This window comes from Carassius carassius, chromosome 40 (assembly GCF_963082965.1).
Source record: "Carassius carassius chromosome 40, fCarCar2.1, whole genome shotgun sequence".
Taxonomy (NCBI): Eukaryota; Metazoa; Chordata; class Actinopteri; order Cypriniformes; family Cyprinidae; genus Carassius; species Carassius carassius.
Window position 1 is genome coordinate 15,255,337 of NC_081794.1, and position 281,161 is coordinate 15,536,497.

The 281,161-nt window shown below is 38.3% G+C and overlaps 1 protein-coding gene, 1 long non-coding RNA gene and 1 pseudogene across 6 annotated transcripts; 2 read left to right on the forward strand and 1 right to left on the reverse strand.

Moving 5' to 3' along the window:
- The first annotated feature begins 9,303 nt into the window (after positions 1 to 9,303).
- Positions 9,304 to 21,331, forward strand: LOC132121844 (polycystin-1-like; annotated as a pseudogene).
- A 1,299-nt stretch (positions 21,332 to 22,630) lies between these two features.
- Positions 22,631 to 23,438, forward strand: LOC132122196 (uncharacterized). Its single transcript, XR_009426347.1, has 3 exons — positions 22,631 to 22,927; positions 23,019 to 23,250; positions 23,341 to 23,438. It is a non-coding gene; the product is annotated as an uncharacterized LOC132122196 (long non-coding RNA).
- A 34,580-nt stretch (positions 23,439 to 58,018) lies between these two features.
- On the reverse strand, positions 58,019 to 237,312 carry LOC132122197 (thyroid hormone receptor alpha). 5 transcript variants are annotated; one of them, XM_059532171.1, is made up of 10 exons: positions 236,974 to 237,312; positions 144,239 to 144,298; positions 85,189 to 85,438; positions 72,822 to 72,883; positions 70,978 to 71,078; positions 69,441 to 69,588; positions 68,572 to 68,777; positions 63,860 to 64,006; positions 61,753 to 62,011; positions 58,019 to 60,756 (listed from the first exon to the last, which is right to left on the reverse strand). In XM_059532171.1, exons 3-10 carry the CDS (start codon positions 85,242 to 85,244, stop codon positions 60,506 to 60,508), a joined length of 1,230 nt encoding a protein of 409 aa, XP_059388154.1. In that variant the 5' UTR covers positions 85,245 to 85,438; positions 144,239 to 144,298; positions 236,974 to 237,312; the 3' UTR covers positions 58,019 to 60,505. The 5 variants fall into 5 exon arrangements, with proteins under 5 accessions (XP_059388154.1, XP_059388152.1, XP_059388153.1 ...); XM_059532169.1 differs by having other exon boundaries at positions 144,239 to 144,313; XM_059532170.1 differs by lacking the exon at positions 236,974 to 237,312 and adding an exon at positions 236,868 to 236,927 and having other exon boundaries at positions 144,239 to 144,313.
- Between the last annotated feature and the right edge of the window lie 43,849 nt (positions 237,313 to 281,161).

Here is a 281,161-nt window from a genome sequence, read left to right on the forward strand (position 1 = left end):
ATTAGTTACAGTTACTAAGAAAAAATGAGTAATTAAATTACAGTTACTTATGAAATTTTTAACGATTACAAAGGGGATTACATTTGAATATTTACACACATCCACATACAGATTTAACTGATTTCTTTCCCAAATTGCACTGACTATTCTGAGACATATCGCCTTAATAATTTCCGGGATGCGGAAACACAGTCTGGTTCGTAGAATCCAGTCATAGAAACAGAATGCCTAACGCGGACGGAATAGTATGCCACATTTTGGATGACTAAATCAACAGTAGGTCAGTACACTTGAATCAAAACATGACATCGACTAGTGTCTGTGAATATAAAGCCCCAAAAATGCAATATATAACTTGCACATTCTGCGTTTCTGTGGAAATCAGGCGCGGACTGGACACCGGGAGAAACGGGACAATTCCCGGTGGCCTGGCAGCCGATTTGGTCCTCTATTTAATATCATTATTGTATAATTGCCTGCCGAATGTACTAAAGCGATCATTTGCGAATCCGCCATTTGATAATTAAATCTCTAATAAGTCATGAATTGTTAGTCATGACTCGCGCGCTCTCCGCGCCTCCGCCAAACGGTTTGGATCAGACAAAGTAATCAATGCGAGAGAGAGAGAGAGAGAGAGATAGAGAGAGAGAGAGAGAGAGAGAGAGAGAAATAGAGAGAGAGAGAGAGAGAGAGAGAGAGAGAGAGTGGACTGCTGGAGCAGAGAAGCAGAATTACTGTTCAGTGTTTCAGGTCAGTTTCATCTGTAAAGATGCTTTTTTGTCTTTGTTTTTTTATTTATTTAATCAAGCAGCAGCACGTTGCTCATCAGTCATCACTCAAAATACTATATAAAGGACATCATTATTATCTGTTGTAATGTTACAGTAGTAATTTAGCTGAAAAAAAATCAGATTTTTTTTATAGGTTTAGGGGGAGCTACGACAGACAACAACACAACCCTTACGAAAATTAACATTTTAATATTTATCTATAAATCCAGAGAAAATGGTTAGCCTACTATTGTTTAACTGTGATAACCAAAAATGTAAAATTATTTTACAAATGTATTTATTTAAAAATAAATACAAATCCATTTGCAAAAAAAACAAAACAAAAAAAACAAGGTTATTTTACTTTCACATAGGCTAATAAAAGCATGGTAATTTTTTGTAAGGGAAAAACATGACTCGTGTACAATATTAGGATTTTTCTATAAAGATATTGTAGTATTGTAGAGTATTGTATTGTAAAGTATAGTTTTGTTCAATCTTGAGTATTAAAGTCATGAGAGAGATGGATAACAGGGCAAAATAAAGAGACTGAAGAGAAAAATGGAAGTGAAGGTGCCGTTCAGGAGAGAACTTTTAATTATTTTGCATGTCCCCAAATTGAAGATTTAAACCTTTTTTATGTCAGGTCCATACAAAAAAATAGTTTTGTCCATGAATTTGTTTGTGTGAGTTTGGATTTTCCAGTCTGAATTTTTTTCCCAGTCCGCCCCTCCTGTAAATTAATGGCAAAGACCTGGTTTAATTTACTACACATAGGCCTACTGAAGCTCGCAGTGTTTTCAACCTCTGCCGCCTCAATATAGGTGTACACGAGCACATAAACATAATTTCTAGAACTGCTTTGTGTCACTTAATGAGCATTTTACTTATTTTGAGAAAACTATCATCATATACAAAGAGACAGCAGTTTAAAAAAAAACACCAATGTTTCAGGAGTTTATTACACAGAATACATCACATGCTTATTAGATAACTGTATTTAAGTTGATGTATATGCTTTTATTTATTATTCTTTAATTTTCACAAATTTAGAAAGTAATCAAAAAGTACTCAAAAGTAATTAGTTACATTACTTTAATAAAGTAATTGAAAAAGTTACACTACTATTACATTTTAAACAGGGTAACTTGTAATCTGTAACCTATTACATTTCCAAAGTAACCTTCCCAACACTGTTTATATGTTACCCTTTGGAGATATCATCAGGTGTTAGCTTTCACTGTTATGCTGATGATACTCAGCTCTATATTTCTTCGCAGCCCGGTGAAACACACCAATTTGAAAAACTAATGGAATACATAGTCGATATAAAAAACTGGATGACGAGTAATTTCTTACTGCTAAATTCTGAAAAAACAGAGGTGTTAATTATAGGACCTAAAAACTCCGCTTGTAATAACCTAGAACACTGTCTAAGACTTGATGGTTGCTCTGTCAATTCTTCGTCATCAGTTAGGAACCTAGGTTTGCTATTTGATCGCAATCTTTCCTTAGAAAGCCACGTTTCTAGCATTTGTAAAACTGCATTCTTCTGCACAATCTGACTTTGCTGCAGCCTGGAATTGAACTACTGGTTTCGTCTGGTCAGAGGAGAACTGGCCCCCCAACTGAGCCTGGTTTCTCCCAAGGTTTTTTTCTCCATTCTGTCACTGATGGAGTTTTGGTTGCTTGCCGCTGTCGCCTCTGGCTTGCTTAGTTGGGGACACTTCATCTACAGCGATATCGTTGACTTGATTGCAAATAAATGCACAGACACTATTTAACTGAACAGAGATGACATCACTGAATTCAATGATGAACTGCCTTTAACTATCATTTTGCATTATTGACACACTGTTTTCCTAATGAATGTTGTTCAGTTGCTTTGACACAATGTATTTTGTTTAAAGCGCTATATAAATAAAGGTGACTTGACTTGACTTGACAAAGACAAAAGGATAGACGCCGGAGAGAGAGAGTGTGAAGGGTGAAGAGAACTAAAAGGCAGAAGGAATAGTTAACGTGACGCATACAGCCTGAGCATGAAATGGACCCTTTTGTAGTCTCTCTCATGTATGATTCTTTATTAGTAACATTTATTATGCTCTACCTGGGGATCAGATAAAAAGGCAAATATTGTGCACCTGCCTCTCATTTGGATTATCTGTGTTTTTACAAGCTGCTTCAGCGGTGAGATGTTTTATCTGCCTTGCTCAGTAATGGATATTTTTCTTGCAAATTATTTTCAATCATTGAGCGTTGCATTACGTGACTTGTGTTTGCTATTTGTGGATGCAGGCTGATATGAACACAATGATTTTGGAATATTTCATGCTTTCCACTAAAATATGATTTCCCAAAGGGAGCAAAAATTGACCGTGATGGTGCTCTGTGCTCTGTAACTGGATGCCCACATTTAAGTCGACATGGCTAGAAGCAAAATGCATCAGTCAGTCAGAAGAGAGAGGAGACCTTGCTATGGTGGACAGTGTGAATGTACAGACCTTCATACAAAATTTATTTCAACTTTAAGAGATCACAAGATTTTATATGGTTTTATCAGACAAAACTGCCTCTTTTCCCCAAAAGAAATGTATAAACATCGCAACTTCTAGATGCTATGTTTGTTCTTACTGTGTTTGTTTTATTCCAGAGAAGCTCCAGTTGGGGTCTGTTTGAGAAATAGAATGGCACAGGGTCCGTTCGTTGATTTAGATACAGTGAGGTGAAGGAGTGTACTTCAATAGCTTTGGCCTCTGGACAGTGGATGAATTAACAATGTAATAAAAGAAATGACATTGTCTGTGAGAAAAAGATATCAGGTAAGCCAATGAAACTGTTTTAACCCCACTGAAAATAAAATAAAATGACATTATACAAATGATCATCACCATAAATGGTGGGAAAATAATAATGAAATAATCACCTACACCTTCAAACAAAGCCTTTTTCTCAATCAAGCATCAGTAACAATTTTTTTTTATATATATATAAAAATAAATAAAAACAATTTGTAGTTTAATTATTTATAATCACTGATTTCAGCATTATGTTACACATAATATATATATAATCATACAATATTATTATTTGTAGAAGTAGCATTAAGAGTGCTCTAGTTCGCTTTTCGTTTAATTTTAGCAGCTAGGGGGTGACAAAGCATATCATACATTTGTTTACGATTTTTATTTTACTGCTCACATTCAGTAAATACAAGCTATTTTTCAAATCCTTTATCAGAGCTGACAGCAGCATCATTCACTTTTTCTTTAAAGTGTCTTTAAAGAGCTAGGTGACAGGTGTCCCACTAATGTCAGGCATAAATACAGTGTCCCAGATACAACTGCTACCCTCTCCACCAGACCAAAGACCACAAATGGTTGAGGTATTGTTTATCAAGGGATCTGCAGTTTTAAGGCAATAAATTATATATTTAAGAAGTTTAGTTTTATTGCATCTAGTTTTATTAAACTGTTAGACTGTTAAATATACTACTTTTAAAAAGTTTAAGGTTGGTTTAAGGTTTTAACCGATTAGCTCTATGATAACCAAGGATGCATTTATTTCATCAAAAATATTGTAAAAGAAGAATTTTGTGAAATGTGTGTGGCGGAGGGCATGTGCATGGACAAACATTAGAACTGAAACTTAAGAAACATTCTTCTGTGGCTCTCAGCGAAGGTGGACACATTTCTCTCCCTCTCCTCCCCTTGCCTTCCCTGATTGCTCTCTCGTCTCGTCTATTGTCTAATACTTCTGAGAGAATCTCTCTGCACTGCTCTCCAAACTGGAAATCATGAATTTGATCAACTGGTCTCTCAACGCAATTGACACCATCTTATCGACAAGAAGCTTGGGTTCGGAGGAACCTGACTGCCCTGCCGGAACTTTCACAGCTGGCTACACGATGACCGCATTGGAGAGGTGGTGGATCGTGTGTCTGGCGGCTCTTTTCGTGGAGGATATTGAAGATATCTATTTGGAACCATGATAACAGGTCTTCTGCTGATTGGATTAGGCTTTGCCCTGATTTTGAGGCACATAGATTTGAAAGCCAGCTCTCCAGGCCTACAAATACACAAACTTTTACATACATACACACATGCGCACATATATGCAGATATGCATTCACCCCCCCACCAGCCCCCATCCCTCACCTTCGCCGCTTTGTACCACCAGTCTGACAAGCGGGTCTGTGACCAGCGCCGAGAATGGCTGCAGGACCGGACGACTGATTGCCTGCGCTGGATTGCCTCAAACCCCCCCCCCCCCCCTTACCCACCCCTGTTGCAAAGTTGTTTGGTCATGCTGTATTGTATTTAGTGCTTTTGTTGTGGAGGTGTTATTCCTGTTCTCACACTGTACTCCCAAAGGAGCATAGTCTGGGTGCGTTTTATTTTCTCCCCGCTTCCCTAATGTTATGCTGTATTTCTTCCTAAATTTCCTTTCTTCCTGGCCTGTCTACCCCCCTTGTCATATTGTATGTATGTTGTGTATATGTATGTATGGACAGGTTGATGGCTAATTTCGCTGGTACTCGTGACTAGTGACAATAAAGGGCTACTACTACTACTACTACTACAACCCGAATTCCGGAAAAGTTGGGACGTTTTTTAAATTTTAATAAAATGTAAACTAAAAGACTTTCAAATCACATGAGCCAATATTTTATTCACAATAGAACATAGATAACATAGCAAATGTTTAAACTGAGAAAGTTTACAATTTTATGCACAAAATGAGCTCATTTCAATTTTGATTTCTGCTACAGGTCTCAAAATAGTTGGGACGGGGCATGTTTACCATGGTGTAGCATCTCCTTTTCTTTTCAAAACAGTTTGAAGACGTCTGGGCATTGAGGCTATGAGTTGCTGGAGTTTTGCTGTTGGAATTTGGTCCCATTCTTGCCTTATATAGATTTCCAGCTGCTGAAGAGTTCGTGGTCGTCTTTGACGTATTTTTCATTTAATGATGCGCCAAATGTTCTCTATAGGTGAAAGATCTGGACTGCAGGCAGGCCAGGTTAGCACCCGGATTCTTCTACGACGAAGCCATGCTGTTTTTATAGCTGCAGTATGTGGTTTTGCATTGTCCTGCTGAAATAAACAAGGCCTTCCCTGAAATAGACGTTGTTTGGAGGGAAGCATATGTTGCTCTAAAACCTTTATATAACTTTCAGCATTCACAGAGCCTTCCAAAACATGCAAGCTGCCCATACCGTATGCACTTATGCACCCCCATACCATCAGAGATGCTGGCTTTTGAACTGAACGCTGATAACATGCTGGAAGGTCTCCCTCCTCTTTAGCCCGGAGCACACGGCGTCCGTGATTTCCAACAAGAATGTCAAATTTGGACTCGTCTGACCATAAAACACTATTCCACTTTGAAATAGTCCATTTTAAATGAGCCTTGGCCCACAGGACACGACGGCGCTTCTGGACCATGTTCACATATGGCTTCCTTTTTGCATGATAGAGCTTTAGTTGGCATCTGCTGATGGCACGGCGGATTGTGTTTACCGACAGTGGTTTCTGAAAGTATTCCTGGGCCCATTTAGTAATGTCATTGACACAATCATGCCGATGAGTGATGCAGTGTCGTCTGAGAGCCCGAAGACCACGGGCATCCAATAAAGGTCTCCGGCCTTGTCCCTTACGCACAGAGATTTCTCCAGTTGCTCTGAATCTTTTGATGATGTTATGCACTGTAGATGATGAGATTTGCAAAGCCTTTGCAATTTGACGTTGAGGAACATTGTTTTTAAAGTTTTCCACATTTTTTTACGCAGTCTTTCACAGATTGGAGAGCCTCTGCCCATCTTTACTTCTGAGAGACTCTGCTTCTCTAAGACAAAGCTTTTATAGCTAATCATGTTACAGACCTGATATAAATTAACTTAATTAATCACTAGATGTTCTCCCAGCTGAATCTTTTCAAAACTGCGTGCCAACTTTTTTGAGACCTGTAGCAGGCATTAAATTTTAAATGAGCTAATTAAGTGGATAAAAGTGTAAAATTTCTCAGTTTAAACATTTGTTACGTTATCTATGTTCTATTGTGAATAAAATATTGGCTCATGTGATTTGAAATTCCTTTAGTTTTCATTTTATTAAAATTTAAAAAACGTCCCAACTTTTCCGGAATTCGGGTTGTACTAGTACTACTAACATATTTACATTAAATACACAAAACCCATGTCATCACTTTGTTAAGTCACAAAATTTAATACAAATTTTTGTTGACAGTCATTAAAACACACACACACACACTCACACTGGTTTCCGATTTTCTTTGGGGACATTCCATTGACGTAATAGTTTTTTATTGTACAAACTGCATTTTCTATCCCCTTACCCTAAACCTACCCCTCGCACAAAAAAAGCAATGGAGCAGGCAAATGCCTGGAGCCCTGCATTTTAAGGGGGCCCCGACTGGTGACCATTTAAACCAACAGGAATGTTAATATTAACAGCTATAACACACAGCGACATCTCTCCATCCTAGAGCACTGCATGGGCCTCAAATTTAGGCCCTAGCTGAAGATGCTCAGGCCCTACCCGGCCCGTGTTAATTTAGAAAAAACGTTTGGAGCATTTTTTGTTCGTTAAATAGAAGTTTTTGTTTTTTTAAAGTAAAGACCAGTTCAAAGTCTATGTGATCAATTTAGCCTTCTCAAATCATCACGACTTGCCTAAAATTAAATCTATAGATATAAAACAGTTCAATCATATCACAATTTTTTAACATTAAATCTAGAAAATGAACGGAAACTAAATAATAATACTACTACTAATAATAATAAAATAATAAACTCGCTCTAACATACCCCCACATGTCTAAGTCATGATGTGGGAAAATTTTCATAACAGCCCAAATATTCATGCAAAGAAAGTGCAACATTAATTTTATAGATTTGAGTGCACAGGTTTGAGGGTGCACCCAGGTCTTTGGTTCAGTAATGAGGGTCGAGTCCTGTCTTTGGATTTGGTGACAGTCCAGGGATAAACTGACCTTTCCTAGAGTGCAAATCTTACGGCCATACTGCAGTCCAAGTCATCACCTAGTACCACCTGGTGAGTAAATTAAGCACTAATGAGAAACATATTGTTAACAGTATGTCAAATAATAAGTTCAAATAATAAGTTCAAGAAGTACAACTTAAAAAACATTTGTAGTTCTCTATTGAACTCTTTCAGCTCTGTTCTCTAGTACTGGTGTCACCTGCTGGAGACCTGTCTACTCTTCAGCAGTCCGTGCAGCCCTTACCACTCCTTTAATGGGGGAAATGTATTCCCCCTGCCTCCCCGCTACCCTGCGACGCCACCGATCTTCCACTTGATGGCAGACATGTCACTGACCCCGAGCGCTGAACACACATACATCAGTGTAGGGGGCAACACTTGACTTGTTGCCACTGTTGCAAAACCTAAAAGCAAAAGGTAAAAAAAAAATAAAACATATATATATATATATATTATTTCTCTTCATTAATTAATAACTAATTAATAATTATTATTTTATAATTTTAACCTATATGTTATCTTAACATGTCCACAAAGTAAAATAATCCATTCAGCTGTACTAAACAATAGGCCTAGCAACAAGACCAGCACTGCAACAATATTACAATAAAATCGCAGAGCGCTTGATTGACAGGCGATCAGACCAATCATAACGCCAAATCCACCATTTTGCCTGACAAACAAATCAGACAGGGGAGTAGATTAACTTTGGTGGACTTAAACAAACTTGAAAAATTTTGCATATTGACATCTTTCCGTAAATTAATTAAAATACATTGTGATGTTAGAAGACGATCAGTTCACGTGCCGTTCGAACTGAGGTGCTACAGTGATCTGTCACGACACATTAAAGAGCCACAAAATGTTTCATTTACTTTGTTCCGCACCAGAAATTACCTGTCTTCTGTGTTCTGTCTTGTCTGTCGGTACATTGTCAATTTCCTCATTGCTTCGCAATGTACTGTATTTTTCACTGTGTTAGAACATGATGTGTGGTGTGAGAGCACCATGGCTTGTCGGACATAGCAACAGTAATGAATGGAGTAGATCATTGCGAAGGGTCGGTTGCAGAGTAAAGAGCTACACTGTGTCCATTTATACATGAGCAGCTCATGATCTGGTGTTTTCAACATCTCAGAGCAACTCGGTTCAAGCAGTATCTCTATCTTTACATTTAAATTAGTTTAAAGGCAATTTGAGAACCCAGTAGATTTTTAAATAATTACAAAAATTGTGTGGACACAAGTTTATGATGTTTTCACCAGAATTCCTCCAAAATAAAAGCTTGAGACTTTGAAACGTTTAAAGCTTAAGGGTGTAAACATTTAGAAATTTAAGGCATACTTGTTAGGTCTGTTATTCTATTCAGTTTGATTGGATTCCTAAAACACCAGGGTGACAATTAACCAATTAATTAATCAATCAGAGAACCCTGAATATACAAAGTTACATTTCAGGAAATCATGGTCTTTTGTAACTTTAAAACTTATTTAATTATGTTCAAATGATTATGCAAATTCCTTTTTTTTGGAACAGAGCGTATTTCTCAGCTATTATTTTAAATGATAGAAGAAAGTTTAAATCAAAGACACTTATTTTAGTGTTTGTGTAGGTTATAGTACAAGACAAACATATCACTGTCTATCCTGATGACATTCTGGCATTGCAACACCCTAGAAGAGCAGGCAAATTTTTACATTGTGTTCCCGGCACCAACTCTTCCTAGAGCCAGAGTTTCCATAGGTATGAATTTCTTATGCGTGTCATCGGGAAAGAAAATATTACCTCAAAAGTTCACCAGTAACCTTTTAGAATTTAATGTCAAGTCAAGTCAAGTCACCTTTATTTATATAGTGCTTTACAGCTATACAATTGTTTACAGCTTCAGTAGTCACAGAGACTCTACAGAGGGACAATAAATTTGACATTTATTAAACAAATGTATGACTACAAATTGAAGTTAAATGAAAAACATATTTTCTTAAAGTGCCAAACTATTAACATTACTTTGACTGATTAGTTCCTAAATGTTGAATTACATTGGGTTTATAGCTCTCTGCAGCCAAAAACTCAATCCCCAAAATTATTTCTGATTTATATTTTGGATGCACACCCTTTGGTGTCAACAACAAAATATATGTAAAGCATTTCTCCTCTCCTTTTAAAAAGCTATTTATTTTGTTAAACGACTTGTGCAGGATTATTTATTTTATATATTAACTGCATTTTATTATTTGCATTTAACATTGTTGTTTTCCTGCCACCCTGTGGACCATTTTGAAGTCATGCCCCAGCAATTGAGAATCATAACTGCAGGTTTTGTTATGACTGATTTCATGTTTATAATTTCTTCAAATCTTTACTGCTTTCTCTGCTCTAGGTAATGGCAAATGACACTGTGAGCTCTCACTTAATTGAGGTGAAGCTTACAGCTGATGTAACGACCCCATTAGCTGACCTAGCAGTGATTTCCAAGCCAGAGGCCATTGCTGTAAACACCTCAACTCGCTACACAATTTGAGTAAAAGCTGACATCTCTATAGGCGTTACAATCAGGTTAATGTCTCTGAATTATAATTGAGTTAAATTGATGAAATTAAGGTTGACCTCTTCTGGATGTATAATACTCCATTATGCTATATTATGAAATTATTTATCTCTCCAGATGGGATTTTGGTGATAATACAGCATCTGTCAATCACTCACTTTCTGCTCCTTTAGAGATGAAAGACCGCTATCTTCACCAAAGCCCCAAATATGTCTATCCGCATGAGTCCATCCATCATACATTTTCTTTTCCAGGTACTATGAATAATTATTACACATTTATTTATATTTATTTCATTATTATTTATACTAATATTTATATTATACTTTTTTTAAGGATTATTTATATTATTAGATGATAATTAGGCCTATCTAATATTTTTTAAATGTGTATTCTAGTCCTCATTACAAGTTTTATTACATTAATAGAACTTAAAAAAACAAATCCATGTTTATGTTTCCTCCACATTTTGAATTATTAATTTTTTTAGGTGACTACACGCTGAAAATCAAGGCTTTACAAGCAGTATAACCAAATTTGCAACTGTTAAATTAAGGACTCCAATATAAAGACTGTTGGTGTTATTGTCTCCTATTGTATGACAAGTCAATCACACCATCCTCTTTGAGTTTTCACTATGGCCTTGTTCATATGGAGTGCTTTATTCATGGAATTTTGGTGGTGACTCTGACCAAGTGAAGGAATATTACAGTCAAGTCACAGGGGCGCAGATGGGATTTTTTAACTGGGGGGTGGGCAAGCTGTTCAGCAGTCAAATTTTTTTCAGTCCAGAAAAATCACCAGCTTAGTCATAGACGACAGTACAATTGCATCTCAAAAAAATTTAATATCATAGAAAAGGTCTTTATTTTAATTCAAGAAAGCAAACTTTCTTATATTCTAGATTCATTGCACACGAACTGAAATATTTCAATATTTTTTTGTTTTAATTCTGATGGTTACGACTTGCAGCTTAAGAAAAAAAAGAAATTCAGTATCTCAAAAATTTGAATATTCTATTTTGAGCTTGAATAGTTTGATACATTTTGAGTATAAATACAGGGTACCTCCTGGGCTAGTTTAGAACATGCAACCACAATTATGGGAAAGACTACTGACTTGACAGTTGTCCAGAAGACGATCATCAACACCCTCCACAAGGAGGATAAGCCACAGAAGGTCATTGTTGAAAGGGATGGTTGTTCACAGAGGACTGTATCAAAATATATTCATATACCGTTGATAAAAGGAAAAGGTGTGGTAGGAAAAGGTGCACAAGCAACAGGGATTACCACAGCCTTGGGGAGATTGTCAGGAAAAGCTGATTCAAGAACTTGTGAGAGCTTCACAATGAGTGGACTGAAGCTGGAGTCAGCGCATCAAGAGTCACCACACTCAGACGTCTTCAGGAAAAGAGCTACAGCTGTCATGTTCCTAGAACCAAGCCACTCCTGAACCAGAGAATAACTTCTGAAGCATTTCACCTGGGGTAAGGAGAACAAGAACTGGACTGTTGCTCAGTGGTCCAAAGTCCTCTTTTCAGATGAAAGTAAATTTAGCATTTTATTTGGAAATCAACGTCTGGAGTCTGGAGGAAGACTGGAGAGGCACAGAATCCAAAGTCCAGTGTGAGGTTTCTAAAGTTAGAGATGATTCCGGTGCTGTGATGTCTGCTGGTGTTGCGCCATTGTGTTTGATCTTTTATCTTATCTTTCATAGCACTTTCATCTTCAGGCACGTGCAGGGTGCAGGGGGGGGGGGGGTCTTGGAGATGTTGGGTGCTTGAGCACCTGCTCCTTTGCCCCTTGGTGCCCAAAGTGCCCTTTTGTCAAAGTAAATTTTCCTCAAATTTTTTGTAATAACATACCCTTTTGTGGATGCCTGCCCATGCCCAATCTAAATATTAGTAAAATTTATTCATAATAATTTCGCCGTAAATAAAATGACCCACATTATGACCTTTCACCTGATGACGACGTTAGCGTGCTGTTTGAGGGAGAAAAGTTTCACAGGCATCGAGGGGTATGGTCTTTTTTATTGTTATTTGACTAAACTAGTATTATATTACAGTATTTTTTTTTTTTTTACATAGAGTGCCTTAAAAATAATTATCACAACACTGGTAAGGTTTATTCAGATTTTCTCATTCTTTGAATTATCATTATAAAAATAAAAACAATTAAGAAATGAATTAAAATATAATTATATTTAAATGTGACACAAATATATATATATATATATATATATATATATATATATATATATATATATATATATATATATATATATATATATATATATATATATATATATATATATATATATTGACATCTGACACCTGACATCAAAGTGCAGTGTGAAGGAGATGGATGAATAACATTTGTAGCCTGTCATTTGTTTGCATTGCATTACAACTGCAACAGTAATAATAATATTAATCACTATATTCCAGTGTATCAGTTGTTTAATGTTTTGTATCAATATTTAAAGTGGACTTCCTGATTAGGTGCAAGAGTAGACAGTAGTGATGGTTAAAATAATAGATTAATGCTGAAATAGTAAATTATGCCTTGTTTCTAAATGGACAGAGAGTTGAAAGTGATAGAGCTGGGGCCCATTTCACTAAGGAGGTTCAACCAACTCTGAGTTTAAACTTGAACTCTGAGTTGACTTACCCTGAGATGGGAAACTCTGAGTTTTCGGTTACAGAACAGCTGAAATGAGTTGGTTTAATCAACTCTAAATTGACTGACTCTGAGTTAAGCGCATGCACCACTACTATAAAAAGCCATTATCAATGGAGCACCGATATTACGATTCATCATGGAAACAGCTCCCGCCAAAAATCCATCTGCATACTTCAGACTCGATACAAATGTAATTCTTATCAGTGTTATAATATCACAGGTGAAAACTGGCAGAACATTAGATTAATTAATTAATAGCTAATCATTTTATGGTATCTCATGGGCAAAAAAAATATATATAAGATAATCATATTAATAATAATATTTTAAGTGTATTTTTCTTATTTTACAAATGATCTGCCAATAGAGTAAGAAAAATACGGCAGTGGCTATTTCAGACCGTTCTCATCCCAAGACGTCATATACTGACCCTTTTGACATTTCGTCAACATCCTACGCACATGGCACCCTCTAGCGTCAATATTACACGCAGATAAAAATGGGCCAGAAGGCGCCCACTAGCGGTCTAACCCTAACCCTAACCTTGACCCATAATCTGTGTCTCATATTGACGCTAGAGGGTGCCATATGCGTAGGATGTTGACGAAATGTCAAAAGGGTCAGTATATGATGCCTTGGGATGAGAATGCGTTAGCTATTTACACTAAGTGGAATTAACATAGTTTCTTAGCGATAGATCCTATTTACGGTAGGCTAAGTGCAAGTAGCTCTAGATGCTATTTACAGAAAAAATGTACAGTGAAAATCGTGATATATTCTATTTACCATGTAAAAGTAGCAGTTCTTTGCAACAGGCTAAGTGTAAATAATAATTAGATGCTAGTTATACTTTATACTGGCAGATACATTTGCACCTCAGTATTGTTATACATTAACAGGATGCAATAATAACATTGAAAATTATTATATTTCTTACAATTATAAATAGTTGTATCATTATTAAACACTCGTTAGGCACTTTACTTCCACTTTTAGAACATTTTGTTCATTTTTATTGAAAATAAATTCTAATGTGACGTGATGGGAAAATTGAGAAGAATGAGCTCGGCAAATGCCGGATTCTAACCCAATCAATCGCGTTACAAGCTAGTTTCCGTGCCAAAAACAGTACTGCCTAGTGCCTACACCACTGAAGCCGTTATTCACATGTGTCATATTTAACTTTATGTGTTGATGGAGGGCGGAGCTACAGTAGATCTGCACTTAGTAATAGACACTCAGAATAAGGTTTACCATTTGCATTAAGATTATTTTTATTACCACACTGGCATATAATTTTGCTTAAGTAAAATGCACTTAATTTAGACCCCCCTAAAATCCTGTCAAACGTGCACAAACTACTAGCTACTACTAAATATTGTAGAAACATAATTTTCTGTAAAGTTGCTTTGTAACGATTTGTATTGTAAAAAGCGCTATACAAATAAACTTGAATTGAATTGAATTGAATTGAATTGAATTGAATTGAATTGAATTGAATTTACCTAACATTGTTCGGGGGCAGACACACTCTTGCAGTTTAAATCTAGATTAAAGACCCATCTCTTTAACCTGGCTTACACATAACATACTTATATGCTTTTAATATCCAAATCCGTTAAACCGGAACCAGGAACACTTCACATAACACCCTATGTACTTGCTACATCATTAGAAGAATGGCATCTACACTAATATTTGTCTGTTTCTCTCTTATTCTGAGGTCATCTGGAATTGAACTACTGGTTTCGTCTGGTCAGAGGAGAACTGCCCCCCCAACTGAGCCTGGTTCTCCCAAGGTTTTTTTCTCCATTCTGTCACCGATGGAGTTTCGGTTCCTTGCCCCTGTCGCCTCTGGCTTGCTTAGTTGGGGTCACTTCATCTACAGCGATATCGTTGACTTGATTGCAAATAAATGCACAGACACCATTTAACTGAACAGAGATGACATCACTGATTTCAATGATGAACTGCCTTTAACTATCATTTTGCATTATTGACACTGTTTTCCTAATGAATGTTGTTCAGTTGCTTTGACGCAATGTATCTTGTTTAAAGTGCTATATGATTAAAGGTGACTTGACTTGACTTGACTTGACTCAACTCAAATTTTAATTTTTCTAAGCTGTAAGTCACCATCAGAATTAAAACAAAAAACTCTTGAAATATTTCAGTCTGTGTGCAATGAATCGAGAATATAAGAAAGTATGCTTTTTTTGTATTAAATTACAAAAAATAAAGACCTTTTCCATGACATTCAAATTTTTTGAGATGCACCTGTATATGATCACTATGGTTACCGCTAAAGGCACAATTGAGGCAGCTATCAGCTCCTTGTAGGACCCCGGGGTCAGGAGTCATAGCAATACACACACAGAGAACGTAAATGTCAGTGGCAGCACCATCGTCATGTGTTTGACAACAGAACAGCGTGTAGTAAGAAGATGGGTACAAAATAATGGTTGGATTATTATTGTGCTTCAGCCTGCATCTGCCCTGACCTGATTCTTTAGCACAAAAACAAACACACCCATACCCCAACAGGACCTGCTCCAGTGGCCGAGAGAGCTAAATGCACTGCAAATGACAAAAATTTAAGGTAGTGCCACCATGCCTCGCCCCTATTTTGAAAACTGCATCCAAAAACTTAGGCAGGTGACTTGCTGCCTTGCTGTCTAGTCAGGCAATGACTTTGCAGGCAGCGTTTTTGCCCAAAGGCACCTCATGAAATGGATTTCGGACAGGCTTCTGAGGCAGAGTAATGGTTTAATGATCTACAGCAAAATATAGAGAGCTTTGGTGATAACTAAGTGGATATTTCATTACTGCAGCATTAATTTCTCGCTAGAAATGACATAAAAAGTGGAAAACTTTGTTCAGAAACATACATTTACACACAAACTGACCACCGACCGCAACTTTCAGACGCCATCTTTATTTTTTGGCTTAACTGTCACAGAATGGAACGCACAGGATTGTGGGATATCAAAGGCAGCGAAGGATACATCTATGCTTCCTTCAAAAACCGGCCAGATGAAGGCATCTCAGGAGACAGGAAATGAAGCTGACATTGATTTCGGACATGCCTTGATGCCTTCCTACCTTGAAATGTGTCCTCTGGAGGCAGCATTTTTCAGTTTTCAGATGCAGCCGAAATATTCACCCCACACGTACATTTACAACCATGGCAACGACAATCGTGGAAACAAGCGAAGATGACACACAAGCATATTCAAACAAAAGCCAACATGGATAAGTTGTGTGAAACAACGCAAAATCAATGTTACTCACCTATCAAAAAGAAACAAAGTAACCTCTGCGTCCAATTCGAGCCCTTCCCAATCCTTGAGTTTTTCTCCACCACTGGAAAGCTACTCCGATATTTACTCGGGTCCTACCTCTTGCCCGATTATGAACCGTCTTTTTTATCCGCCATCTCTATCAATCTGTAGTCGATCTGTTAATATGCTAATTTTGAATAAAAGCGTCTGCTAAATGTAAATGTAATGTAATATGCGTCCTGTGCACTCAAATTGAGTGCTTTCTTCTCGCTATCAGGATAAGACACGCCCCCTTACCGCTGATTGGCTACAAGTGTGTTTTGGGACTCGGTCAGACACTGCGGTCAAAAGCGTGTTTCAAAAATCGTTTAGTAACGTTACACGTTTAAGGAGTGGCGGGCCGGGTCACTTGTACTTAGACTAATGTACATAGCGGAAACTCAGATTAATCCTCGGTTTACCAATAGAGACTTTCATTGAGACAGTGGGGATGGATCTGGTTACTATGAATCTGGTTTGGGGTCATGTCCCCCCCGTCCCTAGTGCCATCTGCGCGCCTGTCAAGTCAGGCATGTTTTTAAAAGACCCGGCACATAAGATATCACTGTATGAGCCAACAGCTCCCTGTCAGTCTTGACTAACTCTACAGCAGTGGAAGTAGTTGATGCTGTCTCAGGTCTCCATCTATAATACAACAGCTTCATTGAACTGAACTGCACCTTTGAAATCTTTAAGCACTGGACCTTTGACTTTGGAGATGGTTCAGTATTTAAAGATCCCAGCGAGAGCTCAGCCTCTCACATTTATAAGTCTCTCAGAAATTACACTGTTCAGGTTACTGCTTATAATTCTGTAAGTAAAGAACACTGGTTTGTTAGGGTAGAAGATTGCTGTTTGCTAATGAGTCAAATTATCATTAACAGACTGCATTGTAAGTAAATCAGAGAGCAATTTTGAGGTGTTGGTCAAAAGATATGTTCCATTTTTGACTTTCTCCCTGGGATATTGGAGATGGCACACAATTTTTTTTAAGGAGCTACAACTATCACTCATGCTTTTCTAAATTCAGAAACTTACGCAGTTGGTGTAAATGTTCATAGCCTGGTGGCTTCGGCCCATTATGAAACCAGCATGTGTGTTGAGACTCAAATAACAGATGTTACTCTGCATTCAGCCAAGAGTGCTGTAGCTGTGAATGAGTAAATATGCTTTAAAGTTTAGTGCTTTCCAAAGTAACAGATTTTCTGTTTTGGTAATATAACAATATTTCTAATGATTTAATCCCAGTCAAAGGCCTGTCACTCCATTGCTTTGTTTTTCAAGAGGAGGGTTTCTGTGCAGGTCCATGACAAAGTCAGCAGTGGAACAGCTAAATCAACCATTACAGTTTAAAGGTCTGTATCTAACCTACCCATAAAATATGAGGGTAAGCATGATGCAATGACTGTGAATCAGACATATTACTTTTGGGCTGAGCTTCCTGGTAAAGTAGCTTTTTTTTGTGGGATTTTGGTCAAGTCAAGTCACCTTTATTTATATAGCGCTTTAAACAAAATACATTGTGTCAAAGCAACTGAACAACATTAATTAGGAAAACAGTGTGTCAATAATGCAAAATGACAGTTAAAGGCAGTTCATCATTGAATTCAGTGATGTCATCTCTGTTCAGTTTAAATAGTGTCTGTGCAATAATTTGCAATCAAGTCAACGATATCGCTGTAAATGAAGTGACCCCAACTAAGCAAGCCAGAGGCGAAAGCGGCAAGGAACCAAAACTCCATCAGTGACAGAATGGAGAAAAAAATCTTAGGAGAAACCAGGCTCAGTTGGGGGGCCAGTTCTCCTCTGACCAGACGAAACCAACAGTTAAATTCCAGGCTGCATCAAAGTCAGATTGGCAGAAGAATCATCTATTTTCTGTGGTCTTGTCCTGGTGGTCGTCTTAGACAAGGTCTTTACAGGGGATCTGTATCTGGGGCTCTAGTTGTCCTGGCCTCCACTGTCTTTCAGGTCTGTAGAGGTCCTTTCTAGGTGCTGATCCACCCTCTGATCTGGATACATACTGGATCCGGGTGACTGCAGTGACCCTCTGATCTGGATACAGACTGGATCTGGTGGCTACGGTGACCTCGGAATAAGAGAGAAGCAGACTAATATTAGCATAGATGCCATTCTTCTAATGATGTAGCAAGTATATCGGGTGTTATGGGAAGTGTTCCCGGTTCCGGTTTACCTAATGCAGCCTAAACATTATTTAACGGATTTGGATTAGAAGCACATTAGTGTGTTATGTGTAAGCCAGGTTAAAGAGATGGGATTTGATCTAGATGTAAACTGCAAGAGTGTGTCTGCCTCCCGAACAATGTTAGGTAGGTTATTCCAGAGTTTAGGTTTTAAAATCTATACAATGTTTGATAGGGAGCCAATGCAGTGTTGCCAGTACCGGGCTTACATGGTCATACTTCCTGGTTCTAGTAAGAACTCTTGCTGCTGCATTTTGGACTAGCTGTAGTATGTTTACTAAACATGCAGAACAATAAAGCATTACAATAATCTAACCTTTAGGTCATGAATGCATGGATTAACATTTCTGCATTTGACATTGAGAGCATATGCCGTAATTTAGATATATTATTGAGATGGAAAATCTCAAATCTTTTGGTGATGGTTTAAAATAGGAGGGTCAGAATTAATCACAAGTTTTCTATTTTCCTGGTCTGTTTCATGTAACAGCCACTGCATCCAATGTGATAAATTCAGATTCTGGGTCTACAGAGATTGAGGTGCAGGCACCACTGTCATACTTAATGGTTAATACCAGTCAGCCATTTGTGGAGGCTGAAAAAGATCCTGATAATGGTTCAGACAGATGTAAATGAAAATGTTGTTTTATTGGACTGTGAATCCTTCATCACCTCCAAAGCCTGGGATGTCCATGTTCATGCATGTGTTTCCTAAAGCAGGGGTGTTTCAGATGAAAGTCACAGCAGAAAATCTAATCAAGTCGAGTAGAATCCATAATGCACTGGAGTTTTAGAGAGAATACAGTACAAACTCAATCACAAATGCTTAGAAATTTTCTGACAAATCAGACCATGGTCTTGACCATGCTCTTGACATGTGGTTCTAACTTGACATGTGGACTGCAAACCAAAGAATGGCAAGTGATAGCAAACTATTTCAACTTTTTACAGACAGCCCTGGTGACATACACATCAAGCTGGTTGTATCCTATTTTCTTGGATCAGTAGATACTGACTTTTCACTGAGAAAAGTAGGGCTTGTATCTGGCCTGAGTATTTCATCACCAGTGAATACTGTAGCCAAAGGAAAGCCAGTGAGGATATCTGTGAGTGTATCATCTGGAACAGACCTTCTGTACTCATGATTCTTGGATTTTGAGAGCAGCCCTGCAATATCAGATGTGCCTTTTGTTCTGCATGTTTTTAAAGTTATCTGCGGTCAGGATCAGGGTATCAGTCTTAAATGTATTTGGGGCTGATGATGCAACCAAGCTACTAACAATTCAGGAGAACATCTCTAAAGTGGAATTTCAAATAAATGGACAATTCAGACCACCTTTTGTAAAATCAAATAGCCTCCTGTTGCTCCATGGCTCTACAGGAATAGAAAATGTCCTCATTTGGGAATGGGTTTTGATGTTTCACAATAACACTGATATGGTTCTTGCATACAATCAAACTGTTAGATATTCTTTTGCGGATGTTGCAGATCACTGTATCACACTTAATGCCTCAAATGGCATTAGCTGGCAAACTGTTTCATATACCGTTACAGTTCAGGACGCCATCCAGGGACTTTTACTTACGGCTAGCAGTGATGTTGTATGTGAAGACAATCCAGTTACTTTCACACCATCTGTCTCCCAAGGAAGTGAAGTTTCCTTTTCTTTGGAGTTTATTAATGCAAGTTATTCAGTGGAAATTTGGCAGAATATTACCACCTTTACTCTTTCAGTTGGAAACCATCTTGTAAGAGCAACAGCAACAAATCATGCCAGTTATCAAAGTGCAACAGTAATTGTCAGAGTTGTGGAAAGAATTAAATGTCTGTATTTGATCGGATGTTGCTCTGCTGTCCTAAAGCCATCCCCAAAAAAAAAAAAAATCAGTTTTCAAGCATCCAGTGGCTCACAAGCCAATTACCACTGGACTTTCCTATTAAATGGAGCCCAGTCCTCTTGGGAAATTGTGCAAAATGTTCACTTTCACTAATGGATCTCTGTCTGTTACAGTGGAAGTTGATAATGGCTTCTTTTCACAGACCCTGACCAGTACAGCAACAATACAGAAGCATGTGAAGAAAGTGAACCTATTTACTGCCCACGATGGAGCTTTTATTGATTATCCTATCACATTTGTAGCTATCATAGATGGAGGGATTTTGATGATGGCAGTGAAGGAGTCCTGGTTACAGAATCCAATAGACAAGTCCACAAATATATTGTAACTGGCAAGTTTGTTGTAAAATTAACAGCTTTCAACAACATAAGTGAGGTTTCTACTCAAATGAAAGTTGAACCACAAAAGCTGCAGTGTACCCTGCAGTGTACCCAGCCACATATCTACATTGTAAAAGAACAATATAAAATATTCAAATCCAGACCAAGTTACTTTGAAGCAAGAATGGACTTTAATGGCTGCTTTATGCACAAATAATATTATTTCTGGGAGATCTTCAGGGGCCAAGATTGCTCAGGAATGGACAAGGTGTCCTTAACTGAATCAGTGGATGTCACAACACCACTTCTTTCTCTGCCGAAGAAAGTAGGAAACTACTGTCTGACATTTACTGCCAGACTTTCAGGAACTCCTCTTGAGTAGAACAGGACAATTCAACTTACCGTGGTCCACAGTGAGTTTGTGCCTGTGATTAAAGGTGGTTCTCACAGGTTCTGGTCAAGTCAGTATGATCTGATTTTGGATGCAATGGAGTCTTTGATCCAGATTCAGAGGGGAATGATAACAAGCTGTTTCAGTTCCAGTGGGGTACACCATAGAGGTATGGTACATCACAAATACAGTGTACCACTTTACTCTCACACTTTACAAAAGTGGACGACAACCTGCGTCTATATCACAGTCAGTAAGTGTTAACTTATTTTACTTCACCTTGCTCTCCACAACATGAACATACAGTATTTGTCATTTACATTGTCATAATTTCCTCACACTCATTTTGGATTACACCTGTATGACTTTCTTTCTTCTGTGCACATAAGAATGATATTTTTAAAATGGTCTTTTTTAATTAAAAAATTTAAATTTCAAAAACTGGGGTCTAAAGTTGTTTTGGACCCCACTGACCTTTATTGTATGGACCAAAGCAATAAAAACATTCTTGAAAATATATATTTTTATCTTGATTTGCATTCTTAAAAAATTCTATCCATAGAATAAAGAATAATTACAGAGAAAACAAAATGCTTTGTAATGTTACAGTTAATTCCAGCCCATATAGAAATACTGTCCAATATTTACTACTGTATGAGAACATTTTACTTAAAATTATGTTCACGGAAATCTTCATTCTAAAGGGACATTCTGTTAAAGGGATAGTTCATCCGAAAATGAAAATCATTTAGTCTCGTCATTCAAAATGCATAAGATTTTAGTTCATCTTTGGAATACACACACACACACACACACACACACACAATATTTTTGATATTCCCTCATCAGTTTTGTCCATCAATTGAAAGTCTACTCAATCAAAAACTTGACACATCAAAAAGACATTGTAAAATTAATCATGATTTTAGTGGTTTAATCCATAACTTCTGAAACTTCTGAAGTTGAAGTCCAATATTTTTTTGGAATGACATGAGGGTATGATAATGATTGAATGATTTTCTATTTTTTGTTAACTATCAGTTTAAGCTTGTCAGAGATGGAACTTTTTAGTGATTTTTTAATATATATATATAAAGGAGAAGCTCTTCAATACATTCCTCTCCTTTTTCAAAAGAAAATACATCAGCAGAGAGGAGAAAGCTATGTTCCTCTAATGTCTTTAATTCTTTTTATTATTATTATTATTATTATTGCAGGTTACAGTGTATAAAACCACATTGCTACCTGTGACTGTAAAGTCTGTCTCATGTTATTCCCTGCTGTCGTTCCATGTGAGTCATGGCCATTACGTTACATTGGCTGGTCATTGTTCTTCATGTCAAGACACTGTACAGGTATTCAATTGATAATATCTCTTAAAATAACTTCATATGCCTGTTATAAGTTTCTCTCTCTCTCTCTCTATCATACACACACACACCATAATTATATTGTTTTAAAACTTCAACACTTCAACTACAGTACAGGTGGACTGCAGAGAATCAGAAAGGTGAAGCTCTAACACTGAGCAAGGTCACTACCTTGACAGGAAGTCTCTGGAGAGAAATAGTTATTAAACCAGGGGTGCTAATGGACAGCCAAAAATACACCTCTACACTCAATGTGTCTGAACCAGCCTCTGGGCTTTGGGGGTCAGCAAGCATCACCTTAGTCCCCGACCATCTTCCCTATGGGGGTTCTTGCACTCTGTCACCGACGACTCGCTTCATTCCTGGAAACCATGGTCTCTTGCAGTTGCTCAGGTAGTGTCATTTCTCTTCACCTCTTATTTCTCACCCAAAATAATGGCTTTGCGGATTGATGCATTCTTTGCTATTTTTTCCTCAATGGCAGGGTGGATGGATGATGACGGTGACTCAGCCCAGCTGATATTTTCACTGCAGGTGGCACAGTGTGAAGATTTTGGACCATTATGTCCTTTGATTACCCTTTACAGAGGCACTCAGAGCACGTTAAGCTACCTGGTGCTACTCGGTATTGTGAGCACAGTGGAAAACGTAACTGTTATTCATGTGCTGGCACTGGTAGAAGACAGTATGGGGGCAGCAGACATTGCAGCGAGAAAGTTAGTCATTCAGCTGCTTGTCAATTGTATAATCAAATAAAATTTGACTACACACCACAGCTCTAAAATTACAATTTATATATTCTGCAGGAACCTCACAGTGCTGCTGAGTGACCAATACACAACGGAGTGGTTGAGGAATAAGAACCAATCAGAGTTATGGGTCATGCACCAACAAGGCAACCCTCAGGACATCGTTCAATATTCTATTTCCCTGAGCAGCCAACTTAACCAGGTAAACGAGATAGCCCTGACAAACCAGTTGTCTGTTTAAAGAGCTGTACGCCGTACCTTTCTAATTAAAAAGACTATTATACTGGATGGATAAAATGGACACTTACTCACATGAAATGTTCATAATTCATTCTTAACTTCATTGAGAATGCTTTTTAAATTCCAAGTCAGTTGTGATTTTTATTTGTGCAAGGAAACCAGATGTCAAATTTGTAGGGCTGCAAAATTATTAATCGTGATTAATCTTATTGAAAATGAAAGTTTATGTTTACATAATATATGTGTGTACTGTGTACAGTATATGTATTATGTATATATAAATGCATACACGTGTATATATTAAGGACAAATATTATATAATATAAAATATTTATTTTAAAATATTTATGCTATATATATATATATCAGATTCCAAAACTCAAGTACTTGTAATTAGAGTAAACTACTTTTTAAAATACTCATAATCAGACTACAGTTACTTTCTATGGATTACATGATTACATATTATTTACACAATGGTAATAAATCGTTTATTTTTTACAGTTATATTTTTTACAGTTATATTTTTTCCTAATAAACCATTGTCATTCAGAGTAACACAATAATTATGCAAAAATTCAAACAACAAGCTTATTCTGACGTGTACATATTAAAATATCTAAAAGAATAATGGGGCATACTAAATTTTATTGTGTTTTAAAATTCTTACTGACAAATGGGCAAAACCTAGGATAGTGTCAAATGTTAAAAATGTAAAATTACAACTCATTAGTATTTGGGGTGAAAGTAATTAGTCTTTTAATATGTCATAAATATATTTTTGTTGTAAATATGCCTGACAAGATTGTTACACTGAATGACATTTTACTGTGTCTTCTGTAAATCAGTGGAAAATGTATGATATTATTTTTTTGGCTCAGAAAAACAAAAACAAAATTGCAATTAAATAAAACAGAAAACTTTTAGAATTTTTTTTTTTTTTGGGGGGGGGGGGACTACAACAGTTTAAAGCAGTATTGCACTTTTTTATGCTTAAACACTTTTTCGTCTTTGACCCATACATTTGTGATTCTTCGAGTTTTTCCAGCGGAGAGGGGGAGGGGTGTCAGAATCACACTCAGAAGAAATCAGCAACAGGAAAATGTTAAATGGAGGGGAACCTGTTTTTATACAGTATATAAGGGGAACGCAGCCTTTAATCACTGGATGTTCAAACATCATTTCATTATCAAACATCATTTCACTAACAGATACATCTGTATGATATGCCACTTCTGGTGACGGTATTATTCATGTATATAGATAAGATATGTACTGTATATGGACCAAGCTGCAGGAACACTTTATTTTTCCAGAATGCCATTATCTGTTGAAATTCTCTGAAATCTAATTTAGTACATTGCACCTCCTACAGTTCCAGTTCAACTTCCTGTGGAGTGTAGCTGATTTAATTCAAATTCCAACTCATGAACTAAAATGGGGCCAAGTTCTTAAAAAGATTTACCCAAAATTAAAAATCTGTCATCATTTACTCACACTCTTTTTTTTCTCCAATCAAAATCCACCACTTCCACAGCTAGAGTCCATAAATGCTCAAAAGAAGGAGGACAAGATTCAGACACATGGAAATGTCATTCAAGCTCTGGTCTCTCTGCTGGTCTCCTTCCAGAAAGCGGCTCTGATCAGCTCAGCTTTGGCCCAGTCCACAGTAAGGCTTTCTACTATTAAATTAATCATAGCTTGACACAAAGCATGTCAGCATTTTAGAGATCTAGCACAATGTGATATGAGAAGCAGAGACCTGTCACTGAATACAGATTGCATGCTGTGCATAATGAGGAGTGCTACCCAGGAACAAATTATTGTGAAATGTGATATAACAAATGCAAATGATGTATTTTCTTGCCTGCAGGTGGTTCCCTCTGAAGTGCAGTGCAGCGGCTGCCTTGCAAAGGTGCTGAAAGTCACAGAGAAGATGATCAAAGTGATAAGAGAACAAACTGGACAGGGTGACATCAACCCCACAGACACCGGCTGGAACATTCTGGCTGTTTTAAGTAACTTCATTCAGCAGAATTCATATTCAGCAGGACAATAGAGGTTCGCTCTGAAGTTGTAAATCAACCATGGCTTAGCCATCCTTCCGTTGTCACTGCAGGCAGCACACTGACTGCTGATCAGAGGCAGAGGAACAATTCAGGCCTCAAGCATGTGGATACATCAGAGACAGCTGTATGAGCACTAGGGCAGATTTTCAAGCTCATGTGTTCATTAATGCTGTTGCGGATGAGCGGAGGAGAAGCTCATTCCCTCGCTGTTCCAAAGATCACTGCGGTGGGTGTACGGGGCGACCCTACTAAAGATCTCCTGTGCACAGAGCCCCTTAGTCACTGCCAGTTTCACGTCCCATCAGCACTGAGCTCTCAACTAAAGGAGGAAAGAAAAAATGGTCCTCCAGATCCTTCTGCAAATGGAGGGTGAAGAAAACCCATTCATTCCAGCTGCAGAGCCTCCCATATCAACCACGCTCGCAGCTATGGAGTTTGCTACACCACAGGGGCAACAAATTTCTATTGCCAACCTGACGTTAGACACTGCGATACAATTTACTTTGCACAAAAAAGTTAAAGAGATGGAACATTACTATGGAGAAATTTTACACTGCCACCCAAGGGAAGTTAACATTTCAAAATCAAAGCAATGGACACAGATCCTCAGACTGGCCTCAATAGTTGCCTTAAACTTCAGTCTCATTTCAGGTAATATACACCAGCCATTTCATCTTATTAGATTTCAATAATATAATATAATATAATATAATATAATATAATATAATATAATATAATATAATATAATATAATATAATATAATATAATATAATATAATATAATATAATATAATATAATATAATATAATATAATATAATATAATATAATATAATATAAAGTAAACTGTTAATGTAGTATTCATTATTATATTATATTATTAAGAGTATAATAAAAAAACAATACTTCTGTTTAACAAGGATGCATTAAAAATCATCAAAAATAGCAGTAAATACATTTATCATATTACAAAAGATAAAGATATTTTGATCTTTCTATTTATATTAATCAAAAGACTCCTGCAAAAAATGTATAATGATTTCCACAATGAATTAAAACAGTATATTATGTTTTCTACACTGTAAAATAATAAGATCACCAAATCAGCATATTAGAATGATTTCTGAAGTATCATGTGACACTGAAGACTGGAGTGATGGCTAGAAATTCAGCTCTGCCATCACTTGAATAAATTACATTTTGGAAGATATTAAAGTTAGAAAATTGGTAATGTAAATGTAATAATATTGTACACTATTGCTGTTATACTGTTATTTGGATCAAATAAATTCAGGCTTTCTGAACATAAGAGACTTTACTTTTTTAGAACATTAGTGTAGAACATTCGTTACATAAGGTCACAAAACACTGGACTTTTGGTAGTTCCTTGGATAGCAAAGTCCACTAAAGGAGGTAGAGCTTTCTCACAGTTGGCTCCCAAACTCTGGAATAGCCTTCCTGATAATGTCTGGGGTTCAGACACACTCTCTCTGTTTAAATCTAGATTAAAAACGCATCTCTTTCGCCAAGCATTCAAATAATGTATCTCTTAAATTGTGAGTGTAGTTGCATCTGATCAAATGTGCATTCTTATTCTTTAGCTTGGGTTAAACTAAATAATTTTACTTTGTTGGAACAGCAGCTATGCTAATGAAGTCTCTATTTGTTTCTATGTTTTGCCATATACACAAGCTCCAGTCTGGATCCAGAACACCTGAGAAGAGATGATGCTGACCCCTCAGAGGAACCCAGATGATGCTAAACCTGAATCAACAAACAGAACTAACAAATATTGCTACAAGTGTGACTGCATCATATAATAATTATTAATTATTAATAATATTAATAATTTTCATCGTCTGGCTGACTACATCTTGTATTAATTTTTCTAAAAATCCTGTCATACGTGCACAAAATGACAGTCACCACTTATAAGCTACTACTAAATATTGTAGAAACATAATTTTCTGTCAAGTTGCTTTGTAACGATTTGTATTGTAAAAAGCGCTATACAAATAAACATGAATTGAATTGAATTGAAAAGTGTGTATTTAATTCTTTTTTATTTGAAATTATTGTAATGGTAAGTTGGTCTCAGTGTTATTAATAGATGAATTTAGAGAAAAAACAATGTGTTAGCAATAAATATTATAGAAAGTCTGTGTTTTGTACTGTCGAGAAGGAGCTGGTGAGGAAGTCTATGGACTAGTATGGATCTCTGTCACTGACCAACCAGTTTATCCATTGTCAGAAGAACACACTCATTCTGAAAAGCTCACCCTCTCTTAGCTCAAAATCCAGCACTGGAGCACACAATCTTCCTCTGTAATTTCATCCTGTTCCATTCATAATTAATTTAATTGATAATAGTGATGATCAATATTGTGTTGCCAGAGACCTGTTTAAGCTGAACAGTAGCGTCAGTGGTATGGACGTGTCCATCTCAGTGTGTGTGTTGTGTGTGTTCAGTGTGCTGTGCCGGTTCTTTAGTGTTGATGAGAGCCGAGCCCCTGGAGCAGTGACGGCTTGAGTCCTCCGAGTGTATGCCATTTTGTTCAAAGACATAACATAATTTCACCCCTATAGGGATAGTTCATCCAAAAATAAAAGTTCTGTCATTAATTACTCATAACCTTCCAAACCCCATTAGACATTCATTCATCTTTGAAACACAAATATAGATATTTTTGATGAAATCTGAGAGCTTTCTGACCTTGCACAATCAAGTCCCAGAAAGATAGTAAGGACATTATTAAAATAGTCCATGTGATGCCAGTGGTTCAACCTTAATTTTATAAAGATACTAGAATACATTTTGAGTGCAAATAATGAATTAAGTCATTATTTTTGTTTTATTTGCATGCAGAAAGTATTCTTGTAGCTTCATAACATTATGGTTGAACCACTGATGTCATATGGACTATTTTAACGATGTCCTTCCTACTTTTCTGGGCCTTGAACATGTCAGTTACTCACAGAAAGCTCTCGGATTTAATCAAAAATATCTTAATTTGTGTTCTGAAGATGAACAAAGGTCTTACAGGTTTGGAACAATATGAGAGTGTGTACAGAATTTTAATTTTTGGGTGAACTATTCCTTTGAAGGGAATATACACTACTGTTCCTTAAAAAAAAATCTTTTAAAGGTATTGTATACTACATTATATAATAAATATTTAATTTAATTTATATAATGAAAATATTGTAATGGTCAGTGGATGTCAGTGCTGAAAAAGTACTTTTCACAATATATTACAAAATAAAAATGTTACTTTAAATTATAATAATATTTCACAATATTACTATCTTTAATGTAATTTTGATCATACAAATGCAGCCGAGAGAGTATAAGAGACTTCTTTCAATATAAATAAATCAGTCAATCAATTAATCAATCAATCAATCAATCTTACAGACCCCAAACTTTTGAAGGATAGTGTCACTGAAGGGCACTCTGACTAGAGACTATGGTACTGGACTGAGAACACAACACACTGGTGTTGATCCTGTTCTCACCATTTTTTTTTTTTAGTTTTGTGAGTCATTAATTTTATTATGTTGATTTGTGTATTGCTGAGAATACAAACAAGACCGGTTACCATGTTAAATGTTTATTGTTTTCAATCATCCACTTACATAAAATAGACAGTCATACTTACGTATTGGAACATTTACTCATAACAAACAGAAGAAACCCGGGCACCACATTGCCACCATTTTTAAATAACTGTTTCCCGCCAATAGAAGGCACACTTAATTGGTCTCATGCCGGAGGGCAAGATTGGTGTTTGTTTGATTCTTTGGTAAACAGTAATAATTAATTTAGTTTGTGTTGTTTGAAATGGTTGTATATTTTTGTATATTTTTGGGTTCTAATAGTTATGCCTTTGTTACAGTTAAATCGCTATTTATTTGTTTTGTCTTTCTAGAACTGATTTGTTACCATCAATTACTTAATGGTTTAGTCCAAGTGGGAGGAGCTTATACTTTTTAAGAGTTTCTCTAAGTCTGGTAAAGGAGGGCTCGTAGAGTGAGTTGGTGAAGTTGCTTGCTTGATTTTTGGGTCAAATTATTGACATAGCCAAAAGTTTTGTTTGTACAGTTTTTGTTGTTTTTGTTGTTGTTGTTTCTTTTGATACTTTTGGAGTTACACTGTAAATATCATTTGCATTCTTTTGGAAAATCTTTGTTTTCACATTTTGGAATAAACACCAACTTTTTGACTTCATCAGCACGGCACTTCAACTTTTCACGCCTCCATGGCCTGGTACATCCAGAGCAGGGGTGCCGCCACTGCTTGAACACCTTGTAGCAGTTGGCACAACACTGTCTCTGTTACAGATAGTGTATGTAAAAACTTAATATCTTAATGAAATATAACATGATATACAGTACAGACCAAAAGTTTGGACACACCTTCTCATTCAAAGATTTTTCTTTATTTTCATGACTATGAAAATTGTTGAATTCACACTGAAGGCATCAAAACTATGAATTAACACATGTGGAATTATATATGGAATTATATACATAACAAAAAAGTGTGAAACAACTGAAAATATGTCATATTCTAGGTTCTTCAAAGTAGCCACCTTTTGCTTTGATTACTGCTTTGCACACTCTTGTCATTCTCTTGATGAGCTTCAAGAGGTAGTCGCCTGAAATGGTCTTCCAACAGTCTTGAAGTAATTCCCTGAGAGATGCTTAGCACTTGTTGGCCCTTTTGCCTTCTGTCTGCGGTCCAGCTCACCCTTAAACCCCTAAACCATCTCGATTGGGTTCAGGTCCGGTGACTGTGGAGGCCAGGTCATCTGGCGCAGCACCCCATCACTCTCCTTCTTGGTCAAATAGCCCTTGATGCCTTCAGTGTGACTCTACAATTTTCATAGTTATGAAAATAAAGAAAACTCTTTGAATGAGAAGGTGTGTCCAAATTTTTGGTCTGTACTGTATATATATATTTGTGTCACCAGTCAGAGTAGCCAGTGAGAAATGTGGTGGTGGGAATAGTTTGTGGAGTGTGCTGTTAATTCATCTGCTGGTTTTGGTCATGATCTTATTGCTAACAAACTGGATCACCTAGAAAATCTACATCTGAGTTGGATTCCTCTGTGTGGTCAGCAAGGTCACTACCAGTACCGAGTTTTTGTCAAAACGGACTGGAAAATAGGATCTGGTAAATATAGCCTTTAATTTACATGCATTCATCAACCTCGTAAAACTCAACAAACAAGATGTTTTCAAATTATTAAACATCCAAATTCACCATGTACCACTGCAGATGTTGGCATTACCCTGTATGGCCTGAATAAAAGTGGCTCACGTCACCTTCAAAGAAAAAGAGCTTTCCAGAGGAATAGCCTGAATGACTTCCAAGTTGAAACAGATGCCAATCTCGGAGAGATGTAAAAAATACACATCTGGCATGACAACACAGATCAGTGGCTGTGAATAGCTTCCTTTCTTCTTTCTAAAATAACAAATCCTCACAAACAACTGCTCCTATCTCACTGATAGGTCTTTCAGGGTGGCTTGGGGAGGGGAGGTATCCAAAGCACAGCAACTTGTCACTGGGGTTCCTCAGGGATCAGTTCTTTGACACCTCCTCTTCTCCATATACATGACATCACTGGTTCCTATCATACATGGCTTCTCCTACCATTGCTATGCTGATGACACACAACTCTATCTTTCATTTCAACCAGATGATCCAATGGTAGCTGCATGGATCTCAGGCTGTCTGGTGGACATCTTGGCATGGATGAAAAAATATCACCTACATCTCAACCTGGCAAAGACTGAGCTTCTGGTCTTCTCTACTAGTCCAACTCTAATTTGGTCAGAAATCTTGGTGTAACCTTTAATGACCAGCTGTCCTTCAAAGACCACATTGCAAAGACTGCTCAATCTTGCAGGATTGCATTGCACAACATCAGAAAGATCAGGCCCTTTCTTACGGAGCATGCTGCACAACTTCTTGTCCAGGCCCTTGTCATTTCTAGGCTGGACTACTGCAATGCACTTCTGGCTGGACTTCCATCAAGCACAATCAAACCTCTACAAATGATTCAGAATGCAGCGGCATGACTGGTCTTCAATGAGCCCCAAAGAGCCCATGTTACACCTCTCTTAATCTCCTTGCACTGGCTACCAGTTGCGGCTCACATCAAGTTCAAGACATTGATGCTTGCATCTAGAACAGCCACAGGCTCAGCACCCGCCTACTTTCACTCACTATTACGAATCTACATCCCCACCAGAAATCTGAGATCCAGTAGTGAGCGATGCCTCGTGGTACCATCCATGGCCATAGCCAGACTTTGAAAATTAGTGAAGTCCAGGGGGTTTCTATAATAACCCCTTTATTATAGAATTGTGCTATAATTACCCCTATAAATACAATTAATTATATACTCTAACACTTGAAATTAGACAGAAATGTAGATGTTTTTGGAGGGATGCTCATTTTTAAATCATACCCTATTTAATGCATCAACGTTTGTTAATATTATATTTATGGGGTGGACAAATATATATAATTATATATAATAATAAATAGCATATCACTAAAAAATGCTGCTATTTGCGATGCAATGTTGGCAGATGTTGCTATTAAAATAAACAAAAATGTATTAATAAAACAAAAACAGAAATTATTTCAAGTTATCGCTGAACCTAAACCGCAACTTCCTACTTTTTTAACTTTCTAAACTGTTAAATTTAGTGGAAAAACAAGTAAAAAAATATATAATAATATATTTATAATGTGTTATATATGCATATAAAAAGCTGGATCTGGCAATGCATCTGAGGCTGCGTATCGCGGTCTCGCTCACAACTCTTTGAAGACTCGTTCACTTCGGCAGCGTCTCGCAGTGATCATTTTCATACCACGGATGCTAAACATTATGAATTATACATGCAGACATTAATATATGAGGAGTCTAGCAGCAAATTAGACAATATTTTCGAACATGAAAAATTTACTGAGGTCCGGACCTCGGTGACCTCATAGCTGGCCATGGTCATGGCACCATCAAAATCACTCAAAATCACTTTCCAGAACATTCTCGTTCACCATTCCTGGCTGGTCGAATGATCTTCCCACCCCTATCTGGAATGCTGAATCCATGACAATTTTCAAGCGACAGCTGAAAACTCATTTCTTTCAAAGCTACTTGACGTCATCGTAAAAAAAGAAAAGAAAAAAAAATGTCTTTCTCCTTATTTATTCCTTCTCTCTTTAGCTTGTATTTATTTTAACAATTTCTAAAACTTGCTATTACAAGCACTTCCTGTGTTTGTTTGCCTTTTTAAGAAGAATCGCTTCTGTATCCCCCAATTGTAAGTCCCTTTGGATAAAAGCGTCTGCAAAATGACTAAATGTAAATGTAATGTAAATGTGTTTTCCAGGCTTAGACCCATCCTTGTTACTAAAACATGTGATAGTCTGGGACATACAAACAGACAGCATTTTCTTCTTGGTGGAAGACTGGCTACCTGTGGAGAATGAGAAGAACTCTGAAAGGGTGGAGAAAGTTATTTTAGCATCTTGTAAGTATACACATGCTGTACAGCATAAATCATATTTGCTTTTCATAACCTTGTGATCCCCGTAGGTCCTCAAAAGCTGCAGCCATTTAAGAGGGTCCTACATTCCCAGTTGCTATTTGGCCTTCAAGAGCACCATCTTCGGATTTCATTATTGGAACGGCTGGCCCACAGCAAATTTAGCTGAGCCCAGAGGGTCACCTGCTGCACCCTCTTATTACATCTCTATCTGGCAGCTGTGGCAATTTGGTATGGAGCAGTGGGTAGAAAGGCCAACAGGTAATAGACTTGACCTTCAAAGGCCATGGATAACAGATTGAGCTTGTATAGCTTACAATGTAGTTGCAGGTAATTACATCTCGTAAAACAAAGTAATAACATCTTGTAAAACAAAGCAATTTCTGTTTTTCTCCGAGCTGCAGAAGTCTTTGTTACTGATTAATGGCATGGTAGAATAATATTCATCACTGTACAAATGAATGAATTTCTTCTCATTCCTCTCAAAACAAATGGGTTATTCTTCACATTTGTTACTGTTCTGAATTCAGCGGTCCAGTCTCTACCCAGATGGTGATAAATCCAGAGAATGTCTTGGTGGAATAACAGTTGCAGCTTTGATGTTTCCTTTCTAAACAATTCTCAGATTTTTTATTCCATAAAACCAAGAGCAAGGTATATATGTCAATCTACATAATCCCTTCTGAGACTTCTAACTTGCACTACTGTTCAGACGTTTGGGGTTGCTAAGATTTTATGGTCACACTTTTATTGTATTTTATTGTATTTATTTTTGCTATTAACAAACTATGACTTTTGCCTCAATAAACTGCTAATTTGCTGCTTATTATTAGTTAGTTCGGTAGTTGTTAAGTTTAGATATTGGGTAAGAGTAGGGATGTAGACTATGGTCATGCAGAATATGTGCTTTATAAGTACTAATAAACAGTCAATATGTTATTAATATGCATGCTAATAAACAACTAGTTAATAGTGAGAATTCAAATAAATAAACAATGGCCCCAAATCTTTGAATAATGGATTGGAGTGTATAATAATAAGAAGAATAATGGAGTGTTGTATCTGTAGCTGACATTGGATATGTATCTCTGCCTTCCTCTCCTGTGTCTCATACCGTGGAGATGGATGTTTTCCTCAGTCACCCAGATCTCTCTTACATCTATGATGGACCATCTCTTTTCACTGTGAGAGAAAGTCCATTCTCCCAGTAAATTAATTGATTTTATAGAAAGTCCTCAAGCATAATTTCCTTAAATGAATATGTTTACAACATATAAATAATAATAATTCCTTATATAAACTAGATTCATAGTTTTGGAATACTCCAGATCCTGGGAATGACCAGTTCCAAGTTTATTCTACATGAAATTGCAGTACTACATGCCTTTAAAAAGTTAATCATACAGTGTTGTTTTACTCATTTTACAGAATGGATCAGTGGCCATCATGTGACCATATATTTTGCATGCCTGAGCTTACAGGAACCAAATCATCTTTTGAAGAAAAAAAAAAAACATTCTGCAACTATATTTGTCAACCTTGACCTCTGACCACGACACCTTAGAACCAATCAGGTCTTCAGGTTTGAAAAAATACAGTCACTCTCTGAAATTCAAAATTCTGTCATCATACACTTACCCTCATGCCGTTCTAAACCTGTATGACTTTCTTTTCTCTGAGGAACAAAGTTTTGCTCTTTTTCATATAATGAAATAAGGTCAATAAGGACTGGGTCTGTCAAACTCCAAAAGAACAAAATAGTTAAATAAATTATATTCCATATCTTTCTTATATGGAACAATTTGCTCTTTTGTAGAGGAAGATCTATATCAGCAGACTTGGATACTGCAAATACACTTTCCTTGGAGCCAGAAGCATCTGACAGTGGCCATTTCACACCCAACGACACCATCCTGTCTGACATGTGAGTTCTTCATTGAACGTTTCACACTGACCCACGCACAATTTAAGAGGATAGATGGTCACATACTTTTTTCCTTCAGCAAGGACAGCTTGTGCAGTGAGTGGTCTGATCTGAGCAAAGATACGCCTACATCAACATGGCTTTCACAAGTCCTCCTACTCACTATCAGTGCTCAGTGATGCCAGCACATTTTTCCTTAGTCTCCCACCCAACTCTATAATCACCATATCCAACACACGCATTGATGAGCCCACACCATCCACAGGGAATTAATTGATATTCTCAATTGAGATATTGAAAGGTAGCAAGGCACATGCTTTGATATTGTTGTGAACATGTGGCCATTTCTTGATCCTATTTTCATCCTTTTTTCACTTTATTCCCTTAATTTTCTCTTGTGTTATTCAATAGCCTTAGATGCTGACATGGCAATAAAAACTACTCAGGTTATTGTTCGTGTTGTACCTGGTTTGTTTCTTTTATTGCGGGTTCTGTGTGTGGGTCACCTGCTGGTGGCTGTTTTTTTGGGAACAAGTCTGGTTCTGGTAGAACTGTATGGAAGCAGGTTTTCCAGCTCTGTGGTTCTCATGTGGTTGGCGTCCGCCCTATCAGCTTTTCTCACTTTTGCCTTGCTGTTGAAACCATTTTGTTAAGTTATAAACCTATTTTGCACTGCTCTTTACATACACTGAACAAAATTATAAACGCATCACTTTTGTTTTTGCCCCCATTTTTCATGAGCTGAACTCAAAGATCTAAGACTTTTTCTATGTACACACAAGACCTATTTCTCTCAAATATTGTTCACAAATCTGTCTAAATCTGTGTTAGTGAGCACTTCTCCTTTGCCGAGATAATCCATCCACCTCACAGGTGTGGCATATCAAGATGCTAATTAGACAGGATGATTATTGCACAGGTGTGCATTGGGCTGGCCACAATAAAAGGCCACTCTAAAAAAAGGTGGGGGGGGGGGGGTCTAAAAACCAGTCAGTATCTGGTGTGAACACTCACATTATGCAACACATCTCCTTCGCATAGAGTTGATCAGGTTGTTGATTGTGGCAATTGTGGAATGTTGGTCCACTCCTCTTCAATGGCTATGGAAAGTTGCTGGATATTGGCAGGAAATGGAACACGCAGTCGTATACACCAATCCAGAGCATCCCAAACATGCTCAATGGGTGACATGTCTGGTGAGTATGCTGGCCATATAAGAAATGTTTGTTTCTAGATGTTTTCAGCTTCCAGGAATTGTGTACAGATCCTTGCAACTTGGGGTCGTGCATTATCATGCTGCAACATGAGGTGATGTTCATGGATAAATGCCACCAGAATGGGTCTCAGGATTTCGTCATGGTATCTCTGTGCATTCAAAATGCCACCAATAAAATGCACCTGTGTTCATTGTCCATAACGTATGCCTGCCCATACCATAACCCCACTGCCACCATGAGCCACTCAATCCACAACGCTGACATCAGCAAACAACTCAACCACACGACACCATACACGCTGTCTGCCTTCTGCCCTGTACAGTGAAAACCGGGATTCATCTGTAAAAGAGAACACCTCTCCAAAGTGCCAGACGCCATAGAATGTTAGCATTTGCCCACTCAAGTCGGTTACGATGAAGAACTGCAGTCAGGTTGAGACCCCAATGAGGATGAAGCATGCAGATGAGCTTCCCTGAGAGATATTCGAGGTGAAGATGCTGGATGTGGAGGTCCTGGGCTGGTGTGGTTACATGTGGTCTGCGGTTGTGAGGCCTTTGGAGATGGCTTATGGTAGAGAAATGCACATTCAATTCATGGGCAACAGCTCTGGTGGACATTTCTGCAGTCAGCATGCTAACTGCATGCTCCCTCAAAACTTGTGACATCTTTGGCATTGTGCCTAGTGGCCTATTATTGCAGCCAGCCTGTTCAATTAGCATCTTGATATGCCACACCTTTGAGGTGGATGGATTATCTTGGCAACGGAGAAGTGCTAACTAACACAGATTTAGACAAATTTGTGAACAATATTTGAGAGAAATAGGCCTTTTGTGTACCAAGAAAAAGTCTTAGATCTTTGAGTTCAGTTCATGAAAAATGGGGTCAAAAACAAAAATACTGCATTTAGAATTTTGTTAATTGTAAAAAGAAACTGAAAATGTGCATTTTTATGTTATCATATGTTTCTGTAAATCTGTTTTTAGGTACTATATCTGGCTGCTGTGGTGAGACTGGGGGACCCAGAGGTGGAGAATCGTTTGGCTTAGGAGACAGAAGTCAGAAGAACAGAAGAGGATCTGTGGAATAAGGTGCATCCTCTCAGTGGATGGCCTGCTGCAGGCTAAAGAGGAAGCACGGAAGCGGAGAACGCTTGGAATCTTAATGAGGGTTATCTCAGACACATGATGAATCCATTCAGCTCTCATTTAGTCCTCAGAGACCTATAACAGCTGCATTCTGACTCTAATGGATATTAATATTAATTTTAATGGTCTTTTTTTCATGTTCTATGCTGATAATCAGATATGCTTAGTCTATATGCTTTTCCTGTTTGTGGTTCTGATGGTGAACTACCAGGAACATACGCATGAAGCCAACAGGAGATGGCTTTACTCAGCTATTAAACACATGCTGATCACAGCTTCACCATGCCAGCCCAGTCTCACTGCATTATCAGGGTAAATCATACTCTATACATTATACAGTACATGTTCCAATGAAACTGATTTTTCTTTTTGAGGTCCCAGAGAGCTCATTGATTTGTATAAAAAATAATAGGAACCTCTTTTAATATGTTCCTCAGACCCAGTCAAAACTTTAACCCTCCACTGTATCGCAAAATGCAATTCAGAACCTTGACTTCAGCATAGTAATGCTGCTGAATTTTGGGGTCTGACAGACCTCTTTGATTAGAAACAGATGCATTGGTTAGAGATGTGGATTTAATAGAAAAGCAGTAAAGGTCCAAGATAATTCAAGAAAAAAAGGTGTGTGTTCAGATGGGAATTGGGGCTTGGGGCAAATAGTGCACGAAACAGAACTGAGCATGTGAACATTTATTAATAAGTTGAATAATAACTAAATAATAACCTTTTTTAAAATTGCTTATTAACAAAAGTTCACCTTTTTCTTATTGATGATGCCTCTAGTAATTATATGTCTGATATTTAATTCACAACCTACTTTGGGTTTATCACTCCAATTCTGAGAAAACATTATTGTAAGATGTTAACTCACAATTGAAAGAAAAAAAAAAATCAGAATTACCTTTTTTTTTTTTTTTTTATTAAGTGGCAGAAACGGGTTTCCGTAAAATCATAACCTTTGTAAAAGTGTTTTTTCTCTCTCTCTCCTCAAAGTCTGCAGTCAAAACATCAGAGTTAAGTTCCAATCTGGTTGAGTTCCTTTGATGCTGACTGCTCACGTTTCATCACATGCCAAGCCTGGACAGCAGAGCTCCTCGGCACACAGCAAGAAAACTGCAGCATTTTCAACATGGTGAGAGAGAACAGGACACAAAGAGAGAGAGACTGTCAGCATGTGAATAAGATGATATGCAGCTTGAACAGCTGAGAATATAACAATATTTTCCGTAGTACACTTGTCTTTAGGAAAATGATCACAATGTCTTCTCTCAAGGCCGAGGACTACGGGTGCATCATGTGCATTCAGTCTGACAGAGGAAGTAATGCTTAGGAACAACAGTGAATCACACGTCAGATCTGACAGATCTACAGAGGGCAAAGTGGATGACAACAGGGTATGATGTCACACCATTATACACAAAACATCACTGTAGAATAAAATACCTTGTCCAGGCCTATACTTTCTGCACATACTGTAAGTATGGAAGTTATTAGTACCAGAGACCCATCTACTCATCAACTGTGATTCTTATGATTTGTGTGACAGGACACAGGCAGTATTGAGTATTGAGTTCACTCACTATCATAAACAGACGGGCATCTTGGCACCGGTTTCTATTCTCCTGGATCAAACACAGACAGGCAGAGTCCTTTCTTTCATCTCCATCCAGCCTTTTCACATCTCTCCATTATTTGGTCCAGACTTACACGTCACATTGCGATACCTGCTCTTCTACGAGAATAAATTGAAACTAATTTCACAATTTAAACAGAGTTAAAATGGATTTGTGGTTTTCTTATAGGCATATTACTAGGTTCTGCTACTGCTGTTTGGCCTGTGTTTTGTGAGTGCTGAAGTATGGGCCTTGATCAGGAAGCTAAGTCAGTACCTGAGGCAAGCCTGGTGCTGGTTTCAGCCGTTTTTAGCTCTACTGACACTAGCAGCAGCTGTTCTTCATCTGTATTTCCTCTCTACGACTACAGCCTACATCTCCAGACATCGCTCGAAGCCCTCCTCCATTGCTGACTTCCATAGTTCTGCCAGACTGGCCAGAAAATCCAATCAGCTCTCAGCAATTGTATTAACCCTCTTGGTTCTAAAGTTATTGTTCCGTATCAACTGATTTTTATTTTAGCACACACATGATCCAAGAAATGTTTTTTTTCTATTGTATTTTTGCTCTAAATAATTTCTGGACCTCAAACCAGGACCACATCTCTTTGTCTCTTTCAGCACTTCTTGGGTTCAGTGGAGAGCTTTAGGACCTTAGGGCAGGCAAGTTCCTCTCTGCTGGGTGTGCTAAGGGTGCATATGTGGCTGCGTCCACTTTGTGAGCATCATTCAGTGGTGGCAACTCTCTACTGCCAGTCTGCCGTGGGCATTGGATTTTGGCTACTGCGGTGCCTATGTGCTGCTGTATTAAGTTGAACTTACCAAATGGTGCAGGCAGACATTTACCAACCATAGAGCCACAGGACTATGTGATGGTACAGTTCCTCATAAAACACCTCAAGCTATGGATGGGACTTAGCAAGATCAAAGAGGTACAAATACCATGACTGACTATTATAGATAAAAAATAAATAAATAAATAATAACAAAAAAATTTTAGTTTCCATTTTTTCAACTACAAAAGCCAATAAGCGTGCTTTATAAAGCAACATTTGGGTTCATTTTTACATGTATTTTCTTCAATCAACACTTGATTAATCAGAGTTTTAATTAATCCTAAAAAATCATGACAGTTTGTTTTAAATAAATAAATTTAATTAAAATTAATTATAAAATATAGATAAATCATATTTAGAAATAAAATTACATATTCAAAAAATAAACTGAAACACTGTTTTTACGTAGCCTACCTTACTGCAAGTTTCACCACAGATTCAAAGAGAAATGTCCACTGAGTGGTGCTGCTAAATCACTGGTTCAATTTGTGAACCCTGGCACTTTTTAATTATGTTGATATAAATACGTATTGCTGTGTTTTTATTATGTTTATATAAGTAGGCTACGTTTTGCTGTGTTTTTTTTATGTTGATATAAATACGTACTGTGGCGGTTCGGAATTCAAATATCTAGGGACTATCGCTAAAATGATCTATCGTGTTGGAAATATGCCCTACACGAAACCAAACCCTAAACCTACCTGATAGTGTGCAAAACTGATACAAAAACACATTTGATAATCCAGCCGTGCCATTTGAATTTCCTTAGCCTCTATGCAGATTTGAACTGCTTTGTCGGACCGTGGTTACACAGGATTCCCTCAAGTACGTCTCCGTACTCCGTGAGCTACCGAACAGTTCTCTTACGAGAGCTCTCTCGTACTGCGTCTTAGCTTAAGACGCTACGGGGAAAAGTCTATTTTCACGAAATACTGAAGCAAAAAATTATCCTTAATTTTGTATTTTTGTAAAGCGCATTTGCAGCAGTACACAGCCATAGGCAAGACGGCTCGTTCGCTCATTGGCTTGTTCTGCGGCAACTGCACAGCCTATCAAGCGCAGGCTGATGCAACATCAGACCCTTCTTTGCGTCCTTCTTCGCGCCCTTCTTGCCACTTCCCGCCGAAACGGGTGTGGCCCAACCTATAAAAGGAGCTCGAAAAGGCTGACTCACCTGATTTTTCATCTCTTCAGCGAAGCTCACGCATCGCTGGATCACGGAGGAAGCAAGCGCCGTCTGAGAAAGCATATCAGCAGGACGAGCCATTCTGAAGTTGCTAGCATCGCCGCCTTCCACTACCGTTCCTGCTGCGCTATCCGGCGCCTATTCCACGGCCGATGGTGCTATAAATGTAGTGATGATGCCCACTCCTCAGTGCCCATCTCCACATGTAAGCACAGCCCTGCACACAGGGCCTGCGCCCATAAAAGCGACTCAAGTCGATCGCGCACACTGCATAGTAAGCGTGCCCACCCCTCAGTGCCCACAATTACTATGTCACACGCGTCATGTGGTTTCTGTAAAAACAAAACCCGTGCACGCTCGTCCGGCCACGGCCGATGGTGCTATAAATGCAGTGACGATGCCCACTCCTCAGTGCCCATCTCCACATGTAAGCACAGCCCTGCACACAGGGCTCGCACACATAAGATCACGCCGCATAGTAAACGTGCCCACTCCCCAGTGCCCACATACACTATGTCACATACGGCGCGTGGCTTCTGTAAAAACGAGGCCCGTGCACGTACTCTCTGACAGGCAGACAGCGAGTTGAAAGTGGTAAATGTGCACATATGCAGCCCACAGTTACTCGCAGACATATCGAGTCCCACGGGGCCTGCTCAGCCTTCCCCCAGTCGGTTAAGCGCCGGGACGGGGTCGAGGAGGAGCGATCTGCCCGCTGTGATCAGCGCGCTCCCCGCCTCAAATGCGCAGCACACCCGAGCAAATACAGATAGCGTCAAACCAAAGGCGATATTTGAGATACGCCTTCGAGGGCCATGCATACCAGTTTACAGTCCTCCGTGGCTCCTCGTACGTTTACGAGGTGCATGGATGCAGCGCTCGCTCCTCTCAGACTCAGAGGCATGCGAGTGCTGGATTATTTGGACGACTGGCTGGTTCTGGCCCGATCACGAGCGGAGCTCGTGGACCACAGGGCCGTTTTACTCGATCACATCGAGAAGCTCGGCCTCAGTGTCAATTGGGCGAAGAGTTCGCTGAACCCCAGTCAGACGATTCTGTTTTCTGGGTATAGTTCTGAACTCGTGTTCCATGACGGCGCGGCTGTCACCACAGCGCGTGATGGGCATTCAGCGAGTTCTTTCCGCTGCGGCGCGACCATGACGCTCAAACACTGTCAGAAGATGCTGGGCCTCATGGCCTCAGCATTTCCAGCTCTGCAGCTGGGCCTGCTCCACATGCGCCCCCTGCAGTTCTGGCTGAAGACGCGGGTGCCGCGCAGAGCGTGGGCGTCTGGCCGGCACCTTGGACAGCGAACGGCTGGTACCGATCAGGTGTAAGCCTGGGGACTTCCCCGAATGTGAAGATGGTGTCGACGGACGCCTCCACTTCGGGATGGGGAGCGCTGCTCGAGGGCAGACCGTCCTTTGGCCTATGGTCAGAACAGGAAAAGCTCCATCATATCAACTGTCTAGAAATGCTGGCAGTGGAGAACGCGCTGATGCACTTTTGTCCCCAAATCAAGGATCACCACGTCTTAGTCCGTTCGGACAACATCGTCTGTGGTGTCCTACATAAATCGGCAGGGCGGTCTCGGGTCCTGAAACCTGTACAGGCTAGCGGAACGCCTCCTGGTTTGGGCTCAGCGCAACATGCGTTCGCTGAGGGCAGTGCATGTGCCTGGGCTACAGAATCTTGGTCCAGACAGGCTGTCCAGAGGCAATGTTCCTACGGGCGAATGGTCTCTACACCCGCAAACAGTCCGGCTGTTGTGGGAGAGATTTGGCAGGGCGTTCCAAGGGAATGGCTGTTTCGAGACAGACTCTATCCAGATGGATAGTTGACGCCATAGCGTTAGCTTACGCTTCCAGGGTCCTTCAGTGCCCGTTGGGCGTCAGAGCACACTCCACATGGCGTGGTCTATTGGGATCTCCTTGCAGGATATATATATGGCGGCAGGTTGGGCCTCGCTGTCTACATTTATCAGGTTCTATAACCTGGAGGTTCCCGCCTTGCAAGCAAGGCTGCTGTCGGTAAAGTCGAATCAGGGCCCTGAGGGGAATTCTGAGTTCACGAGCGCTATGCGCTGCCGACTGTTATTTGGGCAATATTGCATAAGACCCGCATTGCCACATTGGTCAGGCCTTGCCTCGGCTGTGTGATGTCATATTGCCGCATCTACGGATGCTGCTAGATATGGGACGGAGGGCTTTCCCCCTTTCTGTCCTGGACTCTCTGTGAGTCCATCAGGTGACTGTGTACTGTAAATCCTGGGCGTTGCTTCAGGTTTATTGGTGTGATCCCTGCGCGCACGGCGTTTTACATTGGGTTCCCGTAGCGTCCAGACGCAGTACGTAGACGCAGTACGAGAGAGCTCTCGTAAGTGAACGTACTCGGTTACTAAACGTAACCTCGGTTCTCTCTAGAAGAGCGAACGAGTACTGCATTCTCTGCCGTGCGTACGATTCACTCTGGTTCACTTCGGCGATGAAATAAATCAGGTGAGTCAGCCTTTTCGAGCTCCTTTTATAGGTTGGGCCACACCCGTTTCAGCGGGAAGTGGCAAGAAGGGCACGAAGCGCCTTTATTGGTCTGATGTTGCATCAACCTGCGCTCGATAGGCTGTGCAGTTGCCGCAGAACAAGCCAATGAGCGAACTAGCAGTCTTGCCTATGGCTGTGTACTGCTGCAAATGCGCTTTACAAAAATACAATATTAAGGATATTTTTTTGCTTCAGTATTTCGTGAAAAGAGACTTTTCCCCGTAGCGTCTTAAGCTAAGACGCAGTACTCGTTCGCTCTTCTAGAGAGAACCGAGGTTACGCTTAGTAACCAAGTACGACTCAGCGGCCGATGAAAACCCGTTCATATGAAACTGGAAAACATTGAAAAGCATCAGTTTTCAAATCTCCCAGCATATTAATATTGTTTTTTTTTAAGTTATAACATGATATTCTTAAAGTAATTGTGCAAAAATTCTGATAATTTAATTAAAACATAAATTTGCGTGAAAAGGAATAAAAGATGTCATAGTTTTACTGCATCTAGTGTTCATTTATTTTGGAAACTGCAGTTATATGTACTTATTGGTATGTAATTATTTCGCGTCTCACTAAAAAGTGCACCCAGGTACATTTATGCCATGAGACCAGGTAGTGCATGTAACAAACAGCAAGATATTTACAACCATACAGTGAAAGTATAAACATATTATGCATCAAAAACTTTCCAACATTAATAATAATAATTCTGAAAGATCATGTGACACTGAAGTAATGGCAGTTTTGCCATCACAGAAAATTAAAATAAATTAAATTTTCAAAATATATTGTGTTAAAATAAAAAATAAAAACAGGGTAAAACTTTATTTTGATTGACATTCTTCTAAATATAAGTAACTTTGGAACTACATATCACTGAATCCAAACTTTTGAAGTTTAAATCAACTTTAACTCTAATACACAAAATATTTCAATGCATAATTCTAAATTTTATCTATCCACCCATCCATCCATATATACACACAGACACACACAAACTTGCTCCTTTTTATTTTCTTATTTCTTTCGTAGTTTCAGCAGAGTTAAGTTTGAAGGAATGGTTCCTCCTCCCTCCAGATCCTCCCAGGGCTCTGAAGCCTCCAGCTGCTCCGTCCTGCTTGTTCCCATCAGTCCTCGCCAGGGATCATCTGCCTCTTCTTTGTCCTCCAGCATTATGTGGTACCCTATGTTGACGGCCTCCTGGCTGGTTTTGACCACATCATCCAGCTGATCGAAGAAGTCTATAACTTTGAGCTCCAACCACAGCAGATCCAGAGCAGAATTTACCAGAGAAGAAAGTCTCCGCCTCAGCAAGTGACCTTCAAGGGACATGATCCAACTTCTGTTTTGATATGTAACCCCTCTATCCAAGGTGTCATTAATACCCTTCCACATCACCGTGCTACACGCTTAGAGTCCTCTGATGGGGCGTGCTGCTCTGTTTGGTAAGAGAATACTCTCTGCAGTGGACAGAAGAATGAACAGCCCGAACCTGAGAAAATGGCTTGTCCCAAGATGCAGAGCCTGAAGTTCAGTCACCTGCCGTTCTGCTCAGAGGTCACCTGGATCTCACAGCACTGTGGCCTTGCCAGTGAGACCCCGGAGTGAAGACTGAGTCTGACAGCATGTATGTGACAGCATGACAATTAAGAGATGGGCATGGCACACTGAATAAGAGTTTCAAATATGCCATTAATTATGAAGAATAATTTTTTGACACAGTGAATGCACATAATGTGTGTTAGTCACAACTGCTTTAGATTTTGTAAATTGTGTTTCTACCTCTTGTCTGGTGCTTTTGCGCTGCGTTTCATGTTTGTTTCCCTTTGATTTACCACAATCAGTCTTCTGGGACATGCATGTTCCTGTATATTAACAAATCTGCTTTATTTTTGCCAATAAAATAATACGGCCATCCAAACTGTGGCTTAAACATCAGAATATTTGTGTTTATCATTCAAAACATCTTAAAGTGTTAAGGACAGTAGAAATTAGCAAGATGAATACATATTGTGACCTTTTGCCAGGTTTGAGCATATGAAACTTATTTGCTGAATATGTACATTTAAGTGAAGCAAACAAACTTCATTGCATTATTTTCAATGGTTTGTTGAGGTGCATGTATTCTCAGCACAGAAGATCCCTAATGCAACCACTAGATGGCTCTAACATCAAACTAATATTCTGGGAAGTGCAAACAGGTTTTGCCTTCCAAGTCCCGATTTCAGACTCTTCCAAAGATCAGCAGCCAGTTGCAACAAACCGCTTAAGCTAAGAAAACCCTTAGAGCTAATACCCGTACAATTATTACGAAAGGGTTTTCTCAGCTTAAGGGGCTTATGAGGCTGGTATGTCCTCACATCCACTTTGTGAGCATACTATTACAGTGAGCACCAGAAGACCTTGCAGTCTGCCTTCACTAAAACCTCTTTTTGAATTCAAAAACTGGTTGATCCACAGATCATTTCAGAAGTTTCATGGTCAAACGTCTAGGAAGCGAAGCATGTGGATGCTTCCTGTTTCAAGGCTTCTTGATCATGCATGTGGCCCAAAATAAATCAGATGAATGTGAACGCACATTTAAACGTGTCCCAGCAGCAGACGCACTAAGCAGGTTTAAGAATGAGCATCAGAAAGAGAACACTCCATGAAAAGTCCCTTTTCTCTCTTTCCATTCGTATTATATAAGAGGCATAACCCAGCGCATGCAGGCATGACGTAACCTGACACAGTCCGCAGTCTGCCCTTCCTCGTGTAAACAGCCTTTGCATCCTGAAAGGCTTGACCCAGTCCCAAGACCTCCTGCCTCCCGCAGTCCGTCTGCCTCTCAACATCCCTACATGTTCCCCCTTGCCTCGGCCCCCCATTACGCCTAAGCTACTTATTGTATCCAGCCATTCATAAACACTCTGAGGGTCAGGAAGTGCTTCTAAAAGTAGAGACTGGGCTGGTTTTATAGGTTTTTCGGTGTGGTCAGGCAGTTTTATTCATATTTAGTTCAAATTAGGTTTGCATTTTTATTTGAGAGTGGAGAAAAACTCTCCAGCAGACTAAGCCTCAGTTGGCCTCTTTTGAAATCAAAGCCCATATCTGGAACACATTTTTGCTCTCTAAATATGGCACATCATCTTCCTTCTGCTTGCTAAGTGAAGAAAACATCTATTCTTCAGTATTTTAAATCATGTCTTTCAGTAAAAATGAAAATATACCTAATAAAAAACTTGTTCAAAGCACAAACGTCATGATATTTGATCATATATTGTAAATAAAAAATGTAAATACATTTAAATGTATTTTTTCTTGTCATGTATATCATTTTGAGGAATTCTGAATATTTTTACAGGAAACAAGGCTAAATTACTTACAGATTTTTTTGTGTTGTAGAGGTAAGTAGAAGATGGAAGGATTTGGAGGCCCCATTTCCCTCTTTCTTTCACTCTCCCTCTCTGTACATGTCCTCACTTGACCCTGGAGAGTGCAGCTGAGTAAATGTGGTGAGAGAGAGGGAGGTTCTTACATAATGGGTTTATACGTGTGCAGTTATAAACACGTGTGTGTTGGAGGGAGGATGGAGAAAGACAGACAGACAGAAAGAGTGGGGATGTGTCAGTCAGTTTCGGTGTTACGAGCGAGTGAGGCAGTATGAGAGCTGGGAGGTCATGGCCAGAGATACTCATCTGTTTTTTTATTGAAAGAACAGGACATGTAGAATGTGATCAGATGTGGGATGCTTTTAATTTTGTATATACCCCATGTTTATTAAGATTTAAATACAATATTACAAAAATACTAAGTGTACCTTTAAATAATGTAATAAGTAATAATAATGTCGTTCAAAAGTTTGGGAAAGGTATTTTTTTTTCTTTTTTTTTTTTTTAAGTTTCTACGGAAATATGGGGAAAATTTTAATTTTATGAAATATTATTCCAATTTAAAACAAGTTTTCTATTTTACTGTACTTTAAAATATTATTTATTCCTATGAAGCAAAGCTGAATTTTCAGTATCATTACTCCAGTCTTCAGTGTAACATGATCCTTCAGAAATCAAAATGTATAATTTATTTTATATATTTGTTATATAATTTTATTTCTGATTTTGTTAAAGCCCATGTCTCACTATCATATAATTAAGCTGTAAATAATGTTTACTTTTTTTTCAGGTGAACTATCCCTTTAAGCTTGGGGTGGAGATACCTGATCATTGAGAAAAAAAAAAAAAAAAAAAAAAAGAAAAACTAATGGCAGAGAATAAACCGTGATATTTTTGCAATTATCTTAATGGTGCAGACTTTACCTGCACAGCATCTGACTCTGACCTCCAAGGAATGTTTTATTGATTTACAACTTATTAGAGATCTCAGATGTTTTATTAAACACGGTCTCAGATGTTTCTTCTACACATAAAAGACACAAATGAGAAACAAAACAAGACAGGCGATGACATATGGCAAGTACAGCACTATAAAATTAACATCCAACGAATGACACATTGTCGAAACTAGAAGGAATGTGAGATGACTTGGGGATAAAATCTGAAAAGAATAGAGTTTTCTTTCAATCTCCATTTAGTCTCATTCCTCTCTAGGAGAAACATTTGAGATATTTTCTTCTTATGGGACATGTGCCTATTGCCGAGTGGAAAAATCCAGCTGAAGTGGAATATGGGGAAGAATTAGAGTGAGAAAAAAATATAAGAGCAGCACAGAGGCGGGATGAGAGGGCAGAGCCTCAATGTACAGAGCAAGATGGTGATTGGCTGGGCAGAAAGCTGCCTTTGTGAGGTCACTGCCTCCACAACAGCTTCCTCCCACAATGGGAATCAAGCTGTGTCCAGTCAGCCAGCATGTTTCTCAGTAACATCTTCTACTAGTGTTTCAGTCAGCAGCATCCTGCAAAGACCTTCATTTAAAAGTTCTCATGATGTGGGATATGAGGAAGAAAGGGATCGTTCTCACCTGTATGATTTCCTTTTTCTGACAAACATAAGACATTTTGAGAAATCTAGTCTTGGCTGTAAACTCATTCAGGTTTGAAAAAACATAAGGGAGAATAAATAATGACAATTTAAATTTTGGGGGTGGACTATCCCATTAATTGAATCGGTCTCAATGACTCTTTATGTATATTAATTTATTGTCCTATCCACATAGTTGTGTGATTAGGTGAAGACCTAAACTAGTCCTTGAATCTGTAAACTTCTCTGATAAGGTAAAATTCCCTCTTCCAAAGATTTAGTCATCAGCGTAACATTGCTCTTACGATCCTCTTGTTTAACAGCTTTGACAATCAGCTAGATGATGAATATATTAAGGTCAAGAGGATGAGATAATTATAATTATTGGGTGAACTATTCCTTGAAGGCCCCTTTGGTCCAATTTAAGAGAACCTGAGAACGAGAAAGACTGATTTTGCCAGTGGCTGATACACAACATCAAAGCTGCAAAGTACAGACAATGTTAGGAAAATACTAAATGAGAAACATATTTCCGGATGAGACTGTACTTGCAGTATAAAAGAGAGACAAAGAGAAAGCTGTACCTTGTGGAAAAGTGTTCATTATTCCACTCTCATATCTTAAAATGATCTGTCATTACTATCCTTCTATAGAGTTAGCTGTTGAACTGAGACTGTGGATTGAAAGAAGAGTGTTTATGAGAAGTGAGCAGACTTTAAATGAGTCTACGTAAAAAGTGACATCCACAGAGACACTCTTGGCTACTGGCTCTATGCCAGTCACAAACCGCAACAGTTGCCAAGCCTTTGTGCTGAGGACAAATAATCAGAATTCCCCTTCACCAAGGGCAGTTACGCTCCCTTCGCTCTTGGCATGCAGTGAACATCCCAACCCGGGTCCTCAAAGGGATGATTTTTCATCAAGTGCTTTAGGAGTGTTACGGCTTATGCTGAGTAATATCAAAATAACCGATACATCAGTGCAGTGGTCTCGCAAAGCAAGGGTCCTGCATCTGCGACCTTGGACGAACTCCTGCACGGCCAGAACAGGAAAAGCAGGAGCTTCTGCACAGGATAATAGCAAGAACAGACCAGGGAGTCCAGGATGTAAATTGAGTCACATATTTATTACATAAATATATAGTAAAATAGACCAGGGACAATTACCATAAAAATATCTTCCTTTAAAATCCTGACCATAAACAAAGAGATTGAAAATCACACATTGACATTGACAAACACGCTGATTGTCTGGACCTGTCGAAAACAGCCCACCACAAGAAAACCTGACATCACACCACCCAAAAAACTAGGACTGATAGGTGCAGCGGGAGATGGGGGTGGAGAACGGGTGGCCGGCGTGACGGAGGTGTGGTGGCGTGAGAGGAGATCACAGTAGATATTTTGAGGTTTTGAGTGTATTCTTGTTGAGATATTCTGAGTTACACATGTCCATTTGGCCCAGAACTTGCATAAGCTTTCCTGCTCCTCCGTACTAGGTGGGAATGGATCCTAAAGACTTCCTGAACCTGGTCCACTCAGCTGAAGGTTGAAACATGCGGTGCCGAGACTCTCAGAACATTATCTGCCAAACTCTGTCTTGAATGCTACTGCAAAGCAGCTTCACATTTGATCAATTTCCTGCACTCCAGCCTCATCGTACATCTTTAGCTGCATCCAAGCGATGTGACTAGATTCCTCAAGGCCCAGTCCAATTATAACGAGGTGTAGTCCAATACCTCCACACAGACTGCCAGCTCTCTCAGCCAATCATTTGTCAGCTGGCCTCTGATTGGTTAGGACTCCTGAGTGACTACAGATGTGGTGTGAGTTTTGATCACAGTGAAGCTAGAATTATTCGCAAGTAAAATCTTTCCTCAACATTGCTATTTTTTAGAACCACAAACGCACCATTTGCACAATGTCTGTGTTAACAGTAAACAATACTATACAAAAAATTTGCATAAAAATTTCAATTTGGATCCATTTTTGCATTAGTGACACCTGGTTTGTACCTGTAGGCCCACACAGATCAAATGTATTCAATATCTTGGATGTTTTGATTTCAACCGCCAATTTCAGCTCTATTTAGCAGATTTGAGCAGATTTTAACCCGTGCATATTTCCCTAAAAAAATAGTGAAGAAAATGCTGGTTCTGTCTGGGCCTATGTATCAGGTACCTCATCCAAGAGCAGCTGAACATATGGAAACTGTGGCATGTGGCCAGTGGACCACTGAGACGGAAAACTAGCCAAAGCAGTGCAAACATGACAGCAAAAACAGACATGCACATGTATCTTAAAGCCTAAAGGGAGCACTAGCTGGAATAGAGAGAAAGAAAAGACATGGACCCTTTCGTTTGCACCTGGATCACAAACTAATTTTGCAGAACATTCAACAACCAGAAGCACTGAACTGGAAATATCCTGGCAGTGAGGCTTTCCCCCCCCGTAAATCTAATTTATTTTAATTTAATAATCATGCATGCAGATTTGGAATCATCCAGTGTGCAAACAGGGTTTATGTCCTCTAAGAATCAGCACAGATGCTGGAGAGCTTCAAATGAAGTTCAGAAGGAAACAGGGAGGTTTGACTGAAGCACCCTTTGAGGCCTTATGAGCAAACCTGAGCAAGCCCACACTCAAACCACTCGCCTTAAAACCTGAAAAACATTGCATACGCAAACATGTAGCTGTTTTATTGCATAACCTATGTGAGGTGATTCCTTAAACATCTTTATATTTAGAGATACATTCCTTGCTGTCCATGCATAACCTTTTTAACCACCTTTAAGAAATGACTCCACGAACAACATGTTCTCAAAGCATACTATCAGCAGCACATCTAATCTCAAAACCCAACCAAACTGCAAAACTCCATAGTGCAAAATGTACTTGGAATGACATTTGGTTTTGTGGGTAAAGTTAATATCTGAGAAATCAAGTACCGTATCACATCAGTTTCCCCTACCCACTTTAAACAATAAGCCAAGCCCCGGAGACAGGTCTGATTGCAGATCTGATCTCTGTGTGCACTCAATAAACTGCCATTTTGTCACTTGATATTGTCTCTGGAGTCCTTAAGTGCACTAAATTCACTCCAAAAGGCTCTCGGTTGCAAACAAAATAAAGAAAAGAAATAATAAAAAAACGTACCACACAACTGCTGCAGTTGCTGCAAATTGATCAACGTGTGTAAGTTCCAAAAGAATAGAAAAGACTTGTCCACCTTTAGCAGAATATTTTCGATTTTCCATGCTAAATATTATTGGCTGTAGACCATCTAATAATATATATCTATTTTGAATCAGGCCTCAAAAGGTGCCAAAAGGAAGGAGAACAGAAAGGCAGAAAAGCATGAAGCCTCATAATCCAACAAGTACTTGCAAATACTGTAACATACTGCACAGAGCATGCACAGCACACAGTTCATGAAAAGCCTTCAAACATACGTATGAGCATAGTATGACATAGTATGAGCTTTTATCGAAAAGCAATAAATATCTACACTGGTTTATGGAAAAGTCTGGTTATATTTTTATATTGTTAAAAAAGGAGAAAGAGAAAATGGAACGATAATAAGGCTTACTTTCTGCTATCATACTCAAAATACAGAAAAGTGATCAAATTTTGACCACATTGTACCCAAGAGGTAACAGTTCAGATTTTCATTTTCTGCAGGGGGCCAATCAAAATTCACCGTGGTGCTTCTGAAACTAGCTTGCTATTAAATGTCTTCATACCAGCTTCCAATTTTTTTCAGTGCTGCTGCTGATTCTCGAATTGCAGAACTAAGGGTTCTCCCCTCTGTGTTAAAGCTTATAATAAGGACGGAAAATTGAAAGCCCATTCAGATTGATTGCAGTACAGCAGTTAATTGTAACTTCCTGATATATGCAGGCTAAGTGCTGCCTGGCCACTGAATGTGGAGAGACTTACTCATAAAAACAGTGTATAATGGTGTGGTCCTGCTGGTTGTCAGGAAAAGAGTTAGTGGTTACTTACTCACAGGGTTTGAAATGAACTTTACTACACTGGCAAAAGCAGAGTGAATTTCAAGAAACACTCCTACACTGTAGGGGCAATATTACACCCTAAAGCTGGACGTCACTTGTTATAATTATTATTTTATTGAAAATGCTGTGTGCTGCTATACTGCAGCACAAAATCCTAGTCTTTAGAATTATTCTCTCCATCTCCTTAGATCCTTATTTTGATGGGGATTTTTTTTTCTTCTGAAAACACAAAATGTATGTAAATATGTACTTGACTGATAGCATTATTATTTTTATTATTTTCAAACTTTATAAACATCGCAATAATCTTGTTTTGGCCATGATGATCATATATTGAAAATCTAAAACAGTGACAGCCCCATTCCACATGCCAGCGCATTGAGATAAAAATAAAATAAAAAAAATAAAAAATAAAAAAGTAAAAACAATTCCTTTACTCGGCTGCTGGTTTTATTTTTATTTTTGTATTTTTTTTGTACTATTTACATCCTTGTTTTTTTAAAAAAAAAGACTTATTACAGAAACAACTACACAGGCTATTATTAGTAATGTTGCGAATATTATTTTAACAGTACCATGTAGGCCAACAGTGTAAAAAACAACAACAACAACAAAAAAAAAAAAAAAAACGGGAATTTCTATTGCTGTCTTATGAAGCATCAGGCACATCCTGTAAGAGAAGCTGAATGAAATGAACATGTGGAAGCTTTGGCAGTTGGTCAATGGACCGCTGAGAGGAAACAGAACTAACATGACAGCAAAACAGATGTGTGCGTCTAGGTTCGTAAATGTCAATGGAACTGTGAGAAAGAGATGGCCTTAATACATCGACCCTTCTGTATAGACCTTTGCTGTTGGATGCATTTTATTCTATGTACAATATGTCATTTAACATCCTACATAAAATGTCCTGAAAGCAAACCTGAGCAAGGCTGAACCAAAAGCACCCATTGTGAAACCTGACAAGCGTTGCATAAGAATCCCAAAATAGCTTTCTTTGCATAATATTACCATCACAAATGTTTTTGTGTGATTGGCTACATGCATTTGTGTTCTAGTGTGCAACAAGTGTGCAAACATTCCTTTCTGTCTCTGCATATAGATTTCTCTCATGGCTTGACAGAATCATCTCTGTATATAATACCAGCAGCCCGTTTAATCTGACTAAAAACAGAATGTTCAAACTAATACTCTGGTGCAAAAGGAAATTTGGATGACAGCTAATTTACAGGATGCCCGACCATTTTAGCCTTGAATAGCTACATGAAACAACAACCAAAACCCAGAGATCTGACTGAAATATCTCCATATGCACTTATGAATAATACCTGCCATAGTGAAACTAACCAGGACCATTTTTTTCCCTATCATAAAGTGCCAAAGTTTCTTTCCAGGTAAACTGACAGTTTGAGTATAATTACATCCGCTGATAATAACTTTATACATCTTGCACTCCAACTTCAAAGAAGCCCAAACGTGCAATCAAATCTAAAATCTAGAAAAAAAACAGACACAGCTAATTAATCTGTTACATGTGTGAGCAAGAGCAAGAATTAGAGGGCAGAAAATCGTGAAATAGTTCTTCATCAGCAACAGGAAATTCATTAGTGATTCTATTTAAAGATGGACCTGGAAACAAATTATTGACCTCATTTCCCTTTCTGCTATTCTCCACTTTCCAACCTGACACCATATTCTTAGCGTGAACTGCAATGCTCCTCAAGGAAATATTCATTTCAAATATTGATTTTACACCGCATCAGTAGAACCTCAAAACGTGTTCAAGGGGTCAGTCATCAAATCCAGCCACATGGTGGACAATTCACTCACACCCACCAGCAGACACATATTCGCAGCACAAAAGCATGCGCACAGAAGTCCAAACCCATAACAAATGTCAGGAGGAGCAAGAAATTATGGTCATCATATGATTAAACAACTCCTTCTCATGTAAAGTTAGTCTTTCATTTTGATGGAAACAGTTGATGAGTGTTATAAAGTTTCACTCCCATATGAATGTATTGTGTACTAGTCATTTGTACACATATTTTAAAGGTTCACTTTTTCATAATAATATAAAGAACACACTTTTAATTAATTTTGAAAATGCATATGAAATGTTGTAAATCCATTTACAGTAGCCTAATAAAAAGTGGTTTTATGGGTCGCTTCATGGATTTCACCATTTTGAGAAGACATGACCTACTGAATGCTACTTGGAAACCCAACTGAGTTATCTTGGTAAACCACCTATTATCAGAAACTTTCATTAACAGAATATTGTCTGACAGCAAATAGCGCATTTCTACAACAGCTGAGTGCACCTTTAAATAGGACGAGTTTGACTCCACTGCAGACCCACTTTTGTATCAAAAATATGCTTTGCAGAAATACTAAGCCTGAATGCTTTAATGTTTAGATAAGCAGAGATGTTTTCTCACCAGGCTTTTCATGATTGCCTTTTATGAGTCCCATTGAAGCAGCCCCAAGAGTGCAGGAGAACTGTGTGTGTATGTGGCAGAAAGAGAGCGACTGATGAACACTGAAGAGAAGGCCACCACAGGACATGAACACTGAAAGCACATCTTCAACTCAGAGAGCAAAGAATGATGAGCTAACAAGGCATGGCTGGAATTTTTCAATATTTATTTAAAAACAAGTATGTTATATTTCCTTTTTTTTCTTTTTTTCTTTTGTTGATACCTGAGAGAATCCTTCAATAGCTTTCCTTTCCAGTCTCATTTAAAACAGCTGTGGTATGGACATCATCCCCGCTCTCTGTTCACACTCTCATGGCTGGGTGCATTTTGCACATGAGCAATAGTTCATATTCCCAAACACAGTCTAATCAAATTAAGATACATTCAAAGGAAACAGAGAAAATGAGGGCTTTGACATCACAGTGGTGAAGGCGGCCAATCAAACTCAAATTTCATAAATAGCATGCTTCTTTATTTCTTTCGTTCATTTAGGCTTTTGCATACTGTGTTAAAGCTGAAGTGTGCGATTTCTGCGCCACTAGTGTCTTTAAATGAGCTGCAGGTTTCCAAAACACCCCCCTCTTCTGCTATTGGCTAGATAAAACTGATAGCCCCGCCTCAAAATCACACCATTGGTTGAGATTTTGCCAGGCTTGTGAAATGTTCTTATAGTGCCTCAGTGACAGTGTTGCCGCGGGATGTTTTTCATGTCTGTGGGTTGAAGCGACCCCAATAAGGTGATATTTAGCTCCTGAAATGCAACTTTTACCAAAAAATCTGTATTTTACCCCCCTGGAACACAATTTTTACCGGGGGATTGGGTTAATTTTGGGCTAGTTTTGAGTAGCAATTGGGCAGGTGAAAACCTGGCAACCTTGGTGTTTACATTTTTTTTTGTGGTGAAATCGGCCTATAAATGTCTCACTTATAGTAATCTCTGTGTAGTAATCAAGTATTTTAACATATAAAGTAGTTGATTTTGCATATTAAGAAAACAATGGCACACTTCAGCTTTAAATCTGACTGAGTTTGGTCTGAGATTCAGTATCACAGCTGAGAGGGGCAAGAATTTCAACTCAAAAAAATTTTTTGGTTGATTTCTACAAAACAAATTTTCATTCTGAACGTATGAAATGCCATTTTGTTTCTAATAGGTAGTACCAATCCACCGAACCATGAGAGCATTCGACACAAACACATACATAGAAACACAAATGCAGTCCCTCGACGGTGGATGACATCATCGGAGATGAGTGGAAAGTTGAACTAGCGCCCTCAAATGTTCGTGAGGTTTGACAAAGCAGGTCCCAGGCAGCAGTTAGGGTTATCTTTCCCTTGACTTTTACACTGACTGATAAAAAGACAAACTGACTGAGGCTCATGCAGTTGTGGTGGGTGGGGCTCCTGGGGGGTGGGGTGTTTAGAGGCATGCCTGCTAATCAGGGATCAATAGCACAGTCATCATTCTATCATAGGGTTTAGCATTGCATAGACATTCTTGCTTCTGGGCGTTTTTTGTCTTTCTCTGAAGAAAAAAAAAAGATAGCACAAAATTTGGTTAAAAAAACGCGAAAAACGAAACTACACCACCACCAAAACTAAACAAAACCAGTATGTTCTCCTCTGAGGAAACTGAATGGCAGAAGTGAGGCCAGCTAAATGCTTCTGGGTACCAGACTTTACCCACCTATTGTACGTCTCTACCAGCAATCTGACCTAGCGAACAAATGTACGTCTAACTACCCAGTCGGAAAGAGCAGTTTGAGTGTGGGGCAGAGGGTTGCGGAGGCACAGGGTTAGATTGATAATTTCATGGGGCACTTTTTCTTCATATTTGTATTGAACATGCACGTTTGCAAGTGCACCAAAGCACATGTACAGATGTGTGAAGCATTTACAGAGCTACGTAAGCAGATTTACTTTTACAAAAACACTGGGATAAGCCGGCTGCGTTCTGGCCTCGACATCCAGTATGTGACGGTTGCATATGGTTAACACATAGTGATTTAATCTTTCAATATCTTTTCGTTTTGTATTTACATCCTTGGTTATGGCCAAACAACTTGTAAAAGTACAAAAAAGAAGAACGAAACAAAACAAAACACAAGTATTGCACCTTGAAGGTCGGCAATATGCGCTTAGTAAGCTGTTTGTGTAACATCATTTTGACAGCACTGTCCACTCTTGCTGGTGACCTGAAGTGAGGTTCTAGTTCCCGGGCTCGGTTCCAGCCCAGTCCTGTCAGCTACATTCAATACCACAAAGCGTTCTCTGCTGTCACGGATGCACACGACTCCCTTTTCAGCCTTCCAGCCACACCGCATCCCATCCGCTTCCATCATGGCCCATTGCATCAGCAATGGTGACACCATTTGCAAACGGAGGCTAATGCATGCAACTGGTGCAAATCTGAAACAGATGGGCTTTCGAGGCCAAAGGAGGAGGCCATGTGCTTCCGCGATCACATGAACGCTCATGCGCACATACACCCCATCGTACAGTTCAACACATGCACCGGACGCATTTGACACAAGTGCTACGCAGATAAGCACTCCTCCCAAGTTCATTTAAGCTTTGTGTTGTGTGAGGTATGAGTAGATTGTGTTTCAGTTTTTTTTTTCAGTTTCTTTTGCATTATTTCTCATGTTGTTTCTTCTTTGATTAAAAAAAAGAAAACAAAATATAAAAAAGAAAATATTCCTGTTTCTTGTTGTAAATTCATCTTGATAAAAAGATGATGGACAGATACACAAACAAACAGAGCAGTCGACTTATCATTACAAACTATAGTGAGGTGAAAAAGGAGAAATTCTCTAGTTTACACTGCACGCATGGTCAAAAAGTGACTACGGCTGTTGTTTTTCTCTCTTACATAGAGCAGTTAAGCATTGAAAACGAACACACACATTTCAGTTCAAAACAAAAAGAAATAAAAACAAACAGCTCAAGCTCCGAGATTTGAACTCTTTGTTCTGGAGTCATTTTTTATTTGTTTTCTGGGTTTGTAATTATTTTATCATTTCTTTTTTTTCTTATTCTTTCTCTCTCAAATAAAATTAAAAAGTAAAGCAGCATCGAAACCCTTGCGTTCACTTGATCAGCCAATCGGGGTCCACTGCTGCGTCACTCCTATTCCAAGATGGAACTCCATGCAGGGTGATCACGGAATGCTCACATTTCCTCTCGTTCTGATTGGCTGTCTTCCTTCACAACCTCATTATAGAGCAACTCCTCGTTCTGGCTCTTTCATTCTGCTGCTCCTCGTTCACATTCATTCGGTGCTGCCATTCTTTGCATGGCTTGGCTGCTCCTTTGTCTCACAAAGGAAAGGCCCATTTCAGTTGGGTGTTAGTCTCAAGCCACTTCAGGCTTCGAGGGGGCGGGGACACGGAGGTCTATTCGTAAATGAGTGTTTCATCGTTTGTTGAGGACATTGCTTGATTTAATACTGACTCTGATGGTGTGCTCAGGAGCACATGAAGGTGTGGCCTCTGTTTGACAGAGAGGTTGGGGTCGTGTCCTTGGAAAACATGCGACTGAGCTGGAGGAGCTGCAGGGTGGGACCCATCATGCCTTAGTGCAAAAACTCCTTAAAAGGTGCCCGGGGTTGAATCATTTCTGAATATTTGGTTCTTTCAAAACTAAGTGCTATCATTCAACTGCTAGCTTCCTTATATCCCCTGCCCCAACATGAAGAAACCAGCCGACTCCAAGCTCCACTTTGCAAATTACTGCTTGGTATTGAAAGAAGGAAACAGCGGTAGACCCATTCGGTTCAGGACTGACCAGCTCGGGTCCTTCATCTGAAGTTCTCTCCGTGACTCCTCTTCGTAGTCAGCGGGATGTAGTTTGCCGTCTGCTAAAAACTACACTTGTGACACTTGGTCCCATACGTAAAGAAACAAACAAACAAACGAAAAGCCCATCCAGAATAGTTTTTTCTCTCAGCCCAGAGTGAAGAGACGTCAGAGAAATCTGACAGGCAACAATGAGGAATGGCAGGCCCTCCTGTCTACAGTGGTATTTCAACATAACTGAGAAGAAACGGTGTCTGCAAATTTTTCTATCCTGGCTGTCAGTGTGTGTGAATACAAGTGTGTGTAGGTGTGTGTAAATGTGTGTGTGTGTGTGGCTGAAGGTAGCTGCCCTGTGTCCAGAGGTGAGGTAGAACCTGCACAGGTAGAACCAGCACAGAGGCAGTCTAGGAGCCACAGCCAGCCGGAGGTGTGCCCACATTTGAGGTAAAACGAAAACAACAAAGAAAAAACATCAACAACAGCCAGTCCGCCATGGCCCGTCAGGAGTGTGCGCATGTGTTCGCACAGACCGGGCAACAGTAGCATCTGAGCGGAACACAGATGGGCTGGACTGAACTCTCAAAGCCCTGCATGGGAGTCCAGAACTACAGCACTGCAGTGCATACAGTAAAAATGAGGCATTCGAGTTTTGAGGTGTTTGTTTTAGTACGTTTGTGTGTGTGTGTGTGTGTGATGGGTCTGGGAGTATGGTAATACTGGCTCCCTCCCGACACTTGTAAAACACAAATCAGTGCGGATTGGAAGTGTAGGGGCGCCTTGATTTTTATCTTTCTGAGTGACATTCCTGGGACAAAGAGGGGCTCAAAGAGTCCACAACTAAGCCCAGACAATGGCATGGATGAACCACACATAGAGTCGCAGAGTGGCACCCCTGAATGAGCACTAAACAGGCGACCGAGAGCTTTCAACGGTCCGTGTCCTACTGAGTACGGAGGGAGATATATTCTTGAAAAGTCCCAAATCAATTTGAGTAGCTTTATTTAAATATAGCACCTGATTTGGTTCCAAAAATTCCTCCCGCTCCACACACAGGCTCAATATCGAAGAGAAATCATGTGGTCTGTTAAAGAAGGTCCATGCTAGCATAGAGCTTGAGATGCCGAGGGTCAATCTCAGGAGAACGCTGAGATTTCAATCAACTAAATGAACTGACCACTTCACGACCTGGCGGAGGAATCTATATGCCAGCTGCCATCCAGTCTTAGCAGAGGGCACCTCCAGTGGTGGCGTGACAGTAGTGCAGTCTGTACGTGTACAAATGCATACAAGCATATCGGAGTCGCATGAGTACTGCATCTGTAAGCACACTTACAGGAGTGTGTGTGTGTGTGTAGATGTATATTCTGTGTCTAAGGTGTTGGTAAACCAGTATAAGACATCATGCCGAGACAGAAGGGCCACACGTGGGGAATTTAGTAGATGTGGGAGGGCTGAGTTTTCTGTGAAAAAACAAAACAAAAAAAATTGTCGACTTAAACCCCCCTGTATGAAAGCCTTTCTGAAGATGACCCCTGCCAATGCAGCTGCTGCTGGTGAGTTTGGTGCGTGGAGGGGGGTGAGACGGGTAGAGGAAAACGGGTTACAAAACGTTGTTGATTCTCCTGCCGTGGCTGGCTGGGATGTCACACGTCCTGATCCTCAAAGACCTCCAGGAAAAGTGGGGGAAAGAGTTCAGTGGGGCATTCCACCTTCATGTGCAGGAAGCGGCTGGCGTGGCAGGCTCCGATCATGCGCAAGTCCGTCACCTTCATCAGCAGCTTGGGCCAGAAATGAGGAATGTTGTGCTTGCGATAGTTGATGTAGTGTTCGAACGCTAGGAGGTACATCTCCTGGCACTTCTCAATCTTCTCCACACATGTCAAGCCTGTTCGATCTGAACCAGAGAAGATACAAGGACAATATTTATTATAAGACAGGATAACAGGATTGTAGCAAAATACATTATTTCAAAAACCATATAATTAGATTTTACACAGAACGAAGGTGAAATACCTCTCAACCAGTATAATATTGATCAAACATCATGTTCCAAAACCTACTGTGCTACCTTAGAAATCAACAATCCTGGGCATCATTTCCACATTTCCTACACAGTGTTTGAAAAAAGACCAAATCGACCAGGTCTGAGATAAATCACAACTTTATAAACTGTGATTTGTAGCAAAAAAGTATCTGAAAAATAATCTGTATTTTAGGTTGGATAGTGCAGTTTTAAAGTACCATTTGCATCTACTTGCCCAGCCTTGAGCTTTCTTGTACTCCTCATCACTATTTTACAGAATTAATGCCTCAATTAAAAAAGAATCAATTTACAAATAGGTTTTTAATGTTTATGCTAATAGTAAGTAATGTACATTTTACACAAACTATTGTCAAAATTGACTTTTTTTGCATATTTCATCAATGAAAATAGTTCCTGAAATTATTTTCATTTAGGAAACATATACAATCTTTATTAAAAAAAATAAATAAATAAAAAAATGTTAATACCCGTTTTACACTCTTAACTGTATGATCATGTCGAAGTGGCCTGTTTTGATATTTTTATGTAGCTCATCAGGTGATAGAAAATTTTATCAGCGATAATGAAGCCGAGAGACTCTGCAGAGAATCTGTCCCATCTGTCTTTGCATACTCTTAATACAGGTTTCATAGACAATACATATCATTCGAGCCACTATTGCTTATTAACTTTTGAAACCAGTCTATATCTACTCATGACAGAATAATAGTAACACAAAGAGATCTCAGTTCATCACGTCAACACAAGATCATCAAATGTTTTCTCTTAATGGCAGCTCATCACACACAGTTAAACACATGACATGTTATATTCACATTGATTATTATGTAATGTGTCCTCTCTCACCTGAGCTCATAAGCAGTACGGCCTGCAGTAGGGCCACCTCTGTGTCATCCAGGTTGAACTGTGCCAGACTCTTGCCTAAGTCAAAGATGGCATCAGACACAACGCCCAGCCCTCCGTTCTTTAGCTGCTCTCGTTTAACAGCCATCTCTCCATTCAGGGTCAAGGTCTCGCTTTCCGGGTCATACCGAACTGCAGCACGTAGGGACATAATCTCCATACAGCAGCCCTTCAGCAAGATGATCTGATCCTCACAAGGCAGCTACGGAAATTAGAAATCACACAACAACACAAATTTATTTCACCTAATGGCATAACATCTGCTGTGACATCAATAACTCAGCAATACTGCTGAGTTTCAATATTTCAAATATTGTTATTATGGTTGTAAATTGTAAAAAAAAAAAAAAAAAAAAAAAAAAAGAATCAATTCAGATTTTTTTTTTGTCATGATGAAAAACCCCAAAATATAACGCCAGTTTGGGTTTCAGTATTGCCACTCAAAATAAAATAATTTAATTAATAGTCAATTATTAAAAATAATGACATATGACAACAACAAATTAAGGTGTATTTTAATAGTAGGTGCTATGTCACAATTATTAAGCTTCAAATTAAATTAAAATAATGAAATTAAATATATATTTAAAATTATATGAATATATATTAAAATGTTAAAATAATAAAATTATAAGGACTGTTGTGTGTATATTTGTAAAAAAAGAAAAAAAAAAAAATCATTTCTGACCACTCTGTACTGTTTAAACAGCACACATGATGTATAATAAAGTATACTCATTTATTTTAATTAAATAAATGCATTTTATTTAAAATGACAGTGTCTTACGAATTTACTTAAAGGCAGGGTAGGTAATACATGTATAAACAACTTTTTTCAATGCATAATTAAAATGTAAGTACTCTGATAAAAAGAGTATAAAAATCGAGTGACTCTAGACCGTTTAATCTGTATTAAACACAGCTCATTATTTCCATTTCGGGACGAAACATAGGATTGGCTTAGGCGACTGTCACTCTCTCGCAACCATGGCAACCACCCTTTTGCCACACATGACCTGCCCAGTTGCGCATGCACGTTTGATTTGAGGAATTCAACAGGCACGGATCCTAGGAATACCAAAACAATGGCAGAGAAACAGCAAGCAAAATTCACAGTACCAGCCTATGCAGTTAGTGAAGGCAAACCAGGCAAAAAAAGGAAGACAGTAACAGTACAAGAAAAGGCAATGAACAAAAAGTCTTTGGATAAACAAAGAAATAAAACGCGAGTTAATATCGGCGTGGCTTTCCAGCGATGGCGAGAACTGAGGGAACTCAAGGGGCTGAAAAGTGACTCCTTGATGGCTTTATTTCTGCTGGACAGGTAAATCTTTCTTTTTGTATTTTGATCATACATATTTTTTTCATGAAGCATGTGTCATTAGCACACGTAGCTGCGTAATATAGCTAACATAACATTACTTAGCGAGCCATAGTAGAGGCTTTGGAAAGAGCCCAGAAGGGAGGGGGTGGAGTGAATGGAAATAATGACATCATTTACAATAGCAACAAAAATTCAATATTGCTCAGTATTATGTTTTTGTATTACAGTGTGTCTAGGTGCTTGTGGAATGTACAGGAGGCATGACGCTCAACTTAGAGAGACAGAGAGGTTGTGGATACATGTGGATGGCAGGGTGAATTTATGGTGTAGACAATAATAAATACGTTGCCATTAGGGTGCTATGTAGTTTACTATCCAAGAATGTCCACACTTGCGGTTAAAGCGGAGTTGGTGAATGCTGAATATGGAGAGAATGCCTCTATAGCTATGACTGATGTAATGTGGCAAAATCACACACACAAGCCACAACTCTACAATTCATCCAAACATGATAGATAGCACATACGTATAAACCCACCCACACTGAAATATTTGGCAACTATTAAAATAACACAAAACTGAGAAAGGACCGCAGCATATTTTCTGCTAATTAGCCCAATGGAGACTAATGTACTCTAATTACAAGGCTTAATTTGACAAATCCAATTACTACAGAGCACAAACACCTCAAACAGGGTGTAAAATAAACAAAAGTAGCACGCTTACCTCCGAAAACATGGGCAGTTTTTTGGCAAAGTCAACAACACGTGTGATGGCTGGGGTGATGATCTTGGTAAACTCGCTGAAGGCCTCCAAATCCACTTTGTCCCCATCTGATGTGGGGGCCACTGGCGACTGTCCGATGTCCTCCGGCTGCAGACACAGACAAAGAACTAACTGTGACTGTAACTTCTGGCTTTTGTAACAGGCAACAATGTATTTGACCTAAAGAATATATGAATGGACAGATACAGCAAATGAGATGCATGTGTGGGGTCAGGCTTTCCAGTTATGTAGGCTGATAGCCTTGGAAAACCACAGCGTTTGGTATCCTCAGGGTGGATTAGAGTTCAGCCATGTAAAAACTCTGGACAAACAGCCAAGTAGCCCTGGCATCTGGAGCTACATTCTCTGTATGCAGTAAGTGGCATGTAACATGACTCAGAATAGAGGTGATTATAAGTACTCAGAAGTCAGAGATGCAATTACAGCATTACATGCTGGCCATTGCATTTACTGTATATTTTTTGAATGCGAGACATGGCTATGACTCATGGACGGTTTATCTGTAGTTTGTTTCTACTGCAATCAACACCTCAGACACGAGAATAACAATAGAAGACATTTACATTCTTAGGAATTATATAAGCAAAAGACAAAAGAGATTAAATAATATATTTTATTATACATATACACATTGCGTTAATTAATTCTTAATGAATAAAAAAAACACGATTAAAATATTTTAATGCTGTTGACGCACTGGCCCAACCCCCAAACCTGTACGTCATCTTACATTTCATACAGTTGACTGCTGACTAATACGATACATAAATGCAGTTACGCTTTAAAATTCAAGATAATGGGGCAAAAAAATCCCCCATATACAGTTTTTGTCTCAAAAGCAGCAAGAGCAATATCACATTTTATGTCTGAATACCACGAGTGGAAATGTTAATATTGTGTCATTGTCTGTTTTTGCTCAATTTTGCACAGAACATATTACTGCCATAGCAGAACTGTTGTGCATCACCGAGCAACACAGCGGTGATTTGTTTTTGAATGAATCTGCATTTTAAAAAACATGTGAACCAATGATTCAATAGCCTATTCATAAAATGAACTGTTTACTTCATTCCTGAATGAATCAGCCATTTGAACAAATAGAATGAATGAATGACTCAAAAACACACTTAGTGCCACCTTTTGGCAGTTTTAAACTCATATAAATTAAAAAACAAACAGTCTGATGCAGTCAGATGCTCCAGTTAAACTAAGTATATCAGAATTCAGATAACTTGGCATCAATATTATTAGATCTTTTTCCTCTCTCCTAGCTGCTCATTTTCTTCCTTTGTTGGAGCAATGTAAGTCTGATTTGCAGAGATGGAGCAGTTTACCCTTGTCATTGATTGGTTTTAATAATGTAGTGAAAATTAACATCTTTCCAAGTTTCTTTTTGTTTTTCAGTGTGTTCCTTTGTATTTACCTAGGTTTATTTTTTTTTTTCAAAATCTCTAGATCAGATTATAACTCACTTTTGTGAATAAATTATTACTTCATAGATATCAACTGGTAAGTTTTGCTACTGGTCAGTGAATATTCATAAGTTAACATTTTGGTTCAGTTCATCCACTGCACCTTGTTACAGATTGGAGGCCAACCCGTGCACATCAGCTTCTCTATTGGCTTTTTAATGTCTCCTCTTCTTCCCTAACTCACAGTCCAGTAGTTGTAGTTACAATTCAGAATTGGTGTCAATTCAGACAACATTTTAAATTTACCACCGCTTCAACATTAACTGCTTCGCCATTACTGGAGAACCATATGTTTCCCTCATGTCTTACTGATCCTATTTTTATGCAATGACATGCAAAAGGTCCAAGAAGTTTTCAAGACCTGTATAGAGATGGCATCTTTCGTAGTTACCTACAGCATACAACAACCCCATCTAAAAATGTAAATTTTAAAACATGTCTATGTGGTGGACGTCACCCCTTGCGGCACAAATACGACAATCCCTAAAGACTTTAAACTGTGCAATCAAATTGATTTCTTTGTTTCTGATAAATCAAACAGACAGCAATAAACAAAGGCAATGAAATCGAGACAAGACAGCAGAAAAAAAAAGTACAGTGCTGCCGAACAAATAAACACTATTCTGTTTCCTTGTGAGGATGTGAGAGCAATCTGTTTGAATAATTACACCCATTAATATTACCTAAATTCACACTATAGCTGATAGGAGGCATTTATGTAAAGTATACAGATCAGAAATTACAGCCAGACCTCACAGAGAGGTAAATAAAACACAAAGGAATTTGTTCAGGGTTTCAGAATGTCCCTCTGAGGAACTTCTGCCGGCCGTTAAAGATTTGTGTGTTTGTGTTTACATGCGCTGCCTCAGACGAAAAGGACCGTTTTAACAGTGCTGCACTGGTGTATTTGTGTAAGCTTTAACAAACATGAACCAAAGTGTGTGTGTGTCTTCCTTCAGGAGGTGGGAGTAGCGCTGGATATGTCCCAAAGCAGCCTTTGCCTGCAAGACCCCAGTGTAAACTATCCCCTCTGCTGGTCCACCCTGGCCTTCTCACTGCTGAGAACTTGGCACTACGCTTTCTCACTACAGAGATCTTAAGACAGCCCAGTTGGACTACTGACAGGATGGAGTGAGTGTTCCCATGGAGAGAGAGAGAATGCAGTTTATCGGGGTCATTTGGGGTCTCGGCCTTGCACTGTTATTGGAGGCATATCTTGGTAGTAAAGGTTATATAGGATGAATTCTTTATGGGCCATTTTATAGGAGTTCTCAGCTGGCTGGGGAAGTGGTTTCTCTGTCCCCCGTGGCTGATCGTCACAGGGTCTAGCACAAGCTGAATGTTTAGAGTGGTGTGCGTCAGGGCTTTGATAGCGCTCGTTACTGCTGGGAAGGCAGCGGGTATTTGGTGGGCTGAGAAAACCAACTTTGGTTTTACAATTGAGAATTTCCAAATCAGCCCTTCTGCAGGAATATTGTGCTTATGCTCCCTTGAATGTTTGTAAGAAGAAGATTTCAAAGAACTGATTTTGTTCTTACAATGAAAGTAAATGGGTTCCAAATCAACAATGTAACTTTAAACATAACAAAAAAAAATATAAAAATCAAAAATGGAGACTCCACAGAAGAAATTTTTTTGGAAAGATATGAGTGTGAGAAAATTCCAAAAGATTTATTTATTTTCTTTGTATTAAAGATCCAATCCAATAAAGATCTATCAGATATCCATAGCCTGTGTTTTTGTGTCCCTTTTATTCCATTTTCTCTTCCTTTATCCTGCAACTATTCACAGTGGGTGGTATATTGTCTGAGTGAATGAGCGATTAATAGTGTCTAAACTCTCTTTCCTTCCTTCTTCATAAACAGAGGCGCTTTTACAAAGGCCCAACATGGCAACACTGCATTCCTGTTATACCCGTCACTAACAGCTGCTTTAACGCTCGCTGTTGCCCGGTCACAACTCATATGTGCAGACTGGTACTGTCACTCATTACATTGATTAGCAAGCTGTGTAAACAAATGCTAATCCTTAATGATGGAAAAGGCCATAGCATTGTGCTAAGCTGAAAATAAAATTTAGCGAGCAGACACAGAAATGTTTGCATACAAATAAAACAGAATATCAAAAGTTTTCTCTCCTTTCTACCTAAATATATATGTTTTTCATTGAAATTCAGAAACTACTGTTTTCAAGCTATTCTTATACTTCTTATTAAATCCAGAGCAGTAAGTGATTTTTATTTTATTGTTATAATGTTGTTATATTGTTAGATATTAACAGCACAGACAGCAGTATATGTACAGTATATCACGGTGCTGTCACTTAATACACAGATCTAATATAAACATGCGATTTCTTTTCCAGCTGTTTACCTTCACAGACATAAGTGACTGTTTTTAACATAGTTTAAGTGCAATAAGACATGAAAGAGAACTTAGCTAAGTACTCATGCTGTGTGACAGCTTCGGATATGTGCGCTCAGAAAAACATATATCAGAGGTAAACTAAAAAAAGGGAAAAGGGGGCGGGGGTCGGGGAGCAGTAGCTGAATTGCATTTAAAGAGACATGCATGAAAATAGCGTGTGTCTGCTTCCACTCAAAATATGTATTTCAAAACGATATAATAAATGATCTGTGGGGTATAGGGCTGCACGACTAATCGCATGCGATTGTCATGCGTGTCTCGTCAGTAAAGCCGGTTCTGTGATTAGCGATAAATGTCCATCACCTGCTTTCAAATGGAGCGGCACTTAATATACTGAGTCGTAGTTCGCTGACAAGCTACGCAATATTGCATTCCTAATCGCAGATGAATTGCATGCAGTTATGAACACGATATTGCGGTGCTTGTCAGCGAAACTATGGCTGTGAATATTAAGTGCCGCTCCATTTGAAAGCAGGTGATGGACATTTATCGCTAATCACAGAACCGGCTTTACTGACGAGACACGCATGACAATTGCATGCGATTAATCATGCATCCCTAGTGGGTTATTTTGAAACTTCACAGACACATTCTGGGGTAACCTGAAACTTATATTACATCTTGTAAAAAAGGGACATAATAGGTGCCCTTTAAATTATTTGTTTATGTGCTTAAGAAATTTTGTTGTGCACTTTTATCATTGTCCTTTATTTGAGTTTTAGTGATTTTACAATATAACAAGGTTCTTGCTTACCAGGAACTTGCGTTTCTGTTTCCAGTGAGAGCCCTGTGCATTGGTGTGGCGGTGAGCTTCTGTCACCATACGGATCAGCTCCCACTCTGAGCTGGTGGGTTCTGGTCGAGTCTTCAGGGATTTGACCATCTCCTCTTTCTTCCGCTTCTCACGGTTCTCCTCAATCAAGCGCCGCTTTGCAACCCGCTTGGAGTCATCCAGAACCACTACACCAAGGAGAAAAACTGGTTATTTTTTCCCCTGGCGTGATGCACAAATCAACAAATAATTTTTATTTATGGTACTCTAAGTAGCTTTTCCATTTCACTTTAAAGATGTTTAGACATTTTTCCTGGAAAACAAGAGAAATACTGAATAACAAAATGATTCTGATGTGCAGAATGGCAGTGTCAGAACGAGTAAGAGCACTGGGGAGGGATCAAAGTAGAAACGAGACATCCATAAAACATTATAGAAAAGAGGGAGTGACAGAGGAAAAAGAAATGTGGTCTGGGTTGAACATGTGCTGTACATATGTGAGGCATATGGACAAATGTAAGGGAAACCCCAGACTGAGCACTTCAGTTTGCATAAGATTAATGTTCTTTCGCTGTCAGCATGCATTTGTATATTTAAGGAGCATTTCGAGCACGTTCGTGATCCAGTACGTTAAGGTCCAAGCGTCTCATGTTGAAGCTTCTGTTTTGAGTTATTTTCTAATTTAAGAATTGTTCATTACAAATTAAATTAAAATAGAGATATAAGACTTCTGATGATCAGTAAACAGACTGACTTAAGGGTCCCCTCATGCATTTTCATTTGTCTGTGTGCGGTTTGCATGTTCGGTGACTTTGTATGTTATTTGCATGAGCATGTGTGAGGTCACTCACGATCCATGGCCATGCCCACAGCGATGCATTTCTTGAAGCGGCACAGCTGGCACTGGTTGCGGGTGATCTTGTCAATGATGCAGCAGCCATCGTACTTACATGAGTAAGAGGGGTGGAGGTTCTTCTGGATGGTGCGCCTGAAGAATCCCTGAGAGATAGAGACAGTGAGGAGAATAAAGAGTGCATTCAGAGACAGGGAGTCACACAGGTGTTATCTGTCACAAACTGTGCTTTCTGTCCCCACATAAGCAAGTGGACTGCAAAAGCATTTTTGTCCTGTTTTGCTGTAAACATATCTAAATATCTTTTGAAAAGCAATCCTGTATATGATAATGAACTTTGTTTTAAACACAAACTTCCCTTCTTGTTTTGAAGATGAATGCTTAAAACAAAGGGGAAAAAAATGACCGATAATGTAAGAATACTATATATATATATATATATATATATATATATATATATATATATAGTATTCTTACATTATTGGTCATTTACATTATTGGTCATTTTTAAAACAAAGGGGAAAAAAATGACCGATAATGTAAGAATACTATATATATATATATATATATATATATATATATATATAGTATTCTTACATTATCGGTCATTTTTTCCCCCTTAGTTTTAAGCATTCATCTTCAAAACAAGAAGGGAGGTTTGTGTTTATATATATATATATATATATATATATATATATATATATATATATATATATATATATACACACACACACATAAAATGCAATATTTTCATCCAAAAAAAAAAAGGTCAAAGAGGGTTCAAAAGGTGCTAACATGCTAACGATACCAAAAACGAGTCATTTTTTTCTACTTTCAATATTAAATCAAAAAACGAGTGAACAAATTATACACAGAATTATTTTGGTTCCCAAGTAAATTTGCTTACAAAAAATGCTTACATTTCAGCAATCATTCAATACCACAGCAAAAGCTAATTAGCTTTGTATGCATTCCTAGGGATTTCTTAACAAATCAAAATAAAACTAAAATAAAAAAATAAAATTAAATTAAATTAAATTAAATAAACAGAGCAAGTGCAAACATGAGAGCTGGAAAGCAGGTGCTTTCAGTCAACACTTGTTTGTGTACTTGACAATCATTGCTAAAAATCCTAGCTTGGTGACATCCCTAGCTATAAGGATGCATATCTATATTACTGTCAAATAAGACAAAAGTCTGATTAAAAAATTGCCTCTTTTTATTGGAGTGATGGAATCTGCAAGCTCTCAAGAGCTCCCAGTCAAAGACTTGCACAGCACAGTTGTCACTCACAATTCACTTTCTTCATGTGCAGAGAGACAGACAGTGGATAAGATGGTTGACGCTGTTCTTAGGCTTGTTATTTGACATGATTGAGAATGATAGGAGTATAAGTTTCACAAATGACAACAGGATGTTTTGTTGAACAGACCATAAATCTACGTGAGGTGACAGTCTAGTCTAGTCTGTTTATATATGTGTGGGGCTGAGATGTCTGTTAACACTGTGCACGAGTGATAGTAGAGATGTCTCACCTTACAGCCCTCGCAGGTGATGCAGCGATAGTGATAGCCGGTAGCTTTGTCTCCACACACCACACACGGCTCATCCTTATCCAGATAGCTGGGGATGTACCCTACCATACACAAAACATCTCATGTTAACTGACAGCAACAAACAAGTACAGTCATCAGCAAATCGACACCACAATAAATATTAAATATAAAAAGCTCTTAGCTTCATATGCAAAGAAGCTGTTCGTAATTTCTAAATTGTTATTTTTTTCTGGAAGTGTCTGTATATTAACTAGAAATTAGGAAAATGTTAGAAAACCTGATTTCAAATTTTGTTTAGAGCTGCAATACTACAGAAATGACACGATTCAGACCTATCTGAGTACACGTTTAAGGCTTGTTAACCCTGATTGGTGAAAGCCCTAAAGAGCCTCGAGTGAGTTTGAGAGTGTCACTTGGCAGCATTTAAGCTAGTTAACTGCTTTCATGCAAATTTGCGAAGCCCTTTCATTGATAAGAAACAAGTGAATAATTGCAATACATTTAAATACATGCAAATACTGTATACACAACCTTTCAAAAGTATGGAGTCCCTTATGTTTACTAAGTCTAAATTGATTTGAATACAGCAAAGATATAGTTGATATAGAGTGTAATATTATGAAATATAACTACAATTTATATTTCTGTTAATTCAGAAATCTCTAATCTACTAATTTGGTGCTACTAGTTTACTATTATAAGCAATCTTGAAAACAACTCAGTTCAAATGGTGATTTTTTTTATTAAAAAACAGCATTTATCTGAAATAGTAATATTTTGTAAGCATATAAATGTCTTTACTAGCATTGTTGATCAACTGAATGTATCTTAGCTGGATAAAACTGACCACAAACTGAAAAAAATAATCCATACATGTTTTTAAATCAGTACAGGACAGGTTTTGTTTTATTTTATATATTTTTTGTCATGCCAAAAAGAAAAAAAGTTAGCTATTTTTCTTCTGGATTTACCATTCTGAAAACTAAAAAATAATAAAAATAAATTACAAAAATGTTTCATCAACATCTGCAAAGGTTACCAGCGGGTGGTGCAAAAATGGGGCTACATAAAAATTCAGACTATGTAAAGTAAAGTATGGCATTAAACAGCAGTGTAGGTTAGTGTACAATAACAAATCTTGCTTTAGCGTCTTTCTTTCCCAAGTGAATGTGACAGCACCAGTTTTGGAAAACTAAAAGCTTAGAGACAATTTTAGGACTAATCTAGTTTATATCATTTTTTTTTTTTTTTTTTTTTTTTAATCTAGTGTTCCTGTAGCTCAATTGGTAGAGCACTGCGTTATCAAGCGTAAGATTGTGGGTTCGATTCCCCGGGAACACATGATAGGTAAAAATTGATAGCCTGAATGCACTGTAAGTCGCTTTGGATAAAAGCGTCTGCTAAATGCATAAGTGTAATTTTTTATTTAATTTCACTGCTGTGGGCATGAGGTGAACGAGACAGAGCAGCAAGGACGGGCATAAAAATGCAGCTACTGGAGGCCTGATGGGTCTTACACAGATACAAAGTCAATCCTTAAACACCCCTTTAGCCCGGGAGAGCGATCGCTTTAACATGAGTTATGATTGCCTAAAGGAGGATCACCAGAACATCACATAACAACGGATCTATTGAGCTAACTGATGCTGGAGTTGATGTGAGGAGGATCACGGGGCAACGGAAAACCCTTCTCTCCCTCTAGGACTCTCGTGTGTTTCTCAGAAATGTGCAATCAGTGATGCATTCTGGGAGGACAGAGGAGTGATAAGCATACTTCTGCAGCTCTAGGCAAGAGCATCCGTGTCTTCTGTGAGACATCTTACCAGACATGCTCTTCACCGAACACTGGCTGTTCTTTCTCTTTCTTTTCGGGCCATCGAGCCACCTGGAAAAAAAGAGCAGAGAGACAGAGAGAAAGAGGTTGGTATAAGTACATTCCACAAGGATGGCACACAGGTCTTTGTGGTGTTTTGATGTCTGCAATTCTCTGTGGTATCGCTTTATATTTTTAACCAGCACACATTCAGCTCCAAGTGCTTCAACAACATGACAACCCTGTCATTTTGATTTGATGGAGTGAGGATCACAAAAAGAAGATGGCAAATACAGACAACCATCAGAGCCACGATGAACATGTTCCTGACATGTTCATGTCCCGACTGCTGAAGGACCGAACCCATTCCACTTCTCTCTTTTCAATCATTTCCTGCAACTTTCACATTTATTTTAACATACCTAAAATAATCAAGGTTGGTCGGTACTCCAAAATCTTTTTATTTGAATCAAACAGGAGATAAAATAGACAGTTTGACAGTTCTTTGTTTCTCTATGATTACATAATAGATGACATACATCAGGTGATTATAATTAATCAATCAACCCACAGACTCCACTTTAACTTAAAAAACTACAAAGTTTGGGTTTAAACACATTTAGGTTTAAATAAGGATTGTGATTTTTTTTCTTTTTGGGTGGGGGGGGGGGGGGGGTACAATGATTAAGCACTTTTTAACAGCATTTTTAGCCTGATGTGCTATTGTTCCCATTAATTCGTTTTAAATGCATTAATTTTAAAATACCAAAATATAAAATTTTAAAATGAACATACTGAAATTAAATGATAAAGACCCAAAGCACAAGACCAAAAAACAGTGATTTAGCATATAGTGATAAAGCAACTAATAATTATTCAAATAATGTTTTCTTTTTTAAATATACTTCTTTAAAAAGACTCTTCTCTAATATTAAAAATGTAAATCATTACAAAAATTATTAATAATAAAACACCAAAAAACGAATTCAAAACAATGATTTACACATGATAAAGCATCAGGAAATCCTTTTCAATGTGATTTGACAACAAAAATAATAAAATAAAAAGCATATTATAAAAATCTTAAAAGGGCGTATTAATATTTTATAACGAAGTCTTACTCTTCATAAAAAATATAAACAAAATAAGGTTTAAAAGCTGTACAATAATAATTTAATTATATAATTGTTTTCTATGAGTAATACCCAAAAACAAACCAAAGAAACATTAATAGTGTTTAGATTAAGTGATTAGAAATGAAAAAAATCTCTGGAAAGAAATACTATGCTTTGTTAGGACCCCATCTTAAAATGACATCTGATTTTTATTTTTAATAGCAATATATCCCACTTCTGATCAACTTCTCAAAAACTATGTCCAGTTTCACAGCCAACACATAACATCTAGCATAACACCCATTCTGACTAAAATGAGTGAACATCATTTATTAAAGAGAGAGCTGCTGATGAGGAGGGCAAATGAGCAGTGATGCAATGCAGCAACTACCAATGAGACGGCCGACGAACAGCCGAACATCGTGGCTTAATAACACAGCCACTCTACGACCTCCAGCAACACATACGTGTGAACGCCACTGTCTCTGGCTGTGATTAAAGGGCTTGAGTGGCTTAGCTCTACGCTGGGAAAGTCAGCAGTTATGTAACAAAGTGTCCAAATAATGCGAGCAAATCTGTTAGCATTCGGTGCTAGTCCCTCAACACCCCTTCAACACCTTTGCCATCGCTAACGTTAATGCTAGCCTCTTTAAATATACATCAAAAAGAGTTGGATTTCTAAATGGCGAGCTGTTTTAACTCCACGTGATACTAATTAGAGTGTATTCGTAAGATCATGAGCTGGATTTTGATAGGCATAAAAATTCATTTAAACCTCAAAAGCTGTAGAGGAGGACCTCTTTCAGGTTACATAACTGCCTCTGTTATGCATACAAAAATATTGTGGAGGGACAGTATCAGGTAAAACACTAATCCTGTAGTACTTTGATATACAGCCTCAGTTCATGTATTTATGTACTATTCTAAGTATCCCAATGGTGCTTTTTATTAGTGTCTCGAATTTGCCCTTTTCTCCTTTGATAGATTCTTCTGGAAATTACCAAGAGAACACAAAACAAGGTTCATGTGATGTGCTCCCTTAAGCCATCGTGATGTCACACACATAAACACAAAGAAGGCCATCTTTGTTCAAAGCCATGGGGAAAAAATTATAACAGGTTCAAAGTCTAATACTGGCTTGTGTTCTTTCACTCGTCATATTGTTTTTGTCATTTGCTGTATTGATTCTGCAGCTGTGGAAAGTCATTTATGAATGCCATTTAATATGTCTGACTGAGGTTCGGTGAGGACACAGAAGCCTCTAGACTTTTTTTCTCTCGGGCATACGGAAATGTCACTCTAAAGCTGCGTTGTCTTTGTCACAATCACTCTGATATGCTGTCGTGGATGGTTTTACCAATACAACTGTCAATCACCTGCTGTCCTCATGAGAACCTGTTCATCACAAAGAAAAGACAAAGAAAGCATTGCAGATTTCACATTTCAGAAATTTTCATACTCCGCAAACAAAATCACGGCAAAAGCAAAGTGCAAATATCACTTGAGAACATAAACATACAGTGCCATAGAAAGATGGGCATAAAGAAATATAAAGCAGCAAGGGCTTTTTTCACTCTGACACTTACTATAAAAAGAAACCTCAGAGGATTCTGCCTAGTCAGAAACGGATGGGAGGGGTAAATCAAATAAATAAATAAATAACAGCCAAGTTGGCACTTGCTCTCTGCAGAAACATCAATTATTCCGAATCCAAATGGAAGAGCTACACAACTTTCCCATTAAAGGGACAGAGGACAACCGGTGTAACATCTAAGACGAAAGGTTGCAGTTTGCACAGTAATACTGTGATATGAGCCGGGGCTGAGCTTCTATCATTTTGCACACAGAGCGACGAACAACCGGATCATGATCGGTTTTATCTGATGATACTAAAACAGATTCTCATTAAATTCTCAGATGCAGCAGCATACATGATTCAAAAGTATCAGAAATCTGCATGTTGAGATAAAATCAGTCGACCGATTCAGCACAGAAGTACCCAAAAAAAGAAGTGCACAGACAGGAACCTGAGGGTTTTGAAGTAGACCGTGAAGAGACCCATTCTGGGTTTTCCACACATTTTACCAATGAATTACCGTCGGTAATGTCTTTTCAGGATTTTTCCATTCATGCTCATGTTTAATAATATGAATAGTAGTAATAATAGTAATAAACTAAAAATAACAATAAAGAACTACTACTACCACCACTACTAATGATACATGAACATTTCTACCTTCTACCAATTATAATAACAAAAATGTTATAATAATAATAAAACAATTTAACAAGTAATTTTAACAATATAACATAATATATATATATATATATATATATATATATATATATATATATGATTTATTACACATTTATAGAGATTGCACAGATTTCTAGTTGATGAAATCATTTAAATCTTAGCAAAGCTTGAAAAATGTATTCCATATAGAAATTTTATGCATTGATTTATAATACTTTCTCTTAACTGTTTTCCCTAAATTTTCTTGGTTAAGATATCAGAATTTCAAATATAAGCCATCTTTTCATGATCGTGAGAACCTTGCTAACACAGATACGAGAGCAACATGACTAGGCTTGTAGAGCGATACAGGTAGAAGCGTCTCACCTGATAACGCAGTGGGATTGGAGGATGTGCATGGTGAAGACGAAACGCTCGGCTGTTCTTCAGAATTATAACTCTTCACCACATCAACGGAGCAAGCCGTATAAACACACTCTGACTGAATTCTCTTTGATGCCTCTCTTGCATAAGTGCTCTCTCTCTCACTTGCTGTCGTTTGGCAACCCTCCCTCTCTTTTTTCCCCTCTGCTCACTGTCTCTCTAACTCCGAATTTACTGACTGTTCTTTACGATTTTTTCTAAGAATCCCTTGTGAGAGATTGTCTCTCTCGCTCTTAATCCCTTCCGTGGTCTGTGATTGGGTGTTGTGATCTCTCCCGCATGCGGTAATCCAGGGTTAGGAGTGAGAGACGGTGAGATTGGGTGAGCGGTGTGATAAAGCAGGAGAGATGGAGCCTGAGATATGCCAGCGCCCATAAACATGCCCACTGGTTCTGTCACCACCGGTTATTTTCACCTTTATTTACTCCGTACCCTTGTGGTGTATTTATATCCAGTGAGGTTTCATTCATCCTCTAAGACAAGACAAACACAGTACAAGCAGTGGGTTAATTCAGGGGAACAATATAAATAAATAAAACGACGGAGGGAGTTTGGGGGGAAAAAAGACATTACACTACCCTGCACTGCACAGTGGTACATTATTGTAAAAAAATCTTTTGGGTAAAGATAAAAAAAAAAAATATATATATATATATATATATATATATATATATATATATATACATACAGTACAAAACAAAAGTTTGGACACACCTTCTCATTCAAAGAGTTTTCTTTATTTTCATGACTATGAAAATTGTAGATTCACACTGAAGGCATCAAAACTATGAATTAACACATGTGGAATTATATATGGAATTATATACATAACAAAAAAAGTGTGAAACAACTGAAAATGTCATATTCTAGGTTCTTCAAAGTAGCCACCTTTTGCTTTGATTACTGCTTTGCACACTCTTGCACACTCTATATATATATATATATATCTCTTGTACGCACATCTAGGCTGTATTTATGTTATTAAGAAAATACAACTTTTACAATGTAAAATAACTGTTTTCTAATTTAATACATTTTAAAATTTATTCTTGTGATGGCACAGCCATTACTCCAGTCTTCAATTTTACATCTTATAAAATGTTGATTTGGTGTTCAAGAAACATTTCTCTTTATTATCAGTGATATTTTGGATGAAAACCGGGAGGCTTGTGACTGTCCCATTGATTGTCAATTAAATAACACTGTCAAGGTCCAGAAAAGTATGAAAGACATCATCAGAATAGTCCATCTCCCATCAGTGGTTCAACTGTAATGTTATGAAGCGACGAAAATAGTTTTTTGCATGTGAAGAAAACAAAAATAATGATTTTATTCAACAACTCAACTCTGTCTCTCTTGGCATTTTGGAGAATATCCGCTGGACACAAGCAGCTTACACTCTTTTGTGTCAGCCACGCAGCCCAGATGCGCTGTTTTCGTTCAAATCAAAGCAGAAGAGCATAACCTGCTTGTGTTCGAAGGATAATCTCCAAAATGGCACTACGGTGATGCGGAGAGACACAGAGAAGATGAATTGTTGAATACAGTTGTTATTTTTGTTTTCTTCGTGTAAAAAAAGTATTACACTATTATTCTCGTCGCTTCATTGAACCACTGATGGCAGATGGGACTATTCTGACAATGTCTTTCATACTTTTCTGGACCATGACAGTGTTAATTACTTGGCATTCCGTGGGACAGTCACAAGCCTCTCAGTTTTTATCCAAAATATCTTAAATTGTGTTCCGAAGACGAAGCTTTTACGGGTTTGGCACGACATGGGGATAAGTGATTAATTACAAAATGTTCATTTTGGGGTGGATTAACCCTTTAATAGTACTTTTCAGGATTTTTTGATGAATAGAAAGTTATTAATCTCTTTTCCTTAGATCGATTTAATGAACCCTTGCTGAAAAGAAGTATACATTTAAGAGGAAAAAAAAACCTAAGAGACACTTTTGTGTTTGTACATTTGTTTGTAAAGACATTTCAAAGACATGCCAGATAAATCCAATTGTAGGAGATTTTTCAATTAATTATTTCCTGAAAATGAAGTGCTGAAAACAAGGCTTTGATTTTTAAGAATCAGTAGTGGAGCGCAGCATGATTTGAGTGGCAGGAAACTGAGAGTCTTAGGATCTGTCAAGCCGCAAAGAGAAGTTTTGGAGTCACTCCACCTTGCGTTTCCTTCCTTCTAAATCCCTCATTGTGTGTTTGCCGTTTCCCTCTCTCTCTCCCTTGCTGTCTCTCTTCTCTCTGCTCTCTGCCAGCTTTATGAGAGCTTATTTTAGACCATCTAAATGTGATCTGGTAGCTCCCAGCTAATGTCAGAACAAAAGCCACGTGCACGCTCGCAAAGAGCAGAGAAGAAAATAAGCTGATGGGATGCTGCTAAATGTATGTAAATGTGCATTCACACTTTTATGTGTTTTTCTGGGGGGCGCTGGCATGTCTGCTTGAGAGGGTAGATATGATAAACAGTTGGAAAGCCTGAAGCTCACGTGACTGTAGCTGGAGGGATGGTGGCGCTGTTGTCCAAAGCTGTTCCTCCAATATGTGTCAGTGTTTGTATTAGTGCCACACTGCACTTCTTTGAATCTTTCAGTAGATGAGAATTGCAGGTTTAGTGTTATGACGTTTGTATGTTGGTGGTGGGACATCAGATTATGCTGTAGATGTTGTAGAATAAATGTGTGAAGAACACAGTCATAGAGACATGCAAAGATTCCAAGTATTAAAGGGGTGATGAAATGCCGTTTCAGATGTTTATGTAATGTGTCACGATGCTATTTTTATAACGTTTGCATTGTTTCAACAGTCAGTTTCAGCATAGTAGTTGCTTTTGCTTGCTTAATTTTCAACATAGTGTTTTAAAAGTACTATTATTCAGTGCCACCAGGATTTCTCAGATATTTTTTCAGATTTTTGTTGTCTAAAATCAATGACGTTCAAGGCCCAGAAAGGTAGCATGGACATTGATAAAATAGTCCATGTGACATCATTGGTTCAACTGTAATTTCATGAAGTTACAAGAATACTTTTTGAGTGCAAAGAAAACAAAAACTAAAGCTATGGTTTCTGCTGTTGCACAGCAAGTAATACTTGATTCTGCCAAATGGTTGGAATATTACATTTTAAAAAATCATTCTGCTGCCTGAGTGAAGAAAGATCCCGTAGCAGATCTAGGCAGGTGGTTCTGGGGAGGCAGAGGGTTAAGATGAGGACATGCATAGTGTGCAGATATTCATTTGGATGCCTCCTGGTTATATAGGGAAACAGTAAGGATTATGTGAATCCAATTGGCTGGAAACATTAAATTGAACAAACCAATCAGAGCATGAATAGAGTTTCATGGCTAAAGTAATCATTTAATCATTTCTCTTGCATGTTTTGCATCTTAAACTAAAAGGTCTTGGTTATTTTAGATAAATAACTTTCCTAATGTTCTGGTGATTTCTCAATTACTAAAAACTTAATTACAAAAACTAAAATTGAAATTGCACAAACTGATAAAAACTACAACGAAATTTTAATTTAAATACTGAAAAACAATAAATTGAAAAAGCAAACTCATCATGAACTCCATCACAGGGTAAAGGCTTCAGTGCTCTGCAGGTGCCCTGTCCGTCTGATTAAGGTGGATTACACCTTTCCAACAGCAAGAAAATCCTGTCAATTGAGTTTATGCAAATCTAGGAGCTTTAAAAGTAAATGGTGAAGATCTAGAAACGTGATGTCAGCTGGAACAGATTAAACCCATGTACAAGCATTAATCTCCTCTGACCACTGTGGCACATTGACTCAAACAGGCATGTAGCGTTTGCAAAAGCAACATGATCATGCCTGGTTCTTCTCCACACATCTCAAGTTTGAAATCAGCCCAGACATCTGTGGAATGCCCTGATACAGTTAGTTTACCACAAACTAAACAATATACTTGAAGACAGTTTGCTGTAATAGAGCCAAACTGCCAACAAACATCAAATATAATAGTAGGGCTGAAAGAATAGGTTCCCATGCACCCGCTTGGCAGTTTTTTGTAACCTGATTTTTTGGAACCCTAATGGTGTCTAGTTAAGAATTTTTGATGTTGCCAAGGTCAACTGATGGCCCATGGGGTTCGTTTTACAGCCATCTTGAAATTGTGTCATTGCGATTGGCAAAAAACACATATTTTGATAACTCCTGAACCATACAACATAAAAACACAAATGAACCCACTTTTTCATATAATTCTGACATCTGGAATCAAATGGAATGGCCAGTGACATGGTACAACCACTCTTTGTTGGTGAAGAACAGGAAAATTAAAACTTCTTGGCTTAAAACATTTGCTAACATTGCAATTTTGATCTGCAATAGTTTCCTGCATTAGCCAAATGACACTACATTTTCTCTTATGTCAGTTGCAAGGTTGTTAAACGGATGTCAATCCCTCCAAGTGACATAATACTAGCTAACTGAAAGCAAAAGTCATCAAAACCTAATTTCAGCCTCCAGTCATCAGTCTCCATTTCTTCAAACGTGGTTTGTTTTTATTATCTTGGCAATGAAAGTATAATTTAAACATTTTAAAAATCTAAAATATAACCCATAAAAAGTCTACACAAATCAAAGTAGAAATTGTCATGAACAGCATTCCAGCATCCCAGTGCTGCCAACTCCTCATTTGCCATCATAGCAAGTAGCTACTTATTGCTTACTTTTAGCTGCTACTGATACAGCAAGAAGATTTTATATCTGATGTATTATGTCCTTTTTTTACAACTGGATATATGTTACTACTGTACATTGATAATAGGGTATTTAAGTATTATGTGGTACCGTCAAATTAACCTACCTGCAAGGTAGCTAGCTAACACTAGGTAATGTCAGCTAGCTGACATAGCTACTTAACAGTAACGTGCGTACACAGCTCTTTTGCCTTTTGTCAAGAATGAATCATTTATACATGTTTTAACATAATTTATTCATGACTAACGTAGGCTATAGGCCACTTGGAAGTTGGAACAAAGAAATAAAATAAGTCCAGCAAGTAAGCAAGTAAAGCAGTCGTCAGATATATTTGTGGCGTGTAATACACAAGTGGGAGTAATGATTTTAAGAGGGGGTTGTAAGTAGGGGTGGGCGTTTTCCACAAATATCACATTCGAATATTTGAGCTCACAAAAAACGAATATTCGAATATTCGTTTATTTAAATTAAGTTTAATGAGTCAGACGTTATTTTTCAGCAACATTTGTTTTCGTCATTTTGAACAAGCTTACAATAAGCTTGAACATTACACATTGTGTTTTGTAGCTGAAAACCTTTAACAATGCGTGCAAACAAACAAAAGTACAGATTAAAAGCAAAAAAAAAAAAAAGTGAACAAAGAAAAAACATATAGCAGCCTGCAGCAATTAGGCTATTGTACAGAATGTAGCTTACACTTAACTTTTAAACTGTCAGCAAATCTTTTTTTCTTTTTTTCTATTGTTTCAAATGTTCTTGTTAAGAAATAGGGGCATGTAAACATGATCGGGGGAAAGTCGGCTCCTTAGTCTGTGAACAATAAGGCCGGCCGCGGAGAAAACGCGCTCTGACGGCACAGATGTTGTCGGGACTCACAAATAACGGTGTGCTAAGCGAATACGTTTTGTGAAGCGCTTCGTGTTTTCGTTTCACCACTGAATGGGATCCTCATCTGGTGGAATACATGGCTCCAGCAAGAACTGTTCCCACTCGTCTCGGCTGGACTCTCTGAAATCATCGCTGGAGAACTGGCTCAGCCTTTTCCGACGAGTGGGCGCTGCATCCTCTTCATCGTGGCGACTGCATCCGCACCACTCGCATCAAGGAAAATGTTCTGATAATGTTCAAAAAAATTTTTTTTTTTTTTTTACTTCTCTCATGTTTTCATCAAAAACCTGAGATGTTTGTGCCGAGGGTCTAGGGCAGACGCGAGAAGAGGAGTTTTCACTGCATTCTCCAAGTTAGCGGTGTTTATTCGTTGCTTGAGAGATGCTGCAACAATGTTCTTGGATCACTTTCTGTGATTCTCCACGGCATATTTGAAGTACTGTAGAAGACCGCAGTTCTTTTAGGGGGCGTTCAAATATCGCGTCTTTTGCATGCTCAAGTTCGTTATTTCCAATGTAGGCGCGCGGTATGCGCGCTCATAATGGAAGCGACGCGGTCGCGATGCGCACGCGGTGCGACGCGGTCCCGTTTTTTCCAGGCGCGTCCGCACTGCATAGAGTTAAAAACATCTCAACTTTCAGAATGCCGCAAGCGCACCGCAGGTCATGTGACAAGAACTAAACATTCAGCTTCATCCTTTCCCGTAACAACGTTGAAAGCTCAGCCAAGATGAAGGAACAGCTGATCATAGCTGTATATGGATTGCCATTTTGAAATAAATTTAGTAGCAGAGCTACTGAAAGCGATTTTTTTGTGCTGCAAATCCATTTATCCTTTGCTGAAATTTCCGCGTCTTCATGGAGAGAACGCGTCGCCTCAGGAGCGCTTCTGCCCGAGCGCTTTGGAAAGAAGGAGAAAGCGGCGCGCATAGCCTTTTCCATGCGTTATTAGGTGCGATATGTGAATGGCCCCTTAATCATTCATTAATTATTTCTTGCGTGCATACACCTTCAAATATGCCGTGGAGAATCACAGAAAGTGACCAAATTAGGTTTTATTGCGAAATTCGAATATCATTTTTATTTATCGAATAATTAGAGCAGAACGAATATTCGAATGTTCGACTATCCGTGCACATCCCTAGTTGTAAGGTCCACCCAATTGGGCCAACAAAGATATCCAATATCTGATGCGTCCAGTGAAAACCACAAATCTTCACATTTGGTGAATTAAAGTTTCAGATAAACTGAAGATTGAAGTGTTCCTTGGATTAGCTTGAAAATGAATAGTCAGAAAGCTCAAAACGGCTGTTTTCCTGAGCTCATGAAAAGTTGACATTTTAGAGATACGTGGTTCTCACAGGACAGTGGCGCTACAAACAAATGATCCAGGGCTTGCAATATATATACCTATATGGTAATATTATTTGTGGTTGATATTGCTAAAATATAGTTTATTTGTTATTGGCATTCTGCTTTCGAAACAAAAAGTGTCTCAGAAAATTTAAATCAATATATTGTTTTCTGTGAGCGAGTAAACAAGATGAGAAAAAATTCGAGGCTACAAGATCCAGTTCTCAAAATTCTTGTGAACAAATATTCTGTATGTTTTATGACCTTATCTCAGTGACTTCAAAAATTTAGTTTTTTACTTACCACGCATAAACGTTGCTTTCTCAAAACACAATCATGTACATACATGCTACTTGCATATTATTGTAGTCCAGTTTGTGCTGAATACAGTGTTTTCAGACTTTACGCCATTTATATGTGTATAAGCAACTGAAAAAAGCACAAAAGTCAGGACATGACAAAACTTCTCCAAGCCACCAAAACACCCCAAGACCCCAGATGTCTTTTTTGATTTTATATCAAATTTTATAATGTGTTTTATAATATATTATTCTTCACTGCAACCCATCAAAAGAAAAGACTGGTTTAACTTGAAGAAACAGTGACATAAATACATTAAATAATGCAATGATAGTACTACTTCTACTACAAACATATTTTTAAGGAATGTTCACCAGAAAAATTATTAACCTGAAAATATATATTAATTAATAAAATAATAAATAAATGTAAAAAAATCTATTAATTAGACAAGCTTTTGAAAATTTTATGTAACCAGTAAAATAGAATCTAGAAAATAAATGTAAAACACAGAATTTGGTAAAAAATCAAATTAAAAAAGTACGATTTCATAGGGCCCTAAAAACTAGTCGACCAATGTGACTAGTTACACACAGTTACACAACTATACTCAACAAATCATTAGGTATCTGTGGTCAGTGAAGTGGAATAGCTACAATAGATGTGCTAAATAAAGAAAACACTCAAGGACAGATCACACATTAGACCTTTCACACACACTGAGATGGAAGGTGTTTTGCTAACTGGCAGAAACACAGCTATTGCCTCTAAAACAAACTCTTTTTTTAGAACGTGAGGGGGCAGTCTTTGCTGTCCTGCTAAACCAAAAGCTTATACAGCAGCGTGTACACGTGTACGCATGTGTGTGTCTGTTTGTAAGGTTTGAGAGTGTGCTGATTTTGTACAGTAACAGACATTCTCTAAGGGTCCAGACCTTATATAAAAATGTGTGTGAAGAGTAGATGCTGAAGGCTGGTCTCTTAGCATCTGCCTTTATACTCTAAACCACGGGATAGAGCCAGCACCATACTCACTATGAGCTGTACACACACAAATGGAGCCAGTTTTTTCAGGAAAACTGAATTATGTAGGAGACTGTGTGCATTGACCAGAAAATTTGAGTTTCCCGAAGTGTCACTATGTGAAATAAAATTCTATAAACACAGGAAGGAAAGGAGCACAGGCAACTTTATACCAAGACACACTGCACAAACTTAACTTGTGAGCATTATGACTAACGTCATCATAGCTAACAAGTCCACTAATAAGCCTGGACTCTCTTGGGAGACCAGTTCTTAACAGTCTCACCGTTTCTCTTCTCCCTCTGATTGGTTTGGGTCCTGCTCCTTGGGCATGTGTTCCATTCACCTTATTTCCATCCAGCAGCCAATCATGTGAGACTGAGGCGGGCCCCACTTTCGAATGCACGCCTGTCATTCGCGGGTTGTGATGAGTCAGATAGTCATCGGACGGCTCTGCGGAGTGACACTCGCAAACCAAGCCCGCCTCACTCTCCAACTCAGATGACCAGTGATAATTCAGCAATATGTGATGAGGTCTGCGAAAAGAAAAAAGAGAAAATCTAAATTAGCATGTAATCAATGCAGAATGCTGCAAGAACATACAGTGATGAAAAAGAATCTGAGATCAAACAGTAAGTTCACAAAACTTTGTGAGTAGTGGAAAGCTTCCTGGGGAAATGCTAAAGTTTTGCGAACTAACACAATGATTCATGGGCAATGCAAAACTTTTGAGAGCGAATGCAAAATTTCTCGGGGGAGTGTGAAACTTTTGTGTGTAAATAAAAATGTTCTCTTGGAGGTAAAAGCTATGAGGTAATTGTTCCTCCCATCCCATAGTTATTTTTATGAATGCTCAATACAAACTATAAACTTACTTATTATTGATAAATTTGTTTTTTATTTATAACTTATCTTTATATATATATATATATATATATATATATATATATATATTCATAGCATTTTCACTACCATAGGCACTAAAATTGAGAGTTTACAAATAAAAGTAATCTTTTATCAGTGTATTAATAATTCCTCCAATCTCACATTTTTTTATGGGTTTTAATACAAACTATAAACTCATTCTTTCATTCATAGTAAAAAAAATCAATTAATTTAAATAGTAATAAATAAAATAAAAACTCCAGTATAATAACTCTATAATAACATTCTATTCTGAAACTGAGTGTCAGATGTGTGTGCATCCCCCTCCTCTTTTAGCTGTCTGTCCCATCTGACATGCTTCCCATGAGCTCTCCGGAGCATCACCGGCTCATTGGAGACAGCGAGCACACTTTCCAGGAAGAAATTATCCGATTAGGAGGTCCTAATCCCATCTTTTGCTTTACCACATTCTCTGTGCAAACCCAGGAGCTCACGTGCACCACTAGGCTGCTCTTTCACTTCTTTGGCAGCAACAATGTGTCTTAAAACCTGTGTAAATCACAAGGCCTTGACTGCCTCGATAATCTGGATTAGGTGGTAGGATATTGAGAAAAACGACGATCATGGTTCCATAGGTCACAGATTCTGATGAGCTGGACCACTTTAACGGTAACTTGATGTAAACGTCATCGTTTACAGTATTTTAACTGTGCATTTAGACTTAATTGTGTATGCAGACTGTGCTGAAATTGACACACAAGTCAAAACATAACAGATGAGATTAGACAAAGGAAGTGAACATGTACAAGTAAATTAGGGATTTGGCAACAAAGCAAATCGGTAACTAAATTTAGTCTCTGTTTTGCTGTTGTCAGAGGTCAATAAGGTCAGACTAAGAGTCCAAAAACAGCCACTGATCCAGGATTCCTTTTATATCGACTATTTTCACTGACATATTGTCAAAAATAATGCAGATATACAGTAGTTTTGATGTTGTGAGTGCATCTGAACAAAGTAAGTGCAGAGAGTGAGCAGCTGCAGGAAAACTGCAAGACCTGAATTGTCCTTAACATGAGACATGCTTTATATTAAGGACTTCAAACTAGCTCATGAGAATACAATTTAGCTCGGCTATTCCCGTCAGGTGCTCTGACAGATACGTGTGCTAACAGATATAGTGTGCTGTTTGAGACGTGTTTTCCTCACATGAGTATTTCCATTTTGCATAAAGGCTTGTCCTGACAGCAAGCAAGTCTATGCTTAACTTCACAGACTTCCCTTCAAACAAGCGCAACAGAAAGGGAGCACAATAATTCAACTAAAATATTCATTTGATACAGATTTTACTAAAATATTTGTTGTTGATTAAAAAATCTAAATGTGGAACAAGCAATTGCATGAGAGCAGTAGCTGTAAAAGACTAGTTTAATGTAATTATTATATTTAGGTGAGTGAAAATGTGTTCCTCCGAGTTAACATTTAGAATATGCTTTTGTATTTATTTTCATTTCAACTTAGTGATTTTAATGTCTGCTTATTTTGCTCATAATGTACAGTGTAGACTACACAAATAAATTTACCATATTCGCTTTAACAATCTTCAGTCTTTATTGTTTGGGCGACAACATTGGGCAGGATATTGAATCATATTTTTTTAAATAGTAAAATGAAAAAAAAAAAGCCCTTTAAGAAACAAATTAATCAATAAATAATCAAATTGCAGCCCTAGTTTAATCATTTGGAGATTATCCATATTTAAATGAACATGTTTCATCTAAAAGTGGAAGTAATGAACATTCAGCCTTGACTACAGAAAATACCGATATGTATATCGTAATTTGCCATCATCCTAAAAACACAGAGATATAATTTTTGGCCAGCATTGCTCAGCCCTAATTCTTTCTACAAGTTGTCTGGCCTCATCTACAAAAGAGCCTTAAGTGAAAACTGATATATCGAGGCAAATTCGCAAAGCGGTCTGCTGAAAGATGTGCATGGGTAAATAAATATATCAATGTTTCTTTTGTATCTATTATGCTCACAGTTACTAAGTGCACTCCCAAAACACAAACCAACGTGGAACATGCCGAACGAGCCTCTGAATCCATCTATGAATGGGTGGCTTTGGACCAGAGAGGGGAATTACATCATTTTATTGTATGTGAAGAGAAAGAAAAGGATCTGGCTTAAGATCAAAGCTTGAGAAAGCCTAATCATAGAGCTGAGACTCGTATACTGATACGCTCGCATATCACTGCATCCAACCGGCTCATATTCTGACTGCGGAGGTACTTGGTGATTCAAGCGCATGGCTAGTGAGTGACGCAACCCTTTGACAATGAAGCCAAGAGGACATTTGTTCTGCATTAGTTAATGCTCAGCTGGCCTATCATCTTTCATCGGACTTGCCTGTTCGCATAGTCGCTGGCCTAACAGGCCTTTTCATCTGCTTGTCTGGCTGATGTGTGTTCAAGTGTGTTCCCGTCGATTGTGTGCGTGTGTGTGTAAAAGTGTTTTTAAGCAGGTTATTACCAAACATTGGTGACACTCGGTGGGACTGCTGCAGCTAATCACAATAATTAGTCTCCTTTGATTAACAAAGGATTTGAGACGATTATGAGTAGCTCATGACATAAAGTACTTCATATGTTGATGCTGCCTCCTTATTGGTGGACAGCCCTTGAGGGGATTGTTCAACCAAAAATGAAAGTTCTTACCTGTATGACTTTTTTATTGTTTAGAGAAAAAAAAAAGTTTTGAAAAATGTTCATGCTGCACTCTTTATAAAATAAAAGTGGATGGGTGACTGGGGCTGTCACGCTCTAAAAACACATAAAAAACACTAAAATAGCCCTCATTTTTTAAGTCTTTAAAAGCCATACAATCGCTTTGAGGACAGAAGCAAAACTGTGGTTTCTTTCCACTGAAATCTTGCTTTAAATGATGATTTATTTGGACAAAATGTACTTTCATCGCACTGTATAGCCTTTTCAGAAGATGACTAAAAATGAATTTGACTCCTCATTGATAAAGCCAACCGTCTACGGACACCTTTTATTTTAATATTAGTCATTTAAACTGAACTTAGGACTGGTAGTGGTGCTTTTTTTGGTCATTCAGTGTTTCTGTTAAAAAAATTGGAAAAAACTAAACAATAATACTGATAAGATAATAATACTGCAACGGATTCTATTAATAAGAAAATATATAAAACACACTAAGGATTAAAGAGCTGCTCGATTCATGAATATTATTCAGGTTGTGTGCATTAGCTTGAACCGATTTGCAGAAATCAAAATGGGGACGATAGTAGGTGAGCGCCAGCCAATGTGATTGTCGTTCACATATTAGTTCCGCCCACTATATAGGAGAACCCGGCAGTTCTTACAAGCTGAAGAATTCCAAAGAAACTTCACAGGAAAAATACAGCAAAGAATATTTTTTGGATTATATAGTTTTGGAATAAATAAAAAAATTAAATGAAATGTATGCATTTAGCAGACACTTTTATCCAAAGCGACTTACAGTGCGCTCAGGTTAACATTTTTTACCTAACATGTGTTCCCTGGGAATCAAACCCACAACCTTGTGCTGCTAACGTAATGCTCTGCCACTTGAGCCACAGGAACACTTATCTTAAAATTCTGCATGGTATGCAATACTCTCTCTCTCTCTTTTTTCTATGTGTGAGACGAAGCAACAGCAAGTCGTGCGCCTTCACACTAGAGTTTACGGTACGTCAAATACAGCCTATACAAATGTGCTGTGCATACATTCAGATGAACTGAAAAATAGCACTGATCGCTTGACAGAGAGTGAAACCCTGTAGCGCTTAGTCAGAGTGTAACTTATATATAATAATTTAGTTGCCCAGAGGAAAGATATAGTGACATATGCGAGTGATTAACTCGCAGTGTAGAGGGTTGAAAACTCATGCATTCAGATGACAATTTATTTATAGTGGAGGAGCAAGTTTTGTTCTTTTTTTCCCTTCTTAACAGCTTTCGCTTGCTGTAGTCTACGGTGGCCCAGTAGTGCACAACAAAACAAAATCTCCACAACACAACGGAAACATGAAAACAAGCTGCAACACAACAAAATTAACACAACACAACAGAACCAAACCACAACAGAGCTAAATTAGCACAATGCAATGGAAGCAGGCCACAGCAAAACAAAATTAGCACAACACAATGGCCATAACCAGCCATAACACAGCAAACTTAACACAACACAACAGAAACAAACCACACAACACAGGAAAATTTGCACAACACAACAAAATGTGTCCTATGCACTATGTTGTGGCAATTTTAATGTTTTGCAGCAATTTTATTGTGTTGTGGAGATTTTGTTGTGTTGTGCACTACTGGGACACCGTTGTAGTGGAGCAGTGATGTAATATTATCCTTGCAAACAGTTACATGCCTGTATACTGTAGGTCCACCTTTTCCTCCTGTTTAGTCAAAGTAATAAAGCCCCATACAATCAAACATACAGGATCTATAAATGTAGCTTTACAAGGCAGGGTTCCTGTTAAACATGCAACTGAGCGAGAACAGGGACAGGAGAAAGAGAGAAAGAACACATCAGATTAAGTTAAGTTAAGTTCATAAACAGTAAAAAAAAAAAAACACCTGGGCCCGTATTCATAAAGATTCTAAGAATCCTCTCAGAAAACTCTTAATTTAGCTTAAAAACGTTTACGTAGGAGTCTTAGCTTAAGAGCGATTCGGGACCTATCTGAGAGCAACTCTGAGTAAGGAAAAGACAAAAACTTTCATCTTAGTGAGGAGGCGGGGTTGACCCCATTGCTATGTATGACACAATCTTTTGAAGACTGTGATTGGTTGGTTGTCCAAGAAGGAAAAAAAAGAGTGATTTTAAGTATAGGGTCTATTCTAATTCTCACTTTGAATTTAAATGCGTAATTTTTCCTTTTTGACCGTTCTCTCTCTCACACACACACACACACACACACATCTGTCCTATTTAAGTGGCGGTTAAGTGGGAATGTCCAGTGGAAATAAAATGAACTGCGACACAATAAGATGTTCTGAAAGTGCTTTAATTGTTTGTGTGATCACTCTGCTTACAGAAGGTTGTGACAGACCCAAATCATCACGATTGCATTGTTGCATTTTCCCAGTTGCCAAATATCATAATGTAGTGATTACTTTCATTTCTGGTGCTATGGCATTTCTGCGCTGTGTTGGAGATGTTAGCACGTCTCTAATAAGATCAGTCACAAACATGATCCCTGCACGATCTAATCTATAGCGTCTTATTAACTCACTGTCATCCATTGTCTGCAACACATTTCTTCTGCCTCTTCGTCTTTCTGCCATTTTCTCCTCTGCTAAAGAAACTCTTAAGCCTCTTAAAAGTCCTCGTCTGTGCTCCTAACAAATTTGACCTTAAGACCTCTTTTAAGGGTTAAGATGCTTTCTGAATTACTTTTTTCTTTACTAGGATTATTTCTTTAATTTTAAGGAGTAAACACCCACATTTCTAAGAATTTTCTTAGAATTTTGTCACTAGGAGCTACTTTTTGCATTAAGATTCTTTATGAATACGGGCCCTGGTGTTTGTTAATGATTACTTTTTGTTTTAGTGTGTGTGTGTGTGTGTGTGTGTGCGCGATTGTTGTAAAAAGTGCAAAGGAAGCCAAAAATGCACAAACGCCACATACATTTTTAAAGTGGAGCATTGCACCTGTGTATGTGCAGGAGTGGCTATGCTGTGTGTGAATGGGCAACACTTGACATATATGTTGACACAGTGCATACATTGGATATAAAAACTGCAGCAGGTGCAGCTGAGTAAGATTTTCGGCCTCATTTTTCTTGCTGTAAGTTTGTCGCTGCTTTCTGCATTCTCAAACGCGGCACTAAAACTTTTTAATTGGCAAGAAGAAAGACTCTGGACTCTGTTTCTTTCTTCCTCTGTTTTCCTACTTTCTTCTTGCCCTTAATTCAATGCTTTTAAATGCTGGTTTGAAAGCAGCATGAAAAAGAATAATTAGTTTGTTGCAGAGCGAAACAGCCTCTGTTAATTAGCCAATCTTTTTCACTCTTTCTCTCTTTTTTTCATTCAGGACAGAAGGCTCCAGTCTTCCTAATATTTTATAATTATATAATTATATTTATATAAACAATTAAACATCACAACCAGAGTACAATTAAATTACGCAATAAGTTATACGATGATTAAAAGATTAAAATGCATTTTCATCTACTGCCATTTGACAGGTTGGCTGCTATACTTATGAACAGCTAATGACAGAGCACTGATGATCCAGGAGATAAAGATTCCGGACTGTGATTTGATATGATCTCAGTGAAGGCCACGTTGTGCAGATGTCATTATGCCAGTCAGAGGGCACCATCCTTTAAAGATTGTTTCACAAAGAAGCCAACTCAAGAAGAGATCCTTATATAACCAGTCAACTCACCGCCTTTGAAAAAGAGCATATTGCACGTCAAAGAGACTTAAAAATGCTACTTTGCTTAACTGCTGAACTCAGCCTATAACTAGAAGATCTAATACACCTATCACACATATCCTTGCTGAGTAGCACCTTCCAATTAAAATAAAATTGAAGAAACACATTCCTTTGTGAATGTGTGCCAGAAATACCATTAGAGCTGAGCACAGCCTCTAAAAGCAGAGATGGTGGCAGGTTTAGCTCACAACAATACACTGAGACCCACTGTGAATTTGTTTTCTCTTTTTTAGGACAAAAAACCTTCAAGATAAACGTACACTAGTCAAATACTTGTAAACAAATAAATAGATCCAAAATACTCACCAAAGACAATTGTTTATTACTGGACCCTGCCTCACTTGTCCTCCTTCCCAGCAATTGCTGTTTACATTAGGTGGAGTGGGCTGATAAAGTTGTGTGATTGATGGCTGGCTAAACTGCCTCTCTAAGTCACCACATGCCTGATTAGTGTCTCTCGGTAGTTGACCTTTTAGTAGTTGTTACTACTACGTGTCAGGTTTACAAAGAGTGGATGAGATATGGTTTAGAAAAGGACAGAAGAGAGAAGTTGAATGAGGAGAATGGTCAACCAGTTTTGGAAGGTTGAGTTATAATGCTGGTCTATATGATATAATGCAATTTAATGACAGTAAATGATACAGTCACAAAAGAAAATTCTACAATTATACACTATATATGTAACTGGAGCTATACAGAACAGCCACGAAAAAGGAGCCATACAGATTTCAGTAAATATAATAAAATAGAAAATAGTTATCTAAAATTGAAAAAATATATTAAATTTAGACTACATATTTAGAAAAAGACATGTTTTGTAATGTATAATAATGTGTCAATTTTAAGTGTATAGATACAGAACAGATATAATCAAGTCAGAACGTCAAACATGAGTCAATCCATCAGGTAGGTAGATATCTAACCATCAACTATTGTTCATCTGAACCTGTAGAATATGTCCAAATGAGCAGAGTTGGAGGTTCTTTTGGCAGACGTAGCCTCTTCTATCCAACACTTTGCTTTAACAACAGTAAATCACCCTAGACATTTATTGCGTTTGAATAATCGCCATCTTATCTGAGGAGAAATTTACCTAATGTCTGTTTAGCATCTTCTCTAGCTCAAGAATAAGGAAAATTAATGAGGTAGGTCTGCTCAAATGCAAGACGGAGATTACGCAGCGAGACGACGGTTATCTTGCGTAAGGTCAGTCTGACAAAGTCACTTCCCTTAGGCACAGACGGATGTTTAGGGGGAAACAAAAAGGGGAAAGGAAGGGCATTGTGGGAAACTGACCCAACCTCCCCAACACACACAAACACTCCCCTTCAAAGAGCGCATGGCCTCCTCCCTCATTCCACCATGCCTTTGGCAAAGACGGGTCAAGACGCTGCCAAGAATGTGACTGTATTTGAAAAACAAATTAGAGGCTTTTCCCTTCCCGATTTCGCTGTTTCTAAGGTGGATCAATCAAAAAAAAAAAAAAAAAAAAAAAAAACTTTGATGTTCTCAAAAGGTGGTTAAAAAGAAGATTCTGCGAACTGAGCTCTCTGTGGGTTTGCCGGCTTTGTGCATAGCTAAATCCTGCTCCATGAATTTTTCACAAGGCCAGTCAGTCAGGCATACAAAACCTGAGATTTAATTTAAGATGGATGCTTCAGCATTTATTTTTTATTACAAATTACCGATAGGAATTGCTTGAGCCTAGCAACTTATCAAGTGATCTCACTGCAGTCAGATGCATGTTCAGTGTAAGGGAGGAGGCTGTGAACTTCCCCTCAGATCATGGCAGATGGCGCACTGCTCTTCCTCTGACGCAACGTAAAGCTGAACAGACTTAATGCACAGCTTTCCATCTAATGACCTACTTTTTAGAGCTGTCAAAGTTAAACACATGTGATTAATTAAATATATTTAAAATGCTTATTCAATTTGACATGGTAAGTGTTTCATTCTGTGGGATTTCAAAAAAAAAAAAAAATGATAGGAACATTCAGAGCTGATTAAATGTGATTGGAGCCACATTGGGTGTCCCGTACATATACATACAAGTTATTGTGAAATCTAAACAATGCTAATATCTGTCAGAATTTAAAAAGTTGTTCCAAACCGGTATGACAGTTTTATTTGTAGAACACAAAAGATGTTTTTTGGGCCATTTTTTTCATGTGATTATGGTGTCATTATTGATGTCATTATTGATTGAAAATTGGCCCTAACTCTCTTTGGCATGCTCATCATATGCAATATTCAAATCATGAATGAATGGCTCTCTTAAGCCCTATCTTTCAATGAATTGGTTGACTCCGCTCACATACTGATCCAAATGATTTGTTCACAAAGTCAACTGACGGAGTTCTTGAGCTTTCAGTGAATCAATTATCTTTAAAAATAACCTTTAAAAATTGAAATATAGCACATAAATCAAATGGATTCGTTTTATTGCAATTTTATGTTTTCTTGGAGTCAAACAAAATACAGTAGTTGGCATGAGTAGTATGTCCAAAAATGAAGGTGAGTAAAAAGACAAGTTTTGGGTTAACTTTACCTCTAATTCAAATTAAGAGACATTACAAGTTCATAAAGTGTAAGGAATATTTTACTATGGAAATAATGCAGTTTTCAATTTCCTATTTTTTTTTTTTTCATTTCTTTTTGTATAAGTGAGAAGAGTAATGAGCACTGATGCATAAGTTTACACTATGACTGTCTTTCACACAAACTACCAGACCTAATAATCACAAATACACTTAAATTAATTTTGTCTCCTTAAAAGGAACTACATGCATTACTATCAAAAACTATTACATTAACCGTGATTAAATATTTGACTCACCTGACAGCCCTACTGCTTACACATGTAATTAGCATGACTTTAAGTAAAAGATACTCAAGTGTAGAGAGAGAGATTGAAATGGAATGAAGCCAGAGGTCAGGGAGACAAGTGGGGTCAAAGGTCACCACTGTGTTTGGCCAGGAGCCCAGTTAAAGATCTCCTTTCCTCCTTACCTGTTTGTACTTCATACACGTCACCAGGGTCTGTGCCCGGGGCAGCGGTACAGAACTGAGATACCACGCGATAAAACTGCCGTCCATGGAGCGTGAGATATCTGACAGAGCCTAAATGCTCCAGCACACTTCCGAGCAAACACAGCAGGTGAGGTTTGGCAGTCAATCAGATAAACAGGTATAGTATTTTTATGAATGGAGCAGAAACCAAGCCAAGTGGAAACAAAGGGAATTCCGATGCGTGTGTATGTGTGTGTATTGGCAGAGGCTGGGACAACCCTGTGACTCAGTGACACCCAGTAGGTTATGCTTGGAATTAAAGCAGATTGAGAGGTGTGGTATCTTGGCCAAAGGCCCTTCGATCTGCACATGCGCTGCCAGAGCATTCACTGGTCTGGGCAATCTCAGCTGCAGGCATTGCCTATCACTAGCTCTCTTTCACACTCTATTTCTTTCCCTCACAGTTTCTCAGAAGCTGGACATATACACAACAGCAGAGCAGGAAAAACCAGACATGACAGCAAGTCTCACTGACTTCAAACCCCCTTGGGTTGTTTGTGTAAAGGAACCATCAACCTAAAATGTAAAATTCTGTCAGCGCTCGCTCACCCTAATGTTGTTTCAACCCCGTATTACTTTCTTTCCTCCATGGAAAACAAAAGACAGTGTTTAATGTTTGAGGTGCTCTTTCCACGTGACTCATTTAGGCTTGGAATGTATTGCGCAATAACTTTATATGAGTAAAATACTGAAAATCTTCCCTTCTGATTAAGTTCTCAAGTTTTTCACATTTAAAATTCTGTACATTTAACACAAGAATCAGTTCTACAGTAGAGGGGAAGATTTTCAGCAATTAACGAATAGCATTAGTAAACACGTAAATAAGTTTAGTAGCATAAGGTATGAATTACATGTAATGTTTTTAGCATCAAATTTTCTTCCGCTTACTGTTATTTGGGCGTTCACAAGAGAGTGACGCTCCAGTAAATAAAGTCGTTGTACCGTAAGCTCTAGTAAGAAGTGGCGAACTCGGAAGCGCAGAGAAGATAGCAAAACAAAACACCAGTCAGGATTTACAAGTACTAAACAAGGATTTGTAAAATAAAATACTGGAGGATTTCAATATTAACAGAGGAGATTTGTTTTCCTTTGCTTGAAACAAAACTCCGTTCTCGCGAGACTAGCAAATTCTCATCGAAGCTTTTACTCTACACCTAAGTCAAACACCGGAACGCTACTCTCTCATGAATGTGGGTACTACAGGGAACGGAAGCTAGAGATTACGGTTTATACAGTTTAAAATATATATTTAATTCTTACACAAATGCATCGATTCGATGTCAGAAGGCCTTTATTCATCCCACGGAGCAATTTGGAGTACTTTGTTATGATGGATTTATTCACTGCCATTTTAAAGCTCGGAAGAGCTAGTACATTTTTTAATACAATTCAGATTATATTTGCCTAAAAAAAAAGAAAGTCTTATAAATCTAGGATGGCTTGTGATGGTAAGTAAATCATGGAGTAATTTTCATTTTTGGATGAACTATCCTTTTAACAGATTTCTGCACTTTACATTAGCCAATATATTAATTTTGACTTGCTACTGAATCATTCAGACCAATTTGTGAACCAATTTGAGGAATTCATGCCAACAAATGTTTAGTTTTAATCTACATAAGAGCAATATTTAGTCAATAAAACATTTTAGAGTAGAGCAACTAGAAAAATGTTTCTTTCCTATATAAATGATGTACAAGCTTTTATGAAAATATTCAGTCATTTACTTGTGTCATTTTCAAATATGTACTTTCTTTCTTCTGTGGAGCTGATATATCAGTTTTAATAGTTTAGCATGGTATGGACAGGAAAAAAAGTGACATTTTAAAAAATATCTTCTTTTGTGTTCTACAGAATTGCTTGCCCAACACTCTAGGTTTTCTTAGACTCTCGATGCTTTCAACATACACAGGAAATGACATCACATACCACAACAGCAGAAGCACTTTCAAGTTACACAAAGTTATGCAAGATGTAACCGTGTTAAAGGTGATCTGAGGAACTTCTATCATTTCTCATCACGGCTCTACCACACAGCTCGCCTGTCACTTTTAGAGAAAACTGATGTGTTTATTACTGGCAGCAGCATTTGTGTCCTGTAAGTTCTCATAAAATACAGAACAACATGTCCAGTTGTTGCTGTGCGCACACACACACACACACACACACACAGTATAAATCCAAGAATCAGCATGGCATAAAACACACCAGCTGTTGGCCAAATGCATAAACACCAGAGCAAATAAAGTCAGAGAAATAAATAAGGCCATATTTATAAAGAAAAAAATCAGAACCATACACACTTGTACTGCAAAAAAAAAAAAAACAGGACACACTGTAGACTATACCATGCAGATTGTGGCGTGAACAGCCTGTAAATGCTTCTAGTGGGGCGCACAGCGACCCACCCCTTGAAGCAGCCATACGCTGCTCTCCTCCTGCATCACGCCCCTACATCACCTCACCTGTCACCTCCACCCATCACCTCCTCATCTCAGTCACCTCCGTAATGAGCTATAAATGTAGGGCGCTGTGGCATACAGAGGGCAGAGGGAGCTCGCACGCACCCCTGAGACTAAAGGTGCTGGCGGGTGGGTGAGTGGGGGCCCTCTCCCGGATGTTGTGCAGCCTTGAAAGCCGAGAAGGTGGCGGCACACCAGGATGATGGCGCCTGTGGGAGAGGGGTGATTTTTTTTGGCCCGGTGCCGTAGTTGGGACCAATCCTCCCACGCTTGTGTGGTCCTGGATCATATTAGCACCCCTAGTATACTTGGATATTGTACCTTCAAAATCCATAATACACATATGTAGAGGCTGGGTGGAAATTCCCATAACGTTGCCTTAAACATGCACATGCTTGATGCATTTCACATCTCGAGGCAAAAACAACCTCTCACCCCATCAAAATTCAGAGCACAGTCACACGTTGAAGCACACGCTGTTCTCTGGACTGTTTGGTTCTGTTTTATGTATAGAATAAAGTAGTTTGTCATATGAGTTCATCTTGTTCATAAAAAGAAGGAAAAGAAAACTGGCGAGGAACTGAATGTGTAGAAGTAACTGAAAAAGACACTGAAGCATTACTAAAACTATAGTTTAAGCTTTTTTTTTTTTGCTTTTTTTTTAGAGCTTGAAAATTATCAAGGAAAAAATAAGACATCTGTTGGGATACTCTTTAGAACAACTTACATTTTTTTAGAATAGTAAAATGGCTGATTAAAATGAGAACTCATTTTCAAAAAACAGGTTGAATGAATTAATGAATGATTCAATGACTTACAACAAACCGAGAAATCAAAATCCCCTTGATATTTTCGCATATAAGAGGTCAATGTACTATAAAAGTACAAAAGTCAAAGTTTCAGAACCCAAAATCAATCAAAAAAACTGCTTATGTTGAAGCCAATCTGCCAAAATGCCAGTTTGTGGGATGTGCCACTTTATGACATAATATGTGTGGCTAAAAAAAATCGCCTCCGCAGAGGTTCAACGCCTGCTTTTACATCACTGCCATAACGAGAGAGGCAAACGGAGGTCAATGCAGAAATCAAGTGACAAAATGGCTCCAAAGAGAGCAAGACTCTGTGCAGTGCCAGGTTGTGCTAAAACAGTCTTTGCTTTGCCTGCCTTCCTTCTGATCCCAGTGTTAGCAAAGAGTGGATGAACTTCATTTTAATGAAGTTCCAGACCATGTCAGTAAGAAATTGGTCCTTTGTTCACTTCATTTTACTGCAGATTCATTTACAAATAAGGCACAATAAGTGTGTGTTTATTATTATTATTATTACAACAATTTATTTAATTTGTCCTTTTATCCATGAAGTTTCAACAAAGGTTTAAATCAATTATGAAAAAGGACCAGGCATCAAAAATGAGAAAAAAATAAAGTGTGCAGAAAAATGACAGACAGATGGAAAGACAGAGAGACAGACAGATAAACAGATAGACAGAAAGACAGAGTGATAGATTATGAATACATGCAAATCACACACAATCCTATTGTGACCGGATTCAACTTCTCAGAGGACGCATGAATTAGACGAAAAACAGCAAGCAATTTTTGCTGCAGTTTTTAAAGAGGTTGTGAGGAAAACATGTACGATAAACACAAATTCTCATAATCTTCTCAGAGCAAACTAGTCCTAGAATGACGCAACAGGCACAGATATGTGAAGCAGATAATGCAGGAAAATAGAGAGGTAAATACATGTGAAGGGGAGCCAGGAGACGGAGGGCTTGTGGCAAACTTCCCCAAGGTATGAAATGAAACAGTTACTTAATCATTTTTTTTTCTGCTTTCCTCACTTTTCTGCTTTCACTTCATGTCCTTTCACAGAGTGAAGGCCTTACGCCGCACAACGTTAAGGAGAGAAGCGAGATGAAAAACTAGGTGCCTGACAGCTTTTAGCAGGGAATTCATCATGTTTTCCTGTATACATTCAAGTCTGTGAGCAAAGCATCTGTATATGTCTGTGTATCTTAATCGGGTTGTTTGTGCATATATGTTTGCATATATGTTTGCTTTTTGGGAATGTGTAGCTGAGCAGCCTCTGTCTGTTTTTAATAAATGTGCATGTATAAGACTAAGTCTCTGAGGATAACTCTGTCTATTTATTTTTAGGTAAACACTGTGCTTCCTCTGCCTGTGGATTGTGGGTAATGGGGTGCTACCTCCTTTCTCAGACATAAATTATACATCGCATCTTCACCAAATCCGCAGCGCTGTAGGTATGGCCCCTGAGAGCCCTTTAAACACCATGACCTAAAGCACAAACGGCCCCTTTCTTATACAATAATACTGTGTTTCTTACTCTTTTATGGTGCAGTGGTGTACAGAGGAAATAGACTCCAATTCCCAGAGTACTTGTGGTTGGACTTTTCGCACATGCTCCATGCGTTTGGCAGCTCGGGCTCCATGTGTTAATCGTACAGGGGAGGATTGGAGAAAACCAGAGGAAGAGGAAGGAAGGAGGATGAGGGCTCCTCTTCTTCCTTTCTTTCTTTCTAACAGCTGAATCTGCCAGACTGAAACAGTCTGCAATCAACAAGTGGCACCTAATATCTAAACTCTCTCTTTTTTTTTAAATCAGAATATTAAGGCTTGAAGATTTCATTAGGGTTGTGTGATATTTATCATCTACAATAATATCGCAGTTGTTATTTTTAATTAGCTCACATTATGTCACTCAAAAAAAGAAATAAAGAAAGAAAAATTCACAGGATGATAATGCTTATTAGAATGAAGTTTAGAATGCTTCTATATTTTAAGTTAGGAAAGCAAAAAAAAATATACCTGTATGGGTCTTTGTTATTTTATATATTTTTATACTCATGATATGATATAGTTAAGTAATAACACATAAGCAAGAGGGCTGTTTTCCTAAATATTAGATTGTGAGCATCAACTATTTACACAACAGTTCAAAAAACATTAAGTTAATATTGAGTGAGTATCATTGTAGAGACAATAGTCTTTTTTTTCTTTTTTTGCCGTTTCACCAGTGAAAACAGTTCCAAACAAAGCCAGAGCAAAACATTTATTTGTATTCCTCAGAGCAACACTGTGGTGTTTCGGTCCTGCATGAATCTGTTTAAATGAATCATTTAAGTCAATGTTTCAATAATCCATTAAAAAACACAGACATTTGCTTTGTTTCTAAATTAATCAACCATGTTGAATAAATTGTTTGAATGAATGAATCACTCAATTAATAAGGGACCACCTACTTGCGGTTTTAGGGACCTATTATGCGCAAGGTGCAGCACTATTGTTTTTACTAGTTTCAGCCCGATGCAGATCTTGTTTTCCCATCTTGCACCGCGTTGTTTCAATAGCAAATGCATTTGTGCGCTCATGGAAGTGCTGGTCTAAAAAAGAGGTCTGTTCAGGTGCATTGTTGGCGCGTTGCCATTTTGAGGGTCTGAAAATAGACTGCGCTCAACATAGACCTACTCAAACCTGGTCTAAAGTCTGGTGCAATGTTTTTTCTTTGTTATGTAAAAAGCGTGTTAGTATAGGCGGGTCCACAATGCACGTACACGCTGCTTATTAAACACACAGGGACACAAAGCAGCACAAAAACATGCCAAATATAAAAAAATTTAAGGATTACAATGTAAAAGAATACTATTGCAGAGACGTTCTGTCTTTGCACTTGCAAATTCCGCCATGTACAACTGGCTCTTATAGGGAATGGGAGATAAGACTCTGATTGGATTATTGGATGTTACGCCCAAAAAACACACATTACTCATTAAGAGAATAGGTACAACCAATTTCGACCATGCACTCTGGCGCACTGACTGTTTTCCCATTGTTAAACTATCAAAAGTGACAACATTTAGTGAAACATTTATCTGAAAAACAATGCTACAGTCAGTTATTCTCCTTTGAAAATGTGCATTCCGTCGTTGTTTTAGTTTGTGAAACCCGCTCACAGTCAGTTCAACCCAATTGTATTTCAGCACCCTGGGTTGCCAGTAAAAAAAAGTGTATTTCATTTCATTCACCATTCCAATCTGGAAACCTGTGTGTTTGTCAAGTCTGAAAAGGAGGGGGCCGGGCATAAAAACCCTCTCAAATATTTTACATTTGGACTGCAATACCTAGTTCAACCACACGGTATCAATCATACATATAGCACCTTTAATTTGACTGATTTACTACTGGGTGGGCAAACTGCCCTAGGTGGCACCAGTGGTTCGCTTCTCCATCAGAATGTGTCCACTCCATCCAGACCATATGCAATCTGAGAGTCTTTGAGAGAACAGATGGTCCACTGGAAAAAAAAATCTATTACATTAGCAGTAGAGGCCGAGTACACACACACAGAAAACACACATGGCTGGCAGTTGCTGGCTGCTATAAGCATACATTACACATGATCTTTGTACTCATGTGTCCAGGCCAAATGCAGGTAGAGGTGAAACGACTGAAGTGAGGTACTGATTCTGGCATATAATGACACAGAAGGTGACGATAACTAATGCAGATACGATTCAATTTTCAAGTCTTTCTTCCCTGTGAAGCAGATATGATTAGATTTACTGTAGGAAACAGATTAACCCTATCAAGTCGATTAACGCAGATACGTGTTTTGAGTCATTTTCTCCTGATAACCCCGAAAATAACTTAAATTACACTTTCAGTTTTAATCGTACAGATAAGAGCAATACATCAATCGAATCTGTAAAGGGTCTACTTTTTTATGATACAGACATAATAACCACAAAACTTTGTGCAGTTATAAAATAAAGATAACAAACAAGGTGCGTTGTCTGCAGCCTTTGTCTGCGCTGATCTTCTTTTACAAACACGTCATTTAAATGAACTGTAACTCTGTGAATACTCAACGAAAATACATGAGAGAGATATCTATAGAAAGCTTGACATGTCTATTTTTAAACTAAACAAGTGCCGCCGAAAACAGATATTCTGTGATAAAGTAATCCATATGAAAACAACGTGATGTCTGTTTTTCATGTCTCCCTTCATTATATCTAATGTGACCACGCCCCCGCGCCGAACGCGCTATTTAGATTCAAACTGAAGCGCGCGGCTTGAATACGCCCATAACAGAAGAAAAAGCAGCGAGACTGTTCAAGGTTTTTTTTATTTTACTGTTTGCTTCGCGATGAGAGGAATAACACATAATTGACCCCAAAAAGATGTGATGTGGTTGAGGATTTGAGAAATGGATTTCCTCAGAAAAAAAGAATGAAGCACTTTATTAAGCAGAGATCATAAACATGAGTAAGTCTCTTTTTATTTATTTATATACTTGTACTAGTTTTCACATAACGTGTAAACGTTTTACTAGTTAGACTTTTTCCAAACTATAATTCCTGACTAAATGTATAGTCAAGTGAAACATTATGAAGTTTCAATAACAGCCTAGGCATGCTTCATTTTCAGAATTCTAGTCCGTTTCGCACACAGATGAGTGCGCAAACCAGCTGACCTTTCTTTTGAAGCACTCAAATCACTCGCTCTGTTGTCTGTTGTGTAGACACATAAGAGAAGTATATTTTTGTCTTAAGAATGACTGAATTGAATTTTACTTTAGAAGATGTAGTCAGGATAAACAAAGGTCCTCAAATGGTGGATCAAAACCCCAAAATGGGTCAGCTCAGATGGGAAAAACAAAGCTAAACGCAAATAATGCACTGCAACTTGTGGCTTGAGGTAGACATAGTGTTAACATCCAATAGTGAATGCTGTAGAGATGTACTACACTTGAGCAAATGGTTTTCATTTTCCAAACATGAGGTACATTCTTTTTTTTTTCTATGCAGAGTGCTGCAGTGTATTCTGGGCATGATTCGAATGCCGCTAGCTGAAGCCATGTATAAAGATTACGAGGATGAAACTGACACTTTGGGTTGCGGAAGAAAGACGCCACTGTTCTGTGCATTAGAGGTGGAGAAAGTGAGAGAAAGAGAGCAAGAGAGAAACAGGTTACACTGTTACACATCTACAGTGGTGCTCGCGCCCTGACATACAGGTACATACGGATTCAATAACGCTCAGGTTTCCTCATGGAGCTGTCGTCTGCAATCTCCTGTAATGTTATACAGTAGCTGATCTTTGAACGCAAGATTGTTTTACTGAATTCGGTTCAATGAACTTTATAAACACTAACTTTAAACGTGACCAGCTTAAATGCACAAATGCGTAAAAACTGGAATCATTTGGATATGAGTCAGGATGTATTCATGCATGATTCATTTTCCTCTTTCTTTTATGGCAGTACTCAGCCCAGACTATATTGTGGCATGATCATTGTACAAAATTCGTCATTGCATGTGATTCCAAATAAAACATGAATTTTTCGTAAACTTAATCCATCTTGACTTTCCTTTTAATCACTAATGCTTCAAAACTGAAATTCTCCAAAAATTCTGCATGAAACGCCCACTCGTCATTATCCAGTCAATTCCCAATGGACACAATCAACTTTTCCATGCATTTATTTCACACAGAGAATTTCACGCTGACTTAAACATAACTGAGTTGACAGTCTCTGACCAATTCTCTTGCTCACCAATAAATTTTATTAAAATAAGTGCATTAATTTTTTTGCTGCTTGCAGTAACAGGATTGAACAGAAAAGGGGAAGGTGAGAGATAAAGAAAGAGACAAAAATGAAGACTAGAAGGTATGGAAGGAAGATGTGCTGGAAGATTGCATTACTTCAAGGGCTTTCTGTTACAAAAAGGCCTCAATTTACCAACACACAAAGAACACCTGTGGCCGCACACCTGCAAGTGAGGGCAGTTGGGATATCTCACGCTTAAACGCTCTGTGGTGTGAGCAAACATGATGTTCACACGCCAGACACATATAACAAATGTGTGCCAGTGCTGCAAAAAAAGACAAAAAAACTGTAAAATATCTATTTAAATTGGAAGAGCTAAATTGCAAGATAATAATAAAAAATATTATGCAGGGAAAAAAATAAATGCATATACATTAGATTTTGACTTAAAAATATAATAAAGAATTTTTTGCCAATGGGCAGTGCGAAATACACTTCCAAAATTCAATATAGACTACAAATTAAAAACGACTTTTATAATTGACTTTTATAATATTAAAACTAATTTCTATTTTAATTAAATGCTGTTCTTTCGGACTTTGTATTCATCAAAGAATCCTGAAAAAAAAATCTATCATGAATTTCATACAATTTTTATATTGAATATTCATTTATATATTAATATATATTTTTAAACAGGACAACTGTTTTTAACATAGATATCACTTATAATTGTTTCTTAAACACCACATCAGGAATATTAGAATGACTTCTTAAGGATCATGTGACACTGAAGAAAATTCAGCTTTAGGAAAATTACATTTTAAAGTATATTAAAACAGAAAACGGGTATCTCAAATTGTAATTAAATTTCACAGTATTACAGATTTTATTGTATTTATTATCAAATAAATGCAGACTTTGTGAGACTAAAATAATTACTGTAGAAAGATTCAAGCAGCTCCAGACTTTAATCTAAATATCTCACACAATATTGCTTCTCTAGTAAATTTGTTTTAAGGTTGTTTAGGTATTTTATTAGACAATAAGACAAATCTACTAAAATCAAACTTCTTTATCGTTTAAATATTCAAGGACAAAGAAAATGAGTTCCCCCAAAAACCTTGTCTTTCCAAGTCCAGCTGAGAGGGAAAGAGAAAAAGAGAGACGGTAAGAGAAGAAAGAGATTGATAGATTGGAAGAGAAACAAAAAATGGTAAAGAATGGCGAATAAAAGGAGGGGCTGTGCACCTGAGACACGTGACGAGGGAGACGCCGCAGGAGGCGAGGGACTCTGATTAAGTGGTGGGGCTGAATAGGTTCCATTCTTCCTCAGCACTCTCTATGACTCTGGTTTCACAAGAGGAATGCTACTTATAGAGTCAGATACACACACACACACACACACACACATACACATACACGCAGCAAAAGGCAGTGGCTTTCTGTCAAGTGTATATCGTTCATGGGAGTTAGCGCTCTCTCAGAAAAACAGTCACGGCTGGGAGAGTCTGTGAGGCCTCTGGGTCTCGTTCCATCCTGCTTTAGTAAACGTCATGCTGCCATGCATTTCTCTCTCAACATGCCATCATTTGAACAGATGAGGTAAATATTGTGCCGTCTCCAGCTAACTCACTCCTGCAGCGACCGGCGTTCACCACCGATCCCCACATGACCGGCGCAGTACCTCAGGCCCACCTGCAGGGGCCCAAACAAAAACACTCTATACAGTACTTTTAATCGTTTCACTGAGGGAAAGAGCAGCAGATTGAAGCGTGTCAAACCATCAATGTAACAGATAACAACGTCTCCCACAACAGGCACGTCGGTACTTGATCAAGCTAGGATCTGAGGAGATCGTCTTGTTCAGGTACACTGCATCCTGTCCTTTATTCGCTGCAACTGACCTACTAAATCTGCAGTAATACGCACAGATTACAGTTGAGCAATACAATGCACTTAAACAGAACAGATGAACACATTTCTACATACCTTCGCACCATAACTGCTCACAGAAAACTTTTTGGCAACTACATAACTTTCAAACAAAAATTCCATATTTTTACTTATTTATTTTTATTAATTGGTTACAGCATTATTTCTATGGTCTTTTTCGTCAAAGAGCAATTTTAGAAAGATAGATACACACACAGACACGTGTGTGTGTGTGTGTATGTGTGTCTATCTATCTATCTATCTATCTAAATCTATCTATCTATCTATCTATCTATCTATCTATCTATCTATCTATCTATCTATCTATCTATCTCTCTCTCTCTTTCTCTCTCTCTCTCTCTCTTTCTCTCTATATATATATATATATATATATATATATATATATATATATATATATATAGATAGATTCTATATATATCTATATATAGATAGATAGATAGATTTTACAATTTTCAGCTAGTCAACTTAAAAAAAAAATGATTCAAATTACTTTTTCTTTGTTAAAGAAAATTCCATTCCACGTGCAGCACACATGAAGTTGTTAACATGATGTAAATGTTAAACAAATCACTTGTTAAAAAGCTTTGCAGAAAAGATGCAAAAACTACAACTACATATTACAAACTTGTCTTATACATATTATGTGTTGAGAAATAATACAATTCTAAAAAACAAAAAAATAAAGGAAGATTCTTTTAGAAAATCTCAAAAGTCAAGATAATTCAAATTCAAAATGACTGAAGGTATAACACCAGCAAACTTTTATTAACTATAAATGTTCTTTCAAAATAACAGCAGCTTTCAGCCTGTCACCATGATGCAAACATTAAATATCAGACATACAGTAGTAGTTCTTTACAGGTTTTTTATTTGATTGTGCTGGTTTTCCATTGTTTTTTCCTTTGTAAACAGAGATGTGGTTGACTGTTGCGCTCGCGTCACTTGAAGTGTCTCATGCATGAAACGCCATTCTAAAAACACTGCTCACGTTATAAGAAGTTCACTCCCATGTTCCTGCATGTTTTACCTATTCCACTGCCCGCATTTCATCTTTGTCAACAATTCTGTGTGAATGACGCCTAGCGCTATATTTATGGTCCTTCACAGAGCGCGTCACACATGAGCGGTTAATCACATTCGCCGACACGCGGTTGGATCGTTCTTTCTGTTTACTGTTATCACCGGCTTATTGTCAAAGTGTCTAATTCTAACATTTGCTAATATTTCTATTCAAAATTGTGATTACTCGAGTTCTAAAAAAAAAAGGTAAAATCTTGACAAAACAATAAATTCGAATTAATCGATTAAATCAGGAATATTGATCCAGCCTTATATTAGTTTTATAATGTAGATTTACAGATGATTTTAGCATTTTAATAGAGCCAAATATCACAATATAATTTTTTATGGAACTTATTTAATTACTATACAATAATAATGATAATAATAATTATAATTACTTATAATTATATAATTATTATTATATTTTAAACTCATTTTGTATCAACAATTGCAGTTATTATTATTAATCATCATTATTGCTTATTATTATAATTAATACATATATTAATTTAATTCAATTATAAAGATAAACAAATAAATACATATTTTCCCACAGTAATATGATTAAATGAAAAAATAAGCATATAATAACAATAATAATAATTATAATAATAATAAGACCTTAAAACTTATTAATACCCCCCCCCCCCCCAAAAGAAAAAAACTGAAAAGATGATTGATGCATTTTGAGTTTTTAAATGCACAAGATGGAATGTTTGTGTGGAGCAGTATTTACTGCGAACTGAGCCCCTCCGACACATTAAGAACACCAGATCATGAGCTGCATGGATCTAAATGAACTCCAGGACAGGGCTGCCAGGTCTGCAAAACAAAAACAGACCAATTGCAATTCAAAACTAGCTCAAAACTAGTACAATAGTGTTTTTTCCACTGTTTCCCCCTACATAAGAGGTCCAATCTATTGAAATCATGCTCAGAGGGGTGGGGGAGAGATCACTTTAACTCGCAGCAACAGTCTAAATGTAGCACAATTTTGCAACTTGGCAACCCTGCTCCAGGAGAAACTAGGAGCTTTTTTATTGTTCAAGAATTATGGTTTTAATTTTTATTTCCTGTGTCTTTTTTATAGCGCTTTTTACGATACAAATCATTGCAAAGCAACTTTACAGAAAATTTGGTTTCTACAATATATAGTAGTAGCTTATCAGATAGAAACAGCTAATGGACCTGAATGCAGTAACAACAATTTACAGTCACTACTAGTGTTGTCACGGTACCAAAATGTCAGTATTCGGTACCGATACCAGTGAAAATCCATGGTTCTCTGTACCAATTTCGGTACCAAAGCAAAACACAAAAATATGCTAATTAAAAAAAAATAACTTTTTAGCACTAAAAATAAAACCAATGCCATTCTTTATACTTTGTTACAATTGTGTTTAAAGTTTTTCTACAAGTTATATAATTATGAAAAACAGTAAACAAGTTTCACCCAAATTTAATTTGTCTTTTAATTTCCATCCATCCATCTTCTTCCGCTTATCCGGGGCCGGGTCGCGGGGGCAGCAGTCTAAGAAGAGAACCCCAGACTTCCCTCTCCCTAGACACTTCCTCCAGCTCTTCTGGGGGGACACAGAGGCATTCCTAGGCCAGCCGTGAGACATAGTCTCTCCAGCGTGTCCTAGGTCTTCCCCGGGGTTTCCTCCCAGTGGGACGCGCCCGGAACACCTTCCCGGGAAGGCGTCCAGGAGGCATCCGGAACAGATGCCCGAGCCACCTCAGCTGACCCCTCTCGATGTGGAGGAGCAACGGCTCTACTCTGAGCTCCTCCCGGGTGACTGAGCTTCTCACCCTATCTCTAAGGGATCGCCCAGCCACCCTGCGGAGAAAGCTCATTTCGGCCGCCTGTATCCGGGATCTTGTCCTTTCGGTCATGACCCAAAGCTCCATAGGTTAGACAATCGAGCGGCAGTCGAAGGCGGGGGCCTCGACAGCCCGATCCCTGGTCTTTTAATTTATGAAATTTAAACACATTTTATTTTTGGTAAATAAAGTGAAATTAAAATTAAAACATGGAAGAAATATTGTGATTTATTTCTTTAAAAAATAAAGTTTTATAATTTTTTCCAACAGTAGCAGTATCACATACATTTTACTAAATAATAGTAATATTTCTAGCACAATGTCTTTATGTAAAAATTAACTTTTAGGCCTAATGAATGCATATTTGTCATTTTAACTGAACTTAAGACTGGTGGTGATGCTTAAGATATTTTTGGTGATTGAGGGTTTCTGTAAAAAAAAATAGAAATAGATCATATTAATTATTATTAAAAGATAATACTACTACTAATTCTACTTTCATACTAATGTATATACAATGCACTATGAATTGATGAGCTGCTGGGTTCATGAATATTAATCACGTTGTCTGCGTTTGGTCATACTGATTTGCTGAAATCAAAACAGGGACGGTAAGAGATCAGCGCCAGCCAATGAAATTGCCATTTGCGCATTAGCTCCGCCCACTACCGGAGAAATGTCTTCTGTAGTGGTATGTCTTCTGCTTGTTCGAAAATGAATATGAATAATTCTAAGGGCCGTTTTATAGTCAACGCATCTGTACGCATACGCGTCCCCGAGGCTACGCATCGTTACGCTTCGGCCGCCATTATGCGTCGGTGCATAGCCAAATGTGTCGTCCTAGTTTTTGATACGCGACGCACTGATGCACGCAATACTATGCGTTGTCGGTGGGGGCGACATTGCAAGTATTGTACATTAATTCAAGTATATTGTGTTTACAGAAGAAGAAGGTTTGAATTCAATGTTGGGCGAAGAGGAAAAATTATGCGAACTTAACGGCCCTATCTCTGCGTTGCCGCCGATGTAAAATCAGCAACAGAATACACTCCTTTTCAGTTGCCATTGTGATCTGAATATCACGCGACCCGACTCTACTAATATCACCCTGACTCTACTACCCCCTGTTGCGTGAGCGGCGTATTGCATACACGCATCGCCCGTGACGCTTGCGTCCACTGTGTAGACTATGAAAGGGAGCGCGTCACTCGCATTGCTTGCTCGCGTTTCTCGCGTTGACTATGTAAGGGGCCTAAATGAACTCCATTATTTTGACAGGAGAAGACAACAAAGAATAGTTTACATATAGCGTGTGGATTCAGCGTGGTAAGACTCTCGCTCTCTCTCTCTCTTTGCATGTGTGAGAAACAGCGCTATCAGTAAATCGACGGTGAGTCGTGCGCCTTCACTAAGAGTTTACAGAGCATCAAATACAGGTGCGCTGTGCGTCCATTGAGATGAACTGAAAAGTTCCGATCGCTTGATGGAGAGAGAACTGTGAAGCTCAGATGCTGAAATTAATGCAAGCGTCATGCGCTTCAGTCTATGTAGTAAACAAACCCGCACGTCTCTGCCATTCATTAATTCACACAGAGACGGGCAGAACACGGATTCATATTTCAAACAACTTTTGCGGCTTAACATTTACAGATACTGGTCCATATGGAGATTTGATTTGATTAATTTATGCTAACTTTGACAAATTCCATGTCTGTCCATATTAAAATGTAAGTTTCATTTTCATGACTGGATTTTGAGATTTTGAGCGGAACTCATAGTGCTGAACCGGGTTTGAACGAGACCTCGGTACCACCGGTACTTAAAGAAACCTGGTACCGTCACATTTACATTTTTTTAGTACCGACTTGGTACCGAAGTACCGGGTCTTTTGACAACACTACTCACTACTACACACACTGATAATTTCTGGCTTATATATATATATATATATATATATATATCTCACAGTGGGCTCAAAAGGAGGGTCAACCAAAAAATGAAAATGCTGCGGTTTACTCGCTCTCATTTTGATTTGTAATTTTGATTTATTAATTTTTTTGATATGTTGATACGATAGTGTCTTTCTGTGATGAGCTGACCATGTCCCATTTGAGCACCTACAGACACATTATCATATACACAACAACCAAACAATCCCACCACAGACTTTCCAAGTCTCTTCCTCAAATGTTCTCTCACCTCCACTACACACCAGCTGTTCACACTAATGAGAATTTCATCAATGAATGAATTATTGCTCATCACATAATTAATGAGCAATTTCGCATGAATTTAGAAATAAACCACAGATGTTCTCAGTTTACTCAGAAGCTGATAACAGAGATGTTTTTCTTTGAGCGTAAGAGAAGAAACAATGAACGGAGTCAGAGAGAAAGTTTAGAGGACAGATTTATAATGGCGTAGCATCATTTTGACAGATCTGCTGTGAGTTTTGTGCCTGTATACAGTATGACAAACTAGCGGCAGACAGAACTGGGGCTTCTTGTAGAAAGTTTATTGCAAAAATAAGCTTTCAGAAATTGCTAACAGCATTTTCGATTAACGTGCCTCTGAATGTGTATGAAACAATTGTACTGCTGTAATATTAAACTAATGCGTAGCATTGATTCAAAGATTCGAAAATAATAGTCACTATTAAAAAATTAAATCCAAAATTAAATCCATATATATATAAATATACAGTACAGGCCAAAAGTTTGGAAACATTACTAATTTTAATGTTTTTGAAAGAAGTTTCTTCTGCTCATCAAGCCTTTATTTGATCAAAAATGCAGAAAAAAATGTAATATTGTGATATATTATTACAATTTAAAATAATTGTTTATAAATTTATTATACTTTAAATTATCATTTATTTCTGTGATGCAAAGCTGAATTTTTAGGATCATTATCACATGATCCTTTAGAAATCATTCTAATATGATGATTCATTATAAAAATTGGAAACAGTTCTGCTGCTTAATATTTTTTCAGAACATGTGATACTTTTTTAGGATACTTTGATGAATAAAAAGTAAAAAAAAAAAAAAAAAGAAACTATGTTTTTAAAATATAAATATTTTGTAATAAAAATATACACTACTGGTCAGTAATTTGGGGTCAGTATTTTTTTTTCTTTCTTTTTTTTAAATAAAATCAATACTTTTATTCAGCAAGGATGTGTTAAATTGATAAAAAGTGATAGTAAAGAAAATATATTATTAGAATTTTTTTTTATTTTGAATAAATGCAGTTCTTTTTAACCTTTTATTCATCAAATATATTAGACAGCAGAACTGTTTCCAACACTCATAATAAATCATCATATTAGAATGATTTCTAAATGATCATGTGATAGACTGGATGTTACATGTGACACTGAAGGCTGGAGTAATGATGCTGAAAATTCAGCTTTGCATCACAGGAATAAATTATATTTTTAAAGTACATTTAAATAGAAAACTATTATTTTAAGTTGTAATAATATTTCACAATATTACTGTTTTATCTATATTTTTGATCAAATAAATGCAGGCTTGATGAGCAGAAGAAACTTCTTTCAAAAACATAAAAAATAGTAATGTTTCCAAACTTTTGGTCTGTACTGTATATATATATATATATATATATATATATATATATATATATAGAGAGAGAGAGAGAGAGAGAGAGAGAGAGAGAGAGAATGTTTCTGCACTCTACTACTTCATCACATTGTCTGTCAACAACTGTAAGATCCACTTCTGTCTGTCTACACTGAAAATCCCTCAACATGCTCTCTTTTGGTGATACCTGTAGAAAAATGAACAAATACAATACAGAGCATTTACTTCTATAACCATGACCTCTTCCTTGGATCGTCTATAATTTCTACAAACAAACTATTTAAAACATATAGCCATATTGTTTTCATAAAATCTTGAGAATAAGCTAAAGAAGTCTTTTTACATCCATGTATGGTTATTCAGAAGACAATATGAAGGAAATATGTGACATACAGATGGCTTCATACATCTAAAAGTATCAGTCAAAAAATTCTGCTAAGTTGTTTTCAACAACCATTAATGTTAAATTTAATGTTAAATGTTTAAAGGGAATGCACCCCCGATCTACCTAAATGTGTTTATGATTGTGCAAATCATTTGTGATCCAGCCTCACCTACCGACAAAGTGAGTGTAAGGTTCTTTTATGAATCTTTGCAAATCGCCTTTCCTAATAACCTGCTAGTTAGCAAGTTCCGTGGCTAAAGTAAACCGTCTCATGAGAACAGCTGGTCAACCCACCGAAGAGAGGGGCGGGGTCAGCAGAGCTCATTAGCATTTAGAGGAACATGCACTAAAACGGGATGCTACAACAGAGCTGATTTTGACAAGGTAAAAAGGGTGTTGTTTTACACTACCATTAAGAAATTTTAACCAAAGCATGTTAAAGACTTTTCATTAAGACCCTAAACATATCAACTTGTGGAAAATGGGCTTTCGATGACCCCTTTTAATCCTGAATATATACAGTACTATTAAATCCTGACAAAATAAAAATAAAAATGCATGCCTCAATTTATGTAAATATTTATGTTTTACTACTTCATATGTCCTGGTCTGTGCACCAAACTGGGGGTGCATAAATAGGAACTGACAGCTGTGGTCAGGCCCTTGTCAAAACTCTTTGCATGTTGTGTTTGTAATGCGCCATTAGAAGAGACCATGAATGCAAATGATGGCAATCTTGACATTATAACCAGTTCTGGCCAGGTGTGCTGATAAACAGGTTAAACAGGTGCTGATAAATTACGCATTACTGAACATAGCCATAAACAAAGTATACAAACACGTGCTGGCATTTTACGCTCACTACATTTTAGTTTATAGCTTTTAATCTGTACTCAGAATGCATTTAGTTAATTTAACTTACCATTAATTTATTAATAATTTATTATATAAACACTAAATGTTGACCTCACTTTTTGAATGTTGTTTTGTAGAAATTAAATAAAACACACTTCCATTTTCATATGATTTTTATTAAATTTGCCTCACGGCTCATTTATTATTTTATATTATTATTATTATTATTATTATTATTGTGATATGTTGGCAAGATATGTTGGTACTTACAGGTCAAAAATTAGATATTAAGTTTTTTTTTTTAAATAGACATTGTAAAATAATAAAATATTTAAGTATTTTGGGTGAATGAATGAAACAAAACTGACAATTAAAATATTTTATTGACTTATTGTTATCTGTGAATTATAAGTAAACTCTAAATTCTTCTATAATCAATAAAAGGGGTCCCTTTAAAATTAAATAGCTATTTAGGAGTGAAACAGAAAATTTAATGCATTATATATATATATATTTATCCATGATCCAGCTGCAACTGCAATGTGAAGACATTAATATTCCATAGGCAAACTGAGAGAGGTATTATGTATTATTTATTATGCCATAGGTTTGTAAAAAACATGCATAAATCATTCAAATCCATACCAGGAACATACATTAAAAAAAGTAAACAGTTGATTTTCATTTAATGCTGACTTTAAAGGTGCAGTAGGAGACCTTGAAAAATGCTAACTTTAGCCATCATCCCACCCTCCCTGCAAATCATCATCCAAAGCAATGCCCCCTGAGTACATGAATACTGTACACACAGACCAGACGACAAGAGACAACATTACTACAATACATCATGTGTTATTAAAAGCCAATAAAAAATATAAATACATTTAGACCACTTAACTTAAAGGAACACTTCACCCATTTGCATTTAGCTTTGTATTGTTAGAAACCCAGTCATATATTATAATGATCATGGATTTTTCCTTTATTTTTCCCTGAGATGGGAGAAATAAGGATTTAAGTGTTTTACTTCCTGCTTATTATGACGTAAAAATCGTCATTTTGCGTCATAATAAGCAGGAAGTCAAAATTCATTGAAAAGTGTATAGACTACAGACACTAGCTTATTATTATTCCAGGGGGTGGGACCCACTCACCCTACAGGCCTATTACAGATCAGTGGGTGGGACTAAACTTACAGAAACGAAAATGAAAATCCGCCATCTTGTTTGGAAGCTATGTAGCTAAGCTAACAAGCGCTTATGGAGTCAGATTTACGAGAATGGCTGGAGGAACAACTCATGATATGGAAGAAGAGGATTTTCAAAGTCTGTTGCTCGAAACAGATGTTCGTGGCTATCTAACCGAGCCACAATATAGCGCAGAGGAGGAACAGGAGGCGGCGGCTGCAGCCGAGGCCGGAGACCTGCCTGTCGCGTCCGAGGAGCCCGGGCGTGCTCGAGCTGGCGCGGACTGGTGGTGCCTGTGCTCTCGTTGTGCGCCTACGGACACAGAGCTAGAGTCCGTCTACTGCCAAGAATTTCAAAGATGCCAATTTCTCCTTGAAGAAATGTCCGAGGCAGACAAGAACACGGATGTTTGCGTTGTGAACCATCCTAGTTTCGCCCCGCATATGGACAGAGGCGTCCTGGAGACATATTTCAGAATTCCGAAGGTAAACTGGAAACGCCAGCCGAAGCCTGCAGGGACAAATGGATGTCTAACTGTAAAGTAAGTTTTTTTATTATCGCTAACTGTGTCCTCAATGTCTTGGGAGTGGGAGTGGCTTGTGGAGCTGTGCAAATGTGTTGCATTGTGGGAGTTGTGGTTTTCCATACAAATGAGCCCTAAAGTTACTTTCTGTAATAACTCGGTCAAAAAGGCACCAAATTCGAAAATTTTAATAGATTTCGACTACATATATGACCCACTTTCAATGAAGATCAATGTTCCCACGGGTGAAATGCTCCTTTAATAATAGCTATTGGGATGTGAAGAGAATTTCAACCAGCATAACAAAAATGGTTTCTGAAGACAATCACCTATTGCACCTTTAAGTGCAAACACATTGCATAAACAGGCCTTGTGTGTGTGAGCATGCATTCATGGGGTCTGTGCGGCAGCTCAGCAATCAAAGGATAATATGCACTGAATAAAACATCTGAGCTCCACGGCAGGGCACCGAGATCCCCGTGAGCAGCCTCGGCTTTGATGCACCACGTTGCTACATACATCTTACAATCTGTGGTTACACTTGCCTTTTCATGTTTCACCACATCCTGTTTTATATCGCACCCCACCCCCGTCTGTTCTAACAGGTAGCTTTATGACGCTTAACCCTGACACGTAACTGGAGAAATGTGTTAAACTGGCAGATCAAAACTACACTGTCAGTGATTCTGCAATATCAGAGGAAGTAATAATAATAATAATAATTCATTACATTTATATAGCACTTTTCTAAATGCACATTGTGAAGGGGTATCTCTTCATCCTCTACAAGTGTGCAGCATCCACCTGGATGATGCGACGGCAGCCATAGTGTGTCGCCCACCATACTCCAGCTTATTGGTGGAGAGGAGACAGTGATGAAGCCAATCAGTAGATATGGGGATTGTTAGGAGGCCATGATGGTCAGAGGTCAATTTGGCCAGGATGCCCAGGCCACACCTCTACTCTTTTCAAAAGACATCCTAGGACTTTTTTAATAACCACAGAGAGTCAGGACCTCTGTTTAACATCTCATCCAAAGGAAGGTGCTGGTTGACAGTATAGTGTCGCCGTCACTATACTGGGGAGTAAGGACCCACACAGGCCATGGGGGGGGGGGCACCCCATGCTAGCATCACTAACACCTCTTCCAACAGCAACCTACTTTTCCCATGAGGTCTCCCATCCAGGTACTAGCCAGGCTCAACCCTGCTTCGTTTCAGTGGGCAACCAGTTTTGGGCTGCAGAGTTATATAGTTGCTGGCTACAAAGTGGTTACATCCATCGACTATGAGTCATCAGTTTCTTACAGGACTAGGCTACTTCTGTGTTTGCATTAAACTAAACTAACAAGAATAGTTGCTGCGCTGTGTGATCATCATCAACCCATTAACAAACTTCTTAGTGATTTTTAATGCATGTCGGTGATAAATTTACTATGAATCCTATAACATCTAGGTTGAAATAGGTGCATTATTGTTCAGCAGTTTGTGATGAGAAACTTTTTTTTTCTTATGCTCAACAAGAGCATTTTTTGGTCAAAAATACAATAAAAACAGCATTACTGTGAAATATTATTACAATTTAAAATAACTGTTTTATATTTAAAATGTAAATAAAATACAATTAAATTTTTTTTTTTTCATTAAAAATATTTCCATACAATTAAATATAACGTTTCTGTGATCGTGAAGCTGAATTATTTTTGAAAGATTTCTCTTATATTCACCTAAGCTGCATTTATTTGATAAAGAACAAATATTGTGAAATAGTATTACAGTTTGAATTAATCTTTCTAAAATTCAATCCTGCAATGGTAAAGATGAATGTTTAGAAGCCATTACTTCAGTCATCAGTGGATTCTCTAATGAAAAGAAAGTTCAAAGGAACAGCATTTATTTCAGAAATATTTGTAATTGTATACATGCATTTGCTACCAGTTTTAAATCCGTTTTAAATTTAATGCACACTTTAATTCTTACAACAACAAAAAAAATCTTAAACCTTACTCGTACTTTCAATATAATCTTAATATATTATTAATACACTGTTAAACATAAATATATAACATATATTAGTATACATTGGTATTTTATATTTTAAGATTTAGAAAAAAAATGTAATTTATTTTAACTAAATTTTTAACATTATTACTCCAGTCTTCAGATGATCCTTAATAAATAATTTTAAAATGCCGATTTATGCTTGATTTTTTATTATCAATGCCGAAAACAGTTGTTTTGCTTAATTGTGGAAATTGCGATACATTTTTGCATTATTTTCCCCTCACAGAAAACTATTTATTTGAAATATATTATATATAAATATATACACACATTTTTACATTATAAATTACTTTATTGTCACTTTTGATCAACTGAATGCATCCTTTCTGAATAAAAGTATTAATTTACTATGCTTTATTTATCCAGACCAAAAACTGTTTTGTGAAAAAAGCATCCTACTCTGTGGAAAACCTGCACTCTGAAAGCTGGCTTTAATTGCTTGTGTAAACAAAATAAATTACTATAATAAAACAATAAACTTGCCAACATAAAGATAAACACCATCTAATTTGCACAGGGCCTGAGAAATCCTGAATTATTTACTACATTGTATCTTGCTGAAAACACACGTTATTAGACAATACACTAACACATGTGCAATAAATAAAAGCATCACTCAGAAATAATCATTTTCTTGAAGTAATCATTATGTATAAGTACCATAAGGTAAATTTTAGTACCCCACAAAGACTTAGGAAAATGAAAGGTAATAAAAGTATTATCATCATCTCTCCCCGTGGTACTGAGTTGGTAAAGATCTCCATCCTGAGAGACTGCAGTAATGAACATTATGTTTTCTACCATTGCATTCTTTCTTTAATTAGAACTGGATTTTCTCTTCACAGGGAAACTTTTGCAAACAGCTGGTTGTTGTTAATATGTTTGCTAGTTTCTTGATTAATCATAGAATCATTACACATCTAATGTAGTCGATTCTTTTGTAAACAGTGTTGCTTCGGATTCATTTCACTAACACGCATTGTGTAATAGTTCTGGGAAACTGCAGCTGTCCTTAATGTGAAGATTAATATCTGTAGTGTAATTATAGAAACATTCAAACACAATTAAAGGAATAGTTTGCTAAAAATAAAGAAAATTTACAAATTTACATAAACCCTCATGTCATTCCAAACCCATGACTTTCTTAGATGGAACATAAAAGTTTATTGGAGTGTTTAAGTTGCTCATTTCATGCCAACAGTGACTACTGTATGCGCTATCAACAAAAATAAAATAAAAATGCTATTATCTTAAAGGGATAGTTCACCCAAAATGAAAACTGAAAAGACATTTTGAGAAAAGCTTAAATAATATAATATAATATAATATAATATAATATAATATAATATAATATAATATAATATAATATAATATAATATAATATAATATAATATAATATAATATAATATAATATAATATAAAAGGGCTGCGCGATTAATCGAATGTGATAGCCTCTTGTCAGTAAAGCCGGTTCTGTGATAAGTGGTAAATCTCCATCACCTGCTTTCAGATAGAGCAGCATTTACTACAGAGAGCCGTAGTTCACTGACAACCTATGCAAAATCCAAAATCACGTTCATAATCGCAGAGGATATAATTGCGCGATATTCAAATTGAAAATGCTGTTCCATCTGAAAGCATGTGAAAATACCACATTTAACAACATGTTTTTACTCCAAACTCACTTCATAAAGTCAGTCGAGTGTCTGAATTAAATCCTTCTGTGAGATGATGTGGCTTCTTAAACAGAACAATTAAGGCACGCAATATTTCACAGTATTCTAAGAAGTGATAATTTGCATTGCATGTAGGGCTGAAACGATTCCTCGAGTAACTCGAGTTACTCGATTACAAAAAATGATCGAGGCAAATTCCTCTGCCTCAAAGCCTCTTTTAATTTATTTTAAATCTCACGTCAGGTTCTTTCGCAATGCTTTTTAATGTGACACAATGCGTTTACGTCACCCACAAAGCGGAAGGAGACACAAGCGCGGCGTCTGAAATCGCATACTGCAAGGAGTCAGCAGTGTTTTGATTTGAGGGCGCGGGCAAACGTAAAGAGAACGTCGTGGCATGTGTCCATTGCAAGATAGAGCTGGCATACCACAACCAGGGCCCTATGATTTCCGCGATGCAGAAAACTCGGAGGAAATCGCGGAATCCAGTCATAAAAACGGATTTTACAGTTTAACGCGGAATGGCACGGAATTTGCCAAATTTTGAATTAATTAATCAAAAATAGGTCATTGCACTTACATCAAATCACGATATGGACTAATATCTGTAAATATTAGAGCCCGGCCGATATTATCGGCCGATATAAGCTAATTGCATTTAAATCGGCATCTGCATTTATAACGGCCGATGAAACATGAGAAACAGAGTCTCATGCTTCACTCATGTTATGAGTGTTGCACAGTGTGCCCACCAGAGGGAGCGCTGGCAGCTCCAGAGTTAACAACAGCGCCAGAAGTCCACTACAGAAGAAAGCGATCAACTGTTTTAACGGTGAGTCTGTCGTTCGTCATGTGAAATGATTGTAGATTTAGTTCATACCCTGTATATAAAAACTGTGTGGTAGTTCTAGCTAACGGTCCTATCATTATCACTTCTAAATATTCTGTAACATCACTTACAGCCGCTAATGCATTGCTATATTAGATTAGCCTCAAAGCTAATACCATGTTTATCAGTAGAAGAGCGCGAACGTTAATAGGAGGTCAAACTATAACGTTAGCGTTTAACTTATTCTTATTCTATTGCGGTGTGTTTCCCACATAATGACCGCGTAATTGGGCCTTTCACACAGTACGCGGTATGCACGGCGCTTGCCGCTGGGCTCAGCGTTGCCCTTCAGATACAACGCGATTTGCGCTGCGCTATGGCATAGGCGGAGTTTCAAAAACGTTTAGCGGGAGCTATAGTCTGTTCCTCCACCTTTCGGTCAGCAGCAAACATGTATCTGTCCCGTTGTAAGAAGCGAGCGATAGCGCTAGTCCTGCTGATGAGAATTAAGAGAGAAGCAAGGAAGAAGAGGCTACCCTCAGGTCCAGAGAACAATTTGGTGAATTCAGGCTGGTTACGTTACTCTAACGCTAATAGCTTCCTTTTTAGCAGGCCCCTTAAATGCTTGCTATTAACTTGTTTGAAGGTGGTTCTTCTCAAAATTGACAGCGGTGTGTTCATGACACTAACGTTAACCATTCAACTTCGAATTGATTCCGTAATCTTCCGGTAATAGTAGGCAAGACGATGTTTTGATTCAGACTGCACAAAGAGAAGAGGGGAAGATATACGGGTCTGTTGTGAATGTGTCTGTGAGAGCAAATATAGTGTAGTTACAGTAACTACAGTAGGTGCGTCAGAAATGATTAAACCAGAGGGGACATGTAAATAAATGTGAGCTGAACAAGCGCTTTTTTTTTTACATATTGTTTCAAAGCAGCTTTACAGACATAACAGGAAAATGTTGAAATAATATTGTTAAATATAAGTAGGTAATACCTATTGCTTGACAAATAAAAAAAATATATATATATTTCTCATTTTTGCCTATGTAGGAGATCCCAGTTTATTATTATTATAATTCTAATGATGACATGAGTAATAATACATGGTGATATTATTAATACACATGCTTATTCTTTCTCTGTCTCTCTTTCTGCCTACAGATGGCTGAAAAAGGTGAATGCTGTAGCAGCAAAGTGTGGGACTACTTCTGCAAATACTTTAACTTTAGTATTATAATTTATTTACAGTAAACACACAGACTGTTAAAACCAGCTTCAACTGGAAGAAAGTAAAAGTGTTAAATGTTTAAAACCAGACTGTTTTTTGATCATTAAAAAATATATACTTTTGATGTGCAATTGTTTAGTCATTGAGACTTTTTTTTTTAACATAGTCCATTCTGGAAAATGGTTTATACAGCCCACATACATAGAACAGGCAGATATTTTGCTATTGAATGTTGTGTAAGTGCAGTTTATAGGAAATGGGTCTAATATCCAGATTATTTTTAAAATCAAAATATCGGCTTATAAATCGGCTCTTTTCGAGTTAATATCGGCATCGGCATCGGCCCCCAAAAATCCATATCGGTCGGGCTCTAGTAAATATTAAGCCGAAACAGTCTATTTAAATATCAATCCTGCATGTTCTGCGTGTCTCTGACTGTTAACGAATGGAGCAGAAGTGCGAGTTCCTTTATCACACACACTGAAGCGCACATGCTGTCTCGCTAAATAAGGACGTGAACACATGAACAACATCTCCAGAACTGCTCTGACAGTCACTTCATGAGCATTTGACCTTGTCACATCACAATACACAGAACTGTAAAGGTACGTCAACCCGTCAAAATAAAAGTCCGTTTTTTTAAGGTTTAATTACACAACATTTCTTTCCTGTTTTATTTTTAATAGTAAATCCCCTTTGTTTAACAAAAAGTTAAGTTTGCTTAATTTTTAATAATTAAAAGATAAATTAAATTAATGTTTTATGTGTTTAATGTTTAATGTGCATCTCAGAAAATGGTTTATTTTAAACCCCAACTGAATGGCACTTAAATTAACTTAATTCATCTGTCAACTTTATTGTAATTGTTCACAGTACAGGTACAGACAGAGAAACAATGGGTAATAATTAAATGTTTATTTTTGATGTATGCATTGCATTTTATGCATTTAAAATGAAAAAATAATTTTTTTCTAAAAAAGGAAACTTAGTTGTTCATTGTAAGAGACCCAGGAGTCTTATTTTCTCTTGCATAATTAATATTGCATTTTAATTAAGCAAAAACACATTTTATCCGATTACTCGATTAATCGATGGAATTTTTGGTAGAATACTCGATGACTAATTGCATTGCATGTTTATATACTTTATTATAATGAAAATTTTAAGACAAACTCCAATAAACCATATATTGTCATTATCGTGCGTTTATGAAAGTGAAAGTCGTGACATTTGCAAAGTATGATAACCCATACTCGGAATTGGTGCTCTGCATTTAACCCATCCAAGTGCACACACACAGCAGTGAGAAGTGAACACCGGCGACCTTCTGGTAACTAGTCCGGCTCTCTAACCATTACGCCACAGGTGTCTTCTGGCCTTTGGATGGAGATTTACTGCTGATCACAGAACCGTGCTTCACTGAAAGATACGCATGACAATCAAAGATTCTGCCTAATCATGATTTATCTCCTTTCCAATTTAATTTCGATTAATCGTACAGCCCTAAAAATTTAGTAGGAAGGTTTCTTTGGAAATGTAATAGATTACAGATTACAAGTTATCCTATTTAAATTGTAATAAGTAGTGTGTAACTACTTCAATTACTTTATTAAAGTAATGTAACTGATAACATTTGATTTTTTTTTGGATTACTTTATAAATTTAAATTCCACTTTTTTTTAATTTTACTAAACTGTTAATCATTCTGAAACATATAAAGAAGGCAGGTCAACCTTACAGTAGTACTCAGACTTTCAAAATTCTTCATAACTTTTAATTAATTTTATAATAATTTCATTTTAAAGCACAGCAACAACAAAGTTAGACTTTAGCACCTCTTTTTACTGAGATCATTCTGTGGATAAAGATTTAAGATCATAAGAAATAGTTTAATATCTATGATACTTTTTTAAATCAACTCTTTGTAGAACTACTGTATGATGGGAAACACTGGTATGTAACAATGACTTGGGAGAGAAAAAAAAACTATTAATCTTAAATAAAATAAAAAAAAATAATAAAAAAATAAATAAAGCATTTACACAAACTCAAATAGGAAACAAAACAGTTATTAAATAAGTATGTGTCCTATTCTGTGTCCTGTAACAACATTTTCACTAGCCACTACTCCAGTTCTTCTTATTATCAATATTGAACAATATTTTGTGGAATCTGTGATAATTTTTTTATGAATAGAAAGTTGAAAAGAATAACATTTCAAACTAGAACTCTTTTGTAACATTATAAATGTTATAAAAATAAATTTCATGCATCCTTGCAGAATAAAAGTATTATTTGTAAAAATAAAAATTCATCCTACTGAGCTCAAACTTTTGAGTGGTAATGTGTATTACTTAAAACCAGAGATAAATGCTGGGATTGGTTTTTTTTAGTGAACTAAATGAACTGTGCTATCTTCTTAACCTTCAGTAACCCAGAATACACTTCATTCATCCTTATGACTACAACCTCCCTAAACTGCTGTCATGGTGATTGAGGCAGCATAACTCAATAGATGCATGAAAAAACATATTAACAAAGATGTCTCACACACAACCACCTGTTTCGGCTGCATAAGGTCTCTCAGCGTATCCCCCTTTTCCCCTCGACCCTGCTCCATGTCTCAATGCAAGGGCTAATCACATTGTGCTGTATATGTAATTATGTACCTCATTAACCAAATCCCAAGAATCATTAGGGATTAACTAACATCCATACGGTTTGCCTCACAGTTGCACGCATATCTGCGTTATTAATTTATCCCCCTCCTCATCGCCACTCCAGGCTTGGTCTCCCGGAGGTGCTCTGCTCAGGTCAGTGACCTTAGGAGAGGAACGCAGAGGCATATTTTCACTTAATTGGGTATTATAGATTTAATTAAATCTCATTTAGAGGGAAATTTCAAGGTGGCACTGAGCCTGCAGACTCAACCTGAACAGGCAGACAGGACGGATGCTCACGCTTTGTGCTCTGCCAAGGATGTGCTTATCACTCTCCCTCCATCTATAGCTTCTTTATCTTCTTAACAGCCTTAAAGCACTCTCATTCACCCTCTTTATTTATCTTTGTCTCGGTCACACACACAGTTCTGATGAGCTCACGGTATGTGTATAAAGTGAAAGAGTGTCTTTGTGAGAAGACTAGACCGAGTTAACATATTACACTTATCAAATGCTCTCTGCTCAAACCATAGATATATACAAAGGTAAATGTGATGAAAAGCACTGCAAATCACATAAATTATAACAATCAAGTATAAAAGGATGATTTCTTGATTATTCAAATGAATTACAATCAATCCCCCACCAATACTTGCTAAAATAAGACTAAGATACAATATGACATGTAAATAAATATACATATTTTTTTATAAAACAATATTTTATGTAATATTTATATTAAAATATTCAATATTACATACATTTATAATTACATTTTTAGCTAAATTTTTTAAAATTTTCCTGTGTGCTGTATGTAAAATGAGTGTTACCTTAGCTTTTTTTTTTTTTTTTTTTTATATATATGATTCCCAATGCACACAGACTTCCCAGAATACTGAGTAGCTTTTTGGTTACAGTGGTTACTTGCTTTTTAAATATATATTTTTTTAAATATTTATTTATTTGTGAAAAATACTTTGTCATCTAAAGTATAAGTATGTTTATTTTACACATTTATTTTTTAATCCACTGTCAAATTATTTCAAATTTCTTAAATATTAATACAAATAAAAATAAAAGTTATATCGGCTTTATATCGGCTATCGCCCCCCTTGATTTCCAAGATATTGGCATTGGCTGGCAAAAAAAAAAAAACTATATAGTTCAAACACTAAGTTACATATTAGGTCACATTATAAAAGTATACATTAGTTTTTAATAAAAAAAAATGTATATATTTTATTTTACATTAAAAGTTGAATGTATAAAATGCATTTGAATACAAAATGAACATATTAAATTGATATATGTAGTGATTTGACACCAATAATAAAAAATACAAAAAACTAATTCTCTCTACATTACAAAACATGATAAAAAATCTGGTTCTTCTTACAATGCAACGATTACCCAGCTGTTGTCTACCCTTCTCCACCCCACCCCAACCCCCATTTCTTTCATAAAACATAAAAATCATTCTTAAATCTGTTCGTATAGATTTCACCTTCTGAGCCACAGAGTCAACCCATTAAATCAATTTCCCCTAATCTGGGTAAAGCTGGCCCAGAGCAGGAAATACTTACTACAGCACAGGCCTGGGAGAAAGAACCATTGTGCTGCGATGCAAAGCCTGCGCCGAAGAAGATCTGATTAGCAAAGTGCTTCTCCTTTGGGAGCACCGCCAGCTTCGCTCTGGCATGTTCTACCCAGACAAACAGCACTCCGCCTGGCAGCAGACACGCCGCTCGCTGTCGACGCCAACCAGGTCCAGACTAGAGGAAGAGCCCAGCACCTTACTGCAACCCTGAGGAGCTCAAGCTCAGAACATACAGTATAGCCACTCTCACTTACACAAACACACAAAGGTGTGCCAGTCAGAGACCACAGGCAAATAAATATTTTTTAAAGAATAAATTTAGATAAATATATATATTTTTTTACATTTGGAAAAAGAAAAATATTCAAGAGGAAAATGCAGCTTGAGCAAGATCATGGTGAAGGTGTATAAAAGGTGTGACAGTTATCATTGTGAAAAATGAGATTACACTCTCTCACACCCCTCAAAGTCAATGGAAGTTGATACGTAAGCAATAAAAAGAAGTTATCAGCACAGTATCCATTACACACTGGTAACTGGAGCACCACCTCACTTTCTTTCTAATTTCAAGGCAGCTGATAGACATTTACTGTGCTACTGGTTAAAAATGGGTTCATTGGAAGCACTGGCACACCCCCGAAACACTCCCATTAAAACATCTACATGTGCGCAGAGAGGAAGTCCTCGCTTTCCTGCAGCATGGTGGTTTCATATCCTGCTTTGTTGCCACAGCAACGGAAGGTTCGCTTTTGGTTTTGGTTTAGCTTTTCATTTTTGACAAAAGGTTGCATGTAGCAGCAGAAAGTTTCTGAGAACTGCCAACTGTCCAAAGTCATGTACTGAGTCAGAGAACTTTTTCACTTTCATGAGAAAAAGACTAAGAACATGGTCTCAGATATCCGGTACAGTTAAAAACTTATCTCAGGTCTATTTACCTAGTAAAGCCAGACATAAGTAAAATTGCAAAAATGTATTATTTATATGGCCAAAAAGTAAGATTCTGATAGCCTGTTATGTAAAACAATGGTATTTCTACTTCTATAAATTGCATGCAAATAGTTAGGGCTGGTCCAGAATATTAGATTATTCGACATTCGATTTAAAATTTTTAGATTCTAATAATCTTTTTTTTTTTTTACACCTGGCATCCCACGTGAAATGTTCTTCATTTGCGCTTGATTATAGTTGCTTTTTTACTATCAGTCAGAACAGTTCTAAGGACTGTCAGGTAGGGCTGGGCGATATATCGAATATTAGCGATAACATCGGAATAATTTTGACGACGATGTACAATTTGAATATATCGGGAATATCGAATATTTCAAATTCAAGCATACTTTCCCAAAAGAACGCGCCGAATGTCCAAAAAAGAAACCTGTAACTGCTGACTGCTCTACGCCCCTCTACTACGAGAGCTGTAATGATAGAGGTTGCCAGATAACAAGAGTTTAAATCTCCGAATCAGAGCTCCACTGTTACAAGGATACATTTTCTGCCCAGTGTTTGCTTATTTTAAGCAATCTGGCAACCATGCGCATGTGCTCACTCCTCATTGCGGAAGAGCCGCTGACGATAATCTGAAAACACTAACAAGCTGCAATTGAGCGATCTAATGAAAGCGTCGTTCAGCCGGTCTGTGTTCTGTCGTGAGATCTCAACTGAATTGTTTGCATTTGTGATCGCAAAATAAATGCACTTACTCGACCGCTGATGTTTGAATAGAGAAACATAGGCTATGGCCATTTGGAATTACTATTGGGGAATTTCACTGATATGTTTACCAGTTTCCATAATATAGACAGAGAGAATGCAAAAGTCTCTGGTATTCATTTATATATATTTATATATAAGAGCTATGTGCTTCAGCAACTAGCTCCCCATCTAAGAGGGTTTTTAGTGTCAGTAGGACCATAGTTTCATGCCACAGAGCTTCTCTTAAAACCACAGACAGTTGACAGACTTGTGTTCTTAGCTTAAAAACTTGTTAATTTTTTTTAAATAAAATACTTATCCCAGTTGCATAGTTTAAATTGTGAATTGCATGCACTAAAAAGAAGAATGCACTTTCTGTAACTGTTACTTAATTTGCACTGCTTCAGTTACATATAGGCCTACATGTATTCATTTAATAAAAAGCAGTAAGTGACCTCTTGGTCTAGATTTTTTAACTGCTTAAATTAGCTGTTTAATCTAAATAGTTTTTTTTTTTAATGGGCAAAAGAAAATCATGTTTTATTTTTTATTATTTAAATGCAAATGCAAACATATCGAGATATATATCGATTATCGTAAAAATTTTGACAATATCGAGATATCATTTTTTTTTGTATATCGCCCAGCCCTACTGTCAGGTATGGTTACAGTTGTATTTTCACGTGAGCCTGGTACCGCGTAGCACGATTACAAACCAATGCTCGGCACAGTTAGACAAGCCTCCTTAGCCATACTGTTAGTGCGTGTGCGTGACATCACTCTATTGCCCTCTCTGAGTCCCAAAAACAAAAATATCATCGTCCATATCACCGTTTATATTACACAACCAAGGCAATGACTGACGAATTTGTATTGCATTCCAAAGAGCTCTGTTATAAGCAATACAGTGGAAAATGAAACCGTTTCTGACTGGCACGGAATGGAACGGTTAAGTAAAGAGAACCACTCGGCCCGGTTGAAAAGCGGCTTATGAATCGCCAATGAGTGAACGTCATGATTCAGTTCATCTGGAAGAATAGACAAAAATGCCAAAGACCTCAGCTGTGTGGGAGCACTTTAAATTGAGTGAGGATAAGACAAAGGCAGTGTGCCAACAAATATGCGATTTGAAACTGGTCTACCACAACAGCACATCAAGTTTGAAAAATCACCTTATTTATTTAGTATGCCTATAGTATAATGTTGGTGTAAAAAAAATAGCAGCATTTATCCTCCATGTTAATCAGTAATTTTACACATGATAAAAATGTGCACTTAATTTGATTGGAAAAAACTTGCGAATACGGCAGCCATTAAAAACGCACAGTAGCCCAGCCTAATAATAATTTGTTTAGCGTTAAATTAAAAGTATTGCTCTTAACAGACCTGTGTGTTTTGTAACACTAGTGGACATTTTTGGAGTATATAAGCCCTGCCCGAGAGAGGCGTACTATTCTTAGGCTAAATGTTCTTGTCGCTCCACTTGCATCAACACCATCTGTGTACGATCTAGACCCTATGAAACATCAAGCCATTTAGCTATATACTATGCTGCACATTCCATGGTTAAATCAATTTATGTTTTGTTTAATTAAGCAAGGAGATGATATTACCTTGGGATATGATCCAATTTGGCGAACAGTAAGAATTAACATATTAACTCAGGAAGGAATGCAGGCTCCATAGCTCTCGAGACCTGTCTGGTAACATGTTTGCAGGGTTGAACAACTCTTACGGTGATGTTTACGTTAATTAAGCATTTGCAAAACTAATAAAAATTGAAGCAGAGAACAAAATGCATTTGTTGAGTGAGAATCCAGCCAGAGCGGTTCTCAAGGCCATGTAAAGAAATGGAGGCAGCAGGGTAACACACCACTAACTGGCTTCCTGCTGTTGGTATTTCTTCTGGGTTAAAGTTGAAAGCTATCATGAACTGGTAAGAATTTGAGCTTCGCTCCCTTCCGACGACCCTAATCCTTCCCTACAGGAACTGCATCCGTATAGTAGTGGGGGTGAGGTGGAAACACATGTACAGGTAACATTGATTACGATCATAATCAACAAAAAGAATGTGAGAGAAAGAAATAGGAGAAGGTATGAAGGGGCAGCATGACCAAACAATGGTATAAATGTCAAATGAGATTTTGAAATACCATTTTTACTACATTAGATAGTGTGAGTAAAGTCCAAACTGGAAAGGTGAGATTTAAAATCTATAATGCCTCTAATCATACATGAAAATATAGGTTTTTTTTTTCAATTTTATTCAATTACTGTGTTCATGAAGTCATCTGCCACCCAGTTAGTACATACTTTCTCGCCTTCCAAAACCAACTGCAATTTCATTGATACCATTTTCAAGAAGTGACAATTTATTTTTCCCACTGAAATTCAACTGCACAAACTGAGGTTAGCTTCAACTCTCACTCCTAACTTTTTTTGGGGTCATTTAGTTTCTTTAAAATTAGGCTATATTATGGAGAATGTTTGTTCTATCAAACAAATGTAAAAAAAAAAAAAAAAAACTGACTGAGTTATAAAAGTTCTGTTAATCTGTAGAAGGTTACATTGCTAAATGTTGATCACTCAAGGAGCTATGGCTAACTTAGCTCAAAATTTTTCCCCCTGTTAGATTCCACCCTGTTAGATGGAAATTCTAATAGAATAAATAATATTTAGTGTACATAGCAAATTCATATATAAAAGATACTGTGCAGAACCCTTAAGCTCCCAGGTCACTGGTTGAGAACTTGAGATTGGAGGTAAAAAATAAATAAATAAATAAAAAACACCCACTAGGCTGAGCGGGGAAATATTAAAATATTGAATACAATTAACGTAGCATCATTTTTTTGTGGTTTTGTGATGCTTTTTGTGTTTATTTGTTAATCTAGGTAATCCAAATTAATTATAACATCTTTATTTTTAAATCAAATATAAATAAAAAATAATAATTTATTATGTCTGTTCTCTTTAATTTGTAATTATTTCTCTAGCCATCTGAACAGAGAATTGTTTGGCCACCATGATTGATTGTGATAAGAACCACATAGCTATTTTTTGTGTCCCTCCCCAAAATAGGAAATCCGTATTTTTGTTATTTTTTGGCATTGTTTTGAAACAATATTATACAGGTGCAATTCCACACATTACAGATGGGAAACCATGCAGGACAATGATGTAAAGCTTGTCCACCATTCAAACCTGTTAACACTGGTGGTTCCACCCTGTTATGCTCTTTTTCACCCAGTTAGACAAGTCATTTTAAATAATAATTTGTCAGCAATGTTAAATGTTTGGCATACTTTTGTCAGATTTTGTGAGGTGAGGAGCACTAACATCATATATATGTTTTTGAGCAAAATGTTTTCATTATTTACGACCCTATTGGCAAAAATATACATAGTATACATAGTACCTGTTCTTAAATAATTAAGACATTCTATTCATCAATAATTGTTTTATAACGTTTTAAAAAAATAATAAGATGGCATAAGAGACATATAAGCCTCATTATTGACAAGAAAGCCTCGTGATTGTTTAACATTTACATTATTAACATGTTGTGATAACTATCTATATGTCCCTAAAAGGGTGGAATATTTTCATGGCCAGTGTCTGAACAATCGACCCATAATTATTAGTTTTTTTTATTTTTTCCCCGAGCTTGACCAATAAGTATTAATTATAGTTAAATATGTCACTATTTTGGTAGAATGCAAAAAACATAAAATTCCTTTTTTCCAACACTTATGAAGCCAAAATGTTACAGCATACCAGAAATGACCCTTATACTCACTTCTTCTGTAGGTGAGACTGGATCACAAATAATTCACACGAACATAAACACATTTATGTAGATTCGGGGGCGCATTCCCTTCAAAAACAAAGGTAATCCACTGTGTCTTCAGCAGCTCAGATGTCTGGAATATATGACGACTGCTGTGTTCATTATTACATCCAACAAAAGAAAACCTCAATCGCTTAGGAGTCTTTCTTGTCTATTCCTGCTCTGGCAGTGACTGATGAAAGCTCACTCAGGGCAAGTCTAAGGTAAAAAGCTAGTGTCAATCAACAATCATGGGAGGGGCCTGGGTGACGTCACAGAGGGTCTACTTCGCTCTCGTGAAGCCAACACATTATAATTTTTTTATAACTCGGCTTTTTAAGTTATTTTAAACCTTAAAGTTCTGCATAATTAAGGGTGTGGCCACACGCAAAATGGCGACGACCTGCTCCACCCACTTTGAGCTTCAAAAACGCTCTTCAGAAATCTATGGGTGATGTCACGGACACTATGTCCATGTTTTTATACAGTTTATGGACGTCACACAGACAGGCATCTGAGAATGGCTTGATACGAGAAAGGGGATATTATTTAACAAGATTAAAAAGAAAAGACTGGGCGGATCTTTATCATTACAGGGTGGTTGCTTACATACACTGCTAACACACATTTAAGTCCAAACAACTTGAAAAAGTGCATGTTACATCCGATGAACCCTTTAAAATTTGAACATGATCTTTTCTACGAGTGTCCGGTATGCTTGTTGCAATAGTTGGATTTGACGATGTTACCAGACATAGCTTGCCCACCCGGACATCATTTGCCGACCCTGGCACTACCCCCCACCATCATTAAAAATTTGTATAGTAATAAAAATAATTTTGGTCATTCAGAGAACAAACACTACAATTAAAAAGTGAACACAGCTGCTCAATGTAGCATGCCGAACAACATTCATATCACAGATCAGGAGCAGGGGTCCGATTTTATTTATGACATGAGGGGAGTGAGTCAAGCTGACTAACAAGATGAGATGAAGTGAGACAGACAAGACAATGGCTGAAGATTTAGTTTTGAAATGAAATGCAAAAGCACCTGTTTGTCAATATTTTTGATTGACTTTTGCCGTTTATCTAAGGTGATTTTGGATGTTTTTTTAAACATTTGTTTCTCATTTATTTGGTTGCACGATGTTTGCTGATTTTTACTTTGTGTAATTAATTTATTTTATTTGACATCATGATTTATGCCACACCTCCAAGCTTTCTTATTAGTATTGCGTTTCACATGTCGATTAACGGGTGGGAAAATTTCATCACAGTCACAAACATAGTGTCCGGCATGTACACCGGCGGCGCCACTCGACGCTGTTCAAAATACGCCCACAGAGCCCCACTCACATAGTTTTCCATAAAATCACATTTTTGTCCCAAATTATTATTGTAAATGATGATTATCCTACACTAGAAGGTTGTTTTTTGTGCATCTTTCAGCAAAACGTTTGTCTTTCTTGTGGCTCTAATACAGTATGAATGCTTTATACAGAGTGCTATAATAATATAAATCACACTTTCTCTTTCCATTTTCTGTGAGCTGTCCTAGTCATGATGCCGTGTGACCACCTTGTTTATACTTTTGCTTGGCTCTCCATTGCGAGCCTCCGCTAAGCATTTATACATGCTCGCTGTTGTACTATTCTGCAAAGACTTTTGTTTTAAGAACACTTAACAGAACTCACGCTACAAAATAACCAAAGAATCATATAAAACCAGTAAACCTTGAGAATACTATTTGTGACATTAGAATTATTATTATTTTTTTAATGTGTAAAACTTCTAAATAAATAACAAAATGTTGAGAGGTGAGAAAATCAACACCATCTGTGAGAGGTTTGGACTTCTGAGAGTTTTTTATTTTATTTTATTTTTGTCTTTGAAATAAATGTTTTTACAAAAAGTGTAAAGTGGCAAAAAAGGTACAGTTGAGTACTAGCACTGAATTTCAGGAACCAATACCGGTTAAAATGTGAAGGGTACTCAACCCTAGAGGAGAGGATGCTTCTGTGCTCAGGTCCAGATATGACAGCAGCGGGTGTATCGTCGAACATCATAATGAGGGATTCATAATCCAACTAATTATCTGATTAAACAAGGTGGTAATGTGTTTCAGAGAAGCGGGAGGCTCTGTGTGCTAATTTAGCTCCTTATCCTATCTTACCATCACTGCCAACAAAGAGGATGTAGCAAAACAGACACACATTCAGTGCATTTTTCCTCCAACATAATGCAAATGCTAGTCTTACATCTGGCACCATTAACAACACTTACTGTAACTAGGGATGGTCGTTTTCCACAAATATCACATTCGAATATTTGAGCTCACAAAAAACGAATATTCGAATATTCGTTTATTTAAATTAAGTTTAATGAGTCAGATGTTATTTTTCAGCAACATTTGTTTTCGTCATTTTGAACAAGCTTGTACACAATAAGCTTGAACATTACACATCGTGTTTTGTAGCTGAAAACCTTTAACAATGCGTGCAAACAAACAAAAGTACAGATTAAAAGCAAAAAATAAGTGAACAAATAAAAAACGTAAAGCAGCCTGCAGCAATTAGGCTATTGTACAGAATGTAGGTTACACTTAACTTTTAAACTGTCAGCAAATCTTTTTTGCTTTTTTTTTCTATTGTTTCAAATGTTCTTGTTAAGAAATACGTGCATGTAAACATGATTGGGGGAAAGTCGGCTCCTTAGTCTGTTAACAATAAGGCAGGTCGCGGAGAAAACGCGCTCTGACGGCACAGACGTTGTCGGGACTCACAAATAACGGTGTGCTAAGCGAATAAGTTTTGTGAAGCGCTTCGTGTTTTCGTTTCACCACTGAATGGGATCCTCATCTGGTGGAATACATGGAATACATGGCTCCAGCAAGAACTGTTCCCACTCGTCTCGGCTGGACTCTCTGAAATCATCGCTGGAGAACTGGCTCAGCCTTTTCCGACGAGTGGGCGCTGCATCCTCTTCATCGTGGCGACTGCATCCGCACCACTCGCATCAAGGAAAATGTTCTGATAATGTTCAAAAAAGTTTTTTTTTTCTTACTTCTCTCATGTTTTCATCGAGAAACCTGAGATGTTTGTGCCGAGGGTCTAGGGCAGACGCGAGAAGAGGAGTTTTCACTGCATTCTCCAAGTTAGCGGTGTTTATTCGTTGCTTGAGAGATGCCGCAACCAGGGGCGAAAATCTCATCTAAATGTTGGGGGGGGCAATAAACATAACATTTCTCACGAGCAAGTTTTGAAGGGGACACCAATAAAACAGGCAAGATTGTACTTGTGTACAGAGAGGAAAGCCTTACTATTGCATGGAGAACGTTCCATTATCCTTCTTCTCAAAGTTTCTTTCTGGTTCAATGAAAAAGCTGACTAAATTGACCAAAACATTCTGCAAAACATTTTTTTTTTTTGCAATGTTTTTGAAGTTGTTTACAAAATCAAGCCACCAAAATACAATGGAATTTGAACTTAACTTCAACTTTTATTTATTTGTATAGCACATTTAATAGCAATGTTGTTGCTTCACAGTTATAATTAAAACATGCATATATAAAAACATTTGCCATGCCTAGCAAAATGAAGGCATACACACTCATTCAGTAAGGAAACACCTCCTCATTGTGTTTCTCAAAATTAGTGCTGTTACTGCTGTAGATTAGTTTTCAACTTTTTTCGTTGGTGAAATAGAGCTAAAACAGGCAATATGGTGCCTAAAATGCACTTAATATTAACTTATTGTTTATTCAATTTTTATAAAAATCTAAATCACATTTGTTATGCTAATATCTGGAGAACAATGCACTCTTATTGTGATGTTATATTAGATTGACTATATTAAATGAAGTAAACCGACTAAATCATAGTGAACGCGGGAAAATCTAAATGCGCACCCGCGCTAATCTAATCTAACGTACAAGACTGTGTGTATGTCGGTGGTGAGGTGAGATGAAAATGGGAGCAGGCAGTGGACCAAAGCAATGTGAGGCAAAGCAGGGAGAACTCGAGATGTTTAAAACTTTTTTTGTTGTTGTTGCTCCGTTTGCATTTGTATTGTTTTACTACTTACACAATTAGTTTAACTATATATCATTATATTATTTACAATACACATATTTCAATTATATTTTAGAGGGGGAAAACCCTCTGATAGGGGGGGTCCGGACCCCCCCGACCCCCCCGCGACTTCCGCCTATGGCCGCAACAATGTTCTTGAATTCGGTCACTTTCTATGATTCTCCACGGCATATTTGAAGTACTGTAGAAGACCGCAGTTCTAGGGGGCGTTCACATATCGCGTCTTTTGCATGCTCAAGTTCATTATTTCCAATGTAGGCGCGCGGTATGCGCGCTCATAATGGAAGCGCCGCGGTCGCGATGCGCACGCGGTGCGACGTGGTCCCGTTTTTTCCAGACGCGTCCGCACCGCATCGAGTTAAAAACATCTCAACTTTCAGAATGCCACAAGCGCACCGCATGTCATGTGACAAGAACTAAACATTCAGCTTCATCCTTTCCCGTAACAATGTTGAAAGCTCAGCCAAGATGAAGGAACTGCTGATCATAGCTTTATATGGATTGCCATTTTGAAATAAATTTAGTAGCAGAGCTACTGAAAGCGATTTATTTTGTGCTGCAAATCCATTTATCCTTTGCTGAAATTTACGCATCTTCATGGAGAGAGCGCGTCATTGTTAGCCTCAGGAGCGCTTCTGCCTGAGCGCTTAGGAAAGAAGGAGAAAGCGGCACGCATAGCCTTTTCCACGCGTTATTAGGCGCGATATGTGAATGGCCCCTTATTCATTCATTAATTATTTTTTGCTTGCATACACCTTCAAATATGCCGTGGAGAATCACAGAAAGTGACCAAATTAGGTTTTATTGTGAACTTTTTTTTTTCTTTTTTTTTGCGAAATTCGAATATCATTTTTATTTATCGAATAATTAGAGCAGAATGAATATTCGAATGTTCGACTATCCTTGCATACCCCTAACTGTAACACATTAACAACATAATTTCAATCCACCATATCCTCTTGAACTGGAATACACAAACATACAGGTGCTGGGATTTTCCTTAGTTGTCAGTTATAATCATCAAAATTAAAGAGATAAACATTTGAAATATATCAGTCCGTGTGTAATGAATGAATATAATATACAAGTTTCACTTTTTGAAAGGAATTAGTGAAATAAATAAACTTTTTGATGATATTCTAATTATATGACCAGCACCTGTATATATAAGCTGATTAGTATATTGTTAAATGTAGTTGTGATGTTATACATTTCTGCCACATTGCTACCTATATGAAAATTTGGTAAAGCCTCTTATTTTATTTTATTCTTATTTTTAATTAACAACAGATGTCACAAACTACAAAATTAACCTCTCAGATGAAAAACCCTAATACATTATGCTACACAAGCATGTTTATGATTTTATTTTTAATCTGAGTAAAACGGCAGCAACAGTTCAATTAACAAGATTCAGCACATGAACAGACTAAACAGACTGTCATTAACCTTCCTCTCTGTGTGTCCCATGGTGGGAGCTCCCCAGGAAGTTTCCACATCCATGTCTAATCCACTTAGAAACTACACAGTGAGGATGCTTCTCTCTCTCACACACACACACACACACACTACAGACTATAAATGTTCAAGCACACTGAGCATAGATAACCATCCTAACCTAAGTGTGGTTATGCACATATGAGTCACGTTGTATATGCTCACCAAATTAGAGAGAAAAAAAAACATCCTGCACACACGTCCACCTAACCAGACAATTGCCTTTATGTGTCTTAAAAATAATGTACATTTCTCTTAAGAGAGGTGACCTACTGGCATTCATTTTTACAATGAAGCTGATTAGACACCTGTAGAGTGGGGAACAAGAGCTTTTTTCACTGACTTTACCCTGGGCTGTAACATATGAACCCTTAAATGAAGCAAATTACATTTAAAATATGGATCTGGGGATTTATAATCACAAGGCAAGTTAAAATTGAGTGAGCAAGTCATATCAGCACTGCAATGTGAATAGCAAACCAGCGTGAAATCTCAGCTTTCTACGACATAAATAGCTCAGGGCTGACAGAGTCAGTATAGAATGAACAGCCACAAACAGGCAAACATATACACACACTTCAGAAAGTTTGTTTTATGCTTGAATATAAACTTGTCAACCATGGATCAACACACTAAATTATGGCACTTTTCCATTACCAGTACCAGCTCAACTGGACTCGACTCGCCTCGGCTCGCTTTTTGCTCTGTTTTCCATTGCAGATAGTACCTCCACAATAGTACCTGGTCGTCACACACCAGCTACCCACACAGTCAGGACAACGGAGAAAACAAGTTTATGAATGAAACACCTCCTCTTTTGACCACAACGTATTCTTCCGAGTTGCCATAATAGTAATGGGTATATCACACAATCTCCAACCAAACTATTTAAAAATGTTGGGGGTTATTCAGGATACTCCGTCTGGCACGTGCAATGATGACGCAGTGAATAGGGACGATTCTCTCTGACCAATCAGCAGTCTGGCCTTGTTTTCATGTCACATTTTAGTATCGCCTCAGCTCGCTCAAAACCTTGCCGGAGGTGATATGAAAAAAAAAGTACCTGGAAGCAGGTATAGGTACAACTTTTACACAGTGGAAAACCAAACAAAGGCGAGTCAAGTCGAGGTGAGTCGGTACTGTGTAGTGGAACAGCGCCAATAAATGCACATCTAGAGAGTACTTTCTCAAGCTTGCAAGCTTGAATCTGATTGGCTGATTTTACTCAACATCTGGAAGAAAGTTTTTTTTCCACCTTGAAACAAATTTACATTAACAAGGAACCAAGCTGATACAGCAAACACCTTAAAGAATGAAATTATCACTGGATTTGCCAAAGTTTTCCAGGTTATTTCCAGAAGTCAAAGGGTTTTGACGTCATTGGAAGGAAACACAATGACACTATGGACACGGCCGCGTTAATAAAATTGCTTATTTCTCTGGATTTAAACATTCTTCGAAACATTGGGATAATGTTAGTACACAAGTCAGCAAAATATATAACTTTTCAAGTGGTTTTTGGATATTTAAAAAAAAAAATCATACATTTTGTGCCTTTAAGTCGGTCAAATAATTTAATTATTGCTTTTGGATAGGCTGAGTTGGATCCCATTTTTTTCCCATCAGTTGAGATACTCTAGGGCCTAAACATAACTTAAAAACAAAACAAATGTCTGAACATTTTATGTTATTCAGACGTCCTCATCCTCTCTACGTAGGCGATGCTGGTCAGAATAAGTTGCGATGAGGACCATTAATTTTGTCGTTCAGTCAAAGATCTGGCTACCAGAGACAAACCTGTCCTAAAACTCTCGAATAAACATTTGTTAATGTAGCAATGTGGGAGTGAAGTGTCAAGCAACGGGACACTTGCAGTACTTTCCCTTTGCTCTATTTACCTAATGTCCCAAATTAACAGGCTGTAGAAAAACCTGAGCAGTTTTACAGTGAAGGAGAGCAAAATAATTGAGGTTGAGATTCAGTCTATGTGCTCTATACAGACAGCTTATGGATATTTTTTTCTTCCAGGAAACCATTTATTGATGCAGGAGTGGCATATTGTAGAGGTTAGAAAAATCAATGATGTGTGTAGAAAGTCTGAGCACATAAACCTGTGTCAAGAGCCAGAAACACTCTTGCAAATGTGTACGCTGCACTGCTGCATACTTTCGAGAAATGAGGGCCCCAGAACAGTACGTACTGTACTGTTCTGCATGCCTTGTAATTTTTAGCATTTTACCCATGTAGGGGGATGGGATGGTACAAAGGTTTAGCCTGTCACTGCAGTGTAAGGCTTTTTGAGCAAGTGAGTGATCCAGGACTCATGCAGGACGAGATGCTGCAAAGATATTGCAGTATAGTGCCAGGCAAACAAAACCCTGGTGGAATAAAAACTTCAGAGTAAAGAGAAAGATAAAATGCAGGAAACTGAATCTAACATTCCTGGAAAAAAAATACAAAGGGAAGAGTTACGCTGTATACTTTCAACATAGTAGCCATCTATTAGAAGTGGTGCCATTTATTATAAGTATAAATATTGGCTCTGATAGAGATGTTATTTTTATTAGGGGTGTGCACGGATAGTCGAACATTCGTATATTCGTTCTCCTCTAATTATTCGATAAGTAAAAATGATATGCAAATTTCGCAAAAAAAAAAAAAAACAGTTCACAATAAAACCTAATTTGGTCATGTTCTGTGATTCTCCATGGCATATTTGAAGGTGTATGCAAGCAAAAAATAATTAATGAATGAATAAGGAGCCGTTCAGATATTGCGCCTAAAAACGCATGGAAAACGCTAGGCGCGTCGCTTTCTCCGTCTTTCCAAAGCGCTCGGGCAGAAGTGCTCCTGAGGTGTCTGCCATTGCTAAGCAACAATGACGCGCTCTCTCCATGAAGACGCGGAAATTTCAGCAAAAGATAAATGGATTTGCAGCACGAAAAATCGCTTGCAGTAGCTGGCTACTAAATTTATTTCAAAATAGCAATCCATATACAGCTATGATCAGCTGTTCCTTCATCTTGGCTGAGCTTTCAACGTTGTTAAGGGAAAGGATGAAACTGAATGTTTAGTTCTTGTCACATGACCTGCGGTGCGCTTGCGGCTCTATGAAAAGTTTAGATGTTTTTAACTCGATGCGGTGTGGACGCATCTGGAAAAATTGAGCTTCCATTATTTCCTACATTGGAAATAACGAACTTGAGCGTGCAAAAGACGCGATATGTGAACAGCCCCTAAGAACTGCGGTCTTCTACAGTACTTCAACTATGCCGTGGAGAATCACAGAAAGTGTCCAAATTCAAGAACATTGTTGCGGCATCTCTCAAGCAACGAATAAACACAGCTAACTTGGAGAATGCAGTGAAAACTCCTCTTCTCGCGTCTGCCCTAGACCCTCGGCACAAACATCTCAGGTTTCTCGATGAAAACATGAGAGAAGTAACGTTAAGAAAAAAAAACTTTTTTGAACATTATCAGAACATTTTCCTTGATGCGAGTGGTGCGGACGCAGCCGCCTCCACCAACAATGAAGAGGATGCAATGCCCACTTGTCGGAAAAAGCTGAGCCAGTTCTTCAGCGATGATTACAGCGAGTCCAGCCGAGACGAGTGGGAACAGTTCTTGCTGGAGCCATGTATTCCGTTATTTGTGAGTCCCGACAACGTCTGTGCCATCAGAGCGTGTTTTCTACGCCCCCGGCCTTATTGTTAACTAAGGAGCCGACTTTCCCCCGATCATGTTTAGCCTACATGCCTGTGTTTCTTAACAAGAACATGTAAAACAATAGAAAAAAAGCATAAAAGATTTGCTGACAGTTTAAAAGTTTCAAAGTTAGGCTATACGTTCTACAATAGCATAATTGCTGCAGGCTGCTTTACGTTTTTTCTTTGTTCCCTTTTCTTTTGCTTTTAATCTGTACTTTTGTTTGTTTGCACGCATTGTTAAAGGTTTTCAGCTACAAAACATGATGTGTAATGTTCAAGCTTATTGTGTGTAAGCTTGTTCAAAATGACGGAAACAATAAATGTTGCTGAAAAATAACGTCGGTCTCATTCAACTTAATTTAAATAAACGAGTATTCAAATATTCCTTTTTTTAGCTCAAATATTCTAATGTGATATTTGTGGAAAACGCCCATCCCTAATTTTTATATAATGTTTCAAATCTAATCTTTGATCACAAATAAGGTACATTTCATTTCATTATATTGTTAATTATTTGTAATTAAATTAGTTACAATTTATTTTCATACTTCATTATATTTTATTCTAATTATTCATCTTTTTTATGATTTTGATGGATCTTTAACAGATACATATCAGAAATTATATTTTTAATATAATATTACATTTTAAACATGTCTGTGTTTAACATTTTTAAATATAGTATATATTCATGATGTACTGATGTTTTGGCCAATAATCAGTATCGGCCGATAAAAGCAATTATCTGCACTATTGGCCATTGGCTGATTGTTTAAGAACAGCTGATGGTCAGGGCCAATTACTTCCTGTCAATCAAAAGGCGGCAAAAAAGCATGTCAGACAGCAACTTGCGTGAGGAAAATGTTTCTTGTGTTGAATTTTGGGATGCCTTGGTTAAAGCAATTACAACGCAATAATGCAGCATCGTTAATGTGAGTTCAGATTGACCTTAATTGCCAGGTATACAGTTTTCTCTTTACAAAACATTATTTGTTATGTGCCTCCAATCCAATTATCAAAAAGAGCTTTGAGCTGTTACTTCTGATAAGAAACAAAGTCTCAGATTTAAAATCCGGCACATTGTATCACAAAAAGTAAAAAATAAATGCCATGTTGACAGATCGGAGCACGATTTTCTTCCACTTTAATACAAGTTATCATGCAAATTAAACATGAATGTTTTTTTTTGTATACATGCATAACTTAATTTGCATTAATTAACTAAAGTATTTAGTTAAGGTTCCTGAACACTGAGTGAACTCGTCACTGTTTTCACTTGGTCCAAACTAGGCAATTTCTTGAGTGAGATCCTTATCCAAACTTAAGCCCTCTCTCTTTTTGAAAAAAAAAAAAAGTGGTGGGGGTGGGTGGTTTGGGGGGAGCAATATCCTGCACAGATCTCATTGCTTATTTCACTTCCCCTCAGCATGGTTGAAGTTCATCGGGCCTTGGTGGCGTCGCAGCAGTTGTAATTTATGAAGTGTTAAGAACATCAGACTGTAACTAAAAAATATACTGTAAACTCTAGCTCCCCCAACACCTCTCTAACCCCAAAGCGTGAAGCATTATAACACAGGTACAGGGCCTCTTACCTCTTGAGAGTCAGCTAATGAAAATGCATATAACATTTGGCTCTGGTTTCTTTTCTGCAAAACCAATTTCAGAATTTCAAAGAGAACACAAGCATAGCTGTTTAGAAGCATATGTTTTGAGAGCTGATGTCCGCACCAGACCTTCTAACTAATTTAACCAGCAAGTTATTTGGTCAACCAGCTTCACCACTTGTGGGTTAGGGTTTGCCCACCTGCTAGACTAATAAAACCAAACCACCATTAACCAACATTGTTATTCATTCTGGTCTTGTTAGTGTTGTATGCAGGTTTTAAGAAGCTACAACAATTTAGTGACATTTAGTGATTATTCATGTATACCTTTGATGGTCATGTCGTGATGAACGTATAGAGTTGAGAATTAAAATGTACGTGTAACGGTAAAAAAACTTTTTTTTTAACTGCAAAAAAGACTTGCATAAAAAAACATTAAAGCACAGATCGTTTCATTTGCATCTTTCTATTATATTGTATTTGTCCTTTGCTTTTTTTATTACTGACAGTTTAATTATTAATATATAATTTTACAAATATAATTTTGAGGACTTTTTGTATGTCTGAGTATGTTTGAATTTCCGCGGGTCTTTACAAAGTAGATGTCATAGCAACCTTATTTACATGAAATACATATTTGATATGCATCACTCATATAAAGTTGATCATATTGGCACCTAATATTCGTGCTAAATAATCGTGATTACAATATTGATCAAAATAATCATGATTTTTGCCATAATCGAGCAGCCCTAGTATGAGTTTACACTATAATTTAATAGAACGCAATAAGTAGCAGCACATTAAGAAAGTAGTTTTGATGGATATCACTTAGAAATCTTAGTTAAACAAAAGCCGGTATATAAACAAATTACAGGTATAATTTTTCAGCATTAGAGTTGCCATAGTACAGACAATAACAAATAATAAATAAATGTGCTCAAACTTTCTGCAGCATCTTATAAATTGAAATATATAATAACTACTATTTTTCCCCTATTCAGCAGAGACATTTATTTGTCCATCTGGGAACATGTATGCTCCTTCTCACACACTGATGACCAAACTGAAAGAGCAACCGAGTAGGTTTAGAGGTGCTCTCTCAAACATCTGTGCAACAGCAAACAGCTGGTATTATCTATTCTGCTGCTTTTTTCTAAAGCCTTCAGACTAGGGCCAGGATTACACTGCAATTATGCTTCATCTACAGCAGCTGCCTGCGGGACAGCAGAGAGAAAAGAGGAAAAGTGCTCCCTGACACAGCTAAGCTTCAGTAAAGGACAAAATAGCTGCATACAGGCGTAGAAAAAAACCTCCTGCAAAGTTTGCAAGCCTAGACTCAAAGGGAGTTGAATTCCATTTGGAGGTATTAGAATCTCTCTGCGCTGGGAAGGGGCACATTTTTCATCCAGACATACAGTAGGCTGGAATTCCGAGAATGTGTGTCTCCGATTTCCTTCTTAAGAAATGGCTAGACTAGATGACATTTATATCAAGGCTTTAAAACACCTGCCCAGACGTCAGATCGCAGACGTCAGGTGGTAAGAATCGAAACTCAAACGTAGTTTAGAAAACTAGTCCCGTCCGAACAGGGCTTAAGAAAAGTAAAACCAAACTTTGTGGCAATAATTAAGACCAAACTGAACATGGTGTTTATTTATGGTGTGTGTCGGCAATGTTGTCTCGGCAGGGGCGGGGCATGGTGGAGTTGTGGCTTAGGTAGACGATATTATCGTTTATCATAATATTTTTAAAGGCGATTATCAATAAAATATTTTTTACATATCGCCCAGCTCTAATATATATACACACACTGAATATTTTGTAATTATTATTATTATTTTTTTTTTTTTTTAAATGGTCAAAAGTTGCCAATTACAACTTACATGACTCATTCTGATGAAACATATCACATATATTCAACTACTGTACAAGACAGAGAGGTATGGCCACACAACCTACCAGTGTCCTGTTGTGCTTTGTTTTTAGTTAATGCTTTCACCAGGCCTGGGTCTTCTGGAACTGTAATCTGCCGTCCTGGGAGAAATCAAAAACAGTCTTGTTCAGATGCAGAATATGGAAAACAAACAGGCAAGCAGGGTTGCTGCAGGATTTTTAAGCTAAAATTTAAGACTTTTTAAGACCTGCATAAATAAAATTAATACCATATGAGCGGGGTAGGGCAATGTCTATGGTAAACTATTAAACTGTAAAATGACTGTAAAAGGCATGATTTACAGTTCAGATACATGTTTTCACAAAAACAAAAAGTTTTATAAAATGATACAGTTCACACTTCAGCCTTTAAACCATTTTTTTAATGGAGTCAAAAGTATTAATTATTATATTAATAAAAAAAAATCTATAAATTAAATAAATAACATAAAAACATTTTTATAAGATTTTTTTATAACAAATTATCTTCCTCTCGATGCACCAGTTCACATTTACATCTATGCGTGTTTGCAGGGTAAAACATGGGTCAATTTTGGCATTGGTCTGAACAAAAAAACAACCCAATGTTCCTGCAATACCGGAGGCTGCAGTTCTAGGACCGTATTTCTAGTACCCCATATTAAAAAAACATGTGACATACAGCCAAGTATGGTGACCCACACTCAGAATTGGTGCTCTGCATTTAACTCATCCAAAGTGCACACACAACAGTGAACAGACACACACACAGTGAACACACACCCGGAGCAGTGGGCAGCCATTTATGCTGAGAAGCAGTTGGGTGTTCAGTGCCTTGCTCAAGGGCACCTAAGTCGTGGTATTGTCAGCCCGAGACTCAAACCCACAACCTTAGGGTTAGAAGTCAAACTCTCTGACCATTAGGCCACGACTTCCCCACAAATTTTGGGACTGCGCCAACTAGCAAATTCTATTCCAACAGATGAGACCTGATTCAAACATCAAACAAACTAATCCAAAGACTAGATCTATGGAAATTATTCATTTTTTACCTTTTATCTTATTTTTAATGTAAGAGCTAGCATGAACTTAAAGGCAGGGTAGGTAAAAAAATGTATAAAAAACTTTTTTTCCAAATTTGTTTAAACTTTATTTATATATCAATACATAATTAAAATGTAAGTACTCTGAAAAAGAAAGTATAAAAATCGAGTGTCTGTAGACCTCTCACGACTGTTTTAAAGACAGCTCATTATTTCCATTCACTCCACCCCCTCCCTTCTGGGCTCCTATAGATTATTTATCGTCTCTACTACGGCTCGCTAAGTAATGTTATGTTAGCTATATTACGCAGCTACGTGTGCTAATGACACATGCTTCATGAAAAAATAAAAAAAAAATATGTATGATCAAAATACAAAAAGAAAGATTTACCTGTCCAGCAGAAATAAAGCCATCAAGGAGTCACTTTTCAGCCCCTTGAGTTCCCTCAGTTCTCGCCATCGCTGGAAAGCCATGCCGATATTAACTCGCGTTTTATTTCTTTGTTTATCCAAAGACTTTTTGTTCATTGCCTTTTCTTGTACTGTTACTGTCTTCCTTTTTTTGCCTGGTTTGCCTTCACTAACTGCATAGGCTGGTACTGTGAATTTTGCTTGCTGTTTCTCTGCCATTGTTTTGGTATTCCTAGGATCCGTGCCTGTTGAATTCCTCAAATCAAACTTGCATGCGCAACTGGGCAGGTCATGTGTGGCAAAAGGGTGGTTGCCATGGTTGCGAGAGAGTGACTGTCGCCTAAGCCAATCCTATGTTTCGTCCCGAAATGGAAATAATGAGCTGTGTTTAATACAGATTAAACGGTCTAGTCACTCGATTTTTATACTCTTTTTATCAGAGTACTTACATTTTAATTATGCATTGATATATATAGAAAGTTTAAACAAATTTGGAAGAAAGTTGTTTATACATTTATTACCTACACTGCCTTTAAGTGTTCGAGGGGTGTCAGCAATCTCCATTTAGCCTATTTAGCTGTGCAAAACAGTTCATTGTGCTGCCAGATGTTGTAAATTAATAATTGCATTTAACTTATTTTACATTTATTAATGTACTAATAACATAGTTTGTACCACAATTGTTTACCGTTTTCTGTACTTTAAGTGGGTCACACATCCGACATGAAACTGCCCTGCAGCTAATGAACTGAAGTCTCACATATAAACAAGTCTTTCTTTCCAAGAAAACTGATTTTAAAAATAGACTATATATAGAATATATTGAAATAAATTAGATTAAATATTTCAAGAGGGTTACCAATTAATATTTGTAGGGTTAAGAGTTGGTTAAGAAAATAATGAAGTGTATACAATTAAACAAATACATATTACAAATACAAAAATAATAATATACAGAATTAAATAGCAAATAAAATAGCATGAACCGCATATGCATACATAACTGTACATACAAAAAATAAATAAATACAATTAAATGATCTAAAAAAAAAAAAAGATTATTCTCTGCCAGCGCTGCAGTGTCACAATTCTTGGCAATTCTTGTCTGTACCCAAATTTAAGAACTTCTGAAATCATTTATTAAAACTTCCTTGTATAATTTAAGAATTTTCATGACCTTAAATTTGATACAAGTCAATTTAAAACAATTTAAGACTTTTTAAGGATCCGCGGGAACCCTGGCAAGGCCACACAGCACAAAGGCTAACAAAGAAAAGCAACCTCCCAAGGCTTCTCCTCTTCCTCCCCACAAACTCCTTCCTTCATTCGAGGTTTTCCTTTAGTCTTGATGGAAAGCTAATCTCCCACATCCCAATACCAAGTCTGCAGTGAATAAGCTGTTTACAGAGAAAACACAGATAACTGTCGGGTAAGCACCGCTGCACCCTTTTCTAAAAACATTGTGTTCTCCTTTTTAAGTGTGGGTTGGAACATCTTCTGTTACTGTCATCCTGTTGAATTCCAGCGCTGCAACAGGTATTAACATGTACATTCCTGAAATGTCTCAAATCAATGCATCATTGCATCACAAAATTATAAGGAAACAGTAAAGACCTGAAGCTAAAGAACTGTTCTCAAAAATAAACATTCCTACTTTTTTTTGAACTGGCAACACTAGGTGGCAGGTCTAAACCACTGGGGTTAACCCTCTGAAGTCGATTAATGCGTATACGCGTTATGAGGCATTTTCTCCTGATAACCCCGAAAAGAACTTAAATTACAGTTAAGAGTTACGTACAGATAAGAGCAATACATCAATCGAATCTGTAAAGGGTCTACTTTTTTTGTATACAGACATAATAACAACAAAACTTTTGCACTTATAAAATAAAGATAACAAACAAGGTGCGCTGTCTGCAGCCTTTGTCTGCGCTGATCTTCTTTTACAAACACGTCATTTAAATGAACTGTAACTCCGTGAATACTCAACGAAAATACATGAGAGAGATATCTATAGAAAGCCTGACATGTCTACTTTTAAACTAAACAAGTGCTGCCGAAAACAGATATTCTGTGATAAAGTAATCCATATGAAAACAATGCAATGTCCGTTTTTCACCTCTCCCTTCATTATCATCTAATGTGACCACGCCCCCGTGCTGAACACCCTATTCAGATTATAATGTTTCACTGAGAAACAAGAATACGCCCACACAACATAAGACAACGCAGCAAGACTGTTCTTCAAGTTCTTTTATTTTACTGTTTGCTTCGCGATGAGAGGAATAAGACATAATTCACCCCAAAAAGATGTGATGTGGCTGAGGATTTGAGAAATGGATTTCCTCAGAAAAAAAGAATCTCTGCTTTATTCAGCAGAGATCATAAACACGAGTAAGTCTCTTTTTATTTATTTATTTATATACTTGTACTAGTTTTCACATAATCTGTAAACATTTTACTAGTTAAACTTTTTCCAAAAACTTTTTCAAAACTATAATTCCTGACTAAATGTATAATCAAGTGAAACATTATGAAGTTTCAATAACAATATACAATACTATACCATTCAAAAGCTTGATGTAAATAATATAAATGTAACAAACAATGCTGTTCTTTCAATTTACACCCCCACCCCACAAAAAAAAACCTGAAAAAAATATTCTCAGCTATTTTCAACATTAATAATAATATTAATAATAATAATAATGATAATAATAACAACAATAAATGTTTTTGTAGAAAATAAGATTGTTAAAATGATCTTTGAAAAAATATTTGAAGATCAGCTTTGATTGTTCCTAATAAACTGTCTAACTGCACTCCCAAGTGGATATTAAATTATGTTGTGGGATAATTAAATATATTCTAAATAAACTACAAACATAAAATTATATACATTTATTTTGTCCTCACATTCTTTCTTGTAACTCCTTCCTCTCAGTGGCACAGATGACTGAAAGGCTCATTATGCACCTCATTATGCGGGCCTTTGTCTTCTCAGGTGTAAATCACAATGATATTCATTATAGTTGACTTTTACAAACAATAAGTGTCTTAGAAAATTTAAATCAATATATTGTTTTCTGTGAGTGAGTAAACAAGATGATTGTCACATAATTTAGAAAGAAGAATTCTAGGCTACAAGCTCCAGTTCTCATAAGTCCCGGGAACCAATGTTCTTTATGTGTTTTTTTGCCTTATTCAAGTGATTTAACATTTTTAGTTGTTCACTAACCACGCATAACATTTTTTTTTCTCAAAAACACAATCAAGTACATACATGCTGCGCTCATATTATTATAGCCCTGTCTGTGCTGATTACAGTGAGATTAGACTTTTTAATTATTTAGATGTGTATAAGAAACTGAAAAAAGCACAAATGTCAGGGCATGACAAAACTTCTCCAGGCCCCAAAAATAGCCTTAGACTCCAGAGGATTAATCTTTGTTATGCAATCAGATTTCAACAAGCCCTTTTTGGGGGGAGGGTGTTGATGTCACGATGTTTTAATTTAAGAGAGAATGGATGAACCCAGATGTCACACAGACCAAAGGCGAAAAAGGGAAAATCTAGGTTCAGGGAGTATGTAAACAGAAGTGGAGGCACAGGACGTGAAGACAGGCTTCTGACATGCCAAATTAGTGCCTGATTAGCTCAGGTCAGAGTGCATACTATCTGTTTGCTCAAAGGAGTTGCTTTAGACTCCCACACTAGGAGAGCAAGTGCCTTATTATGGAGTCAAAACAATGCCGTATATGTACGCAAAAAAATTTAGTTTTGCAATAGAAAATGAACAAACTAAAATTATAGTATTGAGGAAACTAATTTTGCTTTTTGCAAACATAAATAAAGAATTGCAAAACATAAATGAAACAGCGAGAAAGAAATAATTTTGCAATACATATTTTCCATGGTTATATGTATTAATTTATTTGCAACGCTGCTTTTATTTTGCGTGTCAGTCTAGTTTGAGCTTGCGATACGGTTTACCCTTTGCGCTTCATTTTTCTGCACATCTCTCTTTGTGGCACTGTTTTTGACGTGGGGGTGGAGCCAAGGGACAGGGGCGTGTACAACATGCCTCCCTGGAAGTGACGTCATCGGTCCGAGACGCAGCTCACTGATCCAGGTACTGTCATGATGAGCAGAGGCTTGCGAGTGGATCGTTTCTTTTTATTCAGTAACATTAAAACATGCATGTTTTCATTTTATTTACTTTATTAACAAAGTCATGTGTATTAGCAGTGTTTGCTCTAGTTAAAAAAGTTTTTAACATGAACATCTGCTGTTTTATAGTTTTTACACTTTTATAGCATTAAAATGTTGTTTCACTTGGTTAACTGCATGTTTGTTAACAGCGCACGGAAGCTTTCTTTGATCACATTAGTTAAGAATTACTGCTAGTTTTAACTATGCTTTTGGGAAACGATATTATCACATTCCCACAAATTAATATATCGTGGCCATGCCAAAAGTAAACCAAAAAGACTCTAGCTTAATTTTTTTTTTTTTTATCTTACAATGACAGTCATTTATTAATCCGGGCTCGACATTAAGCTTTGACGTGAGCCTGTCCTTCGGACAAGTAAATCCATCATTCACTTGTCCAAGTAAAAATGTTACTTGTCCGGGGGAAAGTACGTTTTTTTTTTTTTTTTTGTCACATATGTAACGTTAATTTATTCTGAAGCAGTCTCATCAGTGCTCTGTCAGGTATTATTCTAATATTTTTATATATAAAATATTAGAATGATCCATATTCATATTTATTAAGTTAGCTTGATGAAGTCATTTATACATATATTGTTAAATTTGTACACTGTTACAAATGTTATTTTTACTGATATTATATATATATATTTACTGATATTATATATATATATATAATATCAGTAAAAATAACATTTGTAACAGTGTACAAATTTACCAATATATGTATAAATGACTTCATCAAGCTAACTTAATAAATATGAATATGGATCATTTTGAATGCAGAAATTTTTGTTTCGTCAGAGAACAACAAAACACAAAACCAGTTTTTACCAAAATTTGTGTTTGTATCTCCCAAAGTGGCTTATTCTAAATTACAGTTAATGTGTTTTTTAATAATAATACAATACAAATTTATATAAATCATAAAAACAACTTTTATATAAAAAGCATCATATAAAAAACATATAAAAGCACATTAATCATAAACGTTCAAATTATTTCCAGGTCCTTTTGTTATTAGTATAAGACATTATGACTAATCAACCACTGCATAGCTTATGGTTACAGCAGTGTTATGATTATTTGTTTTTATATACACATCAGGTTAGATAGAATGTCCTTTGAATAATTTCTCAGACAAAGTTCACAGACATCCAAAAAACCTTTCGAGAACCACTAGTTTATCTTCTATTCAACAACTCAATCCAGCTATTCTAATCAAATCACTTCCAGATCCATTTCTTTTGTTTAACACTGTGTGTGTGTGTGTGTGGGGGGGGGGGGGGGTATTTAAACAAAACCGTTATATGGCAGGTATAGACCAAGCTGTTTATACCTGCTCTCAAAAATAAGCTGTGGCTAAATTCCCCTTTACTTTTGATTCTGTGCTGGTGTGAAACACACTTCAAAGCCTTTTTGGTCTTTTATTTTTGAGAGCGGGTCTGTTGTCTGCTGCACAGCAGTTACATGAATAGACGCCTTTGTGTATGAAAGAAAAAAAAACAAGATTGCCAATACCACTAATGCAACAGCAAACTGGTCTCCTGCCGACACTGTACAACTGTATGAATGAAAACACATTGCAGTGACTACAGCTGAACGATCCATTGGAAGTATGAAATTATGACAGAGTTGTGGTACTTTGTCTATTCAGCAATGCAGTCTAGATGCTAGATTCAGAGAAGGGTTAGCCTTCTTTTGGAGAGAGCAGAGGGAAAAAGGAGGGGCTTTTTCTTTAAAAGGCTTCGTTTCAAATTGCCATCAGAGTCCTTGTTTTAATTACAGCTCTGGCATGGATGCTCTCTAGATATAGATAACAAATCTAAAGCCACTGAGTTGAAAGCCAACAGTACTAGCTCTCTGATCGCTGAAATAAATCCTCGTGCTGTTACTCTGTCTCCATCAGAGGGTTTGGGTATAAATTTCCAAACTCATCCCATCCTGCCACGTCCGGGTACGAGATCTGAAACAGGACACTGTGGCTTGTTTTTTGCAAAGCATTTTTTGTGGCCTTGTATTCATTTAGAGGCTACATGAAATAATTGCACATTTTAAAATTCATGTAATGCTACAGACCTATTTAAGTGAAACAGAACAACACCAAGAAAGTGATTAAAAATGAACTTGGCACTAATTGGCAAAAAGTAATACCAAAAATGGCTCTGAAAGTTTTTTTACTGAGAAAAGCTGTACTTGCCTTTTTTCATTTATTTATTTAATGTGGGCAGTTCACATTAAATGTTGTAGTGAAAAATGTTATATTTTTTTCTTCTTTCTTTCTTTCTTTCTTTTTCCCTCCCCCTCAATTCTTCTCTTCTCTTCAAGTCAAATAAAAACATTTTTTTTGTTGAGACAAGAATAAATAAAATAAAAATTGAAAATGGAATTTACAGGATTTCTGCGTCCTCTCCAAGTGTGCGTTTTAAGATTCCCTGTAATACTTCTCTCATTTTGGGGACAATTGAGAGCTGCAAATGTCAACAACACAAAACGAAACCTGACGGGACATATTTACATGAAGCAATTTAATTTTAGATTAAAAAAAAAAAGCAGCACAACTACAATATTGTTCACACCAACTGCTGTCCTCAGTTGCTGATCATCTGAACCATACTAACCTCACATACACCACGAATGTTCAGAGCTTCATAATGACTCTGCATTGCAACATCAAACACTTCCTAAAATCCTGGCTGCAGATCTTCGACCAAACTCAGCTGCTTTCACATAAACACACATTGCGGCAAGAAGCAGACATTCCCAACCGGCCAACCAATCAGAGGCTTGCATTGGAATGAAACCAGCATTTACAGTCAGGGGTTGTAAAATGCTCTATATAAAATGCAGTCTGTCTGTCCCTTTCCAAGTGATTTGGCTGCTCTTTTATTTTGATTTGCACTTGTGATTACACGCGCTGCGCCGGCATGCTGCCACACCCCCACATGGAACTAGCCTCACACACACACACACACACACACACACACACACACACACCCCCCATGAACTTTCTCACACACACACACACCACACATTAGGGGGGAAAAAAAACATGAAAGCACACATGGTTCTTTGCAATTATTTAAATCTAATCAGAGGCAGGTTTTGAATTGCTCATGTCAGACATTTACTGATGTTGGTTTCCAGGATGCTCAATAAAGTTAATAATCACTGGATTAAAAATACATTAATCAATAAAATACATTTTCAAATAAAAAAAGTTAAAATAACTAAATAATTTTAGCAATTTCTTTGATTTACTCGAATCTTTCACATTTGAATAAATACATTGTGTTGTATGCTTCGATTTATCTGGATTCTTTGTTTTATTACTTTACACAGATTTATTCAAAAAAATTGTGGTAACCAAACGAATGCATAAAATTATTTAATATTTGAAAATGAAATCTGAACCTTTTTTTGGTAAACAACATGAAGCACAATTAAATTAAATTAAAACTGATGGAAAAATCCTTTGATATTACTTAAAAATAATGTTAAAATCAATGTTAAAATCAATGATGTTATGATTACTTTGTAAAGTAAATTGTACTGTATAATTGTAACATATTTTTGTCATGATTGTATTTAGTGTATCTGACAATAGTTTCAATCAAGTAAAATGGTGAAATAATTGTGAGTGTCCTCATATATTAATGCAGCGTTCCAAGCAACCTGTAACCCGTGTTTTTCCAACCTTATACCCGTAAAAGTGCACTGGAATGGCAGACAAACACCGTGACTTCCCACCTGTGAACTCGTACAAGATCGATGTACTCCCAGTTCCGAGCTCTGACGTCACACAACACGCAAAACACCAATGGCAGCCCCTACGGATAATACTGCCTACAGATGCAGTTTATGGAAGTGGTACACGTTGAAAAAACTATTTTAGGACAATAGAACGTTGCACTAAAATTAATAATCTAGCTACAATTCCTTGCGTTCAGGAAGTTCGGCATGACTTGCCTGGAATGCTACAAAGTCGTTAGTCGTGGTTTGAAGTCGTGACTTACAGGCTCAAAAACCTGCCTGGAACGCAGCATAAGACAACTGAAAACACCACAAGCATAACAGATGCAGTGTGACTTCATATTTCAATCGCAGTCTTTTCATGTTTAATAATCATAGACACTAGCCCATATCGCAATTTGATAAGGTATAAAGCCCTACTTTTGATTTATTCATCCAAACTTTGGCAAATTCCGTGACATTCTGTGCTGTACAGTAAATTCCAGTAGATTCCTAAATTCCATCTGCCCTACAGACAGAAGACCGCCGGACAGCGTCTCCTCTCTCATGAACCACAAGCGTGTGGGAAGTAGAGTTCAAGCATGAGTTTAACCTTCAGAACATAGTGTACAGTCGTCTGTCAGTGAGCTATGAGAAGGAAGTGATGTCAAAAGAGACCGAACAGAGAAAACCAAACCCTGAGACGGTGGGAAAAAGACTCAGAAAGCTTGTTTATGTCATACTAATGAAACTCTACAAATCCATTTCATTACTGGAAGCTAATTCAGAGCGTTCGTCTGTTCTTTAATAAGCTGACGCAGGTCTTGCATGAGTATTTTTTGATAATGCACTTTGAGGACGATCCTAGAGTTTTGATCTAAAATCTGTGGGCCAGCACTTCAAGGGAGACGCGTCAGAACCCAATCCAATGGGATCATAACTAATACGCTACCTCTAGCGAGAGGTCTAAGATAGAGAGGAAGAGAGATAGAGAGCAACAGACTTCTCTTGTTCTAGTTCAAGACCTTGCACTTTCCTCTTTGGGTCGATCCCAAACTCCCACGGCCAGGGGCCTTAAGCTCTTTAGATCATTCAAACACAAACACGGACGCTCCTCTGGGACACCGGCACACGGCGCACATCCTGTAGACGGCTCTTTCAAATATCTGTGGTTTGTTTGGTCTGGAGAACGGATGTGAAAAGGGTGCATGATGGGAGTTTGAGTCTTGAAAGAAGGGCCTAAGCGTGTTGGCAAAAGACAAGTCGTAATGAAGTGCTATCCTGAGGTCATTTCGAATAGGCTTTATCATGCCATGCTTATGTGTTCGTTGCATTACACTGAGGACAGTTTAATGATTAATGCTGCTAGTATAAGAGGCTGTTATCTAGAAGGTTTACAGCGGTCTGAGGGAAGGGCAGTACCAGGGGAAAGGGAAGGACACGTATGGTTCGATCTCCCCTGCTGTATTTCGCCCTGTGACATTCCTATCCACCCTCCCCTCTGCTTATAGTACATTCCACTTCGTAATGACCTTCCACCCTGAGACCAGCAACCGCTAAGCCCTCCATGCTGCCTCGGTCTAAAGGACAAAATATACACACACATCGTAAACATGAAAATAACACCTTCGTAATCCACCACACAAACAGCCATGCATGCAGAGGCTAAAGTAATGTGACATCTCTGGAAAGCAATGTGCATATAATAAATATATATATGTGTAAATATAATATATATATATATGTGTGTGTGTGTGTGTGTGTGTGTGTGTTCGACAATTCCAATACACAATAATCAAATAGAAAAATTTAATTAAAATATTAAAAATACCATAATCTGTTCACATTTATATTTGAAAAAAACATAAAATAATGAATGTTGTAAAGGAACAATTAAAATTATTAAAACAACTTAAAATACTGAAATGTTAAATATTACAATCATTATGTTAAATAATAAATAAATATAAAATGTATGTATGCATAGATCAAAATTTCTTATTTAAACTAGTGCTGTCAAATCGATTAATTTAATACAAAATAAAAGTTTACATTTAAATAATGAATGTGCACTGTGTATATTTATATATAAATATACACACATATATGCATATATTTAAGAAACACTAATAAACACACATTTTATAGTATATATATGTATATATACACACACACACACACACACACACACACAGTAAACCCACATACAAAAACTTTTATTTTGGATGCGATTAATAGTTTAATCGATTTGACAGCACTAATTTAAATGTGAACAAATTTTAGGGATGCTTATGGCATGATAGACAGACAGACAGACAGTTAGATAGAAGCTCAAGTTTAGACATTGTAAAGTTCCTTTGTGTGGCTTGCATATGTAATTCCATGTTTGTGCGTATAAAAATTCAGCCATGGTGTCATTACAAGGGCATGGCTCAGGCCCAAGTCAAAGAGTCGATTCAGCCGGGGAACAAATGCATCAGGAACAGCAATCAAAGAGGAGGCGAGAGAATAGGCAAAGCAAGAGTGAGAAAGCATAACAGACAGAGAGCGTGTGCATGTTTGTCTGAAAGAAGAGACAAGGCCACGTTGAGTAGCAAACCACAGCTGGGCAGCTCTAGGCCATGAGTAGGTTAGCTCAGGGTTAGGGGCTGGGTGGGGGTTGGGGGGAGACAATGCAGCCAGGCTTGTCAAAAGTCTAATTTATGGCCGTATGTGTGTAAATGTGGCAATTGTGCCCATGACGGAGAGGAGAAGAGAGAGCGAGAGAAAGAGAAAGAGAAGAAGAGAGAATTTGGGGTTTGTGTGGTTGGACCAGTTTCGCAAATCTCTGCTGTGCTGGCACAAGATAAAACTACTTGTATGTAAATATTGCTAGAAAAAAAAATAATTAAAATACACAAAGCAGTGAAGAGCCTAAATAAAACCCCATCTACTGGTTGGAAGTCTCCTTAGCACAGTCCTTCAGCAAGGTCATTATTAAAGAATAATTGACAGGAAAACTGACTGGCTGTTTGGAATAGTAAAACCTTGTTTAGCTTTTCCAAATGGATGTACAAGAAACAGACAAAGCTGCGAATTAATCCAGTTACAATGTCTGCTTCAAATATATAATACCATTGAAGAGGAACGACCAAGTGGGCTTAAATCTGAGCTGTGGTCGAAAATAATCATTAAGACCCAGACAAAGATTGAGAAAATGATCCAAACTAGGATTTGACCTGCTTTAAAGCATATTGATCTGCTTCAGTGACTGACAGCCGAAGCTCTGGGAACCTTGGGCTTTGAATGGCTAAAAACCACCCAGGAGCCCATATGATTGACAGGTAAAGCAACCAATGCGCCATGTTCAGGGCTGTGGAAATTCCCCCACAATCAAAGACCAGTGTATAAAACTCTTAGACGTATTTTAAAGGACCTATCCCGTGAACATTAGATATATTTCACATACTTTTGAAAATCCAGCTTTCAGTCGATCCCGATAAGCACTCATAATAACAGTTGTAAATACTACACAAGGTTTGTCGGCACAGAATCTTTGTTCACAGGTAGAACATTAAAAAGTCTGTATATTTCAACCAATATGATGAGGACCTCGAAAATCATAAAGTGTTTCCAATTTTGTGTGCCATATGCATCAGACATTCAGCCAACAGTTAAGTGGGCATGAAGTCTGAGACTAGGTTAGGCCAGACACTGAGGAAGCTCATTTCACCCGATCTTGTTCTTTTGGACACTATCCAACAAAGATGGAATGATATTATCAAAATTTTCTGGATATTATTGTGGTTCACATGACAATATGAAACGATAGATCTTCCGGGCAAAAAGTGTGGTTTTTAAAATATATCTGTTTTAGGTCATTATGCTTTGGCACAGTATCTGACAAACAGAATAAAACAGAAAGCACTATATGGATTAATCCCTTCATCAAGTCTGTTTTTGCTGCGTGTGTTTTTGCAAAGTGCACACATTGTTCATGCGTTTAACACCGCTCCACAGAATGGCTCCGTTCACAGTGAATGAATGCAGTGAATTATTGCATGTGAAGTGAGTTTAATGTGCGTTTGGAAACTAAACTGCCAACAGTTAGGCTTTATTTTTGCAGCAGATGATTACAGTATTTCACTAGATTTGTAGTGAGATGTGTTTTTGTCAGCCAGTTTTCAATGAAACTGGAGTTTAACTTCAAAATAAAAGCTCTACTGCCGTTCCCGTCAAAATAAATGCATTATGAATTGCTGACAGCTAGCGGTTTAAGTGGGTAACGTTACTGCAGTCCGAATTCAAAATATCTCTTTCAAGTGTAGAAATTCGGAAATACATATTGTAATTTCCCTACTGTAGTGTAAAGCAAAAATAATACTATGAAATATTCATTTTCATTTATTTTACAGTACAGTTGTTTTACAAAATAGGCCTACTACTGTTATTGCTGTTATTAATAGTACTATATTCAAATTTGTTTGGCTTCGTAAAACACCAGTGTGAATGTAATGTAGACTGAGACAATATATCACAAATAAAAAGAGGGTTGAGTCCCCTTTAAAGTTTAGGTACAAGTCAATTCACTGAACACAATTCCATCAAACTTTATTCAATGGGCTATCTTTGGAGGCAACCAATGAAGCATCTACTATTTGGAATGATCTTTGCTTTGGTGATGCACCAATTTCCTGCAAAGTTTAGCTAAAATGTACCCGGAAGTTTCTGGTGATCCTGAAGAGCTTGATTAGCTGGTTTAGCTGTGTTCAGTTAGGGTTGAAGTTAAACTCTGCTAGAAGGTGGCTCTCCAAGAGGAGGACTGGAAACTTTTAATTCGCCAAAGAAACAGACAAAACATTTTTGATGAATATGACACCTGCAGTATCTGGTCTGGTTGTCATGCTATTTTTTTGATGAGGCTAGTCACTACCAGGGGACGCTTAAAGTCTGTCCTCCCTGTCCAAACATTTTAACCTCTGCCCACTAGGACGCCTGCAGCACCTTGAGCGACCAGTCTTCCTCACACCCCTCACTCAAGCCGCTGCGTCAAACCTAATCATCTTCCCACCACAGTGATGAGGACAAACACTGCTGCAAACAACCAAAATCACATCAGAGATCGTGATAACACAAGCAATTTCTTCAGAAGACATCCCTGGCCCTGAATCATCTGCTTGACAGACCTTTGTCAAAAAAAAAAAAAAAAAACTCACATCAAGCGCTGTCACCCTGAGTGCATTAACCCTGCTTCACTAGGCCACTGTATTCGATGGTATGTTTTCAAGCCTCGCTTCTGGGAAGCATCACAGCACCCAATAAAAATCCATGCACATTCACACATCCGTATCAACTAATGAGGGCGAACAGGGTCATGTGACCATCACAGAGCCACCATACGGAGTGGAATATCAAAATCCCCTAACCAGTATAGACATCATAAGGAAGGAAGAACAGGAAAAGATTACTGACAAAGAAAAGAAGCCGAGGTGGGAAGGACAAGCTGAACTCTATAGAGGGATTACTGTGACAGACCAATGGAGTCAATGAAAGGAACCAGCAAAATGAACATGGAAAAAATGGGGAAAAAGGCCTGCGGGAGGGAAAGACCCAGAGATAACAGTCTTCACACTGTGTCATATAATTACAACAGTCATTAAAGCCAATTGCAGATTGTAAGGGGCCTGAAGTTTATGGAGTAATTCTGCCTCATCTGAGAAAACTTTTACCATTATTATTATTATTTACATTGGTTGAACTTGATACAGGATTCAAAGTTGATAAGTATTTGTATTAAGGGAAAAAAAGGCCACAGTGCTATTGACACTGTAAACATTGATTTTATATTCAACCCTTAGGGCCCATGAAAACAAATGAACACTCTTACATGCATGTGAGCGCATACTGTAAACACACATGCACTAGATGATCCAACAGAACTCCCTTTGGGCTGAGAGAATATCTGTTGTCTGTTCCATGGAAAACAGAGACACGTGCACACAACACTATAGGATATTTGTGTTTGTGTGAATGCAAGTGTGTAGGTTCAGTCATGGGGACACTGTTCAGAGTTGACTGGCATTCAGATCCCACTGCTTGCATTCCAGGGTTGGAGTGTGACAACCAACGGCAAGCAGTTCTCACTACTAACTAGCTGCTCATTATCATGCATATTACTACCATATTGGCTGTTTATTAGTACTTATGAAGCACATGTTAATGCTTTATTCTGCATGACCATATTTTAGAACCCTAATCATACCCCATACCAAAACTTAACTACTGTACCTTACTAACTATATAGCTGCAAATTAGGAGTTTGACGCAAAGGTCATAGTTAATAATTATTTAGTAGTGTTAACTGACCCCTAAACTAGTGTGCCCAACTCAACTATATTCTGTATAAATACACTATATCAATGCTATATAAAAAGCTCTATATTCCAGGATATTCCTGGATTTTTTTGCAATGGAAATGTCACATGATCCTTCAGAAATCATTCTGATATGCTTCTTAAGAAATAGTACTTACTTTTATACTATTGTGATTTTTTCTTTGATGAACAGTGTTCAAAATAACATTTATTTAAAATGCAAATGGAAATCCCTTAATCTCCATATTACACGTGTATTTACTGCCACTTCTGATCAGTGTAATGCATCCTTACTGAATATAACTATTAATAAAAAAAATAATGACAATTTTTATTTTTGTGTGAAATATTCCTTTAAGTCACTGTCACTGTAGACTGTCCTTTAGATGCCTGAATGATGAGCATTTCTCCATTTAGTCTGACATTTTAGTTGCTTTTTTAACTTTTCTTCTTGGAATGTGTTCAGTGATGCAGAATAAATCTTGTGTTTCTTGCATTCTTCATTGGAGCTGAACAGCTGACAGCGTCCTTGGCAGCTGAAAGCATGCATCATCTCTTGTTTTAACATGATTTGTCACTGTCCTGCAATGTGACTGAAAAAAAATGGTTTATTTAGTTTTATATTAAACCAGATGGCACCAGTTATTCTTCCATGCCAAAGTTCTCTCCTATCCCTCCCAGAGAGCGTTCCATTCTATATGCAGATAGAAACACACCAAAGTGAGCAGAAAGAGAAGATAACGAATAAGGACAGAGAGAAAAAGCAGAAATTTATTCCCATCACAACATATTCCTTTCAAAACGCAAAGACCATCCACCCAGAAACCCGTCAGAAACACAGCTAGTCGTGACAGCCAGCTGGCTAAAACTGCAGTCCACCAAGAGCTTTTTTTAACACCACACACTGACAGGCTCCTTGTACATCCATAAATTTACCTGTTAAAGTGTGTACGTCCATGCATGTGGGACAGTACATCACAGTTCACTATACTTATGTCTATGCGCCTGCTCTCTGCTGCTCCATGTGACAGCTCAGTCACATGCAAAAAATGGGCACACACTGAAAATGTGCAAAAGACACCCTGAGGGTGAATGACAGAGAAAGAGGGTGACAAAAATAAGGGAAGCGCACACCCTCCCAGCTGTGTCACCAAAAACAAACATCATAGGATGGGGGAAAAAGGCTGTCCTCACCTCATTAACGTTCGCTGATTAGAATGCAGAAAGCTCTCAGGTCTCTCTCAGCCTATAGAAAGAAACGCTGCGTTCTGCAAAGCTGTCATACTTTCAAAGATGCATCTTCTCTTTGCGTGTTCTACAAAAGGTTTAGTTCCATAAACGGCGATTTGCAGCATGATTAATGTCCCTATTAAGGTGGCAGGGTATAATAGCACGTATCCTACCCAGGGCTGAGTAGCGCTACTTTTAAAAGTAATACTTTTAGTAATTTGGGATGCAGCGATATTAAAATTATTACCAATTTCAATAAGCTGATATATATTTTCATACTATGGCTTAAAACGGTCAAATGGCTGCTATTATTATTGTTGCTGTTATTAGGGCCCGAGCACTGCAGTCCGAGGACCCTATTGGAATTGCTCCGTGTATTATTGTTATTTTCAATCTTATCTAGAGCTGAAACAACTAATCGATTTAATCGATTATTAAAATAGTTGTCAACTAATTTAGTCATCGATTAGTTGCTAAATAACTTTTATTTGCTGTAAGTGGCTCATTTCATGCATATTTTAAATCTGCGGTGACCAAAGTGTGGCAGTAATGAGCCACCGGAGGTTTTACTCAGCCAGTACAGCAGGAGAAGTAGTGAATAGCCAATAGCTAGCCTTGTTTTATGTCACGTGCTTCCCAAACAGCTCTCTGCAGCATTCAGCGAGATGGTGGAGGCAGACGGCAGTGGAGTAAGCTCGAGAAAGAAAGAAAAAAAAAGCGGAAGATAAAACTAATCGAATGAAGTCATCCAAAGTGTGGGAGTACTTTACTTTGAGCCTTCAAAAAAAAAAAAAGAGTAACCTCTAAACTTTGCACTACTGAACTGACTTTTATATGTTCAGATTCTCCAGTACAATGTTGTTTGCAAATGTTTAGATGTTTAGTCGTAAAAGCTGATAACATTGCTTTTTAACAGTTAACATTTAAAGCTTTACAAACATGTTCTGTGATCAGTTTTTCGTTTACCAGTTCATAATTCAGTCGTGCAGCCTAATTATGACTGAATGAGAGAAGTAAATGTTTAAATGTATTTGAAATGCACTTTTTTTTTCTAAGTATTCACTGCTCTTTTTCACACAGCAAGTTTTTTTTGTCCATTTTTTTGTCATATTTTTTCAATACTTTTTTTCTGATGGATTTTACTTTAAAATGTGACTTCCATTCAGGTTTCATGCAATTGGCACTTTATTCGAATGACTGTTTACAATTTCACAGCATAAGCTATGAAGCTGTTTCCCAGGTATAAGTTGTGTGTTTACAGGGAAAAACAATAATAATAAAATGCAATGTATTGCAATTTTATTCTGTTTTATTCTTATTCTTAGTGAAAATATGTTCTGAAAGATTCCTTAATAAGCTTTGTTCGGGATGTTAAACTACTTTGGGAGCCCTAAGGACTGCCATGGTGAAAACATTATTTAAAATCTCCTTGTGAAATTTGCTAGAGTACGTATGGGTCAGTGTTTTGATTGCAGAAGAGTTCGACAAAGGATTACTAGCACATAATAAAACACAACTCCAGGTATGTTTTTGATGAGGAAATGACAATGCAAAATGGTTAAAATCTCTAAAAAGTCTGTTGAATGATAAAGACTCTTTATTAATAAGTTACTTGGGGAAAAAATGGGCAAAACTAAAATATAAAGTAGATAAACCGATTAATCGTAAAAATAATCGACAGATTAATCGATTATCAAAATAATCGTTAGTTGCAGCCCTAATCTTTTCTAAAAAACAACTATTGTTTTGAATTATTTTAAACGCTACAAGTGTATTAAGCCATCACATCATTATAATGGAAAGTGTATAAAATACGTGGATGCACTAAAGATTGCATTCAACCATGTTTATTAAATGGTTTATGCTTTTTAAGATTAACTTTAAGTGAAAGTTCGATAATGGCAAATGTAATTTAAAAGTCAATTAATAAGCACGGTTAAGTATCAAATAGTAGTTTATTTCAATATTTAATTTAGACAAATAAATAAAAAAATATAAAAAAATAAATAGAATAGAAAAATAGAAGAAAAATACTAATAAATTAAAAAGTAAATAAAAAAAATTAAAAGCACAAAATTTAAACATTTACTTGATTCATTCACTGATACTTCCACTACAGAAGGATGAAGATAAAGTATGAATGACACACATAAAGGGCACAAGGCATGTTGATGACACCGAACCGGCTTCAGTCATGTGCGTACACTGTGTACTAGGTCTGTAGCTATCGAATATTTTAGTAATCGAGTATTCTACACAAAATTCCATCGATTAATCGAGTAATCAGATAAAATATGTGTTTTTGCTTAATTAAAGTGCAATATTAATTATCCAAGAGAAAATAAGACTCCTGGGTCTCTAAAAATGAACAACTAAGTTTCCTTTTTTAGAAAAAAAATATTTTTATTTTTTTAAATGCATAGAATGCAATGCATACATAAAAAAAAAAAACATTTAATTATTACCCAGGCCATCCTTAAAAATATTTTGGTTTGCAGTAACAGTAATTTTTTTTATAAAAAAAGGTCGGTCTATATTTTTTTTCCAAGTTTCAATGTAAAAAAAAAAGTACATTTTTGTGATGGTGATGACGTCGGTATGAATTTAAACAAATTAGCATATCGTGACGTCACTGACTGGGTCTTCAAACCGTGCCTTCGGGCGCATCATTGCAAACCTCATTTTGATGCAGGCTATATAGACCACAAACAAATTTAAATATTTGTCAAAAACATGTTTATTGCATGAATTTCAGGTGAGAAAAAAATGAGGTACTGTTTTACTTGCATCCACCGCTACGTATCAATGCAACCTACAAATGAGAGAACGTTTACTTTGCTTTCTTGGGTTGTCACTTCTGTGAAAAAAATCCTGTTTGATTTGAGTGACGAGTGTTCATTGAATCGATTGTAAAATTGATTTTGCATGTCTAAAGTTTTATACGGCAAATAACACCAAATATAGGTAAATCCACGGACAACATGCAGGAGGAATGTAAAGATTCAGTATATTGGTAAAGACCAATATTTCTGATGATTTATTGGCATGAAGTTACGTGCAAAATGACAAACAGGAGTGCAACATTTTCGAAAAACAATAAGCAGAGTGGACTGCCATAATGCAAAACATTTACTGCAGGCTTCAACATGGCTGTGTTTACGATAAAATTTCAACAACAACAAAAAAAATCGCATAGGCGATTTTCTTAGGCTATCAAAAAAAATATTTTTTCGAATATTCGTCGAATTTAAAATAAAAATCCACATTCGAATGCGCATATGAATTTTAGGTGTGCATTAAGGAAGCTGCCTTATGAGCCCCGGTCCGTGTTCCATTCCATCTCGCCGCGCACAGCTGTGTCTACACAACTTTCAAAGGCTGACGAGCTCGACACGCAGTATCTGCTTTCTCATCTTTCACCTCGTGTACGCGCACGAGATGCGATGACAATATATGTGTCATTGCATTATAAGGTTATGTTAGCCTATCCAGTTGAAGCCACTTAAAAAAAAAATCAATGTGGAGAAGATCTTGTTTACATCAAAACTGAAACCAAGCCGTTCACACAGAACGCATATTTTGCGCATCTCATGTTTTTAAACGAAAAAATGTATCCTGTGGGTCCGTGTATATTTTGGTCATTTGATTTTCTATTTATAAATAAATAAAGATAAATGAGAAACGGTTTGATTTTCGTTTTTTCGTTTTGTTTAAGAAACGGAAAACGAAAATTTAGCTGGATTTTTCGTATTTTTGTTTGTGGGTAAAAAATGAGATTATGCTTTAATATTTGTTTGAATGTGTGGGCGGCGCTGAAACGCCCCTTTCATCCTTCTGTACTGCACCGACAAGCGGCAACCGCAAGCTCAGTTCATTTTCACCAGGAGAGAAGCAGCAGACCACAGAGTTTATTAATCCTGCGGATTCTTTGCTAGTGGTAAATATATTTATTTATTTATTTATTTATCTATCTTTGAACAAACAAATTAATTTATTCAATGACATTTGAATTTTACTGTAGGCCTATGATCTATGGCATGAAATATGCGGATTTTTAGCCTACTAATTTTATTCTATGCCTATTTAAGAAAAACCTCACAGGTAGCCTAACATGTTTTCATTTGCTATTACAAACAACAGCAACTGAAGCTTTATCTTGTAGAGTGTAGTCTGCTGCACTTCTCCGATCGGCGGATCCCGATCCACACCTTCCATCCCGATAACAGGGGAAAGAGCTTCAGCTCCGTCAGTTTGGATCGTGAGACACCCTAAATAACATGAAAACCTTACAAAACTCAACAGGATGTGCTTTCTGCTATCTCGGTCTACATTAACTTCTTTCTGAAACGTCAGAAATGAACCAGGCTCATGCATCAGACGAACCATGTCTAAGCTGGACATGTCTACTTTTAAAATAATCAATTTAAATAGAAAAATAATAATAATAATTTTATATTTAGGCCTATGTAATTCAAATGAAACCAACGAGAGGTGCAGTGTTTCCGTCTGAACTGATTATCTGTAATGATGTCACACCATCACTATATTCATACGGTCATCTACAGAATTCGTGAATTCAGTTCATAATTCTAAGTAGCCTATAGCCTATAATTAAAACATTCAAAGTAGAATAATTATGGGGAAAACTTAACTTATTTTAATATACATTTTATTATAAATGTGGGGTTGGGTTTTTCCCATTTTATTTTTTTCATGAATGGCCTAGAATAAAATAAATAAAAATTAAATAATTAAAATAATAAAGTTGTCAAGTCTGCTTTGTCAATAACATGCAGCAGCTGGAAAATTATAATATTATTTTTTATTTTATTATTAATTTAATTAATTAATTAATTATTATTATTATTATTATTATTATTATTTTATCTTGCAAGCACCACTAGCAAAGTATCCGCGGGATTAATATGCTTTGCTGTCTGCCGCTTCTCTCCTGGTGAAAATGAACTGAGTTTGCGGTTGCCGCTTGTCGGTGCAGTACAGAAGGGATGAAAGGGGCGTTTCAGCGCCGCCCACACATTCAAACAAATATTAAAGCATAATCTCATTTTTTACCCACAAACAAAAATAAGAAAAATCCAGCTACATTTTCGTTTTGCGTTTCTTAAACAAACGAAAAAACGAAAATCAAACCGTTTCTCATTTATCTTTATTTATTTTTAAATAGAAAATCAAATGACCAAAAGATACACGGACCACGGACCCACAGGATACATTTTTTCATTTAAAAACATGAGATGCGCGAAATATGCATTCTGTTTGAACGGCTTGGTTTCAGTTTTGATGTAAACAAGATCTTCTCTACATTGATTTTTTTTTTAAGTGGCTTCAACTGGATAGGCTAATGACCAAAATATACACGGACCCCCTGTGTGACTGGTTTTCCGCCCTTTTTATTTATTTAACAATGCATGCATACATGATGCTATTTTGTTTATAGTTCTTTAAGCAACTTAATTAATAATAATTGTTTCATAAACATTATTTTAAATATTGTTTTTTTCACAGTCATGTATTCTAATGCTTTGAATAAACATGCAGTAATATTTTGCTCGATGCGCTATCTTGAGCCTCAGAAGAGAAGCAAAAGGCTTTTCTTCACCCTAACTGAAATTATGCATTTAAAATTCGAATTTTGATCATATTTAAGTAAAAAATTCGAATTTAGTTTTTTCAGCTATTTTGACAGCCCTAGGCGATTCAAGCCCGAAACTGTATGAGACTGAATACCAGCTGAATTCACATTTCTGTTGTAAAAAGAGAAACATTGTGCAGAAGTATTATTTGCTGTTATGCGTGTTTGTCCGAAGCTGCAGTTGCTGTGTGACGCCTGTTAAAGAAAAAAAAAAAAAAAAAACCGGGACACGCTCCGAGAAAAGGTCGTTAAAATCATTTTCTTATTTTCGTTTTCAAAACTTGTGTTGGTTGATTCGTGCTTGATTCGTGCAATAGATTTTCGAACATAAAGTGACAGTCGACACGGTCACGGTTTTAGACTAGAGAGGAGAAGGGATGGGAAAAGATCTGGGCACAGTTTTTCCAGAACTTTGTGCCAAGTTAAAGCGGTGTCGAGCTGTTTTAATGCTTTTTTTAGATGTATTATGGTGCCCGAGCCCGTATGACTTTGAACAGTGACCGTGAACATTTAGTTTACTGCAGCCGCAGCCATCATTACCAAGCGTGAACCGTTGACTCTGACAGTGAGTGAGAGTCTGAGACGAAGCGAACGCACAGACCACAGTGTGACATCCGTGTAAACACAGATGACGTCAAGGGTTTTGTTTTTTATTATAGAAGATAGCCTTAATTTGTATGTAGGCCAAGGCAATTTATATATTTACAATACTTAAATATAATTAATATTATTTTATTGCGTTTGTATTAGTTTTTTGAAGAGTAAAAAAATAATTGGTCGGTCTTAACGCAAATTTACAATCGGCAAGTCGGTCGGACTAAAAGCAAAAAAAAAAAAATAAATTGAGTCTGTGCTAAATTGACAGGGTTGGTCGGGTTACGGCAAACAAGAATATTTTTAAGGATGGCCTCATTGTTTCTCTGCCTGTACTTGTACTGTGAACAATCACAATAAAGTTGACAAATGAATTAAGTGCTGTTAAGTGACATTCAATTGGGGTTTTAAATAAAGCATTTTCTGAGATGCACATTAAACAGATAAAACATTAATTTAATTTATCTTTTAATTATTATTGAGACAGCAGACGATAAAATCACCGGAGCGTCACGCGCGCTTCCATGTGTTTAATGAATGAAGACGCGCTTCTGCTCCATTCGTTAACACAGACACGCAGAACATGCAGGATTCATATTTAAATAGACTGTTCCGGCTTAATATTTACAGATATTAGTCCATATCGTGATTTGATGTAAGTGCAATGCGTTAAACTGTAAATTCCGTTTTTATGACTGGATTCCGCGATTCCCTCCGAGTTTTCTGCATCGCGGAAATCATAGGGCCCTAGTTGTGGTATGCCAGCTCTATCTTGCAATGGACACATGCCACGACGTTCTCTTTACGTTTGCACGCGCCCTCAAATCAAAACACTGCTGACTGCTTGCAGTATGCCATCTCAGACGCAGCGCTTGTGTCTCTTTCCGCTTTGTGGGTGACGTAAACGCGTTGTGTAACATTAAAAAATCATTGCGAAAGAATCGAGTAACTCGAGGAATCGTTTCAGCCCTACTGTGTACTATATGGTCAAATAAAACACCGTGTTACCAGGCTCTGCCCACATCGCCAAAGCTGTTTGCTGCCCCAGTAACACCGACTGGCAGCCTGGGTGCCATCACACATCAGTGAGGAGCCTTTGTCCAGAGCAGAATCAACACCAGTGAGTGTACAAGTGAAAAACAGTGAGGGTCTGTATGGAACACACTCACAAAACACTCTTTGTTTTTAAGCAAGAGGTTAAAGCCACTTCAGTGAGATGTGTGATGAAAAAAAAGAGGCTGAGGGAGCAAAGAAAAGCTAACATATGAGCGCAGTTATGAGGGCCATAAGACTCCAAAAGTGTTGCTTTATAGGTCCCCTGAGCCAATAACTAGCAACAGCTTTCTGAACTCAGGAGCAAGCCCTAAATGTTGACCATGTTGGACTTCACACATTGCCTGTGAGTCAATGACATGACATAAAAAAGGGACATTAAAATGCTATTAATACATACATACAAAGACATCTATGCACCTAAAAGAAAACATGTACTTCGTTCTGTTTATTATAATGTCTTGGAAATAAAATGTACAAAACTGCTTTACAGCTTATCGCATTAATTAAAAAGTTTTAATGAACAAAACTTAGGAACCAAAACCATAGGAAACCTACATGCAAACAAAGAGAAATATTTAGCAAATGTTTAAAGGAACACTCCGCTATTTTTGAAAATAGGCTCATTTTCCAACTCCCCTAGAGTTAAAGGGGTCATATGATGCGTTTACAATTTTTCTTTTCTCTTTGGAGTGTTGCAAGCTCTTGGTTCATGAAGAAGATCTGTAAAGTTGCAAAGACTAAAGTCAAATCCAAAGAGATATTCTTTATCAAAATTAAGACTCTGACATGCCCCCCCAACAGCTCATTCTGTAATGCCGCCCAAATGTTTACACAAAGAAATAAAGCATGGTTTCAGTAAGCGCAGTTAGTGTTGAAGCAGCCATGTCAGGGAGATTCTGTGTGTATCTAGGAGAAAGCAAAAGCACTTTATTTGGCCTTCCGAAAGTAGATGCATTTACAAATCTTTAAGATTACTTACAACAGAACAGCAACGCATTTTATGGACGACTGTTTCATGAACCTAGAAGAGGAGGTAATTCTGACTTTGCTATGACAATCTGGCACTTCTAAATCAGCTAGTGTAAGTATGTTTTGCTATTAATTTAAGTATTTGCTATTGAATGTTCAAAAGCAGAGTCTTGCACATCACGCGCACATGTGAGAGAGAGAGAGTGGTCACACAGTGGAGTCGGCTGTCTTAACTGTCCATGGTTTGTGTACTGCAAACCCGTGCCCACCCATAGCCGCAAAGTTCAGCACCAGATCTGACCCATCACCCATGATAATATAAAAATTAAATCGGCACCCACCCAGACCCGTTAATATTTGGCCCGTTACCCGATCTGCGCCCGCGATAAATCACACACGCTAAAATCATTCCAATTTAAGTGTTTTATTTTTTATCTCACACCTCTCTCAACATCTCGACAGTGTCATTGTACTAATGTTTTGTGCTTTGTTTTGCTCAATTCAAGTAGCCTACCATCTGCACCTAAATAGGCTATGGAACCTGATAACTATATGCAAATAGACCTATTAAAGAAAAAAAAAAAAAAAAAATACAACCTGAGCCTGTCGCTCACAAACTATGCATTTACTTTCACTTAAAGTTATTAATGACATAATTTAGATTTTTGGGTGAACTATCCCTTTAAGGTTACTGTGCAGGAAAAGGATATAGTCCACAGTCCCAGGTTTAAGTTGTGTTCTCCATTCTTGAATTACAAATCCAGCTGTGGAAAAGTCTCTCTCACAGCGCTGTCGCACTGTCGCAGTGGTGGTGACGTGATGGGTCAAATGTCATTTCGTTGCACATATTTTTCACCCGCGCTACTAGCCGCCCGCAAGGAGTGAATTTTAGGAATGTCAAAATCCTCCCGTTTCAGCCACTTTTATGCGGGTATTCGCGGGTACCCATTGCAGGACTCTACCCCAGCTAACTTCCAGTGGTAGCCTATTTTCAGGTGCCACCTATTGCACCCATGGTACGGCAACAAAGTTCCTTGATTATTACGCCGGAAAGGGAGTATAGTTCCAAGCCATATCGGCAACTTTTCATCTTCCATCGGTCTTAGTATAAACTCTTTTGTCATTTTTGAGTGAGATGCTGATGGTCTAATCAGATTCAATGATCTATGCTATGCTACAGCTAAAGTACTATTGCCAGACCCGAAGATTGGCTGAATGGATTCGAAAAACTGTAAAACTCAAATGTCTAACTCTAGGGGAGTTGGAAAATGAGCCTATTTTTAAAAATATTGGCATGTTCCTTTTGGCTTTCTTTGTAGTAGGGGTCTGTATTCAAGACTGCCTTTCTCACCCCATCCATTAACCCCAACAGAAGGGTAAAATCTCCTTACCGGAGCAAGTAGGGCCATGATCACACAGCAGGGACTCTGTGTACCTTTTCACTTCACCTCTTCATTAACCTCAACCTACAGGCCTACCAGCCCAGCTTGACCAACTTAAACTGAGCTCTCTTGGGACCAGCATACAGTGTGAGAGAGAAAACAGAGTTGGAGACTGAACCTGAGGGCTGAAGAAAGGGTGAAAGAGAGAGATCGAAAGTCCAGAACATGACAAAGGCTTTTGGTAATGACATAGGATAGCATCAGTGAGAATTACCTGACCAGTCCTCGAGTGAACCAGACCAGCTGCCATCTTAAGCAACAGATACCTCCTATAGAATGATGTCTAAATGTCACAAACAATAGCCAGATTGTCTGGCAGTAAAACAAGACAGAATGAGTACAGTAAAAGGCTTTCAACTTAAAAGAGTCCTGTTATCAAATCAGGACCAAATGTGCCGTGTGCACACTTAACAGTTACTTGCCAGTTGGCCATTATCTTTATAAAGAACTTCAACATAATACATGGGCTAAATTGAAAAAAGAACAAATGTCTGACCCTTAGAGATTTCACTATTGTTCTTCATTCAAAATTAAACCACACACTAAAATTCTACTAAATAAATATCAAAACTTTCACCTTTTAAGTTGAAAACAATCAAGTATTTCTAGAACACCACCAGGTGCTGATGTGAAATACTTCCATTTAAATATCAATTTAGTTTAATCAAGAACAGACATCTTTTTATGCTTTTTATATGTGATGTATAGTAGCAGATCAATAATGAAATGTCTGATGAGTGGCACTAAAATGTTAATGCTCTATCATGTTTTAAATTATCTTACCGCCTACACTACACCCTACCCTAAACTTAAGCGAAAGCATTAACAAAAGCAATCCTGATCATTTTGCATAAGCAACTAAATGTTGCGTTTCAGGACTTGAAAAGTGAAATGCGTGTACCAGTTGAGCAACAGAGCAAGTTTACCATGTCAGAAAATCCATATAGCGCTGGTTTTGTGATGTCAACATCAAAATATGAGTTTTAAAATCATGCACTATGGGTAGTAATAACATATTGGGCAGGGAACCGTGAAAGAATGTCAGGCGTGGTTTAAGAAATGTGAAGGAGTATGAGTAAAGAAGTTTTTTTATAAACTTAAACACACATAGACCATCCAAATAACATCAATTTGAGACAAAGAAATGAAGGCTTATAAAGAGCAAGAAACTGAGAAGCAAACTTTGTATAATTAATAAAAATTAACTGATGAGAACAGGAAATGAACCAAATGAGGACAGACAGGAACTAAAGAGGAACCAAAACACAAAAACATTATCATGTAAATAACTAGTGTGAAAAGGAATTAAAGTTGTTGCTGTCGTTACTGGCAAAGGTGTTAATTTCAGCTGGAAACGTACTCGGTTACTAAACGTAACCTTGGTTCTCTCTAGAAGAGCGAACGAGTACTGCGTCTTAGCTAAGACGCTACGGGAAAAGTCTCTTTTCACGAAATACTGAAGCAAAAAATTATCCTTAATTTTGTATTTTTGTAAAGCGCATTTGCAGCAGTACACAGCCTGATGCAATATCAGACCAATAAGGGCGCTTCGCGCCCTTCTTGCCACTTCCCGCCGAAACGGGTGTGGCCCAACCTATAAAAGGAGCTCGAAAAGGCTGACTCACCTGATTTATTTCATCGCCGAAGCGAACCAGAGTGAATCGTACGCACGGCAGAGAACGCAGTACTCGTTCGCTCTTCTAGAGAGAACCGAGGTTACGTTTAGTAACCGAGTACGTTCTCTTACGAGAGCTCTCTCGTACTGCGTCTTAGCTAAGACGCTACGGGAACCCAATGTAAAACGCCGTGCACGCAGGGATCACACACCAATAAACCTGAAGCAACGCCCAGGATTTACAGTACACAGTCACCTGAGGGACTCACAGAGAGTCCAGGACAGAAAAGGGAAAAATCCCTCCGTCCCATATCTAGCAGCATCCGTAGATGCGGCAATATGACATCACACAGCCGAGGCAAGGCCTGACCAATGTGGCAATGCGGGTCTTACACCCCATATAACAGTCGGCAGCGCATAGCGCTCGTGAACTCAGAATTCCCCTCAGGGCCCTGATTCGACTATACCGACAACAGCCTTGCTTGCAAGGCGGGGACCTCCAGGTTATAGAACCTGATAAATGTAGACGGCGAGGCCCAACCTGCCGCCATACATATATCCTGCAAGGAGATCCCAGTAGACCACGCCCACGACGAGGCGACGCCTCTTGTGGAGTGTGCTCTGATGCCCAACGGGCACTGAAGGCCCCTGGAAGCGTAAGCTAATGCTATGGCGTCAACTATCCATCTGGATAGAGTCTGTCTCGAAACAGCCATTCCCTTGGAACGTCCACCGAACGAGACAAACAGCTGCTCCGTCTGCCGAAAGGCAGCAGAGCGAGACACATAAGCTCTTAAAACCCTGACAGGACAAAGAAGACTTGAGTCTCCATCCTCCCCTGACACCGGCAGAAGCGGGCAGCACGGCCATCTCCGTGACAGCGCGCTTTCGTTCTTGGAAAAGAACTCGGGGCAGTGAGCGTTTTCGTGGGACGCAAAGAGGTCCACCTCCGCCATGCCAAATCTCTCCCACAACAGCCGGACTGTTTGCGGGTGTAGAGACCATTCTCCCGTAGGAAGATTGCCTCTGGACAGCCTGTCTGGACCCAGATTCTGCAGTCCAGGCACATGCACTGCTCTCAGCGAGCGCACGTTGCGCTGAGCCCAAACCAGGAGGCGTTCCGTCAGCCTGCACAGGTTTCGGGACCCGAGACCGCCCTGGCGATTTATGTAGGACACCACGGACATGTTGTCCGAACGGACTACGACGTGGTGATCCTTGATATGGGGACAAAAGCGCGTCAGCGCATTCTCCACTGCCAGCATTTCCAGGCAGTTGATATGATGGAGCTTTTCCCGTTCTGACCATAGGCCAAAGGACGGTCTGCCTTCGAGCAGCGCTCCCCATTCCGAAGTGGAGGCGTCCGTCGACACTATTTTCACACTCGGGGAAGTCCCCAGGCTTACACCTGATCGGTACCAGCCGTTCGCTGTCCAAGGTGCTAGAGCCGCAATGCAGCTCCGATCGACCTTGAAATGCAGCCGGCCAGACGCCCACGCTCTGCGCGGCACCCGAGCCTTCAGCCAGAACTGCAGGGGGCGCATGCGGATTAGGCCCAGCCGCAGAACCGGAGATGCTGAGGCCATGAGACCCAGCATCTTTTGACAGTGTTTGAGCGACACGGTCGCGCCGCAGCGGAAAGAACTCGCTGCGCGCTGAATGCCCATCGCGCGCTGTGGTGACAGCCGCGCCGTCATGGAAATCGAGTTCAGAACTATTCCCAGAAACAGGATCGTCTGACTGGGGTTCAGCGACCTCTTCGCCCAATTGACACTGAGGCCGAGCTTCTCGAGGTGATCGAGTAAAACGGCCCTGTGGTCCACGAGCTCCGCTCGTGATCGGGCCAGAACCAGCCAGTCGTCCAAATAATTCAGCACTCGTATGCCTCTGAGTCTGAGAGGAGCGAGCGCTGCATCCATGCACCTCGTAAACGTACGAGGAGCTACGGACAAGCCGAATGGCAGGACTGTAAACTGGTATGCCTGGCCCTCGAAGGCGAATCTCAAATATCGCCTGTGGTTTGACGTTATCTGTATTTGAAAATACGCGTCCCTCAGATCTATTGACATGAACCAGTCCCCTCTGCGAATCTGCGCGAGGAGTTTCCTGGTCGTGAGCATTTTGAAACTGCGTTTCATCAATGCTTTGTTCAGCTGTCTTAGATCCAGTATGGGCCTGAGACCCCCGTCTCTCTTGGGCACCAGAAAGTATCTGCTGTACAGCCCCCCCCCCTCGCTTTGAGCTTGAGATACAGGCTCTACAGCCCCTTTGCTCAACAGTTTTGATATTTCGGCCCGAAGTATGTGTGCTACTTCTGTTTTGACCGTAGTTTCAACGCCCGCTGAAAAGCGCGGAGGGCGTCGAAAAAAACTGTAGCGAGTAGCCTCTCTTTATAATGCCTAACACCCAATCCGAAACCCCTGGAAGCGCTGACCATGCATCTGCATGAATGGCTAAGGGCTGGATGCGAAGCGCGCTTTGTTGACCGGGCAACGGCGACGCTCGGGTGTACTGTGCATTTGAGGAGGGGAGCGCGCTGATCACAGCGGGCAGATCGCTCCTCCTCGACCCCGTCCCGGCGCTTAACAGACTAGGGGAAGGCTGAGCAGGTCCCGTGGGACTCGATATGTCTGCGAGTAACTGTGGGCTGCATATGTGCACATTTACCACTTTCAATTCGCTGTCTGCCTGTGCAGAGCGTACGTGCACGGGCCTCGTTTTTACAGAAGCCACGCGCCGTATGTGACATAGTGTATGTGGGCACTGGGGAGTGGGCACGTTTACTATGCGGCGTGCTCGACCGATCTGTGTCGATCTTATGTGCGCGAGCCCTGTGTGCAGGGCTGTGCTTACATGTGGAGATGAGCACTGAGGATTGGGCATCGTCACTGCATTTATAGCACCATCGGCCGTGGCCGGACGAGCGTGCACGGGTTTTGTTTTTACAGAAACCACATGGCGCGTGTGACATAGTGATTGTGGGCACTGAGGAGTGGGCACGTCTACTGTGTAGTGCGCGTGATCAACTTGAGTCGCTTTTATGGGCGGGAGCCCTGTGTGAAGGGCTGTGCTTATATGTGGAGATGGGCACTGAGCAGTGGGCACCGTCACTACATTTATAGCACCATCGGCCGTGGCCGGGACACCAGAAATTACACCTTTTTCGGGAAATATCTGGGTAGCCGTGATAACGGTTTTTGTGTGCAGGCAAGCGGGCAACCGTACACGCTTGCGCATTGCAAAAAATGCTGACACAGTCACAATCTCTGGAACTGAAACAGCGGCGCACTTAGGTGAGAGCCCGGCCACAGCGGAACTCGTACACCGGCACTTCGATGAAGCAGCCATCGTGTGTAGTGCCAACGCAGCTTCATGCAGCATGCATAGATGGCTTTCCTAGGATGGCTTCGGGGCTCCCGGCCTCACCGTAATCCTCTGCCGCGGTCCCCGCGGCGCGGGGCGACGGCCGGTAGAGCGAGAACGGGCGTCTCGAGCTGCGTTGCTGAAGCTGTTGTGATAACGGCTTTTGTGTGCAGGCAAGCGGGCAACTGTGCAGGCTTGCGCATTGCAGAAAACGCTGAGACAGTCACAATTCCTGGAACTGAAACAGCGTCGCGCTTGGGTGAGAGCTCGGCCACAGCGGAACTCGTACACCTGCGCTTCGATGAAGCAGCCATCGTTAGTAGTGCCGACGCAGCGTCACACAGCAGGCTTTAGATGGCAACACCGCTTTTGCCGCCGTCCAGCAGAGGGCGGACAAAGGTGCGTCGCTATCGCCTATCCACCGGCGGAAGTGAGTGGTAGTTCCTGTTTTTAGCATCATCAGTGTGGAGAATGCTAGTGAGACAGACGAACGAGTTTGCGCTGAATATGGAGCGTTCCAAGCCTTCGCCACCTCTTCGTGAAGCTCAGGAAGAAATGAGGCGGTCTTTGAGAAGTACGCTTATCCGAAAGGGAAATACCATCCAGCCGGGAATGAGACGGGGGGCGCTGGTGCAAACCACTCGCGGCCGAGACTCATCGCGGCCAACACGAGCATTTGCCCCGGCTCCTTCTCGATGTCAGCTCGTCTGCTGGGCTTCTGAGCAGAAGGCGCGAGATCCTCGGAGCTCGCCCAGCCCTCACTGCCCGAAGCTAGCAGAGAGCGCGTGTCCTCTTCCCCCGACGCGGCCCTGAGATCGACTTCCTCGGAGGACGCGCCGGCAAACAGCGGGCGCTGCCCACCGGGAAGCGATGCAGGGGGGGGGCGGTGAAGCAGGGCGAACTGGCGAGCTCGGTTGAGCTGAAGACGGTTGCGGAATCCGCTGGAAGCGATGCTTTTACAGCGCCTCAGCGCAGCGGAGAATGCAGGCTCAGAGAAAAAGGCCAGGCGAGTCCTCAGAGTCACCATGGCAACAGCTCGCAGTGGGGGCATCCGCCGTCAGCGAGCGCGAGCGCTGCATGATCTTCACCCAGGCAGGAGACACAGATGACGTACCAGTCTCCCTCGCTGAGTGGGGCTCTGACGAGCCGCAGGAAGGCATCTTAAAAAAGACGCGAGCTCTTTTACGAATGTGTATCGCAGGGCGAACACACACACACACATAAAGAACAGCTTGGATATAACAGAATTGAAAGAATATAGGCGCCGGATAGCGCAGCAGGAACGGCAGTGGAAGGCGGCGATGCCAGCAGCTTCAGAATGGCTCGTCCTGCTGATGTGCTTTCTCAGACGGCGCTTGCTTCCTCCGTGATCCAGCGATGCATGAGCTTCGCTGAAGAGATGAAACATCAGGTGAGTCAGCCTTTTCGAGCTCCTTTTATAGGTTGGGCCACACCCGTTTCGGTGGGAAGTGGCAAGAAGGGCGCGAAGCCCTTATTGGTCTGATGTTGCATCAGCCTGCGCTCGATAGGCTGTGCAGTTGCCGCAGAACAAGCCAATGAGCGAACGAGCCATCTCGCCTATGGCTGTGTACTGCTGCAAATGCGCTTTACAAAAATACAAAATTAAGGATAATTTTTTGCTTCAGTATTTTGTGAAAAGAGACTTTTCCCGTAGCGTCTTAGCTAAGACGCAGTACGAGAGAGCTCTCGTAAGAGAACTATATGTATTTTGGGAGCGAAAATGTAGATAAGGGTGCATCGATATGACACATCACGACTAGGTATTAACTATACAAACTTTGAGGCCCTTATGACCTGCAAAATTAAGATCATGTCCAAAGCAGGTAACACTGTTATAATCAAAGAAGGCCTTTGTTATTTGAAGTGCTATCAGTCTTAACATCTGCAATATGGGGGTCTCATTGCTGTAGGGTTATCTCATTAAAAGACTCACTCAGGCTCTCTGCTGTGTGGCCACTACTGAGTTCTGCATTGCCAAGGCACAATGACTGCCAATTTATCAATTCTTTGTTATCAGTAGATACAGCTATGTAGGACTGCATTTTTCTGCTGGCCTTGAAATCTGTTGTACAACCACAATATCAAGCTCTATGGTTTCTCTGTATGCGTTTGGCTTTTCAGTGCTCATGAAAAAGCTATTGAGTTTCTGCAGCAGTTGCTACAATCCAGATCTTTCCACTGTATATATTGGTATTTAGTCAATGCAAATGAGCTCAGCCACTGCTCTGTTTATTTGGTTGCTGAATGCTTCTTCTTGGCACTCTCAGACAGGCTGTGAATGGTGGGTAGCAACTTTCTGAAAACAAGTTTAGCTGTCTGGCTATGATCACCAATTAGAGCAGCATGAGTCTGAGAAAGTTAAACAACTGGCATTCATCCTTCACATTTTCGTAGTTTGTAAGTTACATGGGATGCGTGTTTGAGTATTAAATTCAATCATAGCATTGTAACATCAGCAACCAGATTTTATTCGAACATCAAATGAACCATTCAATGGGAAGAGACATTAAGGAGGCACTTAATGATACCAGAGCTCAAGTGTTCTTTAAAAGGAAACAAAAACATTACTGAACGCCATTTAAATTTAAAGTCTGAAAAGGCACAGGGCATCTGTAGGATGGGCTGTAGAATGACCTACATCCAACCTTCGAAGCATTAAAAAAGTGTGCCGGTAAGTAAAAAGTAGCAGTGACCAATTTATGGCTATAATAATTCATCACATCAAAGCAATTCCATCTGAAATGCATTTGGGATAGAGTGGGAAACTGATGCAATGGTTCACGGGGTGCTGAGAGAGCAGAAAGCTAGGTCAAAAAAATAAAAACAGCAGTATGAAATTACTGCTATTTACGATGAAATGCATAAATACAATGAGTCCTAAAATTTACGTTGGGGCACTGACCAATTTGCAATGAGAAGTTCATGTCACAGAGCACTCAAATGTACCAGAGGAATGCAATGCAATGAAATTTAAAATAAGTGCATCTCTGGTCCAATTAGTAGCATTTGCACTTATGCATCCCTCTCTTTCCTGACTGATGCCCAGTCTTCAAAGGAGTCTGGAGACCTTCTTTTCTGCCCTCAGTATGTGCACACGAAACCAATCTTGCCCTTGGGCAAGGGTTCAATCAAATACTTTTTAAACTTACGTGGAGGATTTACTTGAGGCCATAAAAACCATATGTAAAGCAAAGACAATGCATTTCTCCTCACTTTCTTCCTGCTTTTCTTGCATGTTGCTTAATCATTTAAAAAGCCATTCATAGGCAGAAGAAAACTTTACTAACAATGGTAGACAATTACAAGCTAAACTAACATTTGGTCGCATCTAATGAGTTGTATGCTGTGCTAAACCGTTCTCAGCAAGCCTTGACCATTTCAAGCGAAACCAGATAGTGAAAAGCTGTCTCCTCTCTCAGCCCAATAAAAGCAAAGGGTTACAGTCGCCTTACTTGGATTAAGGCGCAATGCATTGATGGCCAGAAGATACGTCACATTGGTTTACTCCTTTAATATGAAGACGACGTTAAGAGCTGCATATTTCAAAGAGTGTCTGAATAAACAAAGCGATTCAATACATTCAAACCAAAATAGTCTGTGCCATTAGTCAAAAAAGCCACACAAAGGCCAGCACTGAAGGAGAGAGTGAGAGAAAAAGATGAAAAAGGGGCAGAGAATCAGATGGGAAAAGGTCATGGAGAGGTAGAGAATTAGAAAAGAAGAAGAGGCCGCAGGGAAGAGGAGGAGAAGCTGGATCCAGAAAAGCAGCCCTCCAGACATGACATCTGTATAACAAATTTTTCCACTTGGGTTTGCCTTTTCTCCATCCGCTCTTCTATGCTTGAAGGTAGAGCGAAGGTAAGTGTGTGTGTTTGTGTCTGGCCATATGAAGGCCAAAAGCGAGAGCTAACCCTTCACCTTGGGCCACCGCCAAATAACCACTGTCATATTCCTTTAATAAGATTTCCTATATTATACACAGTTGAGGAATATGTGCCTCATGTGGAGGAACAATAAGAAATAAAAATAGCATGAAAGTAAGTTGCTAAATAAAGACTACAACTAACACAGGAACCTGAGATTATGGGCTTAACAGATCAAACGACTGTTGTAGTCCTGATTTAGCAATGTATATTTGTTCATTATTGTAGATTATAATATATACAGATTTACTGTTATTTGTTGGATGCACAGTATCTTAATACTTTTGCAGTAATTGGATGATACTGACAATTTTTACATTTTAATTTATTAGCATTGTCACAGGCGATATATATAGATATAGATATATACATATATAGATATACTGTATAGATATATCACGATTCACAATTTTATCACAATTCTTTGTCTATTTGGTTTTACTATTCTGCAAGTTGTCTGAGCATTACAAACGAATTTCCCTATTATAAAGACAAAGCCTTTCAAGGTAAAAAAACAAAAGGAAAAAAAAATGGCAGATATTTAGGCCAAAGAGGGTGAAGATAAAAAAAATATTTTTCTTATTTTTTTAATTACAAAGATAAAAGAATGACAAAGTGGCACATTACAACTACACATAATATGCAAATAAAACAAACAGTGCTTTATTTTCAGGTACAATAGGTTTATTTAGAAGGAGCATTCAAGAAATGTAATGAACAAATATTGTTGAAAAAAAAGTTGAGACTTGAACTTGAGTCTACATTTAAACCTTGTGGGACTTGACAGTATTAGCGCAAAAGATAACTTAGTTCAATAATCAGGCGCTGTCTGACAGAATTTAGTGCGATAGCTTCAGGTGTATGCGGCACTCAGAAAAAGCACAGGTCAGACCAGCGTGCAAATTAAACATTTAAAAGGACACGCAAATTAGGGCTGCACGATGTGTCGTTTAAGCATCGATATCGCAATGTACGAATCCACGATAGTCCCATTGCAGGATCTGCGATGTAGGCTGTCGTAGTTGATCCGTTAGTCATTAACTGTACGGGCCAGCTGCTCCCCGGCCCTTGACGAATGTGATTCGCAGATTAATTGCACAGCTTAACCATCATAGAGTGAAACACAATGGTGTCGATGTTTAAATCATTTAAAATGAGAATATAAGTGTGCTCACCCCATTTTTGTTTGTAAGAAATAATTAGATTAGATTTCATATCGCAATATATATCGCAGAAAAATAAAATATCACAATGTAATTTTTTCCCAATATAGTGCAGCCCTAACGCAAATAATGAGAGAGTAACTCTACCGCTGAGTTAACACTAATGTGAATACATGTGGTGTTGTACAGTATATGACAGAGCAGCCAGAACTGCAGCTGATAGAATGTGCGCTGTAGCACAATACTACGATTTTTCTTCAAAAGCAGATCGTGGAGACATTTTTATCGTCATATCGCACATCCCTTTAACAGGCTAATACATTATTTGCTTTGAAATACTATTTAATGCAGTAGCTTTTGTGTTTTCCCACATACCCAACCTTCTTAAAATGAGAGAAATATAGTAAATAGGGGAAAGGTTACACTACACTTTTTGGAGAGCTCAGGACAGGTTGCCTAAAAAGTCAGCAGAGGCTGCTGATCTGCACGATCCCAGACGGGGTCTACGTCCACATGTGGGGTGATGGCCTGAAAGCAGTGGGGCCCAGAGAGCAAAGACAAGCTGTGGTTGATTTAGGATTTTTGAGTTCAAGCCAACATTCCTAAGGGGAACAGAGAGAAAGAGCAAAAAAATACAGAGCAACAAAATAAAAGAAAAAGAAGGAGGAAGAAGATAGAATATGTATGCATATGTACACATATTAAGACCGTTATGTGTTAATGAATGAGAAAAGGTGGGTCTGTATTTAATGTGGAGCAAAACTGATGCTGGAAATCAGTAAATTCCAAAAGAGGCACAATCTCTTCTAGAGTAAGAGCAGCTGAAAGAAAAATAGAAAAAAAAGGAATGAAAAATATAGGGGATATATATATATATATATATATATATATATATTGTTTTGTTGCTGCCTCATGTTAAACTGCTTTAAATGAGTTTAAACAATCTACACTCCATACACCATAATTTTAAAGCAAAAAATACAGGTTTTTGATATCTTTACTAATTTATAAAAACAAATAAAAAATTATTACATTGCATAAGTATTCATATTTTAATTTTGCTTGTAGATGTTACTACATTTCAAGTAAAGTTAATACGTCGCAAATTCAACTGAATGGGTATGATTGGGATGGCACACACATCTTAATAAAAGGTCTAACAACTGATATTGCATATCAGAGCAAAAACCAAGCTCTGAGGTCAAAATAACTGCCTGTAGACCTCAGAAACAGGTTTGCATCCAGCCACACATCTGTGGTAGCCTGGTAATACCAAACTCTGCTACTTCGCTTTGCTTCATAGACAGAGTCTGGAAGGGCATAATTGACAAGCGTTTACTTTCTCATGAGAGGGGCGCTTGTCTGAAGTTTAAAATCATTGGTGTACACATAAGCCCATCAAATAACATTTGGTTATGATGTGTGTTATGCACCAGCTCAGCTGCCTCACACTTCCGCTGTAAACATAGGCATGCTGCGAAAACTAAACCATCGAGTGAGTTTTGCTGCCTCCTTAACCTGACCCTGCATGAGAGCAAACAACGGGGGACACAATCACAATTATCACCTTGCCGGATTTTTGTCTCCCCAGCTTCTCACTGACGATCGGTAATAGTTGATAAAATAAACTTTTCCCAAAACCTGTCGGGAGTAGAACCACAACATCACCTCCATTCAAAATGTGAAACAAACACTCTTCTTGTTCGGGCTTCAGTTGGCAAATGGCGGGAATATTCTCCACAACAGAGCGAATAGGATCCCGTGTCTCCATGTCTGCTGTTGTTTTCGATTTCCCTAACCTAAACTGTGATCTTGAAGCAAACTGAAATTGAGCGAAAGTACGAAGTCTGACGTAGTCAGGCTACATCTGTGGTAGAGTTTAGAAAAAAAATTCTGCTTCATTTTAGGGTCACAGAAGCATGTTGTCTCTGTAACCCTTAAATGGAAGAAGTTTGAAGCAACCTGGACTCTTCCTAGAGCTGGCCTTCTGGCCAAACTGAGCAACTGATGGAGAAGGGCTTTGGTTAGTGTGGTGACCAAGAACCTGACGGTCACTCTAGTTGAGCTCCATGATTATAGGTGGAGATAGGAGAAATCTACAGAAGGACAAACATCACTCCAACACTCCGCCGATCCATTCTTTATGGCGGTGTGGCCAAACTCAATCCTCTCTTCAGTTAAGACACATGAAAACACGCTTGGAATTGACAAAAAAGCACCTAAAGGAACCTCAGACTCTGAGAAACAAGATTATCTGGTCTGATGAACCTCTATTCTAAGCATCATGTTTGAAGGAAACCTGCTCTACACATCACCTGCAGAGTACCATTCCAAAAGTAAAGTGTGCTGGTAGCAGCCTCCTGCTGTTTTTCATTGGCAGGGACTGAGGGACTCGTCAGAGTAGAAGGAATGCTCAGTGCAGCAAAATATAGAGATAGCCTTGATGAAAACGGAGACGAGAGCATTCAGAATCTCAGACTGAGCAGAAGGTTAATACTCTAACAGGAAAGTGACCCTAAGCACACAGCAAGAGTGGCTTATAGACAACTCTGTGAATGTCCTTAAGTGGAGAAACCTGAAAATGTGCATCTGGCCCCATCCAACCTGACAGAGCTTGAGGGGTGAAGACATGAGAAGAATGGAAGATAATTGCCAAATGCTGATGAGCAAAGCTTGTTGCATTAAACAAAAAAGACTTGAGGCTGTAAAGGTGCTTCAGCTAAACATTTAGTTAAATACTTATGCAATATACTTATTTCAGTTTTTAATTTTTTTTATAAATTAAGTGGCAATTCTTTTTTTTGCTTTGTCAGTATGGTGTGTGGAGTAAAGATTGATGTGGAGAAAAAAAAAAGTAATATCATAAGGCAGCAACATAATAAAATGTGAAAAAAAATGAAGGGGTATGAATACTTTCACAAGGCAGTGTATATATTTGGGCCGGGCAAGTTAACATGTTATTTTCACGTTAACGAATTAACTGATTAACGCTGACAATTATTTTTTCACACGTTAACGCAGTTTTTTATTATTGTGAAAGTCCGTTGCTCTGAATACCATCATGATGAGGGAATATTGTAGAAAAATTCAACTCTAAATAGTGACGAAACACAACCCATTAATACGTTAACCAGGAGTCACTCTCATTTACTGAGATGCTTCTCTGCTGCTCACTGCACAGAACAGACACCGAGAGATGACACTGCACCAGAAGAGTAAGCCCTCACGCTGGCAGGGCAGCACTGGCGACATCTTCCAACTGAATCATAGCTGAGGTTTATCCAAAAAAGTCACTAGGTTTATTCTATGGAAAAAAGACGCTTAGCGTCTAAGGACTGCTAAATCTAACGCTTTCAAAAGTGAAAAGAGACCCCTCTCAGACGCATTCCGAACATTATGTAAACGACACCGGTATTGGGGTATTTGAAATTTTTTATATCACAAGAAAAATAAACACCACTATTCGGTATGAACCAGTATATCGCCCAGCACTAGATGGGTGTCATCAAACATCTCAACCAATGAGAGCATTTGCAGTGCTTACATGAAGTGCTCACAGCTTCACAAGAGGGAAATAGTAAGTCTCCAAATGGCACTTAAAGGCAGCAGAGAAGTGCTCTCTCTCAGCACAGTGGAGTGCATTGTTTCAGTAACTTTGTGGTTCATAGTCATTTGGAACACGGTAGCACACGGCCCTCTTACAATATATTGCTTTACAGATCTATCACTTTTGCCACTCAAACATGTTCATGCAATCAAGAAGTTCCGTGCTCCGCTCACACTAGGGATGTGCGATAAATCGAAAATTTGAGATTTTGCGATTTGGTAATCACTAAAGCCTACGATGTGGACGTGATATTAGCTACTCTGTTCCAGAGCATATGCATGACTGCAGCCTTGAGTGACAGTCTTACCAATAGAGTGAGCACACCTCCGTTCTCCCCAATCAGCACTGCTAAATGCCCACCATAAAAAATTTAGAGACAGAGTGAGATTATGAAATCTACAGGGTCAAATCAATAGTTAGGCAAATTAAAACTAAAGAAAAATGTTATGTAACTTAAGCTTCGAAAAGACAGACAATGAACAAAAAAGTTAATTTACAAGAGCTGCGTCACAATGCATATCAAGAGCATCTCTTATTGCATGTCCGCTATTCACAATACAGAAGACAACACACACAGCCTGTGTCTGAATGCTTCTCATACTCGCTCCTCTCTTCACCACACGACTGTTTTGTAACGCTCAGTTATATTCTCGCGCGGCTCTGCACCGCAAATCTCCACGAGCGCATCTGGCAGTACGGATGAGGCTTGACGCACGTGCGCAACCTGCATTGACTCGCGTCTGGCTCCGTGTTTAAAACGGTTGTAAATTCAGTCTAAGTGCTTGCTAATTTCACTTGAATGAAATGAAACATTCAGCACATTTTCTACTTGTTCTTAAAATCCCAAATACATTGTAACATGTAATACTTTAATAATGGACTAAAGAAATACATGTCTTTATTTATAAAAAAAAAATATATTTCCAGTAAAATTCAGTAACTAAGTTAATTATATAAAATTAGTTATACCATTATAATCTTGTCAGTGTACATATATATATAGAACCCCTCCCAAAACACGATTGAAAACTGAAAGGATTTCAGGGTTATAATGGGAATTGCATTGGATAGAACAACAGTAATTCCTATTGGAATAATGGCAAAAACAAAAAGGAATTTTGTAATGGCTTTATGGAAACTGTAAGAATTTATGTTTTTTTTTTTTGTTGTTGTTTTTTTCAGCAGGGTAATGACACAGTGCTGCACATTATTGACAATATTAAGCTAAAGCATGACTTTGCAAATTTAAAATCGCAATATGTCAAAAAAAAAAAAAAAAAAAATTAGATATTTTCCCAATATCGCACAGCCCTAGCTCACACTACAAGCATACCGCGCCCAAGCCCAACTGAACAGAGCCAGGCCCAGCTAAACGAACAGTGGCACACAGCGATCACACTAGTCAAACGAACCGGGATTTGGGTGTCAGACGCACTCAGCCATGGTAAAGATTGCCTAGTGTGATACACCCTTTTCCCGCACACATGAGTCTCTACCCACCCGCTCCCACACTCATCCATCAAGTGTTGTCCCGCACCACACTTTGCTGCATTGGGTCCCGCGATAGTGCAGGTCTCTACTCTGAAGGCATCTGTTATAATGGTATGATCAAGGCTTTGGACTCTGAGAATAACTTGTTTTTCTATGACAAACTATAAAATATTTTCTTTAAAAACGTTAATGCCCTGGCAGTGGCAAATATATTTGGTTTTATATTTAATTTGATTATATTAATCAAATTATGTTATAATTTGAGATTTACAATAAATATTTTAACTGCTACTTTGTAAAGGGAATACTGCTGTAAAAAAGCACCTTATTTGTTTAAAGTGTTTGCAAACCAAATGTTATTGCACATTTGTTCATATAGCAGTACTTTTAATAATAATTGCAGAATATCATGTGATTAACCGCAATTAAAAAAATGAAATGTTGCCCAGCACTAATATATATATATGATTAACATTTTTAGTAATATTTTGTGTATTTTTTATATTTGTTTATGAGTTTGATGATTAGACAATTGAAAAGAACAGCATTTATTAAAAAAAAAAAGCTACATTTATAAATTGTAAACTTGTAACAAAGTAGAAGACTCATTTATCATATCATGTTACTAACTCATTTAATGCATTAATTGAATGACAGTTGGAACTAGGGATGCACGATCATGATTTTTCATGGACGATTCCGATACCTATTTTTTTACAAGCAAACTGGCCGATTCCGATACCGATTTCTGATTTATTTTTTTAAATCTTTAAGCAACAAACAAGAAAGAAGGAAAGTGTGCATATACAATGTGTTTATTTGGTATTTAATAGGCCAAACTGGTTTTGGCTATTGAAAAAAATAACCGTAACCATCTGAAATTAATGTCAGTAACTGCACAGTAAGTAGCCTACAGCAGGTTATTTTAAAACCAAATTCAGTCGATATAATTTTAAGGTAAAATAAAAATAATCATCAGAACTGACGTTTACTTCTGGCTTTTCAAACATGTATGCAAGTTCTACATTACAAAAAAAACAAAAAAAAAAATTAAAAATCAGTTTTGTCACAGTTTAGTCAGTTTCGTTTCTTATCCAACACATGAGAAGTTGAGCTGAACATCTCTTCACTGTCTCCGCCTGTCTAGGGCGCGGATGGGTACAGATACATTGCGCAGCTTCAGTGAGCAGGAAAGGGACTCTTATTTTGTGAAGTCGGCTGTTCGCTTCCTGCCATCTGTGCCTCAGACATGTAGCGATGCACTTCCAGTGCTGAATGGCTGTCCGTGTCCTGCGGACAGATTTTGAAATACTTCCACACAAATTACATGATAGCGAATGATTACAATGTAGTCTGTGCACGCGGGCGCACTTACGGAAAAATCGGCCAAAAAAAGACCAAAAACTGGCTGATTGCCGATCGCGCTTTAAGCAAAAACTGGCCGGTTCCGATTTATTGCCGGTCAACCGGTGCATCACTAGTTGGAACACCTCTATTTTACCTCCCACTGTTCTGTACAGCTTTGTTAAAAGGATCCTATCTCAAGTGATCCATAAAGAGTTTCTTGAAGTTGCTCTCAAAGATTTCATTTAAAAAGAATCAAGGATAATACACTACTGAGAACATTCTCAGAAAACCATTAATGTCTTTCTCTCATTGCATGGGAAGGTCATACTCATGGATCTGCTTCAACAGCCCTGTGTCAAGCTCTTACAAGAGCTTATGAGAAACTGAACACTGGTCTAACTAGAACGTAATAGTTCCCAGGCTCTGAGTAGCTCTCTTGGCTGACAGTTTGAAATGAGTTTGCATATTCAGCATGGCGGGGAACACTCCACAATCCTAGCATTGCAGAAATATTCTTGGCTTGTAAACCTGACATAAGGGTAAAGAAATAACCTACTTGGTGGAGTGCACAAGGCCTCAGCCTTCCATTCCCATCACTTTCAATAAAAGGGCAAAACTGCATTAGCGACATGCACCGTAAGCTCCATGCAAGTCTGATCACATCCACCCTTCAACACCAGCAGCTTATTAAATAAGTCTTAAATTTACACATAGGCTACATATTTACATACATACATTTTTATACACACACACAGGACACTTGAAGGATATAAGAAGGATGTATGATGTCATATTTGTTTTAAAAGTCTATAACTTGTTGACTGTATGCCGGTGAGAGATTTTCAGACTTTGCATGCAGGATTTTTCAATGTTCTGCTCATTTCATTTCTTGAGTAAAACATTTAAAAATCTTCTCATGAAGTGCTGCAGTAATTTGCATGACATTTTGCATGCATGCCCTCTGGGCTTGTATCTCCGTAAATGCTCTGACAAGTACTCGAAAACAGCAATAACTGTGATGCTTTGGTAAAATGCATTTGACTTGTCACATTTTAACAGCTTTGCTGCTTTAGCTTTAATTTCAGCTGCATTAGTGGGCTTACTGAAATTTCAATCAATACATTTCTGTGTAGAAATTCGAACTGAACAACCATGTCTTTATAAATTGAAGTTTGCTGTAAGTATATGGATCCATTATGGAAATGTAGGCTATTATTTTATATATATATATATATATATATATATATATATATATATATATATATATATATATATATATATATATAAACATTTACATTATATTATGGCTGCCCTCAACTAAAAAGTTTTCTGGTCGAACAAGTAGTCATTCATTTGAAGAATTAGTCGACTAATTGCAAGTTTATTAGTGAACCATTTAAATCATAATAATGAGCCTACATTGCATAATAAGCACTCATGTGATGCATAGTTAAAACTTGCCGAGGAACACCAGCAAAAATAATAATTACAAATGTGTAAGGGAAAAACTGTATGGAGACTGCATTAATACTTAAATAATTCATTGATAAACTAGCGCTTTCTTTGTTTTCTGTTTAAGAGATGAAGTCAGTGACACTAACTCGTCATCTCCGCAGTAATGGATGCTCCTGTATGAATGTTTTATACATATTCCGATAATATTAGGTTTAAATTTAATTCGTTTATTTGAAAGTAGACATTTCACTCTCACTCTCTCTCTCTCTCTATACATATATATATATATTTTGGTCAACCAAGCCTCTTCTGGTTGACTAACGGTGAGTCAACTATTAGGGGTCAGCCCTACATCATACCATATATCATATAGTGTTATTTAAAAAATATACACTCAAAAAAATTGGTGTAGTAACAATTCTCCAAATTGAATTAATAATTAATTTCATAAACGGTTAGAAAAATGGCAAGTAACACACTGAATTAAATGTGAAAAGTATTTTCTAGTGAAACATACTGCAATAATCTTTAGCTTTTTGAAAACCATTCATTTACAATGTCACTTAGGATACAATAAGATGATTTTAATTAATTTTTTATTGCAATGATGCTGTAAATAAATTATCCACTGCCTGCTTGGATTCCACTGACAGTGTAAATATAATTCCAATTTATAAATTAAAATATGAAACTTTAATGAAGGTAAAAACACTTTGAAAAAGTGATATTTGGTAGAACTCTAGTGGGATGACGTTTTGTGGTAAACAAAAACTGGTGTGTGTAACTGCAATTGAATACAAAATCAGCAAAAATGTATGCATTTATAGAAACCCTGGTTTCTTGTAAAGACAGTAAAGGGAGTAGAAACAGTATAGTATAGATAGTAGGGAGAGGATAAAAGTGTGAGATAAGAGAACATGAGATGAGACAACAAGTGTCAGACGAGGGGATGTGGTCATTATGAAATACAGGAGTGACAGGAAAAGAAGTGTGACAGAGCCCTTAAATCAGCAGAAATCTACAGAGGTCCCTGCTATAGATTTGCATATGTGTGAATGGCATACTTTACATTATCAGAGTGCACAAGCAATTCTTGTGGCTTCCTGGTTATTCAATCACGAGAGAAGTGGCATTATAGTAACATGAAAGTGAAAGAAGAACTGAAAACAACAATGGAAGGACAGAAAGGAGGATATTCTCTATACATTTACTGTACAGTAGTAAAGTTATTGAATGCATGTTGCTCTATTGAGAAGCTCTATTGAAATCATTCGTAGCATAATGTCTAAGAGCATAAAAAAAGAATAGATTTAGAGCAGGGCAGACAAGAGTAAATAAATGTGTGCATCTGTCCTCTCTTCTTTCTTATCAACACACTTTTTTTTAACTGTTTCTTTCATAACAATGGAGGAAAGGAGTTAATTGTTTTCTAATCGCATATGAGACAGCAAAATCAACACTATAAGCACATGATGAATGGGGTGAGGTCGAATTCTTTACATACACTATATGTGGCTCCACCAAAATATACACCCAGCCCACAGACACTCACACACATATGGTGGGGAACGGTAAAATATTCCTGATTAAAGTCAGTGAAGTGCATTTAAGAAAAACAGACCATACATTGTGACGGGCAGGGGTCTGTTAAGTTTTGGCCAAGAAAAGTAATTGTAAAGTTAATCTCCTTCTTGATTTTGACAAATGCATGAAAACTGTCTTTATATAAAGCTAAGCACATATATTTCATGGAAGAGTTGTTCTTTGATGCCTAATGGCCATTTATGTGGCTAGATACACAGCTCTGATGTTTGGTCTGTAAATGAGAGAAAAACCACAGTCTCTAATAAAACAATGATTGCCCATTTATTATAAATGTGGTCATTCTTTGACTACATAAGTCACTTTGTAGAAGATACTTATATACATTAATGCTATGCGGTAAAGAAGCCAAAGCAGGGAAAATATTCTAAGCAGTGCCTAAACCATGAGATCAGAGGGAACACAAAGGATTTACATTTCAATTTCACATTCCCCAGCATGAAGGTAAAAAAAACTGGTACTGGATACTAAAATGGATCATAACCAGTTTAGATGTAATTATGAAATAATACATGTGTCCTTTGTTAATCAATGCTGCAATATTTGACTAAAATACTAGGGGTGTGCACGGATAGTCGAACTGAATGAACTGAAGCTGAATGTTTAGTTCTTGTCACATGACCTGCGGTGCGCTTGTGGCATTCAGAAAGTTGAGATGTTTTTAACTCGATGCAAACTTTATTCTTGAAAAGTATTTTCTAATATAAATTTTGATTAGTTCCTGTGATGGCAAAGCTGCATTTTCAGCAGGTATTAGCTACTCCAATTTTCAGTGTCACATGATCCTTTCGAATTCAACCGGTGCTGATTTGGTGCAAAAAAAAAATTTGTATATTATCAATGCTGAAAATGGCTTAATTTTTTCATGGCTAATAATCATTCTACATTATTTCAGGATTCACTGATAAATAGAAGGCTCAAAAGAATATCATTTATTTGAAATAGAAATCTATGAACATATTGTAAGCTGAATAATTAAACATTCCATTGATGTATGGTTTGTTAGGATAGGACAAGATTTGGCCGAGATGCAACTATTAGAAAATCTTGAATCTGAGGGGTGCAAAAAAATTTAAATATTGAGAAAATGCCCTTTAACGTTGTCCAAATTAAGTTAAGCAATGCATATCTTAATAATCAAAAAATAAGTTTTTACATATTTACAGTAGGAAATTTACTAAATATCTTCATGAAACATGATCATTACTTAAAGGTACAATTTGTATATATTGTATATAAGATATTTGCAGTAAAACTACTTGTAAATCATGACATAATTCCCATTCTAAACAGTGACACGGGGCAGTGCAGTCGCCTGTCAATGACATTAGCTATCCTTTATTAGCGCCTTTACTGAGTAGAAACCACATGGCAACAGTGTGGTGGACAAATGTGGAAGTAGCTTCGCAAAAAACTTCAACTAGAAAGAGATGCCGATCTCGCTTGTGTTTTACTCGACAGGTGAGTTGTTCAGATTGCTATCTTTACAGAAAACGCATGCTATTATAACGATCAACAAGATTAGTATAATGGGGCGTAAAAGCCAAACGCGGGGCATCGCGTCTCTAGACCCGCGTGAGGAAGCATTTGATCCAAAGTCTGATCGCGTCTTTGCACTGACTTTGTATCTAATCTACTTGCGCAAATCATTGAACTCGCATTAAATCCATGATTTATCTTTCCGTCTGATTGATGGCCGTCAGCGGTTGGGTAGAAGATAACAAATACATCATTCCAAGCTCCTTCTTAGCATTATTCAAACCATGCGATTGTTATTGTTTTGATGGTGCGCCCTCTAGTGGCAGGTCCTACAACTTGTACCTTTAATATCCTTAAGATGTTTGGCATAAAAGAATAATTTATAATTTTGACCCATACAATGTGTTTTTGGCTATTGCTACAAATATATCTGTGCTACTTATGACTGGGTTTTGTGCTCCAGGGTGGGCGATATATCGATATAAAAAATATATCGATATATTTTTAGACGCGATATGGAATTAGACCATATCGCATATATCGATATAGTTCAAATTTGCGCTGCTCCCCGCGCCACCGCCCCTCCTCTTCGAGGGGGGGGGTGTGCAGGCACAGAGCCACTCTTCAACAAACATGGAGGAAGCAACTACGTCTGCGGAGCGCACGGAGGAATTGGTTAGTAAAAGAAAAAGCAGTGGCTCAGTAATTTGTAGATGGTTCGGATTCAAAGTATCAGATGAGCAACAACATCACGTTATTTGTAGGGAGTGCAATAAACAAGTTACAGCCAGGGGTGGAAGCACTACAAATCTTTTTCACCACCTAAAACAGTGGCACAAACTGCAGTACGAAGAGTCTTTGAAACTGCGCGCTGCAGAAGCCCCAGCCGCAAGCCATCGACAACCCGAAAAAGCTCCAGCCCCGAAACAAAGCTCACTGCAAACTTTATTTTCCCGCAATGTGCCTTAAGAAAAGAAAAGTGTCAAGTGGTGTACTATAACTAAAGCGGTGTCCTACCACATTGCTAAAGATATGGTCCCCGTTGCAACTGTGGAACAAGTCGGATTCCAAAAGCTACTGAAAACTATGGACCCGAGATATGAGCTTCCCAGTCGCAACTACTTTGCACGAGAAGCACTGCCACAAATGTACACTGAAATCAGACAGAGCCTTGCTGACCGGCTCGCTAACGTGACCCATTTTGCGTTAACCAGTTGACTTGGCTATTGGTGAGTGCAGTGTTGTAAGGAGTATTCAGATATTTTACTTTAATCAAAAACATTAAAATGTTAGTTTTTCCTTATTTTCCTTTGTGTGTCTGTCTGCAACTTTGTGTTTTATGCTGCTGTCTCGGCCAGGTGTCCGTTGAAATGCAGTATGTATTGTTAAATATAGGTTAAATAGATTAATAAAACACAAAACTTAAGGTGCTAAATGTAAAATCATTTACAATACAGAATGGTAGATTTCAGAACAATTTTTATTAGGTTTCCGTTACTGGAAAAGAATTAGTGATGCATTGATGTGTTTACCACTTTAATGTTACAGCTGGTAAAGGTGAGGTAATTATGACTTTAAAATGCTGGTTAGCCTGTTGTTATCATCAAGGTAACATATATTTAGCTATTATGATAGACTATAGTTTTTTTCTCTGGATTGAAAATAGCAAACTGCAAAGTAACTAGAAACTAATGTTGACACATATGCCTAGACATTGTGGAGTTTTTAGTGGAGTAGAAATATGAAGTAGCATTAAAAAATAGCATTAATATTAAATACTAAGAACAACAACAAGAACGGAACACGAGTAAATGTACATACAGTAGAGTCATCATTTATAAATTATACAAAAATAATAATACATAAAAATCACTTACATGATTAAAATTAAGAAAAAAATATAATATTTGATATTTACGATTAGTACTGGTGTTGATTAAAAAAATAAACTATGAAACAAGAAAATAATATTAATGTAGAATATTTCTAAAGCTTGATTTTGGATTAGTTGTATGAATGTGTTAAGTGAAACCAGAGTCAAATTTCTCGCATAAGCACATTTGTTTAATAGTTTTTTATGATTCTGACAGGACATGGCATGAATGACAAGCGTGTCACCCGGGCCATTTCTTTGTGCAAAAGAATTGTAAGCTGTTTTTCGTACAGCTGGAAGAAAAGGAGACATCTTGCAGAAGTCCAGATTCAGTTGGGTCTGCCAAGTCACCAACTCATAACCGAGTCTGCCACACGCTGGGGATCCAGGCAGCAGATGATAGAGAGAGTCCTTGAGCAGGAAGCAGCACTGGCCAAAGTCCTGTCTAATGACAAAAAGACCAGGCATTTTGTCCCTACCTGGCAGGACTTAGAGGTCCTAGAAGCAGTCCAAAAGGTCCTGAAACCTCTCCAGTAGGCTTGTTGCGATAGTCGGTGTTACCGGTGATACACGGTGTTTAACCGACCTAACGGTCATAGCACTTGACCACCGGCACCGTCCCCATTGTATTGAAGTTTTAGCCTATAGCAATAAAGCACTTAATTCAGTTAGTGACTACGTGCCTTCGTAATTTAGCGTAAGCGGAACGAGCACCGCAGTAAAGCAGCAGGTGTCCGATTTCATTTATCATTTGAGGAGAGTGAGGCGAGCTAACTGGCAAAGGATGGCGGAAGATCTGGTTTCAAAGCGAACTGTTGCAATTTTAAATGAAGGTTTTTCGTTTATTGTTTCTCATTTAGCCTATTTATAATTTTTTTGTACGGTGTATGCAGTTAATAGGCCTACCTCTTTTTTTAACAGCTTAACGTGAGTTGAATTTTTATATTAGTTTTTTTTTTGCACTTAAGTGTCCAGTGATTATTCGGGTAGGCTACCTTATTTAACGAAGTGTTTGATGTTCGTTCGTTTCATATTCGATGGTTGTGCGGTGTTTTTTTTTTTTTTTTTTCTGAAAAAGGCAGGCACTTTATTTAACGAATAGTGAATTTTTTTATATAATTTCTTGTTTGATACTTGTGCAGTGGTTCGTTTTGTTAATAAATGCACTTTAAAGGTGTTTTATAAGTGCTTTTGTTTAGTTTTTGCATGGTGTGTTAAGTTATTATTCATTTTGCAATAAAGATGTGTGTAATACAAGCGAGTGTCTATTGTTTTGTGTATTTTTATTAAGAATAAAATAAATTAACCCATGATTAATTCAAACAAAAGCTACTGAATTGCCGCTAATTAAAGTGAAAGTAAATGGAGACTTGTGCACGTCTGCACGACCGCATTTTCGGCCACCCGAAATCCCCGACACGCAACCCCGGTGACACCGGGATTACCGTTTTTTTTACACGTCGATTAACCGGTGGAAAAAATCCGTCAGCGCAACATCCCTACTCTCCAGGACTTTACTGATGCTTTATCAGGTGAGGAGTACGTCACTCTATCATATGTGAAACCTGTGCTGCACCTTTTTAACGAAAGTCTCCTGGCATGTGAAGAGGGTGATAGCGAGCTTTGCAAATCGATCAAGACCAGCATTGTTGAGTACCTCAACAGCAAATATTCTGACCCAGCCACTACTGACCTTTTGGAGATGGCTTCATTTGTGGATCCTCGGTTCAGGGCCACCTACATCCCAAGTGAAAAAGTCGATGCATTAAAGCACAGAGCTGTCTTGGAGGTGGAGACGCTACTGGCTGATCAGAGCAGCTGTCAACCGCCTTGCTTATGTGTGCCCACTGTGCCTGAGCCTGCAGATGGAGAAGCAGCAGTAGCACCCAAAGCTAAGAGACTGGCAAGCTTCTTCAAGAAGCGCACAGCCACCACCACTGCACCAACCAAGAGGGAGGCTATTGAAAATGAACTGTCAAGTTACTTGCAGTCCGCAAGTGTGGAGAGTGACACTGATCCTCTCAAGTGGTGGAAGGATCATGAAGTTTTCTTTCCATCTCTGAGCCACCTGGCAAAAAAGTATCTCTTGGTACCAGCTACCAGTTCACCCTCTGAAAGGGTTTTCAGCTGTAGTGGCAATATCGTGACCTGCCACAGAGCATCTCTGAAGCCGGATGCTGTTGACAGGCTGGTGTTTCTCGCACAAAATCTTTAAAACGAAGGAGGATACGCTTGTCTATCTTCTAATGTCTACCTCAAGACAGCATTACTGTTTATCAAAGTAAAAAAAGAGGGGGAAAATGTTTATTGAGTTGATAATCTGTTTCTTGTGCAACTGGTTGAGACTGTTCAGATAAGAAATTGAGTTAACAAAAAGGAAAAGGTAACCTCAGGCTGATGTTTAAAAAAAATGTTCTTAAACTGATCACTTTATTTTGTTCTTTCTTTATATGTAAATGCTGCCCTTAAGTTACTAGGGTTTGTCATATTCTTTTGTAATGTTCGTTATTTGCATCTGTGGATTTGTTAGAAAGGAGAATAAAATCTGTTTTGATTTTAATAAGCCATTTATAGTTGTAAAACTAAAAAAATTTGATATTGTACTTTTCTCATTTAAATATATTTATTTCGGAAAAAGATTGGCCTATTTTAATAGCCTATTTTATAGGCTATTTTTAAGATATTTTTTTTTATTTAAATGTGCACCTTATGGAGCTTTGATTTCAAAAAAGGTACTCCTGTCCTATTGTTATACAGTATTTTTTATTTTTTTTTTACATTTTATTGTTATTTGAACAGCTGAGCATTTAATTATGAACCAGGTGAAGAAACCTGTTTACTATTTATTCATTTGATTTTGCAACTGTTCACTGAAATGGCCGGTTTCAATAAAACTACTTGTGACGTCATATTTGGCTTTGACTGAACATTTGCTCTCACTTTGCGGAAAAAATATCGGGATATATATCGTATATCGATATTCAGCCTAAATATATCGGGATATGACTTTTTGTCCATATCGCCCAGCCCTACTCCAGGGTCACATATACAAACACAGTTTTACTCATATATAAGTGCATAGGCTATTTAAATCCTAGCTATCAGTCAGGCAACCTTGAAATATTCAAACTAGGGCTGCAACTAACGATTATTTTGATAATCGATTAATCTGTCGATTATTTTTACGATTAATCGATTAACCGGTTCGTGTACTTATATTTTAGTTTTTTCCATTTTTCCCCAAGTAAATTATTAATAAATGGTCTTTATCCTTCAGCATAGATTTTTAAGAGATTTTAACCATTTTGTCATATCCTCATCAAAAATATACCTGGAGTTGTTTTATTGTGTTAGTAATCCTTTGTCGAACTCTTCTGCAATCAAAACACTGACCCATAATTTCACAAGTAGATTTCAAATAATGTTTTCACCATGGCAGTCCTTAGAGCTACTAAAGTAGTTTAACATCCCGAACAAAGCTTATTAAGGAATCTTTCAGAACATATTTTCACGAAGAATAAGGATAAAACAGAATAAAATTGCAGTGCATTGTATTTTTTATTTACTGGGAAACAGCTTTATAGCTTTTGCTGTGAAATTGTAAACAATCCTTCGAAAAAAGTGCCAATGGCATGAAACCTGAATGGAACTCACAATTGAAAGTAAAATCCATCAGAAGGTTGTCCAGAAAAAAAAATTGGACACACACAAAAAAACCTGCTGTGTGAAAAAGAGCAGTGAATACTTAGAAAAAAAAAGTGCATTTCAAATATCTTTAAACATTTACCTCTCTCATTCAGTCATAATTAGGCTGCACGACTGAATTTTGAACTGGTAAACGACAAACTGATCACAGAACATGTTTGTAAAGCTTTAAATGTTAACTGTTAAAAAGCAATGTTATCAGCTTTTACGACTAAACATTTGCAAACAACATTGTACTGGAGAATCTGCACAAAGGAAAGTCTTAGGGGCCGTTCACAAATCGCACCTAAAAACGCGTGGAAAACGCTAGGCGCACAGCTTTCTCCTTCTTTCCAAAGCGCTCGGGCAGAAGCGCCCCTGAGGCGTCTGCCTTTGCTAAGCAACCATGACGTGCTCTCTCCTTGAAGACGCGGAAATTTCAGCAAAGGATAAATGGATTTGCAGCTCAAAAAACCGCTTGCAGTAGCTCTGCTACTAAATTTATTTCAAAATGGAAATCCATATACAACTATGATCAGCTGTTCCTTTCATCTTGACTGAGCTTTTAACGTTAAGGGAAAGGATGAAGCTGATTGGTTAGTTCTTGTCACATGACCCGCGGTGCGCTTGCTGCATTCTGAAAAGTTGAAATGTTTTTAACTCGATGCGGTGCGGTGTTGGAAATAGCGAACTTGAGCGCGCAAAAGACGCGATATGTGAACGTCCCCTTAAACAGTTCAGTAGTGCAGAGTTTACAGGTTACTCTTCTTTTTTGAAGGCTCAAAGTAAAGTACTCCCACATCACGCTGAATGCTGCAGAGACGCTGTTCGGGAAGCACGTGACATAAAACAAGGCCAGCTATTGGCTATTCGCTACTTCTCCTGCTGTACTGGCTGAGTAAAACCTCCGGTGGCTCATTACTGCCACACTTTGGTCACCGCAGATTTGAAATATGCACGAAATGAGCCGCTTACGGCAAATAAAAGTTATTTAGCAATGAATCGATGACTAAATTAGTTGACAACTATTTTAATAATCGATTTTAATCGATTAAATCGATTCGTTGTTTCAGCTCTAATTCAAACTGCTGACTGGTAGAGAGTAAACACCTGAATAAGATCTGTTGAATAAGAACAGGTTGTTCTTGATCGATGTCTGGCAGAGCTCCAATATGGTGTAGATTTCACCGCTGTATCAAACTGCACAACAAACACACACCTTGATGCATGCTCAATCTACCACTGTCATTACCGCTCAACAAGAAATGACAAACCTCCTCCCCACAATTGTCTAGAAGCAAGAACAACAACAACAAAAAACGCATATTGGGATCTGTCTTTATAAAAGTAGTGATAGTACTTTGTACTTCGAAAGATAAAAAAAGTAATTTAATAAAATATAAAAACTATTTAATAAATTAAATTAAATATATATTCAATATATTGAAAAAGTAGCTTACATGCTTGTGTACTTTTTGTTAGTAGCTAGTATTGTAGATGAATACTTTTCCAAAAAGTAGCTTGACAAACAGCAGCTTTAATGCTGAACTTGATTGCTTTCAATACCACCAGCAAGCTAGCAAGAATGGGAGGAAGCAGAGAACACACTGACTGTCTCAATTAAATCTAATTTTTGCTCAGCAGGTCTTCCTGCTGTTGTGTTTTATTGGATGTTATTGAATCAAAATCAAGAGAGAAATGCGATGAGATGAATGCAGAGATACAGCTTATTGAATGTGCACAATTTCATCAGGAAATTTATAACAGAAATTATTCAAGTTCCTATGCCTTCACATGTCACTGTTGGGTAATGCACATGCTTTAATGCAGACTGGAAGTTGTGTATTTCTTCTGTTCTGTCCGTCTCCATTAACCCAGACTGTAATGCACACATGTGGCTTTTGGCTGCAGTCTGGCATTACTGATCATGATTTTCAAAATGTAACATTGTACTCATTACCAAAATTGCCGGAAGATGAGAAATAACTAATTTAAAGGATTTTGGAGCTGTGTTTATATTCCAATATGCTGCCTGAATTCAGTCATTTATTCATCCCAATTCTCATCATTGGACATAATACAGTCACACTGGAAGAACCCTGTAAGGAGTTAAATGTAATTCATAGAGCATGCAAGGCCATTTAACCTGCTCCAGAGAGCTAATGGATTACCATCCTGTTCTGCAAGAAAAAGCATCAGAGCCTTTTAATCAATATTGCATCCTGCCTTTGTCCATTCAATGGTCTTTTCTGTCACAACGGCTCAATCCGTTTTCTAAGACACTTTAAAGCCTTCTGGACAAACCAACTAGACACTTTAGAATTGAAGAGACACCGCATATGTAGTGGTGATACACAGAAAGTATACAGCCCCATTCAGTGTCAGAAATGGTCTTTGGTGGCAGCTTACCTATTACTGAAATTAATTAAGGATTCACAAAATTACTCATATTTGATAGATTTATTTTCCCTGCTATGAATAAATGATATATGGAATGACCATGCATGTTCTACAGAATACAATCAAAAATAATTTGGCAGATAACCAATAAAAGTCTAAATATTTTGTCCAAACAAATTAAAAAGATGACTGAACACAAAGTTAATCTTAAGCCTCATTCACACCAAGAACGATAACTATAAAGATAACGATATAAGCGTCCACACCAGCGAACAATATCATCTGTTTATTCTGAGTGCACGTGCGTATGCCGCTTTAAATCCTCGAGCTCGTTTATAGCAGGGTGGATTCTGATTGGATGTCAATGTTTGTATTGTTCATCAGCTGGAAAAAAATCGTTCTGAAAATGATTCCAACGATACTGTTTCTCTATGCCTTTATCGTTATAGTTGCAGTGTGGACTCTGCTATTCTTTAATATCGAGAACGATTTTTAGAACTATATCTTTATCGTTATCTTTATAGTTATCGTGCTTGGTGTGAACGGGCCTTAAATGTAAATTTATGAGTAATGAGAAAGCATAATTAAATACCCAATACTGACAAATGCCAATCAAGACAAAGTTATCATAGCAATTTATTCTTTTCCTAATACAATTTTCCAAAACATTTTCAGTGCAGGTCAAACCTTGCATATTAGGAAAAGACAAAGCTAAAATTCTGTCACACTACCACAATCACCAAAATCCAGGCTGCTTAGGGAAATATCATGCTATAAGTGAACCACACCGCCCAGTAGTCTGTACTAGGGCTGAAACGATTCCTCGAGTAACTCGATTACAAAAAATGATCCTGTGCCTCGAAACCTCTGTTAATTTATTTAAAAAAAAATCTCACGACTGGTTCTTTCGCAATAATTTTTTTAATGTGACAACGCGTTTACGTCACCCACAAAGCGGAAGGAGACACAAGCGCTGCGTCCGAAGTCGCATACTGCAAGGAGTCAGCAGTGTTTTGATTTGAGGGTGCAGGCAAACGTAAAAAGAATGTCGTGGCATGTGTCCTTTGCAAGATAGAGCTGGCATACCACAACTAGGGCCCTATGATTTCCGCAATGCAGAAAACGCGGAGGGATTTGCGGAATCCAGTTATAAAAATTGATTTTTACAGTTTAACACGGAATGGCACGGAAATTTGCCAAATTTTGAATGAATTAATCAAAAATAGGTCATTGCACTTACATTAAATCACGATATGAACTATTATCTGTAAATATTAAGCCGGAACAGTCTATTTAAATATGAATCCCTCATGTTCTGCGTGTCTCTGTTAATGAATGGAGCAGAATCGCATCTCCAGAACTGCTCTGACAGTCACTTCATGAGCATTTGACCGTTTGATTTGAGTAAAACTAGCGTCACATCACATACACAGAACTGTAAAGGTACGTCAACCCATCAAAATAAAAGTCCGGTTAAAGACTATTGTTCAGCAGAATGTACATAGCCTACTACTACTACTAAAAAAAAAAAATCAAACATTATTTTTTTAAGGTTTAATCACACAACATTTCTTCCATGTTTTATTTTTAATAGTAAATCCCCTTTGTTTATCAAAAAGTTAGGTTTGCTTAATTGTCAATAATTAAAAGATATATTAAATTAATGTTTTATGTGTTTAATGTTTAGTGTGCATCTCAGAAAATGCTTTATTTTAAACCCCAACTGAATGGCACTTAAATGCACTTAATTCATCTGTACACTTTATTGTCATTGTTCACAGTACAAGTACAGACAGAGAAACAATGGGTAATAATTAAATGTTTATTTTTGATGTATGCATTGCATTCTATGCATTTAAAAAGTAAAAATATTTTTTTTCTAATGCTGTGTTTACACCAAACGCGAATAGAGCGTCAAATTCTTGTCTACCGCGTCTAGTTTGCCGCTTGACCATTTTGAGATCATTCGCTTCATTCGCGCGTGAAATTAACTTCACAACAGACGCGAATTCGCGTCATGGGGGGGCTTCTGCCAGCTGAGTTCACGCAGCATTTTCAACGGCCATTTTTATTCTGATAATTTTCAAAATATTACTGTTATTGTGTCATGAAATTTAGTTTTAAAAGTATTTCAGGCGAGAATGTAGTTGTTTTAAACTCAAATATGCGGCTTATTTATAATGACAGCGTCTATTTAAAAAATGTGTTTCGCCGATCTCGGAGATGAGCTCCATGCGATCAGCGGGAGCTCAGAGCTCAAGTATCCGCCGAGAGCAGCCTCACCTCGGCTAGACCCTCTGACATTTGCCGCTGGCTCTGATGTCTCTTTAATGGTTCAAGTAAAAATATAATTTGTTTGGGGTAAAACGAAACGTTTCTTATCTTTGGCCTTTATTCAATTAATCTATTAATATGTTTATATATATATATATAGGTCCTTTATTTTATTCATGTCTCTATAGAAAAATGAACTTTTGTAATATAGCTCTGGTTGACTGCTCACTGACAACATCAGTCCTTGTTGAACGAGTGGAGAAGGGTATTCCTGCACAACCGGAGGCTGCAGGGACATACTATTGAATGAGTGACTCCTAGCAGGCTCCTGATTGGTTAACGCGGCGCGAATTGAAGCCAAGGTTCAAATTTTTCAACTCGGGCGGCAGACGCGAATTCGCGTCAAACGCTTAAATGCACAAACGCACCATTCGCGCCTAACGCGCGTATCGCACAAAACGCTCAATTCGCGCGTCAATTCGCGTCATTCGCGCGAACTAGACTCGCGATTGAGGCGAATTCGCGTATTCCGCACCGCGCTAAACGCCTCATTTGCGCCGCGAGACCTCCAGACGCGCGTAAACGCGCCTTTGCATTGACTTAACATTGAAATCATTTGCGCCAGACGCTCTATTCGCGTTTGGTGTGAACACAGCATAAAACAGGAAACTTAGTTGTTCATTTTAAGAGACTCAGGAGTATTATTTTCTCTTGCATAATTAATATTGCACTTTACTTAAGCAAAAACACATTTTATCCATGTAACAATAAAAACTCCATAATCTTCAGGAAGAAGGAGGCGGGAACCGGCAGACAATCAAAATGAAAGCTTTAATAATCAAAATAAAGACAAAACAGCGCGTCAGCCATTCACGGATGACTGACGCGCACAAATAAAAACCAAATACAAAATAAAGTCCAGGCCTGGTCCTCTCTCGTCCGTCACTGTCGTCACTCCATTTTTGTATCCCTCCATCTCCTCCGTGGGACTCGCGACCGGTGGGTCGAACAGGTGTCGCTCATCTCCAATCACTCCACCGGCCTCGCTCCTGTTCCCACGTCTCTCGCCCCCGCCCCACTCGTCACAATCCAATTACTCGATTAATCGATGGAATTTTTGGTAGAATACTCAATTACTAAAATATTCGATAGCTACAGCCCTAGTCTGCACCATCGCCGTCCAACCACAGGCAAATGAGTGCTTGTGTAAATCCTGTCAGCAGCGCCCACCATGCTTGATGGAGTCAAGAATATCTTTGCAGCATCTCATGTCTGTCCTTTGCTAGCACAAATGTTTGATAACGTTATACTGCTAGCAAATCAAATGGCTAAAAAAAAACACTGAACAGAATCTTTATGGAAGAACAATAATCACGGCTGTGCAGCAGTATAAAAACTAATTTAAGATCATTATCAAGACAACTGAGAGACCCAACAGGGCAACTGGGAAGGGACTTATTATTATCATGACATGAAACATGAAAATTAACAGAGAATTAAATCAATGTCATTTTCTCTCACCAACACAATAATTGGCTGATGTCTTTCCGTTCACCCTAAAGCAAGGCTCAGGTGCTCCCGGAAGTATCACTATACAGTGAACAACTTCCTTTTGATATGGAAAAATAAAAAATAAAAAACACATCCCTTACGGAAAAGGGCAGAATACCAGGAGGGCTCCACAGGAGATCTCCCCATGACAACATCATCACCCAGGCAGCTGTTCCGCTCCACATCCAACACTTCCAAAGCGAGACAGCAAAGGAGGAAACAGTAGAGCTATACTCAACAGGGTGTTGGCTGCCACATAAAATATTTTCACTAATTTAAAACACACAAAACACAAGAATGTTAGTTGTCCAACCCTTTAACATTGCATAAAAATTCTCAGGTTAAATTTCTCTGCACTTTCACTCTACATAACTGGGTAAAATTAAACTGTGCAGAAGAGCAGAATTCAGCTGAAATGTCATATTGTAAAATGTGTTTATATATTGTAAAATGTGTTTGTATATGAACATATATAATAACTGATTATAAAATCTAATTACAATACAGACCAAAAGTTTGGACACACCTTCTCATTCAAAGAGTTTTCTTTATTTTCATGACTATGAAAATTGTAGAGTCACACTGAAGGCATCAAGGGCTATTTGACCAAGAAGGAGAGTGATGGGGTGCTGCGCTAGATGACCTGGCCTCCACAGTCACCGGCCCTGAACCCAATCGAGATGGTTTTACTGGTGAGGAGGACCGCAGACAGAAGGCAAAAGGGCCAACAAGTGCTAAGCATCTCTCGGGGAACTCCAAGACTGTTGGAAGACCATTTCAGGTGACTACCTCTTGAAGCTCATCAAGAGAATGCCAAGAGTGTGCAAAGCAGTAATCAAAGCAAAAGGTGGCTACTTTGAAGAACCTAGAATATGACATATTTTCAGTTGTTTCACACTATTTTGTTATGTGTATAATTCCATATATAATTCCACATGTGTTAATTCATAGATTGAATGCCTTCAGTGTGAATCTACAATTTTCATAGTCATGAAAATAAAGAAAACTCTTTGAATGAGAAGGTGTGTCCAAACTTTTGGTCTGTACTGTATATCAAATAAACTATATAAAATATTCTATTTTATAAAATGTAATAAACAGTGTTGGGTATAGTTACTTTGGAAAGTAGTTAGTTAGGTTACAACGTTACCATCAATTAAAAGTAATCAGTTATGATACAGCGTTACCTATTCATAAAAGTAACGTGTTAGAGTACTCATGCGTTACCAAAAATTAAAATCCATTTGCAGCGGCACACACATGACAGACACAGCCCCCGGCCCCTTTAAATGCACCTAGAAGTCGTGACTCCCGACAATGAATAACGTCAGTCATCCGACTAAATTAACACTGCAGGATAACAATAACAGGAAAGACAGTCAGCAATAGGCTATTCCACATGGCGTTTTATTTATTTATTATCACAGAACATATTATTAATCAAAATTCGCACCTACCCAGCCCGGGTAGCCTAGACTACTGTATATTATGAGCACCACAATATAACTCCTGATTTTTCTTTAACTTTAAATAATGCAGTTATCAAAGTACAAGTATGCTTGTAAACACAACCTTAAACAGGCTTGCAGATTTAAATCCATTTAGAAATGATGAACAACCAGCCAGCCAACGATCTAACAGAAATTAACAGCTGCCTGTCAAACAAAAATGATAACAAACCGAATTAAATCCTTCACTGCCACACAGGCAAATGACAAATCGCTTAATAGCCGAACTAATTATTATTAAAGTGTCACTCACAGTCACAAGCCTAAATTCGCTTTAACACAGTCCATAAACCAAACGCTGTCCTCTCTGCAATCTTGCCGGGAGTTCGAAAAAAAAAACCCACACACACAGGGTCAGGCGCAGGGCACAGACGTATCACAGCCATTGACTTTACGATCACAGAGCTTCGGCTCCGCTGATACATCCGCAGGTGGCACAGTAGACCTAGGCCTACTGTCTGACAAAAAGCAGGCTGCAGTCGGGATTTTCCTTTCCTTAAAATAACGGATTACTTTTTTTTTTAAATAACGAAGTTACTGATTACTTACGCACGAAACTAACGCGTTAAGTTACACATTTCAGGAAAAAAGTAATTAGAGTACTCTAATTGCTTTGTACTTTGTAACGCGTTACCCACAACACTGGTAATAAATAATATACTAAAGAAATCATACAAAATATACAAATGATATACAATAACATTTTCCTGCACTGAATAAATGGGATATGAGATGAACACGTATATTCTGAGAAAATAATTAGAAATAATTCATGTTAATAAGTAAAATAATAGGATAAAGAATAAATAAGAATAAGAAAATAAAGCACTATAATGGATATTGGAATTTAATTAAAAATATTATATTGTAAAATGTGTGTGCATACAAACATAATATGTGGTGCGTGTGTAATACAAAAAATATATAGTAACTATATTTTTTAAATTTTAACAAAAATTCTATACTAAATCCTAAATAAATTCTACAAAATATTTTCTTATATAGGCTATATTCTAGTGCTGGGCGGTTTGACCGAAAATGTATATACCGTTTTTTTTTTTCAAAATTATACCAGTTTTTCGGTTTATGACGTTTTTTTTTTTTTATGCATAATCAGGTGTACAATGCATTTTCTGCTGGTTGATATTCCAAGACGTGCTTGCGGCTAAGGTGCTGGAGCAAATTGCTCGTGTTTAAGCCTGACAGCACTTGCATAAAATGGATATTATATATGCATAATCTGCCTGCAGTGCATATGCAGTCCGCAACACGGACTATTGTGCTTTCACACAGGACGTGTTTGCAGTCCGCTACTGATCCGCGTCGGTTTAGTCCACAAACACAACATCTGTTCATTGTTTTGATTTCATATCATGTAAAAAAATATATATATATTATATATATATATATATATATATATTTTTTTTTTTTTTTTTTTCAGCATCGTAAGTCTTTTATCACAGAACAATCTTTCATATAGACATTAGTTTAAACTCAATTAATATAAATTATAAATTATTCATGCATTTTACTTCTAGGTTTGTATAATAAGCTGCTCAAGCAAGGGGCAAAACATTTAAACAATAATTAGCCTACTTGTTCAAATATTTAAAATTAAAACAACACAGACAGAAACAGTCTCGTACATTTTGCATTTAAATCTTTATCACAAGCAATCCCATGGGTCTTAATGAACTTTGTTTTTCTGCTTCCATAAAAGTTAACATATTGTTTTCCTTGTTTATCTAAAAGTGCTCTTTTTCTTGTTTTAAACCTAGCCAAAAACCCATGTGACTGCGTTTTAGGGCTGGGACAACGCGTCGAGGTCATCGATGACGGCGACGCAAAAAATACGTCGACGAAAAATATGCACATCGATTCGTCGACCTGTTTTTATTTATCTAAAAAACGTTTGCAAAACGTTTACCTTATGTGCGCTGAATATACGCGATGGGCGGTTCAACATTTTGTCCAACGTTATATAACCAATCCAGGGTTTTTTCTGCATTGATCTTTTTTTTTGGCGACTGTCAAAGCCTTATTTGATCGGTGAGTGATGTAGAATAGAATGACTGTGTTGCGCCTGACAGGGCGCGTACAAGAGAGAGCCCCGGCTGTGCGCGCACACTCACAGTCTTCAAACTACACGAGCGCTCTCTCTCTCTCTCTCTCTCTCTCTCTCTCTCTCTCTCTCCCTCTCTCCCTCATGCATATTAACCAAAATCATTAGACACGATAGAAAAAGGGCGGAACACCAAAGTTTAACGTGGAGCATTCTGAGATTATTTTTTTTCTCCATGAAAGGCTGCTGGCTCCCACTATTAATTTTTATTTTTTATATTTTGGAAAAGCACTCTCTGTATTAGCTTAAAGCCCTAAAGTTTACATTGGTTACTGTATTCTTTCAATTGCTCTAAACAAGTATTTTGGGAGAACTTTTTTATTGAATGCTAGACATCAAGTTGTTGTTGTTGTTGTTTTCATCTGAAAAAAGAGCTTTTTTTTTAGTAAGCTAGGCCCTATGTGTTCAGTAAGCTATGTGTTTTCAAGGCTTCAAGGTTTTATTGAATGCTATCTCTATACAAGTGCAAAGTAATGCATTCTTAGTCAGTCTTTTATTTTGTAATTTTAAGAGCAATAAACATATATTGCAATGTTAAGGAATTCATGTTTTTTTCATTCAGATATGTAAATCAACATGTATAAATTGTTAGTAGTCAATTAATGGGGAGATAATCGAAATCGAATCGGTCTGGAAAAATTAATCGTTAGATTAATCGATGCATCGAAAAAATAATCGCTAGATTAATCGTTTAAAAAATAATCGTTTATCCCAGCCCTACTGCGTTTCCATGTCAATCCATGTTAATTTTTCCCGCGAACAATGCGGTTTCACTTTAATTCAGCACCTGCAGCACAGCAAAAATAGACTCGGTACGTTAACAATGGCTGCACTGCTGCAGAGCACCGCTCCTTGACACCTCGTGCAGCTGGAATCCATTAATATCTTTTAATCTTTTACTGTCTATGGTTAATACGCACAGCAGATGGACTGTGTGAAACAGGCGTTATAACGTAACACCAGAGCACTACTGTGTTTACCCTCACCACGTCTCGCAGTCACTGCTTAGAAGCGCAACATTGTAAAGCGTCCGTCTGAAACAGTGTCCCGCGGCCGCGGCGCAGCGATATTGCGTAGTTCGTCAGCGAACTACGACTCTGTATATTAAGTGCCGCTCCATTTGAAAGCAGGTGACGGACATTTACTGCTAATCACAGAACTGGCTTTACTGACGAGACACGCATGATAATCACATGCAATGTTTTTTTTTTATTATTTTTTTACGTCACCATGGTTAAACTACAAGTCTACTACAGCTACATATCAAACACAAAACTTTCTAAAATACAGATGTGAAAACGATAGAACCAAAAGCCTCACACCACATTTATCACATCTTCAGTACCTCACTTCCTCTCTCTGTAGCCCAAACCATGCTAATTCCTATGCTGCCACATGAAACCACAATGAAAAATAAACTAAGAGAATGAACCATGGATGATGTTTTCTTGGTCTATTGTCCAAAAGCCATTGCTATTGCATTTTAACTGTTCCTCGACAGTTGCCTAATCTATTTTTTAAGAAACCACAACAGGGTGACATATTGTATATTGATAAATTCCTGACTCTCCTTAGCCTACAAAGATATTACAATAAGACACAATCCAGCTCTCAAATTCTCACAGCTACAGGCACTCTCTCTTATTTCCATCGACTGCCATTATACAGTGACATTAAATTATTTTGAATAGGACTATCATTTCCCAATCAAACTGACTGACTCCTTCCGGTCCTGGCCCACCTCCCTTTTGTCCCACAGTACTTATGTTCCTACTCTGGGCCTCCTCTCAAACAGCTGCTAATGAGCCCTCTAATCAGCAAATGGGTTCTTCAGAAAGAGCTCTCATTAAAATCTGAGAGAAAAATAAAACGACATTGCACAAAATGCTACGCATATGTGAGGCCTTCAACATTTAATTAAGGGCATTTTAAAATGTCAGAAAGTTCTACACTTGGCCTTCATGCTGAAATAAAACAATTTCAAAGTGAGTGGTTAAATGGCAATTATGTAAAATTAAGTTCCCACATCGTGTCAAGGATCCTAGTAACGCTAAATGAAAGGTGGAATTATAAAGGTGCTTCACAGCGGCCCGAAGCGCAGCCAAAAGCCCACTCTTCCAGGATTGAGAAACGGATCATAATCCATGGAAGTATTGCACAGCGTTTGGCAACTTCACTGCTGACTTCAGCGATTTAAAGAACACAAATTTCTGCTCAACTTCCCAAAGATCTGAAAAACCGGCAAATCTTAAGAAATAAAAACAGATGCTGAAATTAGGCCTGGTGATATAGCTGACAAAGTTTTATCTCAATAGTTTTCAGCCTTTGGCAACATTCTACCATTAAAAAAATTTGAGGTAAGATTTTTTTTAAAGAAATGAATACTTATTCAGATTCATTACCAAAGTGACAGTATGACCTTTACAATGTTACAAGAAAATATATAATTCAAATAAACTCTGTTCTTCTGAATTTTCTATTCATCAATAAATTCTGAAACATTATATCGAAATAATATATTGGTATTCATATATTTGCTAAGATTTTTATTATTTTAATCAAGTTGTTGTACCCAAATGTAGATTCAAAATGTTTAAAGGTCCCATGACATGGATTATTTCCTTTTCTTTAAATGCTTTTTAATGTTTCCTTAGGTGTACTTATATTGTTAGTATGATTTTTACATTAAAAATTTAGAAATAAAAAGCATTTTTATATCCTGATATTAGCCCTCTGGCTTGAATGCTCTGTTTGAAGGGGCGTGTCTGCTGTGAGACTCAGAGTAAACGACAACTGTTGTGATTGGCTGACATCTTTGCATTTGAAATGCGTCTTACATGTGGAACCCCTCTCAAATATATATATATATACATACATACGTACAACCCGAATTCCGGAAAAGTTGGGACGTTTTTTAAATTTTAATAAAATGAAAACTAAAGGAATTTCAAATCACATGAGCCAATATTTTATTCACAATAGAACATGGATAACGTAGCAAATGTTTAAACTGAGAAATTTTACACTTTTATCCACTTAATTAGCTCATTTAAAATTTAATGCCTGCTACAGGTCTCAAAAAAGTTGGCACGGGGGCAACAAATGGCTAAAAAAGCAAGCAGTTTTGAAAAGATTCAGCTGGGAGAACATCTAGTGATTAATTAAGTTAATTGATATCAGGTCTGTAACATGATTAGCTATAAAAGCTTTGTCTTAGAGAAGCAGAGTCTCTCAGAAGTAAAGATGGGCAGAGGCTCTCCAATCTGTGAAAGACTGCGTAAAAAAAATGTGGAAAACTTTAAAAACAATGTTCCTCAACGTCAAATTGCAAAGGCTTTGCAAATCTCATCATCTACAGTGCATAACATCATCAAAATATTCAGAGAAACTGGAGAAATCTCTGTGCGTAAGGGACAAGGCCGGAGACCTTTATTGGATGCCCGTGGTCTTCGGGCTCTCAGACGACACTGCATCACTCATCGGCATGATTGTGTCAATGACATTACTAAATGGGCCCAGGAATACTTTCAGAAACCACTGTCGGTAAACACAATCCGCCGTGCCATCAGCAGATGCCAACTAAAGCTCTATCATGCAAAAAGGAAGCCATATGTGAACATGGTCCAGAAGCGCCGTCGTGTCTTGTGGGCCAAGGCTCATTTAAAATGGACTATTTCAAAGTGGAATAGTGTTTTATGGTCAGACGAGTCCAAATTTGACATTCTTGTTGGAAATCACGGACGCCGTGTCCTCCGGGCTAAAGAGGAGGGAGACCTTCCAGCATGTTATCAGCGTCCAGTTCAAAAGCCAGCATCTCTGATGGTATGGGGGTGCATAAGTGCATACGGTATGGGCAGCTTGCATGTTTTGGAAAGCTCTGTGAATGCTGAAAGGTATATAAAGGTTTTACAGCAACATATGCTTCCCTCCAAACAACGTCTATTTCAGGGAAGGCCTTGTTTATTTCAGCAGGACAATGCAAAACCACATACTGCAGCTATAACAACAGCATGGCTTCGTCGTAGAAGAGTCCGGGTGCTAACCTGGCCTGCCTGCAGTCCAGATCTTTCACCTATAGAGAACATTTGGCGCATCATTAAACGAAAAATACCTCAAAGACGACCACGAACTCTTCAGCAGCTGGAAATCGATATAAGGCAAGAATGGGACCAAATTCCAACAGCAAAACTCCAGCAACTCATAGCCTCAATGACCAGACGTCTTCAAACTGTTTTGAAAAGAAAAGGAGATGCTACACCATGGTAAACATGCCCCGTCCCAACTATTTTGAGACCTGTAGCAGAAATCAAAATTAAAATGAGCTCATTTTGTGCATAAAATTGTAAACTTTCTCAGTTTAAACATTTGCTATGTTATCTATGTTCGATTGTGAATAAAATATTGGCTCATGTGATTTGAAAGTCTTTTAGTTTTCATTTTATTAAAATTTAAAAAACGTCCCAACTTTTCCGGAATTCGGGTTGTATATATACTACAGCTGTCGAGATTAACGAATCGTTGATTTGTTGATTATATATTATATAATTATTTTTTCGATCTTTTCCCATCACATGAAAGGCTGCAGTGATGAGCATTGAGTAGACAGAGTCTGTTTATCGCGTGAAAGCAGTGATCTCGTCATTATTACAACACGTTTTCTCTCACAAAATGCTTTCACCACAACTAACAGCAAACACATGAATACAGTAAGAGCTTTGTTGTGCAGCATAACAGCGTCATTCATTGTAACGGCAGTTTGGGCAAGTGTGCAGATATACTCGCGATGTGTGACAGCTCCGAAAAAAAGGGAGCGTTCTTTGATCGCTCTCTGTAGTTAAATCACAATTTAAATAACACATTTGTTTCATGCTACTAAGAGAAACAACGTGAAGTTGATCTTTAGTCACTGGCTTGATTCACTGATGCATAAACAGTATTAAACGATTTAGAAAGAAAGTCTGTGTGAACTTGATTGATTAACTACACATCAGAAACCACTGATCACAGATCAGGCATTAATGAACACTGTTACTCACTGTTTGTGCCGGTGCTGTCGAATCCATATCATAAAAGTCTGTTTGTAACGCCTGTCCTGACATTGCGACTGAATTATATGTAAATATTTGGGCGGGCAAAGCAGAGAAAGGGGAGGTAACAATTCTCCTTACAACGTCATAAAGAGGAGATTCAAGATCAGCCGTTTGAGCTTCCATTTTCTCAAAGGCAGAGAAAGATAGCAAAATCTCGATTTACACCGATTAAAATTTCTATAAACTTGGGGACCATTTACAGGCTAGGGGAACTCATATTAATGTTAAAAAACCTCAGAAAGTGAAATTTTCTTGTCATAGGACCTTTAAAGCAAAAAAAAAATTTAAGCAATATGAATAATTTTTAAATTAAATGCACTGAAACAGACCATTTGAACTAATTCACAGATATTAAACAAATCTACCAATACACAAATTACCGTGTTTAGACTCTATTGTGTGTGCAATTCCAAAGTTTGGGATCAGTAAGATTTTTAATGTTTTTTAATGGTGTCTCTAATGCTCATAAAGGCTATATTTATTTGATCAAAAATACAGAAAAAAACTATGAAATTGTGAAATATTATTGCAATTTTATTTTTTTTATTTTAATATACTTTAAAATATAATTCATTTCTGTGACACAGTGCTAATTCAGTCATTACTCCTTCAGAAATAATTTTAATATGCTGATTTATTAACAGTGTTGAAACTGTTGTGATGGTTAATATTCTTTGGAACCCGTGACACTGTTTTTTTTTTTATTCTTTGATGAATAAAAAGTTAAGAGAAATAGTTTCAAACAATATGCCTTTATTAATCACTTTTTATTAATTTAACACATCCTTGCTGAATAAGTTTTTTTTTTTTTTTAAACAAAAAAGAAAAAATGTACAGACCCCAATCTTTTAAACACTAGCGTATATTGTAACACAACATTTATATTTTGAATAAACACCACTCTTTTTAACTTTTTATTTATTAGAACTAATAGAATAAATATCATAGGTCCCAAAAATATTAGACAGTGAAGAAAAATTAATCTTTTCTTCACATGAATAACTTATATTTTAAAGTATATTAAAATAGAATTCTGTTTGAATTGCAACAATATTCTTTTTTTATTATTTTTTTCTGTATTTTTGATCAAACAGATAAGAAACTTCTTTAGAAAAAAAAAAACAATAAAAAAAAAATCACTGATCCAAAACTTTTGCATGACAGTGTATTAAATCAGAGACTATTAAAACTCTGATTTGACTCTCTCATACTCACAATATCATTATATCAGAGGAAAATCATTGCAAATATTTGAAAAACTGTCCATCCCTTGTGTTTACACTAGGGGTGTAACGGTACGCAAAAATTACGGTTCGGTACGTACCTCGGTTTTAAAGTCACGGTTCGGTTCATTTTCGGTACAGTAAGGGAAAGAAATGCAAACATTAAACTGCAGGTTGTTTAATACTATACATTTTTTTTTATACTTTTTAATGAAATAAATATAAAATAAAAAAATAATAAGAAATAAAATACTGCTGCAAAGTTCTCCACTAAATAAAATACTCTCAGTCTCAAACCAATATCATATAATAAAATATAATGAAAAATATAAATAAATAACTATGATTACAGTGCAGCATTACCAATCCCAGCTTGTAGGCCTGAAAAATAGGTCGCGTGAAAAATAGGCGGCGATTCTATTTCTAGCATGCACGTGTTTTCCGCGCAGCTCGGGCCGCGCCTGAGAAGCGCGTCTCACGCAGGCAGTCTGCAAGCTCTAACCTCTTAACATGGGAGCCGAATTAAAAACAGACACGCCACGCAGCTGAGACGCTTGCGCCACGCATCCATAAATATTCATGCTACTGATATCATAGCTGTGTATATGCTAAAAATATATCCAACCATGCCAGCTACTATTGGGAAATAATGTGGCTTCGAGTTTGTGGAGGAAAAAGTTAATGATCAAGCAAAATAGCGGCTTGTCCTTCTTTAGTAAAACTCTGCTGGTTGACTATGGAGCCAAAAAAGTCTCAATAAAGATAAATGCACACACTACATTCACATATGCACACATAGGATTCATACATGCACACACATAATTCATAAATACACACACAGGATACACAAATGCGCACAAAATTCACAAATGCACACACAAACTTTAAAAAGCACAGAAGATTCACAAATGCATACAAAATTCAGAAATGCACACAAAATTCAGAAATACACACACAATTCAGAAATGCAAACAACATTTACAAATGCGCTCAAGATTCACAAATGCACAGGAAAAGATTCAGAAATGTATTTCTGATGCACACACACATATATCTTGATTTACAAACTGCTTGCGGTCTGTGAACTTCACTGCATTTGTGTGTGAATTTTGAGACTCCCCTGACTTAGCTCAACACACGAATGCCTTTTTTTAAACAAGGAATGATCTGCAACCAATCAGATATCTCCCTTGTTTTAGCCAATCACAAGAATGCACCCCACGTGGGGGATTGTTTACTTATAAGCCAATCAGCGAATGACTCACTTTCCTCACGCAGCGAACGACTCACTTTCCTCAGCGAACGATTCACTTTCCTCACGCAACGAACGACTCACTTTCCTCAGCGAACGACTCACTTACCTCACGCAGCCAGCGACCCACTTTGCGCAGCCGGACACCCACTTTGCGCAGCAGGAGACTCACTTTCCGCGGCCGGAGAGTCACTTTCCTCTCGCATCGAACAACTCACTTTCCTCACGCAGCAAACGATTCACTTTCCTCACGAGTCATGCAGCCAATGATTCACTTTCCTCACGCAGCGATCAACTCACTTTCCTAAGCGAACGACTCACTTTCCTCACGCAGCCGGAGACCCACTTTTCGCAGTCGGAGAGTCACTTTCCTCTCGCAGCATACCACTGACTCTCTCTTCATGTAGGGACCGAATATTAGAATTAAAATGACTTCTATTTTGCATCCAAAAGAATATTTAGATATATTTAAATATTCAAAAAGGTGTAAAATTTTTTTACTTTCATTAAAATATTTCAATAAAATTAAATAATTGCCTATTGCAAATTTATGAATCCATGGTTAACTTTTTTTCTGCAGTCACTGGGCTATATGTATTGAGACATTTTTAAATTTATATTTTGTAAAAAATAATAAAAAATAAACATCTGTATTTTCATACAATTTCATATATGTAGGCTATAATATGCTGCACCACAGGCATATCGCGCTGTGTGAACGCGTTCATGTGATTGGCTTATAAGTAATCAATCCCCCATGTGGAGTGCGTTCTTGTGATTGGCTAAAAGAAGGGAGATATCTGATTGGTTGCAGATCATTCCCCGTTTAAAAAAAGGCATTTGTGTGTCGAGCCAAGTCAGGGGAGTCTCAAAATTCACACACAAATGCAGTGAAGTTCGCAGACCGCAAGCAGTTTGTAAATCAAGATATATATGTGTGTGTGCATCAGAAATACATTTCTGAATCTTGTCCTGTGCATTTGTGAATCTTGAGTGCATTTGTAAATGTTGTTTGCATTTCTGAATTGTGTGTGTATTTCTGAATTTTGTGTGCATTTCTGAATTTTGTATGCATTTGTGAATCTTCTGTGCTTTTTAAATTTTGTGTGTGCATTTGTAAATTTTGTGCGCATTTGTGTATCCTGTGTTTGTATTTATGAATCATGTGTGTGCATGTATGAATCCTGTGTGTGCATATGGGAATGAGACTCTTTTGGCTCCATAGTTGACCAACACAATTCAGAAAGCAGATATAAAGAGAAATCATTCAAAGTAAAATCAATCAAACGAAAAAAAGCTCACAACAAACCAAAACAGAACATATCGAGCCGTTTTCATCTCATCACACATGAACAGATATTATCAGTGATGCTATTATTTTCTATCTAAGCTCCAGATGATGGGATCATGAGATCACAGGACCCCTGAACATAAGAAGAGCGCTCAGCTCTCCCTTGTCTCTTACCTTTGCCTAAAAGTGCCTGTCTTCCAGGAATTCAATATCTCACATTTACACCTTAGAATGAAGAAGATGCTTCTTGAAAGCTGAAGGTGGTCTAGAGGTAGAATGGACTATACCATCGTCCATATAGGAGAATTTGTTCTTGGGGAAAAGATACACTATGTTCACAAGACAGTAAGGCAAGAAATTGGGTCAAAGTTGACCAATCACAGGCTTCATGTGACCAGCTTATACCTCTAAAAGGCTTACAGACACAATCCTGTGGCTAAGTGAGGTTACACCTAAAGCCAAGCCTAGCCAAAGAAGCTGAAGTAAATAAAGAACTCTATCACAGAAAGAGTCCTGTTCAAATCATGTCTGCACTGATTTTGAGGTGAAGCCACGTTTACAACTGTTCTGCGAAATCCAGAACATAATTTTAATAAGAATCTATGCAATCATGTGTTCCTGCAAAAGATTTCCCTATGCAGATTTCGAATTTGGCCCGAAGGCCAGCTGAAAGCTGCTTGGTTTGAAAAGGACTTCGGTGTTGAGCTGTGCTTCATACATTCCTACACTGTTGACAACAGATAATGGACCTTTTTGCCTGCATAATTTCACCATTATTTCACATCATATGACAGCAAAGGTAATGGAAATGAAAAATAAGGTGCATTTGAGCATGCACAATGAAATATCTATTAATGGCTGATATATATCTGATATTAAAGGGTTAGTTCATCCAAAAATGAAAATTATGTCATTAATGACTCACCCTCATGTCGTTCCAAACCCGTAAGACCTCAGTTCATCTTCGGAACACAGTTTAAGATATTTAAGATTTAGTCCGAGAGCTTTCGGTCCCTCCATTGAAAATGTATGTACTGTATACTGTTCATGTCCAGAAAGTTAATAAAAACATCATCAAAGTAGTCCATGTGACATCAGAGGGTCACTTAGAATTTGCTGAAGCATTGAAAATACATTTTGGTCCAAAAATAACAAAAATTACGACTTTATTCAGCATTGGAGCACCACATGTCACTTTCAAGTCTTTTGTGAGTGCGACTGCTTTGACTGTTGACGTAAGACACTGCTGACGTATTATATTTGTTATTGGGTGCACCAGAAAATACTTCAGCAGCGTCTTACGTCAGCAGCGTCGTGAACGCACTCAAAACAGACCCGGAAGAGAAGACAACAGAGGTTTTACGGACTTAGAACGACATGAGGGTCATTAATGATGTAATTTTCATTTTTGGATGAACTAACCCTTTAACCCCATGTGTTCTTAACAGACATGAAAAAATGAATGGAGAGGCAATTTTACTATGCTTAAGAGGTTTTATTACCATTTTGACACCACTGTAAACCTTTCAGATCAGAATGACCAGAGGTGTGAAGTACAGTATGTTTGAATTACATTCACAGTTAATGGCTCGTGCACTGGGCCTGTAAAAAATGAGCTCAGATTTGCAACATAAAATCACTAAATACATCATCTGTGTACTTAGATTCCATTTTTCATTTCTAGTTGCCGTTTAAACCATTGGTTCTCAAAGCAAAAAAATATGATTTATACTTCTGAGTCACAGGAATAGGGTGCTATGAAATAATTTAGTTTTTTTTTTCTGCCAAATTCTGTTTTGTCCCATTTCAATATTTTTTTAGCATTTTCAATTCCATTTTAACAGTTTAAGGATGTATAATCAATTGAATCCATAAAACGTTAACAATTACATAATCTATTCGCATGTTAAAAATACTAGTTAAAATGTTATGAAATCGTGTTTTTCTTTTTAAATTATTTTTTAATGGATTTTCTAGAATTTTCTAACACAAATGTATTCTCAGAAAAGATGGGAATCAATTGAATCCATACAACTTTACAAAAAAACAAAAATACATATATATATATATATATATATATATATATATATATATATATATATATATATAAACATTATTTAATTTCGTAATCCATGATAATCTCTTAAATAATGTTTTTTTATTCAAAGTATTATTGTTATTGAATTATTAGTACTTTAAGAAGTAATAGTAAATGTGGGTTAATAAAAATTCTAAAACAATTACTTTTATTCTAATTATTATATCAAATGGTTTAAATCAATGTGTCTTCCAATGAGCCTGTGCAATTCTCACATGCACAATTTATGTGAAAAGACATATTTGTCCCTTGTACATTTCTAGCGGATTTCATCAGTTCCCATTAAAAAAGGTTACAATTTCAGGAGACCAAATCTGATGGCATTTAAACCTGCTGATGTTCTCGTCTGGCGAGAAAGAAAAGGTCATCCCTGGTGACCGATTAAAACAGAGGCTGGATGACAGACGCCACATTTAGGGATGAGAGACGAATAGCATTAAACTAGACCACCCATACGACAAAGAGCAACGCTGAAACTGAAGACCCAAACCGAAACAATATCTTGTGAACTTTCACTTTTTGATCTTGTCACTGAATATCAAGTGTTACTGTATATCTCTGAGAGCACATACTGTGACGTGGTGTCAATGTACAATGAATTGATAAAGGTGTATAGAAAATGACGGCAAAGATCTGCAGCTCGTTAAGGACGGCCATTTGCATCTCAATGGTCCAATAGCAGACAGCTTGAAAGAATGATGGGAGCACAGGGAGACAAAGTGCATCTTTGGATTTAGTTTTAGTTACCTACTGTATGTTGCAAGGTGAAGGGGGGTGCTCTCAATTACTGTCAGTTGAGAAGGGACTGCTGTGTATCAAGTTAAACTATGTAGGTCACTTGAATGCGTCCTAGATCCCCCCACACTGACACAAGACACCTATATTGGAACCCCATCTATGTGTTTTTCTTTACCGCAAAGTGCTACAGTGAAGTTTCCATTAAAAAAGCAAAAGGCTCTAACACATTAGTCAATTGACGTCTGGCACAAGTTCTCCTACACCCTATCCAATAACCTTAGCATATGAATAATGAAGTTCCTCCTGTGTTGAAACCACATAAGCTATATGGATGAGAATTTTATTGAAGACAGCAGCAACAGTACAATCCAACAACTGATTTGCCAAAGGGGTTCAAGTTGACTCAAGGAAATAAAAGAGTTTGAGAGATTCTAAAAAAAAAAAATACATATAGTTTAATAATAAGGACCAGCATACAAAACTAATACTAATTCATGAAACATACTTTATATTTTTTGTTAAACTTTTAATAAGTTGCTGTTTAATATCGTAAGTTTCGTAATTTCAATTAATTAGACATGCTTTTGACGAATAAAATTACATTTAACCCTTAAAATAGAGTCTAGAAAAATTCAAACGGAATCTGGAGAAGAAGAAAAAACAGAGTTTTGAAAATATAAAACTGATTTCATAGGGCACTAAGCCTGTCACACAGTACATTGTCATATCTTGCTTGCCCGCCCACTGGTGTATGATGTTCATCCAATTCCCATGTTAATCCCAAGTAAGCCTTCTTCACTATGTCCAGCGAGGGATAAATAAAATATATCAGATATCTGCCAAAAAAAAAATGCCTCAACTGTGGAAATAAAGCCATCCAAGCCATTCCTCTAAGCTGAGCCCAGATTCACACAACAGCCTCCAGAGGAGCGGCTTAAAGCAAATGCTGCATTATGTTAAGAGGCAACAAGAGAGGGTTCACAATCACATACAGCCTATTCCCCAGGCTCCAGGTGATACTGTGTGGTCTAAAGTGTGAGAAACGGCCAATGAAAGCAGAACACCCTGCCTATGGAAAAAACAGCTTTACTTGCTCACAGAAAATCATTTTTCTGATTTATTGAGAGCAAAGGGTCAGTAAAAAGTCAAAGCTTATATGTTCCTTTTTTTCCTTCTACCAGAACAAAGGAGAGAAAAAAACAACAGAACAGATAATTGGAGGCCTATGAATGAAAGACTAGCACCACGTCATATGTAAAGGGATTAGGCAATATAAACACAGTCTTCCAAGTAAAGTTTTCGCAACAAACAAAATTAAACTGTCAGTTACTTGTTTACTACTTCTGTGTAATCACACTGGTTAGCCCCACCCACTTTGGAATCCTTCTGGTCCAAAATTCTCTTTTACATAACTGAACAGTAAAAGAAATTTAGAGTTACATCACTTGCTCACCAATGGATTCTCTGCAGTAAATGAGTACCATGAGAATGAGAGCTGATAAAAGCATAAAAATAAAAAATAAAAAATCAAACACTAGTCCATCCATTATCTTCTTGTTAAGTGAAAAACTTAATGTATGTAATAAACAAATTCAAATCATTGCGACTAATATACGTCACTATGCGATATTGAAACAATTTTTCGCGTCTGAATAAGAAGAGAAGTATGCAAACATCAAATACTGTTTATAAGCATAAAGTCCAAAACAGTTCTAAACAAATATGTTGTTGGGTTTTGATGTGAGAGCATTATTATGGGTTACAGACTTTGGCATAAAGTCACGGATTATGGTTAAAAACTAATATGTTTGTTTCTTACAATTATTGTGATCAGCCATTTGGACTCTCATTCTGACGGCACCCATTCATCTATATCTTGGATGGCCTAAGGGTGAGTACATATTCAGCAAATGTTTCATGATGAACTGTAAAAGTTCTATATATACTGTATACATTGATGTGGAACAGAAGCTAAAAATTAAATAATTTTATTACCAGTTAAACAGCTTCTAAACTACCAAGTGATATAAAGAAACTCTCTTTCTCACTGACAGATTCACACAAACTGTCAATAATATGCAGATTCACTAGCTGCACACAAATGTGCATAAATATGTGCTCTATTTGGAAGCTGACACAGAGGGTCAGCCCGTAATGTATTATTGACAAATGAGCAAATAAACTGGCAGCCGCTTTATGGCTGTTGTGGAAAATGTGTCGGCTGGATTGGAGCACCACATGTAAACTCTCACAGCTAACCAGTGTTGGGGAGTAACTAGTTACATGTAACGGCGTTACGTAATTTAATTACAAAAATATTGTAACTGTAATTAGTTACAGTTACTAAGAAAAAATGAGTAATTAAATTACAGTTACTTATGAAATTTTTTACGATTACAAAGGGGATTACATTTGAATATTTACACACATCCACATACAGATTTAACTGATTTATTTCCCAAATTGCACTGACTATTCTGAAACATACCACCCTAATAATTTCCGGGATGCGGAAACACAGTCTGGTTCGTAGAATCCAGTCATAAAAACGGAATGCCTAACGCGGACGGAATATGCCACATTTTGGATGGCTAAATCAAAAGTAGGTCAGTACACTTGAATCAAAACATGACATCGACTAGTGTCTGTGAATATAAAGCCCCAAAAATGCAATATATGACTTGCACGTTCTGCGTGTCTGTGGAAATCAGGCGCGGACTGGACACCAGGAGAACCGGGACAATTCCCGGTGGCCTGGCAGCCGATTTTGCCCCACTATTTAATATCATTATTGTATAATTGCCTGCCGAATGTACTAAATTGCGAATCCGCCATTTGATAATTAAATCTCTAATAAGTCATGAATTGTTAGTCATGACTCGCGCGCTCTCCGCGCCTCCGCCAAACGGTTTGGATCAGACTCAGAGTAATCAATGCGAGAGAGAGAGAGAGAGAGAGAGATAGAGAGACTGACTAGAGTGGACTGCTGGAGCAGAGAAGCAGAACGCCTGTTCTGGGTTTCATCTGTAAAGATGCTTTTTTGTCTTTGTTTTTTTATTTATTCAATCAAGCAGCAGCACGTTGCTCATCAGTCATCACTCAAAATACTATATAAAGGACATCATTATTATCTGTTGTAATGTTACAGTAGTAATTTAGCTGAAAAAAATTCAGATTTTTTTATAGGTTTAGGGGAAGCTACGACAGACAACAACACAACCCTTACGAAAATTAACATTTTAATATTTAACTATAAATCCAGAGAAAATGGTTACTATTGTTTAACTGTGATAACCAAAAATGTAAAATTATTTTACAAATGTATTTATTTAAAAATAAATACAAATCCATTTGCAAAAAAACAAGGTTATTTTACTTTTATATAGGCTAATAAAAGCATGGTAATTTTTTTGTAAGGGAAAACATGACTCGTGTACAGTATTAGGATTTTTCTATAAAGATATTGTAGTATTGTAGAGTATTGTATTGTAAAGTATAGTTTTGTTCAATCTTGAGTATTAAAGTCATGAGAGAGATGGATAACAGGGCAAAATAAAGAGACTGAAGAGAAAAATGGGAGTGAAGGTGCAGTTCAGGAGAGAACTTTATTCTTTATTTTACTTAATTATTTTGCATGTCCCCAAATTAAAGATTTAAACCTTTTTTATGTCAGGTCCATACAAAAATAGTTTTTTTAAATTAATGGCAAAGACATGGTTTCATTTACTACACATAGGCCTGCCTCAGTATAGGAGTACACGAGCACATAAACATAATTTCTAGAACTGCTCTGTGTCACTTCATGTACATTTTACTTATTTTGAGAAAACTATCATCATATACAGAAACAGCAGTTTAAAAAAAACACCAATGTTTCAGGAGTTTATTACACAGAATACGTCACATGCTTATTAGATAACTGTATTTAAGTTGATGTATATGCTTTTATTTATTATTCTTTAATTTTTACAAATTTAGAAAGTAATCAAAAAGTACTCAAAAGTAATTAGTTACATTACTTTAATAAAGTAATTGAAAAAGTTACACTACTATTACATTTTAAACAGGGTAACTTGTAATCTGTAACCTATTACATTTCCAAAGTAACCTTCCCAACACTGCAGCTAACTATATCTGAACTGATGGGTCATGACTCAAAAATAGGTCAGACAGGAAAAAAAATGCAAGAGCAAATAATAAAACACAACTAGCCATACAACTGCATAGTAAATTATCAGCTTTTTAAATGGGAAAAAATTTTCACATATCTTTTGTTGTTGAAGTCAAAGGTTGAGAGTCAATCAAAGTCGCAACATTCTCAAACTAATTCATCATTTGGTAGAAGCAGAAGTATTAGCCAGACGACAACACAAAGATTATGTAAGGCACATGAAAATATGACCTAAAATTACATTAAATAACCCATTAGACTTTAAGCATTGATAAATATGGTTTGTGTCAACCACAGTTTAAAATACTGGCTGCTTTTGATGATATTGAACACATTACTCTATTTAGCTTTAAAAATTACTTTAGTGAACATTTTTGTGTGATGACGAATAATGAATCAATTCAAAACAGATTTAACTTAACTTTACCCTAGAGAAAATAAACATACTAAAATGTAGAGCTGGGCGATAAATCAATAACAATAATTATTGTGATATATTTCTTAGGGATGCAATCCCTAAGAAATGAAAATTCTTAGCCGAAGCCAAAAAAGAAAAAAAAGAAAAACTGGGCCGAGGGCCCCCATAAAGGCCTATTTTGATTATTTTTTTTTTTTTCACCATTGCTTTAATTAAATTGCCAAAATGTACTTTTTACTGTTTTGTCCAGCTTTCAAATAAAAAATCTATTACAATAATAATTAAAAAAATACAAAAAAATAATAATACTTAACACTGAACATTTTTTAACATTCTAGCAAACATTATACTAACAAAGCACAATTTAACTTAAAATTTATAATTTAGTAAAATAATATTTTGGTGGAATTTTTGAGACTTGAATCACTCATGTATTTTTTTAAATGTACAAATAAAGGCAGCCTTGCTGAGCAGAAGACAATTCTTAGCATATATTACAGATCCCAATTTGAACACTGTGTGAATCTTATAATACATGTATTAATAGAGCTGTTGTAGGGTAATTATTATCATTATTATTGTCTTTTTTATTTTATTTTACAGAACAATGGCATAATTACAATACTTTTATTTAAGAATGTCGATGAAGTTGTTGCTTTTTCTCAACTTTTATTTTGGCAGAAACCTGCAGGAAGATCTCAGTGCTTGTTGACAACAGCATGCAGATTTATAAATGATTCTCATTATGAATTTGTATGCAACCCAGGCAACGATTATGGCGGAATCTGCTATGCAAGCCGTCATGATGTCATCAATAAGTGAAAGTCATGTGTGTTACTATGGTAATACAGGTCGAATATGTTTTGGTAGTACTGTGTTTTAACATGCATATGTTTTAACAGCATATTAATTCTGTGAAACAAAGCCAAACCAATGTTACTCATCTGTCGAGAAGAAACAAAGCAACCTCGGCGTCCGATTGCAGACCTTCGCGCTCCTTGAGTTCTCTACAGTGCTGGAAAGCTGATCTGATATTTACACGGGTCCTACTTCTTGCCTTATCGTTACCCGCCTTTTGTCATCGCTCGGCTCGGCTAATTTCCGTCCTGTGTACGGAGCACTCTCTCCCTTCCCCATCATGAGTGGACACACCCCTTACTGCTGATTGGCTACAAATTTGTTTTAGTACTCAGCCCAAATAAAGCGTTTAAAAAAACAAAACAAAACAAAACAAAAGTTTCATGTCATGTCAGCATCTATTTCTCAATATCTAAAATTTGATCCACTGAAAGAACTTTAGTTTAAAGAAACACCTGTTAACATTAATTACCCATTTAATTTCAGTTTTTGGTGTTTCAAAAATAAACTAATTTCACTGCATTACTATTTAACATGCTCGCAAGTTGCGATACAGGGTGAGATCACATAACCATTTCTATGGCAGTCTTTAGGAGAGCATAAAACAAAATTATGAAACTAAAAAATAATATAACTACAATATACACAATGTTGCCGATGTTGAATTTAACACTGCAGACAAAATCACCATGAATATGTTGTAACTACGTGATAAATCAACCATCTCTTACAACTGCTTTTCTCTTAGTAATGCTTACTTTTCCGTCAAAGTTATATTCTGTTTATTTCTGATTGATTGAACAGCCTCAAGACAAAATAAAAAAGCAATAGAGAAAGCTTTCACACACAGAGAAAGAAAGAGAGAAAAAACAATCTCACCGATGTGGAGATTGATCTGCTGGGGTGAAAGCCAAAATAGGGCCCAGTCCGCATGCCAAGTCAAATAGCTCTCCCGTCTCAACTGTGTACAGCAGCCAGAGAGCGAGGCAGCTAGCGTTTGACACCTTTTTCATTTTCAGATAAAGTATTGCTTCTCAAAGGCATGACCTATTTTTCCCCTTTACTTTTACCACTTGTTAAAGTCAGATGACCAAGCCTCAGGCTTTCAGGCAGACATGCCAAGCTGCCTGCTGGAGATGTTTGCTCTAGAAACATGCAAGGAACTTATGACGGCTAAAAATGGATGACTCTCACCTTCTGTGCTATCAGGTCATTATGAGATGGCTATATGTTTCTTTTTACATTTTCTGTGGCCTGATTCCTCGATGTGATGCAGGGCAGTGATGCAGCCACAATTTTGCCGCACAGTGTCTTTTGATGTCAACCTCTGAAATCATTCTGCTATGATGACCACAAGAAGGCAATAACCTAAAGCTCCAGGGCATTTTTACAGACAAGCCTTACATCAGCAACATTCATGACACAGTCCAAGGCTCCTCTTATCTTATTAAAAACAGGTCTGAGTTTAAACTGGGTCATGGATGGCTGGTCTGCATGTGGGGGGCTGCCACATACCTCAGCCAGGTGGGAACGTGGACAGGGCAGGGGCATTCTGAGATATAAATGAAGATGGTAACCTGCCAGGTGATCGATTAGACAGACATTAAAGAACATAATATTCTTGGTTAGTTTTCAGACTGTACCTTAAGTATCTGATTCTGAGGATGGCACTTTAGAAACAAAACTGGACAATCTATGCAATATTAGGGTCCTTTGATTTCCGCAGTGTGGAAAAAAGCTGCCGGTAAAAATAAAATTTCAGTATAATTTAATAAACGTTAACAGAAATATTATTTAATGTAATGATAGTAACTTCTGCTACTACTAATAAAATTATTACTAAAATATTATTTTTAAATGAATATTTACCAGAAAAATTATTTACCAGAATTTTTAAGGCCTTAAATTTTTTTTTTTTTTAACTATTAAACAAATTGCTTTAATATTGTAAGTTCCATGATTTCAATTAAATTAGACATGCTTTTTGATTAATACAATTTAATTTAACCATTAAAAGTCTAGATAAATGAATAAAAAGAATGGAATGGAAGAAGAATTCATAAAAATTTATGAAAAAAACTGATGTACAGAAGAATTGAAAAGTTAAAAAAAATCTAATAAAAAATCAATTAATAAAAAAACGGAATATAGAAAGATTACAATGGAAAAATGGAATTAAAATAATTTAAAAAATGAAACAGAATTTGGGGGGAAATTAAACCGATTTCATAGGGCCCTACATTTACTGCAAACTGAGCCACTCTGACACTGAAAATGAGCTGTTTACATGTAAAAAAACACAGTGACCTTCATTCAATAACACAAATTTACTTAATTAAAATCGCAGCCTTTGCAATTCATAATCGCACTAAGCCATATTATGATTTTGTTTGTATTTTGATGAATCTTGCAGCCCTAGCATAGTGTACAGTTCCCAACTAGTATGAAAACAATCCATCCTGAATGATCAATGAAGTATAACTTGCATTGCATGCTCCCGGTCACACTTACTTAAAGCATTTCTCAACTCTGCTTGTCACAGAATAAGTCACCTCCGTGAGGAAGCTTGCATTTTTCACGTGTCTTGCCGTTTAAAGTTTGGTGATAAATCCAAGGGGATAAATGCTTCAATAACACACTGGAACTAGCGTCTCATCGTTACCTAGTTACAGTAGTAAACAGCTGCCACGAGTACTCACAGAGGAACTCACAGAGATGACGCAAACACACTGCCGTTCAGACTGAAAAGTGCAATGAAAGAGACGTGTGGGGGAAGAAACATGGAATCAAACTTGAGTTCGGAACAAACAACTGAACCAAGTGTGAAAAGAACCTGAAAAACAAAGTGTTAATGTGGTGTCTTATGGGTGGGTCATTTCACAGAACTGCTTGGCTGCTCTCCACACAGCTGCTTCAGGTTTCACTGGTTCAGGGTCATTCAGCGTGGGGTCTCCACGCCAGGCCCTCTCCCTCCTCACTTGCTCATGAATCACAGTCCACTAAGCTAAAAAACAACTGTTGGTCTTTTCCACATCCATTCCATGCCACTTTGTGGTCAAGCTTATTTAACTCAGAAATACACTCCACTCTTTCAATTTCTCAAGTATAATTTTCCTATAAAAAATTACAGATAATAATCATGGTTCATGCACATTCAATCTAGCATTATTTTCTATCGCTCAGAAATGACTATATTTCGATCTTAAAATGAACGCAAAAATAGGTTGGAAATTAACCTTATTAAAATGTTTAATAAAAGTTAAATTACTAATAAAATGTAAACCTCTTATAAATAAATGTTCACTGTTCGTTTATTGCTGATGCCTCTAGTAATTATGTGTCAGCTTTTTTATTTATATCCCTATTTCGGTTCATTTTCAAGCTATTTTTAAACCATAGAAATATTTTAAGCAGCACAATTAAAAATTCAGTTTTGCCATCACAGAAATAAACTGCATTTTAAAATGTATTCAAATAGAAAACAGACATTTTAAATTTAATAATATTTCACAACATCACTGTTTTACTGTATTTTTTGTCAAATAAATGAAGCCTTGATGATCAAAATTCTTCCCAACAATAAAGAAACCTCACCAACTGACTTTTGAACAGTAGTGTAACACGTTGTTGTAGTATAGCCCAGGCAGTTGCTAAAATATTTAGTTATTTGGGTGTACAGTAGGAGGGGAAAGTACACTAGTTCCTCCTGAACTAGTCAGTCAAGTTTAAGACAGCTAAAGTTAGAAATAAAGAGTGCATGGCATTATCTTCACATGAGAGTGGTGATGACAGCACACTTTGTCCCACAGAACTTTCTTTAACGAGACCCTGATCCAGAACACCTCTTGTTCCCTACAGTATCTGTTGAAGTTAATGTGGCTTGACCATCGGCAGTGTTCCAGAAATAAAACATGCTGAACGTTGCAAAGTGAGGCCGTAACCTACAGCATCATTACATCCTCCAATATCCCATTGAACCTTTCAACAGAATTCATACCGAAAGCCAGAAACAAGAAGGACCCATTTCTCTATATTTTTAACAAACAACTATAAAAAATAATCAAAGATTTTATTAAAAGTCTTAAAGAGACAGACAAGTTCGTCCAAAAGACAACAGACAGATTTGTCTGTAAAGACAGACAGACTAGATAGAAAAGACAGTTAGACTAGTCAAAAGACAGACATAGTAGTCAGAAAAGACACATCATCCAGAACAGATAGACAGATTATTCAAAACACAGAAAGACAGTCAGAGACGGATAGATTAGTCAGAACAGACATAGAACACAGACACAGAACACACTTACAGACAGGCAGCATGTTGCTAAGCAGTTGCTAGGTTGTTGCAGGCATTTCTAGGGTACAGTAATTGATCCCTCTCTTGGAGTTCTGACAAATCATAACAAATCTGCCATTCTGACAACCAAACTAGACAGAGTAGAAAAGGGTAGATTAACACTGGTGGATTAAAATGAAAAAAAGGTGTGTATGGACATCTTTTTAGGGTTGAAACTAGGGCTGTCGCGATAACCGCAATATTGTAATACCGCGCTATTGACAAGCAAACCGCAGAGGAAAGATAGCAACCGCAGAAACCGCGGCAACCGCAGTGTTCAGTTCTTTATTTATTATACATTGTATACTTTATTAGTATAATGTTTAGTGAGTTTGATTTTTAAAAATCAGTCTTAGTACATTAAGTGTTTTCTTATAACGGTTTTCTATGGGAGGAAAAGGCTTAACGTGTTAACAGCAAAATAGGGATAAATTAGGTATGTAAAAAAAAAAAATGGCGGTAATACCGCATATCGCGCTATTGAGCCACCCATAATAACCGCAGGGAAAATTTCTTAACCGCGACAGCCCTAGTTGAAACAAGATACCTTCCAATTAGGGCTAGGCGATATAGACAACAGCAACAATAAAAATCAGTATTCTGACTTTTTGAGTTTTATTAAAATTAACCATTGGTCACCCACATACATTTAGATCATAATAACAACAGTCAAAATCACACATATAGCACCTCAATGGTAAAAATGTAATTATATGGTGTCTAGGTATTCGTATGAAAAACAGTAGTCTAGAGCCCCGTTCGTTCACACCAAGAATGATAACTATAAAGATAACGATTTTATTAACGATAACCACACCAACGAAAGACATCATCGGTTTGTTTAAAGTTAACGTGCGTCTGCCACTTTAATTTCTCGAGCTCATTATAGCAGGATGGATTCTGATTGGCTGTCAATGTTTGTATCATTCATCAGCTGGAAAAAAAAAATTCTGAAAATGATTCCAACTATTTGTTTCTCTGTGTCTTTATTGTTATAGTTGTAGTGTGGACTCTAAATCCACTAATATAAATACACAAAAATAATTATATTCCATTACTCCAATAATACATTTAATGTCTACATTTATAACATAATATATTCAAATTGACTATCCCACAAATCTGCCACACTACTATGGTGCAGTTAGTGTTACAGTAAATCCACGGTAAATGATGGTGATTTGTAGACTGACAAGCCTTCTGATTGTATCGTTGTGCACAGTATTTCTCCTGTTTGTCAGTGGTGTTTCAATTGGCTTTAAACAACTTAAATCAGCAAGTAATTTGGGTTCTTGGCTGAATGCAATGAGACTCATCAGTGAGTAAAAGCTCGAAGTAAACTCGCGCTGTGCCGCCGTTTGAACTTTGAGCCGAGTGGATAAATGGTCTGTGTCGCAGTTCAAATGAGTAGAACGGTTTCGTTACGCCTTTGGCATGTAATCAATAAATCGAACTCTTGTTATTGTTTTATCAAGGAAAATTATATCGCAATAATTATCGTTACCATTTTATCGCCTAGCCCTACTTAACATGAGAACATGATGTGTGGTGTAAGAGCGGCATGGCATTTCGCACGTAACAAAGGGGTGCTGGTCCTTGCGAAGGGTCAATTCCAATCACTTCCTCTTTTCAAAAACCCACACAATTATACAATATACAAGTATTATGATGCTTACGCTTAAATAGAATTTCGATATGCTTGTTACTTTGGTAAAGCCACAGCAGAAACAATGGGGGGAAAGCAACAGGTGTTTCAGGGAAAAGATAAAGATCTGGACAAGCTGATGATAATAAACTCAATGCAGTAGCAGTATTAGCAGCAGCATCAACAAAGCAGAACAACTGGGAAGTTGAGTTTCTCATTCCCTCTATGCGGGCTCTCCCGAATCCTCTATCACCGTGTGGAATCTGAAGATGTGATCTCAACCCTTCTTCATTATGGAATCTCACCTCAGTTCTCAAACCCCTTTCCTTTTCTCACAAAATATCACACATACTCTGCAGGTGCGGTAAGCTGCCAAGATCAACCCTCAGCTCACTGCTGGAGGCTGCACACAGTTTGTTATTTTGAGACGAGACTGTAATGACATAGTGAGAAAATGCTGCATCGTTTAAATTAAAATTAAATCAAGTTATTTGCCTATGCTTGTTTGCACTCTAATCAGCCAAATGAGTTCCTAACTAATGTTTAAAGGGATAGTTCCAGCTTTCTTTCGTCTATGGAACATTTTGGAAGTCACAATGGACAATGGAAGTCATTGGTAACCAAAACAGTGTGGTTACAAACATTTCTTTAAATATTTATTTTATGTTTTCGCAAAAGTAAAAGGCAGAATTTTCATACTTTGGTGAACTGTTTTTCAAGAAACAGCCATTCCAACAGGTTGAAGCTTCTTTTCAACAGCAATTCCACTGGAAACCACCACTTTTCTACCACCATTACATGACACAACACAGATACATCAATCTCTGAAAACTCACTCACAAACCTCCCGTGAGACAAAGAACCTTTTCTTTGAGAGAAGCCAGAAATGTTACCATAAACAGGAGTTGCATCCAACTGTGACAATGTGCTGTAAATTAATGGAAGACATATTGGTTTGTAGCAAGAGAGCTGTCAGTTTCCTACAGCTAAACCACACAAAAAAACCTACTCCATTCATTCAGCTGTGTTTTCAGCATTATTTCTTTCTGTAATCTGTTGAACACAAACTATACAAGCACCAAACAGTATGGGCTGGGATACAAGTTCAGAGTAGCCCAAAATATGATTCAACTGAATATCAGGCAGCTATTTTAGGATTAAAAAGAATGACAACAGCTACTTTGTACACTGAGGTATTTAGTGGTAAAAAATAAAATAAAATAAAATAGACATCTGGTGTAACTGATGGCCTAAATATCAAAAGGCACAATAAAAAGAAAGTGATGAAGAGGTGTGGCACAATAGCGCTGCCAAACCCTCAGCTCCAGGAAACTGTCCAGCTTAATTTCCCAAGTGTGAATGTTTATATAAAAAAGACCTCCTAAAAAGTAGGATTCCTTTTTCACAGTAACAATTTCATAGTGAAAGCGGATTCAGGATTATTTCATTGACACAGACCTCTCAGGATTATGCCAATGCTATCTCCAAACACCTAATAATATAATATATAATAGAAATATAAAGCATAAATAGATGCATATCTGCAATTGCTTTTAGTAATGAACATAATGGTTAACCCATAACTACATGTGCTTTTGATTTTGTCAACTCACTTGTCATCCATTTTAGTGTACACCATCTATAGAAGTTATACATTACCCAAGATGACTCAAAATGGAGGAGATGACGGATGCATTTTTCTGCTGTTAAATCATGCCTTCCATCAATACATCTGACTTGCAGTTTTTAGAAACGGTGTATTCCTTCTTCCATACACGACTCAAAACAACCAGACTTCTCAAAAGCAACCGAAACTGAAAGCGAGTTTGTGGAATTCCCATTCATAAAGTTAATTCAACACATATATCAGACTGTTGGGAGACTGCAATTTTCTAATCTATAATAATCTCTTTATGGTGATCAAGGTTGGGTTGAATAGAGTGCTGCAGGAATGAGTCCAAAAATGCAGAAACAAGGTAGTATTTTTTTAACATCCAGTTCCATCATCCCAAAGTCAAAGTCAAAGCCAGTTCAGTTTTGAAATAAGTTCTGAAGCTCAATATATTTTCATCTTTTATTCTGACATAAAATACATTAGTTATATCACTTATGATCTGTTTTATGCCTTTAGGTCTTGAAAAACTTGGTTGTTAACAAGTAACTACAAGACTGCAAAACTTGTCAAGAACATTAAACATCGATTCACAAAACACATTAACTTATCTACTCACCAGTCTGCTTTTACAGCAACTTAAACATTTAAATAAACACAAAAAGTGGTGGTGACGTCAAAGTCATTCGACCTTGTAATTTATTTGTTCAGTATCTTAATAAACACAATGTGTAAATGTAGTCTGTAGTCTAAAACCCAATGGAAATATCCTTTAGGCTGTTTGTCAAGGGAACCATGTTGACCTGCCAAATGACATCCTCAAAAGCTCTGTAAGAAATAAAAGTGATACAACAATAATTTTTCTCATCCTAAAGAAGTTGGAAATGTTTGTTGTTCTCAAGCATACTCCATATAAAACCATGCTATCTCTTACATACAGTGGGGGGGATTGGGCTAGAGGTAAACATTTTTATCTATACTGCAGTGGTACTATGTAATAACACATTCAGCTCTCGACAGCAGACACTACACTTCATCATATGCTGTTGTTAAACATAAAAGATTTACAGATAAGTCATATATCCAATTCCCAACTTTTAATGATAAACTCTGTGTACCTATAGTCAATAAAATAATTTATTTGCAACATATCCAATGCAAAAAAAGAAAAAAAAGAAACAGCATATTCCAAGCCAAAAGAGCACCATGAAGGCCAGTATATACTTTCGTCTTGCACGCCTGCCACACATTGCGAATGTGTTTATGTGGAGCGAAGGGTATGGTTTTTGTGTGGAGCCGTTTAAAAAGGCCAGATCTGAATCTAAGTCCCTGGTCCTCATTGACATGGAAACCACATGAACAAACCAATAACAGAAACTAAAGACAAGAAAGATCAAATACAGTCGGGAGTTGGCCTGCAAGAAAAGGACAATGAAATCCAGAGAGAGCGTTTTGTGTATAACAAACCAACGGAAGATATCACACAAACATATGCGAGTCCGCATGTGTGTATCTGTGTGTTCGCGCAGGTCTGTGTGCTTGTGTGGGCCGTGTTATCTCAAAGGGGCCAGAGCAGCGGTGGGTGTCGTTCACGGGTGATCATACGAAGCGGTGATAAATTCATGTTCCACAGGACAGTGGTTGTGCTTATCAGCCGCGTTGCCATCCACAAACGTTTTAGACCAAAGTCGAAGTTCAGTTTCGGCATCTGCCACTACACATTTGCTATGAACGCAGTCAAAGAAAGAGGTTAACGTGCATTACTTATAGCACAGCCATGAATTATGTAACATATGACACAAAGCAAAGGCAAGGCTATGTTAAGGCTAAAAACAATAATTATCTCTAAAAAGGAAAGCAGGGAATTGTACAGGACCTCTTTTTAATGCTTCAGTGCATAAAAATAAATGTTATGCAAAACATAATTGAGCTCATCTGACACACTTTCTTATTATTTCCAAAGGCTTTTGAGCCTCGTTCTTAAAATCTAGGGTTATTTTACTAGCTACTGGTTTTTACCCAGCAGGCCAGGACCCACTAGGAGGCCTCAGCTAAATTCCAAGGGGGCCTCAAGATGTTTTAAAATAAGACAAATCATGGTTTAAAGTAAGCCAAAACTTTTAATTCACCTCCAGACTATTAGGAATTCTATAGTTATAATTCTATAATAACTTAGCTACTTGTTGTAATTTATGGGCACTATGAAATTTAGTAAATTATAAGGAAGCAGGGAGCTATGACTATTGCTGTGGACAGTGGGAGGCCTTAGAGTCAAAGCGCTGAGATCCCCTGTCCTAGATGAATAGCGGTGTACAATTCATATCTCAATGGTTACATCCAATAATCGCATGCTTCCCTATGAACACTTCACTAGCCCATGAGCCCACTGGAGATTTGTGAATGGCAGTGAAGTGAAGCAACTGATGATGTATGCCACATGACAATTTATAGTTCATTTATAGTATCACACTTTTTTAAAAGTCACAAAGTAATGTTCTTATTTAAAGCGATAGTCTGTACTTAAAGAGTATGAAATATGGGATGTAGTCACTCATTACTGCACAAATCAGACTCAATTATCCAGTTGCATCATATACTAGTTGCTGTTTATCACACAAATCTATCATATGACTCCGCAAGACGTGGAATATAGCGCATGAATCGTATGAACCACTTTTCTGGCACTTTTAAATCCGTTTGAATGTCTTGAAACAATGAATTTCATTTTTGGGTGAACGGTTCCTTTAAAGTGATAACTAAGCATCTTATTGTGGTATTACACTATTTTAAAATATAAATGATACTAGTGAAAAGATATTGTCTTGTAGGGCAAATGACATTTAGGACAGTAAATTGCCGCAATCTAACGTAAAACATTTCGCAGCATTTTACAAAAATAATAAAATCCTGAGCAATAACATTGGTTTATGTTTGACAAAAGGGACTTATCAGCTTTCTAGTATGTGTGCTTTAGATAAAACTGCATGACACATACAGGGTGAGAGACAGCACGCTGTGATAAACTACAAGTCACAGCCTTAACACGTGCACTCTGCTACTTACACTACAAATTATTTTACACCAGAATGCACAAACACAAATGAGAAGGCTAAGGCTTACAGCTTTGTATATTTCAATGTGCAAATGCCTCACCATTTTACATAATCAAACAGTAAAAATCAGCGAACTGATGAGTAAAACCTGATGACTAATCTAGGTCGGTTGTGATTTTGCAACAATATACAAATCAAAATAATCAAAACAATTGGCATATGATGCAAAGGATTAAAAACCTTTCCAAGCACCTGATGGGTTTATAACAGCAGTGGCCCAAGTTAACCATGCTCATATTGCAAACCCATCATTGTTAGACTGACAAACCTCAAGACCATTTAAATTACCCAGCATGCTTTTTAAACGTCTTCTCTAGCACCATATTGACTAGGATAAAAACTTCAGCTTCAAAGCCTTAACTTAAGGTGACTGCTCATTTTCACTAGGCGTTTTTGAACTATATAGCAAGAGGCCATAGTATAGTGGGCTGCTAGAAGAGGGGCCAGGGAAGGTCACTTCCTCCTCATTAAAAACTCATCAGAGACCGACACAACAAGCCACGCTACTGTTGGACAAAGACTGCAACTCATCTCTGTGTAGCTTTATTGCTCAAATCTAGCAAGATATGATCACTTAGTATAAATGACAAATTGACAACAACCTGTCCAACAACAGCCACACAAAGAAGTCATGTGTGTGTGTGTGTGTGTGTGTACTGTATATCAAAAGACCTAATTGCAATGCAACAACAGGTGGCTTGTTTTGACTCCCTAAAAATTTCCATTCTGCATGAATTAATATAATCACATATAGAAAAATGAAACGATTAGTAAATGCTTAAATAGCTGAATTTTATTTGCCTTTACACTGTTAAAAGCAACTGACACAATTCAAAAAGCAATTACTAGATAAGTTATTAAAAACAGGTCGCACTGATATGAAATTGAATTTCACTTTGAATAATGTGCTTTAATGATGGAAATTAGATTAATTAAAAAAAACAAAGCTTTCTTTATCTTCATGCAATTCAGCATATGGAAAATGGGAAACTGTCAATATAATTAAAACAAGCTTGAGTAAACTTCATATCTGCAATATACTATACAGTTTTGGAAAAAGTCTGAGTTTAGAGTTTAAAAGTTAAATAGGTCAAAGTTCACACTGCAAAACTACAACGTTTACACCTGCCATTTTCCCTTTTAAAATAATTATCCAAGTTCAACCTATTTAAAATATTAATTAAATTAAATAAGGTAGCCTATGTTGCATCATCAGTTTACTGTAAACAGTTCACACAAACTTTCCCACGGGGAACAAACTAAAGCATAAACTCATATTTCCATCGCTACAAATACTTTACTTACTTAACTTACCTGTTGATACTGTGCACGTTTTAGGTGGAAAAGAGCACCTGAAGTGAACCCATCAGCACAAAACGCATGCCAGCTTCGGTACAGTAGAGTGCGTGCATGTGTGTGTGTGTGTGTGTGTGTGTGTTTTGCAGGCAGATACTGTACCAGTAAAATGAGGCTACAATGTGTCTCTTGGTACAGTATGTGCCTGCTACAAACTAGGCCCTACATACAGCAAGACACTCTCCGCGCCAGCAACCTGTGCAATGTCAGCCGTACTTAACATGCAAAAGCCCGCGTGTACTGAAGCCTGTGGTGCCTTACTGAGTGACGGGAATGAATCGTTTTAGCTTTAGGACCACTGACCTGTCAAAGCACACAGCTAGCGAACGCTGGAATTAGCTTCGTACGGTAGAAGAGCACGAGCGAATGTTGCATAGGCGCGAGAGCAGTAAATAAACGCGCGACTCACCGTGTGAACGTTTGGCGGGTTTCAGGGAGATCACGGGGTTCCTGCGAGTCGCAGATCAGTGAAAACGTCCTGCTTCGTGTATCCAAGTGCAAGTGTGGAGACACTAGTGCACAGAGCGAGCCGATACCACCGCAGCGTGCCTTCAAACTACTGGTTCCTCCTCCCAAAGTCCTCCGTTTGCTCTTTAGGACGTGCACTAGGCTCTCGCTGGTGGGTTTTCCCCTTAGTTTTAAGGGGAGAAAAGTCCTCTGGCTTACCAGTGCTGCCACGACAGGGATTTGAAATGAAGAGAAATACTACAATCGCTCCTCCCTCCCCGGTCCCACTCATGTACAGTACCACAGGGAACGCATAAAACAATTTAATAAAACGATCTACCGCTCTCTACAGGACTAATACTGTAAAATACTTACATGACTGCACTCTCTCTCTCTCTCTCTCTCTCTCTCTCTCTCTCTCTCTCTCTCTCTCTCTCTCTCTCTCTCTCTCTCTCTCTCTCGTCAGGCTGCTGTCATGTGAGACGAATGACAGCGCGCGAAGCGTCCGTCAATGCCTAACATCACTGAAGCTTCAGCGCATCGCTTCTGATTTAAAGGTGCATGTTTGCTAATTTAAAAAGTGCACATAAAAGTATTATTTAAATAATGTAAACTCACATGAGATCAGACACATGACTTACCAGTCTTATAGAAAAAATGAATTTATTCTGCATGTAGCGGGTCGCCCCCTCAAGAGATCACATGACCAGTCATGTCATACAATTTTTTTATACTAATAATAAGAGCAATAATAATTTTTTTACTTTAGCTCTTCCAGACAATGCTTAAGGGAACTTACTTAAACCAAACAATATAACAACAAATATGAATAAAGAATAAAGTTATAAAGTAGGTGTGCAGTTCATGAGTCTAAACGTTTCATGCATTTTGGCCGTTCATGTACAAGACAATAGCAATTGGGGTCATACGTATTACGTGTTCTATCTTTATGTACAGGCATGTGGTGTTTCTTTACAAAGTGACATTGCCAACTAATGGCCGGACATGCATAATATTATAGTTGCGGATTGGTGTGAACAGGGATCATTTTAACAATGTTGTCGTCTGTACGCAAAACTTTTTAAAAACATAAAGGCTGTCATCACTGTCATCATTTAAACTTACCCTTGAGTGGGTAAGTAAGGTTACTTTTTATACACCTTATGGAACGAACAAGAAAAAGCACAGGTAAACAAAACAAAAGCAGTTAGTAAATAAACTTCATTCATCCAAGATGATAGGTGTCAGTATAGAGCGCCAAACATCTGGTGCTAATGGGACAAATAAAAACAATCATACTGAAAAGAAAAACTTGCAGTCTTCCTTGTAATGCAAAATAATGCAAAGTTCCAGAAGTCAAAATTTGACTTTATTGCAATAAGCCAACAAAGCCGAGATGTCTGCAGACAATCTGACCATCTCACTCGCAGCTCACATTTTTACGTGGTTTTCAACCAATGATTTTATTGCATTCTCAAGTCTATACATGCTATGGATAAATATAAATTATACAAATTCTAATTAGGTCTGATCAAATCTAAAACAAAATGAGACATTTGAGCAAATAAGTGAAGGGCAAATTGACTAATTAGAGACATGAATAGGGTATAAGCAGAGTATACGGGTATAAAAATCCCAGAAGCAAACAAACCATGAGCAAAGAGTACATCTTCAGGACTGCAACAGACACCAAGCTTGAAAATGCTGAAAAAAAGCAACAGCTTAGGCATTGAAAAAAATTCTCACTCCCATACTGAATCCAAATTTAAGACTCATCTTTACCCAGTGAGGCTGTGCTTATTTACTTAGTCCACTAAGAACATCTCATCCAAAATTCTGTTTTTCCACATGCACACTAGCAAGCATAACATACAAAATCCCTCTGATCTCAGTGGGGTGCTAAACCATAGATAACATAGAAAGTTACCAATGATAGGAAGTTGTGTGCCAACATATGAAGATTTGTCAATGCATATTCTGTGCAGTGTTCTTTTAAGACCTACCACAAATACAGAATGTTATGTAAAGTGTTATGTTTCTATCATCAGATCATCATCATAACTGATGTTCAAAATATTTTGAACACACTGCAGTAACAGTCTCCCAAACAGAAACTTAATAAGTCTTATGAGTGCTCTGTTTCTTTTTTTTTTTTTTCTTTTTTTTTTGTGATGTGTATGAACCTTCAGGCTGAATCCTTTTAAAGGGTCATATGATGCGGTTTCTATTTTTCCTTTTCTTTAGTCTGTTATGTATGTAGCTAGATCTGCAGTTACAAAGCTCAAAGTCTCTCACAAAAGGATTTATTCTATCTAAAAGAAAAGGCTGATCCAGACAGGGCTAAAACACCTAATTCAAACACGCCCCCACGTCTACATCACAATGTGGAAATATTTGCATAATGTCGTCCTAATGTTCATGCAAAGAAAGAAGTTTATTCTGAAACGACTACTGTAAGTGTGTTTTCTTAATAGTTTCAGTATTTGCTATTGTAAGTATTGTTTGGCCAATCACAATGCACTAGGCCAGCTGGCCAATCAGAGCAGACTGTGCTTGTCGGAAGGATGGGCTTTGTAGAAAATGACTTGTTTGAGAGAGGCGGGGCATAAAGGAACTACAATAATGTATAATAATATATATATGTGTGTGTGTGTGTGTGTGTGTGTGTGTGTGTGTGTGTGTGTGTGTGTTTTTTTTGTACATTAAAGCAACATAACGTTACACCAAAAACACAAAATAATGATCTTTAAAATAGCACCATATGACCCCTTTAAAGTCAAGCTCTCTAACAGATTACAATTTTGCCTTGAGCAAGTATGCAAAATTTGATCCTTTTTTATCACAGTTTGTCATTTAGATTTCAAATCAGTTGAAAAATAAAGAAAAATAATCACAGTATACAAAATGGCTAGGGTCGGGTGGTGAAAGGAATGCGATAATTGTAGTGTAATTAAAAAATTACACTAATTTAGGAAAACTTAATGCTGGTCTAAACAGTTTTTTCAGGGTATAGGCAACTTGAATCTGCCCCAGAGGAAAAAAGTTATGGTATGATGGGATCAACGCTTCTAAGAACTCCTTCTTCCTCATCAAATCCTGGTCTCCCACAGTATGATTCTGCGTAAAACTCTTAAATGGTGCATGTTAATACTTAACACAAATGCCAAGATCTTGTAAAGCACAATCCAAATTACTGCCTTAAAACTAGTAAACTGCTTTCAAATGGATTAGAATCCAAAAGATGACTTTTTGTGGGATTTAAAAGCCAATTATAATATGTAAACATACATTTGGGTAAATATGGTAGCGATTTTGGTAAATTTGACTGAAATGACCAAATTGCTCCAGGGTTCATTATTTTTTTATTTTTTTTTTTTTTTTTTTCCTTTAAAGGAATTTAATGTTCACCCAAAAATAAAAATTCTGTTATTAATTACTCACTTTCATGTCGTTCCAACCCCGTTAGACTTTTAGTCATTATTTGAAACACAAATGAAGATATTTTTGATGAAATCCGAGAGCTTTCTGACCCTGCATAAAGTCTGTGTCAAAGACTGACACAGATGAAAAGAAATTGTTGAATAAAGTCATTATTTTGTTTTCTTAATGCACAAAAGGTAATAGCTTCATAAAATTTTCCAACTCTTTTAACAATGTCCTTACTACCTTTCTGAACCTTGAACAAGGGTCAGAAATCTCTCAGATTTAATAAAAAATATCTTAATTTGTGTTCCGAAGATGAACACTTCTTATGGGTTTGGAAAGACACATGGGTGAGTAATTAATGACTTTTCATTTTTGAAAAGTCAACTATCAACTATCCCTTTGAGTGTCAAACTGTTATGAAAGGGTACTTACAGCATGTTAATGGAAAGGAATGCTAGTTTGATCTGCATGGCTACAGTTCTTCCAGCCATATCTTGATAGTTTTTTGAGAGCTTGTCAGGGCTGTAGTTTGACTCCTGGGTGGAGTGAAAAAGGAAGTTGATTCAGTACAAGAGGGCAGAAGTTTCTTATGTTCTTGTTGTCCTTCAAGGCAACAAGCCAGAAACAAGCCATGTGCTTGTACAAGGTTTCAGTGTTTACAGCACACAGGCATATTTGTGAGTAACATATTCCCAAAGCTTTTCTCTTTATTAGTTAAAAGATGTCCCATGGACTGACAAAGGCACTGTTGTCATGGTGCTGGCACAAATAAATGCCTACAGAGCAGCTGAAGATGGCATCAAAGAAAGCAAACAAATCCTTTCATAGGCTGTTTATCTCCCAACATTACAACCTCAGCACAAACACAAAGCATATAAAAGTACTGTAGCTAGCCTGCTGTGTTTGTGGTGCCACAGCTAATTATGCCTTGTGTTCATGTAACCTGTCTGCCTTGGAGTCATTCAAAAGTATGTAAATAAATATGGGTTAATCTATTAAATGGAGAAAGGAAAGCCCAGGAAGCCTGCATAGAGCAAAAATCTGATATAACACGAGTTCTTTGGCTAGCAGCTCTTGAATAATTGCAGGACTTTGCTGATGCTGGGATCCACATATGGTGTTAGTCTGTAATTCAGCTTTTAAAAGAAATCATTTGTGGAAAAAAAATTATGTGTGCTATAGCTGCTGAAATCAATCTTTGTATTACTGAATTCTAATGTATTATTTGTATTATGAAAGTGACGTGACATACAGCCAAGTATGGTGACCCATACTCAGAATTGGTGCTCTGCATTTTACCCATTCAAAGTGCACACACACAGAGCAGTGAACACACACACACTGTGAACACACACCCAGAGCAGTGGGCAGCCATTTATGCTCCGGCGCCCGAGGAGCAGTTGGGGGTTCAGTGCCTTGCTCAAGGGCACCTAAGTCAATGGTATTGCCAGCCCCGAGACTCAAACCCACAACCCTAGGGTTAGGAGTCATCAAACTCTCTAATCATTAGGCCACGACTTCCCCATATGTGATATTTATATATTTATACCCTCACACTAATATCTCTCTTAAATAAAAATATAATTTTGAGTTGAGAGAAATGTTTTATTAGCTGTAAGTGGTGGGGGTAAATAATCTAGTCCAGACTGAATGATAATACAATATTTACAGGAACAGCCGTCATGGAACAACTTTTGTTAAGGTCAATTACGGTGAAGGCCACTTAACCCCAAAGGCACAATGTTGACAGAGTAAGGTCTTAAAGGGATAGTTCACCCAAGAATTTAAATTCTGTCATTATTTACTCACCCTCATGACGTTTCAAACCCGTAAGACCTTTGTTGATCTTTGGAAGGCAAACTAAGATATTTTTTATATGATCCCGAGAGCTTTCTGACCCACCCATAGACAACAATGATCCTTACATGATCAAGGCTCAGAAACATAGCTAGGAAATTATTGAAAAATCATGTGACATCAGTGGTTCAACTGTAATTTTACGAAGCTACAAGAATAGTTTTTATGCACAAAGAAAACAAAAATTACTGCTTGATTAGACAATTTGTCTCCTCCGCATCACCCTATACTGCCATTTTGGAAAGTATCACATACGTAAAAAAAAAAACGTATGCAATGTATGTACGCAGGTACATAGTTTACGTTCAGATCAAAGTGTAAACAACATAAACAGCATATCCGCATACGGTGCTGCTGCCACAGAACAGCATACGTTGTGTACATATGTGATATCTTAATTTGTGTTCCGAAGGTGAACAAAAGGTTAATGAATTAAGACCCTGTATAGTTCTTTAAATGTTCTCTAACTCCCTTTAAAGATTAAAAAAGTAATTAAATACAGTGTATTTCCTGAAGATAATAAGATAGTTCTCAACTTTTTGCCCCCATGGCCCCCCATAAGGAAATATTCAAGGGCCCCTACATGAGACGTTTTGACCTCAGAAAATAATAAAAGTGATTACAAACAGCTTTTGCCATTATAGTAAATTCCCATTCATAGCAAATGTATGAAAGTGGAGAAACATATTTAAAATCTAGAATCTTTTAGTGCTATTTAGCACCATTTTTGTTTAGAGTGGTCGAGCATCCAGAACTTTCACCTACTACCAGGTTTGGTACACTGACATACATTACTGAACACTGAACTGAACACTTAAATTATATTCTTCTGCTAATAATGCACACTATGGTTTAAAAGTTTGGCATCAATAATATTTTATTTAATTGTAATTTTATATCATGTTTTATTCAGCAAGGACACATTGACATGATCAAAGGTGAAAGTAAAGACATGTATAGTGTTAGGCTAAGTGTGTATACAAAATAAATGTATTAATATAAATTAAAATAAATTGCTGCAAGGTCAAAAAGAGAGTTACGGCAGAGTTTTCAGATAATGAAAACCAAATGATAAAAGCATATACATAAAATCTCTCCAGATTATTTAAAAACGCACATCTGAATTCTTGAACCCTGCACTATTGTCTTTGACTTTTTCACATCACAATGTAGCCTTGATATGGGATGTCTATGTTCCTTGGATGATTACTGGAATAGATTTCTTGCAATCCTATTATTGGTGGGGCGATTCCTGGTGTTCTCTCAACCTGCTGATCATATCACTCAAAATAAAGTAAATTCAGACCCTTAGATCCACATTTGAGCTCTTGTAATATTGGATAAGATTTGTATGTAGGAAAGAATAAACAATTCTCTGTTTTTTATATCAGGAGTATTTGTATTCTTTAACAGATTTAATGAATCCCATCACACTTTAACATCCTCTATACAAATAAAGCAACTTATTTTAAAATCTAATCTTCACTAGACATCAGGAGTTCTTGAAATGAATGCTTTGAGTGTTTGTGCGAGTACAGCACCACAACCACCCCAGGCTTCTCTTAACTTGGTCTTTGAAAAACTCCACTTTGGCAAATGGTGTCAAATAAATGCATATATTCACAGTTTTTTTCCCTTTTCTTAATTTTGAGTCAGTGTTTTATGATGACACTGTCCTCTTGAAACTGAGAATCAGATATTCAGGAAGGAGATAGAGAAGTACTCTTACATGTATCAAACATGTTCATTAATAAACGCTGTCAGGAAAAAAAAATGTTTCTGATGCAGCTCCCACAAGACCATCATTTTCAGCATTTACTCACCTTCATGTTCCAAGACATTCTTTCTTTCTTTCTTTCTTTCTTTCTTTCTTTCTTTCTTTCTTTCAAATTAGCTTTTACTTTTGTATTTTAAGTTTTCATTAAAAAAATGTATTACATATTTAGTAATTTTGTTATGTTCTTTATCTTTATTGTGCTTTTGTTTTATTAGTTTTTTTATTATTTAAGTTGAATTTATTTTTATTAAAGTTTTAGTTAAAGTTTAGTATTTTATTTGTTAATCACTTAATCATTTAAATGCTTCTTTTTTTGATCTAAAAAATGTCAAATTATCATTTTATTTATTTATCTAATATCCATCTTCTACCGCTTATCCGGGGCCGGGTCGCAGGGGCAAGTCTAAGCAGAGAACCCCAGACTTCCCTCTCCCTAGACACTTCCTCCAGCTCTTCTGGGGGGACACCGAGGCGTTCCCAGGCCAGCCGGGAGACATAGTCTCTCCAGCGTGTCCTAGGTCTCCCCCGGGGTCTCCTCCCAGTGGGAAGCGCCCGGAACACCTTCCCGGGAAGGCGTCCAGGAGGCATCCGGAACAGATGCCCGAGCCACCTCAGCTGACCCCTCTCGATGTGGAGGAGCAGCAGCTCTACTCTGAGCTCCTCCCGGGTGACTGAGCTTCTCACCCTATCTCTAAGGGATCGCCCAGCCACCCTGCGGAGAAAGCACATTTCGGCCGCCTGTATCCAGGATCTTGTCCTTTCGGTCATGACCCAAAGCTCATGACCATAGGTGAGAGTAGGAACGTAGATTGACCGGTAAATCGAGAGCTTCGCCTTGCGGCTCAGCTCTTTCTTCACCACGACAGACCGGTACATCGACCGCATTACTGCAGAAGCTGCACCGATCCGTCTGTCAATCTCCCGTTCCATCCTTCCCTCACTCGTGAACAAGACCCCAAGATACTTAAACTCCTCCACTTGAGGCAGGAACTCTCCACCAACCTGAAGTGGGCAAGCCACCCTTTTCCGACTGAGGACCATGGCCTCGGATTTGGAGGTGCTGATTCTCATCCCAGCCGATTCACACTCGGCTGAAAACCGTCCCAGTGCATGCTGAAGGTCCTGGCTTGATGAGGCCAACACGACAACATCATCCGCAAAGAGCAGAGACGAAATCGTGTTGTCACCAAACCTGACCCCCTCCGGCCCCTGGCTGCGCCTAGAAATTCTGTCCATAAAAATCATGAACAGAACCGGCGACAAAGGGCAGCCCTGCCGGAGTCCAACACGCACCGGGAACAAGTCTGACTTACTGCTGGCAATACGAACCAAGCTCCTGCTCCGGTCGTACAGGGACCGGATAGCCCTTAGCAAAGGGCCCCGGACCCCATACTCCCGGAGCACCCTCCACAGGCCGCCGCGAGGGACACAGTCGAATGCCTTCTCCAAATCCACAAAGCACATGTGGACTGGTTGGGCAAACTCCCATGAACCCTCCAGCACCCTGTAGAGGGTATAGAGCTGGTCCAGTGTTCCACGGCCTGGACGAAAACCACACTGTTCCTCCTGAATCCGAGGTTCTACTATCGGCCGGATTCTCCTCTCCAGTACCCTGGCATAGACTTTCCCAGGGAGGCTGAGAAGTGTGATCCCCCTGTAGTTGGAACACACCCTCCGGTCCCCCTTCTTAAAAAGAGGGACCACCACCCCGGTCTGTCATCCCAGAGGCACCGTCCCCGACTGCCACGCGATGCTGCAGAGGCGTGTCAGCCAAGACAGCCCCACAACATCCAGAGACTTGAGGTACTCAGGGCGGATCTCATCCACCCCCGGTGCCTTGCCACCGAGGAGTTTCTTGACTACCTCGGTGACTTCAGCTTGGGTGATGGACGAGTCCACATCTGAGCCCTCAGCCTCTGCTTCCTCAATGGAAGACGTGACAGCGGGATTGAGGAGATCCTCGAAGTATTCCTTCCACCGTCCAACGACATCCCCAGTTGAGGTCAACAGCTCCCCACCTCTACTGTAAACAGCGTTGGTAGGGCACTGTTTCCCTCTCCTGAGGCGCTGGACGGTTTGCCAGAATCTCTTCGAGGCTGACCGATAGTCCTTCTCCATGGCCTCACCGAACTCCTCCCAGGCCCGAGTTTTTGCCTCCACAACCACCCGGGCTGTAGTCCGCTTGGCCTGCCGGTACCTGTCAGCTGCCTCTGGAGTCCCACAAGCCAACCAGGCCCGATAGGACTCCTTCTTCAGCTTGACGGCATCCCTTACTTCCGGTGTCCACCACCGGGTTCGGGGATTGCCGCCTCGACAGGCACCGGAAACCTTACGGCCACAACTCCGAGCGGCCGGTGCCACGTGTACTGATGGACACCCTTATGCTTGAACATGGTGTTCGTTATGGACAAGCTGTAACTAGCACCGAAGTCCAATAACTGAACACCGCTCGGGTTCAGATCAGGGGGGCCGTTCCTCCCAATCACGCCCCTCCAGGTGTCACTGTCGTTGCCCACGTGGGCGTTGAAGTCCCCCAGTAAAACGATGGAGTCCCCAGTCGGAGCACTTACCAGCACCCCTCCCAGAGACTCCAAGAAAGGCTGGGTACTCTGTACTGCCGTTCGGCCCGTAGGCACAAAAGACAGTGATAGACCTATCCCCGACCCGAAGTCACAGGGAAGCGACCCTCTCGTTCACCGGGGTAAACTCCAACACATGGCAGCTGACCTGGGGGGCTATAAGCAAACCCACACCAGCCCGCCGCCTCTCACCATGGGCAACTCCAGAGTGGTGAAGAGTCCATCCTCTCTCGAGGAGTGTGGTTCCAGAGCCCAAGCTGTGCGTAGAGGTGAGCCTGACTATAGCTAGTCGGAACCTCTCTACCTCACGCACAATCTCGGGCTCCTTCCCCGCCAGTGAGGTGACGTTCCACGTCCCTAGAGCTAGTTTCCGTGTCCAGGGATCGGGCTGTCGAGGCCCCCGCCTTCGACTGCCAACCGATTGTCTAAGCACCGACCCCTTACGGTCCCTCCTGTAGGTGGTGAGCCCACGGGAAGGCGGTCCCACGTCGCTCCTTCGGGCTGAGCCCGGCCGGAACCCGTGGGGGGAGGCCCGGCCACCAGGCGCTCGCATACGAGCCCCAACCCCAGGCCTGGCTCCAGGGTGGGGCCCCGGCTGCGCCATACCGGGCGACGTCACGGTCCTTTGATTTATTCTTCTCATAAGGGGGTTCTGAACCGCTCTTAGTCTGACCCGTGGCCTAGGACCTGTTTGCCTTGGGAGACCCTACCAGGGGCATATAGCCCGGGACAACATAGCTCCTAGGGTCATTCGGGTACTCAAACCCCTCCACCACGTTAAGGTGGCAGTTCAAGGAGGGGCTAATATCTAATATCTATATTTTATTGTATTTTAGCTTTATAGTTTTAGGTAATGATTATAATAAATGAATACATTTATCAATTTCATTAATCAGTTTAAAATGATTTAATAAAAAAAATGCCTTTTACATTCTATGTAAGAAAGTCAATGGAAACAGAATTTGTTCATTTTTAGTGAACAAATCATTTAAGTCTTGTGTCATGGTGCAAGGTTGTGACACTGTCAAGTTACATTATGAATAAAGAGGTTTAAATTTATAGCACTGACTCGCTTCACTAAATCTAAGTGCTGCTCTTATGATTTCAATCTCTCCTCAGCTCTCCTGTTAGCGATCCTGCATTCATGAACACTGTCCCAAATACACATCTCATTCAACTCCTCATTTCCACTAATGGGATAACAGCCAGCGAGTGTCAAATTCATTTTTAACTATGCTAATTTTATGACTTTTGAAGACCATAAAAGTGCCACAGGTTTGGCCCGAATCATGTGATTCACAGTCTAGAGGCTGATTTTATTACATCTATGAACTCATCAGACTAGATGAACCTTAATTAAGTCTAATATTGTTTGGATTTAATAACAGCGGGTCACCTGATACCATCAGAGGGTGTTTTATGAGAAGATTCAAATTTGCCATGCAGTCATAGGACCCGACAAAATAATGAGCATGACATTCTTGAGCTTGATGCCCTCTTCTGGAGCTTGTGGCATAAAATTCACACAGCCTAAATAATTATTTGGCAAAAGAATAAAACAACTGTCAAGCTGTAATAAGGAGTGATGGATATCAAGTAGATTGTGCTCTTTGTCCTATAGTGTCTTTCAGGGCATTACTAAAGAATCTCTCTGGCCGGATTCATACATAACAACAAGGACAGTCAAATGCATCATGTACTGTTTGACGTGAGTGAATGATGCATTTCAGCATGAACAAAATGTGTGCCCTTTACCATGCTGACTGGTCCATTGGGCAGTTACATGATTTTCTCCTGCAAGCAAACTTGCTTTGATTAGTCATACAGCATCTGTGAATGCTTCAGTAGTTTAGTAGACATCAGCTGGCCTACATGGAATCTGCCTTTGCAAAATTGTTACATCCATCATTGAAAAAGCTGTACTCATCACCTGCCCTTTTTTCAGCTCCATTTATCACATTGTACCATGTTTAATGGCAATCCCCAGGATACTACAAATTTCTGCAGTCACATTGAATCAAATTCACAACTTCAGGCATATTTCTGAGCATGAGAGGGAACGGGATAATTAGTGCAATGGCAATGTTTATTTTTATTTTATTTTATTTTATGATTGAGGCATTGGATCTTGTCTCATTGGATATTTAATTATATCTTGTAAATACTTTAATTCTCATATAATTTACATTTCTCATTTTCTTTTATTTAACTAATGTAGTTAGCAATGTTAAGAAAAAGCAACCTTATTGTTGTAAAGTGTTACTGTAAACCTTTATATATATATATATATATATATATATATATATATATATATATATATATATATATATATATATATATATATATATATATATAATTAGTTTTTATTCTTTGACTTGAGTAATGGGCTTTCATAGGAAATGTGGGTACTGACAAGTAAAACATATCATCAGCCAAGCTCTAATCCAGCCTGGGTGTTTCTTCAAACGCTCCCCTTCATTCTTCTGTGCGCAGCTAAAAATACACATTTTGTCCCTGAGGCCAACATCTCATTCCAGATTTGTGGTTGCGCTCAGTCTATCTATTCTCAGTGCCAGTTTATGGGCATCCATATGTCACGTCGGTAGGTCCTAGAGTAATTATGTGGCTGGCCTCGGTCATGAATGCTGGGTCTGAGGTTGGATTGGGTTTAGTTTTTTACAGTTTAGTTTTGTATGTGAGTGGATGTGAAAAAAGCATGTCCCCTGAACAAAAGCAAGGTCATCTAACTTCATCTTTTTGAACTACCAAGAAAACATTACTGTTTAGAGGCAGATAAGTTCAAAGGCATCTATCTTAAGGCCAGTTCCCCTGTTGATTCAAACAGTTACAGCCCATGGTTTTGGTACCCAGCATTATCTACGCATGTTATCAGCATGTTCATGTTCTCGTTCTTATCTGAGCATGACCGTGCGCCTGTGCACATTTATCTGGGTGCACACGTTTGCACATGCAAGGGGAAAATGCAGGCCTTAAAGTGCATATGTACTTTAGCTTTACCTGCTGCTCTCAAATACTGCACAGTCCTCAGACACCCTCTCTAATTTACTTGCATTCCTACCCAGAATAATTTACTCTGTGTTCACAAACTGTCACATAACATCGGCTAGACATGAGCTAAGATCAATACTCCTGGAGTACCACAATAAAATGTAACAAGCTAGTGCACCTCGAAGAAGATTTGGATATACTCTGTCAACACTGGTGCAAAGGGTACTAAATATACTTCTATGGGACACAAGGTCTATAAATACGCCTGAGGCATAGTTATAGTACGAGCCCAGGAAAAGACTGAAAAAGGTCCATGAGAGGACATGTTGCTGTTAGCTCCTACATGGCCTTGTAAAACATTTAAATGTCCTTACTGGGCAGCCCTCCAAATTTTATAAAGGCCCGGATTGATTTACTTTTATTCATTCCAAGCCGATCCGTCAATGAAACAAGTGAGTGAAGAGAGCTTAAGGCAATGGGAGAGAGGAAAGAAATCAATGAGTCTCCCTGCAAAAAGAAAATGATACCAAAAAAAAGAAAAACACTTTAATAAAAAAAGGAGATATGACATACTGCATATTTGTTTTATTGTGTGTGCATTTAAGTGATAAGTCAGTGTTACTGTAGACAACTGTGAATGTCAAATTGCTTTTGTACAACTGTCCAATAAACAACAGTATATTGAGTAACTTCAATTTTGACACCAAGTATTGTCATTTTGTCTACTGTTGCCCGCCAGTGAAAGTCATTTTAAACAAATCCACAGAAGAACAAATTGTTGCGAGTTTCTGATCAATACACAGTATTTATGAATGAATCAGTGTTTTTCAACAAATTGATTAAATCAGTCATTTGATGACTCATTTATACAGACCTTTGTAACCCCCCAAAAAACAGATAAACTGATGACGGAAGGCATTAAGCAGATTGTATAAAACCCATTTATCAGCAATTTAGTGACCTTAAAAAAATTGTGTTTTAAATATGATACAGTAGATTTTATAAGGTCAGAATTGTAACTTAACAAATCATTATTTCTGTTTCAAAATTTTACTCACAAATGCCTCTACACATTGTTAGTGAATGAGACCCATTATTTATCCTCTATAAGGAACTTCCTGTACTGTAAGTGCTGTGAGGTCTTGGCAGAAAGGCCAGACGCCTACAGATGTCCTTAATATGCACTAAGAAACTGGAGCCAGACCTGTGTTTGGAGATGCTCTTACCAGGAGGTAATGACTTTAAGTAAGACTATACTTTAGCATAACAAAATTCCTAAAACACATTTCCTGAAGTCTATAACACATTATAGAACAACTATTAATGCAATATCAAGTATTCAAATTTGATTGTACAAAATCATACACTCAACACTCTATTCCAAACTGGAATACCTGGATTGTTATTGCAAATTTTCAAGGGATGTTGAACCATTCACTGTCCTTCACTGCAAGAGAAGTCGCTGAACTTCTCTTTAAAAATAAATTGTGAAGACCAGAGGAAAAATGCATTAACATAATGCATCAATAGCACTTTCCTCAAAGGCTCATTTAGTGCTCGTCTCATTATATGCTCTGGGCTTCTCTGGAAATTGAAACAGAGCCATGCTTTTCTCACAGTAGGTTGGTATTTTTTAGGTTATCCCAATTATCCCTCTGACATTCATTGAGACCTGGTATTGAATCGGCTGGGTGATGGCAGGCGGTCGAGGGGCATCCGGGAGGGGTAACGGCCCTGCAGTGACACCTGAGACGTCAGTCCTCAGCAGTACACACTGGCTTTTCTCCAGCTGGATGGCTCTCCATTCTCCTAAAAACAAATCAATCCACAGGCCTACTGCAGATAACAGAGTGCTCCATTACACACACTTTCCAGCTCATAGATCAGGGTTTGAATTACATCTCTTGGTACATTTTCTGTTATGTGTGACACTAAACTCTTTTGGCTTCCTATATATTATATGTATGTTTAAGTGAAATACTCATTTTCTTTTAATTACGAAATAAGTGAAATATTCAAATATTCATTTCATTACACAATATAAATTTGCCAAGCAAAAAAACATTTTCTTCTCACATAATCATAAAAAACACTGATTAAAGAGATAGTTGTTGTTCCAAACCCATAAGACATTTGTTTATCTTCAGAACAAAAATTAAGATTTTTTTAATTAAAAAAAACCACCACATCAACAGTTGAACCACTGATGTCGCATGCACTATTTTTAATTTGTCCTTAGTATATTTCTGGGCCTTGAACGTGTCATTGCTGTCTATGCAGGGTCAGAAAGCTCTTGGATTTCATCAAAAAGATGACCGAAGATGAAGGAAGGTCTCATTGGTTTGGAACGACATGAGGGTGAATAATTAATTTAAGATTAAATAATTGCAACCTTGGTGAGCATAAGAGACTTCTTTCAAAAACATTTAAAAATATGATTTACCACAAATATAATCATAAAAGAACAACATGGCTGTAACGTTATATGTTTTTGAACAGGTATTACAAACGGCTACTTCTTGGGGTCCCATTTGCAACTGGTTCACTGTATTTACTTATATATTAATTCAGCCATGGATGCTGAAATCATTCTAGATTGGTTGCGAGCAGCAACCAATGTAACTAATGTACAGTATTTAAATCCCAAAATAGCTCTGTGTAAAAACATGTGTGAACTTCTGTACTGTTGTCTACCTGACAGGCATTCTGATCAAGTCATAATAACTATATATATTAATCATGTCCCCTCCTCAGATTCTAATCTTATCTTCATTCACACAGCTGCCATATCCATATGGAAACACATAAAGGCGTTGCTTTGATCTGAAAACATATGTAAATGTGGTGGGCGCTGCATGTGTGTATGTTTCAGAACGAGGCCAGCGATTGGTTTCAAGCACAGTGACTCAATCGCTCCTTTCCCCCGAGCGATATTTCATAGCTTTGCTTCTGACCCATTTTTCTACCCATTTCACAACAACTCTGTTTGCAACACATCTCTCTCTGTTTCTATATCAGAATTTAATGAGCAAACTGATGTTCTTAAAGGCTCATTCTGGCTGTCTGTCTCATTCACCGAACATTCACCACTTCCATATTGTATTCTCAAGATAGAAAACTCATGGTCATCTTCATGAAGGATTTGCATTTCAGTCCTATTTTTCTGATCTGTTTCCACCCTCAAAGGCACAGTACTTTATGTACCTCAAATCTCATTACTACGGGATCACTCAACTGCGGACTGCGATTTCCAGTGCTCTGCGGTGTGTTAGACGAGATGATAAAGTGTGAAATCCCAGCGAGCTTCTGCCGAATGAATAGAGAAGAGAAGACAAGAAGAGGAGAGATACAGAGAAGCGAAGGGTTTAGGCTTAGTGCCATGCTGTGGCGCATCCTCTGTCCAGGGTGTTGGGTTTACCGTGTTTAGCTGTAATTAGCATGCCGCAGCATGACATTACCTCCTGCCATCTGCTAGCTAGCTAAGTTCTGAACAAACAGAAACTTGTACAATAAACAAAGTATTTTGTCTGGCCATGTGTGAAGATGGCAACACAAAACCACTGACAAGCATCTTTAGCTAAGACATGGACTGAGACGACACTGTGGGAACGCTTCAGGGAGCAAGCTAATGTAATTAGGGAACACTGGAAGCCATCTGAAGCCTGCCTTTGGAACTTCCACAAACGGATAAACCACAGCTTCCCAGAGGAGGTCCATGGGCTTAATTCAGGCCTTAGGCGAATGACGCTCTTATCCGGAGCGGTCACATAAAGGGAAATATCATGGTAATGATTTTTGAAACGTTGATTTGTTGACATTCTCGATACAATTTGGAGGTTTCCATCAAAGCCTCAGGACTCTTTAAATATCATGCGTTTTATATTTCATGCATTCTGGGAAATGTAGTATTCTTCCATGCTGGGTTAATATGATGAAATATACCTAAATTACAGTACATTCAAATGTATTTGAATGTACCTAACCCTGTCTATGTGTCTGTCAGGCTTATAAAAGTTTCAGACAAAGCTTTATCTCACTAACCTTAAATGTCTGTCTTGACAATGTGCCTTTTCTTGTAAAAATTATACTTATTTAAGTAATTTCTCTTCATTTAAATTGTATAATTTGAATATTTACTGAATTCAGTTTTAAACTGCAGTTCTGAATCCCAATTTTATGGCTCCAGAAACTGAACACAGTACATAAAAAAAACAAATAACATTAAAAATGTAGCTATTGGTAAAGTGATGGATTCCAGTAAATATATAGCACCAGAGAGACATTTTGTGGTGCAGGATAAACATTTTAAAGTACAAAAAAAGGCAAGAAAACAATATAAATATTTTCAATCCAAAAATGTGCGTATGTGCAAAAAGTCAAGTGGTTTTTAAAATGCACATGCTGTATTGGAAGGGGCCTGTAAAACACACACAAACACACACACACACACACACATATATATATATATATATATATATATATATATATATATATATATATATATATATATATATATATATAGTTGTAAAGAAAACAGGCATTGTAGTTTTACAACGTGAAATTTTAACATAGAAATATTTAATTAGTATTTTCTTGAAAAACATGGAAACACTTAAGTAAGTTTAAGTAAGGTTCCATTTGCTAACATTAATTAACTACAGTAGTAAAAAATAAAAAAACAGGAATGGAGTAATGAAGTCTAGCAAATATACAGTAATAGAGTGACATTTTGTTGTGCAGGATAAAACTCTGTTTCCTTGAAAATTGCATTGTTTTATAACAGAGTTGCTTATTGAGTATTAACCAAAGAGAAGTATTAATAAATGTATATGTGTGTATATATGATTTCCGTTAAAAGAAGCTCAATACATCCACACAATACCTTTTGGAGATGACCTGCAAACCTGGAAAAAACCCACAACTGGTATAATCCTTGAAGTGAAGATGACAATATCTGAAGTATAGAGAGTGTCTGTGCAGTGTTCATATGTGTTTGTATTAAAGTATGCATGTGACAGCACAGTTTGTAAATGTATCACTTTAAGTAAAAGCCTCTCTCTCCATCCTCATGTTTATGTCTGTGTGCGATAAAAGACGTGTGCTTATATTCGAATGTGTAGTGCTGATCTCAGGATGTTAGAGAAGCTCCTTATGTTCTGTACAAAATGGAAAAACGATTCATCTCTCATTTCAGACTTTTCTAACACACCTATCCTGTTCTGTAACCCATACCTAAAGAAAACTAACATTTACTCTACTGCATTCCCCTCACCAAGTGAACTGTGCTTTTAACAGCCTAAATCCAGATCTAAAACAAGGTGAGGGTCACCTGTTGGTTCATGTTTTTCCAGATGTGTCTCAACATCTTCACTTGGGACGAACAGTGCCGTAGTAATGGGTGAAAATATCAAGTAGATGTCAGCAACTTAATGTTTCTACTATCATCCCTCTTTACTTTTCCAATGTTTTTGGGAACATTAACACTCTCTGAGTTACCATACATCCGGGTTAGGCAACTTTGGTCCTGGAGGGCCACTGTCCTGCAAAGTTTAGCTCCAACCCTAATTAAACACACCTGAACAAGGCAATCAGTGTTTTCGGATCACTAGATAGATACAGGCAGGTGTGTTTTTATGAGCTTAACTCTGCAGGATAGTGGCTCTCCAGGACCGGAGTTGCCTATCCCTGCCATACATACTATACTTTCTGAGATTCCATACATCGATCATAAGACTCATAATACACTGCAGAAAATTATTGAGAGTTTTTGGTTATTTATTTCTTGTATTGGGATTGTCTGTCCATTAGCAGTAGTCAAACACTGAGAGAATCTCTATTACATCACAGAATTCAGGAATTCTAATACAGTTTTACTGCTTTGCAGGACCAAGTAGAATTGTGGTGTGAAGAAAACAGTAAGTGTGATTGGTGTTTTAGATAGCTCTTTCAGTTTTCAATATTTAAATCTTTCCTTCTTCAAAAAATGGATCATAAAATCATGAAGCATAATGCTCCATCACAGGCAGAATCTCACTCTCAAAGTGCTTTACTGCGCCAGAGCCTACCAGTGAGCACCAGCAACTTCACGCTTGGGACAAATGCCACTAAGACAGGTCTCTCTGAAAGATCATGGGACTTGGTTAGTGAGAAGAAATGTGAGAGGACCTGCCTCCGGAGCTCTAGCCATGGAACCCATAAATCAGTTGACTGCAAGACAAAGAACCAGTACTTTTCTCTTCATTCTGCTATAATTGAGTGTCAGGTAATGCTAAAGGGAAAGGACCACAAAGTGAATAAACATCCTGCATTCAAAAACCATGAACACACAGTGGACGATTCCCATCTTGAGGGTCCTTCCAGGAACAAGTTTAAAGGAGATGCATCATATTCCCATGTCATGTTGATGACCATTGAACCTCAGCACTGGAGGACACCAGAGCAGTCCAGTGAGCCCTCCGGTGGCATCCTTATTTCTAATGTTCCTGTATTTGGTTAAGTAGTAGTTGGGTGGTTTGCCAATATGTTACAGTATGTTCCATAACCTTAGGAACTTCTCTTGATGGCACATTCTGGACTAACCGCTTCTGTGGAAGATTCCACTTTTGAAGGTCCACCCAAGGAGTACAGAAGAGATTACATTGATAAAGTGTCAATACTCGCCCCCCTCTGGCAACAGCAAATGAAAGAGCTCACAGACATAAAGAGAAGAGCTCAGAGGGAACGAGAAGAGCATGCTCGAGTTGTTAATATGGGAAAGGACTGCAATGTACTAGCCTACAGATTGGATAGACAAGTTCTCCAAATTTACAAACAACTAACTAAGACCGAATGTGCTGCTAGCTCAACTAGCTAACAGAAAAACTGAACAGTCAAGAGAAAAATTAACATACAATAAATAAATACATTTATTCATTTAGCAGACGCTTTTATCAAAAGCAAATTACAATTGGGGAATACATCAAGTGTTTCATCTTAAAGGGGCAAATAGACACAGGAAGTGCTCGTCATACCAAGTTTCAAGCATTGTTTCAATAAGTACAAGCTAGGCAGAGAAAGTTGGTGGGGTAATTGTTGATGAACCTAACTGGACAGTGAAGTCATGCTGTAGATTTGGAGTGGCCGAGAGAAGCTCAGTCTTTGCCAGGTTGAGCTTTAGGTGATGTTCTTTCATTCATGCCGAGATGTCCGCCAGGCAGTCTGGGATCCATGCAGCTACCTTTAGATCATCTGGTTGAAATGAGAGATAGAGCTGTGTGTCATCAGCATAGCAATGGTAGAAAAAAACATGTGCCTGTATGATGGGAACCAATGATGTCGTGCATATGGAGAAGAGGAGGGGTCCAGGAACAACATTGTGCAAGAAAAAAAGACAGATGTATTTTTTCCTGCTTAATTTTTTCTTGTACATTTGTCTTTATTTTCTTGCACTTATGTACATTTTTATGCCAAAATAAATACAAATGTATCAAAGTTGCCATTGATTCAAGTTAGATCTTTAAAATGCGCGATGCTTAATTAAAAATGTCCTTCAAATAACATGAATATTCTTTTATACACATATAAATTTCAAAGTACTGTAGTATATATTGTAAAGCATATAAAGTGAAAACGTCTCAGGTTACGAATGTAACCATGGTTCCCTGAGAGGGAACGAGACACTGCATCCTCTGAGGGGACACTATGGGGAACACCTCGTCGTGACCCGTGTCTGAAGCATACTTTGAAAAACGCCAACGTGTTGGCCGGCGACAGCCTCTGACGTCACTACCAGCGTGACTATAAATACGCGCCCGTAGGACGCGTCACTTATCTTCTTCGTGAAGCTTGCGTCCGAAGCATGGCAGGGAGCTAGAGGACGCAGTGTCTCGTTCCGTCTCAGGGAACCATGGTTACATTCGTAACCTGAGATGTTCCCTGTCAAGGGAACTTCGAACTGCGTCCTCTGAGGGGACACTATGGGGAACAGTATACCCACGCCGCCATGCTGAGGGGAGTGCAGGCCAGATTCATGGCAAACACTAAATACCAACTCTACCATTTCACCGGGAGTCGCCCCTGGGACGGTTCGACGGCTGTCTATGACATTATCCCTTATGGCCAAAGGCCTAAGCTACATATCCAACTTACCTGCAGGGCCTTGGCCCAGGGTAGAGCTGAAGGCTTGGAATCACAAAAGATTCCTTTAAAGGGATACGGCTAAGAACCTAGCACTAGGGAAGTCGTTGCCTAATGGTTAGAGAGTCAGACTCCCAATCGAAAGGTTGTGAGTTCGAGCCTTGGGCTGGCAGGAATTGTGGGTGGGGGGAGTGCATGTACAGTTCTCTCTCCACCTGCAATACCACAACCTAGGTGCCCTTGAGCAAGGCACTGAACCCCCAACTGCTCCCCAGGCGCCGCAGCATTAATGGCTGCCCACTGCTCTGGGTGTGTGTTCACAGAGTGTGTGTGTTATCACTGCTCTGTGTGTGTGCACTTTGGATGTGTTAAAAGCAGAGCACAAATTCTGAGTATGGGTCACCATACTTGGCTGAATGTCACTTCACTTTCTTCTACCAAGTCTTGCCTGTCACACAGGGGCTACTGCTAGCTTTCGCAAACTTGGCGAAAGAGCTGTCCCAACAGTACTCTAGTAGCAACATCCTGTTCTAGATAGGTATCAGAGGATACCTGGGTGGAGTGGCGCCCAAGATGAACGGGGCTTTAACCGACTCAAGAAAGGGCACGCAGCAGCCCTTACCATATAAAGAATGCAGAGTACTAGCGTGCGAACTTACCACAGTGTGGATTTCAGAAAGTGTGCAAAGACTTCACGTGCACACTTACCATAACATGGATTTGGATGGAGCTGGATGAGTCAGAGGAAGCCAGAGGGGATAGTGCGATCGAGCCGCAAAACCGATCCACCCAAGTCTGACCAACCTCTCCAACTCAACTTCAACACCTTGGTGCGAAGGCGCCATTCCCCGAGCCTCAGCCCCTGCCTCAGCAGGATGTCTGCTCTCACAGTGCGTCTCAAAAACAGTATGTAGTACTGGAGCGCTCTGTTGAAAAAAACAAGAATTCAGTCTCCTATGAGAGGAGGGCTCCGAGCTCAGAGTAGCATGCTCATAGGTGAAAAGGGGAGCGCTGCTAAACTACCACTATATGTGGGAGTTCACCTACAGAGAGGCCTACTACCTGTTACCAGATAACCTACTTAAGTGGAAACTGAAAGTAATCTGGAACTCAACTCCAGGGAGGCCTGGTGAGGCCTACTACCTGACAACCACAAAACATGGGAGCTCGCTTACAGAGAGGCCTGGAGGGGCCTACTACCTGAAAAACCATGCTATTTAGTGGAAACGCACAGTATGTGGGAGCTTAACCTCCAGGGAGGCCTGGTGAGGCCTACTACCTGACAACCACAGTATGTGGGAGCTCACCTTCAGAGAGGCCTGATGAAGCCTACTACCTGATAACCACAATATGTGGGAGTTCACCTACAGAGAGGCCTAGAGAGGCCTACTACCTGTTACCAGATAACCACCTTAAGTGGAAACTGAGAGTAATTTGGAACTCAACTCCAGGGAGGCCTGGTGAGGCCTACTAGCTGATAACCACAGTACGTCCACACAACCCCTCATGTTGAGGGAAGCGATGCTATAGGTGTATAACAAATACACACTGGTTGAATGAAGCCCATGGAACCCAGGGCTAATCATCTTAAGAAAGGGAATGAAGCGGAGCGCGTAACCCCTACCGTACAGGATTTCAGAAAGTGCGCAAAATCTTGTGTAAACACTTAACACTTTAACATTGTCTTTTTAACCCAGTCAATATAGTATAGATACCTATTAGTATAGACAAAACCAAAATTTTATTTTAGCCAAACCCATTTTAAAAAAGGTTATCTTATTATATTATTTTTACCTTATAGACTCAAGAATACATCCATTCCAGACATGGAATACGCTCTGATTTGAATCTGCAACATTTATTTAACAACCAAACATGTTAGAAGTACACACATCGGTCCCTTTCTCTGTGTCAGACTTAACTTTGTTTGTTGAGACAAAAGAACATTATAACGTTTTGTTTCGTCTCGTTTTGGTCAACGAAAATGAAGAGACATTTTAGCACAGTTTTTATTTTGTAAACCACATTTAGTCTCGTTTTTATTCGTCAACAATATTGCATTATACATTTAATTATAGTCATCGCCACATGACCAGCATTTACATTGTGTCTCGTTTCGTTTTCAGCACGTGATAAAGGTTAATTGATGATATTAATTTGTCATAATTTTCATTGACGAAAGCAACAATTGAAGGAAAAGAGTAAAAAGAATAGGGAATAAGAGAAATGAAGGAATATGGAAAGAAATAGAAAAAAAGAAGAAAAAGGACAGCAGAGAAAGGGAATGGCAAATGAAGTTAGAAGAAAAGGACTAGGGAATTAGAGAGGGAATAAAGAAAACTGGAGATGAAAAAAGTTTAGATCTAGAAGAAGAAGGAAAAAGAAAATCAGAAATTAAGACAGAAAGTGGGTGCGAGGAAAAAAGCAAAAAGAAAAGTCAAACTTTAGAAGAAGAAACCGAAAGGGAAGAAGGTGGAGGGAGGAAAATGAAGAGGGCACGTGCCGATGTTGCTCATGTCTGCAGATGAGCACAGACAACCGAGGGAGGAGATGTCAGTGTGGAGGCTAGAGATTCAAGGAAATGTCACACATGAGAAAAAAAGAGAGAGAGGTAGCGTGGGAGATTAATCCTGCCTCCTGTTGGGCGGCCTGTCGTGCCACTGTCAAAATAACCACTGTATTCACAAAACACCAATTACTGTAATAATAATAATGTACCAAATGCATCAGCTACAGTGATATGCTGATGGCACACTGCCAGACAGCTGCATTCAAAAGACATGGATGGAAATCGACGGAACAATCTACAAAATACGAGGAGTTTGTAGGAGATGCTAAAGATCAGAATCTGTTTTTGTGCCCTCCATCAAAAGAAGATGAAAGAGGCTGTGGTCCTGTATGAAGAATGAAACATTATTTACTATACATTTCAGTCCAGCTGCATCTGAGCCACAGGCAGTGAAAAATGATTCACAAATGTCTCAATCCAAAGAACATTTTCAGGCATTAGAATTATAGATGATTTTACATGCATTGGCTTGGTATTTTAATTAAATATGTACACACACATACATACACACACGCAGGACCCGAGGGTACATGCAGGAACAAGAAGGAAGATCAATAGGGAAGGAGTGATAATGAGGTGAATCAGAGTACTGCAGGCAATGGTCTTAATCATGTATTTCAATGAAGCCTTTGTAATGTGAATTAAAGAAAGTCTTCTTTAGGCAATGTGGTGAAAAGGAAAAAAATTAAGGAAATCCTGAAACAAGCCCACTCTGTGCTATAGTTAAATTACATTTACACTTCAATCAGTTCAAGCATTCCTTGTAATGAAAAATAATGTTAACAGAACTCAGGCCAATTCACACAGCACTGACAGATGCATACAATGCCAACAGCCACTTCTCTGACATTCCACGATCTGACAAATGCCAATTCAACATGTTGGAAATAAGCGCCATTCAACAGATGCCAACGGGGCGAGTGTCTGTTGCTGTTTGTCTGTGTCTGTCTGCGCAGTGCGAACTGGCCTTAACAGGTTTCCTGAACAACTAAATCTTTTTTGTCAACTTTGTATGTGTGATATAAGGATACAGTCACAAGGAGAAACACACCAGGATGGAACACAGAATCAGTAGATGGCATCCGAGATGTTGTTAAAAATTAGATGTGCAAATGAAGGCGTTTAGAGATGGATTAAACCTGTCAAAAACTGAACAAACTTCTCCTGAACATTAAGGAACATTTGAGTTGTACTGCACTAAAATAGTGCTAACGATAACTTTGTTCACTTTACTACAAACAATCGTTTTACTAACTCTTATGATTCTGTTATCATTCACTCACCCTCCATTTGCTCAACTGTTTAGATACCAAGACTCTTCTAAATATCTTCCATTGGGATCATCAGAAGAAGGAAACTCTTTCATATCCATTTTTGTGCTTTGCACATTATGTAATGCATAAAACGATGCTTAGATTTCAGAGAGACAAATATATATGAATACAATTAATAGAATGGATAAATAAGTTTAAAAAAATTTGCACATATGCATTTAACAAAAATGGCTTAAAGAAAACATGATGCATTAGTGTTTACACTACGGATGTAATGTGGTCACTTCTGTGGATTAAGTGCTATATGCAAGCTCTAACCTACTATATATGGTTTAGCTCCAATTTTAATATAGTAAACTGTTGTTTATGTTGTTTGTGGTCACAAAACATTGTAATATTAACAGTCCAAGCACTGATTATCCAGTAGAAAATTAAAGTGGCAAAGATTTATCAGTTCTCTTACGAGAGCTCTCTCGTACTGCGTCTTAGCTAAGACGCTACGGGAAAAGTCTCTTTTCACGAAATACTGAAGCAAAAAATTATCCTTAATTTTGTATTTTTGTAAAGCGCATTTGCAGCAGTACACAGCCATAGGCGAGACGGCTCGTTCGCTCATTGGCTTGTTCTGCGGCAACTGCACAGCCTATCGAGCGCGGGCTGATGCAACATCAGACCAATAAGGGCGCTTCGCACCCTTCTTGCCACTTCCCGCCGAAACGGGTGTGGCCCAACCTATAAAAGAAGCTCGAAAAGGCTGACTCACCTGATTTTTCATCTCTTCAGCGAAGCTCACGCATCGCTGGATCACGGAGGAAGCAAGCGCTGTCTGAGAAAGCACATCAGCAGGACGAGCCTTTCTGAAGCTGCTGGCATCGCCGCCTTCCACTGCCGTTCCTGCTGCGCTATCCGGCACCTATATCCTTTCAATTCTGTTATATCCAAGCTGTTCTTTATGTGTGTGTGTGTGTTCGCCCTGCGACACACACTCGTAAAAGAGCTCGCGTCTTTTTTAAGATGCCTTCCTGCAGCTCGTCAGAGCCCCACTCAGCGAGGGAGACCGGTACGTCATCTGTGTCTCCTGCCTGGGTGAAGATCATGCAGCGCTCGCGCTCGCTGACGGCGGATGCCCCACTGCGAGCTGTTGCCATGGTGACTCTGAGGACTCGCCTGGCCTTTTTCTCTGAGCCTGCATTCTCCGCTGCGCTGAGGCGCCGTAAAAGCATCGCTTCCAGCGGATTCCGGAACCGTCTTCAGCTCAACCGAGCTCGCCGGTTCGCCCTGCTTCACCGGCCCCCCCTGCATCGCTTCCCGGTGGGCAGCGCCCGCTGTTTGCCGGCGCGTCGTCCGAGGAAGTCGATCTCAGGGCCGCGTCGGAGGAAGAGGACACGCGCTCTCTGCTAGCTTCGGGCAGTGAGGGCTGGGCGAGCTCCGAGGATCTCGCGCCTTCTGCTCAGAAGCGCAGCAGACGAGCTGACAAACTCGTTCGTCTGTCTCACTAGCATTGTCCACACTGATGATGCTAAAAACAGGAACTACCACTCACTTCCGCCGGTGGAACAGGCGATAGCGATGCACCTTTGTCCGCCCTCTGCTGGACGGCGGCAAAAGCGATGCCATCTAAAGCCTGCTGTGTGACGCTGCGTCGGCACTACTAACGATGGCTGCTTCATCGAAGCGCAGGTGTACGAGTTCCGCTGTGGCCGAGCTCTCACCCAAGCGTGCCGCTGTTTCAGTTCCAGGAATTGTGACTGTCTCAGCGTTTTCTGCAATGCACAAGCCTGCACAGTTGCCCGCTTGCCTGCACACAAAAGCCGTTATCACAACAGCTTCAGCAACGCAGCTCAAGACCCCCGTTCTCGCTCTACCGGCCGTCGCCCCACGCCACGGGGACCGCGGCAGAGGATTACGGTGAGGCCGGGAGCCTCGAAGCCATCCTAGGAAAGCCATCTACGCATGCTGCATGACGCTGCGTCGGCACTACACACGATGGCTGCTTCATCGAAGCGCCGGTGTACGAGTTCCGCTGTGGCCGGGCTCTCACCTAAGCGCGCCGCTGTTTCAGTTCCAGAGATTGTGACTGTTTCAGCGTTTTTTGCAATTTGCAAGCCTGTACGGTTGCCCGCTTGCCTGCACACGAAAACCGTTATCACGGCTACCCAGATATTTCCCGAAAAAGGTGTAATTTCTGGTGTCCCGGCCACGGCAGATGGTGCTATAAATGTAGTGACGATGCCCACTGCTCAGTGCCCATCTCCACATATAAGCACAGCCCTTCATACAGGGCTCGCGCCCATAAAAGCGACTCAAGTCGATCACGCGCACTACATAGTAGACGTGCCCACTCCTCAGTGCCCACAATCACTATGTCACACGCGTCATGTGGTTTCTGTAAAAACGAAACCCGTGCAGGTTCGTCCGGCCACGGCCGATGGTGCTATAAATGTAGTGCCGATGCCCACTCCTCAGTGCCCATCTCCACATGTAAGCACAGCCCTGCACACAGGGCCTGCGCCCATAAAAGCGACTCAAGTCGATCGCGCACACTGCATAGTAAGCGTGCCCACCCCTCAGTGCCCACAATTACTATGTCACACGCGTCATGTGGTTTCTGTAAAAAAACAAAACCCGTGCATGGTGCATGCTCGTCCGGCCACGGCCGATGGTGCTATAAATGCAGTGACGATGCCCACTCCTCAGTGCCCATCTCCACATGTAAGCACAGCCCTGCACACAGGGCTCGCGCACATAAGATCGACACAGATCGGTCGAGCACGCCGCATAGTAAACGTGCCCACTCCCCAGTGCCCACATACACTTTGTCACATACGGCGCGTGGCTTCTGTAAAAACGAGGCCCGTGCACGTACGCTCTGCACAGGCAGACAGCGAGTTGAAAGTGGCATATGCAGCCCACAGTCACTCGTAGCCATTCATTCAGATGCATGGTCAGCGCTTCCAGGGGTATCGGATTGGGTGCTAGGCATTATAAAGAGAGGCTACTCGCTACAGTTTTTTTCGACGCCCTCCTACGGTCTCCTACGGTCAAAACAGAAGTAGCACACATACTTCGGGCCGAAATATCAAAACTGTTGAGCAAAGGGGCTGTAGAGCCTGTGTCTCAAGCTCAAAGCGAGGGGGGGGGCTGTACAGCAGATACTCTCTGGTGCCCAAGAGAGACGGGGGTCTCAGGCCCATACTGGATCTAAGACAGCTGAACAAGGCATTGATGAAACGCAGTTTCAAAATGCTTACGACCAGGAAACTCCTCGCGCAGATTCGCAGAGGGGACTGGTTCATGTCAATAGATCTGAGGGACGCGTATTTTCAAATACAGATAGCGTCAAACCACAGGCGATATTTGAGATTCGCCTTCGAGGGCCAGGCATACCAGTTTACAGTCCTCCGTGGCTCCTTGTACGTTTACGAGGTGCATGGATGCAGCGCTCGCTCCTCTCAGACTCAGAGGCATACGAGTGCTGAATTATTTGGACGACTGGCTGGTTCTGGCCCAAAAACGAGCGGAGCTCGTGGACCACAGGGCCGTTTTACTCGATCATCTCGAGAAGCTCGGCCTCAGTGTCAATTGGGCAAAGAGTTCGCTGAACCCCAGTCAGACGATCCTGTTTCTGGGTATAGTTCTGAACTCGTGTTCCATGACGGCGCGGCTGTCACCACAGCGCGCGATGGGCATTCAGCGCGCAGCGAGTTCTTTCCGCTGCGGCGCGACCGTGTCGCTCAAACACTGTCAAAAGATGCTGGGTCTCATGGCCTCAGCATCTCCGGTTCTGCGGCTGGGCCTGCTCCGTATGCGCCCCCTGCAGTTCTGGCTGAAGGCTCGGGTGCCGCGCAGAGCGTGGGCGTCTGGCCGGCTGCATTTCAAGGTCGATCAGAGCTGTGTTGCGGCTCTAGCACCTTGGACAGCGAACGGCTGGTACCGATCAGGTGTAAGCCTGGGGACTTCCCCGAGTGTGAAAATAGTGTCGACGGACGCCTCCACTTCGGGATGGGGAGCGCTGCTCGAAGGCAGACCGTCCTTTGGCCTATGGTCAGAACGGGAAAAGCTCCATCATATCAACTACCTGGAAATGCTGGCAGTGGAGAACGCGCTGACGCGCTTTTGTCCCCATATCAAGGATCACCACGTCGTAGTCCGTGTGGACAACATGTCCGTGGTGTCCTACATAAATCGCCAGGGCGGTCTCGGGTCCCGAAACCTGTGCAGGCTGACGGAACGCCTCCTGATTTGGGCTCAGCGCAACGTGCGCTCGCTGAGAGCAGTGCATGTGCCTGGACTGCAGAATCTGGGTCCAGACAGGCTGTCCAGAGGCAATGTTCCTACGGGCGAATGGTCTCTACACCCGCAAACAGTCCGGCTGTTGTGGGAGAGATTTGGCATGGCGGAGGTGGACCTCTTTGCGTCCCACGAAAACGGTCACTGCCCCGCGTTCTTTTCCAAGAACGAAAGCGCGCTGTCATGGAGATGGCCGTGCTGCCCGCTTTATGCGTTCCCTCCCGTCTCCCTCCTTCCGCAGGTGATAGAACGGGTGAGAGAAACGATATGTTCAATACTGCTTGTAGCACCTCTTTGGAAGAACCAACCATGGTTCCCAGATTTGATGCAGTTAGCAGATGTCGCCCCGTGGCCGGTACCGTTGAGGAGGGACCTCCTCTCGCAGGCCAGGGGCTCGATTTGGCACCCTCAACCGGAGTTGTGGTCCCTCCATGTGTGGGCGCTCAACGGTTACCCGCTGATCTCCCAGTGGGAGTGCTAAATACCATCACTCAGGCTAGAGCTCCGTCGACACGACGTCTGTATGCCTCGAAGTGGTCGGTGTTCTCCAGCTGGTGCACAGCTCGAGGTTATTCACCCCTTAGTTGTGAGGTGAAGGAGGTCCTCTCCTTCCTACAGGAGCTGTTGGATAAGGGCAGAGCCCCATCCACGCTCAAAGTTTATGTGGCGGCCATCGCGGCGTTTTCTGAAACGGCGTCCGGTCAGTCAATAGGAAGGAACGGTTATTTAGTCATCCGGTTCCTCAGAGGAGCTAGGAGGCTGAATCCTCCCAGACCTCCGTCAGTCCCTATGTGGGACCTCGCGGCGGTTTTGGAGGCCTTGAAGGGTCCCCCTTTTGAGCCTATCCAATCGGTTAGCCTTCAGCATCTGTCGTTCAAGACAGTATTCTTGTTGGCTCTCGCTTCTGTGAAGCGTGTGGGTGACTTGCACGCGCTCTCGGTGAGCCAGTCGTGCTTGGAGTTTGGGCCCAATGACTCAAGGGTCATACTCAAACCTAGGCACGGTTATGTGCCGAAATCCCTCAACACACCGTTTCGGGCTCAGGTTATTGCCCTGTCTGCCGGTGTCAGGGGAGGATGGAGACTCGAGTCTTCTTTGCCCTGTCAGGGTTTTAAGAGCTTATGTGTCTCGCTCTGCTGCCTTTCGGCAGACGGAGCAGCTGTTTGTCTCGTTCGGTGGACGTTCCAAGGGAATGGCTGTTTCGAGACAGACTCTATCCAGATGGATAGTTGACGCCATAGCGTTAGCTTACGCTTCCAGGGGCCTTCAGTGCCCGTTGGGCGTCAGAGCACACTCCACAAGAGGCGTCGCCTCGTCGTGGGTGTGGTCTACTGGGATCTCCTTGCAGGATATATGTATGGCGGCAGGTTGGGCCTCGCGGTCTACATTTATCAGGTTCTATAACCTGGAGGTCCCCGCCTTGCAAGCAAGGCTGTTGTCGGTATAGTCGAATCAGGGCCCTGAGGGGAATTCTGAGTTCACGGGCGCTATGCGCTACCGACTGTTATATGGGCAGTATTGCGTAAGACCCGCATTGCCACATTGGTTAGGCCTTGCCTCGGCTGTGTGATGTCATATTGCCGCATCTACGGATGCTGCTAGATATAGGACGGAGGGCTTTTTTCCTTTTCTGTCCTGGACTCTCTGTGAGTCCCTCTGGTGACTGTGCACTGTAAATCCTGGGCGTTGCTTCAGGTTTATTGGTGTGTGATCCCTGCGCGCACACCGTTTTACATTGGGTTCCCGTAGCGTCTTAGCTAAGACGCAGTACGAGAGAGCTCTCGTAAGAGAACGTACTCGGTTACTAAACGTAACCTCGGTTCTCTCTAGAAGAGCGAACGAGTACTGCGTTCTCTGCCGTGTGCACGATTCACTCTGGTTCGCTTCGGCGATGAAATAAATCAGGTGAGTCAGCCTTTTCGAGCTCCTTTTATAGGTTGGGCAACACCCGTTTCGGCGGGAAGTGGCAAGAAGGGCGCGAAGCCTATTGGTCTGATGTTGCATCAGCCCGCGCTCGATAGGCTGTGCAGTTGCCGCAGAACAAGCCAATGAGCGAACGAGCCGTCTCGCCTATGGCTGTGTACTGCTGCAAATGCGCTTTACAAAAATACAAATTAAGGATAATTTTTTGCTTCAGTATTTCGTGAAAAGAGACTTTTCCCGTAGCGTCTTAGCTAAGACGCAGTACTCGTTCGCTCTTCTAGAGAGAACCGAGGTTACGTTTAGTAACCGAGTACGTTTTATAATACAGTTTTTGCTAAAACACTGAACCCCATTCTCTGAACCAAATTCTCGCAGCTTAAACCAATTTGTGGAATAAGGCACTCTTTCTGCTAAACCTTAAACACATTAAGGCAGTTAGGGTTTATTTGCAAATCTCCTGCACTCTTTTTGCAGAACTCTAAACACATTCTCGTTCACTTAAACACTTATCACACTGTGATGCATTTGTGCTGCAAAATGCTAAACACAAGCAGCAAAAGTTAACTAAAGCACAGTTGTCAATGTTTTCACACAACGATTCAAAATTGTTAACACTGGTTTCTAACAATGTGATCAAACCAACTGTACAAAATATGAGGCAGTTCAGAGTGCACAAGACTGAATGAAGATACGAACAATAGATGGAAACAATCTGAGAAGGAGAGGAGGAAGAGTACACAAGCCATCATCTACTAAGCACACAATGTGCCAACTACACACTGATGGTATGAATAGAAAACACATCTGGCTTTTGCTTTCTCTGTGTACAGATGTCAATTTGAGGTCATACTTTTGTCATAGTGTCATGTAAACATACAAGGATCCAAACTTCAAGTATTTATTCACACTCATCAAAACCAAGACAAAGTCAGAACACAAAATAGTAATTTCACAAAAAAAAAGAGAAAAAAAAAGACAATCAGCCTACATCATGTCGTCTTTCTGGGTCCGGCCACAAAATTTCGTCCACATCGCATGCGATATCCTCCAGTCCAAGGCACCGGGGAAAATATCTCCTTGAATGCCGTATCCAGGCCTGACATGATGCCTGGTCAATATCTCCACATGCCTCCTCCATTGCCTGTAAAAGGGCTACCTGTTGATGAGGATGACGGTCGTACACTTTCCAGCGCCAGGCAGAGAAGAACTCCTCGATGGGATTTAAGAATGGAGAGTATGGAGGGAGGTTGAGTGCCATGAAGGATGGGTGGTCTGTAAACCAGTTGCGGACCAAAGCAGCCCTATGGAAACTAACATTGTCCCATATGATGACATATCAGGTATTCTCTGGTCTCTGAACAGTGAGCATGTCATGTAAGGTGTCCAGGAATGCAATAATGTGTGCAGTGTTGTATGGGCCTATGGTTGCATGATGGTGAACAACACCATTTTGGCTTATAGCTGCACACATGGTTATGTTACCACCACGTTGTCCTGGGACATTGATGATGGCACGGTGTCCAGTAATGTTCCTGCCACGTCTCCTGGTTTTACTGAGGTTAAAACTGGCCTCATCTACAAAAAGTAGCTCATGTCCCATGGCATCTGCTTCTAGTTCCATCACTGTCTGGACAAGACAAAACAAATGCAGCACATCAGGCCCATGCACAGCACTACATTATACACTTCCAAATTCAGAACCAATGACACCATAGCTTACTGGCATATCGCAGTTGCTTTACACGTTCTGTGTTTCTCTCGAAAGGTACTCTGTAAATTTGCTTCATTCTTATTCTGTGGCGCGCAAGTACACGACTTAGTGCAGAAATGCTTACACTGTATATATTTTGAAAGATGGTGTCATTATCAATTATGCGCTGCTGTATTTCGCACAGTCTTATTGCATTATTGGCAATCACCATGTTCACTATATGGGTCTCTTGCTCTGGAGTGAACATTCTTCCTCTGCCCCCAACATCTGGACGTCTAGCAATTCTGTAAAGTAACAATTTCAGTATTTTTGCATGTATGGTACAGTTGTGTTTCTCATTAGAGTATGGCAGTGCTACAAAGTACTTACCGATTCTCATTTCGAAATGTCCTAATGATGCTTGCCACAGTGTAGTGGCTCAAATTAGGCTGAACCCGTTGGCCAGCTTCCCTCAGGGTCATCCCATGGTTGATGACATGGTCCACTATTGTAGCTCTGATGTCATCAGTTATTCTATTTCTTACTCTTCTTACCCTTCCTCTTTCCCCTCCTCATCCTCTTCTTGCTCCTCCTTGTCCTCTTCCTCTAACTTCCTCTAACCCTCTCGCTTCTTCACCTCCATGTCCTCTTCCTCCAACTTCTTCACCTCCACGTCCTCTCCCTCGGCCTCCTCGGCCTCCTCTGATTCTCACTCTTCTCACTCTTACTGCTCCTTCCATTGTATTCCACACAGACAGCTTACCTGTGGCTTATTTATAGTGCTTAGGCTGAGTGCAAAGTGAACTAATTATCTAAAACAGTTTTCACATGTGAAAGTGTGCCAGACAGTTGGCAAAATAGTGTTAATGATAGCCATACATGTGTATAATTTTGCTAGGAGTGTGTTGGAAATTTGGTAATTGGGTGTAAGCAGTGAGTTGTGTTTAAAGTTCTGCAAAAAGAGTGTTGTGCAGTGAATTGTGCCTACAGTTTTGCAAAGTGTGTGTTACAAAATTGCAAACTGAGTGCAAAGCAGTGTTTGTGCTTTTAGTTTTGCAAACTCAGTGAGTGGTCTTGCTATACGTATTAATAGTTTTAGAAATTGTGCTACAAGAATCACGATTAGCGCTTACGCATTCAGAAAAAACTGTAAACAACTTACTGTATTTGAGTGTAATGCTATTCATTTAGAGTTTTATTTGACCTTTTTGGCCTTTTTACTGCAGCATTTTTGCAATATCCAAGTGCTGAATATATACAAAAAATCAGTACTATTCAATATTCAGCACAATACTATTCTTGCAGCACATACAGTCGGCCTATTTGCTTACTCAGTTGCAATTACTATACTTATTTACAGAAGTGCAAAATTGTTTACTTACAGTTTTTTTTACAATCGCTATGACAGTTTTTTCAATACATTTAACAAGTTTCCTAAACTCTTACAGTTTTTTTCGATTGCTAAACGACAGTGAGCACAACTGGAGATACATGTGCAAAACTCTAACTACAGTCTGCACTACCAACAGTCACCTGAGCTAAACAGTTCACATCACCTGCAAAACTCATTCCAAGCAACACAACTCTTAACACATGGCTCAAAACAGGCTCAGTGCTGCCAAACACTACACACAACCCTCACTGAGATAACACACACTGTCACGCAGAACACACTGAGAGGAAAAACATCAAACAACAATACAGAAAATACTAACTTTTCATCTTTACAGTTTGAACAATTTCAGTGACTTCATACAAAGTAATATTTTCTTCAAAGAAAGGAGTGACATTCTTTCACATGATTTATTTACAGTTTTTTTTTTGATTGCTAAACGACAGTGGGCACAACTGGAGTCACATGTGCAAAACTCTAACTACAGTCTGCACAGCAGCAGTTCATGTGGACCAAACTCTAGTTCGTTTTTCATTGCTTGAACACAGTTTTCAAAACTACAGTAATGAGAAAAAAGGGTAGAAACTAAAAGTACATACTGTAATTCAAACAAATAATTGAGGGGCTAATCCTGAAATTGCAATCAGCAGTGTTTGAAATCTCTTCTGTTTTGAATGTGTGGTTCACAGTTTTGACAGCAGTGTGTTAGCATTTGAACAAAGTGCTGTAAATCCACAGTGTTGTGCAGGTTGTGGTTAAAGTCATGGGATAAGTGTGTAGAGTTCTGAAAACTGTGTTCAAGCAATGAAAAACGAACTAGAGTTTGGTTCACATGAACTGCTGCTGTGCAGACTGTAGTTAGAGTTTTGCACATGTGACTCCAGTTGTGCCCACTGTCATTTAGCAATCGAAAAAAACTGTAATGCACCAACACACCTAAAACACACAATTGGCAAAATGGTTAATTTCATGCTCAAAATCACCCATTGTAAACTAAACCCCAAAACTAATTTTCAAAATACAATAATAAACTAACACAATACACTATGTCTAACAAAACACTGCAAACATGTTTCAAAATCAAATAATTATTCAAAACACTAACACATGCCCTCTTCCAACAGGAACATTTAGTCAATCATAACAAAACATTTATTTATAATTTATGTTATTATGTGAAAATACACATAAAATTTACAGTACAGAAAAATCCACAGTAGAATAAAAAGTAAATAAATAAATGTGATCTAATCTGCCCAAACTTCTAAGTTTGGCCACATGTTCTCATCCACATCACACCTGATATCTTCTCTGCTAAGACATCTGGGGAAGTATCTTTTGGTATGCCTAATCCACTTCTGGTATTGTTCAGCTGTAATGCCTTGGCATGCAGCATCCATTGTATCCTGGCATCTCCCTCAGTGGGGTTGAGGAAAAGGGAGTAAGGGCTAAGGAAAAGAGACATCATTGACTGTCTGCTCTGGGAATGGTGGAATGCACATTGATCCATGTGATCACATATATTGGCAAGTGGTCTCCCACCTGTCCCCTTTCTCTGGCACCAGTCTTTGGTACAGATTTTCTCAAATCTCACATTTACGCAGGAGTGCACTTTTCCACACAAGATCAGCCCAAATAGGTCCTCTTTTTCTGTATACAGAATGATCATGCGATTGAAAAAACCTCAACACCTGAATGTTCCTAGATGGGAATCAGCTGTGATTTATATATTTGCATAACTGCAATAAGCTGTTTCTCATTAGCAATGGAATAAAATACAGGGAATATATTTGTGTTTCAATTCACAATATGAACAGCTGTTCACTTTGACTTTGGCCTATATAAGTTATGTTTAGAACATGATGTTATCTGTTCTGACATACAGTGTGAAAGCATTTGTAAAATTGACTGTAAAATTACATTGTTTTGATCTTGGTTGAGCTTGTGTGTAAAAGAAGTTCAAGCATTTTAAATTGGTGTTAACTGTATGCATTTTGTGTCAAAGCAACAAGAAATGTGTTAATTGTATAGCCTACAAAGACAGATGTTAAGAGTTTAGGAAATTTGTTAAAGGTATTGAAAAAACTGTCATAGCGATTGTAAAAAACTGTAATACAATATACTTTTTTTCTGTAATTTTCTGGATGCTGTGTTCTCCATTTTTCTCTGTAGTGTTTAATGAATGCTCTGTAGTGTTTATTTTATTGATTTGTGTGTGTATGATATGAGAGCAGTGTTTGATTTTGAGTGCAAGTGAAATGGTTTTGCAGTGATCGTTTGATTTTGAGTGTATTTGGATTTGTTTTTCGGATTTTGAGAAAATGAGTGATGGTTTGAAGAAATATGTTTTAGCAATTCAGAAAAACTGTAATATAACTTCAGCTTAAAGAGATAGCCCACCCAAAAATGCATGTCGTTTTAAGACCATCAATCATCTTCAGAACACAAATTAAGATATTTTTGATGGAACTGAACGCGAAATTACCACCATACATTCAACACCACAGTGCAATGCACAGAATAAATCTTGTGACTGTTTAGTTTGAGATGATGTATTCGTCTTGTTACAAGGGCTCTCACAAACCAAAGTCTTTTTATGATGGTGAGACATGAAAGATACTCGTGTTACATTAAAACCAAGATGAAAGTGAAGAAAAACATGAAAGTTTCTCACAATATCACAAGAGGTCTCACGATTTGTACTTTGATATAGATATCAAAGAGTTTAAAAAACTCCATGTGCCTCTTCAGATGGGCACTTGCATCATTCTCTTGCATGGCTGTGTCCCTACCATCAATAACCACAATGTGATAAGATGTGCTAGTGATTGTTTCTACATGTCTCTCAGAGAGAGTTTATGGCAGATACCTGTGAGCGAATGGTTGATGGTTCCTGGAAATGTTGTTGTGTGGTGGAAAATGAAAGATGAAATTGTGTTATATGACAGTTCAGCATTGTTGCTTTAGATAAAAGGCACCATCCTTCACTCACTGGCTTATTTCTTTTCTCAAACAAAGAATCAATTTGTGTTGTGAGAGCTGTGATCGCTTTTGGAATAAACAGATGTGAACGAATCAATATCAACACAGCGCTCTATGAGGGTCCATTTCTTTTGAAATGAGCAATATAGCCTCTGAATGAACATGTGTGTGAAACGACAGACAGAAACAACAATCTTTTTCCAAACTAGTCTCTACATCAGAGACTATTCTGCACATGGTGCATAAGACTGTGCACTTTTTTATATATTAAAGTCGCACACACAAAATAATTGTGGTAGAACAGCACAGTGTGTGTGTGTGTGTGTGTGGTGAGCCTCTTACATGACAGCACTCAAGAACCCAGTGCAGCACGCAAGCTCATGTTAGCATACGTACACTAACAAGATATCCTCCTTAATTTACAGTTTTTTACGATTGCTACGACAGATTTTTCAATACTTTTAACAATTTTCCAAAACTCTTAACACAGTTAGCACTACATCCGCCTGTGTAAGCTATACTATTAACACATTTCTTGTTGCTTTAACACAAAATGCATACAATTAACACAAATTTAAAATGCTTGAACTTCTTTTACACACAAGCTCAAACAAGACCAAAACAATGGATTTTTACTGCCAAATTTACCAATGATTTAACACTGTATGTCAGAACAGATAACACCATGTTCTAAACCTAACCTTACAGGCTAAAGTCAAGGTAAACAGCTGTTCATATTGTGAATTGAAACACAAATATATTCCCTGTATTTTATTCCATTGCTAATGAGAAACAGCTTATTGAAGTTATGCAAATATATAAATCACAGCTGATTCCCATCTAGGAAGCACACTCAGGTGTTGAGGTTCTTTCAATCACATGATCATATGTTCTAAAAGAGGACTCTTTGGGCTGATCTTGTGTGGAAAAGAAACAATATAGAGCAACACAAAGAAAGAAAGAAAGAAAGAAAGAAAGAAAGAATGCCTGCAAGAGGGAGAGGAAGACGAGTACCAGGACAAGGGAGAGGAGTGGGACAAGGGCAAGGGAGAGGAGTGGGGCAAGGACAAGGGCAAGGGAGAGGAGTGGGGCAAGGACAAGGGCAAGGGAGAGGAGTGGGGCAAGGACAAGGGCAAGGGAGAGGAGTGGGGCAAGGACAAGGGCAAGGGAGAGGAGTGGGGCAAGGACAAGGGAGAGGAGTGGGGCAAGGACAAGGACAAGGACAAGGGAGAGGAGTGGGGCAAGGACAAGGGCAAGGGAGAGGAGTGGGGCAAGGACAAGGGAGAGGAGTGGGGCAAGGACAAGGACAAGGACAAGGGAGAGGAGTGGGGCAAGGACAAGGGAGAGGAGTGGGGCGAGGACAAGGACGAGACAGAGGAGTGGGGCGAGGGAGAGGGAGAGGAGTTAGAATGCGTGGTGGCGCTCAAAGAAGGACCAGAGCTAGGGTAACTGATCAAATAAGAGCAACTATCATTGACCATGTCATAAACCATGGGCTATCATATAGAGAGGCTGGTGAACGAGTACAACCAAATCTCAGCCGGGACACAGTGGCATCCATTGTCCGTATTTTCAGAGAAACCAACAGGTAGGATATTGCTTCTCCTACAGCAAAGTGTACTGTAAATACTGTAATATTACCATTTACAGTATTAGAGTGACTGTATGCCTCCGGTCTCTAATATGTAACTGTATTTTGTTCCTCTAAGGATTCAACGTCTACCTCCCTCAGGGGGCAGAGGAAAGCTCCTGAATGAAGAACAGGAACTTGCTATTGTCAACATGGTGATTGCTGACAATGAAATAAAACTGAAGGACATTCAGTCCAGAGTTGTAGAGGACAACCTTGTCTTTGGGAACATTGCAGCAATCAGCATAACATCCATTTCTCGGACTCTAGCTAAACACAGAGTCCTAATGAAACAACTATACAAAGTTCCTTTTGAAAGGAACAGTGAGCGCATCAAAGAACTCCGTCACCAATACGTCCAGGTAAGGTTATGCAATACAGTCATTACTGTACTATACACAGTGTGTTTTGCAGTAAACTACTCTATAAACCTGGAGTACATTAGGACATACAGTAGATATACAGTACAGCACAGCATGTACATACACTGTGTCTAATTACTTTCAGAGAGTCATGGAGTTGGAGGCCAATCAAGTCCCACATGAAATTATCTATGTTGACGAGGCTGGCTTCAACTTGGCGAAAAGGCGTCGCCGTGGGAGAAATATAATTGGCAAAAGGGCCACAGTTACCGTGCCGGGCCAGAGAGGAGCCAACATCACCATGTGTGCCGCAATCTCCAACAATGGTGCACTCCTGCATAAATGTGAGATTGGCCCCTACAACACCGACCGCCTTCTCCTATTTTTAGATGACCTGCACGAAAGATTGGTGCCAGAGGTAGAAAGGGGACAGGTGGGAGACCACTTGCCAATATATGTGATCACATGGGACAATGTGGCATTCCACCATTCCCGTGCAGTCACAGCATGGTTTGACGCCCATCCTAGGATGGTGTCCCTTTTCCTTGCTCCTTACTCCCCTTTCCTCAACCCCATTGAGGAGTTTTTCTCATCCTGGAGATAGAAGGTTTTTGACCATCGCCCACATGACCAAATGTCCCTCCTGGATGCAATGGATGCTGCATGCCAAGACATCACAGCTGAACACTGCCAGGGGTGGATAAGGCATGCAAAAAGATTCTTCCCACGATGCCTTGCCAGAGAAGATATCAGGTGTGATGTGGATGAGAACATGTGGCCAAATGCAGAAGACCGGGCAGATTAGAAGTTTACTTTGTTTTTTTTAATTATTATTCCGGTGCTTTTTCTGTTTGTATATCTTGCTGTAATGTCCTTTTGCAAATAAAGTCTTTACTGCAGCAAATCTGTCTCTGTCTTTTTTTTAGAACTGTAACTGTACATTTTATAAAGCTACTCTGAGATGGTCATTCATATTTTGTGACAAAATGCATGCATTTACTAAACCCAACAAAACAAAAATGTAGAGAGGCTTCAAAAGAAACTACAGTGCAAAACACAATCTCTGATCAATACAATATACTGTACTGTCCATTGTATAAGGGCAGACCTGTCACATAAAATAATGCAGTTTCTGTAATTTCAGCTGATGATAGTGTTTTTTTTGTCATTGTGTTATGATTGACTAAATGTTCCTGTTGGAAGAGAACATGTGTTAGTGTTTTGAATAATTATTTGATTTTGAAACATGTTTGCAGTGTTTTGGTAGACATAGTGTATATTGTGTTAGTGTATTATTGTATTTTGAAAATTAGATTTGGAGTTTAGTTTACAATGTGTGATTTTGAGCATGAAATTAACCATTTTGCCAATTGTGTGTTTTAGGTGTGTTGGTGTGTTAAGAGTTTAGGAAATTTGTTAAATGTATTGAAAAATCTGTCATAGCGATTGTAAAAAACTGTAATATAGAGAAGAATGCAAAACAGGAGGGAGATGAGATGAGACATGAGGAGACTAGACAAGATGAGATCAGAAGAGACATGAGGTGATTCAATAGAGTTAACATAAACATAACATACATAAATCAGAACAACAGACAGGAGCAGATGAAAACAGTCATACCAAAAAAAAAATGAAAATAAGAAATCAACTGAAATAATGGGGGGTCAAATGACACAAGAAGAGACACAAGATAACACATATAAGGAGAGAAAGGACGATGAGGTGACACAAGATGAGAGAAGATGATAAAAGAGAACAGAATAAAATATATTAGATATATTAAAAGATATTAGAGGAGATAAAACAGAAAGAAAGCAGAAGAAGAGTCAGGAGCAGACGAGAAGAGAAAAAAAAAGAAGACACCAAATGAGAAAAAAAGATGTAAGAGGAGGTGAGATGATAGAATACAGAGAGCAGAACTGGAAGGAGCAAATGAGAAGAGACAACATGAGTCAAGAAGAGACATGAAGACAGGAGAGAAGGACAAAAGGCAGAGGAGAGGAGAACCTGAGACAAGAAGAGAAAAGACATGAGATGAGAGAAGAGGAAAGTCTTATATAAACAGACTTCCAGGAAGAGGAACAGTGATTGAGGATTGCTGTACATTCCTCTAGGCATATGTATATGTATGCTGCAGATTTATATTAGTCCAGCACTGTGATGTGAATGTGGTTTTAGATGAAACATACTCCAATGCAAACATATAGGGGAGAATTGTCAAATTTGTGGACAAAAGCCCACCATGCTGATATCCACACATTCAGAAAGTGAGAGTGTGTGTGTCTATATTCTCAAGAGACTCGCAAAAGGCCAGTATCACCCACACAAGCGTTTCCTTTGAGAACGAGAATAAACACACCGCACATTCAGTCCTATGCGTGCCTCCTCCTGAAACGAGGTCATCCACGTGGCATCGCTTCTGCTCAACAGATCAAAGACCTTCTGCTTTGTAACTTTCTTTTTCTTTCTGTGTCACGACTTTCTTTTCTCCACCCTTCAAATCTCACCTGCAATTCACAGACCTAAGTTATTTTAATAGATACGGACTGTCAAAAAGCATAGGAACTCACTGGTCCACTTGTGGGCAAACATGCTTGTCTGAAATGACTGTGCAAATGAAATTTCATTATCCGCCTCCTTCTGTTTCCACCTCGCTGATTTCCATCCTCAGTGACTCAAAAGGTTACTGAAACAAACACAGTCACAGTCAATAAACAGGCACGGCTTATTGAAAATCTCACTGAAGTGAGGAAGAAATTACACAAAAGCTCAGTGTAAACATCCTTTTTAGTAGTGTGAATACAACCGTTGCAGCGGTTTGCATCACTTCGGTCCTCAGATTCTGCCAGATATGTCTTCACTGTTACCAGAAGATAAATGTTAGTGACGCAACAGGATACTGCTCTGCTATTACTTAAGTGTTAATCAGATGCAGCTGGACCTAATTGGACTTCATTTGATGTCCCAGTTAAAGAAATCTCTAAAAAGAATATCAATATTTTTTTTCTTTAATATTCATATTCTGTATATTTGTCATCTATATCTATAGCTACTATATATTTGACTGTATTTACTGTATTAAATAAATGCAGATATTGCAGGCACAAGAGACTACTTTCAAAAATACCCACCCCAAACTTTTGTACACTATATGGTGTGTATACATGAATATGAAAAAAATATGCAAAAAGAGCAGTTCTGATTTAGAAGTCATTTGGACGTACGCTAATTGCTGCATGATGTTTACTCAAATGACTTTGATCAGAAAAAAAAATCAATTTTCCATATTTCTGTCTGTGACCAGGTTTTTTTTATAAACTGAAGCACTGAATTAAGCAACATGATGAAGACCATGCAGGTGTGTAATTGAAGCGCTTACTAACTGCATTTTATCATTCTAGAGCTGCCATAGAGAATAATGGAAAATAAATCTGTTTCCTTATAAACCATCTAAATAAATTTTCTTTTCACTTTTAAATGTGCAATTGAGAATAACAACTTACAAACACTCTACTTGCAATTTGGGGAGACCCAGCCTTTATGATTAACAGATCTTCAAAAACACCAGAAGAAATTTATGCAATCAATGCATCTAATAAGTGTTATCTAATAGTGTTCCTGTAGCTCAATTGGTTGAGCATTGTGCTATCAAGCACAAGGTTGGGGGTTTGATTCCCCGGGAACACATGATAGGTAAAAATTGATAGCCTGAATGCACTGTAAGTTGCTTTGGATAAAAGCATCTGCTAACTGCATAAATTTAATTTAATAACACTGTGTCAAATCAAAAGAATGGTGCACCAACATGGTTAACTGGACCCTCATCAACTGCCTTTTTTACATCCCCGGGCCAAGACAAAGCTCCAGCCTCACAGCGCCGTCTCTGGCTTCAGCCGGCCTGCTAAATGTATGTTATTATATGCCGGCCTGAAAAAACAGAGCTGCAGTGGAAAGGAGGAAAACACTGTGTTCACTGCTATCAGAGGTATGTGAAGCAGACGTGAGAGCTAATTTCTCATGTACAGCGCCAAACAAAATGTCTTTGTGTTTGAAAACCTTTCCTCTTCGCTCCTGCCGAGTCTGCTCCTTTTTAGTTTACACTGACCAAAGCCTAACCCTGCAACACCTTCATGCAGACATGGCAGAAGATCTTTTAAAGTGGATACCAATGGCTGTCCTGTAAATCACTGCTGGATTTTTGCCTGTAAGGTCTTCATGGAGTTTTAAATTATTGATAACAAATGGTATAAAATCATGTAGGTGTGTTTGTGTCTGGCCATGGCGGGATGCCATCAGGAGTTGAGAGAGAGGCCATGTGGATGTCTGTGCCAGGGATGAGCTGGTTATCATGTTGGGCAGAGAACGGATTTCTGTCCTTAATAAATAAATGATCTTAAGTAGTGTGTGTTTGAATGTGAAGAGGAGGATTTAAGAAGTATAGAGTGTTTTTAAAGCATTTCACACACACTTTGAGTGGAAGGTATGTAGATTGCGATTTTTTTCTTTCTTCTGTAGCACTAAGTTCAGCCTCTCTTACTTAAATGTATAAAAAGGTAAGTATGTGAGATAAATATTTAAATAGGAAATAAAATCGCAAAGGCAAACATGGAATAAGAAGCCATGAAAATGAGATATAAATACCCAAATGCAAGTTTGGGAGTTTGGGTTCAGAATGATTTAAAAAATAAATAAAAAATGTATTTAAGTATAGAAAATGTTATAGCAAAGACATTTCTAATGTTACAAAATACTTCTACTTCAAATAAATATGTTCCCATGGCCTTTCTATTCATCAAAGAATCTTAAAAAGGTATTTATAGTATTTATAGTATTATTAGTTATAGTATTAGTATTATTAGTAGTTATAGTATTATAGTGAATGCTGATGAAAATGATTCAATTCTGCTTTGCCATCACAGGAATAAGTTGATTTTGCAATTTATTGTAATGAACAAAACAGTCATTTCAAATAATAATGCTATTTAACAATATCACTTGTTTTACAGTTTTTTTAATCAAATAAATGAAGCATTGATAAGCAAAATCTTGCAGACCCCAAACCTCTGAACATCAGTGTCACATTCTGAGAAACATCATTTTTAGAATAGGTTGGAAAAAAGTTTGGACTTCTGAAAGTTGCGTTATATGTTTTCATATTTGTGACCCTGGAGCACAAAACCAGTCATAAGCAGCACTGCTATATTTGTAACAGTGACCAAAAATAAATTGTATTGGTCAAAATTTTCCTTTATGCACAATTTCAAGTAAAGATCA

What these genes read in the sequence shown, in the direction of transcription:
- LOC132122197 (XM_059532172.1), bottom strand. Translation starts at nt 85,244, where the DNA reads ATGGAACACATGCCCAAGGAGCAGGACCCAAACCAATCAGAGGGAGAA. An exon ending in TCAGAGGGAGAAGAGAAACG is followed by an intron (nt 72,884 to 85,188) that starts GTGAGACTGTTA and finishes CTTTTTTTCCAG; the next exon opens with GTGGCTCGATGGCCCGAAAA. An exon ending in TGTGGGCATGGCCATGGATC is followed by an intron (nt 68,778 to 69,440) that starts GTGAGTGACCTC and finishes TCCTTGGTGTAG; the next exon opens with TGGTTCTGGATGACTCCAAG.